The 288,358-nt window shown below is 37.5% G+C and overlaps 1 protein-coding gene across 1 annotated transcript; it reads left to right on the forward strand.

The window, feature by feature from the left end:
- Positions 1–192,200: 192,200 nt before the first annotated feature.
- Positions 192,201–192,605, forward strand: LOC149167845 (uncharacterized). Its single transcript, XM_089430608.1, has one exon. It carries the CDS (start codon positions 192,201–192,203, stop codon positions 192,603–192,605), a length of 405 nt encoding a protein of 134 aa, XP_089286734.1.
- Positions 192,606–288,358: the final 95,753 nt, after the last annotated feature.

The raw sequence follows: 288,358 nt of genomic DNA on the forward strand, positions 1-288,358 counted from the left end.
GTTATTCCATAAATACCTCAAGGGTCTACCTTCTAGAAAAACGTGTGAATGTGGGTTTCCCTTTCCATTGTCTCCAATTAGTTTTTGTTGTCCAATTGTATCGTTTTCGTGCTCTGGTAAAATCTCAGCCCATCAATCCTCCTTCCACAACATTCAAAATCTCACGAAGTCTAGGAATCAAGGTGATGTGTCCCTATGGGTCTGCATTCTGCACTTGCACACCAATAAAATTCATGTCGGGTTGAGTTGTATCTGACAACTACCACATGTGCCCAACACCGACTTAGCCTGTAGGATCCTCCTCTACGCACTTTATAAGCCTGCCAGGATAAATCTCTTTTGGGATGTCTTAACGCTAATATCACCAACACCACATGGTGTCATTTTAGTGGTGACATGTTTCACTCTTATTTTTCCCACTACGTAACCCAAAAAACTAAATATACCTGCCACGTGTCCTTCGTATCAACGTCATGTTGACATCATCTAGCCACCTATGTATCTACGTCATCTCTGTGAACCAATCACATTGTGTCATCTGTCGTTAGAGAGGAGAGATAAAGGTTTCAAGCCTTTGTGTTTTGCTTTAATTTCCTTTGTAAAATATTATAAAGGTTTCAACATTTTCATAATAAAAATTCAAAGGGTCCATGCTCCATTGTTGCATTGTTGCCATGTTTCTTGGCCATTTACCATCCAGGGCCTTCACCTTCTGTGCACATCTTTGTTTCTTTCGGGCTAGCCTTCCCAGGTTGATCTGTATAGTGGGGATCTCTCACATGCCAATTAAAAGGCCTTTCCATTGTTGTTGTTAGGCCACCTCTTCCCATGCTAACTTCATCATGGGAAGTCATCTTTGTGCACTTCTTTGAGTCCTATGGGAAGAGACTCCGCCGATATGATCTGTTAACGAGGTCTACCGCCGGGCCAATAAAAGCTCTTACTATTGTTGTTTTGTTTGCTCCACCCAGTGTTCCTTTAGCCACTCTGCTAACCATCTCTACTACATTTTCTTGTGTGCCAAACTTAAACATGTGCCAAATGTCCTCTAACCAACATTAGCTCTACAATCTTTAACTTTGGGGGCACATAGATTTGACTAGCAATAACTTTCAATCCATGAGGCCATTTTGGAACTTCCATATACCACTGGAAATATCTCTCAAATCGCAAGCCATCTAAGTGGGTTCCAACTACATTTGAGGTGATCTTATATACAAGAAATTTCTCCAAATTCTTTGAACCTTCACCAATTAGCTCCACCACTATTTTTCACCAATCTACTTGGAAACATCTGAACCTTGCAACACCTTTTCCATACGTGTGCTGATTCTTGAAGTCTTCTATGATCTTTCCATTATAGTACCTTGATATGGATACACCACCATTGGCACTTGTGGCATCAATGAACTAATGGCAACACTTTTTTAAATACTTGGCATCAATGACTTGACATCAATGAGCACCTCCTTTGCCAACATATTATAGCAATCTCCCATCATATTCTTTGCCTTTTCCTTCATGATAATCACCTTTTCCATCAATGAAAATATATTTCTAACAATCATGTTCAATGATTGACTAAAATACTCAATCCACAACATAACTAAAACTCGACTAAGGTATACTTCATGTTATTTTTTTCATACAAACTCTATTACATAGTATTTTATTCATTAATTATAGACTCAATAGATTTATTATAAATACATTGCATGAATAAGAGCAGAAAATAAACAAATCTGTTGTAAAATATCAATTAATCTAGTTCATTTGGTTATGTAACAAGTCGATTTATTATTTTAGTTGACCAAGTTGACTAATCATTTTCACATGGCCTTGGCCAAGTCAAATTTTGCATTGGTTATTCACCAATCAAGTTGAAGTTGACTCTCATATATTTTCTTGCACTAATTATCCAGGTCGATAGTAGGTAGCTAGTTAAGTTCACTCTTTCCAGGTGTTGTAGACCAATCATATCTCGTGCTCACAAATGCCCGAATATCTAATATTTATATTCAAAAAATTTAGTCAAGCTAATCAATAATCAAATTAAACCCATTATTAGAACAATTCTTCCCTTCTTCATTGAGTGGCACAACCAATTAACACATTTGTTATCTTAATTATTTTTCTTGACTGGTGTTCAACCAAGTCAACTTCATTTCTCCAGATAGTTGGCATGATTTAATATAAATACAGAACAATGTTTCATATTTCATCAATGATCCTTCGTCCTTGTCTTTCATGTGTAACTTCAAGTCAAAATCACCAAGATTTTATATTAGATGATGGACTATTACTCATTTAAGTACTTTTCAAAGCTTTGAACTCAATCTTTCATAGTTGTCATCATTTTGGGAGGGATAAGTCACATTTAAGTTTTCAATTCACCTTATTTTGGATTGCAATTGAGTTTTTTGTTAGCATTACGTGGAGGAAGTAGGGAAATTGATGTTGGCCCTGATCAACATGAAATTTTTTTTGTTACACAACCCAATATCAAGTAGATATTATGGGGGTTCACATCCATGCATTTTCCAAGCAATGTACATGAAATTCAGATTCATGAGGCATTTTTAATCTTCCTTCAACCATGGTTTGGGTCAAACTTCATTCAGGTTGACTATTAAGTTGGAAACAACATAAAAGTTGACAAGGAACATAACTAGCAACAATGTACATAACAAACAATTTTTTGAAAGGAAAAATGAAGGCATTGTTTGTCTAGCCCATCCAAACCCAAATTCTTATCAAACGTTGTGATTGTACTACCTCTCACTTTCCCTTTGAGTTCTCGTTCTATATAATCAAACTCTTTCATGCACATCATCTTCAGAAATAAATTCATCAACAATGAGCAATGGTTTAATTTATTTAATAGCCCCCAAGAGCATACACAATCAATTTTCCATACAACAACTATTTTCTAGAGCATCTTGTTGGACAACATCTTTCTTGGACGTATCTTCACTTGTAGATTAATGAGTCTTAAATTTTTCTTCTTGTAGGTTCAACCCAACCCCTCATTTTTTGTTTTTGTCACCCAACCAAATGAAGGATGAAATGGTGCCACATGTTTTAAGCCTATCTTACACACGCATACAAGAATAGGTTACATCATAGAAACAACAAGAGGACACATAAATACACATAAAGAAAAAAGGATCTTTGCGAAGGAATTCCAACCACATTATTATTCTAAATTCATGCATATTTATACATAGTATATGTGGTTGGAGTAGTTGTCCCTGCTCCAACCAATCACTCATTCATTTACCCTTTTACCATTTATTACATACACATATTATATAAGTATGATAACTTACCTATGCCTAAGAGGACCCTACAATAGCATCTATTCTTAAATTGGCCAATTTTTTTATTATAGTGGGGATAATATGGCTTGGGGGATGTGAAATATTTAAGTGATTTACTCTATTAAGGTACCTAAATCAATATGGGGGAGGGAGAGAGCGAGGAGGGGGAGGGGGAGGAGTAGGAGTGGGAATCAAAAAGGGCCTAGCAATGAAATGTGGGATGTATGCGGTGGAGGATATAAGGAGCGGGTGGAAAATGGGGTAGGCTTATTCGTAATGGGTACATTTAGAGATATTCTCATTCCAATCTAGATCTTCTTTTGTCTTCTTCAAGGATCGAGAAAATTTCTCAAAATTACAATTTGTATTAATAGATTTTTGAGAGAATAAATAATGGGAAGGAATGATATAAAGTCTCTAGGGTGGATTGTGTTATAGGTATCACTAGTATATTCACCTCTACCTTGGGTTCTTCAAATCCCTTACCATCCATTATTATCCTTTGGAAGGTGTATTTGAGGTGCCCAATATATCTATAGAAGTGACAATGGAATTGAAATTAGAGAAATCAAATTTTTATTATGTTTTTTTTACCAAACAATGCCCTCTAGTAGCCCTTCATTTAGGTCCATATTAATAAAAATATTTGTTTCCACTAGGATATCCATTTGAAGGGTGTGATAATCTATATAAAATTTTCAATCTTCTCCCCAATCTCCCTCAAGATGTTTCACACCTAAATTTTTGGAAGTAGGTTGGGTAGTTTCCTCCAAATGGGGAAGTTGGTGACTTGTTCATGGGTAATTCAATCCCCAATACCCAGTCTCAAATACACATACATAATTTATTGTTGAGATGAGGAAAATTTGCATGGATTTTTGAGTATGTGTTATATTCTTTGAACGACTTCACACATCTGATTTATTATTCCAGGAATAGAAGAAGGCTCACAAGGGGGTGAGGGAAGTGCTTGAAAAAAGAAAAAAAAAGGAATTGGTGAATTTCTTGTATTTTTTTGGGTGCTTTTTGGCAAACAATTGTCACTTTTATCCATTTTGGGGTGTATGGTTGTTCAACCCATTCTTTTATAATTCTAGTTAAGGGAATACATTGGCATTCTAATTAATGGATTGTAGGTTTATGATAACATTGGAAAGATAGAATATACTGAAAATCCTTCTAGTTTTCTTAGTTTTGGTTTACAGTTTAAAATATGTATATAAATGTGTGTATGTGTGTGTGTGTGTGCTTCATGATCCATATTTTACAAGGCTTCATTCTCTGATTCATGATCTTCAATACACTTTGAATCTTTTATTGCTCCATCCTCTAGGGAAAGCCTCTTGACATCACATGTAGCTTGTATGTCTATATCATAGATGGAATGCAACTCATTCCATATCTCTTTGGTTGTCTCACAATAGATTACTTTCTCAATATATGACTTGGACAACCCTCTCAATATTTCCTCTTTGGCTTGTTCATCAAACTCTTCATTTATTACTACACTCTACAGTTAGATATACATCCAAATCAAGAGCTTGCAATTTTATTCTCGTTCTTACGTTCCAAGTTGTATAATTTGAGACATTCAAAAATTGAATTCCATCTAAGGTAATCCAATCCTAGTTCTCCATGATCCTTGATCTTCATTCTAGCTGTTAAGATGATCCTAAAGGAACCTGGTCAATTTGACACCAATTTTTAGAAACGATGGAAACCAAGACACTACTGAGAGGGGGGTGAATCATTAGTGTGACCAAATTTACAACTATTCACAAATTATACTTTTCAAAAACTTTACCAATCATGCATTTAAAGAAAAACAACATTATCATCATCAAGCACATGTGCAACATATACATAAGACATTAATCTTCTTTTTATTTCTTTGTCAAATACGAGCTTCAACTTGATTACATCATTTCCCCACAAGATACTACTTTTAGGTTTATCAACTGCTATTGAAAGGAACTCCCACCCCTACTTGTTTATCAATTTTCAATGAAAGGGACAATTGCCCCTTCTCATTTATGAGTTTTCATTGAAAGAGGCTCTTTCCCCTTCTCATTTATCATCCACTGTTGAAAGGGACTCTTCCACCTACTCATTTATCATCCACTATTAAAAGGGACTTTTGTCTCTGCTCGTTTATCAACCACTACAGAAAGGGACTCTTTCCCTTGGAATGAAAGCTACCACTTGTGTTTCCCTGTTGATCCACATTTCATCCATTTTCAAACTATATCCAATAGGCCACTTTCTTTCATAAATAAATATATTTACGATCTCACTCACTTACCACAAACACCATAAAAACCTTCAACAATTATATGATTACTGGAAAAATCCCCAAACATACCAAGAACATCAATCCTTTGCAATTTCTGATTTCACCATTAAAAAATCCATTCACCAATTCATTTTGTACCTTCTCAACACCTTTCACACATCAAAATATGATCTTTGATTCACCCTTGATTCATACTCACACTATGCATCTTGTTTTACCAACAACCTCTCACACACCTCTACCAACCAACACGGTTGCACTCTTGCACACTCACTTTCTCTGTTGCACACTACTTAACTTTGCAAATTCGACTCTGCTTATAAAGGAATCTTGATTTCTTGCATGAATTTTCTATTTTTATATTTCTCTTGCTTCAAATAACCTTTATGAATATTCCCTTTAAGTCATCAAACTTTGCTTTGTTGTTTCCCTGAGAATAATTGAGTAAAATTGTTGTTTTCCTCATTTCTAGTGAGTTACGGGATTTAACAGAGGTTCTTCTAAATTTGGCTAGCTCAAACTTTGTTTGAACTTCTAAACCTGACTCTAATCTCATCCATGCTGCTATAATGCTACCAACACATTCATTCTTGTGTTATCAAGCTTTAATTCTTTGCAGTTATGTTTGACATAACTTCCAAACTCCAAAAGTTACCGATGCATTTCATGCCTAAAGTCCAAAAGCTTTTAAATAAAAATGCTGTCAAATATAATATATGTCCAAAGTGCTACCAATTATATATATAGTCACAGGTTGTTTGCTATAGTCTAGCTCTGTGGGCCTCTTTAGTTCTTAATTACCATGTAGAACTCTCAGCCCAAGCACTTTTATAAAACGCTTCCAAAACACTGCCAAATTCAACTCTGCAGGCCCCTTTGAACCTTAATCCCAGAGGGATTATTTTACATTTCAAACTTCATTGGGATCTTGGTCACAAACTCTACATACAACCTTGTCCTAGTGCTTTAACCTTGGACCCTGGTTTCTTTTCCTCAGTGCTATTTCATAAAGACCTCCAGGGTATACCTTCTAAAAATACGTGTGAATGTGGGTTTTCCTTTCTGCCTTCTCCCATTACTTGTTTATGCTCGATTGTATCTTTTTCGGGTCCCGGTACAGTGTCATCCTATTGTTCCTCCTTCAACAACATTCAAAGCCTCCCGGGGTCTAGGAATCAAGGTGATGTGTGCCTGTTGCACCTACACACCAATCAAATGCACATCGCGTTGAGTTATCTCTGACAACTACCACATGCACCTAACACCCACTTAGCTTGTAAGATCCTCCTCTACACACTTTATATTCCTTCCGGGATAAAGATCTTCTGGGATGTCTTAATGCTGACATCACCAACACCACATGGTTCCATCTTAGTAGTGACATGTTTCACTCATATTTTCCTCACTAGGGCACCCAAAACATTGAATACACCTACCATGTATCCTTCGTTTCAACGTCATGTTGACATCATCTAGCCACCTATGTATCTATGTCATCTCTATGAACCAATCACATTGTGCCATTTTTCTTCAGAGAGGAGAGAGAAAAGGGTCCAAGCCTTTGTGTTTTGCATTAATTTACTTTGTAAAATATTATAAATGTCTCTATCTTTTCATAATAAAATTTCAAAGGGTCCATGCTCCATTGTTGCACTACGACCACATTTCCTGGCCATTTACCATCCCATGCCTTCACCTTCTATGCACATCTTTGTTTCTTCTGAGCTAGCCTTCTCGGGTTGAGCTATATAGTGGGGACCTCTCACATGCAAATTAAAATGCCTTTCCATTGTTTTTGTTAGGCCACCTATCCCAATGCTAACGTCATCATGGGAGGTCATCGTTGTGCACTTCTTTGAGTCCTCTGGGAAGAGATTTCGTCGGGATGATCTGTTAACAAGCATTAGAGGAAATTTTAGCCTAAAATTTCCCCTGAAATTTTCACGTAATTTCCATGTCATAATATGTAAACCAATCAAAATCATTTAAATTTAAAAAGAGGTACATGTAAATATTTTGGAGGGAAAGGAAGAAAAACTACTTCTTCTTTTTTATTTTTTTTAAGCTTATCTCCTTATAGGTTTACTCAAATTTCAAGTGTAGACACTGGTTGGATGCAGAATTAAACTCCGCATCCAACGAATACCCATCATGCATACTTTTGAGAAGACAAACATTGATAAAAAAAAAAGAAATGAATATTCATTAAAAATCATGTTCAACACTTTTTTTTTTAATGTATCTTCAATTTTTATCAATGTGGGTCTTTTTGAAAGTATGCATGATGGGTGCTTATGCGATATGGAATTTAATTTCACATCCAACGAGTGTCTACACTTGACATTTGAGTTAACTTATAAGGAGATAAGCCAAAAATAAAATTAAAAAGAAAGTAGTTTTCTTCTCTTCCCTCCAAAATTTATAACTCTTATTTTATTAGTTTAACTCTTATTTTATTATTATTCCTTAGGAGGCCACTTTTACGCTGAAATTTCCTCTAATTCTCCACCTCTAGGCCAATAAAAATGCTTGTCACTGTGGCGTTGTCCACTCCACATCTTCATAGTGTTCCTTTAGCCACTCTGCTAACCATCTCCGCTACGTTTTCTTGTGTGCCAAACTTAAACATGTGCCAAATGTCCTCTATCCAACATTAGCTCTGAAATATTTAACTTTGGGGGTACCTAGCTTTGATTGGAAATAATATTCAATCCATGAGTCCATTTTGGAACTTCGATATACTGTTGGAAATATATCTCAAAGCCCTATCCATTTAAGTGGGTTCCAACTACATTTTAAATTTTGAGGTGATATTCTATACAAGAAATTGCTCCAAATTCTCTACACCTTCACTAATTAGCTCCACCACTATTGTTCGCCATTCTAATTAGAAACATCTGAGCCTTGCAATACCTTTTCCATACTTGTGTCGATCTTCCTTCTTCTTAAAGTCCTATATGATTTTTCCATTGTAGTACCTTTGATATGAATACACCACCATTGACATGTGTGACATCAATGAACGAGTGACAACACCTTTGTTAATACTTGGCATCAATGAGAACCTCCTTTTCCAACATATTCTAACAATCACCCATCATATTCTTTGCCTTTTCCTTCATGATCATAACCTTTTCCATCAATGAAAATATGTTTCTAACATATGTGTCCAATGATTGACTAAAATACTCAATCCACAACATAACTAAAACTTGACTAAGGTATCCTTCATGTAATTTGTTTTATAGAAACTCTATTACATAGTATTTTATTCAGTAATTATGACTAAACATATTTATTAGAAATACAATACATGAATAAGAGCAGAAAATAAACAAATATGTTGTAAAATATCAATGAATCTGGTTCAATTGGTTATGCAACAAGTCGATTTGTTATTTCAGTTGACCAAGTTGACTAATTATTTTCACATGGCTTTGGCCAAGTCAAATTTTGCATTGGTTATTCACCAATCAAGTTGAAGTTGACTCATATATTTTCTTGCACTAATCATCCAGGTTGATAGTAGGTAGCTAGTCAAGTTCACTCTTTATGGGTGTTGTCGACCAATCATATCTCTTTCTCACCAATTCCTCAATATATAATATTTATATTCAAAAGAAAATTAGTCAAACTAATCAATAATCAAATTAAACCCATTATCACATACAATTTTTAATTGAGTGGCACAACCAATTAAAACATTTATTATCATCATTATTTTTCTTGACTGGTGTTCAACCAAGTCAACTTCATTTCTCAAGATAGGTGGCACGATTTAATATAAATATAGACCAATGTTCCATATTTCATCAATGATCCTTTGTCCTGGTCTTTCATGTGTCACTTCAAGTCAAACTCACCAAGATTTTATATTGGATTATGGACTATTACGCATTTAAGTACTTTGCAAAGATTTGAACTCAATCTTTCATAGTTTTCATCATTTTGGGAGGGATAAGTCACATTTAAGTTTTCAATTCACATTCTTTTCACTGAAATTAAGTTTGTTTTTAACATTACGTGGAGTGAAGTAGGGAAATTTATGTTGGCCCTGGTCACCATGAAAATGTTGTTTGTTACACAACCCAATATCAAGTAGATATTATGGGGGTTCACATCCATACATTTTCCAAGAAATGTACATGACAATCAGATTCATGAGGCATTTTTCATCTTCCTTCAACTATGATTTGGGTCAAACTTCATCAGATTGACTATTAAGTTGGAAACAAGATAAAAGTCAACAAGAAACATAACTAGCAACAATGTACATAACAAACATATTTTTGAAAGGAAAAATGAAAGCATTGTTTGTCTAGGCTATCCAAACCCAAATTCTTATCAAACATTGTGACCATACTACCTCTCACATTCCCTTTGAGTTCTCGTTCTATATAATAAAACTATTTCACCCACATCATATTCATAAATAGATTCATCAACAATGAGCAATGTTTTACTTTATTTAATATCCCCCACGAGCATACACGATCAATTTTCCATGCAACAACTATTTTCTAGAGCATCTTCTTGGACATATCTTCACTTGTAGATTAATGAGTCTTAAATTTTTCTTCTTGTAGGTTCAACCCACCCCCTCATTTTTTGTTTTTGTCACCCAACCAAATAAAGGAGGAAATTGTGCCACATGTTTTAAGCCTATCTTACACACGCATACAAGAATAGGTTACATCATAGAAACAACAAGAGGACACATAAATACACATAAAGAAAAAAGGATTTTTGGGAAGGAATTCCAACCATATTCTTATTCTAACTTCATGCATATTTATACATAGTATATGTGGTTGGAGTAGTTTTACCTGCTCCAACCAATCACACATTCATTTACCCTTTTACCATTTATTACATACATATATTATATAAGTATGATAACTTACCAACGCATAAGAGGACCCTACAATAGTATCTATGCTTAAATTGGCCAATTTTTTTATTATAGTGGGGATAATATGGCTTGGGGGATGTGAAATATTTAAGTGATTTACTCTATTATGGTATCTAAATCAATATGGGCGAGGGAGAGGGCGAGGACGGGGAGGGGGAGGAGTAGGAGTGGGAATGAAAAAGGGCCTAGCAATGAAATGTGGGATGTATGGGGTGGAAGATACAAGGAGGGGGTGGAATATGGGGTAGGCTTATTAGTAATGGGTACATTTAGAGATATTCTTATTCAAATCTAGGTCTTCTTTTGTCTTCTTCAAGGATCAAGAAAATTTCTTAAAATTACAATTTGTATTAATAGATTTTTGAGAGAGTAAATAATGCGAAGGAATGATATACAATCTCTAGGGTGGATTGCGTTATAGGGATTACTATTATATTTCCCTCTACCTTGGGTTATTAAAATCCCTTACCATCCATTATTCTCCTTTGGAAGGTGTATTTGAGGTGCCCAATATATCTGTAGAAGTGACAATGGAATTGAAATTAGATAAATCAAATTTTTGTTATGTTTTTTCTACCAAACAATTCCCTCTAGTAGCCCTTCATTGAGGTCCATCTTAATAAAAATATTTGTTGCCACTAGGATATACATTTAAAGGGTGTGATCATCTATATAAAATTTTCAATCTTCTCCCCAATCTCCCTCAAGATGTTTCACACCTAAATTTTTGAAAGTAGGTTGGGTAGTTTCCTCCAAATGGGGAATTTGGTGACTTGTTCATGGGTAATTCAATCCCCAATACCCAATCTCAAATACACATACATAATTAATTGTTGAGATGAGGAAATTTTGCGTGGATTTTTGAGTATGTGTTATATTCTTTGAATCACTATCACCACATGTGATTTATTATGCCAGGAATAGAAGAAGGCTCACAAGGGGGTGAAGGAAGTGCTTGCAAAAGGACAAAAAGGAATTGGGGGATTTCTTGTATTTTTGGGTGATTTGGGCACACGATTCTCACTTTTATCCATTTTGGGGTGCATGGTTTTTCAACCCATGCCTTTATAATTCTAGTTAAGGGAGTACATCGGCATTCTAATTAATGGATTGTAGGTTTATGATTGCTATGACATATACATATTGAATTATAACACTGTAAAGATAGAATATACTGAAAATACTTCTAGTTTTCTTAGTTTTGGTTTATAGTGTAAAATAGGTATATAAATGCATGTGTGTGTGTGTGTTCCATTCTATCTTTTCTACTTTTTAGTAATCCATTTGCAGCAATAATTTGCATGGGATTAAATCCAACATATGGTATCAACACATTTTAGCTTCAAGAGAATGCCTTTGTGGCTAAGGGGTTTTGGTTGGGGCCTATGGTAGATTCTATTGTAGTGGGATATTTTCAAAATTGATTATTGTGGTGAAAGGAAATGGTGAGTAATTCAAATATGTAGACCAACAAGTCCAGTTAGCATAATTTTACATCGTAGAAGCTCAAAATGGAATAAGTTTTGGTGGACAAAGATCAATGGATTACCAAGGATCCAAGTATTACATCGATGGGGATGTTAAAAAAATACCGGAACAAATTGTATCAAAATAAAAAGAGCATAATATGATTTTGTCTCTTAGATTCAATATTACTAAATGTTTTTTAGGAAGCTATGTTAAAGGTACTGCGGAACAGGTTAGTTGTTTTTTATCATACCAAGTCCCTAGTGAACAAGTTGTGTAACTTAAGAAGGAAGGATGAAGACTTGGTAATTAAGAAACTAAACACATTTAATAATATGATAAGTTAGCTATTATCTATTGATATTAATATTTTAGATGAAGATAAACATGTATTTATAAAAACATGATCCAAAAATTAAAGAAAGGCTATCTTGATATTTTGTTAAAGGAGTTCACAACTATATCTTACCTATTAAAATGGTTGGGAAAGGTATTACAAGGTAGTTTTACATGGTTACCCATAGTGTTTGAAGCTATAATATGCATCTCACCATGTTAGCTAAGATGTGGGGTGTAGATGGAGATCAAGGATTAATTTGCTCAATTACCAATGCAAAAATAAACAAATGGGCATCCATTACAACAAGATGATATCAAAAGTTCCTTGTTTAGCATCCCATGCAATATTATATGATTTTACAAAAGTAGCAACACCAACAATAGTCATCTCAAAAGTTTCAACAACAATCTCTATTTTTCCTCATAATTTATCTTTTGTCTTGTTGTGAATATTGTTTTGTCATAATCATAAAATGGTAAACTCTAAAAGTCATGTAGGATTTAATATAATATGAAAAGTCAATCATGAGGAAATCAAAACGTCATAGGGAAGGAAAAGGGCCACCTACCCATTTGAATAAATGTATCCTAATACCTCTAAGAAAAGGGGTGGGGGGAGATTTTAGCACTCGAGTCTTTTAACATAGAGATCGTTGTTAGCACTTATGTAGCTGGGAACACTCTTACTCTTGGTGATTTAGAACTGAGTTTTGGTTAGTCTAGGGACTTATTTTGGAGACAATATGAACAACTCACCTTCCACTATGGGATTTTGATGGACCTACAATAGATGTACTTGAAATTATAGCATTGTCAATGAGAAGCTCTTTACTGTTTGCATCGATTCTCGTGCATTTCATGATTGTTGTAATGACTATCTGATACTCCTATTGTGTATGCATGTTTGCTTTCACATGGGCTATTTGTTGATGAACTCATTAATAGTGTATGAGTCAAATGCTTGCTTATGATTTTCTTCCTTTTTATTCCGCACATTATACTAGTATTAGTAGTGAATTACTTTGCAATTACTTTCAAGTGCTTTCTTCATCTTGTATGTCTTGCATGGTTTTAGCTAACTAACTACTCTTGAGATGTACTTGGTCTTATTATGATGTTGTTATATTCTTGTACCTTGTTCTTCAAGTATAGCATTTTTTGGTTGATTCATCCTCACTTTTTGGGTATTTCACACTTTCCCTCACATTAACATCTCTTCACTTGAAATCCTATAGGAAACAAATATGGTGGAAGTTAGACCCACATACTGAATGAGACTCCTATCCAAAACGATGTGAATTCTGATTGGAACTTCACACCAGGGATATCCCCTTACCGTTGGAAGTTCATTTTTCCCGGTTAACAATTTTGGTGCTAGATAAAGAGTCAGAAGACATGTTAACCCTATGGATCCCACATCTTAACCTTTTATCTTAAAAAGGCTCCTTCCAAAATTTCTATTCGGGATTGTTTTTCTTTAAAAGTAGATATTACAATCCCCATCAATATATTCAATATTTTTTCAAAAAATATGTTTGATGACAAGTGTTGTTGCTCCTAGAGACAACCCTCGGGTTGAGGAGAAGCATTAGTACCGAGGACATCTTAGTGGGTCTTAAGGATTTATTTGTTTTGCTCAATAATTACATACAAACTTATGAAATTTGGTCCAATCACCTTACACAGAGACAGATTAAATATACACTTAAATAGTATGTCATTCCCAAGACTTAATTTTCATTTATGGTGGCCGACACACAGAGAGTGTAATTTCATTGGTCGTTGTAGTATAGGTGAAAGAGAAAATATAAGGACAGAAACCTAGTGTAGAGGGCTAGACAACCACATAATCCTATGCACCAAAGTCTAATAGGATCATGAACAAGATAAAGGAAATGACATTTAGAAACAATGGAGCGCATTTTAAGGCCTTCTATCCCACACATTACAGGTACCGTTTTCCATATGATAACATAGGTAAATTTTTTATACAAGATTGAATTCCAGTAGCTACAATTACAAAATTTGTGAGAGGAAAGAAACAAATATGAAATAATAAACAAAGAAGGAACTACATATCTCAATTCTTGGAATCACCAAAAAAACCTTCATTAATCTTCAAGAACAACATACATTTGATAAGCTCCAGAACTTGAAAAATTTGCAGAAAAACTATAGCCTATGGGATAGAAAATCAAACCCCTTATAATTAGATATCCACCCATTTTATAAGGAGAACCAAAACAAGAAAAATTACAAAAATATTTGTAATGCTACAACTATTTGAACTACACAACTATCTGAGCATGTGACTAGACTAGTTGTCCTAATTATTACATAACAAAATTGATTCTTTTTTTGGAAATGAAATATTAACAAAATTATAGGAATGAAACGAATGTGTCATTATTTCCCAAACACAATATATCCATTGTTGACTTTGTTTATCTTCTGATGCAGGCCCAGGCTCCAAAAATTGCCATTGTTTGGATTTAGGTCTCTGATGGAGTTGAAGGCATGAACCCTCCTAAGCTTGGTTTCTCATGATGACCGAAGGTAATTGGATTTTGCAGATGTGAAGAGGGCTCCACATAGTTTGATAGGTGATGTGGAGGAGACATGTGGTGGATTCGAATTGGGTGGAAAGCAAGGGAGGAGGGTGATGCGTCAAATGGTTTCACACTCACCTGCCATGATTGCTTGGTGGTGGTCTCGACTGTGGACGTAGTCACCATACTGGCTCGACAGGTGGTAGGCCCATCTATCTTCCTCCGATGGGGTACTTGGACAGGCTTAGAGATAAGGCTTAACCCCCTCAGAATCCATCATAGTCATTGATCTATTAAGTGCACCCTTTTGACATTGGCTTTCCGGGGGAAAGTGTTGCCTTTAACTGTCATGCTTGTTACCTTGTTCGGGCTCCTCCAAGATGAGGCCACTCTCAGATGGATGGGGACCTGCACAGTAAGTAATCATTGTTTCACCAATTGAAATTAAAAGTGGGGGAAAGCCCACATTCCATCGCCTCTTGTGCTCTACCTTATTTTTCGCTCTCCTCCATTTTTATCTAGATATAGAGTCCCAAATACTCTTTGAGCTCATGAACAAAAACCCTTTGCAGTACAAAAATTTTTGGAAACATAGAGGGCTTAAAACATCAACTCCTACTGGGGACAATGTCTTGCTGGAAAGGCACTGAGAACCTGTAGACCAGTAGCCTTGTTGTTTATGGAGTAAAAAATATATTGAACTAGAAAATCCCCTTGAAACTTTTTTTCCACTGGAAGTCTTCTCATAAAAACTGAAATGCAGAACTGTAACTTCTAAGAACTAAAAATTAAATGCTAACATAGTGATCTTATTTATGTACAAATCCTACTACTCCTACTTGCGTATAGGGCTTAATTCACTTGAGTGAAGTTAGAATTTCAATGATACTAGCCCAACATCTAAGTAATAGACCTTATGACACTGTACTCTTGGAAGTCAACAATTAAAATGGGTGTGTACCACATGGAAATTTTAAACAAAAAAAATTGACACATACGTTAGAAATGATGTATGTTTTTGACCAAAGAAATATGCCATGTAGTAAGTTATTGGGTCATAAAATGGATGGGAGAAAAAACTAGCTGCTTCAATTTATTTGAATAGTTCCTTAGCGAGAATATTTTAGCATAAGACAACCATAGTCATTGCTTGGATCTTTAACTTTTGGCTCTTTCTTAAAATATTGTTGATTTTCATCTTCTTCCCACTTGCATATAAGAAGGTCCTTTTGCAAATATTTTGGAGATATCAACAACACACCTACTCTATTTCCTTCCTTAGAGTATGCCCCATCAAAATATAATTTCCAAACACATTCAAGTTTCATTTCATGCTTGCTCATCATGTAGTCAGCTACGGGATCATACAATTGATGAGAAAAATTCACAACTTCTTCATTTTCTTGAACAATTTTATGACATGAATGTTTTTGCATAGGGAAGCCACAATTACTACTTAACTTTTCAACTTTGGTCTCTTCTTGAAAAAGTTATTGCTGGTAATATTATACCCACTTTCTTGTAAGAAAATCCTTTTGAAAATCTATAACAATATCATCCTCCTTTGAATCATATGAATCATAAATTAGAAAATCTTCATCAACTTTATTACTAGCTTCTTGAACTTAAAAAATAGAGATAGGTATGAACATGGGAAAGTAAAACCAGTCGACAACTGCTGATATATACCCAGAAGAAGAAACTATCTTTATTTGTTGGGAATCATTTCTACTTGTGGTTAGCATATTCTCATACCTTTCTCTCCGTTTGAAGGATGTAAGTCATAAATTGGAGCCTCTTTTTCAACCCCATTTCCAACTTCCTATTTTTTCATGGCTCCCCATGATTGGGATTGTTGTTGTTCTAGAGCACCCAACTCCCCATTTGAGTCATACAAATCATAAAAAGAACCATCAAAATCAACATAATAAGGTCTCTGAGGGTTTATTTGCAACTTAACAATGTCCCTTTACTTTTATTAATTGTTGGGAAGTGCTTTTTGATGTAGGTATATGTTTTCTTGGTGCTGATATGCACAAAAAAATTCAACAACATCATTAGTCTTAGAAATATTTTCAAGTTTAAAATTTTCACAACAATCTTCAAACAGAGAATCCAGTGGATATAAACATTTGAAAAATAATTATATGCTAGGTGGAATCTCTTCAAAGAACATATGCTGCAATGAGGTAGGTTTCTGTACCAAGCCCTAGCATCTTTATCCCAAGAACAAATGAACAAATTCATTTTCACATCTTCATGAATAATAACCGTTTTCTCTATGTATTCATGAAATTCCTTAAGGTGTTAGGTTGGAATTTCATCTGCGCTTCCATAGAATGTAGGAAAATAGGTATACCATTCTTGAAATGGAGGTACATGATGAGGATAACCAACAACAGAAGAAAAATATGGGTGGGGGGGGGGGATTTGTTGTCTAAGAATGCAAGAAGAGTCATTTTGAAAAACCATTTAGGTGAGAGATCTCAACCCATAGTTCCTTTTCTCACCACACAAAGGAATGCACACATTTATACCCAAGGAACTATATTATGATTCATTCCCTGATAACGGCGCCAGAAGATGTTGTTTCTCCTAGAGACAACCCCCCGAGTTGAGGAGAAGGGTCAATGCCTAGGACATCTTAGTGTGTCTTAAGGATGTATTCGTTCTGCTAAATAATTAGATACAAACTTATGAAATCCATTCCAATCACCCTACTTAGAGGTAGATTCAATATACACTTAAACATTATGTCATTACCAAGACTTAATGTTCAGTTATGGTGGTCGACACATAGAGAGTGTAGTTACATTTTTCATTGTAGTATAGATGAAAGAGGAAATATAAGGAGAGAAACCTAGTGCAGAGGGTTGGACAGACATAGAATCATATGAACAATATAAAGGAAATGAGGATCAGAAACCATGGAGCACATTTTAAGGCCTTCAATCCCACACATTACATGTACCATTTTCCATAACATAACATAGGTAAATATGTTATACAAGATTGAATTCCATTAGCTACAACCACACAATTTATGAGATGAAAAAAACACATATGAAATAATAAACATAGAAGGAATTACATACTACACATCTCAGTGCTTGGAATCACCAAAAAATTCTTCATTAATCTTCAAGAACAATATACATCTGATAAGCTCCAAAACTTGAAAAAATTGTAGAAAAAACTACAACTTCTAGGATAAAAAATTGAACCCCTTCAAATGAGATAATCATCCCTTTTATAGGGAGAACTAAGACAAGAAAATTTACAAAAATATTGGGAATGCTATAGATTTCTGAACTACACAGCTGTTTGAGCATGCAACTATCCTAGTTGTCCTAATTATTACTTATTAAACTTGATTCCTTCCTTGAAAATGAAACGTTAAAAAAAATGTAGAAATGACATGAAAGTGTCATGATTTCCAAAACAAATATCTCCATTGTCAACTTTGTTGATATTTTGAGGCAAGCCCAGGCTCCATTATTCAGATTCATAGTGAGTTGATGAAATGGCCACACTCCTGCCATTATATTCCCTCCACGGTTTCCTGTCATTTTCCCTGTCATTTTCTCCTATAACTACTTAAATCGACCCTTTTTGGAGTTGGCTCTTCTTGTGGGCACTTCCTTCAACCTATCAGGATCAAGATCCTTATAAAATTTGTAGCAGAGAGGCCTTAACACAGTGGAGGAACTACAAAGGAAACGATTACAAAACAGTCTATCATTTAACAGATCCCGGGAATGAAAGTTTTCTCCCATCACTGTCTCTTGATGCTCCTTGGTCCCCTCTGTCAAGTCATAAAGTGGGATAAATAAATTAAGATTTATTTTTTCAATCTGGATAGGTAAAATTTGAGGTGAAACATAATGTGTGTAAACTGGTTCTTAATATTTTCCTATCAAAATCAATCACAAAGCATATATAGGTATATCCCATAGTTGATTCACCTTATACTGATTTCTAGATTCTTAAATGGAAATTTGCCCCGTTGACACAAAGTTACAGATTCAGTAGGATATATCACACTTCCTCATCGTATACTCCATCTAAATTATTTGTTCATCAAAATCAATTAAGACTATTCTGAAAATAAATTTAAGTAAAATTAGTGTTCTGAGTTTCAAAAGAAAATTCTAATTACAATCACTCTTTTTATTCTAGACACAAATCAATTGATAAAAATCTAATTAATTAAATGATTTGAAGGCATCCACATCTAAAGAGAATTCAACTAAATTACTCAAAGACACACAATATGTAACTACAACAAACAAGTAGGATCCTACGTAATTACATGATCACTACATCAAATCCTGTAATTACTACATAAATGACTATGTGATTACAATATCACTACATCAAATGCATAGTTATTATGGGAATTGTTGTTGTGATTACACGATCACTATAGGAAGCCTTAGCATGCAGCTGCAAGAAATTTTGACATACAATTATAGGAACAGTAAGTAGTTACAGTAAATTAGAACACACGATTACAGGAACCTTAAATAATTACAGGAATAAAATTAACATGTTGTTTATCATATACATATAAATTATGAAAAGAAATAACACCAAACCATATCAAAACTTAAAGAAGTATAAGCAACATGTACCAAGGGGCCCTCGTGGTAGTGTTGTTGTGAAAATTTTAAGCAGTTACTATAAAATTATCATAAATATGCTCTTGCATTACTAGAAAATAGAGTTCAATATAAAAAAGTATGTATGTATTTTTCATAACCTTCCTATGTATCACTTATCTACTTTTATACAAAAGATAATTTCTTAACTGATTTACCCAAAATTAGGGTCAAATCGATGTTTTACAGCCAATAATAAATTAATACAGAAATTCCAAATATATAATGCATATTCTTCTTTAGAATTTTTTTGAGAAAATGATGGCAGTCCCGCGATATGATACTCAGTCTCATCGATTTGATACGTCTTGCCTTGACTTTCAGATTAGTCTTCTAGTATCAAAATCCTTCCAGCTGACATGGAACATATTTGGTGACTTACTCATGTTTTGACAAATTTTGTACCTTTGAACCTCATTAGTAACAAAAATAATCTTTTTTATAAACATTTAAATATTAAAAAGAAAATAGCAATATTGCAAATGAATTTTACCTTAAACTCTTCCTTTAAATGAAAAAATTTGGTAAAATGGTGTGAGATGCAAGTTTAGATGAAGGTATTAAGTGAAAAATGGGATGGTCATGGATATGGAAATTAAAGCCCAACATTCCCCCACACTGATTTTTTTTCATGACCCTATGCAACCAAAATTTGAGATCCCTCTGCCAGTACATTGATCATTATCCAAAATTGTTTTTCTTTCTTGCTGATCTGTCAAGATTTGACCTCTCTACTATCCTAAACTGCTCCAGCTACTTGGATAAGAAGATTCAGACCGGTGCTAGAGGGTTTTGCTTTGTCATCTTTTTCTTTCAGGTTTTCCTTCAATCCCCTAATCCTTATCATTAACATTTTATTTATTTGAATGCCATGGAAGTTTTCTCGATACATATCTTTACATTTCTTCTTGAGGCCTTGAAATTTTTATCTGTTTCTATAAGTCCTATATTTCAACATTTCATTCTTTGAATTTATTGTTTCATTGATCATCTCTTCCCTCTATAATATTTGTTTCAAATTCTTAATGGTCTTATTCTTTTTCTTCAACTTATTCAACAACATGCTTACTTGACTTTCAGAGGTTCCTTGTTTTTGAAATTGCTCAGATGGTTGTCCTTCATATATCCCTTGTTCCTACTTTGGTGATTGAATTTGGAGTGAGTATTATTCTTGTTCATGTTGAGGTAACTGACTTGGTTCTATATAGACTTCTTTAGTATAACCTTCCCCAGTATAAATTTCCTGTTCCTCCTGAAGGTTTTTTGTTTGTTCAGCTTGTGCCTTCTTGATAATTTCCTCTTGAGGTTCTTCAGTTTGTTCAACTTGTGCCTTCTTGATAATTTCCTCTTGAAGTTCTTCAATTTGTTCAGTTTGTACCTCCTTGAGATATTCTTCATACAACATCTGGGATTTAGTTCTTGGTTTCTTAAAATGACTCTATGTTTTTGCATGGGTGTATTCTTCTCTATTGGTTTCTTTTAGTAATTGCATTTGTCTCCTAGTAAGCCTACTACCAGCTATTGGAACTTGGTTAGAACTGGTTCTTTCCTTCTTTCCAGTAGAGGATTGTTACAGATCCATTTGGGCACATCACTCCCATCATTCAGATTAGTACCATTATGGCTCATCGAACCCTAATTCAGCTGCTACATGCCCTAGAAAAGCCACCTCTTTGAATGTCTCCTTCCCTGAGAGGTATTTGGCCTGAAACCCTCTAGAATTGCCTCCTTGAGGGACCATCATAGCCTTGGATAGGGATAAGTGCGCTTTAGTGCAGGTAGGCCCATGTCAGGGTGCTATGCAGAGCACCTAGACTCACTTTGACCTGCGCTTGGCGAGATTGAGTGAAATTCACATAGGGTTTTGGGAATATTCTTATCATCTGGAGTCATCTAGAAGTTTCCCACACTTATCATCTCCTATGAGCTCGAAAATGGATGAGGAATGAGTTAAGTAACCTCATATCCTCTCATCCCTTCCTCCATGAAAACTAACTCTAAGTATGGAAGGCCATTCAATACTCTCATTTATGACAAAACCTCCTCCATCCGCCTATAAATTGAGCACTCATCTAGGTGATCAGGGGTTGGACTTTGAGAATTTGTTAGGAGATACTGTTGGAGTGAGAATTGAGTTTGTAAGTGAGTATTTTTATGCTGCCGAAGTGTTGTGCTATTAATGTGATGTTGGTTGGAACTCAAGCTAGAAGAGCGAAAATGGATCGGACTTCATGGTTGTAATTCTTCCTTCTATTCAAGAAAGCAACTTACACCCTTTTTCCATATGCTTATCTTGATATATGATGCTTATATGTGTGAATGTATCTAATTACATTTACTTGTATTCAATAGATAATTTGCTTTGATTGGTTCTCTGTCTTCTGTTTATGCTTGTGGGTACTTTTGGAGTGATTTAAGTTCGAAAAGGAGTGACTGAGTCAAACAAAGGAGACAAAAGGAAAGAAAAAGAACAAGTAGGTCTTCTGATCCCTTTGTCTTATTTATTGTTTATATAAAAAGGATAAGCGCTTTAAATATGTTGTTCTATGTATAGCTAGCTACCTAGGGAATTAATATTTATTCATAGATACCAAATTCCTCATAAAAGATTGGCGACTCCATTGGGAAACGATCATCATTCCGGGTATTTTACCTTCATCCTAGTACCCTCTAGTAGACTCTACTTGCTTCCATTTAGTTTCCTTCAGCCTTTTGAAGTGCTTTTTGGTGAAATCTATGCTTGTAAGCCCCTAGGATGGCCTCTTTGGCACCAAGGCAGGCTTGGTCTAGAGACAAAGCGCTACAGAGCACCCCTTCCTTGAGGACAGTGCTCTAAAGCGCACTGTCTCCCATTCAAGGCTATGTTGATCCTTCTTAGGAAAAAAATCCCTCCTATGAGTTTATTTTTTGCCAAATTTCCTTCTGTTTCTACTTGCTGAAAGGTCAATGATGCTTTTATCTCTGAAATCAATTTGTGTTTCCTTTGCCAACCCTACTTTGTCTTGATTTTTTAGTGTTTCTTAAATGATTTCTTTATCACTATCAATTCATTGTCAAAGTTAGTTTATAGTCGATCAATCTTTGTTCAAAAGAACACGTCGTAAAAGTATTCATTTCTTTCAAAACGGAACTGTCGTAAAGTCCTCGTTCTTGCAAAAAGATTGATTGATTGTATGTGCATTAGTTTCTTTTTTTGTTCATCATAACATTAAGGAAATAGAAAAGAAAAACTTTCATTGTGCATTGAAAAAGTTTGTGTGTTCTCATAAGAATAGTTTAGGGAAATTGCATTAGATGTGTTATTTGTTCTTTGATTACAAGAATCTGATTAATCTATCCCTACTAGCTAAGGTTTTCATTGTCAAGATTGAATGAAAAAGAATGCTTATCATATTAGTTTCATTATAGGAATTGAAAATACATCACTTAGTGAACCTTGAAAGGAAAATTATTAATCAAGATCAACTTAAAATTAACATCAATTAACCTAATGGAGCATTCTCATCTAACGCAAAACATTTAGATGTTCTAGGCTAGAGATGTGTTGCGGCGTCGTAAAACATAGTAGTTGTCGCTAACTTGTCTGCAATAAATTCTGAGTGTGATACCTCATTCCACGTATGTGAGTATATTGTATCTCGTCCACGTACCTTCGAGTATATAGGGTGGTGTTACAGTACATAAAGTATATGGGAATGCTCTCACTGTGCGGTTTCGCATTAGACAATGCTAATACAGATTGGGCCTCCACGTACTTTCGGGTATATATGGGAAGAAAAAACGAGGTTGCTATCCATCCTTAGGTAACTGAGTCGTCCGCCTTGTACACTATGATACACTGAACACAAAATTTGGAGAGATTGTCTCTCGTACTTCTTGGTTCACCAGGAGGTATTCTGAAATTCACAGTTGCTTGGTAAAACTTTTTTCCTAGCTTACCCATTTTTGTTTATTTCTTTTTTGTAATAAAATCAATCAGAAATCATGGAGGAAAATCAACCCTTACCCCGTCGTTAGCGGAGAGCAGCGATTAAACCACCTTTGCCACCCGAAGCTACACCTATTCAGTCAAAGCAGTATCGTTTGACTAGATCCAGTACTTCAAAAGCATCTGGTTCTTCATCTGAATTACCAGAAACACCTATACCGTTAAGTAATACGACTCTAGTTACTCCTACGGTTACTGGTACATCTATTAATGAAGTGGAATCTCCACAATTACTTGAGGAAACTAGAACTGAATCTAGTGAAATGGTAACCCAAGTTGTTCAACAACAAGTTGATTCTCATTCCGAAGTTGTTCAACAATAAATTACTTTCCAGCCTAAATCTATTCAAGCAGAACTGGATCTTGAACCTATTAGTGTCGGTATCTTCATCCCTCCATCAGTGATCAAATTTCTCCTTTTGCATGCATATTAGGTGTCTCATCCAATCAGCTGCACTCCATTAGGTCATGGATCATCTGATGGTAGTGGTTCTTTGTCAATTTCCCTCATGCTTTTCATCTGCTGGCCTATTTTCGCATGTATAGATCATTCGCTGTCATTTTTATTTCATTCCATTTGTAAAAGTCATTTTAGGGTTCTTAGGTCTCATTAGGTCTATGGTTTGTCACCATGGTCTTCAAAAACTCAATAAGAGGTCAACAACCACATGAGAATGTTTAATAAGTTCATAAAATCACAAATTTCATTGAATATGTAATAAGTTAATTTTAATGTTTTCATATGTAATAAAGCTTTAGCTACAACCCTTGGTCACCTTGCCAAACTCCAACACTCCAGCCACTGCAAAAGAAACAAAAACATCCAAGCATCAGTTCATCAAATGACAAAAAGAGCGAAACTGCAAAAAATAGGGTTTTTAAAGCAAAGTGAAAAGGAACTTTAGAAAAATGGATTTTTCAAATGAAAAATTAAAAGCCAAGGTAGATATAAAGTTATCTTTGGTATTTGAAAACTTCATTTGTACAAGTGAGAGAGAGCAAGAGGTAAAATCACACTTTGAGGAGAAATAAGGGAAATTCCAGAAAAATTCAAGTTTTTTGTTGGCGCGACGCACCTGGGCACTGGCGTGACGCATCTGCCTGGCGCTACGCACCGAGCATAGGTTTTACAAAGGAATTTCATCGGGCGCTACGCATAGAAAGTGCGCTACACACCTAGGCGTTGATGCGACGCATCTGTTGGCTGAGTTACAAAACACATTGCATTGCTTTTCCAAGCCTCCAAATTTGCAAACAATCTCTCAACAAGTAAGTACACCCTCCCATCTAGCCTAGCAAGAGATATTTTCATCCATGGTGGTGATTTGAATGTTGAAAAATGAAACCCTAGCTGCTCTCAAAGTTGTCTTGCCATATTGTCTAGGGTTTTGTTATTTTTGTTGTTTTCACTCCCTTGTTATGATTTTTCTCTATCCCATTCCCCTGCACTAAATTTCCCTAATTCCCTTCCTCTTTCCCTCTCCCATTGACACTCACCTTACCCCCTATCACCAAACCCTAAACCTTATACATAATTCCTACCATTCCCCAAACCCTAATTCTCATTTCCCAAACCCTATCATTCCCTAAAACTCTACTGCCATCATCAAAACCCTTATTCACAGTTCCACTATCATTCATCCTCTCAATTCCTAAAAAGAAAACAACAGTCACCCTATATTTGAGAAAATCTCTTCATACTCATCATTCTACACTCTATATTTGCAAGCATGGAAACAGATTCAGCATATGAGAGGGATGATGAAACTGTCAGTGATTCTTCCCAAGAGGTTCATGTCACCATTCAGCTGAGTGTAACATCATTTAGAGGGTTTTCATCTCATGTCAGGTTCCAATGGGTCATTTTACACCATGTTCATGCTTCAGTTGTGCCTAGGTAAGGTTCATTTCCCTCTCCTAGGGTTTTGAAGGTAATTTCTCTTGGGTGGTCAAATCATCATTAAAAATTGTATCCTAATGTTCATACACCTTCCCCTATCCTTAATGTACCTTACTAAATACTTCCCATCACTGATATCCCTCAAATTCCTCATTTTCGCACAAACCCTAGTTTCTTGCTACAATTTGACAATTTTCTAGGCTAGGCCTGTGTTTTGCCCTTTTGGACCCCTTCTCCTCACTCAATATTTGAAATTCCACTTTCCTCTGCTTCCTAACATCTCTCCCTACTCCCCAAATTTTTCTCAAGAATTTAGAAGCCCCTTGTCCCTTTCATTTCACTTCATTTTGACAAATCCCCTGTTCCACACATCGGGATAGGTTTTACTCAAATGATGTTTCTGAGAAAGAACAAATGAATTTGGAAAAAGTGAGAAAGGTTTTTGTCCACAATAGGCCAAGGAAGAAAAAAATATTTCACTTTTTACACAGGTGTCATGGTTTTAGAGAAATGTAAAAAATATAGTTGCCTCAGGAGAATTGATGCACCCTGAAGTGACCTTGGGAAAATCGAGATTTCTCCTAGCTTGGTTGGCCAAATGACTTTCTTGATGAGTCAAATGATAACTAGACACAAAGATATTTCCAATGCGCTATCATGAGCTCAATTTGGAGTTGAGGAAGATCTTCAAAAGTTGGCTGCAACAACACTCTGCCTTTAGGTAGCCTCATTTTGCACATTTTGACCAGTCTTGGGAGATTTGACTTTTTATAGGGCAAGTGAACTCCAAATTTAAAAATTCAAGTTGTTTTGGAAAGTACACTCAATAAGCTTTCTAACTAGCTATCGTGCACTCAGTTTGGACACTGAGAAAACCTCCAAAACTTGATCTGAAAAAGGCACTACACATAGAATCAGTGGTGCTACGCATAGAAAATTTTAACACAGGCTTTTCCAACAGGTGCGTAGCGCCACCTGGTGCTTGCTTTTGATGGGGACCTCCATTTGAAGAAAACTTGGCATTTTTTGATTCCTTATGAAAATTTATGCATGCTCAGAAATTACTAGGAAATTTTGACAAGTTTTGCGTCACCTAAAGGGCCAAAAACACCTCAAAAATGTCCTCTCTAACACTTTTTTGCCACACAGGAAGCAGTCTTGGGAGATTGCAATTTTGGAGGAGAAAATGGACTCCAAATCAAAAAATTCAAGTTTCTCCAGAAAGTAGACTCATAGGTATTTCCAATGATCTATTCTGCACCTGATTTGGACCTCAGGAAGCCTTCCAAAATCAGCTTGGAAAAGTGCTACCCACATCAAAAGTGGCGCTACGCACAGGATGAAAAAGTGCCAATTTTGCTCAAACTCCGTTTTTCGCCTAGTTTTCTTCTAGTTTGAATTTTTCTCTCTTATTGTCAAATTAGTGATGTGAAATGATGTAAATTGATGTATTATGATGTAAAAATGATAAAAATTAACTTGATGAGGTAGATACATCAGCTGTAGGTGGTTTGGAGTTGAATGAATCAGTTTCCTAGGTTTAAGAGGCAAGCTATTCCACTGCCTATTTTTGTGTTCCTAGTTTGTATATGGTTGAAACCACCCCTCTTCTCATGGATTCGACCCCTGATGGATAGCACAGGTGGTTTGGAGGTCTATATCATGTGTTTTTTCAATCATTTGTAAAGGTTGGACTCTTGTGAATGCTTTGAGCATTATTATACATTCATCTATGTAGTTTGGCAAGGAAATAGACCAGGGTTTGCAGCATTTTGTGGGATTCTTGTGGCAAGGTGATTTAGTATTATTTTTCCTTCTATGATTCAAGTCATCATGTGTTTATGTGTGCCATCATCTGTTTCTTTTCAACTTAACTAAATGAATAAAGTATAAAGGTGGAATTCATTGATGTTGTAATGCTCTACCTTAGGGTTTATTTGGATTTACATGTTTTCAACTGTTTGAAGAGGATTCCTGATACTTTCATGCCCTCTCCAACTCCTCACCAGTCTTAAGACTTCCATTTCACTTAATTCAAGGTACTAAAGCATTTTCCTGCCTCACCCCACAGAAACCTCTTCAAGACTGAGTCCATTCCCCGGACCCAAAACTGCCTTTCACTTTTGATCCAAAAAACCAACATAAAACTCAATCAAACTCCTCTGAGCATATACCTAGCCTAAAATCAGTCTTTACATCAGTCATCTCAAGCTTTATTTGCCATATTTTCTTGAGATTGACAAGGAGAGAGCCCTCTCCCGACCTGGTAGGGCTAGCCACCAGGTTAAGCGTGGTTTGATGTTACCCTAGACCTGCCTTCCTTCAGCCTGAGGTAGATTTAGGCAATAACAGAACCCATTACTATTCAATCAGAAGCTACTTCTGAACCAGAAATTGCTCATGAAGCCCAACTTGAACTTGTTCTTTTACCAGCACATTTGGATCTTGAGGTTGAAAAATCAGAAGTTGTTACCTTACCGGAAGAAGATCAACCGATAGATCCTCGGACATCTGTAATTATCGAGACCTCCTCTTTGCCTCAGCAACAACCAGAAATCTATTACGGACTAGATGGTGAAATTCTTCCACCTAGTTTGATTTCAATAGAAGAGGAACCTGAGGTAGAATTACACAAAACTCCATTCCATTTTGGAACTGGACTTTATGTGTATCCTCATACTCCTCATTTTACTGCTCCTTTTGATCTTGATTACTTTCAGACACTCGTTGATTCGTTAGGAAACTTATTTGGACATTTGACTATGGAAGAGTCAGCATCCCAGACCATACCATCTGTTACGGCTATGACAAAATCTTCTGTAGCAAACTCATCAATGTTTACTACGACACCTGAGTCACACTTGTATGGTGTTCCATTCATCCCATTGGGTTACCAATCTTTATCAAGAACCCACTTAGGTGTTGCTTGTAGCCCTTGGTCTTCACCAATGTCCTCTACTAGAATTTTACCTGGTTCCACATTTATGGGTACCGAACAGCTGGACCCATCAAGTTCACATCAAGCTGGTTCATCTGGTTAATGTCCTATGTATCTGCTTAACACTGGACTACCCCCATATGGAGAAAAATATTCATCTTCTCCTTATACTCCTTATTCTGGGGGGCAACCATATGTCGGTATACTATCATCTTTAGGTCAGCCTAGAATGATTGTCTGTTAGTGGCAACCAACCATGTCGGTTCAACCTAGGCTTGTGTATCCATCACAACCTATGAAATCTGTCTCATCCATACCTACAACACTTGTTGTTACAGCTGTACCGCAGTCACAAGCTCATATTGTTGTATCTCAACGTGTGCAAGCTGGTCCTTCAACCTCAGACCGCCAAGTTTCAGGGATATAGTTCCATCCTTCTCAGGCAGTTCTACAACAACCACTTGCATCTGGAGTCCAACAACTTCAGGCTAGTTTACCTTTTACTGGAATGACTCAGACTTACACTGGTTTAGTGTATTCACAACCTAGTCAACCTTACATTGGTGGCAACAACAATCGTTAAATCAACAACCGTTGTATCAACAACAACAATAATTGATTCAACAGCCTTGGAAACCCCACTATCAACAACAACAATTCCAGCAATACCAACCTCAACATGGACTTGGACAACAAGCTCATGCTGGGTTTGGTCAGCAACAATTTTATCTAGGCCCTGGTCAACAAGCCTATGTTGGTTTTGGACAGCAACAAATGTATCTCGGTGCTCAACAAAAACCTTATGCCAGATTTTCTCAACAAAATTACCCTTATCAAGGTTACCAACATCAGATGCCTTATACCAGTATGCAAAGGCCTATTTCCTAGGCAATCCCATATTACCCTGGATATGCTCAACCTAACCTCAATAGCCAGTTTCCTTTCATTGCAACACTTGAATTACCAGATCTAAATTGGTTCACCAATGACCCAATTCATTATGCACCTTGGTGGTTGGTGATTCCTCATAATGTTATCGGGAAAACTAGTGTCCATTCAAAGCTGCTAGTCCCACTAAGACGGGTAGCCATCCTAGAAACAAACAGATTAAAGTTACTTGTGTTTTCCTTTATGAGAGATGGATGAGAGAGAAGCAGAGAGCACCAACCTCAGTCTTACGCTAGTCTCCTTGCTTGTTTTCTCTCTCCTTTGATAGAGCTTTCGCCACTCCTTTCTCACTTGTCCCACTTCAAAGAACATGTGTAGAGCCAATGTAAAAAAATACCATCAAAGCATAGAGATCTATAACCATAAATAATGTAGGATCAGATGTACATTAACCATATAAATGCATACATAAACAAGATTAAGAGATATACACGCATATGGAGGAAAACTCAAATAGCATTATTTATAGAAGTAGTAGAAGAGAGGATTACAACCAGGCTGTCTGATCCAGCATCATCCTCCTAGTATGAAATCCCTCTTCACCTCATACAAAGCAAGATCACCCAACAATGCCTTCAAAGAGAAACCAACAGCACTTCCTTGCAAATTACAAAATTCCAACCTCTGGATCTCTTGGATGAGGGATCCATATATAGATGTTTTCAAGAGAGTGAGTTAGCTTCTGGGATTTTGATTAGTGTCATTTCACTGATAGTTCTTGGTTCCACTTAGAGATTTCAGATCTCTTACTCATCCCTAGGCGAATTCAGAGAGGCAAGTGTCATATGAGTAGTTTCTAGAAGATTCTCTGGGTTTCCACCTAGCACACTGCTTCTGCCATTTGTCTGCTCTTACTCATCGCACCCTACAGAAGGGCTTTCCAGTATGCATCGCACCCCCCGTGTGTAATAGGTGAGATGCATCGCACCCTATGCATGGAGCAGTCTGTATGGTCCTGTTTTGACCAATTCTGAGTAGTTTTTCATGGAGAACTTCTAGGAGATGATGTAATCAGCTGACCTTGTTCCTTTAGGGTATGAAACAAAACTTTTATGGGTTTATAAGCCCTTGGTTTATGGACATATGTGATTTGGGTTGCAGTGCCCAAATATGTCTATAACAGTTGCCCCCTAAAGCATGAGGTCGTAAATCCTTTTGATGTCGGGTGAAATGATTTATAATGAGGATCTGAGGTTTTTCGAACTGGAAGTTGACCTGTAATAAGATACAATCCAATACATTATCTTCACAATATTTTCATGATCTAGCTGAGGCAGGCATTCCCATGCTCAGCTTTATAAATTCATATTGATGTACATAAGACAGACAATCGTCTGTGTGGCAGACTGATGATTCTGGTAGTGCCATCATCCTTTAGTTTGGATGATTATCTGTGCAACAATGATGTGCATTTGATGTATTTATTTTCTTAAATATATCGCAGCCCAGATGGATGAAACTAGATCTGTGGTCTTCAAACTCATTCAATCTTCACCTGAAGTACAAGTCGATCCATGTGAAAAGATGTTCTGATGTCGAACATGGAAAGACATCGCCTGATTACCAGCCAATGATGTAAGCCGTTAACAAGCGCGAGAGGAATCACCGATAATGATGATGACCCTCAAGGTACTACAGTACAATTCACGTGGTGTGAATACATGAGCTGATGTCGAACACCATGTAAACTCTTTCGGTCGAAGGCCATTGATGTAAACCTGTTGCCAGAAGTGAGAAACTTGCCATTGAGGCATGCAAGCTTCAAAGTACTGAAAGGGTTGTCCCTAAGTCAATTTCTTGGATAATGAGCTGATGTCGACAAGAAGTGACCCATCGTAGGAGGGTCTTAATGAATACCACATCTATGACACAGAACGGAGCAAATGATTTTGTGGAGGTGAAAACGTTCTGATGATACAAGGTTCAGGGTGGTGGTCATGAAAAAATGGAGAGTGAAGGTATTGCAGCGGATGAGACGTTATCTAGGTTGGTGAATTCTCTGAGCGACTTCTCTTGAACATATCGACGACACTGAAATGGATTGGTAGCGTTAACACCAAGGTGGATGGTACAGTGGACCAATGGTGATGTGACCGGTGAATGGAATAACCCAACCCGACTCAATCATGGTGACGGAGTGAAAGTGTCATGTTCAAGAGCGACCTACTACCAATGAAGCTATTCAAGTTTTCTTCCCTTTTTCCCCAGTCATTGCTGACCAGTACCTCTTTATTTTTGTCAAGCTTGAGGAGGATAACATATGCTTGTTCTATAATTTTCCCTTCGGGCAAACCCGTCACTATGTTTTAATGAGCCTAGCGACAGTGAAACTCGCTCTTGTCTGCATGGACAAGTTTGTCGCTATTGTTTTAACGAGTTTAATGACAAAGATAACTCAGTCCTTTTCAATTTTAGAGAGTCTAAAAGGGATGGAAAGGCAACTCCAATGGTCCTTTTTTGTAATGTAATCCCTTAAGTCCGAAAAAGTGTAAAATAATACGAAAGGGATGACTTTTTGATAGTTTTAACGAGACAAACAAGACAAGCGCTTGATCTTTTTGTGTAATAATCGCCTAGGTCCAAAAATATTAAAATCTAGAGGAGGGATGGCACTTTCGGTCGCTTTAACGAGCTGGAGAGGCCAATTTCTTGGCAATCTTTTCCTATTTTACGAGTCAGATGAAAAGAGCTTAAAGGAGACTCGTTTTTTGAGGAACGAGTGATGGTTTTGGATAGAAATTGGTTCCAGGTAATATTTGGAACTTTTCAATCATGGCAGTGGAAAGAGGGTGGCTAATAGAATCACTCATCACAGTTGTTCCTCAAAACGGTAGACAATCAAATGGAGGTGTATGATTGGCTAAAAAAGAGTGGAGGTGATGGTAAGAACACAACCAAGGTTCAAAAGCTGATAGTCATGCGATCAAAATGGTTATTTACCAGAGGTGGGGTTCATTTTTTAATGAGCTTGAACTCTATGGAAACATTTTCTCATTGCTAGGTTTATTTTGTGACGAGCTTGAACTTCGCGTAAAATTGCTCATGGCGAGGTTTATTTTTTAACGAGCTTGAACTTTGCGTAAACTACTCGTGGCGAGGTTTATTTTTTAATGAGCTTGAACTTTGCATAAAACTGCTCATGGCGAGGTTTATTTTTTAACGAGATTGAACTTTGCGTAAAACTGCTCGTGATAATAGTCTGAGACGTTGATTTCACCATTAACACTATGTTCTTTTGACAGTCGTGTTGCCTGTTCGATTACTCCATCAAATTGACTAAAAATGTGAATACATGCTTGAAAAATGAGTTAAACAACCATATTTTACTTGAACTACGTGAATAGTAACATAAAAATAGTTTTTACCTCTCATTTTTACCATTTCATTCAAATTTGGGATTTTTGGAGCTCTGGAGGAGTTTTCCCCTTTGATTTTCACTAGTTGATTCTGGGAGATTTTGTGGACTATTTTCAGTGCCGTATGGACTAGGTAGGAGCTAACCCTGAGCTCTTCAATTGCATTCTTTCCTTTTCTGATTTTGAGCATGCTTTCCTATTCTTTTGGGCCTCTGGGGTTTGAACAATTCGTTCTCTCCCCATCGCACCCAATGTATATCGAAAGGTGCGATGAATACTTGGCTGGCCATTGGCCAAGCAGGATGCATCTCACCCAGTACACAGTTGGGGTGCGATGGGTGCAAAAGGGCAAGTTTATGCACTGTTTTTTCATGGAAATTTTTCCTGTTTTTTCCTGAATCAGGAACCTAATTCTTCTCTTGTTTTTTTTTTTTTCAGAGATTCATTAGATCAAGATGGTTGTTACATGGCATGAACGTGAGCATGAAGAAGAGGACATGGTTTCTTTACATGATCCAAGTACGGTGACTGCTTTGCGGAACTGTGGTTTGCTCAAATTCTTCCGCATATCCAGCATGAGGCAACAAATCAATTTGTTGCAATATTTTCTCGATGCATGGGATCCTACCAACCAATTGTTCTAGATTCAAGGTAAATCCATCTCTTTGACAGTTGAGGATATCTACTTCTTGACTGGTTTATCGAGGCGTGGTGCCCCTCTCCCACTATCAGGATCCGCTCGTGGAGGTGAATCTGTGAGGGATTATATTCGCCGATTCTGTAGAGATGGAGCTCAACCGAGCAAGGATGGAAAGATTAGTATTCGAGATGTCACTGACTGGTCCTTGAGGACTACCTTATTCACCTTTGCTAGATTGGCTGGTAGCACAGCTCTTCATTTGGCCAACAGGTCTTATATGCAGTATGCTCTGGAATGCCTTGAACCAAAGGTATTCAACTAGTGTGATGCAGTACTTCCGGTTATAAAAGAACAGTTCACCAAGGTGAAGAATGGAAGATCTAAGAACTTTGGTTATGGTTCTATTCTCACCGCCTTTACCTTGGAGAAGATCCAACTGACGTAGCCACAATACATTTCACTTGAACCATCAGTACCAACGGAACCACGGATGCAGAGATGGGTCAATCTTATGGCTAGACATGCTGGCCAGTCACAGATTTCATTCTCTAATGCCTTCTTTGAGTGGTTCGACCATCATGAGATGGTCTTTGATGAGTATCCATATGCTGGGATGGATTTCCAGGGTGACCCTGATTTGGTGTTGTTGACCGGTGAGCAGTGGGGTGTTATAGGTAAATGTTCTGACCATATCCCTATTTATTGTTTTTATAATGTTCTTATGTCTTTTAAATGTTATCAAGACTAATCAAACTCATATATTTATGCAGATATTGGACCCGTGCGACCAGCAGTGTGCCCGAGGGTAGCAGCCACCATTCCAACAGGAGAGGCTGTAGGGAGGGTTGTCCTCCATGATCTAGACGTAGCCAAGACCCTTGCAGTATTGCAAGATCATATCGAGGGTCTCACCCTTGGTATCCAGGATGTGAGGACCGACGAGTTACCTCTGAGATTACAGTGCCATACTATTGGCATGCCAAGTCGATGGACTAGGCTCTTACATATGATCACACAGGCGGTGACTTTTTATCACCAGCACCATTAGTCTAGGGTGCTTTTCTGCATTTTTGAGTTTTTGGGTCATGTGACCGATTTTGTCTTGGACACAGAACATCTTTGATAAACTATAAACAATTATATATATTTTTTATTTTCGGAGCTTTATTTTGGTTAAGTTATATGATCCTGATGCAAATGTTGATTGAAATGCTTTCTTTTATAAATGCTACAAATTTCTATCTAACACATAATTTTCTAATGAATCAGTTAATGTGTTTAAGTTTATGGAAATGTGTTGATATTGAATAGAATCAATCTACCTTTCCAAAATCCTGATCCTTAGGAACATATGATAGATAGCTGGATTCTGAACAGAATATATGATAGTAAGTTGTAGGATGACAAGTTGTGAGTCTATCCTGATAAAAATTCTGTGTATGCTACATGCGATGGCATCAGAGAGAAGTTATATCAATGCGCTATACTCAGCGATGTTTTTCATTGATCGACCAATACATACTCCTTTGAAACTCACTAACTCGTTGCTTGGATAAAAAATGGCCCAGGCCACAGAAGATAGGTTTCGCGTACTACGACTAGCTCCGTCGGCATATCCAACGAATGATTCCAATAGGTTTGACATCTGTAACAAATGCAATAATAGATTACCTAACCAAAAAGATCACTCTTGATGAAAACAAAAATGTAACAAAAGCATATAAAGAGGTTACTACACCTAGTCAAGCATAGTAACGCTTAAGGTACAACCCATTTCGGGGTTGCGCCAGTGGAATTCCATCGTAATCTACTAGCTCATAGGCTCCTTTTGCTAACACTCGTTTAACAATGTAGGGACCCATCCACAAAGATTGGAACTTACCTGCTCCCAATTTATCGGATTCCTGATCATAAAGCAAGACCAGGTCACCTTCTGAGAAGACACAAGGTTTGACATTTCTCTCAAATTGTACCTTAACTCATTTCTTATGGGCTTCGTTAGCCAAGGTGACATCATGACAGATTTCATCCAATTGGATTAGTTCCAAGAAACGAGCCTCTTCCTCTGAAGTTCCAGGGAGAAGGTCGATTGCGAGCTTGAGAGATGAAATCTCACATTGAATTGGTAAGATGGCTTCCAGGCCATACACCAGCTGAAAGGGTGTAAACCCGGTCGCATTTCTTACCGAGGTTCTATACACCCACAAGGCTGAGTACAGGATTAGGTGCCAACTCTGTTTTTGGACTCCGATCATCCTTTGCAGCATGCGCTTTAGGACTTTGTTGATGGCCTCAACTTGTCCGTTAGCTTGTGGATAATACGGAGTAGAACTGTCGTGGGACAATCCTAGTTTGGCAGCCAATTCGACCATCATGTGATTGCAAAAATGAGATCCATGATCTGTGACTATAGCCTGTGGAAAACCGAACCTAGAGACTACATGGTTAAAAAAGAAAAGAGTAGCCATTTCGCCGCATTGCCTCAACCCATTTCATAAAATAGTCAATTGCGACTATGATATACCCATGCCCCCCGGCCGAGGTGGGGTTACATGTCATGAAATCTATGCCCCACTTGGCGAATGGCACAACAACAACTACTGGTTGCAAAGGTGTGGGTGGTATTCTGGTTTTGCGGTCGAAGATTTGGCAAGCATGGCAACTTCTGACTGCGGTTATGCAATCTTTGAACATTGTTGGCCAAAGTAACCTGCTCGTAAAATATTTTGTGCTGCAGCGTAACTAGATTGATGCCCCCCACACGCTCCTAAATGACAATCATTTAGGACTTTTCGGCCTCCTCATGGGTGAGGCACCTTCGCAGAACTGTATCGATACTACGACGGTAAAGCATATCACCAACGATCATGTAGTCTTTTGCTTGGTATCGAGTACGTCGTTGTTTAGAGTGAGAGGTATTAGGCCTGCATGTTTGGGTTTGGAGATAGATGATTATATCTCCATACCAAGGATCGTTTGACGATATCAGAAACAAAGATTCATCCACGATTGTTGCTTTGGATGTTGAATCGTTGGACAGTGATGGGAAATCACATAATAACTTCGCGAAAACCAGGAAAGACCAACGTCGTCAGGAAACTAGGAAAGATAATCAGCTCTAACGGTATGACAAAGCTTCTAAAAAAGGAACAAAGGGGTGTAATTGCGCAATTGTGTTCGCTAGATGTTTCCACATTGGAATCATCTATTTCTCCAGATCTCCAAAAAGTATTGAACAATCATTCCAAGGTATTTGAGACTCCCAAAGGTCTCCCACCTATTCGTGATAATGATCATGCTATTCATCTAATTCCAGGAAGTGTTCCTCCAAACATTAGGCCGTACAAATATCCCTATGCCCAAAAGAGTGAAATTGAACGTATGGTTGCAGAAATGCTAGAGGTTGGTATAATTCAACCAAGTCAAAGTTCTTTCTCTGCTCCAGTAGTATTAGTGCACAAGAAGGATGGATCATGGCGCATGTGTCCGGATTATAGGGAGCTCAACAAGCTTACTATTAAAGATAAGTTTCCCATTCCTGTCATTGATGAATTACTGGATGAATTGCATGGATCAATTTACTTCACCAAGTTGAATCTTCGTTCAGGATATCATCAAATCAGAATGAAGACTGAAGACATTCCGAAAACAACATTTAGAACTCATGAGGGTCATTATGAATTCTTGGTCCTGCCTTTTGGCCTTACCAATGCACCTTCAACATTTCAAGGTTTGATGAATTCCATTTTCAAACCATTCCTTAGAAAATTTGTGTTAGTATTTTTTGATGATATACTAATCTACAGTAAGTCTTGGAAGGATCATGTTGAACATGTTGACAGGGTGCTACAACTATTGGAGGAGAAACAATTATATGCAAAAAGATCCAAATGTTTCTTTGGACTACAAGAGGTGGAATATCTGGGTCATATTGTATCTCATGAAGGAGTTAAGGTAGACCCTAGCAAAATTAAAGCCATTAAGGAATGGAAAATCCCCACATCCATAAAGCATCTGCGAGGATTTCTTGGGTTGACAGGATGTTATCGCAAGTTTGTTAAGAATTATGGGAGAATAGCAACACCTCTAACAACATTATTGAAGAAAGATGCATTTTCATGGACTCAAGAAGCAACAAAGGCCTTCGAACATCTTAAAGAGGCAATGTGCCAAGCACCGGTCTTAGCTACACCAGACTTCACAAAAACCTTTATTATGGAATGTGATGCTTCAGGAAACAGAATTGGTGCTGTTTTAATGCAAGATGAAAGACCCATTGCTTTTGAAAGTCGTCCAATCAAGGGAAAGTTTTTACACAAAGCTATTTATGAGAAGGAAATGTTGGCAATACTCCATGCACTTAAGAAATGGTGACCCTACCTAAGGGGAAGACACTTCAAGGTAAAAACAGATCATGATAGCCTTAAATACTTTTTAGAACAAAGATTATCCTCTGAAGAGCAACAGAAGTGGGTCACAAAGATGTTGGGTTATGACTTTGAAATCATCTACAAAAGAGGGAAGCAAAATGTGGTGGCAGATGCACTCTCAAGAAAGGATGAGGACGTGGAAGCATTGTTGTGCGCCATTTCTATTATCCAACCAGATTGGATAAATGAAGCAAGGGAGGAATGGAAGAATGACGAAGAAGTGTGGGCACTTATTCAAAAGTTACAACAAGATTCCAGTACGTCTGATACATTTAGCTGGCAAAATGATTCTTTATGGTACAAAGATCGCTTATAACTCTGTAAGAATTCCCAACTAAAACAAAAGATTCTTATGGAATTGCATACTTCTCCCTTAGGAGGGCACTCAGGATTTTTAAAAGCTTACCACAGGGTTAAGAAGGAATTTTTTTGGGATGGCCTTAAATTGAATATTCAAAAGTTTGTGGTGGAATGTTTGGTTTGCCAACAAAATAAAGTTGAAACAATTAAGACCCCGGGTCTATTACAACCTTTATCCATTCCAAGCCAACGTTGGGAGGAGGTTTCAATGGATTTTATCACAGGTTTACCCAAGTCTAAGGGAAAGAGTGTCATCATGGTGGTAGTTGATAGACTTACCAAGTATGCACACTTTTGTGCATTATCACATCCATTTAAAGCCAGTACAGTATCTACTGCATTTATGGAAACAATTCAAAAGCTACATGGAAACCCAAAGATTAATGTAAGTGACAGAGATCCCATTTTCACTGGAAAATTTTGGACAAAATTATTTTCTTGTCTTGCTACTCAGTTAGCTCATAGCTCATCTTATCATCCTCAATCTGATGGGAAAACTGAGATAGTAAACAAATGTTTGGAAGGATATCTTCATTGCTTTGTATTTGATAAACGGACACAATGGGTCAAATGGTTGCCTCTGGCTGAATGGTGGTATAACACTTCCTTCCATACAGCAACAAAAATGACCCCGTTTATGGCACTTGATGGATATCAGCCACCATCCATCACTTCATATTTAAGAGAAAATTCTAAGGTTCAAGCAAAGGAACATCACATCAAACATCAACAACAAGTCCTCCAACTCTTAAAAGATAACCTCGTGTTGGCACAGAATAGAATGAAACAACAGGCAGATCAACATCGCAGCGAAAGAAGTTTTGATGTAGGTGATTGGGTATTCCTACGGCTACAACCATATAAGCAAATGTCCCTCAAGCAAGCTAAGAAGGATAATAAATTATCACCAAAGTATTATGGTTCGTACAAGGTCTTGCAAAAGATTGGTACTATGGCATACAAATTGGAGCTTCCTGCAGCTTCTCGATTGCACCCAGTTTTCCATGTTTCATGTTTAAAGAAGGTTATAGGCGACAAGTTCCCAGTTCAAACAATATTGCCAGAACTTGATGAGGAGGGAAAAATTATATTGGAACCGGAAGCAGTCACAGAAACAAGAACTCAACAGCTACGAAATCGATCAATTTCGGAGTATCTTATCAAGTGGAAGAATTTATCCGCTGAATATTCCACATGGGAGGATGAGAATTTTATACAGAAGCATCCAGAACTACTCAAGCGTTGAGGACAACACTTTTTTGAAGGAGAGGGGCATGTTGGGTCCCTGTAATACTAGTGATTACCCCATTAATATTGTAGTTGCACCCCTTATTAATATTGTTGTTCCCCTATTATCCCCATATTGTTATTACTGTGCCCCATAGAATCCCTCTATTATTATTTTTGTGGCTTTATATTATTATTGTTAGGTCGGCTAGGTTATATTGTGACTCCTTAGACTCCTATATATAGAAAGGAGGTTTTGTCATTTGAATCATCCAAGAATTGTTCATTTATGTAATGTAAAGGAGGTTGCCCCCTCGAAGAGGCTGAATTCTAAGGAGTTGATCTATCTTTTCTATCTTTTCTTGAGCTGGTTTCATAACAGATTATACCCAGAAAATCCATCCATAAATGAAAAGATTTTGCATCCGGCGCATTCATCAATTATCTGGTCGATGAAGGGTGTAGGGTAGTTGTCCTTTAGACAAGCTTGATTTACATCCCTGTAATCAATGCACACTCTAATCATTCCCTACTTTTTCATCACAGGAACAATATTCGATACCCAATCAGTTAGAGGAACTGGGTAAATGAAACCAGCATGTAAAATTTTTTCAACTTCTGCCTTAATGGCAACGACTTTCTTCGGGTGCACCTGCCGAATTCGTTGTCATACCGATTTGACATCTGGATACATCTTGATTTTGTGTTCAACTATGCTTGAGTCAATGCCTGGCATTTCTTTGTATGACCATGCAAAGACATCTCTGGATTCACAAAAGAGAGCGCAATATATTTCCAGTCTTGAAGAAGAACAAGCTTTGTCGACATGAATATTCTCTACAACATTAGGTTTGATCGAGATATTTATGGAGATAGTTTCTTCAATATTGGACAGATTTTTCTCTGAATCCACCGTATTTACAGTATTTGATATAAAATAAAAAACTGAAGGATGATCAAGGTTGCTAGAATAATCTTTGTTGTAATCCGGAAGATGGGAACGATGGTGGTAATCTTGCCATGGTGCCTCTCCTATCATCATTGACTGAATAACTCCTTCGTCTGTAGAATGTACACGTGACCAAGAATCTGAAGAGGTTCCATATTCTTTTGACCTATCTACCCAAACACTCGATGAGCATTGATTTGGGTTTGTCGCCTAGGCTAAGAAAATTTATTGCTACAAAATCTCTATTAGGCTTGGAGGCAAAACCTGTTGATGATCCATGCTAACAAAATGTTCGAAATCTTTTGAATGGAAGATATCATATTGCAAGTTCCTAGTGTTGCCACTTCTGCTAGATTACATAGAGGCGGTAGGGAAAAAGTACCCATCAAGGTAGGGTCTTTCAGTAGGTCTACTCTGAAATTTTGAAGCGAATGAGAGCTTCCATGGATCATTGGAATGCTTCCTGTAACTTGTGAATTGTTGGGGAGAAAGGTTTGTTGATCAACGATTGTAATTACTCCTTGGAAAGGAAATGCAATCTTCCTAAAGTAAGTTGATACAACAGTAGCCATGGCATAAATCTAGGGCCTTCCCAGTAAGATATTGTAATTGAGGTTTCCATCGATAACTTCGACGTCAATTTCTACTGTTTTTCCCCCCAGTTCAACTTGTAAGTTACTTAAAATCCCGTACGGGGTGTATGTTCGTCCATCGAATGCTTTTAATGTCATTGATGATCTTGACAAGGGTGGTGATCCTAAAGTTTTCCAGCAACTCATTGACATAATGTAGGTAGATGCCCCCTCATCAATAATTGTTCGATGAACAGTTTTGTTGAGGGCTTTCACTTGGATGAGGAAAGTGAGTTGAGCTGGTAACTAAGGTTCAAATCCTTTATGGTTAAAGGCCACCAGATTGGAATCTGCTGGGTCAATCCCACCTATTGCTGATAATAGAGCCTGCTTTTGGGAGGGGAAATTTTGCAGTACTTCAAGTGTCGACATAGCGGACGATGATTGGGCCAGATCCTCTACTATATTATAATTTTATGCTACTTGGGCACAAGGATTAAATGTCGATTTGTGTACTACTCCCTTTGGCAGCTTTATTGTTAGCTCAGGAATGATGGGTGGCACAACTTCGGTTGAAGTTGTTGTCGAACTACTAGGTTGATTTGCAGCCTTGTTGTTCGACAGCTGTGGATTCCCGTAATCTTTATTCCTTGTCGATATCAAAGCATCATTTTGCTATTTCGAAATGGACAACATAAGCACTTGGGATGGGGAAGCATTGTCGCTAGCAACCAGATTGGTTTCTGGGTTTGGAAACGGATCCGTTAAGACTGCTGAGGTTTTTGAGGTCTTAAAGAACTTCTTAATCTCAGCTCTATGTGGACAATCAATCGTCCAATGGTCTTCATCACAAATGTGACATGACGAAGGAGGTTTCTTTTTCCCAGAAGGGTTTGCAGAAGATTTTTCAGGAGACGAATCATCTTGTTTCTTCTTTTTGCTTTTCCCTTTTTTCTTGCCCCCTGGTTGCTTCGGTTCTTTGCCTTTGTCGGTCGACATGGCATTAACCTCCGAGGCAAGAAGTTCTTCATTTTCATTTTGACCAGAAACCGTATGGGCCTTCTTAGATGTAGCCTTCACAGTTTTCATGCTAGTTGTGCCTATCACACCATCGCTGGCATGAGAGTCTTTGCTTGATTTAGGAGGAGGAGGAACATAAAACTCTGGGTTGGGAGCATCAGGAATTTTGTGATAAAGTGTGCCAGACTGAGCATAAATCAAGTTTAGATAGTACGCACAAGCAATGAATTGCTCTTCAGTGACAACTCCCCCCTTAGCCACATCTTCTGTAATAGAAGGTAATAATGACTTAATAAACCATTCAGCTAGCAGTTGATCAGGAACATATGTTTTTACCATTCGATGACGACGTCGCCACTCATGAATATGATCAGATATGTGAGTGGCTATTGTCTTCTTAAAATTGGTAAGAAGCTCCATTCCTGTTTCGTACCTTATGGGTAACTGAAAATGGGTTAAAAAGGTTGTGGCAAGGGCACTGAAGTTATCGAATGAAGCTCTTGGCAATTCGATGTACCATTTTGCCGCTGGACCAGTTAACGTTCACTGAAAAAGGAAAAGCCTAATTGAATCATCATTGAGAGTGTTGGACAAAAACCACAGATGAAAAGTCATCACATGATTCGACGAATCTTCACCTGGATTTCCATTGAATTTAGGAATATCTGACAGAAGTTTATGAGGAATCGCCGGCCACCAAGGGGCATAAGCAATTGGATCATTTGTTAGCCGATTTAGATCTGGTAATTCCAACGTTGCGACAAAGGGAAACTGTTGATTCAGGTTTGGTGAAGCATACCCAGGATAATATGGGATCGCCTGAGCAGTGGGTCTTTGCATACCCGCATAATGTATTTGATGCTGATAATTTTGATAAGGTTGATGGGCATAACCATTATGATATGATTGATGGTGACCGTTTTGAATATACGGTTGCCCATTACCCGCAAAGCTTTGTTGCTCAAGTCCTCGGTAAGCTTGCTGGAATTGCGGTTGTTGATATTGCACTAGCCATGGTTGTGAAACCATTTGCTATTGTCCAATACTGGATGTTTGACCAAGATGAGGGGTGATAGTACTTGTTTGAGCTTGAGTCGCTTAAGTTAAGGAGCCACTAATCGGTGATTGTGGTTGAGTCGTTGAGACAAGAGGCTGTTGTATTATGACCTGAGAGACTTGAGGTTAACATACAAGAGGCAGTGTTTGTACTTGTGACACCATTACAATAGCTGGTGTAGTGGGGATATTCGACACAGGTAGATTTGGTTTCATTGAATATACAACTCTTAGCTGTTGAGGCAGTATTGGCACCCAAACACTGGATGCAATTCTAGCTTGACCTGAATTTTGTTGCGAACTCTCATATGGTTCTTCTCCTGGAGGGAACAATGAAAAGGCATACTGCCCCCCATATGGCAGCAATCTAGTGTTCAAAGGAAAAATTGGTCCTTGTAGACTGGACTGCCCAAATTGATACTGTTGTGGAGGATCAATTTGCTGAGACTCAACATAAGAAATTCCAGATATTACTCCGAATGAACAAACGGGAAGAAACCACACTGTTGAAACAGTCCCTGGGCGGACTCCATCTAGCGGTTGAGAGCTAGTTGGGACAGATGGTACACTAGCGAACATTGTCAAAGTAGTGGCAGGAAGTTCTGCTACTACTGTATCGGATGACACAGTCCTAGATGTCGATGGTTGTTCAGACATATTGAGTCTATCCAAAAGACTTCCTAGCGATACTACAGGAACTTGCGATGAAGGTTGACTATATTCTGAATTAGAAGGATATGGATTCCAATTCCAAAATGTAATGGGGTACTATATGGAAGATCCTCCACAATCTCTTCTATCGCAATCAGTCTAGGTGGAAGAGGTAGACCGTCAGGTCCGTAAAATATTTCTGGTGCCGAAGAAGGTGCACACTCTCCAGCGACAGATGTTGGAGGGTTAACACTTTCTGAATCAGTCCTAGATGGAACTAGTTCAGGAATAGATGTGTTTACCGTTATAGTAGGATAAGTTATAGTGTCCTCTTGTAACTATGGAACTTCTTCTGTAGAGGCAGGGATACCAGAAATAGTTGGAGTAACTGGAGTTTCTAAGGATGTTGAAACACAAGTTTCAAACAAACCAGGAGACTTTGATCCAGTTAAACGATATCGCTTGGCCTGGAATGGTTTCGTTTCCGGAGTCAAAGACGTTTGTTAGTCTTCACGAACGACGGGGTTTTGATTGACTTTCTTCCACGATTGCGGATTACTTGATCAACTCAAAATAAAAAGGGGAAAATTTTATTCCGAATTAAATGAATTTTATGACGCTTTGACACAACTTGATTTTTCAATTTTTAAGAGTCGAGAAAAAGCTAAATATGACTCTAGTCGCCTTCGATTTTTAATGAGCCTGAAGTGACAAGTGCTCAGATGGACCTTTTCTTTTAAGGAGTCTAGAAAGGGATGAAAGTGACTGCTCTGGAAATATAGACAGAGGGATTAACAAACCAATCACAAAACTACAGAAAACTTTTTACGGTACGGCAGTCAATCTTCTCGAATGTTGTATTCAGTGCATTGCGATCGATAGGGCGACAGACACGGCTTCCTAAGGATAAAGGATGTAGCCTATTGTGGTCTCACAATATATACACGATGGTACGTGGGAGCACAAGTCCGTACTGGCACTTGTCATCTCAAAGAGGAGGAATCACCCAACCTACGATGAAAGCAATAGTTACTAGGCTTTACGACACCAAAATACGTCTCTAGCCTAGACTTCTAAATGTTGTGTGTTAGGTTCCAAAGCATTTTTATGTTCATTGATGTTTATTTTACAGTTGATCTTTCTTAAGAAGTTTACCTTTAAGGTTCACCGTGTGATGTAGATATACAATTCCTAAATATGCAATCTAAGATGATAAACAGTCGTTTATTTTCTTTTTGCAATGAAAATCCTAGCTGCTAAGGAAAGATAAATGAAATTCTTTCAACATAGAGCAGAGAGCACACACTAGATGCACTTTTCCTAAATCAACTTCAACATGCAGTCATAATGCAAATGCACATGCATGTACTTTTTTTCCGCTTTCTTAATGTATGAATGACAAAAAGAATGCTAAGTACAGATTTGAACTATTCTTCTTTCAAAGCGACAGTACTAACAATTTTCTTTTCAAAAAATGAAAGTAAAGCCAAGACGACACTTTGCGATTTCGAATTCAAAACTGCCTTCGACACTTGAAATACTAATGATTCAAATCAAATACAATGGTGAAAGTGTAATTGACTATCAAAAAGAGGAAGACTCTTTTCTTTGACTAAAAACGACACTTGTGACACTTTCAAATAAGAAAACAACAGTTCGATTAAGCTACTGTTTGCACAAGAGAACTGTAAATGATGAAAAATACATAAAAACATTCACAATTCTTTATCGATGGAGGCTGAATAATGCAAAGGAAGATGGTTTCAACAGAGATATACTGATCACAGACAACAAAACTACTGAATAAAGCTGAAAACAATGAAGAAAAAACCAAAATCTGGAGGCAGAAACAGTCTCATCTGATCATCGCACTTGTAACACAGGGAAACAGGGATGCATCTCACCTACAGCACGCGGGAGGTACAATGCATCTAGACTGCCAAGAAGGGATAGTGGGATGGTCCAGGGATGAGACTAAGCTTGGTTTTTTCTCACATTTTGCAGCTAAGTTCAGGGATTTAGGCTGAGCTAATGATTGTCAGTAAACACAAAGTATAGGGGCTGATCTAATGAGGTTATTTGAGCTACCACCAGGGCACTTAGGATGTTTGCAAGCTAGGTGTTTAGTTCATAAACCAACCCAGAGATTGACTGAAGCAACGTTGATCTACTTTGCAGTTGCATAGAAAAAGCAGTTCGAAGGCTAGCTGGCTTGACTTCAGGCTCCATCTGTGGTTTATAAAGAAAACAACAGTAACACAACAAACAAACTATTCTCTCCCCAGTGGAGTCACGATCTTGTTATTGGGAAAACTAGTGTCCATTCAAAGTTGCTAGTCCCACTAAGACGGGTAGCTATCTTAGAAACAAACAAATTAAAGTTACTTGTGTTTTCCTTTATGAGAGATGGATGAGAGAGAAGCAGAGAGCACCAACCTCAGTCTTTCGCTAGTCTCCTTGCTTGTTTTCTCTCTCCTTTGATAGAGCTTTCACCACTCCTTTCTCACTTGTCTTGCTTCAAAGAACACCTGTAGAGCCAAGGCAGCAAAATACCATCAAAGCATAGAGATCTATAACCATAAATAATGTAGGATTAGATGTACATTAACCATATAAATGCATACATAAACAAGATTCATAGATATACAAGTATATGGAGGAAAACTCAAATAGCTTTATTGATAGAAGTAGTATAAGAGAGGATTACAACCAGGATGTCTGATCTAGCATCATCATCCCAACATGAAAGCCTTCTTCACCTCATACAAAGCAAGATCACCCAACAATACCTTCAAAGAGAAACCAACAACACTTCCTTGCAAATTACAAAATTCTAGCCTCTGGATCTCTTGGATGAGGGATCCATATATAGATGTTTTCAGGAGAGTGAATCAGCTTCTGTTTGATTAGTGTCATTTCACTGATAGTTCTTGGTTCCACTTGGAGATTTCAGATCTCTTCCTCATCCCTAGGCGAATTCAGAGAGGCAAGTGTCATATGAGTAGTTTCTAGAAGATTCTCTGGGTTTCCACCTAGCACACTGCTTTTGCCATTTGTCTACTCTCGCTCATCGCACCCTATAGAAGGGCTTTCCAGTATGCATCGCACCCCCCATGTAAAATAGGTGAGATGCATCGTACCCTATGCATGGAGCAGTATGTATGGTCCTGTTTTGAGTAGTTTTTCATGGAGAACTTCTGGGAGATGATGTAATCAGCTGACCTTGTTCCTTTAGGGTATGAAACAACACTTTTAGGGGTTTAGAAGCCCTTGGTTTATGGACATATGTGATTGGGGTTGCAGTGCCCAAATATGTCTATAACACATAAGTTACCTTCCGATATTCTGAAATTCAATGGAAACCCTGGAGAAGATCCGTCCAACCATGTCATGACTTTTAATTTATGGTGTTCATCAAACTCCTTTAATGATGATTCTGTTCAACTTCGTCTTTTCCAGAGAACGCTTACTGGTCCGACTGCAAAGTGGTACATTGAGTTACCACGAGCTTCTTTCTATAACTTCACTACATTAGCTACCACATTTTTAACCCACTTCCAGTTACCCATATGATATGAGACTGGAACTGAACTATTAACCAACTTTAAATAGACTACTGCTACTCATATCTCTAATCATATTCATGAGTGGCGTCGTCGTCATCGAATGATTAAAAATTATGTTCCTAATTAGCTTTTGGCTGAGTGGTTTATAAAATCCTTGCTGCCATCTATCACTAAGGATGTGGCGAAAGGTGGATTTTTCATAGAAGAGAAAGTAATTGCTCATGCCCAATATTTGGACTTGATTTATACATAGTCTGGCATGCTCTATGACAAGATCCCAAATGCACCTCGACCAAATTTCACTGCTCCTCCTCCACCATCGCTTAAGGAATCTCATGCCGGTGACGGTGTAATTGGTTCTTCAAGCACACAAATGGAAGGTAGACCATCTGGTCAAACACTTGCCATTTCCAATCAAACTACAAATGCACCTGATAACACTCTTACTTCCGAAATAATTTTCGTGTCATCTTACAAGGTCAAGAATGAAAAGAAACCAGGAGGTAAGAAAAAGGGGAAAGACAAGAGGAAACAAAATAATTCCCCTCAAGAGAAATCATCTGATTCCTCTTCTTCGGCTAGGAAACCTCATTACCCATGTTTGATTTGTAATGATCAGAATTTTACATGATATTTTCCTCACCGCTCCAAAGTCTCAAAGCTTCTGAAGACTTCTAATAATTCTGCGGTATTGACTGGTCCGTTTCAAAAAACGAAGACAAATATGGTTGCTACAAACCATGCTTCCACTTCCCAAGTGCTTATGCTATAGGCCTCTAAGCCAAAAGATGATGTTTTGGTGTCAACACGAAGTAAATATTATGGAAATCAACCGTTGTCATCATATAACCAGGCTGATCAACCTAACGCTTCGACTTCAACTTCGAATGATCCTATTCCACCACCTATTGCACCAGAGTTAACAATAAAACCGCATAAGGGAGTTATACACAAATCGACATTTAACCCTCAAGCTCGAGCTGCACAAAATTATGATATAGTAGAAGATTTGGCTTAGTCACCTTCTGCTATGTCTACACTTGAGGTACTTCAAAACTGTCCCTCCCAAAAGCAGGCTTTGTTGTAAGCAATTGGTGGAATCGATCCAACTAATTCCAATCTTCTATTTTTCAACCATGTGGGTTATAAACCACAATTACCTGCACAATTAGCATTTGTGATTCAAGTAAATTCCTTGAATAAACTTGTTCATTGAACCATTATTGACGAGGGGGCATATACTTGTATAATGTCTATGAGTTTCTGGAAAACACTTGGCTCACCGCCTTTTTCACATTCACCAACAACGTTAAAATCTTTTGACGGTCGCACATATACACCTTTTGGAATATTGAGTAATCTGCAAATTGAACTAGGATGAAAAATGGTAATGGTTGAGGTTGAGGTAGTTGACGAACCCCTTGACTACAACATTTTACTAGGAAGATCGTGGGTTTATGCCATTGCTACTGTGGTTTCAACATACTTTTGTATGATTGCATTCCGTCATAAAGGTGGAATCATAGTTATCGAACAACTCGCCTTCTTCACCTCTAGTTCACAAGTTACTGGAAGCATTCCGTTGGTACACATACCCCCGCTATCTCTCCAAAACATTGTTGTAGGTCTCTTTAAAGACTATTCCCTAATGGGTACTTTTTCACAACCATTGGAATGGTTTTAGTCCAAGAAGAAGATGGGATTGAACATCCGATATATTATTTGAGCCGCAATCTCAATGATACAGAAGTTAAGTACTCTTATGTCGAAAAGTTAGCTCTGGTTGCTGTTCAAGTTGTACAGAGATTTCGCCACTATATCCTGCTCCGAAAGACCATTGTCATTTCAGATTGCAACCCTATGACATATATTTTGTCACGTCAATTGCTGGGGGGAAAATACTCAAAATGGATCGTCATTTTGCAGGAGTTTGATTTGGAATTCATCAAATCCAAATCAAAGAAATCTCTAGTCTTCGCCGAGCTTCTTTGCGACCTTCCCTCGAATATCATTGATTCAACATCAAAACCATCAATTTTGTATGAGTCTCTGTTCTTGATTTCTTCATCTGACGTGTGGTATGGAGATATACTGATTTATCTCCAAACCCAAACTTTCGAGCCAGATACTTCTCACTCGCAACAGTAATGTATCCGATACCAAGCCAAAGTTTATTTGATCATTGGCGACAATATTTACCATCGTGGTATCGATATGATCTTATGAAGGTGCCTCACTCATGAGGAAGCTGAGAAAGTTTTGAATGATTGCCATTCAGGTGCTTGTGGTGGACACTTATCTGGTTATGCTACTGCACAAAGAATTCTCTGTGCTGGTTACTTCTAGCCTAGTGTATTTAAAGATTACATAATTGTCGTCAAAAGCTGTCACGCATGCCAAATATATGACCGTAATGCTAGATTACCACTTGCACCATTGCATCGTGTCATCGTTGTTAGACCATTTGCCAAATGGGGCATTGAATTCATGACATGTAACCCCACCTTGGCTGGGGGGCATGGGTACATTATAGTCATCATTGACTATTTTACCAAAAGCGCCGAGGTGATTCCAACATTAAACAACAGTGGTGAAACGACTGCTATTTTCTTTTTCAACCACGTGGTTGCTCAGTTTGGTGTACCATAGGCTATATTTATAGATCATGGGTCGCATTTTTGCAATCACATGATGGATGAGTTGACTACTAAGTTAGGATTTTCACATGATAGTTCTACCCCTTATTATCCGCAAGTGAATGGACAAGTTGAGGCCATCAACAAAGTCCTGAAGCGAATGCTTCAAAGAATGATAGGGGTTCATAAACGAAATTGGCATTTAATCCTGTACTCTGCCTTGTGGGCATATCAAACCTTGGTGAGAAATGCAACTAGATTCACACCCTTTCAATTGGTGTATGGTCTAGAGGCAATCTTGTCGATACAATGTGAAATTTCATCTCTCAAACTCGTGATTGACCTGTTACCTGACACTTCTGAAGAAGAAGCGTGTTTCTTGGAACTTATCCATCTGGATGAAACCCATCGTGAAGCTGCATTGGCTAACGAAGCGCATAAGAAACGAATCAAGGCGCAATATGATAGAAATTTCAAGCCTCGCATTTTCTCAGAAGGAGACCTGGTCTTGCTTTACAATAAGGAAGCTGATAAACTAGGACTAGGAAAATTTGAACCGCTTTGGATGGGTCCTTATATTGTCAGGTGTTTTTTGGTAAAAGGTGCTTACGAGTTGGTGGATTTTGATGGAATTCCATTATCACAGCACTGGAATGGGTTGTATCTCAAACGTTACTATGCTTAATTGAGTGTAGTAAAAATAACTATATATACGCTTTAATTGCATGTGTGTGTGTCAGTGTTTCTTTTAGAGTTTTTATGTGGTTAAGTAATCCGCTTTGCATTTGTTGCAGATGTTGGAACCTTTGCAACCATTTATGGGTTACACCGATGGTGCTAGTCATAGTACACAGAACCTATCTTCTGCAGCATGGGCCATTTTCACTCCAAGTGGCGAGTTAGTGAGTTTTCAAGGGATTTGTATCGGTTGATCGACGAACAATATCGCTGAGTATAGTGCGTTGATCGAACTTCTCTCTGATTCCATTTCACTTGGCCTTCACTGAATCATCGTTAGGCTGGACTCTCAACTCGTCGTACTACAACTAATGAACATTTATACCACCCGAAACCAAACAATTCTTCGTATGTTCCTTAGAGTTCGTATTTTAGAAAGACATTTTGAGTACATTAAATATCAACATATTTCCATAAACTTTAACACATTAACCGACTCATTATAAAACTATGTGTTAAATAGACATTTGCGACACATGTAGAAGTAAATTTTCAATTCACATCATTAGTTGAATAGGGTTGCACATAACCATATATATAAAAACTCTGAAAGCAAAGATAGATAGATGTTTTAAAATTTTTTTACAAAATTTGTGTCCAAGACATGTTTTGTCATCTGACCTAAAAACTCAAAATGCATGCAAAACATCCTAAGTAGACCTAGTGATGCTCATGATAACAGGTCACAGCATGATCTATCATGCACAAGAGTCTCATCCAACGGCCTGGAACACCAATAGTATGGCGCTGCAGCCTCATAGGTAACTCCTCGATCCAAACATCCGGAATACCAAGGGTTAATCCCTCCACATGATCCTGCAACTCTGCCAAGGTCTCGACCAAATCCAAATCCTGGAGAACCGCTCTCCCAATGTTTCTCCATGCTGGCCCACCTGCCACCTGTTGGTGCCTCGTAGGTCAAACAATACCCACATCTACATGCATGAGAACAATTTTAGTCTAGTCTTGGAACATAAAAACACAAAAACACGTAGAAACTTAAAAATCAAAAAACATTTTGGTAAAAAACAATTTACCTATAATACCCCATTGAGCGCCCAATGTTAGACTCAACTCTGGATCTCCACGAAAATCCATCCCTGAATATGGATGCTCCTCGATGACAATGTGTTGTCGATCGAGCCAACTGAAGAATGCAATGGTAAATGTAATCGATGACTAACTAGCATGTCTAGCCATCAATTTGACCCATCGCTGCATCTGTGGATCTCAAGGACCAGCTACACCCAGTGTTATACGCTGGGGTTGCATCAATGGAATTATTTCTAAGGTAAAAGCAATTAAGATCGATCCATAGCTAAAGTTATTTGTCTTACCACTCTTTACCATTGTTAGCTACTCTTTCAGTGAAGAAAGTACTTCCTCACACTAGTTGAATAAAGTTGGCTTAAGACACTCAAGTGCATACTGAAAATATGATCTATTCACCAGATGGAGTGTCACACTACCTTCCAACTTTGTGATGGTGAAAAGGATTTTTCTCAAAGGAAAATCACGAATATCCTTGATGATTATCTTTATGTCCTTACTAAGCTATGTACCTGGTCGATGGAATTATCAAACATAGTACCTCACTGACTCCCCTCCACGGGAAGCACCTAAAAGAGATATGGGGGCACCACGTCTCGACAACCCTGTAAGAAAGTAAACATCATCGATCAAAATAGGGATAAATTTGTCTCTTATGTGAAAATCTTGATCTGCCAGATCCCATGCATGAACTAGGAACTGCAATAGTTCGGATTGTTGCCTCATTCTGGACAACTTGAAGTATTTAAACAACCCACTGTTTTTGAGGGCCTCAACTATACCAAGATCATTTAGGGCAACCATGTCTTGTTCTTTATGATCTCTTTATCACCAAGTAATAGACATTATGATCCGATGAAAGCCTGAAATCAAACCAAAAGCTTAGTTAGGACCATTTCCATGCAAAAAACTGAAGAAATTTTGGGTATTTTTGGTGAAACAAGTTTGGGAAACTCGCCCAGCGTAGCCTAGGCAAGGAGAAATTATGCTACAGTGCAAAATCTCTTCAATTTGGGTGCTCCTAGTGCATTTTTCGACATGCAAGCCTGCGCTGGTCCCAAGGCAAAAAATTCAAACCCTAGGGGCCCTAAAAACCTTAAAAAATTTCATGAAACAGTAAAATAATGGTATGAAAAGAAAGAGGAGAGGTATATCTCCTACCTGGTCTGGACGACACAAGAAATGATCCACAGAATCTCTCACAATCAACTGATGAAAATTTAGGAAAAAACAGGGTCAAAGCACAAACTGGATGGTAAATTTCAAATGGTGAAAATAGCATGTTAAATTCTTGTTTTTATGTTTATTTCATGAGCATTAAATGAGTAAAATTTAGTATTTGCCTATTTTTACCAATGAAATAGGTATGTTTAATCCATTTGGTGTTTCTTTGAATAGATTTACAGCTAAATTACAGAATTTGACGTGCAAGATTGTGAATTGTACTTTGACCACATAGCATACTTTTATCTCTTTTTCGAGCTCTGTTAAAAATTGAAAAGGAACCCCCTTGGGGTCCTCTTTAAGCTCTTTTCAGACTCTCGAAATATGAAAATATTGCCGAGTGCTTGTCCTTTTCAGCTCGTTAACAGATTGGAAATGACATCTACTCAGTATAAGTTTAACCCTTTTTCGGGTTGTGATAGATTATTTACGAAAAATGAATACATTGACCGAACATGATCAATAGGTTCTCTATTGTATAGTTTTATGCTTTTTCGGACTTGAGAGACAAATCTACGAAAACGAACTTGTGGAGTTTTCTTTTTGTCCCTTTCAAACTCTATAAACATGAAAAGGACCGAGTTATCATTGTTGTTAGACTCGTTAAAATATCAAATAGCTACAAACTTGTCCATCATGACAAGATCGAGTTTCACCTTCACTAGGCTCGTTAAAACATCACATAGAAATGGATTCACCTGAAGGGTTGAATTATACAACAAGCATATGTTATCCTCCTCAAGCTTGATAAAAATAAAGAGGTATTGGTCAACGATGACTGGGGAAAATGGGAAAAGGGGTAAACCACTTTATGGCAGCAGGTCGCTCTTGAACATGACACCTTCATCATTGTGACTATTTGGGTTGGGTTATCAACTTGATGGTCATCATACCTTGGTCTATCATACCATCCATTACTTTTGTTTTAGGTCAATGTTGCCAATCCATTCAGTGTCGCCGACATGTTCAAGAGAAGTCACTCAGTTAAAATTCATCCTTTGCAATACCATAAACCTTCATTTTCATGACCTCCATTCCTGAACCTTGTGTCGTCAGTAAAATTTCGCCTCAAAAATCATTACACTCGTTTCATGTCATTGATGTGGGATACATCAAGGCCCTCCTGGGAAGAGTCACTTCTTGTCGACATCAACACATTATCCAAGAAGTTGACTTAGAAACACCCTTCTAGTACCTTGAAGCTTGCATACATCAATGGCAGGTTTCTCACTTCCGGCGATAGGTTGACATCAATAGCATTTGACCAAAAGATTTTGTATGGTGTTCGACATCAAGACATCCATTCACACCATGCAAAATGTATTGCAGTACCTTGAGGATCATTATCATTATCGGTGATTTCTCTCGCGTCTGTTAACAACTTACATCATTGGTTGGTAATCAGACGGTGTCTTCCCATGTTCGACTTCAGATCACATATTCGCATGGTTAGACTCATACTTGAGCAAATGATTGAACGAGATAGAAGACCCCAGATCTAGTTTCATCCATCCAGACCATGATTTCAGGAAATGTACCAAATCATCCGTACGATGGCTTTACATTGATGGTCATCGTATCATGGGTCTTTATCTATTGACGACTGTCTATGTACTTGTAATGAAAGTTTATATGGTGAGCATGGGTATGCCTTCCCTCAGTTATTCATGAGAAAAAATAAAAATATGATGATATTATGTATTGTAATCGATGTAGGTCACCAACCACTTTGGAACCTCCTCATCACATCGTAAAGCATACCACTCAACATGATTAGGGGATAGGGGATAGTTGTTACAGATCCATTTGGGCACATCACTCCCATCATTCAGATCAGTACCATTAGGGCTCATTAAACCCTAATTCAAGTTTCTACATGCCCTAGATAAGTCACCTCTTTGAATGGCTCCTTCCCTAAGAGTTCTTTGGCTTGAAACCCTCCAGAATTGCTTCTTTGAGGGACCAGCGTAGCCTTGGACAGGGGTAAGTGCACTTTAGTGCAACTAGCCCCATGTCAGGGTGCTCTGCAAAGAACCTAGGCCCACTTTAACCTGCGTTGGGTGAGATTGAGCGAAATTCACATAAGGTTCTGGGAATATTCTTTTCATCTGGAATCATCTAGAAGTTTCCCACACTTATCATCTCCTATGAGCTTGAAAATGGATGAGGAATGAGTTAAGTAACCTCCTATCCTCTCATCCCTTCCTCCATGGAAACTAACTCTAAGTATGGAAGGCCATTCAATACCCTCATTTATGACAAAACCTCCTCCATCTGCCTATAAATTGAGCACTCATCTAAGTGAATAGGGGCTAGACTCTGAGAATTTGTAAGGAGATACTGTTGGAGTGAGAATTGATTTTGTAAGTGAGTAGTGTTATGCTGTCGGAGTGTTGTGGTATTGATGTGATGTTGGTTGGAACCCAAGCTGGAAGAGTGATAATGGATCAGACTTCATAGTTGTAATTCTTCCTTCTATTCAATAAAGCATCTTACACCCTTTTTCCATATGCTTATCTTGATATATGATGTTTATATGTGTGAATGTATCTGATTCCATTTACTTGTCTTCAATATATCTTTTGCTTTGATTGGTTCTCTACCTTCTGTTTATGCTTGCAGGTACTTTTGGAGCAATTTAAGTTCGAAAAGGAGCAATGGGAGTCAAAAAAAGGAGACAAAAGGAAAGCGAAAGAAAAAGTAGGTATTCTAATCCCTTTGTCTTATTTATCGTTTATAGAAAAAGGATAAGCACTTTAAATCTCTTGTTCTAGCTATAGCTAGCTACCTAGGGAATTAGTATTTATCCGCAGATACCAAATTCCTCATAACAAGGAGGAACCAATAACTTCTATGGATGGTGGAGATTCTTTCTCCTTCTGTTTTTCTTGTAACCCTTATTCTCTGGATTTTTCATGTGTCTCATGTTATTCATCCCTATTTTCCTCAATTTGATTTTGGTTTTGTGGTTCTAAATTATCTTGTTGTTGGGAAATATGGTTTTCAGGTCCCTTTTGTACACCCCCTTTAATTTATCTTTCACTAGGGCCTGACTTAATTTCATTAGGGTTTTTAAGAGGCCCGAACTCTTCAGTTCCAAATTGATTTATTTGTAGAAACTCACTCCATGTATCATTCATTCTCACCAATTTATCCAGCATAAGTAGTTTAACTAAACCATGATGATACAAGAACCTCTCTTTGTTTCCTTGACATTTTTGAAAATTGACTGCCATTTTCGATAAACTTTTATGCAAGAAAGAGGGAAAATCTATCCCCCTAGCATTATTTTTATATGTTCCATCAATCATATATGGTATAGGAAAATAATATTTTACTTGCCCTCAAAGGTTACGTACTTCTACAGGAAATAAAAGACATTTCCCTATGGATCTTTTAGGCATAGTCTTGATACTCCTTTGGCCTAGTTGAAATTCCCCTGCATTCTATTCAAAAACTATGTAGCTACTTCTTTCGCTTTTTTCACCTGTTTGTGGTAACCTTGTAACCCTATCTAGGGTTTCCTTTGAGACTGTTAATGTAATGTCTCCAAATATTGTTGTTTCTCCATTGAATGTACTAACAAAATGCTCTGTGAATGTAACATTATGCCCCTGAAACCTTTCAAAGAATTGAAGTAGTCTAGCTTTATGAGAATGTATCCTACATGTTGGAAAAGGTTCTAGGATAGAAATTCCATAAGGTCCAGTTTGTACCATGCCTGGGGCTTCCATTATTACTCTTATCTTTGGTCAAAAGACTTAGATTTGGTTTTAAGGATACGAGGTATGGTACAAAGTGGCGACACTAAGCTTTACGAGACTTTGAAATTGGAATTTTTTGTGAATTATATCATGTAAAAAAGGAATAATTCGATTTTGGATAGAAGTGATATTTGTAACCAAAGTTACAAATGTCACTTTTCAAAATCATTAGCCATTACATATTTATCATAACGAGGCAGGGTGATTCCAGTAGACATTACAGTATAATAATTCACAACAAATAGGTGTTCATTATAAAAATAGCTACATAAAAGGACATGAATCGTGGTAATAATGATAGGTTATGGAGAGCGTTGTAGAATTTATTTAAAATAAAATCACTTATTTTTAAAACTATTTTCAATTTAATAATTCAATGTGAATAAATTTGTTACCTTTTTCATTACCTTGCAAGTAAGTACAAAATGTGATCTTGCTGGTACTTTCACCTTTGCTGCCATGATGAAGTAAAGGTATTTTTGTTGCAGCCGCCTTCTTTCTATTGAGACTGAGTTTACAGGAAATCACTACTTAATTGCAAAAATTTGAAATTTACTTGCAGGAGTATGAACTTCACTTTCAGAAATCCAAAATTTGCTTGCAAGAATTTGGATTTTCTTTAAAAAAGAATTTGAACTTCTTGCTTAATATTATAGAAATATTTCCTAATTTACAGGAATCTAGAAAGAGATATTTCTCTTGCTAATACTGCTCAAAATTTTCACAACTGATATCAAATGTAAATTATCTTCAATCCAACTTTCTAACAGAGATAATCAATCATAAAAATGGTCTCTCTTTCAATAAATATTGAAAGTAATTTAAGCTCAAATATTCCTCTAATTAGAAGCTTTTACAAGAAACTTTTTTTATTCTATTTTTACATGGATTGTTAATACATATTGCCAGAAATTCTTGTATTTACAAGAATGTACAAGAATGTTTAATTTTTCATTTATAGAAAACAATTCTCACATAGTTTTTGAAATTAAGAGACTCTTTCTTTGAGTAGATGTGTAACAAGTATGCACGTACACAAAAAAATAAAATAAAATAAAAATATATTCGATTTATTGTTGCTAGTTGTTACACATAATCATAATGCGTATTCGAAACGCAATATACATATGTTAAACACTAAAGTTAACATCAAATTATATATTCAACAATTTAAGTTTTTCATACACCGAGAAGGGTGATTCATCGCCCCAAGGTTATTAAATTCATTTTAAGGTGACCAATGGTGATCAACTATCCTTCACCTCTGTCATTGAAGTGCATGTACCCTCTCTCAACCCTTCTCGAACAACTAGGGGCTTTACCACCATCAATCTTCTAGATGCTAATCCAACAAATGAGCCACGTACAGAGGGAATGAGGTAACCACCTACCTCCACCATCCAGCGTTCTGCGGAATTCAAACAGCAACCACAAGGTGGAAGGGCTCTGCAATGGTGAGGGTTTGGCTTACTTGAGGGTTTGTAGATAGCTAACCACCCACTAAAATGTTGAATCAGGTTTGACTAAAATCTCATCCTGTCACTGCAGGTCAAGTCAAAGGTATGGCTAATCTACTAGTTGGTTTCTCTCCTTTTGAAGTCACTTCCACTGCAACAAAGTTACCTTCCTTCCTTCCACGGGTCATTCAACCACGACTTCATTGCATAGCGCTACTAATGAAGTACATGTGTAGGTATGGATCATTTAATGGTTGGCTAGGTTAGTTTATTATTAACTTACTATACACTTACCCTTGTCATGCCTATTGACAGAGATCCCACTACGTTTTCCCAGCCAGTTTCATGGTTTTGATAGGTAAGTTTCTCTCTTTACTGATTTAACATTTCCACTTTGGGGGTTGTTCCTACTTGTTCTATTCTAACCCTTAGTTTTCTTTTCTACGGGTAAGAAGGAGACCTAGCAAATGTTTCATTTATTCCTTCGGGTCCACGACATTAACAACCTACAGGTTCTGTGTTAATGTTCCAGGTTGGTTTCTCACACCCACCTCCAGGTCTTCTGAATCGATTTGGGGATTTTTGTTTAAAATTTGACCAAGCCGCTAAGGTCAAGAGTTTTGTCCATTTCCTCAAGACAATGAATGTATAATTTATGTTTTCTGTTGCATCTAAACGATTCTTTGGTTATACCATACTTGTACTGGCAAGAAACTCGGGACTCCGAGTAGTTAATTTTAATCTGATGACTTTGAGCAGTTAATTTTCATGAATCCTTCAAGGAATATAGCAACTCTGATACATACTTTCATTTTCTGTCTATGTAAAATTGGTTCTTCGGAATGTGCTAGCTTTGATAATTTATTTATTGTATTGGAAAGATAGTAAAAGATAAATGAATTTCCTTATATCTGGGTTAATGTTCTGTTCACGATCTTTTATGAATAATACATTACAGTTTCAGTGGGGTTTTCTTAAGAATATTCTGAATGCAGTATCTTAAGTTTTATTGATCCTCTGATGTTTTCGTAGCACTTAATAATTCCATTTCTCATATGTTTAATCATGTTATTTCACTCACACCCATTTAGGCACAAGTCTGTTCGAACTTAGAACCTGTGCATTTGTAATTTATTCTGGAATGTTTATACTTCTCAGTATATGCAGGGTTTCCTGTTCATAACTTTTTGTTCATGGTTCTTGTAGCATTTAGACCTCAATTAATATGTAGTATACATTGTATAGTTCTTGTTTTGTGCTTTTCTACATGCCTATAAACTGAGGCTTAATTAGTTAATTAACTAAATTTATCTTGCATTTACAGACCTGTATTCGGTACTTACATAAGATTAACACCTAATTTATGCCGTTATCCACAAAACAAAACACTAAGATTAAATAAACTTTACAATTAAATTATACTTATTTGTTTCCTTTGGCTAAACTACTTCAACTTCTTGGAAGATCTCACCACCTAGCCTTGAGTCTGGCAATGACATCCAGAACCTCCCCCGAGATCTTCCCCTCTAGACAGTATTTATGGAATATGTATCCAAATTGGGTATCTTGAAGCATCAGGACCAATAGTCCAGCCTCAAGTCACATACCCTCATAGGTTCTCTCTAGATCTCCCACTGGTTTATCTCACCCAGCTCAAGGAGTTTCTGGTGCCATCATTATGCTTTTTAACCAAATCTATTATCTTCCTCTCTTAAATTCTCCAGCTCCCTAGGCCTTCCTCGAATTCTCCTTTTGAGGAAATAGGTGAGTAACCACCTTAAGTCTCTCAGGAGGTTTAACAACTGTTTTCAGTTTCTCGAAAATACTTTAATTCTTATTATGCATATTTATAAATTATTTTGGCCAACTCAACCGCAATTATCTAATGTTCGCATCGAACATATGATGAGAAAATCATAACAGTAAGTAAAAGTAAAAGTAAAATAGTGTAATAAGTTAATTTTTCATATAACGTGGGGAGTTACATCTCGCCCCTCTTATGAGGAATACCGTCCTTGGTGTTCTCCTTGATTTACGAAAATAATGCAGGATAAGCTTTATTCATGAAATCCTCTTCTTCCCAAGTGGCTTCTTCCAGGCCAAAGTGATTCTACTGCACTTTAACCTGGGTGATGGACCCAATGTTGTTTCTCTTCGTTCGAGAATACAAAGAGGTTCTACTTGAAATTCTCCTTCTAGTTCAACCTGCCCATCATCATGGACTACCATTAGAAATTTAATTTATAACAAAATAATTATACACTAATTATTTCATTAATTGATTTACCTGCACATTTTCCCAGTTAATTATATGCTTAGGATTGTACACATATTTTTTTAACAATAAGACATGGAAAACATTATGAACCTAAATATGTCTTGGTAACATGAGCTTATTGTTGGAAATAATACTGAGAGGGGGGGGGGTGAATCAGTATTATCAGATCAGATAAAACTTTTCAATTTCATACTCAGATTCATACACGCAGCTTCAGTTAAGGATATCAGCGTATATACACGACTTCGTTAAGGGCAACTAGCGTACATGCAGTAATCTTATGATTCAGTTAGCTTATCTTCAGTAAATGCATCAGAACATTATTAACCATATTAACAGTAAACACGTGCAGTATAACAGAACAGATCATCACACATAAGGCACACACATGAACACCATGATATAATCTGGAAACCCAATGTGGGTGAAAACCCCCTGCTGCAATTTGTTTCTATCTTCCTTTAATAAGAAACTTATTTTACAATGTACTGGTGCAGTCCTTTACCAGCACGCAGGCTACAACCTGCAGAGGGCTACAACCCTCTTAGCTCTTGTACTAGCCGATCCATTTACTAGTACGTAGGTGCCTGCCTACAGAATGCTCCAACCTTTACTCGTTCTCCAACTGCTCCTGGAAGGGAGCTACAACCCCTGGATCTTGTACTGGCTGATATGTTTACCAGTACGTAGGCGCCAACCTACTGAACTCTACGATCTTCCCGGGACCACGTTTCATACATTTTCATACTGGATCCATAAAACAACCTGCATCATCAATCGCTGAATCACCCAATACTGAATCACTGAAACCCTGTCAACAACATAGACAACATAACAATAACCAGATCCAACTTCATCTTCAAATATCATACATCACATTGTATACGCTACTTGGACAAACCCAACCTGCGTGTATACGCTCTTTTGCTAAAGACAACCTGCGTACAGATCTGCAAATCCTAACTTATAATTCCACAGCTATATCAGACATCAAAACATACCCAGATCATAACAATAAACATGCGTCAATAGATCTAGTCTATCCACAGTCAAACCATATGAAGATAATCATTCCAAGCCTTGAGATCCCGTTCCATAGTTCATCATCCTCCACATGAGTGAAACCATGGTTCAGATCACCAACCCATAACCAGCATTTGGATCTCACACTTCATCAGATATTCATTACTCACTCACCCCCTTTGGCCTAATGATCTTCTCCTTATATAGGTTTAGGCCTTTCATAATACCACGGTCCAAAACCATAGTAAAACAATACCATCAACTCAATACTAGGGATCAACACGTCTGTCGAGATACTTTGGTCCAAAAACATAGGCTCAAGTACCGAGGACTAACTACCACGGACCAAAAGTAAGCTTTACGACACGTACGCTCTTTTCCATTCATGAGCGTGCGTGTATAATTTACTTGGTATATAGCGAACCTGCGTATACGCGACTTGGTATATAGCGAACATGCGTGTATACGCGACTTGGGCTTAATGAACCTGCGTATATGAATTTTCTCTTCTTCTTATAGTCTGATCATCAATTCCTTGCTGCTATCCTTCTGCACTATGATTTGTCATCAGTGTGATTTGCCATCAAGGACAACACTTGTCTCATAATGCCAACAATCTCCCCCTTTGGACTTGATGGCAAAGCTAACTTTTCACACTTAGAACTTGATCTTCTTGTTCCTTTGAGCTGTCCTGTATCCCATGCATTTAGTCACATATGTAGATTGATCTAGTTATATGTAATTGAGATGTTCTTCTATGAGAGGGTTGCCATCAAGTATAACACTTGTCTCATAATGCCAACAATCTCCCCCTTTGGACTTGATGGCAACAACACCAAATCACTCTCCCCCTTTGACATCAATGGCAAAGGGTGGACCAAGATATTCTCTTTCCTTGATAAACATTCTGCTGCCCATACTCCCCCTGAGTACCTGCTGAAATCTCCAAATGTGCTCCCCCTTTGTATATGCCAAAGTGTACCAATCTGTCCATGCCAAGTCTCTGTACTGCTGAAGTGTGTTGTTCATGCTCTTCCTGACTGAAGGTAAGATCTGCAAAAAGATGTTCTACAAGAAAGAACACAACTCTATACATCATAAGCGACCTTCCTAACACCAAAGACTCATACATACATCCTTCACCCAACCAAGTGGGGATCAACCTCCCAACTAAGTGGGGATACATCAGAAGTTTACATATGACAACCAATTACATTACATCTTCATCCCAGGCATAGTGGGGAAACCAATATAGGCCGTTACATGACCTTGAAACCATGAAAGAGATACCACATAAAAGAGATATATGACATAGAGATGAAATATCAAGACTATGCAAATCATCAATAACTACTATCAGCAGCATCTGACAATCACTGTATATATCAGCAATCATGTTCTCCTTCTGTTCTCCATCTACCTCTGTTCCACCTGAAACCAGCAACAGCTGTGAACTAGAACCAAAAGCCAACAATGCATTATTAGATGTTAATATGCTCCCCCTGAACCTATGCCAGATGGTCTCTGTTAGACCCATATCAGAATCTTCTCATTCTGAGTTTGACCCACTGATTTCCTTCAAATTATAACAATGTAAACTTTGAAACGGGAACTATAAACTCAAAACGGGAACTCTGGCCCAAAAACCCCAAAAAAACCACAAAAACAGTGCTCAAAACGAAAAGTGTGTATACTGGAACGATGTTTTTTTTTTAGGTGTCAATTTTGCGGCTGTTTTAAAAATGGCAGTGACTACGAAATTTTCCTGCAAAATATAGCTTCAGAACGAAAGTGTTGATACTGGAATAATGATTTTATTTTTAGGTGTCAATTCTGCGGCGGTTTTAAAAATGGCAGTGACTACAAAATTTTCTACAAAATTTTCCTGCAAAATATAGCTTCAGAACGAAAGTGTTGATACTGGAATCGACCCGCCGCCGGTCCGGCGGGGCGGGGCGGCCCGGGGGTGCCGCTGCGTGGAATTGGTAATGTGGATCGTCATTTGATGCGTGGAATTGGTAAAACCCAACCTGCTCGTCAATGGAGAATGTCTGCGTCTTTTCACTTTGCCGAGTCTCTCTGTCGCGTACTGTCTCTCTGTCCGTTGTATCGCACATACAAGCTGATGTCCACCCTCGAAACCTGTAGTCAGGGATGCGAAGGCAACCTAACGTCACCTTAAAATTTTCATCAAAACTATAATGCTAACTATATATAATTGGAGTACAGACAAAATAATAGAGCTCAACCAAATATAGATATCGTTGCTCAAACATTCACATAATAAATAACAAATTTAATATATACAATTAATTTTTCAAAAACATGCTACTTGGACCATTGTTGACCTAAGAGGCATCCTTCACAGTATCATATAATAAAATACAATATATTACAATAGTCTTTAAGAGTCCATGAAGTGTAATATGGTCTTGAAATACACTATACATGTGAGGACTTCCAACCAAAGGGCGTATGCATCACTAAAGAACTTATCCAATCCTAATATTTGTATTGTTCCAAAGCATAAGGGTTCAATGAATATGCACAATTGTTTTTTAACTAAGCGCAATCATATCTATGAGAATCCTCCTATTTGAATTCTCTCATGCATCCCCCTAGCAACTTCCCCTGAATCCTTCTTCTTATTCCAAGAATGGAGGTGAGACACCTCTTTAGTCTTCCTAGTCAGAATTTGCCTCCAAAATTTCTAAGGAGCTAGCTTAGAGAGGTGTAAGAGATTCCCTTGTCTTTGACGAATGTACTGCCTCTTTTTCCTTTTAGTTAGGGCTTTATATATTTTTATCTTGTCCATTTTAAGAGATTCATCAACAGCTTCCTTAATTGCTCTCCTCGCACTTTTACACTCTTTGTCATACCATGGATTGGTTTTGCTATTTCTTTTATTATTTAAAACTTCAATTGAGAACTTGCTAATAGAATATGAGAGGGTTGTAGTAAAATTATGATAGAGGTCTTCTATGTTGTCTATACTAGATAAAGGAAGCAAATTAGTTTTTAATTCATTTAGAAAGAGATCATTTTCATTTCTACATATGTTACAGAATTTAATCGTCCACCTTATCGATGAATAAACTTGAAATCAAAATAAATTTATACTCATTTTTTATATTATATAAAATTATATTACTTAAATTATTATTATTTCTTTTTAATATATATATATATATATATATATATATATATATAACCTCTTCAAAACACCTTTGGCAATTCTATTTAGTTTGAGTGCGTTTTATTGTCAATCGAGATGTATCGTGGAGTTTCGCAACCAAACAATTCATTACTCAAGTGAGACTATAGAACTGTTTTCAAATTTTTGAATTTATTGGAGTTGTTTAAGTGCAATTTTTTAAATTTTATGGTACTTGAATTTTTCCAAAAATTGAAAATAAAATCTAAAATTTTCAATTTATTGGAGTTGATTTAGTTCAAATTCTTAAATTTTATGATGCTTGAAATTTTGGAAAAATTGAAAGTAAAATCTAAATTTGTGTTATTTAAACCGTTAAAAATGATATTAAAAAAATTCACAATAACGACGACAAGATGAAATAATACGTGTGGATTGTCTTGATATCTGAACCAACTGTGTTCGCATATTTCTGTATGCCCATAAACATTATAAATTTCATATTGCATAATTCAAACATCCTATCCCAAAGAAAGTACATACATTTTATGATTACACACCAACCTACAGGGCACAGTGAGATTATTATTCTTATCATTATATATCACTGCTTCAGTTGCCTCCGAGGAGCTTTCTGATCTGCTTCACCTCCTGCGAACTGATGGCGAATGACTTGGCCAGCACTTCCTAGGGAATGCCCGGACTGGAAGTGAAAGTGGCCAACGGGATGTTCAGAATTCTATATTTGATATAGCTGCACATTCATCCAAGACAAGATCCGAAGCCGGTATGGGTCGATTCCCGGAATCGACCCGTACCGGCTTCACTTAAAAAATGATCGTGATAAACATAAGGCATAAGGTCGTCACTAGCCGGTAAGCCACTAACCTGTCTCACAATAAGAGAGATGACCCGCACCATACGCAAGAGAGTGGATAGTTTTGCTAATAGAGAGCACCATTAAAGAAAGCCGCTGCAAAAGAAGAGAAGTTGTGAAGTTGGAAGAGAGATAATTACAATGTGGAGTATAGAAGCATAACTTTGATCACTTTCATCGCCTCGCTCTTTCGAGCTCTCTCTTTTCTTTGACAGGAGCCTGTTCATGGTAAAATGGCAGACTTCGAACACATGTCAGAAGATTTGAATAAGAATTTTAAAAAGGGAATTAAGCGCAACTGGTCCGATCCGATGTAGTCATAAAATATAGGTGTATACAAGTATTGTAGATTTTATGTCATAGCATTTTAATGTTCGGAATTCTATATTTGATATCAAATATAGAACTTTGCCACCGATAGCGTCGGTTGCCGGAACAAATTACTTCAAAAACCATTAAAAAAACCCTATCCCATACCCTGCGGTCGCTCCAAACTCGAACCTCAGAACGACAAAACCATCATTCCTCCTTTTTTAAGACTCATTGTCTTTCATATTTCTTACGTCAACAAATTTTAAAGCAAAGCAATAATACATAAATAATAATTATATTAATAACTTTATAGTATTTTATCCCTTCGTTTTTACCAAATTTAATATTTAAAATTCCTTTCCCATTTTAAAACATTTAATTAAATTCCTTTCCCATTTTAAAACATTTAATCATTAATTAGAAGAAACTTAGATTTTCTTCTATTTCTTTTCCATCAATTATATTTATTTGTTTTTAATAAATCTTTAATTTTATTTAGTGTTATCAATATTTCTTTACATATTCATTTTTTATTTAACATGATTCAATATTCTTACGTAACATATGATGATATGATGGTGAATGAGACATCCACCCAAAACATGAATGATATTAATCGAAATACACAATTTTATCCACAGGAAAAAAATCAGATTGACAACAATCTTAACACAATCTAATGTTCAATAACTATATATCTATTCAATAATTTTTGCTTAAATAAACGAATAACTCGATTCAATGTCATTACACGCTAAAATATAGAATTCCGAACATTAAAATGCTATGACATAAAATCTACAATACTTGTATACACCTATATTTTATGACTACATCGGATCGAACCAGTTGCGCTTAATTCCCTTTTTAAAATTCTTGTTCGAATCTTCTGACTTGTGTTTGAAGTCTGCCATTTTATCATGAACAGGCTCCTGTCAAAGAAAAGAGAGAGCTCGAAAGAGCGAGGCGATGAAAGCGATCAAAGTTATGCTTCTATACTCCACATTGTAATTATCTCTCTTCCAACTTCACAACTTCTGTTCTTTTGCAGCGGCTTTCTTTAATGGCGCTCTCTATTAGCAAAACTATCCACTCTCTTGCGTATGGTGTGGGTCATCTCTCTTATTGTGAGACTGGTTAGTGGCTTACCGGCTAGCGACGACCTTATACCTTATGTTTATCACTATCATTTTTTAAGTGAAGCCGGTACAGGTCGATTCCCGGAATCGATCCGCCGCCGGTCGGGCGGGGCGGGGTGGCCCGGGGGTGACGCTGCGCGGGTGCAGCGCAACCCCCGGGCCGCCCCGCCCCGCCCGACCGGCGGCGGGTCGATTCCGGGAATCGACCCGTACCGGCTTCGGAGCTTGTCTTGGATGAATGTGCAGCTATATCAAATATAGAATTCCGAACATCCCGTTGGCCACTTTCGCTTCCAGTCCAGGCATTCCCCAGGAAGTGCTGGCCAAGTCATTCGCCATCAGTTCACAGGAGGTGAAGCAGATCAGAAAGCTCCTCGGAGGTAACTGAAGCAGTGATATATAATGATAAGAATAATAATCGCACTGTACCCTGTAGGTTGGTGTGTAATCATAAAATGTATGTACTTTCCTTGGGATAGGATGTTTGAATTATGCAATATGAAATTTATAATGTTTATGGGCATACAGAAATATGCGAACACAGTTGGTTCAGATATCAAGACAATCCACACGTATTATTTCATCTTGTCGTCGTTATTGTGAATTTTTTTAATATCATTTTTAACGGTTTAAATAACACAAATTTAGATTTTACTTTCAATTTTTCCAAAATTTCAAGCATCATAAAATTTAAGAATCTGAACTAAATCAACTCCAATAAATTGAAAAATTTAGATTTTATTTTCAATTTTTGGAAAAATTCAAGTACCATAAAATTTAAAAAATTGCACTTAAACAACTCCAATAAATTTGAAAATTTGAAAACAGTTCTATAGTCTCACTTGAGTAATGAATTGTTTGGTTGCAAAATTCCACGATACATCTCGATCGAAAATAAAATGCACTCAAACTAAATAGAATTGCCAAAGGTGTTTTGAAGAGGTTATATATATATATATATATATATATATATATATATATATATATATATATATATATATATATATATATATATATATAATTAAAAAGAAATAATAATAATTTAAGTAATATAATTTTATATAATATAAAAAATGAGTATAAATTTATTTTGATTTCAAGTTTATTCACCTGGACGATTAAATTCTGTAACATATGTAGAAATAAAAATGATCTCTTTCTAAATGAATTAAAAACTAATTTGCTTCCTTTATCTAGTATAGACAACATAGAAGACCTCTATCATAATTTTACTACAACCCTCTCATATTCTATTAACAAGTTCTCAATTGAAGTTTCAAATAATAAAAGAAATAGCAAAACCAATCCATGGTATGACAAAGAGTGTAAAAGTGCGAGGAGAGCAATTAAGGAAGCTGTTGATGAATCTCTTAAAATGGACAAGATAAAAATATATAAAGCCCTAACTAAAAGGAAAAAGAGGCAGTACATTCGTCAAAGACAAGGGAATCTCTTACACCTCTCTAAGCTAGCTCCTAAGAAATTTTGGAGGCAAATTCTGACTAGGAAGACTAAAGAGGTGTCTCACCTCCATTCTTGGAATAAGAAGAAGGATTCAGGGGAAGTTGCTAGGGGGATGCATGAGAGAATTCAAATAGGAGGAAACAAACTAGAAAAAAAGGAATGAAAAGAGAAGTTTAAGAGAAGAGAATGGATCAACTCTTAAAAAAGGTGGATCCATTTTCAACATTGTCCCTCCTAATGTGCGTCTAGAAATAAAACAATTGGATGTGAAGGTGGGAGAATAAAGTATTCATTGTTTGATTCGAAATTACTTGAAGATTTGGGTAGATGTGTTCTAGATCCGCGCAGCGCCACCCCCGAGCCGCCCCGCCCCGCCCGACTGGCGGCGGGTTGATTCCGGCGGCGGGGCGAGGCGGCCTGGGGGTGCCGCTGCCGCAGAGGGGGCGGGGGAGGGGGAGGGGGAGGGGTGGCCGGGGAGGGGGCGGTGGCGGTGGAGTGGTGGGCGGGGGGGCCGGGAGGGGGCGGTGGTGGGGGATGGGTGGGCGGGGTGGGCGGGGTGGGGCCGGTGGCGGGGGAGGGGTGGGCGGGGTGGGCGAGGGGGCGGGGAGGGGGCGGTGGCGGGGGATGGGTGGGTGGGCAGGGGGCGGTGGCGGTGGGCGGGGAGGGGGCGGTGGTTGTGGAGGGGTGGGCGGGGTGGGCGGGGGGACCGGGGAGGGGGCGGTGGCAGGGGAGGGGTGGGCGGGGAGGGGGCGATGGCGATGGAGGGGTGGGCGGGGTGGCGGTGGAGGGGGGGCGGGGAGGGTGTGGGCGGGGTGGGCGGGGAGGAAGTGGCGGTGGCGGTGGCGGGGGATGGGTGGGCGGGGTGGGTGGGGAGGGGGCGGTGGCAGTGGAGGGGTGGGCGGGGGCGGTGGCGGTGGAGGGGTGGGCGGGGGAGAGCACAACTGTGATTTTCGCATTGATTTTCAAGTTAATTATTATTTTTTGAAAAAAAAGTTGTTATTATAATTTTTTTGACATGAAATTCATAAAAAAAACTATTATTTGACCATTTTTAGTTAATATTTTTGTATAAAAATTGTGATTTTGACATGTTAATTCTAGCAAAAAATTATCAAAATGTTTAGTTTTTTTGTTATATTTATGTTAAAAATGGTTATTTTTATGTCCATTGTTAAAAAATGTTGTTTTTTAGAAACAATTATTTCATGTGGATTGAAAAATTAATTAAGGATGTATAAATATGTAGATTATCTAAAATTCAAACTATCGACTTTCTAATTTAAAAACGCAAAACAATAAAAACCCCACTAAAAAAAAAAATTAAGATAGAGAACAAGAAAATATGAATAAAATGACCACTTCAAAAACTATCAAATTTAGAAAATAATTTTTTACATTTCACACACTAGAAAATTTAAAGTTAAAAAATAGGTCTTTTAAAAAAAGGGTGTGATGCAGAATACTCACTTTTTAAAATCAGGATGAAAATCACTACCATTCACTACCATTATAAAACTTAATGCACATGAAAAAAATTAAAGTTCCAAAAACCATGTTCTAAAAAAAACATGTGTATTCTGCATCACCACTTTTGAAAATCGGGTCATTTTTTTGCCACCTCTACAAAACGGGTAACAGTATCAGTTCCCGTTTCAAAGTTTACATTGTTTTATCATATAGGCGACTGTATCTACATAAACAAGCGTATATACGCGGATAGTCCTTATCCAACTCGCGTACACAAATTTCCATATCAGCAACCTGTAAATGTCCAGTAGAGGATAAGTCATCAACCTATAACAAGGTATGTCTGCATCAATTCATCCCTTTGACCAGAATTCAGAGTCATTCACATTATATCATGTGTGAAACCACCATAGCCATTTCATCAAGCTCTACATGATCCAAGTATCATTACTTGGGAACATCTGCATCAACCAACATATGTAAGTATCAACCTATCATCATATAGATATGAACTCATCATCATGTCTCCAACAAAGTGACTTTGAGAAGTCATCCATGTATCAGCACTATGTATCTTGAGCTCAAACTCTTTTGACAAAACTTCTTGATATCATCAACAACAACAATCCTTATCCCCGTGAGTGCCTGCATCATAACTGTATGATCTTTATGCATATGACGACAACAGCATATGAGTGACTCATCATCAAGTGAGGAAGATGTGTATTCAAGCTTTGTACTTCTCCTTATCCTTATGAAGATCACCATGTAAGCACCATATATGCATCATCAATGAGTCAACCATAAATCTGATCTGAACATCAACTATGAAACCCCAAGAATGGACTACTCACAACCACATCATAGCAAGATATATCATTTAGCCATATAAGTAACATCACCAAGGACTATTAATCCATAATGCCAACAATGCAATATTAAAGGCATATTCTCCCCCTCAACCTGTGCCATCTGTTTGCTGTTAGATCTGAACATGCATACATCAGTAGTAAGCATCAAGACATCATCATCATCAAGTTAGGATTAAAACACTTCTAGCATCTTACAAGTATCAAGTCATTTCTAGAAATTCTCAGCAGACTGTAACTGTTAACCAATAGAGCAGATACTGGATTGAATCATATCAGACCCCTTTTCTGAGCCTGTCCTCACTGCTTTTCCACAGACTGACATATACGCGACTTTGCAGTGTATAACTCGCGTATATACGCAACTTCAATTTATGAAACATGCGTATGAGTTTCAGGAAACTGAAGTTTTACACCTTCATCTCCCTCTGAGTTTATTATGTCTGTGTTGTGCTGAACCTGAGTATTTTGTGCTATGCCACATCTTTCTGGCTGAACTTCCTTCTTCTTCCATATCTTCAAGTGTGATGATGTTTTCTCCTTTTGGTGTGATGTCCGTCCTTTGTTCTTGCATTCCTTTGCTATATGTCCAAGTTTGTTACATGCATAACATCTTACATGTTTCATATTCCTCCTGTAGCAATCAGCAGCTTTGTGACCAAACTTATTGCAAGCAAAGCAATATCCATTAAAGTACCTTGAATGTGATGATCTTTCTGCATGATGGTCTTGAACTCTTCTTCTTCCACATCTGGCTGCAACATGTCCAAGATTATGACATACATAACATTCAACATTATTCATAGGAGAAGTAAAAGATTTTCTTTGAAGAATCTCTTTCCTTGGTTGATGATGAGATGGATCTTTCATTTCTTCATTGATCACTTTAGATTTCTCTTTAGAGTTCCTTGCCTCACCTTGTAAACTAGATTCACCTTCAATAGATTCATGGAAACCAAGACCAGTCTTTATAGCAGGAGATCTTTGACTACTAAGAATATCATCCAAGACTTTAGAGCTATCTTGAAATCGTAAAAGCTTATCCTTTTCTTCTATTTTACCTTTCAAGATATTTACCTCATCCTGAAGCTATTCTTCCTTTTCAAGAGATTGCTTTTTCAAATCTTCTTCAGCTTTTCTTCCTTCTTCCATTTGTTCCCTTAGTTTGAGAATCTCCTTTTCTTGTTCTTCATTCAGATCCTGCTGCATTTGACGAACTTGGAAGGCACATTCCAGCTGGGATTTTAAGCTGATGACTTCATTGTCTTGTTTTTCAATTGCTTGATGTAGATCTTCATTCTGCTTCCTTGATTCTTCAAGATCTCCCTTTAGTGAGAGGATTGTAGCTTCAAGATTTTCATAGTAGCTGGATCTATCTTTGAGTTTCTTGATGGTTGTGCTTCTTTCATTGACTTCTTTTCTTAATGATGTCACTTCATGCTGCAATTTTTGACATTGGGCTTCCTTGTCCTTGAGTAGTTTTCTTACCTTGTTTCCTTCTTCAAGTTGGGCCTTTAGTTTGGTAGCTTCTTCTTTGAAGTCACATTCCCTTTTGTTCAATAGATCTTGTTGATCTCTAATTTTGTCTGTCAGCCTTTTAAATTCTGCCTCTATTTGATATCTTTCTTGTTCACCCATAAGAGCAAGTTCAGTAGTTTCACTATCACTTCCATCTCTTTCACAAGGAAATATAGCTGGAACATCAGAGGATAACACATTCATACCTGATAATGATTCTGAATCTGAAGAGCTTCTTATACCTAATCCCCAATCGATTCTCCCACTGTCATAGTCCTTCGGAGATGTTTTCTTCTTCTTATGAGCTTTCTTCTTAAGCTTCTTTCCCATTGTTCCACGGATCTCCTTCAAGCGATCAAGCTTCTATCAAAGGACCCGCTCTTATACCAATTGTTGGAAATAATACTGAGAGGGGGGGGGGGTGAATCAGTATTATCAGATCAGATAAAACTTTTCAATTTCATACTCAGATTCATACACGCAGCTTCAGTTAAGGATATCAGCGTATATACGCGACTTCGTTAAGGGAAACTAGCATACATGCAGTAATCTTATGATTCAGTTAGCTTATCTTCAGTAAATGCATCAGAACATTATTAACCATATTAACAGTAAACAGGTGCAGTATAACAGAAATGATCATCACACATAAGGCACACACATGAACACCATGATATAAGGTGGAAACCCAATGTGGGTGAAAACCACCTGCTGCAATTTGTTTCTATCTTCCTTTAATAAGAAACTTATTTTACAATGTACTGGTGCAGTCCTTTACCAGCACGCAGGCTACAACCTGCAGAGGGCTACAACCCTCTTAGCTCTTGTACTAGCCGATCCATTTACTAGTACGTAGGTGCCTGCCTACAGAATGCTCCAACATTTACTCGTTCTCCAGCTACTCCTGGAAGGGAGCTACAACCCCTGGCTCTTGTACTGGCTGATATGTTTACCAGTACGTAGGCGCCAGCCTACTGAACTCTACGATCTTCCCGGGACCACGTTTCATACATTTTCATACTGGATCCATAAAACAACCTGCATCATCAATCTCTGAATCACTGAAACCCTGTCAACAACATAGACAACATAACAATAACCAGATCCAACTTCATCTTCAAATATCATACATCACATTGTATACGCTACTTGGACAAACCCAACCTGCGTGTATATGCTCTTTTGCCAAAGACAACCTGCGTACAGATCTGCAAATCCTAACTTATAATTCCGCAGCTATATCAGACATCAAAACATACCCAGATCATAACAATAAACATGCGTCAATAGATCTAGTCTATCCACAGTCAAACCATATGAAGATAATCATTCCAAGCCTTGAGATCCCGTTCCATAGTTCATCATCCTCCACATGACTGAAACCATGGTTCAGATCACCAACCCATAACCAGCATTTGGATCTCACACTTCATCAGATATTCATTACTCACTCACCCCCTTTGGCCTAATAATCTTCTCCTTATATAGGTTTAGGCCTTTCATAATACCACGGTCCAAAACCATAGTAAAACAATACCATCAACTCAATACTAGGTATCAACACGTCTGTCGAGATACTTTGGTCCAAAAACATAGGCTCAAGTACCGAGGACTAACTACCACGGACCAAAAGTAAGCTTTCTGACACGTATGCTCTTTTCCATTCATGAGCCTGCGTGTATACCCTACTTGGTATATAGCGAACCTGCGTATACGCAACTTGGTATATAGCGAACCTGCGTGTATACGCGACTTGGGCTTAATGAACCTGCGTATATGAATTTTCTCTTCTTCTTATAGTCTGATCATCAATTCCTTGCTGCTATCCTTCTGCACTATGATTTGTCATCAGTGTGATTTGCCATCAAGGACAACACTTGTCTCATAATGCCAACAATCTCCCCCTTTGGACTTGATGGCAAAGCTAACTTGTCACACTTAGAACTTGATCTTCTTGTTCCTTTGAGCTGTCCTGCATCCCATGCATTTAGTCACATCTGTAGATTGATCTAGTTATATGTAATTGAGATGTTCTTCTATGAGAGGGTTGCCATCAAGTACAACACTTGTCTCATAATGCCAACACTTATATGCTACAGGTCAAATCTATTTCAATATTTGAAAAGGACCACATTATCGTGGTGCTAACTTAGCACAACCCCTCCATTGCAAGGTACTTTTCCTTGGCTTGACTCGTAAATACATGTGATATCCTACCCGGAATTATCTATAGGTTCTCCTTTTGTCTGCATAAGCTTTTTGTCTATCCTGGGAAACTTTTAAGTTCTGACAAAGATTTTTAATCGTTTGCTTCATCTCGTCTAGCATATCAGGACCCAATGCTAGTCTATTGACAGGATTGTTCCAATCTATGGGCACCCTACACCTTCTACCATACAATGCTTCAAAGTGACTCATTCCCAATGACTCGTGGTGTCTGTTATTATAAGAAAACTCTACTAAGTGGAGGTAATCTTCCCACTTATGCGGTTGCTGCATCACAAACATTCTTAACATATCCTCTAAAACTTGATTAACTCGTTCAGTATGACCATCCATCTGAGGGTGGTAAGAAGTACTGAATTGGATATGTGTGCCCAATCTAGAGAAAAGGGTCTTCTAGAATGTGGATGTAAATTTTACATCCCTGTTTGAGATTACCACTTTGGGTATTCCATGCAATCTAAATATCTCTCTCATAAAAATATCTGCAATTTCAACAGTCTTGTAAGTGGATTTTACCAATATAAAATGAGCGATTTTACTTAGCTTATCAACCACCACCATAATTGAGTCGTGATTCTTTTTAGTTCGAGGCAAAATTGTGATAAAATCCAAAGTAATCACCTCTAATTTCCACTCAAGGATAGGTAGTGGTTCAAGTAGTCCAGCAGGATGTTGGTGTTCTGCCTTCACCAACTAAAATTTTAAACATTTAGCCAAATATTCAGTAATATATTTTCTTAAACCTGGCTAGAAATAACCTTTCTTAATAGCTGAAAGTAGCTTCTGGTATCTTGGGTGGGAAACGTATGGTTTCATATGAAATTCATCCAATAAAAATGTTTAATAGAATTCTGATTAGGAATATAAATCTGATTTCTAAAAGTTAACAGTTTATCCAAATTTATTCCATATTTTGATTTTCCCTTTTATTCTAAGCATTGATTTCTTGCTGCCAAAGGAAGGTATACTCTAGGTCATTAAGAGATGCTTCTTTAATCATATCAGGGAGACTTGACTTCACTTGGCTAAAATGTATTTCGTAAATGCAATGCAACTTTTTTCTTAATGCATCGACATCCTGATTTTCTTTTCCCTTAAGATTCCTTATTTCAAAGTCAAATTCGCTTAAAAAGGTTGTCCACCTGGCTTGATGGGCATTTAAACTGAACTGGTTAAATAAATTTGTAACACTATAATGATCTGTTAACAACATAAATTTCTTCCCTAGCAAATAGTGTCGCCACATTTTTAGTGCATGCACTACTGCTGTTAATTCAAGATCATAAGCATAATATCGCTGCTCATATTCCTTCAACTTGTGGGATTCATAAGCTATAACCTTTCCCTCTTGCATTAATACTCCGCCAACACCATCCTTGCTAGCATCTGTGCATACAACAAACGATTTCTCTGGATTTTCCACCTTTAATACAGGTGCAATAGTAAGTAGGTGTTTTAATTGCTCAAGGCTTTGTTGTCATTCAACTATCACTGGAAATTCCTTCCCTCCTTCTGTAACGAAGCCATGGGAAAAGCTATTTTTGAAAATCCTTCAATGAACCAACGATAACACCCAGTTAGGCCCAAGAAGGACCTAATATCAACAACATTCTTTGGGGTGGTCCACTCTGTAATGATCTTAATCTTCTCGGGGTCTGCTGCTATACCTTTTGTTAATATGACATGACTGATATATTGTATTGGACTTTTGTAAAAATCACAATTGTTGTACTTAGCGTATAGCTAATTGTCCCATAAGGTTTTCAATACAATTCTCAGATGCTTTTCATGTTCCTCTTGATTCTTAGAGTAAATTGATATGTCATCAATGAAAATCAGCACAAACTTATCTAAGTATGGCTGAAAAATATTGTTCATCAGACTCATAAAATTCGTAGGGGCATTCGTAAGACCGAAAGGTAGCACTACGAACTCATAATGACCATAACAATGTAAACTTTGAAACGGGAACTATAAACTCAAAACGGGAACTTTGGAAGAAAAACTTCGTAAAAACATCAAAAACAGTGCTAAGAACAAAAAGTGTTAATGCTACAATAACACCATTTTTTTTTAGTAGGGTAAATTTTCAACATGTTTTAAAAATAGCGGTGAAAACCATTTTTTTGTGCAAAAATTGCCCAAAAAACACCCTCAAAATGAAGTGTTGATGTTCGAATAACATTTTTTTTTTTCAATGGTAAACTTTGTGCAAAAAACACCCTCAAAACGAAAAGTGTTGACGTTGGGATAACAATTTTTTTTTCAAGGGTAAAATTTCAACATTTCGAAATAATGGCGTAAAATATTTTATCATAACCCCAAAAAACATTAAAATTTCAAAAAAAAAAAAAAATTAAAACAATGAAAAAACACAAAACAAAAAAAATGTAAAAAAAATAACAAAACATAAATTAAAATATATACTAAAAACAAAACATAAAATAAAAATAAAAAACAAAAAAAAAATCAATCATAAAACTGTAAAAAAAAAAAAAAAAAAAAAAACAAAATTAACCTATAAAAGATAAGAATTAAAAAACTAAAATTAAAATTGAAAATTAAAAACAAACTAGATTTAAAAAAAAAAAAAAAGACTAAATTAAGATTAAAATGTTGATTACTTAAAAAAAAACAAATATAAGAATATATATAAAAAAGACAAAAATAAATGTTAAAAATAAATAAAAATTATCTTATAAACCACAAAAGAATTTGGAAAAAAGAAACAAAATTATATATATATATATATATATATATATATATATATATATATATATATATATAAGTAAAAAAAATAAAAAAATTAACAAAAACTAGGAAAAAAATAAATAAAAACAAACTAGATTAAAAAAAAAACAAACAAACAAACAAAATAAAAACAAAAACAAAAAACAAAACAAAACAAAAACAAAAACAAAAACAAAAAACAAACAAATAAGAAACAAACAGACTAAAAAAATATGAAAATTTTAAATATATGTCTTTTCAAATTAAAATAATAAAATAAAATAATAATAATAATAATAATAATAATAATAATAATTTAAATTAAATTAAAAAACATTTTAACCTTATAAAAAAATATGTGTTTTTGATTTAAAAAATAAATAAATAAAATTAATTAAACTTTCATTGTTTATTTAAAAACAAACAAAATTTTTTCTTTAAACAATTTTTTTTTTTTTTTTGTTTTTTTTGTTTGTTTGTTTTGTTTTGTTTTTTTTTTTTTTTTGAAAAAAAATTATTAAAAAATTTAAAAGAAAAATTTAAACAATTATGTTTTTATTTAAAAAATAAAAAATTGTTAAATATTTTTTTTAACATCTTTAATTTTTTTATTTAAAAAAAAATAAAAATCATATTAAAAAAAAAAAACAATGGGTTAAAAAAAAAAAAAAAAAAAAGTCTGCCACCCCACTGGTGGCACGATGGTGCAGGCCCTCCACCCACGGCTGTGCCACCATGGGGGCGACAGACATTTTTATTTTTTATTTTTTTTAAAAACCATTGTTTTTTTTTTTAATAAATATTTTTTTTGTTTTTTTAAATAAAAGCATAATTGTTTAAAAAACATTTATACATTTTTAATAAATTTTCTTTTTCAATAAAAAAAAAAAACAAAATTTTGTTTTAAAAAAAAATAGTTTTAAATTTTTTTAGTTGTTTGTTTTTAAATAAACAATGAAAGTTTAATTAATTAATTATTTTTTTTTAATCGAAAACACATTTTTTTATAAGTTTAAAATGTTTTTAAATTTTATTTTTATTTTTTAATTTGCAAAGACATATATTTTTAAAATTCTCATATATATATATATATATATATTTGAATTTATTTTTGTTTTTTAGTTTTTTTAAATGTTTTTTAATAGTAATTTTACTAGTTTTTAATTTTTTTTGGGTTAATTTTCTAATTTTTTTTTAATCTTGTTTGTTTTAATTTTTTTTCCTAGTTTTTATTAATTTTTTTAAAATTTTTCTATTTTTACTTACTTAATATATATATATATATATATATAATATTTTTTTTTTTTCCAAATTCTTTTATGGTTTATGAGATAATTTTTTTTTTTAACATTTTTTTTTTGTCTTTTTTTATATGTATTTTTATATTTGTTTTTTTTAAGTAATCAACATTTAAAAAAAAAGAAAAATAAAACAGCTTGAAAATTAATCATAATTAAAAAAAAAAAAAAATTAGACATAATAAATTTTAAAGTGTGACAAATAAGTCCTTTAAAAAAAAGGTATGCATCAACATGTTGCATCTACACGTTTCAAAATTAGCATGAAAACCACTAATATTTAAAAATAAATATTTATATTTGATACATAAGAAAATTTAAAATGTCAAAAATATAATCCTAACAAAAAGAAGTGTATTATGCATAACCACTTTTAAAAATCGGATCACGTTTTTACTACCCCTACGAAATGGGTAATCGTATCGGTTATTTAAAGTGCCAAAAACTATGCTCTAAAAAAAATATGTGTGTTCTGCATCGCCCCTTTTCAAAATCGAGTCAATTTTTTTTCTATCTCTACAAAATGGGTAACAATATCAGTTCCCGTTTCAAAGTTTACATTGTCCATAACGAGTTTGAAAAGAAGTTTTGCAAATGTCTTCTTCCTTAATCCTTATTTGATGATATCAGGACCTTAAATAAATATTGGAGAACACACTTGCTCCCCGAACTTGATCAAATAAATCGTAAATTCAAGGTAAAAGGATATTTATTTTTTATAGTCAGTTTGTTCAACTGACAATAATCAATACATAATCTTAGAGTTCCATCCTTCTTTCATACGAACAATACAGGAGCTCCTCAGGGAGACACGCTGGGGCAAATATATCCTTTATCAAGCAACTCCTACAATTTCATTTTGAGTTCTATTAATTCAGGTATACTCATACGGTAAGGAGTTTTGGAAACAAGAGCTGCACCTAGAACCAACTCAATTGTAAAATCGATATCCCGCTTGGGTGGTAACCCAAGTATGGATTCAAGAAACACATCAACAAAGTCTTGAATGACAGGAATATCTTCCAGAGAAGTCATCTTTCTCTTGGAATTTGTATATCCTACCTGTACAACATAAATTTGACAACCTTTCCTAATGCATTTTCCCAGCTGGTTAGCAGTAATAGGGCATAACTTAATATTTTTCTTAATTCCTTGAATTTCCCTTCTCTGTCCCGATTTAGTGAGGTAACTAACAAATTTTCCCTTACAATCTACTAAGGACCAATGTCCTTCCAACCAATCCATCCCTATTAGTACATCGTATGATCCCAATGGGAGTATGTTTAAATTAACATAAATCTGTTGTCCTGAAATATCATAAGACAATGTTCTGTATTTGCAACTACCCTTTGCTTCACCTCCATAGATAGTTGAACTAGCTAGGTTTTTTGAAATTTACTGCTTTGCAGTTGGCATCCCTCTACAATCTTAGGACTAACATAGCTTAAGATAGCACCCAAATCAAACAAAATAGAGACAGGTTGATTAGCGATCATACCTTCACACTCAATCATGGTGGGCTGGTATTCTTCTTGATGGTCGTCTAGTGCAGCATTAATCCTGGGCATGCTCTTCACCACCTCCCTGATCATGGAGGCTTCTTGCATGTTCGAGAGCTGCTCCATTCATTCTCCTCACCCACAGCACTGTAGAGGTTGTTTTGGTTGCTAGTCATTAGCAGGCTTATTAACTCCCTTAGTTTGTCTACTTTTAGTAGATGTTGGGACCTTTGGATGATTCTTTGCTGGAAATTTACTAAAGGTTATTGGTTGCAAATTCCATCCTCCGGCAATTTTTGTCTATTTATTGGGGGTCAAATTTCTTCCCCTCCAATTCAAACCTCCTTTCGAACCTTCACTTTTCTATTTCATTTGCTAATAACATATGCAAGATTTTTTCACAACGTCGTCCATTGTTTTTGGATAATCAAATTCCAACTTCTCCTTTATGAAATTAGGTAGACTACTAATAAAGCATTGAAGCTTGACTTTTTCTTCCTGCATATATGTTACATATCATAGTAAAGAGGTAAACTGTTTCACATATTCATCCGTAGTTAAGGCTTCCAGCCTTAAATCATGGAATTCCTTCGCTTTTTCATCATAATAGTGTTCCCTCAAATATTTATATTTGAAATTATTCTTAAATTCCTTCCATGTGACCTGCTCTTCATCAATTTTCCGTATAGTTTTTATTTCTTCCCACCACATGGTGGCCTTACTTCTTAGTTGATAAAATGCCAGTGGTGCCTTCAATTTATCATTATAGTCATAGAACTGAAAATATTTATTCATGTCTATTAACCAAGCTTCCGTCGCTTCCTCTAATTCACCTTAAAAAAATTGGGGTTTTTAAATTCCCCTTGTAATTCAACTTTCTGTGTTTTTTATTTTCGTTGATCAGAAACATTATCAGAATGTCCTTCATCATACTCATGTCTTTCTCTGATTCAACATTATCTTCCCCTTGATGGATAATCATGGTTTTCTCTCCGTTACCAGCACTAGGGTCTAGCCCACATTAATTTTTTCGATCAGACAAGCTTTTTAGAATTCTCTATTGCTCTTGTCGTAATCTCTCATTATCTGTTCTCAATTTAGTCAACTTAGCACGTAACTGCTAAATGGTTTCGAGTAGGGAAGCATTGGCCTGCTGAGATTATTATCCCAACTATATCCACATATCAAGATTGGCCCCTACATATGTCGCGCTTGACTGGTTTGGTGGTTTGGAACCCCTCTACATTTTGTTCTTGCGGCTCCTTCCCTTTCCTATCTCTCTTTGTCTTTATCTCTGTGTTCAATCATTCACACCCAATTCCGCTTAGTTTTTTTTAATATGTATATTATATTTGTATATATCCCAGAAGACTCAGTATCATAATTCTAGGCTTTGATACCATATGTAACAAGTATTCATGTACACAAAAAATAAAATAAAATAAAAATATATTCGATTTACTGTTACCAACTGTTACACAGAACCATCATACGTATTCCAAACACAATGTACATATGTTAAACATTAAAGTTAACATCAAATGCTATGTTCGACTCTTAAGTTTTTCCTACACCGAGAAAGGTGATTCATTGCCCCAAGGTTATTAAATGCATTTTAAGGTGACCAGTGGTGATCAATTGTCCTTCACCTCTGTCATTGAAGTGCACGCACCCTCTCTTGACCCTTCTCGAATAGCTGGGGGATTTACCACCGTCGATCCACTAGATTCTAATCCAACGAATGAGCCATGTCTAGAGGGAATGAGGTAACCACCTACCTTCCCCATCCGACGTTCTGCAACATTCGAACAACAACCACAAGGTGGAAGGGCTTTGCGATGGTGAGGGTTTGGCTTACTTGAGGGATTGTAGATAGCTAACCACCTGCTAAAATGTTGAACCGGGTCCGACTAAAATCTCATCCTATCACTACAGGTCGAGTCGAAGGTATGGCTACCCCACTGGTTGGTTTCGCTCCTTCTGAAGACACTTCCACTGCAACGATGTTACCTTCCTTCCTTCCGTAGGTCATTTGACCATGACTTCATTGCATAGCGCTACTACGGAAGTAAATTTGCAGGTATGGCTCATTTAATGACTTGCTAGGTTATTTTATTATTAACTTACTATACAATTACCCTTGTCATGCATGTTGACAGAGATCCCACTACATTTTCGCAGCTGGTTTCATGTTTTTTATAGGTAAGTTTCTCTCTTTACTGATTTAACATTTCCACTTTGAGGGTTGTTCCTACTTGTTCTATTCTAACCCTCTGTGTTCTTTTCCACGAGAAAGAAGGAGACCTAGCAAATATTTCCTTTATTCCTTTGGATCCACGACATTAACAACCTGTAGGTTCTACGTTAATGTTCCAAGTTGGTTTCTCACACCCACTTCTGGGTCTTCTGAATCAATTTGGGGATTTTTGTTTAAAAGTCGACCAAGATGCTAAGGCCAAGATTTCTGTCTATTTCCTCAATATAGTGAATGTATAATTTATGTTTTCTGTTGCATCTGAATGATTCTTTAGTTATACCATACTTGTACTGGCAAGAAACTTTGGAATCTGAGCAATTAATTTTAACTGGGGACTTCGAGCAGTTAATTTTCATGAATCCTTCAGGGAATATAGCAACTCTACTACATAATTTCATTTTCTGTCTATGTACAACTGGTTCTTCAGAATATGCTAGCTTTGGTAATTTCATTATTGTATTGAAAAGACAATAAAAGATAAATGAATTTCCTTACATCTAGGTTAATGTTCTGTTCATAGTCTTTTATGAATAATACATTACAGTTTCAATGGGGTTTTCTTAAGGATTTTCTCAATGTAGTATCTTAAGTTTTATTGATGCCCTGTTGTTTTTGTAGCACTTAATAATTCCATCGCTCGTATGTTTAATCATTTTATTTCGCTCATGCCCATTTAGGCACAAGTCTGTTCGAACTTAGAACCTATGCATTTGTAATTTATTCTGGAATGTTTATACTTCTCAGTATATGCAGGGTTTTCTATTTGTAACTTTCTGTTCATGGTTCCTATAGCATTTAGACCTCAATTAATATGTAGTATATAGTGCACAATTCTTGTTTTGTGCTTTTCTACATGCCTATAAACTGAGGCTTAATTAGTTAATTAACTAAATTTCTCTTTCATTACAGACCTGTATTCGTTACTTACACAATATTAACACCTAAGTTATGCCTTTATCCACAAAATGGAACATGGAGATTAAATAAACTTTACAACTTAGAAATTATACTTATTTGTTTCCCTTGGCTAAACAACTTCAACTTCTTTGAAGATCTCACCACCCAACCTTTAGTCTGGCAATGACGTCCAAACCCTCCCCCGAGCTCTTCCCCTCTAGACAATATTTATGGAATCTGTATCCAACTTGGGTATCTTGAAGCATCAAGACCAACAGTCCAGCCTCAAGTCACATACCCTCATAGGTTCTCTCCCTATCTCCCACTGGTTTATCTCACCCAACTGAAGGAGTTTCTGGTGTCAGCATTCTGCTTTTTAACCAAATCTATTACCTTCCTCTCTCAAATTCTCCAGCCCCCTAGGCCTTCGTCAAATTATCCTTTTGAGGAAACAAGTGAGTAACCACCTTAACCATCTCAAGAGGTTTAACAATTATTTTCAGTTTCTTGAAAATACTTTATTTCTTATTATGCATTATTTATAAATTGTTTTGGCCAACTCAGCCGCAGTTCTCTAATGTTCTCATCAAACATCTGATGACAAAATCATAATAGTAAGTAAAAGTAAAAGTAAAACAATGGAATAAGTTAACCGTTCATATAAGATGGGGTGTTACAAGCTGCCATTTCTTACGAAGCTATAATGTTTATATCTTTAGAACACTATCCTATGGAATTTTATTGAGCTCGGGACAATTAATGCTCGCTGGTATTTTCAATTTTAAAGAGTCTAAAAAACTTAAAGAAAACTCAACTACTATCCTATGGATTTTTCTCGAGCTCGGGATGGTTGATGCTTGTCGGTAATTTAAATTTTAAAGAGTTTGAAAAACTTAAAGAAAAATCTAAAGGGGTTTTTTTCCATTCTTTAATCTATCAAATCCGAATAAAGGAATAAACCTAAAATTGATGGATATCCTTCTCATTGTTTAAATAACAAAAGAAGGAACATATTTAGCTCCTTATTTCAGAAATATAAATTCAATATGAAATTGGAAGATGGGTATTACCTCCTTTATCCACAATGTCCATCTCTACATGGTAAAAATTTGAAACAAAATCATCCCTAGAAACCAGTTGATTGTACAACTTAAGTCTATGGACATTGACTATAAATGAAATGTTTGATTCATCAATTATTTTTATTTCTACATTTCCATTATCAAACACATTTTGAATTTCATATGGTCCCAACCAGTTAATAGTAAACTTACTCTTGAAGTCTTTAAACCTTGAGTCAAACAATAGGGCCCAATCTCCAGTCTTGAATTCTTTCTTCTTTATGAATTTGTCATGCCATTTAGCTCTTTGTTGTTGTATAAGAGTGGTTTTCTATAGAGAATCTAATAAAATTTCATTTAATTCATTTAACTGTAGGACTCTTTTTTATTGAGCTTCATATAAGTTTAATCCCAATTCAGTTGCAATTTTAAAAGTTTTAACTTGAAATTCAATGGGAAAAAGTACATGTTTTCCGTAGACTAGTTCGTATGGAGTATGACTGGTTGTACTCTTCCATGTTATTCTATATTCCCATAAGATTTCAGAAAGCCTTTCTGCCCAATATGTTCAGTGAAGTTGAATAGTCCTTGTTAAGATGCCTTCAAAAATGTTATTTGTAGATTCCACTTGGCCATTGCCCTGTGGGTGATAAGGAGTTAATTTTCGGTGTTTATTTTTGTATTCCTTCATGATTGAATCGACTAGATTTGAATTATATTGAGCCCCATGATCAGTAACTACCTCTCTAGGTACCCCAAAATGAACAAAAATATCTTTAAAAAGAAAATTCACCACTGATTGTTCACTATCTTTCACCAAGGCCTTTGCCTTTGCCCACTTTGTCACATAGTCGATACAGACTAATATGTATCTCTTCTTCTTTGATGATGGATTAATGGGTCCCACAAAGTCTAAGGCCCATTTATTAAAAGGTTCTACAAGAACTTGTGGATGAAGAGGAATTTCATCAGCTGCAACTAAGTGACCCATTCTTTGGCAACTATCACAATATTTCACATACTTTCGGGCATCTTTAAAGAGACTTGGCCAATAGTATCCCAACTGGAGAAATTTGTAGGTTGTCCTTTTATCTGAAAAGTGTCCTCCACATGGCTCATCATGACATGCTTTCAAGATATCTAACATCTCATATTCTCTAACACATCTACAGATGGCCATATCTACTCCTGTATAGAAAAGATCTCCTTGAATCTAAGAGTATCTAGCACTTTGTCTGATCACTTTCTGCTTTTCTTTTGATGAAAAGTGTGGTGGAAACTTTCTTGTAGACAAATAATTGGCAATGTTAGCATACCAAGCTGTTATAACAAAAAAATCAAATAAATTTTAATCAATAAATTTATCTACTACACCAATGATCTTACCAAAATTGTTGATTCGAGAAAGGAATTTTGTTACCTTATTTTCCTTTCTTGGCTTGTCTAGCACTGTGATACTAAATTCTTGTAATAATAGCAACCATTTTTTGATTCTTCCATTTGTTATTAGTTTTTTCAATAGATATCGAATAGTAGAATGGTCAGTATGCATAAAGACTTCATAACCTGTAATGTAATGATGAAACTTGTTAACTGCATAAACAATTGCCAAAATTCCTTTTCTGTAAAAGTGTAATTAATTTAAGTTGAATAGAAAGTTTTACTAATATATTAAATGGAATATGTTCTTTGTTGTTCTTTTTTCCCCAAAACCTATCCTATGGTTGAATCAGAAGCATTTGTAGATATATGGAAAGGTAATGTCCAATCAAGTCCTCTTAACACAGGAGTTGTGGAAATTTTTTCTTTAAGCACATCAAAAGCAATTTGGCAGTCATCATTCCAATAAAACTCAATATCTTTTGCAAGAAGTTTAAATAATGGCGAGGAAATTTTTGAATTTTTTTAATAAAATGACTATAATACCCCGCATGTGCCAAAAAATTTCTTACATCTCTATGAGAATATGGAATGGGAAATTTAAAAATTACTTCAACTTTTTGTGGATCTACCTTGATACCCAAGAAAGAGACATGATGACCAAGGGCAACTTCTTCGTTAAAAAAAAAAACAAAAAAAAAACAAAAAAACAAAACAAAACAAAACATTTTTCATTGCTTAAAGAATGATTTGAGTCTTGGCATCTTTTTAAGATTTTTTCTAGGTTATCAAGGGCTTCCTCAAAAATGTTTCTGTAAACAGTGAAATCATTCATATATACCTCTACAAAATCGTGACTAAATCAATAAAAATATCCAAGATTTCCCTTTGAAATGTAGAAGACACATTACAAAGTAAAAAAGGTAGTTATTTATAAGCATAGGTTCCCCATGGGTAGGTAAAGGTTGTCTTATCTTGGTATTCCAAGGCTATTCATATCTAGTTATAGCCACTAAAACCATCAAGGAAATAAAAATACTTCTTTCCAGCTAGTTTATCCAGGACTTGATCTATGAAGGGTAGAGGAAAATGATCTTTTAGAGTGGCCTTATTAAGTTCCATGTAGTCTATACATACCCTCCATTTACCATTCTTTTTAGGAATAATAACCAAGGGTGAGACCCATTGGCTTTTAGATATTGGGTAGATAAAATCTACATCTAATAGTTTTTGGAGTTCCTTTTTGACAATTTCCTTCAATGCGGGGTTTATTCTTCTTTGCCACTATCTAACAGATCTAACATTTTATTTAATGTAAATATGGTGTGCATGTATCAAATGTATTCCTGGCATATCAATGTATTCCCAGGAAAAATATTTGAAATTTTTATGCAATAATGTAATCAATTTATCTTTCTAGAAATTTTCCAATTTAGAATTGACAATTAAAGTCTTTCTAAGATATATTTCAATAACTTTATTTCAAGGATTTGATATTGAATGTACAAGAAAAAATGATAGATATGCTAATTTTAAACCATCCTCAGTACATGTTTCTTGAAAATGTTGTCCTAAAAGAGAATGCAAAGAAAAATTTGGGTTCTTAACAAAGCTGCTTCAGAATTTCAGGAAAAAATTTCAGAATTTACAAAATTTTTAGAATTTATAAGAAAATTTACAGAGTTTGCAGGAATTTCTAAGTGTAACAAAATTTCAAAATTTATCGGAAAATTTACAGAGGTTTCAAGATTTTATTAGCATAATGAAATTCTAGACCTTCGAGAGATTACAAGAATTTCAAACTGTTGAAAGATCGCAGATTGATCAAAATTTAAAGGAATAACAACCTATTCAGAAATTGCAGAATTTTCAAATGGTTCACAATATTTTATTGTAGTTGATGTTCTAGATGACTTCCCCTTAAAATACTATATAAAATTAGGATGAGAAATAAAATGATCAATTTGATTTTCATTAGTATTTTCTTTGAGATTAAATGATTGTTCAATGGTTAGAACATGTTGAATTATTTCATCGCCTACTTCACTTTCGTCAAACCAATGAAATTTCTTTAATTATCCTTCTATTTTGGTAGGGGGGTACAAAGTAATTTTTTAATTTCATCACCATTTGTTATTGTCATATTTCCATAATGAAAACTAATGTGAGCGTCAATAGTTTCCAACCATGGTCTTCCCAAAATTAAGGGATGTCCTCATAATGTGGATTTGTGTTGAAGGACCAAAAAATCAACTGGATATGCCCATAAGTCAATAGAGACAATGATGTCTTCTATAATTACCTCAAGTTTAATTTTTGATCTATTAGCCAATTATAACATTGTTGGATTTGGTCTATTGTTTTTTTTTATAGGACATCCATGGTTTCTTTGGTCACAACCGTTTATAGTAGCGCCCAAATCAATAAGCATATTCAGAATAGAAAAAAATGTTTACTACTATTGTTACAAGAAGAATGCCTGGATCGACATGTATTTTTCTGCAATGATTTATGTAGTCATTAGACTTGACATTTTACCTATGACTTGCATTGTTGATGGACCTTGTTTTCTTTTTCCAATTCTTTTAGTACACAATTCACATATGGTTTTGATGTAGATTGGTATATCTTTTATTGCTCTAAGTAAGGGAATATTTATAGTAATGTTTTTCAATTCATCAATAATATCAAATTCAGGTATGATTTTTGGCACATCTTATTTTTTAGAAATCAATCTCTCAGGAAATGGAGTTGTCCCAGAAGTTTGAGGCTACTCTTGCGAAGATACAATTTATTTCATTTTTGTTTTTCAATTTTTCTTGTAAAGGGAATAATTTTTGTTTGTTTGTTTGATTTTTTTTTTTTTTTTTTTCTATAAATCTGCTGGTTTTTCAGGTTATTCTTCAATTATGGCTATATATTTTTGGCTTACAACTCTATATTATACATGACTATCTGTTACTGTTACAAAAAATTCATATAATTTCACAGTATTTTCCTGTAATTGTATAGAAAATTTCTGTAATTTCACTGGTTCTTCCTGTAATTGTACAAAAAAATCCTGTAATTTTACTAGAGATATAATATATGTAGGAAATGATTTAGATTCAGCATTATAAACAAGTTTTTCTATCTTATTATTTGGGTTTACAACTAGTTGAGAAGGAAGTTGTGTAGGTCATGGAGGTGGTTGATTGGATGGAAGTTGTAATTTTTGAGGTTGGGTTAATTGAGGTTGTTGTGAAGGATGTGGTTGTTGTGGCATTTGTGGAATTTGGAGATATGGCTGATATGGTTGTTGGTGATATGGAGGCTGAGGTTGTTGATATGATTGTTGTTGGTATGGAGCTTGAAATTGTGGAGGATAAGGATGAGGAGGTATATTTCCATAAGGAAATCCCCTCCAGGTTTGTTGATAGGGTTGATTTTGTGCTTGTTGTGGAGGCCATGCTTGCCATGGCATTGGTGCATTCCATGTATTCTGAGGAGCATTATAATAAGGAATACTTTGCTGATTAGGATCTTGATACATACTTGTTCCACGTGGTTGCCATGGTCTCCGGGGTGCAATATTGTAAATTGATTCTACATTTCCAGAGTCTCCTTGGTAAGTTGTCTTTAGCTCAGGTAGTGTGGGACATTCTTCAGTTTTGTGTAAATATGCACAAATCAAACAAACTTGAATATTATCAAGAGGACATTCTTTTAATGGATGTTTTTTTTTGACATTTAGTGCAAAATATAGATAAGACTGATTCTTTCTCTTCTTTATTTTTCCTAATCTTCAAATCATCTATTTGAGAAGTAAGAGTATTTAAAAGATCAGTCTTAAAACCCTCTAATAAGTTTCCTAATTCTGCCCTACTGACACCTCTAGAGGCTGATTTAATAATTTTAGAAAGTGGATTCCTTATGCTTGCACCAATTCTAGCTTTTACTCTTGAATATTTCATGCATAAACCGTGCATAAATCACTAATTCTGTCAAATAAAGGATGTGAAATATCACCATCACCCATTATATTAAGTATATCTATTTATTCATCACAAGTTCCTTTTATAAATATAGTACGAATTATGTCAAGACTCAAATCATGTTGCTTAGATTTCTACAAATTATATAAAAATATTTCTAAATAATCTTCTAATCTTTCATCTTCTTGTTGCATCATTCTGAAAATATCCTCTTGAGAATATCTTGGTTTGAAATAGGGTTGATATTTTTTAAGAAAATCATTTTTCATATCATCCCAATATGCAATAGTACCCTCACCTAAACCCATGAACCAATGTAGAGTAGCTCCTTTCAATGTTGTAGGAAATAATCATAATTTATGTGCAACAATGTTATAAGCATAACTATGCATAAAATATCAAATTCAAATAGAAAAGAGTCAGGTTCTTCAATGATCCTACCATAGAATGTTGGAAGCATGTATGGTGGAATGTTTTTCATTCGAATTTAAGCCCCTGGAATGTCGACAATAAGAAATACAAATGTTGCTTCCCTATCACTGTCTTTTGGTGGTGGTCCATTTCCTCCTACATTTCCATTTTCATTTCCTCGGCCTCCTCCACCATCTCTTTGACCTCCCCCACCAATTCTATGTCCATTAAGGTCACCTCCTATATTAGATCCTCTTTCCTCTTCTGTCATGTTTTTGTTCCAAAATACAGTATAGACTGTATTCCACTTTGTAGGGGGAGAACCAATCGGTGGTTCTAATTGAATCTCTGATGTGTCACTTATGGAACTTGATCCTTTTTGTGCTTCTCTTGAACTTTTAGATCTTGTTTCTTCTTCTACAATCACATGAGTATATGGGGGAAAAAATTCTAAATTATCTGGAATTCTATGTCTACCAATTCCAGGTGGTCTAATAAACCTTCCTCTACTATCTCTTAATATATACATATAGTATTTAGCTCAATTGGATTTGTAGGACATAATATGGTGGTGGCGTAGGTTCTTACCTCCCGTCTTATATTCCTACTCCCCCATAATAAAAAAATTCATACTGTAAGATTTAAATAAAGAGATTTTTTTAATATATTTTTTTTATTTTGTCTTTTTAATGAAATGAATTAAACTCCTAAGCACCTGTTTGTTATACCTCCCACGACACTATAATTTCAAGTCATAAAGTGGGATAAATAAATTAAAATTTATTTTTTCAATCTGGATGGATAAACTTCAAGGTGAAACACAATGTGTGTAAATTGGTTCTTAATATTTTCCTATCAAAATCAATCACAAAGCATATACAGGTAGATCCCAAAGTTGATTCACCTTATATTGATTTCCATATTCTTAAATTGAAATTTGACTTGTTGACACAAAGTTACATATTCAATAGGATATATAACACTTCCTCACCATATACTTCATCAAAATCAATTAAGATTTTTGAAAATAATTTTAATTAAAATTAGTGTTCAGAGTTTCAAAAGAAAATTCTAATTACAATCTCTTTTTTATTCTAGACACAAATCATTCGATAAAAATATGATTAATTAAATGATTCGAAGGAATCCACATCTAAAGAGAATTCAATTAAATTACTTAAAGACACGCAATATGTAACTACAACAAACAAGTAGGATCCTACGTAATTATAGGATTACTACAAAAAATCATGTAATTACTACTGAAATTCCTGTATGATTACAGGATCACTATAGGAAATTAAAAGTTATTATGGGAATTTGTGTTGTGATTACAGGATCACTACAAGAAGCCTTAGAATGTAGCTACAAGAAATTTCAACATACGATTACAAGAATAGTAGGAAATTAGAATGCACGATTACAGGAAAACAGAGCATGTTGTTTATCATATAAATCTTATAAATTATGAAAAGAAATCACACCAAACCGTATCAAAACTTAAAGAAATATAAGCAACACATACCAAGGGGCCCTCCTAGTAGTGTTGCTGTGAAAATTATAAACAATTACTGCAAAATTATATCACAAATCCGCTCTTGCATTACTGGAAAATAGAGTTCAATATAACAAATTATGTATGTATTTTTCCTAGCCTTCCTATGAATCACATATCTACTTTTATACATAAGATAATTTCTTAACCGAGCTGCCCAAAATTAGGATCAAATTGATAATTTTATGCCAAAAATAAATTAATACAACAGTTCCAAATCTATAATGTGTATTCTGCTTTAGAATTTGTTGGAGAAAATGATGGCAGTCCCATGATATTATGCTCAGTCTCATCGATTTGATACTTTTTGCCTTTACTTTTGGATTAGTCTTCTAGTATCAAAATCATTCCTGTTGACATGGAATAGATTTGGTGAATTAATACTGTTTTGACAAATTTTTATACCTTTCAACTACATTAGTAACAAAAATAACCTTTTTATAAACATTTAAAGATTAAAAATAAAATAATAATATTGCAAATGATTTTTACCTTAAAATCATCCTTTAAATGCAAAAAATTGGTAAAATGGTGTGAGATGAGAGTTCAGATGAAGGTATTAAGTAAAAAATGGGTTGGTCATGGAATGGAAATTAAATCCCAATACCTTGGTATTTTTGAAATACATTAGAAGTAGCTACAAGATTCCCAGATTTATGGGATTTCTCCACTATTATTCCCTGCCCCCTACAACCTCGATGCTCTATTCAAATTCAATTTAAAATATGTTACGGGGTTCTGGGTTTCTAACCTCCTGGGTCAATTTTGTGTCATAGGATTATGTTAACAACTGGTCTCAGGTAATGGAAAAATCTTTTTTCTACTAATAGATCCCTGGTTCCCGACTCTTTTTTAAAATAACTCACAGTATCTTCTATTCAGGGGTTCTGGGATTTTTATTATGAGGTTTTGTCAATAAACAACCCCTTCTCCGACAATTGACAGATATCTAGTGCCCGAAGCTTTTGGGAACTATCATTTTATAAATGTTACGGGGTTCCAGGGTTTTGGATTGGTACTATAAAGTTTGTCTCTCAGCACTGTATATTAACAAAATTCTTCTAAAAGCAGAATTTGGCTAAGTGTTAGGCTTTATTGGTTTAGTCTTGAATTTTATACTTCAAATCATTTTGGCTCTCTGCTCTCTTTGGATCTCTCCTCCAAGCTTTAAAACACGAATTATTTTTCAATTCTAATCTTCTCTGAGCATGATTCTACTATGACTTGATCTTGTCTACACTTGACTATGTTCCAACCTCTGTCTCTGTTTGCAATGTTTCTGCAATCTCCCTTTCTTTATAGCCCTTCTGTGACCACTACATGTATATACAAAGCCTCCTCTCATGGTCCTTCTTTGGTTAATGGATTATTGATCCTTGTTGATCAAAGATCAATGCTTATCTTCCCCGAACTCCCGAATCTACCATTGTTTGGATTTAGGTGTCTCATGGAGCTGAAGGTGTAGATCCCTCTTGAGATTGGTTTATCTTGATGACCAAATTTAATTGGACATTGTGGATGCGAAGAGGGCTCCACATAGTTTGATAGGTGACATAGAGGAGACATGTGGCATAGTCAGCTTGGGGTGAAATCAAGGGAGGAGGGTGATACGTCAAATGGCTTCACACTCGTATGTCACACTCACTTGATGATGGTCCTAAATGCGGATGTAGTCACCACGCTCGCTCAACAGGTGGTGAGCTTATATATCTTCCTCTAACAGGGTGATGGGCAGGCTTAGAGATGAGGCTCAAACCCCCCGGAATCCATCGTAGTCATTGATATATCAAGTGTGCCCTTATGACATTGGATATCCATGGGTAAGTGTTCGCTTTAATTGTCGCACTTGTTACCCCACCGGGTCTCTTCCAAGATTAGGCCACTCCCAGATGGAGGGGTACCCTCCTAGTAAATAATCACTATTTAACCATTTGAAATTAAAATCAGGGGAAATCCCACATTCCATCACTCTTGTGCTTCACCTTTTTTTTATTTCTCCTCCATTTTTATCTATATATAGAGTCCCAAATACTCTTTAATCTCATGAACCAAAACCCTTTGCAGTACAACAATTTTAGGAAGCACAAAGGGGTGACAACAACGAGGGTGAAATATTTGCATCTAAACATATCCTTCAATTTATTTAAACCTATGTTTCTAATACTATTTGTTGCCAAGATGTCATATGCATAATTTTCACTATCACATTTGAAGGTCTTGTAAAAACATGGTATCAAACATTTTCTTTCACTTTTATCCATTCATTGGAACGATTCAATGATGATTTCAATATGCTTTTGAAAGGTACAATTCTAAGAAATTATTTAAAGAGATTAGTAATCAATTACAAGTTGATTCTCATGATGTACATATTACAAATGAACATCAAATTATGCCTAATTTTTTTGTACCAACTTTTTCCTCCTTTTTGAATGCGATCCAAGGGAAATGTGAAGCCTCGGAAGCGGAAATTTAACCTCTAACATCCCACATTCTCCTTCATCTTCATCACTTAATGAAATCACCTCTTGTACAAACAGTGAAATCTCAGTTATAAATAAACTAGGTGATAAGGAAATTTTAAACGAAGAAGAGCAAAGTTGTCTTATTTCTCAAACTATGATAAATTCCCTAGAAGTGGGACAAGCTAAAAGTAAAATTGGCAAACCATGTCTTCCTTATCATGCTCATGAAATTCAAGTTGATCCAATTAATCTTCCATCATAAATCATCCTTGAATCTTCTCATGATCTGATATGTGCTTTACCTCCTTGCTATGGTGAAGACATTGTCTTGAACAATAGTGAATGTTCAAATGGTTCCATAGAGCATAACATGAATGTTGATTAATCAAGAAGATATGAATTTGAATAACCTAAAATTAGAATTATATTTTATGGGAATCAAGTTTTATTCAAGGGATTCTTTTCATTATCTTTCATCCCCAACTCATTACTACTTGTACCTTAACTTGTTTGATAAATCCGCTACACATGGAGTCATTTTGAATCATCTAAATTCCTATTTTCCTCGGTTAGGTTGTAATCAGGTACACGTCAATAAATTATTACATTTGGAAGAGGAAACAAATATAAATATTTCCCATATTTCTTTTGATTTCTAATCCTTAACACGGGAAGAAGATAATTCCACTACTCAAGCCATTCAAATTCTTTAGTTGATTCATCTCCTTTTATGATCCTTGAATAATTTCCTGTTTTGGCTGATTAATCTCATGAAATTGAAATATCTAATCAAACCAATGGCTTTAACAACTGTCATCATATTAATAATTATCATGTTGATACATTGAGTGATGACAATCCATATATACCTATTGATTTTGCTAAGCCTCCAAAATTTGATTTTCTAGCATGTTAGTAGAAGATTTCTGAACAAGTGGGTCAAGAAGATTCTTTTATACAGTTGATGATGATCTACCTAACAAAAAAGAAACACAAAGAAAAATATCTGCAAAACCCTTTATCTTCACAACTATCTTCATATCTGCAAAACCCTTTATCTTCATAACTATCTTCATATCTACAAAACAAAATGTGAGAAACTCTACAAGAACACTTGCAAATACTTTAAAGCATGATATGATGAAAACAAATATAATAAACCCAATGGAATGAAATAAGTCTTTTTATGATTGAGGAAGGCACATGTTGGAGAATTACATGGCCATGGGTCTATATGCTCCTCTGTGGGATATGTCCTTTAAGTCCTTACGCTTGTTGTTTCTTCTTCTCTCTCTTCCTGGTTGCTGTGGGCAAGATAGAGAGCAATGGTGGAACTTGATATGGAGAGCTCGTGAGTAATGTGGACAAAAGACGACGATGATTATGATCATGTGTAGAGAGTGAGAGGAAAAACTGTCTATTTATAATAAAATACTAGGATAGATCTAGATCTAGTCAAACAACAAAATATTATTTGACCAAATCAAGATCTAACCGTTAGGAGTACTTTATTATATTTAAGAGGAAAAAATTAATGAAATGGTCAATAACCTTTATTTAGTGAACTAACTCAAAACATAATGATTAATTGAGTTAATTAATAAAAATGGTTAAAGTAATTAAGTAATAACAATGATTTACTAATTACTTTGAGGAAATATGGTCAAAGTGAATTAGAAATAATTACTAAATAATTATTTAATAATTATTTCATAGGAGGAATGTGTGATGATTAAGGAATAATAAATAAATAATGATTTATTTAATTATTCCTAGGTAATGTGGTTAGAAATAATTAATAAATAGTGATTTAATAAATATTTCAAGGGAATAATAAATAAATAATGATTTATTTAATTATTCCTATGGGTTTTTTTATTATTTGCAGAAATAATATAGGAAAAATGGTTCTATAAATTATTTCCTAAGATGAAAGTGTGTTTTAATGTGTAAAAACCCATACTACATGGCATATTTTGATCATCTAGTGGATAGGTGATCACTTTTTAGGTGATAACAAATCCCTCACCCCCCCACACCCCCCCCAATGTATGATTTTTAGGAGCACAACGATATGACCAAAATACATTGTAGTTTCACTTTCATGAGACACCAAAGCGGGAGTCATATATAGAGACAGAGACAGAGCTGGGGGAGGCATACCCATACTCGCCGAGATAACTAAGTACAAATGATAATGGTGCACCCAACAATGTGAGTCTGAGAAAAATACATGATACATAGTGTGTTGGCATCAATGTGAAAGAAAATATTACCATGATACATGGCTAACATTTTTCCTACCATCAAGATTAACATCTCAAATAAACTAGGTGTTTAAGAAAACATCATGTTGGGGGCACATTGCACCCATGAAGAAATTGATGCTTATACCAAATTGTTTAAATAATTCTTTTTACGATGTCACACATATGACATACAACTTAATCCTCTTTAGTGTACCTTTTTCATTCTTGATGGCTAGATTTTGGGCTTCATCATGTACAAAGTTGGGATCTTTGTTGATCTCCTTAAATTTCAAGCCATTCTCGAACTCCCCCTCTTCACACCTTGCACCAGCTACAGAGCCTTCAAGGAAATGCCAACTTCTTGCACAATTGTTTTCTTGACTATGCTACCACCACTCATGGGTTTCTTCACCTCTTATGATCTGACATTCCATTTGTTTGGGAAGACTTAGATCAATAGTCCTTTGATGCTCTTAATCTTCCTCTTTCCTCCGCTCCTTTGATTAATCCACTCAACTTTGAAAATGACTTCATCTAGTATACATCTCAGCCTGCACCTATGCAGTGGTTTGGGTTCTAGTACAAGAAAATGGAGCTAGGAATGAGCATGTAATTTACTATGTCAATAAGAACTTAAATATCCCCCCTATGTCCTATTCCCATGAGGAAAAGTTGGCTTTTCTTGTGGTGTTATCCATCTAAAAACTTTATCATTATACCATGACATGTACCACCAAGGTGTCACTAATTTTGATCCCATGCCTTTCCTATTGAATCGACAAGTCATCAATGGGAAGTATGCCTATTGGATTGTCATCCTCCACGAATTTGACTTGGAATTTGCAACACCTAAAGGTAAAAAAATATTGGACCTTACTGAGTTCATCTCTGAATTTCCTAATTGTATGCAAGACTTGCCCTTGAATGATGAATTTCCATATGAACACTTGTTTTCCATATCATCTGACGATCCATGGTATGGCAACATCCTTGTGAACCCAGAATTTTTCCTCCAATCTCACTCTTGATGATCGATGATGTATTCACCACCACACCCCTCGTTACCTTATTATAAGCGATGATATTTATAATCATGGTGTCGATACCATCTTATGTCCTTGTCTCACCCATGTTGAAGCTTAGAAAGTCCTCAATGCATGTCATGGTGGCGCTTGTGGTGGTCATCTTTCTAGAATGGCCACTGCCCATAAAATCATGCATGCTAGTAATTTTTGGCATTCTCTCTTTAGCGATTACAATAAGGCAGTCAAACACTATCCCAATTTCCAACGATTTTCGCCAAAGGCTAGAGCTTCAACCGCTCCTTTGCACCTCATTATTGCATCTGATCCTTCATGCAAGTGGGCCATCAATTTTATGAAGTGTAAACAAACATCCACAAATGCTCATAAATACATTATTTATGGTTTTTTGACTATTTCACTAATTGGGTTGAAGCCATGCCAACGTTCAATAATACCGCGACTACTGCAACCCACTTCTTCTTTAACCATGTCATAACTCATTTTGGGGTTCTAAAACAATTGGTATCTAACCATGGCTAACACTTTGAAGATGCAATGCTGGGTCCCTATAATACTAGTGATTACCCCATTACTATTGTAGTTATACCCCTTATTTATATTTTTGTGCCCCTATTACCCCCATATTGTTATTTCTGTGCCCCATAGAATCCCTCTATTGTTATTTTTGTGGCTTTATATTATTATTGTTAGGTCGGCTGGATTATATTGTGACTCCTTAGACTCCTATATATAGAAAGGAGGTTTTGTCATTTGTATCATCCAAGAATTGTTCATTTATGTAATGTAAAGGAGGTTTCCCCCTCGAAGAGGCTGAATTCTAAGGCGTTGATCTATCTTTTCTATCTTTTCTTGAGCTGGTTTCATAACATTTGGTATCAGAGCTTTGGATTCTAGGGTTTCGCTGCTCCAAACAGGCCATCGTGGCATTTTCGCTATAACTTTTTTTCTGTGACGTTTCAGAAGTCGCAAAAAAAACCCATTTGAGAAGAATTGGCACTGAACCTTGGGTCTGAATTTCAAAGCTTTTCGCGTGATATTTTCGGAGATATGATCTGAGGAAGTTGGCCTTTTTGCAGACTCCTGAATTACATTAAAAACAGGTGACCTGGGGAAAATCGTCATAACTCTCTCTCTGAGGATCGGATTGAAATTTCGTAAAAAGGTACAGAACGAGGACGGACTGTAGTTTCTTGTGTGTGTGTTTCATATTCAAAGGTTGAAACAGTGACTCGTGGCACGTCGTACAAGTTCGCCCTACTGAACTAGTCTAAAAGCAAGTCACTGTGGGAGATTTCACATAACTTTTCCTTGGAGAATCCAATTTGGCTCAGACTTGTGGCATTGGAAAGAGGACACAGAAGGCTACTACAGGTAGCAATTTCAGAACTGGATGATCCGAAATTACAGAGATACATCAGATTCAATATCAGGCTTCTATAAAGTGAAAAAAGGTGTGTAGTTTTTTTTTTAAATTTTTGTGTAAGCTTGGTTTAACGGAATTCAAAGGGCATAGTAAAGCATTATTATCGGTAACTGATGCCCCGAGGAAAGAAAATGCAAACACCTAGTAAGGAACCTGAAATCTCTAGCATGACTCATGAAGAAGAAGAAGAAATGCTACATGATATATCAAAATTACAAGAACAAGTGCAACAAATGTCACGCTCACAAAAGCTAACAGAAGCTAAGATAAGTGGCGTGGAATCTAAGATAAAGGGCATGGAAGCTAAGATGGATGATTCGAAGACAGATTTGAAGAGAGACATGGCAGATTTGAAGATAGATTTGAAGACAGATATGGAAGAATTGAAGAAGTTGCTACAAGAAAGGGTCACTAATGGTGAAAAGGTAGTAAAGGAAACTCATGATGAAAACAAAAGAAATGTTAATCATGATTCCATAGATGCTAATGTTGGATCGAAGAATCACCATATTCCAAAAATCGATATGAGGAAGTTTGATGGCAAGGATCCCGCTACATGGATATTACAGATGGAGCAATTCTTCGATCTCAATAATGTGCAAAATGCACAAAAGGTACGTATGGCAACTGTATATTTGGAACCAAATCAGTTTGTATGGTATCAATGGCTTTGCTCTCGTAAACAATTTATCACTTGGGCAATTTTTACGGAAGAATTGATAGCACATTATGAAGATACAAAAAGCAACACTTTTTTTAGCCAATTGATAAGTCTCAAACAAAAGGGTTCAGTAATGGAGCACATTGAGGAGTTCCAAAAATTGAACATAAGGGTAAAAGATATTCCAGAGGAGCATAGGATTGATGTGTTCATAGGGTCTTTAAAGGATAATATCCAACATGATGTTCGCCTTTGGGAACCTGATTCATTAGAGAAGGCATTCAGGTTAGCAAGAAAAATGGAAAGCAAAATTATGGCAACCAGGAAGCATACCACTCACAACTATAAAGACGGAAGTGTTGTTGCCCCTAGTCTTCCACAACCTATAAGGTTGACACCACAACAATTGGAAGAAAAAAGAGCAAAAGGGCTTTGTTACAGTTGTGATAGCAAATACACTAAAGGTCATAAGTGTGCTGAGAAGAAATTATTCTACATAGATTGTGAAGAGGAAGAAGAAAAGGAGCAAGAAAGGTCAAAAGAAGAAGATATACTCCAGGAACAAAGCCTAGATGAAGAACAAATAAATCCGACCATATCTTGTAATGCATTGGCGGGAATTACCACTCCTCAAACCATCAAGATAGAAGGACAAATCAAGAAGAAAAAGGTAATAGTGTTGATTGATTCAGGAAGCACCCACAATTTTATTCATTGTAGGGTAGCAAAAGAATTGAATTGCTTCCTATATCCAGCACCAGAGTGTCAAGTGATGATTGCAAATGGAGGAACAATAAATTGCTCTGGAAAGTGCCATAATATCAAGCTATCCATGGGAGAATATGTATTGACTAGCCCAATGCTTTCCATTCCAATGGGAGGTGCGGATGTTGTACTAGGAGTCCAATGGCTACAATCCTTGGGTACAATAGCTTTTAATTTTCAAGAACTTCAAATTTTCTTCGGAAGGAAAGGAAGTTGAATTAAGGGGTATTGCAGGGAAACCAGGAAAGATAATCAGCTCTCATGGTATGACAAAGCTTCTAAAAAAGGAGCAAAGAGGTGTAATTGCACAATTATGCTCGCTAGATGTTTCCACATTGGAATCATCTATTTCTCCAGATCTCCAAAAAGTCTTGGACAATCATTCCAAGGTATTTGAGACTCCCAAGGGTCTCCCACCTATGCGTGATCATGATCATGCTATTCATCTGATTCCAGGAAGTGTTCCTCCAAACATCAGGCCATACAGATATCCCTATGTCCAAAAAAGTGAAATTGAACGTATGGTTGCAGAAATGCTAGAGGCTGGTATAATTCAACCGAGTCAAAGTTCTTTCTCAGCTCCAGTAGTATTGGTGCACAAGAAGGATGGATCATGGTGCATGTGTCCAGATTATAGGGAGCTCAACAAGCTCACTATTAAAGATAAGTTCCCCATTCCTGTTATTGATGAATTACTGGATGAATTGCATGGATCAATTTACTTCACCAAGTTGGATCTTCATTCGGGATATCATCAAATCAGAATGAAGATGTTATGAAACCAGCTCACAAAAAGATAGAAAAGAGAGATCCACGACTTAGAATTCAGCCTCTTCGAGAACCTCCTTTACATTACATAAATGAACAATTCTTGGATGATACAAATGACAAAACCTCCTTTCTATATATAGGAGTCTAAGGAGTCACCATGTAATCGACCTAACAATAATAATATAAAGCCACAAAAATAACAATAGAGGGATTCTATGCACAGAAATCACAACAATATAAATAAGATAACTACAATAGTAATGGGGTAATCACTAGTATTATAGGGACCCAACAGAAGATTGAAGACATTCCAAAAACGGCATTTAGAACTCATGAGGGTCATTATGAATTTTTGGTCATGCCTTTTGGCCTTACCAATGCACCTTCAACATTTCAAGGTTTGATGAATTCAATTTTCAAACCATTCCTTAGAAAATTTGTGTTAGTATTTTTTGATGATATACTAATCTACAGCAAGTCTTGGAAGGATCATGTTGAACATGTTGACAGGGTGCTACAACTATTGGAGGAGAAACAATTATATGCAAAAAGATCCAAATGTTTCTTTGGAGTCCAGGAGGTGGAATATTTGGGTCATATTGTATCTCATGAAGGAGTTAAGGTAGACCCTAGCAAAATTAAAGCCATTAAGGAATGGAAAATCCCCACATCCATAAAGCATCTGCGAGGATTTCTTGGGTTGACAGGGTATTATCGCAAGTTTGTTAAGAATTATGGGAGAATAGCAGCACCTCTAACAACATTATTGAAGAAAGATTCATTTTCATGGACTCCGAAAGCAACAAAGGCCTTTGAACATCTTAAAGAGGCAATGTGCCAAGCACCGGTCTTAGCTACACCGGACTTCACAAAAACCTTTATTGTGGAATGTGATGCTTCAGGAAATGGAATTGGTGCTGTTCTAATGCAAGATGAAAGACCCATTGCTTTTGAAAGTCGTCCAATCAAGGGAAAGTTTTTAAGCAAAGCTATTTATGAGAAGGAAATGTTGGCAATACTCCATGCACTTAAGAAATGGCGACCCTACCTAATGGGAAGACACTTCAAGGTAAAAACGGATCATGATAGCCTTAAATACTTTTTAGAACAAAGATTATCCTCTGAAGAGCAACAAAAGTGGGTCACAAAGATGTTGGGTTATGACTTTGAAATCATCTACAAAAAAGGGAAGCAAAATGTGGTGGCAGATGCACTCTCAAGAAAGGATGAGGATGTGGAAGCATTGTTGTGTGCCATTTCTATTATCCAACCAGATTGGATAAACGAAGCAAGGGAGGAATGGAAGAATGACGAAGAAGTGTGGGCACTTATTCGAAAGCTACAACAAGATTCCAGTACTTCTGATACATTTAGCTGGCAAAATGATTCGTTATGGTACAAAGATCGCTTATACCTCTGTAAGAATTCCCAGCTAAAACAAAAGATTCTTATGGAATTGCACACTTCTCCCTTAGGAGGGCACTCAGGATTTTTAAAAACTTACCACAGGGTTAAGAAGGAATTTTTTTGGGATGGCCTTAAATCAGATATTCAAAAGTTTGTGGCGGAATGTTTGGTTTGCCAACAAAATAAAGTTGAAACAATTAAGACATCGGGTCTATTACAACCTTTATCCATTCCAAGCCAACGTTGGGAGGAGGTTTCAATGGATTTTATCACAGGTTTACCCAAGTCTGAGGGAAAGAGTGTCATCATGGTGGTAGTTGACAGACTTACCAAGTATGCACACTTTTGTGCATTATCACATCCATTTAAAGCCAGTACAGTTTCTACTGCATTTATGGAAACAGTTCAAAAGCTACATGGAAACCCAAAGATTATTGTAAGTGACAGAGATCCCATTTTCACTGGAAATTTTTGGACAGAATTATTTTCTTGTCTTGGTACTCAGTTAGCTCATAGCTCATCTTATCATCCTCAATCTGATGGGCAAACTGAGATAGTAAACAAATGTTTGGAAGGATATCTTCGTTGCTTTGTATCTGATAAACAGACACAATGGGTCAAATGGTTGCCTCTGGCTGAATGGTGGTATAACACTTCCTTCCATACAGCAACAAAAATGACCCCATTTATGGCACTTTATGGGTATCAACCACCATCCATCACATCATATTTAAGAGAAAATTCTAAGGTTCAGGCAGTGGAACATCACATCGAACATCAACAACAAGTCCTCCAACTCTTAAAGGATAACCTCGTGTTGGCACAAAATAGAATGAAACAACAGGCAGATCAACATCGCAGTGAAATAAGTTTTGATGTAGGTGATTGGGTATTCCTACGGCTACAACCATATAAGCAAATGTCCCTAAAGCAAGCTAAGAAGGATAATAAATTATCACCAAAGTATTATGGTCCTTACAAGGTGTTGCAAAAGATTGGTACTATGGCATACAAATTGGAGCTTCCTGCAGCTTCTCGATTGCACCCAGTCTTCCATGTTTCATGTTTAAAGAAGGTTATAGGTGACAAGCTCCCAATTCAAACAATATTGCCAGAACTTGATGAGGAAGGAAAAATTATATTGGAACCAGAAGCAGTCACAGAAACAAGAACTCGACAGCTACGAAATCGATCAATTTCAGAGTATCTTATCAAGTGGAAGAACTTATCCGCTGAAGATTCCACATGGGAGGATGAGAATTTTATGCAGAAGTATCCAGAACTACTCAAGCGTTGAGGACAACACTTTTTTGAAGGAGAGGGGCATGTTGGGTCCCTATAATACTAGTGATTACCCCATTACTATTGTAGTTATACCCCTTATTTATATTGTTGTGCCCCTATTACCCCCATATTGTTATTTCTGTGCCCCATAGAATCCCTCTATTGTTATTTTTGTGGCTTTATATTATTATTGTTAAGTCGGCTGGATTATATTGTGACTCCTTAGACTCCTATATATAGAAAGGAGGTTTTGTCATTTGTATCATCCAATAATTGTTCATTTATGTAATGTAAAAGAGGTTGCCCCCTCGAAGAGGCTGAATTCTAAGGCGTTGATCTATCTTTTCTATCTTTTCTTGAGCTGGTTTCATAACATGAAATTTGACATGGGATAACCTCAATGTTAGGTTTTGAACATCAATATTTATCATCTTATTACCCACAAGGGAATGGATAAGTTGAATTGGTCAACAAGATCCTTAAAACTATGCTTCAATGGATCGTGAATAAACACAAGACCAACTGACATTTCATGCTATTCCCCACATTGTGGGCCTATATAACTTATGCTAAGACTACCACTGGGTTCACTCCTTTCCACCTTGTTCATAGAGAAGAGGCAATATTACAAATTGAGTGTCAAATTCCCTCCCTTCACCTTGTCGTCGAACTCTTCCCAGATACACAACCTTTAGAAAAAAGGCTCATTATGTTGGACCATGCCAATGAAGACAGTTGTGTTTCTTTGCAAAACATTGAAGTGGCCAAGAAACACACCAAATACCAATATGACCGTAGGGTCCACCCTTGTACCTATCATGAAGGTGATTTAGTCTTCATCTATGATCAGGCTCACGGTATCCTAGGACATGGAAAGTTTGAATCATTATGGCATGGCCCTTACATCATTCGTAAATGTTTGGGAAAGGGGTATATCTCTTAGAGGGCCCAAAAGGAGAACTTCTACCCAACCCTTGTAATGCACTCTATATAAAGAATTTCTACCCCTAGGATTTGTTAGAAATTATATATTACAAAGCATGGAACACAAAAAATATTGCAAAAACACAAACACAAAAAATGCATAAAACAAGAGAGACATAGATATACTGGGTTCACCCAATTTGGGCTACATCCACAGAGAAACAACCAGTCCTTCCTCTTATATTATCCAGCAAAATAAAGAGATACAATCTACAATAGATCCATTCTAATTTCATCTTCACTCTCACATAGTCTGCTCTCTCTTTCTCGCTCAGAATAGACATATACAGTCACAATAAAATTCCCTCATATAAATCGAGGGTTGCCTTCTAGGGAAAAAAAACCTAAATTAACATAACTTCTACCGTCAGATCATCCCCCTATTGAACAACCGAGATTGACTATGAAATTATAATACTTTACAAGGAAATTTTATGTTATTTTTGTAGCATCAGATGTTTTCTAGCCTTGAAATTTTGTGGAAAGGCTAGAATGCATGAGATCACCAAAACCCAGAAATATTTTCTAGAAATTTCGCCTAGAAATGACTTAATTAGATTATTAGTCAATTTTTAAATATTTTCTAACTTTAAACTTAGAGAATATGACTAATTAATCATAATTAATTAAGTTAAGGTGTGAATGTTCTAGAAAATCACACAGATCAACTTCAAGTTAATCCTATCCATCGATTAAGATCTAATCTTGGTCATGGAAGTCTCAACAAAGGTTTATAAGAAGAAGTCAATGGGGCTTGGAGAAATAACTTGAGCAGATCGATTTCCAGAGTAATAGAAGTCAATTTCCAGAGAGAGAGCTATAGATCGAAGTAGTGAGAGAGGGGAAAAGACAATGAAGCTAGAGGAAGATTCTAGTTCTGGTGAGTGCATTTATAGAGAGGTAGATGAGCCATAGTGAGTCTGATGCAGAGCATCGCAATAGCCTCGAGAGGAAATTTCAAAATTGCCAGGGAGAAGCAAAATTTCAGTGCCAAAAGTTGGGAAGAGGTATAAAGGCAAGGAGACACGTTTTCTCAGATAGCAACAAACAGTCAACTTAAGGAGAATCTATTCCAAGCTGAGTGCAAAAGTGATTGTGCTAGGGTGATGCAGTGACTGCACAAAGCCAGTTTGGATGACTCAATTTGAGCTGAGGTCAGAGCCTAGATTTACCTATGGAGTGAGGAAATTCCTCACTAGATTTTTGTTACCAATTTTTCTCAGTAGGATTACCAGTTTCAGCATCCAGTTGTACTTAGATTATTTCATTGTTGCATAATAATAAAACCCTCGGCTGTTGCATCGATTTTCCCAAGTTGGGTTTTTTCGAGGACATTGGTCCAAAAATAACTGTGTCATTTTTGTGTGTGTACTAGTATTTCTTCCAACATTTATTTCTTCCGCAATTTATTTCTGTAGGTTGCAGTTTGACTCATTCAGTATTTGTTGTAGAAAACTAAGAAATAAATTATTAAAAATGAATTTAAAAATTAGGAGAATTATTTCCAATTGCTGTAATAGGACTTGGGTATCCAAATTTTCACATGGTATTAGAGTGCAAATTATCAACCAGAGAGATCAGTAGTGAAGGAAGAGGGAGTTTCATTGTTCAGAGAGGGAAACAGGTCAAAACCCCAGAGGCAGCTCAGTCACCTTGGTCAAGAGGTCGAATATCTTGAGGAGAATCAATTTTTCCAAGGACATTGGTCCAAAAATAACTGTTTCATTTTTGTGTGTGTGCTAGTATTTCTTCCAACATTTATTTCTTTCGCAGTTTATTTGTGTAGGTTGCAGTGTGATTGATTCAATATTTGTTGTATCAAACTAACAAATAAATTGTTAAAATTTAATTTAACAATTAGGAGAATTATTTCCAATTGTTGTAATAGGAATTGGGTATCTGAATTTTCACATGGTATCAGAGTGCAAATGATCAACTAGAGAGCTCAGTAGCGAAGGAAGAGGTAGTTTCATTGTTCAGAGAGGGAAACAGGTTGAAACCCCAGAGGTAGCTCAGTCACCTTGGCCAAGAGGTTGAATATCTTGAGGAAATGACAGAAAAATTCGATCTCTCTAGATCGAGGGATTCAAGAGGCAGAGGTAGCAGGCAATATTTTTCAAAGCAGATTTATAGTTGGACACAGTAGTATTTGCAGCAGCTTTCTAGAGCAGAACCAATGTCGGGTGGAAGAAGAGCACACATTGAGGGAAAATTTCCCTTAGGGAACTTCTAACCTCAAGAAGTTTGATTTACCTTGCAGATCAACAGTAGATGTGAGCCAAGTTTCTCAATCCAGAAGGGAGTGCGAATAGCCTGGAAACAACTAAGAAGAAGGGAAGAGGAGATTTTTGACATTGTTTGAGATGGCCACTACTGGACTTCGAGATCAAGACAGGTTGGATGGTGCTTCCAATTATGTCATCTGGAAGGCAAGGATGTCCTTCCTTCTGGATGAATATGGCCTGAAACCATTCATAGATGCAACTCAACTGAAGGAGTACACAAAGGAGATGGCGCAGGAAAAGAGGTTGATCCTTGATGGTGTTAGGGATCACATTGTTTCTCACATAGATGGAAAAGGGACTGTCAGAGTGATCCGAATTTAAACAAGAATGCAATAAAATACAGAGATAACCATAAATACAGATATGCAACGGAAATAATACCTCATTTCATTACTATAAAATACTGAAATATGCTTACAAACAGAAATGGTAATAAACCAGCTAGGGCGATGGTAGCTTATCTCTGAGAAGAGATGTGGTGGCTACATGCCTCTGAACTGTCTTACAATGAGGCTCGAAGGCCTATCTATTGTTGAGAAACAATGGAAAACCCTTTACATCCCAAAACCTAACCCTAGAAGATGAAACGCCAAATTGTGGGCCCCGTTTTTGGGTAAGTTGGTACATCAACTTCCCGGGGTCGCGAATTGGTCGTACTATCTCCGTTTGACGTGCATGATAGCCCGTTGGAAAGATCTCTCCGAGGACTACGACGAAAAGATGATTTTTATCAAAAAGTCGTTGGCAGTAGATTTCCCAAAAAATGTCGTTTAGGGCCTCAAAACGGCTCTGGAAGTTTAGGACCCGAAAAACTGCTAAAAATAGTAAACTGTGCTATAATTAAGGAAACTGAAAAAACTGTAAGAAGCACTAGAGGGGATCCAAGTGGAATTAGCGGGTGGCCACCAATATCCACTTGGATCATAGAGAGATGTGGGAGACTCTCACCTTGTTGTACCAAAGCACTTCCGAGCAACAGAAGATGTACTTAGAGGAGAAGTTGAGATGCACCAAGATGCTAAAAGGGGAATGCATAGACCCCTTCCTCACCAGGATTTAGGAGTTCTGGGACCAATTATTAGTTGTTGGGGCAACGTCTCAACCCACAGAGCTAGTGTGATTGGCACTAAAAAGTGTCTCGGAGGAGTGGCAGGTATTTGTCTAAAGTATCTTAGGCAAAGACACCTTGCCAAGGTGGGACATGATGTGGGCTGATTTACAACAGGAGGAGTTGAGATGAGATCTAGTGAAGAGCTCCATCAATGGAAGCAACAATGAATAGAAGTAGCTAAAGGAGGAGGAGAATGTGGCACTAGCATTGAAGGGTCCCAATCAGGGATAGGGGGAGCAGAGAAAGAAGAAGAAGGACATGTCAAAGGTTAAGTGCTTCAGATGTGGTGAGATCGATCACTACGGTACTTAGTTTCCTTTCAGGAAGAAGGATCAGGAGAAGTAGGACCAGCAAGCAACATCAACAGAGATTGATAGGCTTTCCTCTAGGTTGGAGGAAGGCTTCGCCATGTCTTATAACATACCCACAACAATGAAATGGGTTGACTTGGTTTTGTAGCCTCGGAGTGCTACAAATGGGAAGGATTCTTTAGGAGGTCCACATCTTGAATCAATACCTTACTACAGGGGCCCACAATATTTTGTTGCACAATGGATCAGTGACAGTATAAGCAGTTAGATGCCAGAGTGACAAATGCAGTCTAGTTGGAGTCAGATGCTCGACATCGCAGTGCAGAGTTGGAAATAGTGCATAGTGGCACAATGTAGAGTCAGAAACATCGCAGATGCCTCAGTGACAACACATATAATAGCAATAGTACGAGACTTGGGTAACAGATGCATTATACTAATCATAGTTGATTCAATATTTAGGATTCTTTTCGGTTGCAGATGTTGCAGTTGCAACAACAACAGATGGAGAGGGAGTTGTAGTGTAGATGCAGTGTTCGCAGAAGTTCAACAGAGTTAGCAGTAGCACAGATGCAACACATAATAGATTTGCGTAGTAGTTGTTGTATAGCAATGGCCAGACATCAACATTGTAACATGAGATGATGTAGATACAGAGTGTTGCTACAAGAAGCAACAACGCTAGAACACTTTCCTCGCTAAGAGGGAGTGTTAGTTTTTGTAGCATCGGATGTGTTATAGCCTTGAAATTTAGTGGAGAGGCTAGAATGCATGAGATCTCCAAACCCATAAATCGTTTCTGGAAATTCTGCTTAGAAATGACTTAATTATATTATTAGTAAGTTTTTAAATATTTCCTAAGTATAAACATAGGGGATATGACTAATTAATCAGAATTAATTAAGTTAAGGTGTGAGTTTTCTAGAAGCTCACATGGATCGACTTCAAGTTAATCCTAGCCATCGATTAAGATCTAATCTTGGTCGTTGAAGTATCAAAAGAGGATTATAAGAAGAAGTTGATGGGGCTTGGAGAAATAACTTGAGAAGTTCGATTTATGAGCATATCAATTTCCAAAGTAGTAGTAGTCAGTTGCCAGAGAGAGTGTTAGAGATCAATGTAGTGAGAGAGGTGAAGAGACAATAAATATGGAGGAATATTTCTAGTTTCAGTGAGTGCATGTGCATAGAGGTAGAGGAGCCACAATGAGGCTGACACAGAGCAGTGCAGTAGCCTCTAGAGGAAATTTCAAAATTTCTAGGGAGAAGCAGAGTTTCAGTGCCAGAAGAGGGGCAGAGGTTCCAGAGGCAAGGAGAGACATTTTCCTAGACAATAGAAGACCAGACAGCTTGAGGATAATTTGTTCTGAGCTGAGAGCATAAGTGAATGTGCTAGGGTGACGCATTCACTGTGCAGAGCCAGTTTGGATGACTCAATTTGAGTTGATTTTAGAGCCCGAAATTTCTTGTAGAGTGAGGAAATTCCTCACTAAATTTTTCTTGCCAGTTTTTCTCTGTAGGATTTCCAGTTTCGACATCCAATTGTACTGAGATTATTTCACTCTTGCATAATAATAAAATCCTCAGCTGCTGCACCGGTTTTCCCAAGTTGGTTTTTTCTGGTGACATTGGTCCAAAAATAACTTTCATTTTTGTGTGTGTGCTAGTATTTCTTCCAGCGTTTATTTCTTCTACGTTTTATTTGTGTAGGTTGTAGTGTGATTGATTCAGTATTTGTTGTAGCAAATAGTAAATAAATTGTTAAAAATTAGGATAATTATTTCCAGTTGCTGCAATAGGATTTGGGTATCCGAATTTTCACATTTTACATCTAATTTTTTAGCTTCAGTGACGTTGCCCCCAAAACCCCACCAAGGGGGGGCTCATAAAATCGTCGTCACCCCCCCTAGACCCCTCAAACAATGATTAAACGGGCGACGTTGCCACGCTGTTAGGAACTAGGGTCCCACAAAATGATACCTCTAAATAATAAAGAAGATAATCAGGCTCCACACCAAACATTATTCTCACTTAGAATGCATATTTTTGTTTCTTTTTGCATTCGTTAGGCAGGTTGCATCCTTCATCATCTCTTTGGTTGTATTTTTGCACCTTTTAGTTGGATCCATCATCCACACCGTATATCTTTTATGCCGACAATGTGAGTCGCTTCTCTAGGAATCTAGCCTCAACAAGTTAGGCCATTTTTACACCTTTCCACTGATTGGTCCACTCCAATGGTGTATTTATCGAATTTTCCACCAATAACTAGGCCAAATACAATCTTGTGATAGGTTTTTTAGACGATGCCTTTCTCATTGCATCCTTCACCTTCATGTTTAATGTCTTGATTCCATGTTTCTTTTCATGCAATTGAATGGTGTTTATCATGTGCGTAACCCTATCCTATTTATAAAGTATCTACTAGTTAGGATTTTGGAACGCGAATTTGAATCCATTTCATTCAATCATGTTCTTGGAGATCAAAATAACTATGTAGATACCATTGCAAATAACATTCTAGATTGACATTTATCACATGCATCCATAATAAGGAAATCATAATCATAACTGGTGACTTCACAATATCAAGAGATCGTGAGTAATGTGGACAAAATAACGACAATGATTATGATCATGTGTAGAGAGTGAGGGAACAACCTCTCTATTTGTAATAAAATGCTACAATAGATCTAGATCTAGTCAAACAATAAAATATTATCAGATCAAATCAAGATCTAACCGTTAGGAATACTTTATTATATTTAAGAGAGGAAAATACTAATGAAATGGTCAATAATCTTTATTTGATGAACTAACTCAAAAAATAATGATTAATTGATTCAATTAAGAAAAATGGTTAAAATAATTAATAAATAAAAATGATTTATTAATTACTTTAAGGGAATATGATCAAAGTGAGTTAGAAATAATTTCTAAATAATGATTTAATCATTATTCCATAGGAATAATGTGTGATTTGTGTATTTTCCTGTAGATTCACAAGCTCATGTAATCTACTAAAACAAGAGACAAGAATCTACTTCTACTTTCAACCAGCGGAAGCCAATAGATCGATGAAAACAATATGGACAAGAAGAACACAAATCAATGGCACATAACACAATAATATTTCCTTGGGAAATCCATTTCTCATAACCCCACCTATCTGTTTTTCATTAATTAGAAATATGAGTGAAGATACAAAGATTTTTCTCACAAGAACAATTTGGCACAAGTATGCTCAACTCTCTACCTCACAAGCCCGCTATTAGCCAACATTTAACCAATTTACAATGCCTACCAAGCCCCTATTTCCTTGCACAATTCCTAAAATGAATAGCCCATATTTAAATGGAATTCATGCTTCCAAAATTCCGCAATCCTAATTAGGTCTTCTTCCTGATTGCATGCATGCTATTTATAACTAAGTAAATCATACAACGGATAGTACATTGTCCCTGCACTCTAGTCTCAACTGGGTATTTCTCATAATTGACATGCATGAGTTTTTGATGAGTGAATATTCAGTTATTTGGAGTAGCAATTATGGATGCACCAGTGCACTAACTGACTGCTAATCCTCTACTAGTTCAACAAATAGTCAGAACTAGTTTAACTAACTATAACTCGGTAAACTGAGTTATCTAATTACAACTCAATCTAAACTTATACTGGACCCCTAAAATCTAGTGAGAACATATAAATGACTTCCAAAAGACTTCCAACTCGAAATTCCTAAGCCAATTAAGTTAATTAAAATTAATTAACTATTTACATATTGCTATGAGAATATAATTTGATTTTAATTCACAATTTAATTCAAGGACAAATTAAAATGGAATTTCTTGTTTCCATTTCTCAACACTCCCTCTCAACAAGAAAGGGATTATTTGCTACCCCGATCATGTCTCTATGAAACTTGAATTTACATCTTGAAAATGCCTTTGTCAAAATGTCAGCACCTTTCTCCTCCACGGGAATGTACTCTAACAACATGATCTACCTCAATATACAATCCCATAGATGATGATATCAGATATCAATGTGCTTGGACCTATCATGAAAAACTGGATTTTGAGAGAGTTTGATACAACTCTAATTATTGCAGTAAATCACGGTTGGATCCATCTGCTGACCAAATAGACCAACCAGGATCTTCCTCGTCCATATGGTCTCACATGCTGCCTGTCTTACAGCCATGTACTCTACCTCTACTGAACTGAGTGCAATCGATCTCTGTTTCCTATTGTACCAAGAAACTGTCACTAACCCAATACTGAAAATCCTTACTGATGTGATTTTCCAGTCGGATATAGTCCCCGCTCAATATGCATCTATGAAGCCTTGAAGTTTCACTCCCTCTGTCCTTTTGTACCATAATTCGTACTGAGTAGTGTCCCTGAGGTATCTCAATACATGCTTTGTTGCCTTCCAATACATCTTGGTTGGCCTAACCATTACTTGACTCAGTTGGTTAACTACATAACATAAATCAAGTTGTGTGTTCACCAAGTACATGAGTGAACCCACAAACTTCCTATAAATAGTAGTTTCCACTACCTCTCCTGAAGTAGCATCCTCCTTGCTCGAGTTACCAGCTAGAGGAGTCTCCATAGGCTTGCAACTTTCCATGCGGAACCTCCTGAGTATATCATTGGCATACTTTCCATGAGACACAAACAACTTCCCATCACCCTGACATACTTCCATGCCCAGAAAGTAATGCATGAGCCCCAAGTCCTTCATCTCAAACTCTCTTGCAAGGTCCTCCTTGCAAGATTTGATTAATTGGTCATCACCTATCAGTATGAGATCATCAACATAAAGTACAATGATCAACAATTTACCTTCCACCACTATGTGGTACAAGTTCACATCTGCTTCACTCTTCGTGAAGCCCAACCCAGTGAAGTAGATGTTTATCTTGGCGTACAAAGCATGAGGTGTTTGCTTTAGCCCATACAATGCTCTCTTGAGCCAACACACATGCGACTCAAGGTCGAAGGTTTCAAAACATTTAGGTTTGTTCTATGTACACCTCTTCCTCAATCGTGCCATTAAAGAATGTTGTATTTACATCCATTTGATGTATCTTCCACCTCATCTGTGTTGATATTGCCAATATAGATCTGATCGATGAGTACCTTGCAACAAGAGCAAAGGTCTCATCATAGTCAATCCCCTCTACCTGTGAAAAGCCACGGGCCACAAATTTATGCTTCTTCACACTACCATATGCATCTTGCTTTACCTTATAAGTCCAATGTGAGCTCACCACAAACTTATCCTCTAGTCTCGGGACCACATCCCAAACACTGTTACGAACTATGGAGTCATACTCCTCCACCATGGCATCAACCCAAATCGGCTACTGCACTGCTTCCTCAAAGGAATATGGCTCTGTCACAACACATCCACTCATAAGAGCCATGTATCCAGTGTACCTGTCAGGTGACCTCCTCTATCTGCACTATGATGTGGGTGCTCCCACATTCTCTCTAGCATCTGACAACAATCTATCTGCCTCTCTGGTGTGCTTTCTCCCATCTCTAGAAGACTCTGCCTGAGTGGATGTCTCCACTCCCAAATCCTCTACATGCAACTGCTCCACATCAATCTAAGGCTCCTTAATCTAGGATCTAAAAGCTCCTCAATTGCATGTAGCTAAAGCTCCCTCTCAAGTGAAACTCGCATGGCATTTTCCTCATCGAATCTAACATCACTGCGAACCACTATCATCCTGCTAATCAGCAAGTACACCTGCTAGTTTTGAGGTGTAACAATGTACCAAAAAAATATCCCCAACTCTGCTATTGGATCAAGATTATTTTATGCATCTTTGGTCACATGGAAATATACCAATGACCCAAAAATCCTGAAGTGACCAACAACTAGCCTCTTTTCGAAATAAGCTTCCTCTGGTTTCTTCATCCCAAGCATACAATGCGGGATACAGTTCTAAACATAAACCGTTCTGTTGCATGCCTTAGCCCACAAGTGTAGTGGGAGACCCTGATTATGCAACATTTCCCTCACTGCCCCTACTATGCTTTTGTTCTTCCTCTTGGCCACTGCATTCTATTGAGGGTTATGGAGTACCGTCAACTCCCGTTTAATCCCTTCTGTTACACAGAAGTTATTAAACTCGTTTGAGACATACTCACCACCATTATCACTCCATAGATCTTTAAACTTCTTTCCCGAGTCTTTCTCCACCAATGCTTTAAACTCACAAAACTTTGTGAAGGTTTGATCCTTTTTCTACATAAAAAAATCCAGCATTTTCGAGAAAAGTCATCAATAGATATAACATAATACCTATGTTTGGTCATGGATGTTATCGAGAATGATCCACACACATCTGAATGGACTCGCTGTAGAATAGACTCTACTCGATTGTCTCTGTCGTGAAAGGAAGACTTGGTGTATTTACCCAAAGTACACCCCTTGCATGTATCAAATTTCTCTAGTGTACCTTTGGGAAAACCGGTGGAGATCTGCTGCATGATCTTCAAAACCCCATGATGCAAGTGACCCAATCACCTGTGCCACAACTCGCCATCATCTTCGCTTCTGCACTATCTATGATTTCGTGCTCAAAGCAGTAAAATCCTCTACCTCCCACTGTTACACATCATTTTGTCATTGTCCCTGTACTCCCCATCCATGATCCTGGAGGACCTCTACAGTGAACCCTACATTCTTTCCCATCATGAAGAAACTCCCAATATGTCCCTCTTCATGAGCAGAATAATTCCCCTTTGCGTCATTTCCCAAGAATCTTCCTTTTTCTCTGGTTTAAAAGACTGACACTACTGACCAGTTTCCTCCTCGCACTGATTTATAGAGATTAGAGCTAGCACTAGTGCCATATGGAGTGACTGAGCCCTTTTTCAGTCGCGTCAATTCTCTTTTGGCAAGTTTTTTAAATATGGAGTCGAAGCTTCCAGCGCTAGAAGCTTCGTAACGAAAGTCCAGTAGATGATTGGGCTGGATGGAGCTGAAGAAGTCAGTTTGGGCTCCTTTTCCCTATTAGGATGGAACAAACTCAAGAGATAAGACCTTCTCCCATGATGAGAGGAAACATCTCCCATCCATCCAAGCTATATAAACCTCTCTTTTCCTAAGCTAAACTAGTTTTTGGAGTGAGTTTGAATGATTAGAAAGACATCTATAGCTTGTAGCTTTCTAATGTATGTTTGAGGGAGAATAGTGTGTTTTGGTTTGGTTTGAGACTAGAGGGAAGAGGCCTTAAAACTTCCATTGTTAGGGCTATCCATGAGATACTAGTAGAAGTGTGGGAACCCAGATATGTCAGAGGAGATCAACAACGTCAAGATATTGGTTTTAATCTCTTTCTGATTTATATGAATACAACTATTGATTGATTTCCTACATGAAGTGTTATTTTAAATCTTTATGGCTTAATGTTCCTTAACCTATTAAGTAGGCTGAATACAATATTGTATGCTATCACGTTTGTTGTTGTTGTTCGTTAGCTTGTTTCAGGTATTCGAAGGAAGGAAACGAAAGATAGTTGGAGTGAGGAAGCAGGATCATCACCAAGTAGAATAACGTTCTAAGAAGTAGGCCCTCTTAATTGATTATAGCTTAAGGAGATTTTTCCATATATTGTTTGTTTATGGCTAGACCAGCTCTCTCAGGCTAGAGGAATTGTTTGTGTCTACACTGAAAATTTACCTGCACCACAAATTGGTGACTCCATTTGTTAGGGTCCCACCCTAACCCCCTTATTTATGTCATGGGATCACGTCATAGTCAAGAGTCAATAAAGCCCATATTAATATTTGTAAGTGGTTAACCCGCAATTAATGACGGGACCACAGTTAGTTGCAAATGGGCCATAGTATTAGATAGATGGTATTAATAAAACCCACGGTATTGGCCCATGGTATTGCATGTATGAGTCATATATAAAGGATAGAGACTCCCTACGAGGAGCATTCTGTCTTATTTTGTATTCGAGCTCTGCTCTACTGGAGGTTGCCCCCTCGAAGAGGCAAGTGAACATTACTCTCTGAATAATAAAATCATTTCTATTCTGTGTTTTGGGTATCTTTTCTTCGCATATTCTATATTTGGGTTATCACTTTGCAGGTTAAGAGCATAACAAGTGGTATCAGAGCACTTTCCAGGGCCGATGGGATCTCCAATTCTTAGCAAAAAAAAAATTTCGGCTAGAGACGTGTTCCGGCGTCTTTAAACCACGGGATCTATCGTTGAGCGCATAAACCTGCGGATTTGGGGAGGCATGCACGCAGGAAATACAAGAGGTGGTCACGTCTATTGGACTCCCTTGTAACCCCTGTGGGTACCCCTTCGAGTAGTAGCGCATTAGACAGAACCGCGCATGGAATGTCTTCCACGTACCCTCTGGATATATCGGAAGCCCCTTAGGCTCCCTTGAAACCTCGCCATAGATAAACCGTCGGCCGTCTTGTGGCTACAGTACACCGATAACAGCACTCGGAGAGATTACTCACCCGTACGATAGGGAAGTCGGGTTGTACGGCTAAGGGTACGGTCAATCCTCCTTAGTCAGAGCCCTGAAACATTGGGCCGAGTACTACTGCCAGACCCTTATGTATATTGCGATCTGTAGCACCTGACACTCCTCACGACCATAGTTTCCTTTTCTATCGGGGGATCACACATCATCTATTCCCGATCCGCGTGTGCAAAGAGGCAGCAGTAGCAAACATCAGTCCTGCAGATCCATCAGATCCGCCGCAGCAGTTGTTCCGCCATTCAGATCTCTCAGACCCACCAGATTGGAGTTGTTGTGAAGGGTTCCTATACCGGGGTATACTTTTCGTAGGACTTTTGGCAGCATTGACATTTTGAGGATTTGGCAACTGCAGTATTGATCAAGGAGTAAAACTCCGTTAGGAGTTTTCCAAAAAAAAAAAAAGTCTGAGATCTTCCGGGGCGCTTATTGGTGATCTAGCCCATCAGAATCAGAACGACGAGCTGAGCAAGGTGGTACCATTCAATTTATTAGAAAAAAATTGGTAGGCGGTCCCAATTTTTCATCAGGTTGGTGTATGGTAGAAACTAGAGCTCAAGCAATGGCCAATGAAAGGATGGACAAACTTGAAGACACTGTGAACTCCATCCAAACTGAGATGAACTCCCTCCAAACTGAGATTCGCGGACTAAGTCTCCAGATACAGCAATTCCTCCTGAAGGGCAAGGAGCAAGCCCACGAGGAGGCGTATAATGGCCATGAATACAATGAGGGTGAGTCTAACCACTCTCCTCACGTCTGGCACACCCATCCACCACCCAGTCAGCGACCTCCCAAGTTGGATGTGCATAAATTTGACGGTTCTCACCCGTCCGCATGGCTAGCAAAAATGGAGCAGTATTTCAAATTGAATCATATCCCAGATGATGCAAATAAGCTTATGTTGGGGAGCATGTACTTAGACAATGAACGGTGGCAATGGTGGGAATGGCATCAGCGTTGCAATGGACCTTTTAAGACCTGGACCCAATTTACCAAATCTCTTCGAGATCGCTTTGAACAGGAAGACTCTTTTTTGGGTCGTCTCACTAAGCTCTAACAGACTGGTACAGTGGATGAATATATTACCGCTTTTGAAGCCTTAGCCTTCCGCACTAGGGGTCTCACAGATGAGTTCTACACGGAATGTTTTATCAGTGGTCTTAAAGAAGCCATCAAAGCTCAAGTTCTACTTCACCACCCTCCCACGTGGACGGAGGCTTGCTAGGTAGCTCGTAAGGTGGAACGTGCATTAGCAGCCCAATACAGTCGCCCAAATTTACCCGCTAAAGGTCGTCCCCCACAAGCTCACAACATGACTCAAACACTTAAGGTCCAAAACGTGTCACCTGCGGAAATGGCCGAAAGAAGGAAGCAAGGACTATGTTACTACTGTGATGAAAAATACTCCCCAGGTCATAAATGCAAGGAGCCCAAATTTTTTCAAATAGATGCCACTGACTACAGCTCAACAGAGGAAGATCCATCACTTGAGGAACATGAGGCGCTAGAAGAAGACAACCCAAAGGAGAATGTCTCTGATGAACCAGTTATTTTGCTGCATGCATTGGCAGGGATTTCTTCCCCTCAAACTCTCAAAATCCAGGGTTTTCTTAAACATCGCCCAGTAGTAGTCTTGATTGATAGTGGAAGTACCCATAATTTCATCCATCAAAAAATCGCAGAAGCAGCGCATTGTTTTGTACGAGCAGTTTCTAACTTCCAAGTCCAAATTGCGGATGGGGGCACAATGAAATGTGAAGGCCGCTGTGAAAATGTCAAACTTCAAATGGGGGATTATCAGTTGAAAACCCACATGTTTTCCATACACATGGGGGGTTGTGACATTGTCCTCGGCGCTGAATGGCTCCGCACTCTTGGGCCAATCATAATGGATTTCCAGGAGTTATATATGAGTTTTAAGTAGAACAACTTCACACATACCCTCCGTGGACTCTAGGCGGGAGCCCCCTCTATCAGCAGCTCGCATAGGATGGAAAAATTGTTAAAAAAGGGCCATCATGGAGTAGTAGCTCAATTTAATGCCATCCAGGTAGTCGAAACCATGTCTCTGCCAATTCATCATGAGATGCAACAGATTTTAAATAACCATCGGACGGTCTTTGACAAGCCTAATGAGCTTCCACCCTCGCGAGGGGAACATGATCATAGCATCACCTTGGTCCCAGGGGCCCAACCCCCAAATGTGCGGCCATACAGATATCCGTTCACCCAAAAGAATGAAATAGAAAAAATCATCAAGGAACTGTTGGAAGCAGGTGTCATTCATCCCAGCATTAGTCCTTATTCATCCCCAGTGGTCATGGTGCTCAAGAAAGATGGGGAGTGGCGGATGTGTCCCGACTTCAGGGCCCTCAATAAGTTGACAGTCAAAGATAAATTTCCCATCCCGGTGGTTGACGATTTGCTGGACAAACTCAATGGGGCTCAATTCTTCACTAAGTTGGATCTTCGCTCAGGCTACCACCAAATTCGCATGAAGGAAGTCGACATTCCCAAGACGGCTTTCCGAACTCATGAAGGCCATTATGAGTTCCTGGTCATGCCATTTGGTCTTTGTAATGCCCCCTCTACTTTTCAGAGCCTTATGAATCACATTCTCAAACCATATCTCAGAAAATTTGTCCTTGTCTTCTTCGATGACATCCTCATCTATAGTGGCACTTGGGCCGCACATCTTCAGCATGTAGATCTACTCTTGCAACTGCTCCGCAAGCATAAATTATTTGTCAATATGTCCAAGTGTTCGTTTGGCATGGAAGAAGTTGAGTATTTGGGCCACATTGTGGGGCGTGAAGGTGTCAAGGTGGACCCCAAAAAGATCCAGGCAATGAAAGAATGGCCTCAACCTAAGACCTTGAGAGGATTTTTGGGTCTCACAGGCTATTATCGTAAATTTGTCCGCAATTATGGCCGCATAGCGAAACCCCTCACTCAACTCCTAAAGAAAAATTCCTTCTTCTGGAACGAGGAAGCACAACAGGCATTTACCACTCTCAAAAATGCCATGTGTTCCACTCCAGTCTTAGCACTACCTGACTTCACCAAATCCTTTGTCATTGAATGTGATGCGTCGGGTACAGGTATTGGGGCGGTCTTAATGCAGGAAGGGCGACCGTTGGCCTTCACAATCCAACAACTCAGTGGGAGGAATCTGGGCCAATCTACCTACGAGAAGGAAATGATGGCCATATTACATGCAGTCGAGACCTGGCGACCTTACTTATTGGGGCGACGTTTCCAAATCCGCACAGATCATCACAGTCTTAAATATTTTTTGGAGCAACGCCTATCCTCCCCACAACAAAATAAATGGTTAGCCAAAATGCTGGGATATGATTATGAGATCATTTACAAGAAATGGAAAGACAATAGTGTAGTAGATGCATTATCTCGCAAATTTGAGGAGGAAAGTACTCTGCTCGCAATTTCCCTCCCCATTCCAGACTGGATTGAAGAGGCTCGCAGGGAATGGTTTTCACACCCCGGGCTCTCCCAACTCATTTCTCAATTGCAGGTAGATCCTAATTCCATCAAGGGCTACTCGTGGCAGAATGATATTCTTCGCTACAAGGATAGAGTCGTAATCTCACCAACATCCACCCTCAAAAGTCGCATTTTGGCAGAATTGCACTCATCTCCCATTGCAGGACATTCGGGCTTTCAGAAGACGTATGCTCGCACCAGAAGATCATTTTTTTGGATAGGCATGAAAAAATACATCCTCACCTTCGTAGCAGAATGTGATGTCTGTCAACGCCACAAAGGGGAAACCGTCAACACACCAGGCACATTACAACCATTGCCCATTCCAGCATCAATTTGGACGGAGGTTTCTATGGATTTCATTACAGGTCTTCCAAAGTTAGGGAACAAGTCAGTCATCATGGTGGTGGTGGACCGACTATCGAAGTATGCTCATTTCTGCGCCCTACCCCACCCGTTTACACCAACTTTGGTTGCTCAATCTTTCATGGATCAGATCTTCAAATTGCATGGCATGCCCACTTCTATTGTGTCCGACCGCGACCCGATCTTCACCAGTAATTTTTGGCAGGAACTCTTCAGAATACAAGGCACTCAACTCAAACTCAGTACTTCATATCATCCGCAAACATATGGTCAAACTGAAGCAGTCAACAAATGTCTAGAAACCTACCTTAGGTGTTTCACTTCAGAAAAGCAACACCTTTGGGTACAGTGGTTACCTCTGGCTGAATGGTGGTATAACACCAACTATCTTGCCACCACCAAAATGACTCCCTATGAAGCAGTATATGGTCAACTTCCGCCTTCCCCTACTTCTTATCTCAAGGGATGCTCCAAAGTACAAGCAGTGGATCAACTCCTACAACACTGCGCAACCATGCTCGCCCATCTTAGAGAAAATCTTCATCAAGCTCAGAACCGCATGAAGCAACAAGTCGACCAGCATCGCTAAGAGCGCCAATTTCAAGAAGGGGATCAGGTCTTTTTGAGGCTGCAACCATATAAGAAAACATCACTCAAAGACAAGGGTTGTCAAAAGCTCTCTCCAAAATTCTACGGACCATACCAAGTACTTCAGCGCATTGGAGAAGTGGCTTACAAGTTGGCTTTGCCATCGACGGCAAAAATCCATCCAGTTTTCTATGTATCGTGCCTCAAGAAATTGATTGGGAACAATTGCCGAGTTCAAAACAGTCTACCTGAATTGGACGAAGAAGGGTCAATCTGGCTTCAACCCGAACAGGTTCTAGACACACGAGACAAGCACCTGCGCTGCCGCATGATTAAGGAACTCCTCGTCAAATGGAAAGACACCTCTCCGGAAGATGCAACTTGGGAACCAACCACTATTCTTCAGCAGTTTCCGCAGCTTTAGCCTTGAGGACAAGGCTAGTCTTAAGGGGGAGGGCATGTTAGGGTCCCACCCTAACCCCCTTATTTATGTCATGGGATCACGTCATAGTCAAGAGTCAATAAAGCCCATATTAATATTTGTAAGTGGTTAACCCGCAATTAATGACGGGACCACAGTTAGTTGCAAATGGGTTGTAGTATTAGATAAATGGTATTAATAAAACCCACGGTATTGGCCCGTGGTATTGCATGTATGAGTCATATATAAAGGATAGAGACTCCCTGCGAGGAGCATTGTGTCTTATTTTGTATTCGAGCTCTGCTGTACTGGAGGTTGCCCCCTCGAAGAAGCAAGTGAACATTACTCTCTGAATAATAAAATCATTGCTATTCTATGTTCTGGGTATCTTTTCTTCGCATATTCTGTATTTGGGTATCACTTTGCAGGTTAAGAGCATAACACCATTGGGGAGCCAATCCTTCTGTTTGATTGATTGTCATTTTATGGTTTTGTGTGAACTTTTCTAGTATCACCATTTCCCTTTAGTGTTCTCTGCTTTGCCTAGTTTATTGCTTTAATACTGAAATATACAGTGGCATGTCTGGTTTTATCCTTTGAAAATTTTTATTTTTTTTCTTGAATCCTCAGTCAGCGCATTTATTTTTCTGACAGTCACGTCGATCAATGTGAGTTTCTCAAAAATAGTCGCGCCGACCCCCTTCTAGTGCTTATTGTCAGTTAAGCAGTCGCACTGATTCCTATAGGTGAAGATCAGGGTTTCCCCTAGATCATATCCAGTGTGTCTTGCCCTTCTGATTTCCGTCTCTCAACTTGTTTTGACTGTGTTCTCCCTGACTGGAAAGATATTTTAGCTTGGTTTGTATGCTTGTTTGATTTGCATTTTCTTCACTTGGTTTCTTGAGTTATTGGATGGTGTATAACCCTGGGGCATCTAGGTTGTTACCCATTCACCTGTTTGCGTGTTCAAAAAGTCAAGTCGATAGTCGAAGTTGCTCCTTGCATTTCATTTGATTAGTCCTTTTGTTGCTTTGATTTCCATTTAACAAGATTGAAAAGTTTTGTTTGTTGTTTGAGCGTCTCTTTTTGGTCATAGATCACATTTCTCATCTTGTTTTTGGTTGAGTCTTTTCTTCATTAGTTTGAAAGGAATTCTCTTTTCATGCTTTCCATTTGATTGATGTTGATTGTTTTGAAAATTTTCATTGAAGTGTTTGTGAAAGGTTCATGTTATCATTCCAATGAATAATACATAATTCTAGTTTACTGAATCAATATGTTACATTAGCTAGCATCATTGAAGACTAGAGCCGCATCATCATTTGTATTCGAAAAGAAATGAATTCTCTTTACTGTTAAAAGGACTAGTTGAAGTGCATTCGATAGGAAGACTCAATGCATTTTGGAGATTTATTAGTGAAATATTTTATTCTTTGATTGTTGCATTGATTGTGTGTTCTCTATCTCTCAATTAGTGTTAACTTTCATCGAAGACAAATATTTCCTTTCTCATATAGCTGCATGTGGGAGTTTTTTTAGTTGATAGCGCTAGGGCCTTGTAACTGAAACCTAATTCAAGATCAACCGTTAAAATCTATTGAATTAACCTAAGGAAGCATTGAAAATTAACTCTCACATTTAGTGGTCTAGTCTAGAGACATGTTCTGACATCTTTAAATATAGCAGTTGTCATTCACTTCGGCATTAGACAGTGCTAGTACGAGCTTGTGCTCCCCATACCATCATGTATATAATGGGAGACCCCGCTAGGTTGCAATTCTTTATCAATAGGAAGCTGAGTCTTCTTCCTTGTAAACATGATACACTGAACACAACATTCAAGGAGATTTCCTGCATGTACTTCTCGGTTCGCGGGGAGGTATTCTACAGTTCACGGTTACCTCGTAATCCTTTTGCCTAGATTATCCTTAGTAGTCATTTTTGTCTTTTTGACTCTTTAAATTTAAAAGATTACTTAGAACTTGTCCTTTTGAGCTCGTTAACTCCGAAAGCGACTAGAGTCTCCTTTTGTCATTTTCTCGGCTCTTAAAATATGAAAAGTCAAAGTTTTGTTTCAGTGTCTAAAAATTAACTACCCATGAAATATCCTTGGTTAAATTTATCTTTCGTAGTGATTCTTTAGGGTCAATTCCAATGGCAACATTCCCAGAGTCTACCAGTCAAGGATTCCCCTCGAATGGGAATCCTGGTCCTTTTCCTTCTTTTGGAAAAGCTGGTGCTCCTTATATGGCAACCTTGTCCCTTCTTAGGTTAACCATTGGTCTAACTGTCTAGTTTTGTTCGACCTCGATGGTCCTGAGCGTCCCGACTCCTGTACAAACGTCTCCTTTGTTTGAATCATGTCACGATTATTCTAAGGTTGAACCCTCGCCTTCTTCCCGTATTTATTCACCCTCCTCTTCTACTTCGCCTGGTGAAAGTTTGAAATCCAGTAACCAGGAGATTAAGAAGAAGAAGAAGAAGAAATCTGATAAGTGAGAGGCCAACCGTGCAGATGTTGCTCTAAATGAATTTCCTATTGACAAACCTTCCGATCCTCCATGGAAGTTAATATTCCCTTGCAAATGGTGTAAGGGCAGCCATCTCATTCAAGACTTTCCTGGCATTCCAAGAGTCTTAGAGGTATGGTCTCAAAATCTGGATCGACCATTCCCATCGACCTCTGGAGATAATGTCGATGCTACACCCTCAACTAATGATGGTAAGAAGGAGGGAAAGATTAGATTCCCCTGTAGGTTATGTGAAGGGAAGCATCTTCTTCACCTTTGTCCTCTTATGGATAAAGCTTCCAAAATTTTGGAAAATCTTACATCTCCTCAATCCCGACTTCTTGTTGGTTATTAGAGAATTTCTTCTAACCCTCTCCTAGTTGGTAACAAGATTGACTTGGATTCATCTCTTGCCCATCCTGATCTTCTTGAGCATGACTCTCTTGTGTCTATTCCTAACCAACCATTGGTTGAAGAGAGTGTCAACTTGGCTCCGCCTTCAGTTGTTCAATCTGTTCTCGAAGAGAGTAGTGATCATACTGCCCATGTTCTTCTCGTCTCCTCAAATTCTCATGAATCGAAGAGTGACCCTCCCGTCCCAGTTGTTTAGGAGAGTCCATCTCCTATTCCTGTAGAACATGGAGGGAATTATACGATACCTCCACCAAGTAGTTCTGTCATTTATTTTGATTGGAGTAAATTGACTACTTTGCGCCTCCCATCTTATGTGCCCTTCTAGATCACAGTACAAGCCCATAATATGGTTGTACATGGCACTATATTAGATGAAGGTGCGTCTGTTAGCATCATTCCTTCTACTACTTGGAAAGCTTTGGGTTCCCCATATCTTGTGCCTGTCACTCAAAATATTTTGGTTTTCAACATAGGAACCAGTCAACCCTTGGGGGTCCTTCCGAAGTTTCCTATTACTTTGGGACAAAAGACCGTCTATATAGGTGTGATGGTAGTCCAAGGTCCCTTAGATTTCAATCTTATCCTTGGACACAACTATGTTTATGTCATGGGAGCTCTTGTTTCTTCACTTTACCATGTGGTTTGTTTTCCGCATGAAGGGATAATTGTGACCATTGATCAACTATCATTCATTGGTCACCAGACACCTCCTTTGCAACCATCGTCCCCTATCAGCTCTTGTTTACAAAAAGTACCTTCCCCGCCATGGATCAATTATGTGGCTACCCGTTCCATCTCCGAATCTGCTGATGATCACCCAGATGGTATTGTACATTATGTACTAGGGGCATTGGAACCCAATCTGTCTTTGGTACCAAATGACACGTATTCCTCCCAGAGCGTGGTTCTTTCGTCTAGTGAAGACCTCTTGGGAGCCATGTTCTCTTATGGGTCATGAACAGATGTTGTGATGATAGTTCCTGGTCTTGTATCAACCTCGTTAAAAAATGAAACACAGAGTCATGAGGATGGTTCCTTGTCTTGTGACAACCTCTTTAAAAAATGAATCAAGGAGTGCGAACATAGTTCCTTGTCTTGTGTCAAGCTCGTTAAAAAATGAAACAAGGGTCTCGAGGATAGTTCTTTTACTGTGTCAACCTCATTAAAAAATGAAGCACCTCCCTTTTCCAAATCGAGACTTTGATTAAGATCTCGCAAAATCCCAGTCGAGTCTTTCCTATATCTTGAACGTGAACCTTCATTCCATTCACCTAGTTGAAGGAAATGAAGCTTGGGGGGCATGTACCTCGAATTGAGTAATTATTCCGAGGGCATGCAAACTTATCTCAAGCATAGTTTTTTGTTTCGAGCTTGTGTAAACATGAAACTAAATCCAAGCAGAGTTCTCCATGGTTCAAGCTTGTGTAAAAATGAACCCATACCCTATTTACATCTCGTGATTGCCATTTTAAGCGGATAATTTATGCTATATGAGCCTTGGTTGTTTTATTCCATTGCCACCATCTCTTTGGCTAATCATATGATTTCACTTGGTTGTTTTTACATTTCTTGAGGAACCGCAGCAATGAGTGGTTTTATTAGCCAGCCTCTTGACCATTACATGTTTTGAACAATTCCTCCATTGCCGGAACCAGTTGCTACCCTTTATACCACTCGATCCTCCAGGACGAGTCACCTTTAAGCTCTTTTCTAACTCATAAAAGATAAAAAGATTTCCGAGTATTTTTTTCCCTTTTTTGACTCGTTAAAGAGAATAAAAATGCGGGGACTTCTTTAAGCTCTTTTTCGACTCTTAAAACACGAAAAGATTGCCAAGCTCTTGTCGTTTTTGAACTCGTTAAAGGCTGTGAAATTTCGTTTACCCAGTATAAGTTTACCCCTTTTTTTGGGCTGGGATAAACTATTTACGAAAAAGGTACTCCTTAACTAAAATGGTCAAGCAGTTCTCTCAAGTATCATTTTCTACCTTTTCAGGATAGAGAGACACAAATGTATGAAAAGGGACCATGTGGAGTTTTCTTTTTCGTGTCTTTTTCAAACTGTCTAAACATGAAAAAGATACTGAGTTATACCTTTGTCAGACTTGTTAAAACATTAAACAACATTTGATTCGTTGTCATGACGAACGTGAGCTTCTCCTTCCTAGGGCCCATTAAACTTACTAGGTCAGATTCGTCCGAAGGATGAACTTCTAGTGCAAGCACATGTTATCCCCTTCAAGCTTGCGATAAAAAATAATTGGGGTACTTGCCATAAATAGTGGGGGAAAATTGGAAATTCTATCAGTGGTGTCAGCAGCTCACCCTTGAACATGACACTTTTTTCTTCATGTTGGGTTGGGATATCCTCCTTTTCGTCATTGACCTTCCTGGTTTGGGCCGCTCATTTTTTCCTTCCATTTGATCTCTGCCACATCATCATGACTACTGATCCTACGGATCCAAAGGCTGCCAAACTTCGGAGTCCTGTCGGTGATATGTTCAAGAGTTAGTCCTTCTACAGTTACACTTACTCTTGATTTTATGTATCATCTGAAATCATTTGCATCCCTTTGTCTCATGTCGATTATGTGGGATACATCATGGTCCTCCTTTTACACGGTCGCTTCCTATTGACTTCAACTTATTATCTAGGAAGCTCGCCGAGAGACTCCCTTCCAGTACCTTATAGCTTGCATGCCCTAATGGCATGTTCTTCGCACTTGATGACAAGTTCACATCATTAGCTTTTGATCAGATGATTTGATGAGTGTTCAACTTTAGTTCCTTTATTCACATTCTGTGAACTTTGCTACTGGTACCTTGAGAACCATTGTCATTATTGGTGGTTTCTCTCGCACTTGTTAATGGTTCACATCATTGACCAGTAATCAAGTGACTTTCTAGCATATTCGACTTCAACACATTCATTCACATGTTAGGATTTGCACTTAGATTGGGTTGTTTGGAGCGCAAGACCCTGGGCTCAGATTACAACAGTCTAGGTTGCGAGGTGATGTGACATGATCAAATTGATATACATGTCTCTTTTAGATGGATGGCTACGACCATACCATGAGTTGTTATATGTGTTCCTTCTCATTATTGGATGGCTGTGGCCATTACCTTGGTTTCATTATGATCCTCTCTATTGGATGGTTGCACCCATGCCTTAGATCCATTTACCTGATCATTCTCTGGATGGCTACATCCATACCATGATTCATGTATCATTTTTCAGAGTTTTCAGTAATACAAATGTATCGATGCTTGCTTGTAGGTTTTCCAATGACGGACCCCGGTTCCCCGCATCCACTTGTAAATAATTTCACCCCTCACTCTAGTTCGGCCTTCACTCTTTAGGGGGCATCCGTTACACAACATTTTGTCACTGTCCCTATACTCCCCATCCATGATCATATAGGACCTCTACAATGAACCCTACATGCTTTCCATCATGAAGAAACTCCCAATATGTCCCTCTTCATGAGTATAATAATTCCCCCTTGCATCATTTCCCAAGAATCTTCCTTTTGTCCTAGTTTACAAGACCGACACTACTAACCAGTTTTCTCCTCGCACCAATTTGCAGAGATTAGAGATAGCACTAGCGTTTTACGAAGCGACTGAGCCCTTTTCCAGTCACGTCGATCCTCTTTTGGTAAGTTTTTTAAATATGGAGTCAAATCTTCCAGCTCTAGAAGCTTCGTAACGAAAGTCTAGTAGATGGTTGGGCTAGATGGAGCCGAAGAATTCAGTTTGGTCTCCTTTCCCCTATTAGGATGGAACAAACTCAAGGGATACGACATTCTCCCATGATGAGAGGAACCATCTCCCATCCATCCAAGCTATATAAACCTCTCTTTTCCTAAGCTAAACTAGTTTTTGGAGTGAGTTTGAATGATCAACAAGACATCTATAGCTTGTAGCTTTCTAGTGTATGTTTGAGGGAGAATAGTGTGTTTTGGTTTGGTTTGAGACTAGAGGGAAGAGGCCTTAAAACTTCCATTGTTGGGGCTATCCATGAGATTCTAGAAGAAGTGTGGGAACTCGGATACGTCAGAGGAGATCAGCAACATCAAGGCATTGGTTGTAATCCCTTTCTGATTTATATGAATACAACTATTGATTGATTTCCTACATGAAGTGTTATTTTACATATTTATGGCTTAATGTTCCTTAACCTATTAAGTAGGATGAATACAATATTATATGCTATCACATTTGTTGTTTTTGTTTGTTTGCTTGTTTCAGGTATTTGAAGGAAGGAAATGGAAGATAGTTGGAGTGAGGAAGCAGGATCATCACCAAGCAGAATAACGTTCTAAGAGGTAGGCCCTCTTAATTGATTCTAGCTTAAGGATATTTTCCATATATTATTTTTTTGTGGCTAGTCCCGCTCTCTTAGGCTAGAGGAATTGTTTGTGTCCGCACTGAGAATTTACCTGCACCACACCAGCTTATAGGGATTCTTCACCTGGATTCCTATATTCTTTACTTGACCCATGGCTATGTGTTGAAGGAAAGCCTTTCCTTTTGAGAAGATCACATCATAGCCTCTATCCTCAAGCATGGTAATAGATACCAAGTTCATCTTCAGCCCAGGCACATATATAAAATTCTTCAAGGTGAGTGGAGCACCATGCTCCCTCTAAAAAGTAATCGTGCCCAATCCAGTTGCATCATACCTCCTGTCGTCACCCATCTCATATGCATCTAAAGATATTTCTCCTCCAGGTCACTGAATAACTCCTTGTTGCCAGTCATGTGGAATGAAGCTCCATTGTCTAAGTACCATACAATTCCCATCATTGATGACACCATGCATGCAATGAGGGAAAAATCCAATTCAAATTGAGAGGCCAAAGCCTCATCTGTAGCTCCTCCTAAGGACTTCTTCTTGGACTCTTAAGTAGACAATTTGTAGCAACATGGCCCAGCTCATGACAATGAAATCATTTTACTTCCATCATGTTTTTCTTCTTGCATCCATGACAAGAATCTGATTTGGAATGGGAAGCCTTCCCTTTCCCCTTCATTGCCTTAATCGCTAAGGCATAGTTATCTTCATCATTAGTCTTTGATGAAGAGCCATCCCTGGTGTTCCTCCTAATCTCCTCCTGCATCAAATATGACCACAACCATTCCCAATCTAGAAGCTTCTCCCAGCGATTGACAGAGTCCTGATAACTATGCCAACTCTTTGGGAGTCCCAAAAGAGAAAGACTCAACATATCATCCTCAAAAATAGTGATTCCAACACTTCCAAGTTCATCACGACATTGAGTGAACTTGGTCAAGTATTTTGGAATAGTCTCACCTTTCTCCATTTTTGATTTTTCACAGTTTGTCCTTTAGTGCCAATTTCCTTTGGTCACTGTTGTTCTAATACAATTTTGTCAATGCTTTCCACATATCATACAGAGTTTCCTTTCCATGGAGACTCGAGAAAATGTGGTCTCAAACTCCCTCATGGATTATCTGCCTCACCTTCACCACACACTTCTTCCATTTGGATAGATTTTGTGCATCAGATGCTACTGGCATAGGAATGTCTTGATCAATGAATTCATTCAATCCATTACCCTCCAGCACAACCTCCATTTTGTCCCTCTAGGCTATATAATTCGATCTTCCTTCCAAGGCATACTCAAGCCGCAAACCATAGAATGCCATCTTCCGATCCTGAAGTGTGTATTCTAAATTCGAATTTCACTTGTAACCCAAAACTCAAAACTTCGAAATATCCTCTAGTATACTGCCTTCAGCTTCAATACCATGTAGAATTTCTTGTAGATTCACAAGCTCATGTAATATACTAAAACAAGAGACAAGAATCTACTTCTACTTTCAACCAGCTGAAGCCAATAGATCGATGAAAACAATATGGAAAAGAAGAAGACAAACCAATGGCACATAAAACAATAAGTTTTCCTGAGGAAAGCCACTTCTCATAACCTCGCCTATCTATTTTCATTAATCAGAAATACGAGTGAAGATACAATCTTGTTCTCACAAGAACAATTCTGCACAAGTATGCTCAACTCTCTACCTCACAAGCCCACTATTATCAAACACTTGGCCAATTTCCATTGCCTGCCAAGCCCCTATTTCCTTGCACAATTCCTAGGATGAATAACCCGTATTTAAAGGGAATTCATGCTTCCAAAAATATGCAATTCTAATTAGGTCCTCTTCCTGATTGCATGCATGATATTTACAACCCAGTAAATCATACAACTGATAGTACATTGTCCCTGCACTCTAGTCTCAACTGGGTCTTTCTCAGAACTGACATGCATGAGTTGTTGATGAGTAAATCTTCAGTTATCTGGAGTAGCACTTATGGATGCACTAGTGCACTAACTAACTACTAATCCTCTATTAGTTCAACAAACAACTAGAACTAGTTTAACCGACTATAACTTAGTAAACTAAGTTATCTAATTACAACTCAATCTAAACTCATACCGAACCCCTAAAATTTAGGGAGAACTTATACACAACTTCCAAAAAACTTCCAACTCAAAATTCTTAAGCTAATTAAGTTCATTAAACTTAATTAACTATTTACAAGTTGCTATGAGAATAGAATTCAATTTTAATTCACAGTTTAATTCAAGGAAAAATTAAAATGGAATTTCTTGTTTCCATTTCTCAACATGATGATTAAAGAATAACAAATAAATATTCATTTATTTAATTATTCCTCTGTAATATGGTTAGAGATTATTTATAAATAGTAAATTAATAATTATTTCAAAGGAATAATAAATAAATAGTGATTTGTTTAATCATCCTATGGATTTTTTGGTTATTTTCAGAAATAATTTAGGAAAAATGCTTCTCTAGTTTATTTCCTAAGGTGAAAGTGGGTTCTAATGTGTAAAAACCCATACTACATTATGTATTTTGATCATCTAGTGGAAAATGGATAGGTGATCACTTTTTAGCTGATAACATAGCATCTAGAGGTTTAAATACTTTTCAAGAGAATGAGGCACTTTCGCTTTCACTAATGGTTATGTCAGGACCTCATGATCTTGACAAGATCCCTGAACTCAATCATGTTATGGTTTTCCCACAAGATTCTCTTCATAACATTGTTTCAATGAATGAATGCTAATCTTTGAAAGCTTTCCAAGGCTTCAAAGTTAATCATTTTGAATATAAAGATAGAATTATGGCTTGATTAGAAGAGTCATTTATGGTAAGCGACCTCTTATTTCTCATTTTCTTGGTATAAAGATAAATATGAATGAATGCACATCTTTGAGAAGTTTTCAAGGTTTCCACTTTAATCATTTTGTTAATCAAGATAGAATCACGACCTCGCTAGAAGAATCCTTTCTGGCAAGCTCTTCTACTAGTAGGCATGATTTTCTCTCTATTATGCATGTTATAAAGGTAAATATCTCTACATTTTCACATTGCTTCGGTACCAATTGTTGATATCTATGAGTTTAAAGGTCGAGAGAAACTCAAATGGCTCCAATGTAAGTTTGACTTCACATGATCTCAATCTCCTTTTGAGTTAAATTAGGTTTAGGTTTAGTTTTATTTTACTTCCTTACTGGATTAGTTAAGCATGAATTTGCTTTCGTAGCTAGTTACATTACTTGCAATTTATTTTCTATCGCACGTAGTTCAAATTTTCCTTGCATGTAGTTATTTACTTTACATTGCTTATTTGATTTTTATTTAGATTTCACCCACAACATTGTTTTTCTTTTTTTCCATTGCATTGCTCTTTTTAGTTTTTTAGTTAGCTCTATTTACCTGCATTTCCTTTTAGTTGCATTTTCTTTTTGTTTCCATTGAATTGAATTGTTCATTCCCTTTTTCATTTAGCTTTGTTTCTTTGAATTGTTTCTTTATTTTTCAATCATGTACATGAATAAAACCAAAAAGAGCTTCCTTAATCCACCTTGATTGAATGTTGAAATCTCAATAAGAGGGTTGTGTGTGGTTGTGTTGGTTGCTCCAAGAGGTAGTAACTTGTAGACCCTAGTATTAAAATCCGTCATGAAACTCTTTTCCATGAGTCCAACCTATTAATGAAGAAAATATGAGTCGATACTTGTGGCGAACTTTGATAAGTTCAAACGGCCTACATCTATAACTAGAAATTTGTTTCTAGTCAGGAATTGAATATTTTATTTTGTGCATTTTAATGTCCACTTGTGAGTTGGAGGTGTGGTATGGGCATATATGAAAAGAGGGAAAATCTACGTCAAAAAATATATAGTTTATGTAAAACAAAGAGCAACCTCTCTACTCCTAACATAAATTAGGATCCCTCATCCACCCTGGCACAAAAAATCCACTTATAAATAATGAAAAAATGCATGTAAAAAAATAAAAACAAATAAAAGTGTAAAGGCATGAGATATGCTTCATGTGCAGAGAGGTGATGCAGGCAATTTCGTCAAGGCTATGGATGTCCGCTTGGTAGTGAAGAAATGCTTGGTATTTCTAGAGTGACTTCGTCGGGGGTATGGACACTCACTAGCAACATAGAAACACAAAAAGATCATTTTTAGTTCTAAACACAATAAACCCTCTATCATGTTATCTATGCCAATATCGAAGATGCATGCAAACTAAGTTGAAAATAATTAATATTATATTGTATTAATGGAGAAATGGTTACATGGTTATAATGTAACTCCTTAAGTTAGGATTAGTTCATAGGTAGTGGGAGTTTGTTTTCACCTCCCTATTCTTTTGAGATGTATTTATTGTCTTATCTTTGATTAATTGAGTATGAGAGTGTACGCTCCAGTTTGTGCAGTCTCTAGGTGCAGCTTGTTGATTTGGGGTAGCATTGGATGTGATCTAGACATGAAAATTGCTAGTGATGCTAAAGCACATGAGATCTCCAAGACCCATAAATGGTTTGGGGAAATTCCACCCGGTTAAAGAGATATTAAAATAATTAATATTTTTAATGGGTTCCTAAGTCTAAACTTAGGAAAATAAAAATATTAATGAGTATTAATATAAAACTAGGTGAGAAGGTTTTAAATGACATGGATCAAGCCAAATCTAATATTATCCATTTAGTAGAGATTTAATCTCGGTCGTTGAAGACTCAACAAAAAATGTATAAGAGGAGGATTGAGAGTCAGTTGGAGACACACCAATTTGATCAGTAAGTTCGATTTTCTGGAGAGGGGTTTTCTGAGAGAAATCAAACAAGTGATCTAAGTTGCAGCGAGGGGCAGTCAGTGCATAGCAGAGAGGCAGAGATAGTGCTGAAGGATTAGCATTGAGGCAAAGAAGGCTATGCAAAGCCAGCAGGAGCCACGCAGAGGGCCAAAGGGATTGCGTAGAGGCTACCAAGGCCTACATGAGTGACGCAGAGGGACAGAGAGCCAACACAGAGCATCAAAAGGCTAACACATAGGGTTCCAAGCTGATTCAAAGGCCAAGGGGACTGACGTAGAGCCTTAGAGAAGCGTTGGAGAGATTTTCGTGGAGCAGGCTTGCCGAATATCTGCTTCCGAAGAGAGGTATTACTACCCTATTGATTTCTCTGTCGGGTGAGCCAGTTTGGCACCCATTTGTACTCAAGAAAGTTGCTTAATATTAAAACCCTCAGAACTGTTGCACCGGTTTTCCCAAGTTGGGTTTTTCTGGGGACGATTGTCCAAAATTAATGGTGTCCCTTATGTGTTTGTCTATTCTTTCAGTTGATGATGTGTAGATGGTTGAGACTGCATTTGTGTTTATTTTCAATATTTATATGGTTAAACAACTTGTTAAGAAATTAAACAAGTAGGTGGAATAAAACAGATAGTGCAGGAAGAATTTCTAACAGGTTAGACTTAGAAATTCCAACACAGCTTGCTCACCTGTGAGCTACTAGTTATTTCAATTCATTTCTTTTCTTTCCAGTTTTCTAACATGGTATCAGAGCTCAGATCTTGTGAGCCTAATTTAACTACAGAGCCTTATTGGCTACATTAGAGCCCTAGTGGCTATAATGCCTTCGTGGATACAAAGACTGAGGATCAGGACAGGTTGGATGGAGCATCCAACTTTGTCATATGGAAGGCTAGGATCCTGTCTGTTCTAGATAGACATCACATCAAGGACTTCGCCTAGAGAACCGTGGCTATCCCAGTCAACCTAGATGATAACGAAAGGTATGAGGATGCAATGGCCAAGGCAAAGTGCATAATCCTTTATGGGGTCAAGTATCATGTAGTTCAACATATTGCCGAGAAGAATACTGCAAAGAAGATGTGGGATACCTTGAAAATATTATATCAAGGCACTTCCGTGCAGAGGAAGATGCTACTAGAGAATCAGCTACAGTCATATCAGATGTAGAAGGGGGAGAAGATAGATCTATTCCTCAGTAGGTTGCAGGAGATTCAGGACCAACTTACTTCCATAGGGGCCACGCCGGATCAGGAGTTAATGGTGAGGACCACCCTGAATGTAGTCTTTGAGGAGTGGAAGACATTTGTCCAAAGCATTTTGGGCAGAGAGAATCTTCCAAGATGGGAAGAGTTGTGGGCAATTATTTACCAAGAAGATATCATATGGTTGACCAAGGCGGGGAGTACCAGCAAAGGAGGTCGAACCAAGAAAGAGGAGGAAGAGGATGCGACTCTGGAATCTACGGGACAACAAGGGAAGAGGAAGAAGAAGGACATCTCCAAGATAAAGTGCTTCCATTGTGGGGAACTAGGCCATTAAGCAACCCAGTGTCCCAGGAGATGTGGGGAAAGATCCTTGAGGTACCCAAACTCTTGGATCATATCTGGCTATAGGAGCCCCGAGAGACAGTAGCAGGATGACATATGTCAGTAGAAGCAAGATGCGGATGGAGTGATAGAATAGTGATAGAGTGCAGGGATATGTAGCAGCACAGTGAGGGTTGTAGCAGTGTGAGAGGCACATAAGAGGTTACAGTAGTATAGGAATGCATAAAGGTGTTTGCAGCAGTGCGAGAGGCACAAAGTTGTTGCAGCAACGCAGAGGCAGCAAAGGGAGCACAGGATAACAACAGAGAGAGATTCAGCATCAGGAGGGCTTCTAGCCTCACAAGGATGTTAGTAGTTGGGTAGATCAGTTAGTAATGTCTCTGTAACTATGTTGCAGTGCAGCAGTAGCAGTGGTACTGTTATGGGTAGCACGATGTAGCATGATGAGAGAGGGCTGCAATGCAAATTCATTGTTGGGAGAAAGGACCAACAACAACACGGATGGAGAGGGAGCTGCAGTATAGATGTAGTAGTGGCAGTGGTAGAGCCATGGGCAGCAGTACAGGAGGAAGCAATGCAGAGGATGTTGGGCAGCAGGCCAAGCATTAGCACAGGTACCGGTGTTGGATGATCAGAGTGATGTTCAGTGGTGGAGAATTACTAGAGCACATTCTTTGCTAAGAGGGAGTGTTTATTTGGGGTAGCATCAGATGTGATCTAGCCATGAAAATTGGTGGAGAGGATAAAGCACATGAGATATCCATGACCCAAAAATGGTTTGGGGAAATTCCACTTGGTTAGAGAGATATTAAAATAATTAATATTTTTAATGGGTTCCTAAGTCTAAACTTAGGAAAATAAAAATATTAATGGGTATTAATATAGAAATGCGTGAGAAGGTTCTAAATGACATGGATCAAGCCTAATATAATCTTAGTCATTGATTAAAGATTTAATCTCAGCCGTTGAAGACTCAAAAGAAAAAGTATAACAGGAGGCTTGAGGGTCAGTTGGAGACACGCCAAGTTGATTAGTCAGTTTGATTTTCTGGAGCGAGGTTTGCTTAGAGAAATCGAACAAGTGATATGAGTTGTAGCAAGGGGTAGTGAGTGCATAGAGAGAGGCAGAGATAGTGCCGAAGGATCAACACTAAGGAAGAGAAGGCTATGCAAAGCCAGCAGGAGCCATGCAGAGGGCCAGAGGGATTGCACAGAGGCTACCAGGGTCTGCGTGAGTGACGCAGAGGGCTAGAGAGTCAGTGCAAAGCATCAGAAGGTTGACACAGAGGGTTCCAAGCTGATGCAAAGGCCAGGAGGGCTGACGCAGAGCCTCAAAGAGGCATTGGAGAGATTTTCGTGGATAAAACTTGCCGCATATCTGCTTCCGAAGAGAGGTATTACTACCAGATTGATTTCTCTGTCAGGTGAGCCAGTTTGGCACCCAATTGTACTCAAGAAATATGCTTAATAATAAAAACCTTAGAAATGTTGCACCAGTTTTCCCAAGTTGCGTTTTTCTGGGGATGATTGTCCAAAAATAACGGTGTCCCTTGTGTGTTTTTCTATTCTTTCAGTTGATGATCTATAGATGGTTGAGACTGCATTTGTGTTTATTTTCAATATTTGTATGGTTAAATAACTTGTTAAGAAATTAAACAAGTAGGTGAAATAAACTAGATAGTGCAGAAAGAATTTCTAACGGGTTAGACTTAGAAATTCTAACACATCTTTCTCACCTGTGAGCTACTAGTTAATTCAATTCATTTCTTTTCTTTCTAGTTTTCTAACATGGTATTAGAGCTCAGATCTGGTGAGCCTGATTTACCTGCAGAGCCTTATTGGCTACATTAGAGCCCTAGTGGCTACAAAGCCTTCGTGGCTATAAAGACTTCGTGGCTACAGTGCCCCAATGGAAACATAGGAGCCTCAGTGCTCACAATTTTGGAGTCTAGGTGGTCAGGAGTGACATACCATACTCACAGAAGAAATTTATCTTTCTCACGGGTCTCAGCGTACCTCCAGCTGAGCACAAATTGGTCATCATGTTTTTTAGCCTGACAGTAGTGATGATCATCACGGATCTCAAGGTCAAACCCGTGATGATTGACCTCTCCTTAGAGGGATTTTAAATCATCATTGTTTTTCAGTCTAAAAGAGTGATGGCATGTTTTTTATGGTTCTGAGCTTCATATTGGGAATTTTGGTGGCAGATCTGAGTTGTAGACACAAATATCATGGTAGATTCATGGCAGATCGACCAGATCAGAGGAATATCAAGCAGTTTGGTGGCAAATATGTGATCGTTTCAAAGGTTCTAGTATGTTTTGGGATTTTTTTTTTGTAGTTTGTAATTGTTCACTTGTTGAGAATCGACTGTAGATCAAGGGATCAGGATTCTGATCAGTCGAAAATGAACAATTTTACAAAAACTTATCTCAACGAGTCTAATAAACTCGATGCGACCAATTATATCAATTGGAAATTCAAGCTACAAACATTTCTTAAGGGATCGAGCATTTGGTCGATCGTCAGTAGCGATGAGCAGAAGCCAACAATGGCAGTAGGCGGCATGACAACACTAATGCAGGGTTTGGTTAAAAGGGAGAATAAGGCGAAAGTCTTATTGAAGATGTCTGTTAAAGACAATATTATCCCACATATCAGAGATTGTAAATTGTCTAGTGACATATGGACTACACTCAAGAACCTCTACCAGACACACAACACCAATCACATCTTGTCACTCAAAGGCAAGTTGTTTTCCATCAGGATGGAGGAGAATGAATCCGTTTCCAGATTCATTGCACAGGTCAAGGACCAGAAGGACATATTGGGAGACATCGGGGAGAAGGTGTCTAATTCTGATCTTGTCACAATTACATTGAATAGGATGATGAATGAATACCATATGTTCATCACAGGCTTGTATGTAAGGAAGAAAACCCATACATTTGAAGAGCTAACAAGAATCCTAATACAGGAAGAAGAGCGACGAGAAACTTTGAGACCATAGAGTGTCGATCTTGCTTTGATGGCGAAGAAGAAGCCATACAAAGGGAAACAACCACAGGGATAGAAAGGTGGTGGAATTTTTTAGAAGAGACCATTTAGAGGTATGTCTCCAAATAAATCTGACATTAAATGTTTTTACTGTGGGAAAACCATTCATTTAGCTAAGTTTTGGTTTAAGAAACAGGAAGATGAGGCTAGAAAAAATAGAGAAAGCACACAGGGCACTTTGTTGATGAAGGTCACAGTCATGATCTTCGATTATTTGTAGCTGATTATTCTCTTTCAGCTATTGAGGAGGATGACTCTGAAATATGGTTTGTAGATTCAGGCAAATCTTCACATATGACAGGTAATAAACTTTGGTTCAAAATTTTGAAGAAACTGCTTGTGGAACTAACATATATCTAGGTGCTGACAGAGGTTATCAGATCAAGGTGTACAGTGATATTCTGGTTTTGTTACCCGATGGTAATATCAGATATATTAAAAATGTGATGTATGTACCCGGGATCAAGAATAACTTGATCTATGTTTAAATGATGGGAGATCAAGACCTGCAAGTTGAATTCTTCAGATCATATTGTGTCATAAAGGACAACAAGAAGAAACCAATTGCATTAGGAGTGCATCTGGGAGGCATGTATAGGTTGAATGTCAAGAGCATGCCACACCAAGCTCTGGCTTCAACAGGGTTGACAATCGAGAATCTTTGGCAACAAAGATTCGGTCATCTGAACCTACAAGATCTCATGCTTCTACAAAGAAAAGGTATGGTTGATGGATTACCTGCTTTTCAGAATATTCATTTAGATTGTGATGGATGTGCATTAGGGAAAATGCATAGAGAAGAGTTTCCTTTGAATGCTAATAGGAATAAGAGATATTCTAGAGCTTGTGCATACAGATATATTTTGACCTATGCAGACTAGGTCACTAGGTGGTGCATATTATTTTCTACTCTTTACTGATGATTGCACTAGATTCTCTTGGGTATATTTTATTAGAAATAAGAGTCAGACATTTCAATGCTTTAAAGAATTCAAGAATATGGTGGAAAAGAAGACAGGGAAATTCATTAAGATTCTCCACTTTGATCAAGGGGGAGAATACTGGTTGGGAGAGTTCATGAAATTTTGTAGGAGCCATGGGATTATTCAACAATACATAGTATCTCACACTTTGTAGTAGAATGGATTTGTTGAATGAAAGAACAGAACCCTTGTGGAGTGCGCACAAAGTATGCTTCAAGGTAAGGGTTTATCTAATGGTTTTTGGGTTGAATTCATTAACGTTGCAATATACTTGAAAAATAGGAGTCCAACTAAATGTCTCAATTTTAAAACTCCTTTTGAAGCATTTTATGGATATAATCCTGCACTGAATCATTTAAGGGTTTTTGGGTTAAAAGACTTTGCCCATATTCCCAAGGATGACAGGAAGAAGTTAGATCCTAAGGCCACAAAATGCATCTTTGTAGGATACTGCACTGAGTTTAAAACTTATAAATTGTTTAATCCTTTGACTCATAAAGTTTTTGCGAGTCAAGATGTGTTGTTTCATGAGCAGACCGAGGAAGGAAATAAGGAGAATAACCTTGAAAAGTGGTACATTCCATTGTTGATGGAAGAAAGCAGTGCGGACATGCAACAACAACAACAACAATAGAAAGAAGAAGAGGCAAGTGATGTAATCAGTAAGTCGATCCCGCTAAGGTCTGAAGCAGACATATTTGATGTGAGTCCCTTACCAAGGAGATCAAGTAGGCAGACTCAACTACTAGTCAGATTGAAAGACTATGCTTTAATGTCAAATATTTTAGATGTTATAGAGCCCACAAATTATAAAGAAGCTAGTCAATCTCATGAGTGGAGTGCCGCAATGAATGAAGAATTTGAACCTATAATCAGAAATAATACTTGGGAACTAGTTGAATTGCCTGAAAGAAAAATACCCATAGGTTGCAAGTGGCTTTATAAACCTAAATTTAATGCAGATGGGAGTATAGAAAAGTTTATATCTAGATTGGTAGCAAAGGGTTATTCAAAGAAAGAGGGAAATGACTATGAAGAAACCTTTTCTCCTATAGCCAAACTAAATACTATTAGAATGTTAATTGTTGTAGCTACAAAACATCAGTGGAAGCTACACTAGTTAGATGTTAAGTCTACATTTTTAAATGGTGATTTAAAGGAAGAGGTTTATTTAATGCAACCTGAAGGGTTTGTTAAACAAGGGAAGGAGCATTTAGTTTGTAGATTGAAAAAGGCCCTTTATGGTTTAAAACAGGCACCCAGGTCTTGGTACGAGAAGATTGATTCATTTTTCTTACAACATGGTTTTCATAGGAGTAAGAATGACCCAAATCTATATACCATGTATGATGAACAGGGGCAGATAATTTTGATTTCCTTGTATGTGGATGACATGATTATAACAGGTAATGCAGATGCATTAATCAAACAAATCAAATTGCAGATGTCACAAGTTTTTGAGATGAAATACCTCAGAAGTTTACTTTACTTCTGGAAGTGTGGAGAGACTGTGGTCAAACTTTCCTTACTCAAGGGAAGTATGTCAGAGTGCTGCTCAAAAAGATCAGAATGGAACAGTGTAAGACAACATCAATACCTTTGTCGCAGAATCTAAAATCGTGTATAGAAGATGGCTCTAAGGAGGTGGATGCTACTTTTTATAAGCAGCTAGTTGGTAGTTTGATATATTTGAATACAATTAGACCAGACTTAACATACTCTGTTAGTGTGTTGAGCCAGTTTATGTCTAAACCTCTTGAGATTCATTGGGTTGTAGCAAAAAGTGTACTGAGCTATCTTCATGGTACTTATGATTATGGTATTTTGTACATTGATATATCTTATGTTATTTTAGCAAGATTTCCAGACTCTGATTGGGCAGGTAACCTGGATGATTGACAATCTATCACGGGTTATGCATTCAGTATTAGATCCGGGGTTATAACATGGAGCAGTAAAAATAAGATCATTGTGCCTTTATCTTCAATTGAAGCCGAGTACCAAGTAGTATGTGCAGTCACATGTGAAGCTATTTGGTTGAGGAGGCTTCTCCATGATGCAAGAGAAGAGCAAAAAGAAGCGACCATCATCAATTGTGACAACCAGAGTTCCATTAAGTTGGTGAACAATCCAGTGTTTCATAAGAACACGAAACACATAGATACTCAGTTTCACTTTGTTAGAGAAAAAGTTCAGTCAAAAGAATTTTTTAGTGAATATTGTAAAACGTGTGACAATATGGAAACCATAGTCAATATTAGGACCATTGGACATGTCAATCATAGAAAAACAACTTTGACAATTGCCATTACAAAGGCGTTGGCAGAAGAAGGTAAAGCCAAGCTAGTTTCTTTTGATGAGTTGAGAAAGCTACATAGGAGAAAGCTCGAGGAATCTCTACTGAAATGACATGTTGAATATGAGACATAGAAGCGACATTATGCTCATGCAGACAGTCCTAGACATGTAGACTATGTGAAAAACATAATCATTCAAATTCATATGGAGGTTCAATCAGCGATAAGTCAAATCATATTACGATTTATGATGTTTCTTGGAAGGCTGAATTCATAAAACATTAGGTATTTCCTACGGTCACCAAATATGCAGAATAATGAAGATTCTTCAATCATGCATAGCAACATCAATCAATTATCATAGAGATGGTTCTTGTAAGTCATTTGCAGCAAATGGATACAATGATAGGCTTGACACCATGGAAACCATAGTCAATATTAGGACCATTGGACATGTCAATCACGGAAAAACAACTTTGACAATTGCAATTACAAAGGTGTTGGCAAAAAAAGGTAAATGCAACCTAGTTTCTTTTGATGAGTTGACAAAGCTACATAGGAGAAAGCTCGAGGAATCTCTACTGTAATGACACATGTTGAATATGAGACATAGAAGCGAAATATGCTCATGTAGATAGTCCTAGACATATAGACTATGTGAAAAACATTATCATGGGAGCAGTTTAGCATTCTTGGTGTATCTGCCAAAAGAGCATAACTTGCTTGCCCACCAAGGTTTGCTTTTTAGTGGTATAGCTTAGATTGCCTATCTTTTCCAAAATAACATCTACTTTCATAAATCCCATTTATGGATTGTTGCGAATGGGCATGTTACCTTTAGTTGGGGCTCAGTTTCGACTATAAAAGGAAATAATAAGTTCCAATGTACCATCTCTAGTTTGCTTTCTTAATAAGGTTGATGTAGCGGAAGATGAAAGTTATTGGAGCTTGTTTATGAGGTTGAGCAGTGCCCGTACTCATAATATTTTTAAAATATATAAAAATGTAGACTCGGGGATCGTCAAACTTCATAATATAAGTTCTTATGCAATTCTTATTAATGGTCAAACTTTGGAAAAAAAGGAACACATGTTTGATGAAAGTAGAAATGAAATTGTTCTTGACTCTTAAAGATATGGATATCCAATTTATCATGTCCATTTCATACAGGGAGAGCGGCAAAGTGAATGTAATGAAAATGTATCTTCACTTGTGCACAACTTGAAATTTTCACACAGGTATAGAAGATCGAAAATAAAAGGAACCCTGAATGTCGATATGATGCTTTTTCCATTGTTTGAAAATATTCTCTAAGAAATGTCATTAAGGATATCGCCTCTCAAAAATCTAACTTCAGTTAAAGTAGCGTAAATCTAACTTCAGTTAAAGTAGTGTAAGTAATGACGAGAGTTCAAATGAAGAGACCTTCAGTTCAAGTAGTGTAAGTAATCACGAGGGTTCAAATGAAGAGATAGAACCTCAATGTCTATAGTGTCAAGGTTCAGGTGGTCATTTTCATTGTGATGAGAATACGACTCATTTGCAGCGCCAATCGTTTTGGAGGTTGATTCCATTAAGAACTGATATAGATGTTCCTCAAAATTGTAGAAGGATACTATGCAATGCATATTGGAATTCACATCCCAACTCTTTTTATGTTCCTTGCGTTAATGTTGCATTACTACCAATGTTAGAATGCTCCTTCCTGAGCAAACTCATGTGGGCAACCATGTTGAACAAGTTAGGACAAAGAAACATATACGTGGGCGAGGAAAGATAGTGCATTAGATTGTTCAAGAATGGATTATAAAACTTGATACTGGGGAATTGAACGCTCTTCAAGAGATGGTAGTTGTAATGGCTTTAGATATTGTTTGCTGGATGCAAAATCTGTTTCCAATTAGTGACGACTTTCTCTCCTAATTCTGAATAGGTTGTATCGGGTAACAACATTGTTTTCATAATACGAGACACTTGGAGTTTACAAAAAGGTTATGTCTATGATAAACTGATCAGCCAAATATGTCAACAGCTCCAATGCAACTAATTACTTCTACGACACATCTTTGCATGCTTGTTCACAGAATGTGGCTGCTCATTTCCTGCATTGGTTTTGGCTTTCAATTCCAAAAAGTGAGCTGCCATCAGATATGGCTAGAAGAGAGGATTGTTGGTGGGGACATCATCCAACTTGAAGGGCTCATGGATAAACAAATATGACAGGCATTCAATAGTTGTTTTAACTAGTGGATTCATGGATAAACAAATATGACAGGCATTCAATAGTTGTTTTAACTAGTTCCACTCCATTAAAGGAAGCTTGCTTAATACCGAAGGGATTGGAGATGGGAGATATTGCATGGGTAGTAAGAACCCATAATTTGTTTTCAGAAACAGTGTATTAAATGCATGGTTAAAGTAGTGTTGTAGATAGATAAATCAAAAGGAAGGAGTGTCGTAAACAAAATCAATCAACAAATTAAAGGAGCAGAAGCTTGACGTTGAATATATACTTACATTTGTTTCATCTTTTATGAACCTTATATGTGGTATGATGAATTTTAAAGACAAAGGTGAGATTTATGTGTGCAGACTCTGACTGGCCATCAATTAATGCTCATGCTATCAAATAGAAATCATGGAGTAGAAGAAGTATATTGCAGTGTAGCAAGGAACTTAGTGTCGTCACAAAGAACTCAATATTGTCACGAAGAACAACTCCTCTAAGTGTCGTTGTAAGGAACTCAGCATTGTCAAAAAGAGTCAATCTTCTCAGCATTGTCGCAAGGAGTTGATCCTCTCAGCATTGTCACAGGGAACTGAGTGATGATGCGCCACAACGCAAGGAACTAAGTCATGATGCACAACATCGCAAGGAATTGAGCAATGAAACGAAACATCACAAGATCACCGATCATAGGGTGATGAATAGCCACATCACGCAGAGCAGCAGTTCCATAGGTGTTGGTGTGAGGATATGACAGACGTGGGTTTGGTGCGCAGTTCGAACATAAAACCCACTTAACACAGGCTCTTTCTTCATCACTTACAAAGTGGATGAAGTCTTATCAGAGGTGCTATGAGGTTTTGGAGAATGTAATTAAGTTTCTTCTTCATAATTGTATCAAAATGAATTTCATTTCAGGTAAATATATATATATTAAGCATGAGTTTTATGTTTAAAGAAATTATTATTTTATTAGTTAAGTAGGTTTTTTTATGCTTTTAGAATTTGATGAAGTCAAAGAGTCAAAGTTTTATTTAGACATACGGTAAAAAAAAAAAAAAAAATCAATTTGTAAATTAGGTTAAAACAACCTCTAGATGCCAAGTTGACTTACTTGTCAAGTAGACCCTACCCCAATGGACATGTCTATTTGCACCAGTATGGACAAGTATGAATAAAGTGAATTTAGAGCTCATTTGAAGACACACACTTCACATGTTTGTTTCTGAATTTTAGTAGAAAGACATAGAAAATACCAGGATGGTTAAAGCCTGAAATTGAAAAAGCTTTTGTCTTGAAATCTGATTTGTGAAAGTTCTGCCGTATTGAAGATTTGTTGGTGGTCTCTTGAGGATGGATTTGTTGTGCTGAAGGAAAGTTTGACTTGGCATCTATAGGGTTGGTTATGGGTTTTGGATATCTCATTTGATCTGGTTAGATTTTTTTTTTGAGTTTTTTTCTCTTGGAGAGGTTTTGCCCTAGGTTGAAGCTTATATTTTGTGTTTTTGAAATATTCATATTTTTACATTAAAAAAGAAACAAAAAATGCTGCCAACAAATACACAAGTAATTATAAAGAAAAGAGAAATTACATTAATCTTGTAGCCACCCTATTTCTCCAACATGGTATGAGAGCTAAGGTTTGAAGGAGGAGACAACAGATCACTATCTATTGGCTTATGGATCAAAATTTGATCCTACATTGGCTATCACATCTACCGTGCATAAGTTCGTTCATTCTCTGGGACAAGGCTTGCACATATTACTCTGTATCTTCGGTGGTTCATTTTTTCCGCAGCTTGTTCCTTGGCTTGCATATGGATCTCGTTCTATGATGTATCAGTGTGGCACCGCATCGATGTGGCATCATGAAATGGCAATGCCATATGTTGTATCATATTGGAACTATAACAACAACTTGTTTATGGTTATATTTGTGAATTGCTTGTATGCTACAATGACTTTCTTCTATGGATCGAATTTAATTTTAATGGCTCAATTCCTGACGACTTGCATTAAGAGATCTGTGGTTCGTATCTAACTTACAAGAGCTTGCATTCGTTACACTGACGTGCTTTTTCACTCAATGGCTCGATCTCTTTACACCGTGGCTCACAACTCTGCCATAAAGAACTGTAATGTTCTTTATGGCTCGCTTTCAATATGAGACTATGGTTCATTATCTTAGTGAACACTTGCAATGTCTTCCTCGCTCACATTACAGTGACTCATTACTAGAATCATTATTACGCATGATTCTAGTAACTTTAAGTTTACAGTGGTCACATTACATAGTGACTTGGATCTGGTTCATTCTATAGGCCTCACGATACACAGTGACATTGTAATTCCGGTAACTCTTGGCTTGTAGCAGTATAGTGACATCACAATCATGTGTGACTTGTTTTTGACTGCAGTAGCTCGGGGCAACAATCAAAATCCAAGTCAAAGCCCAAGCCAAAATCAAGCACAAGGTCAGAGGTATGATAAATCTCAAGTTCAATGACATTATTGTAAGAATTATGGCCATTATGCAAATAAATGTAGAAAGAAGCAATATGACATAAGTAAAAAATCAAGTATAAATTTCACAAAGGAAAATCAGAACCATGATAGCATGTTTTTAGCTTGTAATGTAGCACAATAAAAACAAAGTGATGTATGTTTGTAGATTCACGGCACAACAATCACATGTTAGGGAACATAGAAATGTTTTCCAATTTAGATGAAAGTGTGAAATCTGAAAAGACATTAAGGACTGATAGCAAAGTCTTTGTTATGGGCAAAGGAAGAGTCAATATTCTAAAAAAGGGGGAGAAGAAATTCATTTTTGAAGTTTATTTTGCCCCCAGTTTGAAGCATAACCTCATAAAAATTGGACAACTCATGCAAAAGGGCTACAATGTTTTTTTCAAAAATGATGAGTGCACAATTTTGGATAAGTCTCCAAGCAGGCCGCTAATTGCAAAAGTTCAGACGAAAAGAAATAGAATGTTTCCCCTAAAGATAAAATCAGATTTGAAGGAAAAAGGTGCACAAACACAACTATCAATGAACTTGCAAGAGGATGGAATAAAAGTTGCAGTTGTCACACAAGTAAACTTTCAAGCAGAGGTCAAAGATGAAAACTAGTTATGGCATTTGAGATTTGGTCATCTCAACTTTAGAGGTTTGAATTTGTTGTATAGGAAAGGCATGGTGAAGGGATTGTCACTCATAGAAAAACCGGGCAACCTATGTAAAGGATGCATCTTGGGCAAACAACATAGAGAGACATTTCCAGTAGGAAAGTCAATAAGGGAAAAAGCACCTTTAGAGATTGTCCATTCAGATTTATGTGGACCAACGCAAACACCATCAATTGGTGGCGGCTACTATTTATTGACCTTCATAGATGACTATACAAGGAAGACATGGGTCTACTTCCTAAAACAGAAAAGTGAAGTGTTTGAGCGCTTCTGCCAATACAAAGCTCTTGTTGAGAAGCAATGTGGACACTACATGAAAGTCTTGAGGACTGACAAAGGTGGAAAATACAGCTCAAATGTATTTCTTCTCTTTTGCAAGGAGCATGGAGTTCACAAGAAATTTACAAAAAGGTATACACTTCAGCAAAATGGTGTAGCGGAAAGGAATAATATAACTATTATGGAAATGTCAAGGAGTATGTTGAAGGCAAAGCATTTTCCAAATGATTATTGGGCTAAAGTTGTCACTTGTGCAACATATATCATTAATAGGTGTCCAAACAAAAGTGTCAAGAACATGGTTCCTAAAGAGGCATGGAGTGGAAGAAAGCATAGTGTCGCTCACATGAGAGTGTTGGATGTGTAGTGTATGCACGTCCCAGATGAATTGAAGAAGAAGTTGGACAACGAGGGGGAGAAATGCATATTTGTTGGATATAGTGATGAATCCAAGGCATACAAGCTCTATAATACATCAACCAATAAGGTCATAATTAACAATGATATGCAGTTCATAGAAGAGGAAGCATTGGATGGAAGTTCAGAGAAGACAACCAATGTGAAAACATGTATACCACATGAAGACAAAGAGGAATTGGCAACATCAAGTAATTCCTCAATAGTGACTCCCTCTACTCTTATGCAAGCACAACAAAGCAATCAACAAGTAACACCATCAATAAATAATAGGACAACGTCGTGTATTCAAGCAAGTGTTTCTCTAAGCATGCCGCAAAGCGCAACATCAAGTGACATGTCAACCCATCTTCCACAAGCATAAGAAGACCAAAATTCAGAAATTTAAATGAAATTTATGAGCAAGATGAAGTTGATAGTAGTGCTGGTCTGAATTCCTTATTTGCATTATTTTTGTCATGTAGAAGACCCAATCCATTTTTAGGATGCAGTGAAAGAAGAAAAATGGGTTGCAACATTCAAGGAAGAAATAGAAGCAATAGAAAAGAATGACACCTGGGAGTTAGTGGACCTTCTACAGGAAAATATGTTATTGGAGTCAAGTGGGTCTATAATACCAAGAGAAATGTTGAGAGGAAGATTGAAAGGCATAAAGAAAGGGTAGTTGTCAAAGGATACAAGAAGCAACATGGAAGAGATTATGCGGAGACATTTGTGCCAGTCGTGAGGATGGAGATAATGTGTATAGTGGTGTCGATTTCTGCGTAACATAAATGGAAAATGTATCAAATGGATGTAAAATCAACGTTCTTGAATGGAGCACTGAAAGAGGAAGTATATGTTGTGCAACCACCTAGTTATGAGGTAGAAGGCCAAGAAGACAAGTTATATAGGTTGAGGAAATCTCTTTATGGGCTGAAGCAAGCATCGGTGCATGGTATAGTAGGATAGATGCTTACTTGTTGGACAATGGCTTAGACAAATGTGATGGTGAGCCTACTCTCTAAATCAAAGAGAGTGATGGTAAGATTTTTATTGTTGTTTTATATGTAGATGATTTGATTTTTACAGACAATGATGATTTCCTCATCTCTGATTTCAAAGAAGTCATGAAAAGTGAATTTGAAATGACCGATTTGGGGTTATTAAGATATTTTTTGGGCATAAAAGTGAAGCAAATAGAAAATAACATTTTTGTTTCTCAAGCAAAGTATGTAGAAGACATTTTGGAGAGGTTTAATATGCAGAACAAAAAACCTACACCAACTCTAACCGTCATGGGATTGAATTTGAGCAAAGAAGATTGCAGCAACAATGTCAATCTGACATTATACAAAAGTATGGTGGGAAACTTGATGTATTTGACCGCCACTAGGCCTGATATAACGTATGAAATAAGCCTGGTGTCAAGGTTCATGGAGACACCCAAGGAGACACATTAGCAACCAACCAAAAGGATTCTAAGGTACGTCAATGGGACAAAGGAGTATGGTATTCTGTATATCGAAACAAATGATTTTAGGTTGGTTAGTTACACTGACAATGTCTGGGTAGGAAGTGTCGATGATAGAAAGAGCACGTCAGAATATGTTTTTCATTTGGGTTCTGGAGCCATTTCATGGGCCTCCAAGAAGCAACCAATAGTGTCATTGTCAACAACAAAAGCAGAATATGTCACCGCAACAACAAAAACTTGTCAATCAGTTTGGATGAGAAGAATGTTGAGGGATATATGCCACGACCAAGAGGGAACAAAACCTATTTTTTGCGAAAACACTTCCACAATTGCACTATCAAAGAACTCTATTTTTCACAAGAGGACCAAGCACATTGATGCTAAAGGTTCATGGAGACACCCAAGGAGACACATTGGCAAGCAACCAAAAGGATTCTAAGGTATTTCAATGGGACAAAGGAGTATGGTATTTTTTATACGGCAACAAATGATTTTAGGATGGTTGGTTACACTGACAATGACTAGGCAGGAAGTGTCGATGATAGAAGGAGCACGTTAGGATATGTTTTTCATTTGGGTTCTAGAGCCATTGCATGGGCCTCTAAGAAGCAACCAATAGTGTCATTGTCAACAACAAAAGCGGAATATTTCGCCACAACAGAAGCAACTTGTCAAGCAGTTTGGATGAGAAGAATGTTGAGAGATATATGCCACGACCAAGAGGGAACAACAACTATTTTCTGCAACAACACTTCCACAATTTCACTATCAAAGAACTCTATCTTTCACAAGAGGACCAAGCACATTAACAATGGTGAAAATGTGTTGCAACACTGCAAGTCAGAGGAACAGTTTGCTGATAGTTTCACAAAGCCATTGGCACATGAAAATTTTGTTTATCTAAGAGTTTGTTTGGGAATTGCCAATGACAACAGTTGTGATTAAGGGGGAGTGTTGGAAAATTAATCCCAACCATCGTGTTAAACACACTGACAATGAACATACTTTCCGAGTTGATTTTTGTAGGTTGTTGATTTAAGAAGGAATTTGTATTTAATAATTGGTTGGTAAATATATATGGTCAGACATTTACTGCCCAACTCTTACTTGCAGTCCACAACCTCTCCAAGTTCAGAAAATCACTTATCTTGTACAATCGCCCATCCTATGTATTAATGTTTTGTTCAGTCATGCATTAATGTGTCACAAATGTATGTTTTGATAAATATGAATGTAAAATTATTTTTCATAGTATAGATAGATTCGAGAGGGTGTAATTCTAAGAGGTAGAGAGGAGAAAATCATGGAGAAAATATTGGTGGGTGTGTGAAAACAACAATTGTTGGGTTTTATTGTCTGTTACTCCACAACCCTGCTGAATTGTAAATCGTCATAAGATATTTTATTTTACCTAGTGAGGAGCCACAACCTCCATGTGAATGTATTTCATGCATTAAGAATTACAAGCCAAAGTTTTTATTATGTTGCTCCATTTTACTTTGTGTTGTCGTGAGTTTAATCTCTGTGTTTTTAAGCCTCTGTCCAGCTATGATTTGTTCGCCACAACTGAATATTTTATCTCCACAACTGGTTTGTTGAGGGAAACTCCTCTCCTCTGTCCCCTGTACTATCTTTCACAAAGGAATTTACAAAATATCTAAGCTAGAAGGATGATGAACTAAGGCACTAGTGTTGAAAGATATGCATTTGCTAAAGGATTATTGGTCCTCACAAAGAAGAGATAAAGGTAAAAGTTATTAAGGTATGTTTTTTGAATGCATCCCATGATATATGTCAAGTTTTCTATCTCATGATGGTCATTTGAAGAACTAAGGGTCTACATAAATATTAAAGACAGTGACATGAAAGAATACTAAGTCTTGTAATATAATGATATCGTTAGGGTTTTACAGCATGGTATTGATGTATGGATGACAAGTCTTGATAACTTTGAAGTTGATAGGGATTGTATAGAACTTGTGTGAAAAATCTTGAAGACCTTAAAAATTAGGATTTTTCAACTAACTATTGTGTGTGGTTGTAGAAAATTACAATTTGTAAGTGATAGGTCTTGGCATCTAGGGTTTGAAAACCCTAGAAAAGTGTGGAATAAAAGGAGAAACCCTACAGATGGAAACCTTGACTAATTGTTCCAAAAGTGAAAGGAAAAATAACCTAGTTCTTAAGCATGGCAGGTAGTACATCATGCTGATATGAAGACCGAGTATGATGAAAACTGGTCCAAGTATTTAGTTGAATATGAAGATTAGATCCTAAGATCTAGAAATGAAATGCATTAAGGTTTTGAAGCATACTTCTAGAAGTTTTTCATGGTAGACCCCCATGACTGAAAATAATCTAGGGTTTGCAAGTTTTTTTTTATAGCTTTTGGTATCTAGGGTTTTCATACCCTAGATGAAACTTGAATTGGAAAACCCTAGTAAAGGAAATCCTAACTAATTGTCCCCCTTTTGGAATCCCTAGCTATAGAGAAACGGTATCTAGGGTTTGCAAGGATAAATAATTTAGGGTATGTATTAAACCCTATAAAAAGTTGGATTAAGATAAAGCCTAGGGATCTAAAACCTAGGACTGGGTGTTTTCCTTAAAAGGTAAAAACCCTAATAAGAGTTAGGTCAAGAAGTTTCTAGGGTATATATCTAGAAAACTAGAAATACACTTTTGAGAAATCATAGAAACCTTAGATTGAACGGATTGACATTATGCTCTTACCTTTGTATATATTACTTGGTTGTACTTGCTTGTGAGAATTACAAGCAAATAATGAAGATTGACAAATTATCAAAGCAATATGAGAAGGATGGACAAGAAAGATTCATGCTTGATGATGACTCCTTAATAATGATGAGCATGATGGAAAGAGGGAGTTGAAAGGACCCTAATGATATTGAATCTTCCATCTAATGAGTTCATTCTAGGAACACATTGATGATTGAAAGGTGAAGAAAAACATTGTAGAAATATAAATATAGAAGACACAAAAGAATGTTGACTTAAGAGGGAGAAAGTAGAAAAAATTGACATGACACTCTGACTAGATGATGTTATAATTCAGAAAATATGATATTGATGATCTGCTTGGATATGAATTGGCTCCCTACTAGGAAATAATTCAAAAGCATGTGAATAAGTTGGAAAGAATGTTTACTTGATGATGTTGTACCTACAACTTTGTAGTTGTTCATGAGAAAAAAATTGATATTGGAAAGTTGATATGAATCTTTGAAGAGTATGAGGTAGAACTCTTTAGAAGACATGTTCTAGTAGTCGTGAGAAAGTTTTGGCTCCTTGAAGAAAACTGATGAACTTGTTGATTGATGATTGACTAAGATATAAAAATATCAAAGTTTGATATGTTATGGTGCTATGAGGATTCGTAAAGTCCTATCATGAAGTAAGAGTGTGAAATATTTTGGCTTCATAAAATGATTGAAAGATCAAAGCCTAGGCATGATGTAACGTGTTGCTGTCTAGGCAATCCTCCCTGCGGACAGAGATGATCCCTCTACCCCAATGAGTGGGACTAGCAACCTACGTGACAATCAACTAGACATTTTCCTAAGTTACAATCAAAATAGGAGAAGAAGAAGATGAACTACCTCGTTCTGATGCTACAATGTCCTCCATTGTTGAAGACTTCAAATCACTTACGTCACAGGCTCGGTCTTACTACTCACAATGTTTGAATGCCTGCACAAGAGATCAAGACACAAAAAAGCATACAAGTAAAAATAGCATAATTGAAAGTAACCTACTTAACAAATCAAGGAGCATTAAGACAAATGATGCATTAACATACACATTTATGGAAAATGAACCAACAGTTGTATATATTAATAAAATAAAGGAGGAATCATACAACCAAGCCTTGATGTCAATAAGCTCTCCTTGAGTGAATGTCTAAGTCCAAGCTCAAGCCCTCCAAACACTCCTTCTCCAAGCCAAATGAGTATCATGTAGGCACAATCTCAACATAAGGGTGCAAATAGACAAAGACCAACCATTTGGAAATGAGAGAGGATGAATATATATGCAGGGAAAGGGAGTTAGGATCTCTCCAAAAGATCAGAGAAGGCACTCATCTCAAGGAGGTATCTCAGAGGGATAATACCAAAGGGCCAGTTGAGAGAACTCAACCTCATCCACGCCGAACAACCTCTAGCTTGTCATTTTGGAAGCCTCTAGATCATGAAGCTTCTTGTCCTCTTTGGGAAAATTTCCTTTTAGGGATCATCGTTGGTATCCAAGCCAAAAGAGCGTTGGCATCGCAGGGCTAGTATAATGGAATTAGTGACCATCACGTTTTTCATTGTAAGGGGGATGATGATCCTCAAATTAGGGTTTTGGACCCCTTTTCTTCAAGGGAAGCTCAAGGCATTTTCCATCAGTGTTTTAGGGAGGATCTGAGCTACATATTTGGATGAGTACATTGCATGATGGTCATGTTTCAGGCAATTTGAGGTATGCCACAAGGAAGTGCGGGAGGTGTGACAAAATACTATGTAACAGATGCCCCCTAAAGCATCAAGGTAGAACAAGGAGTGATGACTGAGATGCTTTATGAGCTTTTGCAAGGATGAGAACAAACACTATCAGGAGACCTACAAATCAAGGACACATATACATATACATATCTGATATCAAAACTTGAATCCATTGTATGGATGTAACCATCTAGATAGTAAGGACTATGAAAAATATCCACGACATGGGCGTAGCCATCCGAATGAGAAGGATCATCTATAAATCTAAGATCCAAGGTATGGACGTAGCCACTCGATATAGAAGGATCATCATAAATGTAAATTCCCACGGTATGGTCACAACCATCCGTATAGAAGAAACATGTGTAAAATCATGAATAATACATGACTCCACACAGCTTGAGCCATATCAGACAAAGCTCAAGATCTTGCACTCCATCCTGACCCGATCAAAGTACGAATGCTAACATGTGAATGAATGTGTCGAAGTTGAACATGCTAGAAAACCACCTGATTACCGGCCAATGATGTGGACCGTTAACAGGCATGAGAGAAACCACCAATAATGACAATGACTCTCAACGCACGATAATACCATCCGTGAATGTGAAAATGAATATGATATCAAACACTCGTGAAATCATCTGATCGAAGGCCAATGATGAAAACCTATCATCGGATGCGAAGAACTTGCCATTAAGGCATGCAAGCTCTAAGGTACTGAAAGGGAGTCTCTAAGTCATCTTCTTGGATAATGAGCTAAAGTCGATAGTAAGTGACCCATCGAAGGAGGGCCATGATGAGTCCCCCATCATTGACATGAAACGAGGAATAAAGTGGAATGAAATGAATAGGATCCAATACTGTAGAAAAGGGTCAGACAATGTATAGGTAATAGACTGTAGATAGGACTTCTCTTGAACATTGGCGACACGACTCCAGAGTGTGGCAATATTTGACTCAACATAAGAACAATGATCATGATGATGAAATGGAATAGTCATGATGAAGAAATGGATCACCCAAACCTGGGAGGACAAGTGACTAAGTGAGGATATCCCAAACCCAACACAAGAAGTAGAAGAGTGTCATGTTCAAGAGCGGCATACTGCTTATACAAAGGATGTTTCACTTTCATTTTTCCCCACAATTTCTAGTGAGTACCCAAATTATTTTTTATCACAACCCTGAAGGGGATAACATATTATTGTCATATAAGTTCATTCTTCGAATCAATCCACCCTAGTAAGTTTTACGAGTCCTAGGAAGGAGAAAATCGGTCTCATCATGGTGACAAGTCTTTCATCATAAAAATTTTAATGAGCCTAATGGAAGAATAACTTGGTATCTTTTTCATATTTAGAGAGTTTGAAAAAGAGACAAAAAAAACTCCATCATGTCCCTTTTCGTAATTTGTCCCTTGAACCCAAAAAGGTAGAAAACAATATTCGAGAGAACCTCTTGACCATGTCGACCAAGGTGTACCTTTTTCGTAAATAGTCAATCTCAGCCCAAAAAAGGGGTAAACGTATACTAAGATAACATCAATTCATTTAATTTAATGAGTTCGAAAAGATAAGTACTCGACGATCTTTTCATGTTTCGAGAGTCAGAAAAGAGCTTAAAGATGACTCCAGGGGGGTTCCTTTTTCGTTTATTTTTAACGAGTCTGAAAAAGAGATAAAATAAAACTCATTGAATTAATCAAGAATGATCACTGTATCCACCAAAAAGTACCTGTAACTGCACAAAGATAACCACACATCACTAATATCGAGGAAAATAATAAAATATTGGCAAAAATGAGTTTAAAACTTATAAATAGACTAAAAGTAAAAATATTTTTACCATTTCACTTGGAGTAAATTTGAGAGTGCATTTTTACCCCATTTTCTTCGATTTTTCAGGCGAGCAGTGTGGGAGATCCAAGGCATCATTTCACGAACCGTCAACTACAGGTAAGAGCTCTACCTTTTCTCTTGCATTTCATTGTGTTTTCATGCTTTTTATCAAATTTTTGCTTTTCAGAGGGAAGGATTAATTTTTTTTTATAATGGGGGCGATCATCACGGGTTTACTCATCGGACTCGCAATGGTCGCCCCTGAGCCAAAAGGCCCTCACGATGACATCATGGGTTTAATAAAAATAGACGCGATGGTTGTGAGGCGGAAATTTAAAAGAAAATATTCCTCTTAAAGCTAAAATTTTGAGTTTTTATCCATGGAAAAGCATTTAATTAATGTTTAATGGTTGTTTTGCAGGAGATTTCGACAACATGGTCATCAAATGGAAGGAAAGAGGCCATGAGGTAGAAGATCACCAAGCTTCCCAAGATCTAGAATGCGTGAATTCTTTGAGGAACTGTGGCCTACTTAAATTCTTCTGAACCACATGATTCAAAGCCCAAAACGAGCTGCTGCAATACCTGATCAGTTTATGGGATATTGATGAGTAAATATTCATGTTGGACACAGATTGTCATTGATGTCAATATGGAAATATTCAAGGAGTAGACAGAGCCAAGATGAGCACACAGAGTTATCGGAGCCAAGAGGAGGAGATAGAGCCACCATAGGAGCAAACAGCGCAAAGAGCAGACATAGCCAATGGAGGCATGCAAATAAGTCATCGGAGAGCTTATATGCTTGCAGGTAACAGCTATAAACAACCTTCGGATGCATAAAGAAATTAAGGAGCGTGGTCTTTATGGCGGGTAGACGAACTAAATGGAGGAGCAAGGCTGACCATTGGATTGCGCAGATGGACGGTAGATATAGCACGACAAGGGCAATCGGGAAGGTGAGGTGGAAGATGATCGCAGGCCGTTGGATCTCGGATGGGTAGATCCAATGGTCGTGGGGTGCGGAAGATTCATAAGGTTTATCGGGCGGGAAGAGCAGGCTTAAGCGGTAAGCAGTAATGCTCGCACCGCCCTTGGGAGTCAAGTGGTATTCGTACACGGGCTCACGATTCCATTAGAACTGTGACGTGTGGCAGTATGGAATAGTTGAAAACTGCTTTATCGCGAGTTAACGCGCGGGCAGTTCGCGGGATCAGGAGGATCGAATGTCGTCGGATCACCTGATGAATGATTGGATGGTAGGTTTAACTTCATGTGTTTTTTGGCTGATGTGATAGGAGAACGACGGAGAAGTATATATATATATATATATATATATATATATATATATATATATATATATATATATATATATATATATATATATATATATATATATATATATATATATATATATGATATATATATGTATATCGGCGGCGACAGCGCTAATCGGCGGTTCGGCTATGTGTCACCACCGAAACCTCTAATTGCGATGACGCATGTGGACCCGATGCGGCATTGTGTTATCGTTGAATGTTATATCGCATCTGCCCATCGAAACAATACACAAAGGAATTACACTCTCCCGAACATCGATTGCGATGTAAGTCACGGACCCGATGGTCCGATTGCAACACAGTCCAATGTAATATCGCTTCCACTGTGTCGCTAGTCTCGAAGGGATGTTAAATTTGTCGATTGCGATGGAGCTGTGGACCTAATACAAGAATAGAAGTGGGTAAACTAAATTTGAAATCTGCCATTAGTGTTTCTCGCCTGTTTTTTCATATATTTTCATGTGTAACCATGTTTTCTTGCAGGGTAGTTTTAAGCCGAAAGGCTTACGATGGTTGTGTCTGATGGTTTTAGAAGGCTGAACATCGAGTAAATGGGGTGATTCATGGCGATATTTATTGTGATTGAACGTGGCAATCCATTAAATGAAGCAAAGCTTTGTGTATGCCCACAATCATTGTTAAAGGAGAGTTGTTACAGTCATAACCAGTAAGATGTGTTCTACGTGGAGTTTTGGACCTTTCAAATGAATCTACGTGTCCTCAGAAATTCAGTGAACTTGCACAGCGCAGAGGAAGCTGAAGCAAGCGAGGAGTAAGCCAAAGAGCTAGCGAGTAAGCGGAAACGAATGGACAAAGGCATGAGAATGTATAAAATAGTAAAATCATAGAACTGTTGGTGCTGTTGTGATGGTAAAGAACCAGAGGTAGCAGAAGCAGCAGAGGCAAAAGCGGTAGCAGAAGCAGCGGAGGATGTAGAAGTAGCAGAGGCAGGAGAATAGGAGTGAGAGAACCTCAGTTGAATAGAGTGTAGCAACATACCAGTTTATACCAAGGTTGGGTTGGAGCCCAAGAGGTTGGAGCCTCAGAACTGAACAAGACTAAAGTCATTAGGGGTAGGTGCTCCTAAGTGCAGAACCACTGCAAAAAAGAGTTGGTGCTCTGGAGGTTGGAGCCTCACTAAAGTCCAAGTTGGAGCTTGGAAACTATTCACAGTCAGATATCTACTTATATTGTATTTATTTCATTGCACTGTCTTGAGTTTTTAATAAAAGCATTTATTCTAGCTGTTGATTTCTGTGTTTTGTGTATACATATACATATCTATATATGCTTTTGGCAATCACTAGAACAATTAAAAAAAAAAAGTAAGAAATACTGATTCACCCCCCCTCTCAGTATTTCCAACAATTGGTATCAGAGTCGGCTTCTTCATACTAGCCTAACAGCTTGAAGAAGGATCCGTAGCCATGATGAGAAATCACAAAGCATCAAGAAGACCTCCTTTGTTCGATGGCACTAACTTTGGCTTCTGGAAGAAAAGAATGACCTACTACTTAATGTCCCTTGGACCTGAAGTTTGGCATTTTTTTCAAAATGAATACCAAACAACTTCCACTCTTCCAACAGACCCAGATGAGAGGAAAGCCTACATCACAAATGCAAAGGCCATGAACTCCATCACTAGTGGAATCACTGATTCTGAGTTTACAAAAATCATGCACTGTACCTCTGCCAAAGAAATGTGGGAGAAGCTAGTTGGCTTGTATGATGGAGACTCAAAAGTCAAAAAGGCAAAGCTTCAAACTCACAGAAGACAATTTGAAAGTTTGAGGATGGAAGATGAAGAAGATATTGCAGCATACCTCCTCCGAGTAGTTGAAGTGGTAAATTCCCTGAAAGGATTGGATGAAAAAGTTGAAGAAAGTACCATTGTTCAAAAGGTATTAAGGTCTCTTCCAGACAGATTTGACTCCAAAATAAGCGCTATAGAAGAAGCAAAGGATCTAGATACCCTCAAAATGGATGAACTCCATGGAATTCTCACTGCCTATGAAATGAGGAAAGGTGGCCCAAGCTCCAAAGATGCAACATTCAAGGCCTCAAAGTCAAAGAAGGGGAATGAAAGGAATGACTGTAGTGATGAGTTAGATGTGGAATCCGAATTGGCTCAATTTGTATGAAAGCTAAAGAAAGGATCTAAGCTTAAAGGCAAGTATCCTCTTCTTTGTTTTAAATGTGGTAAAATAGGTCATTGTGCAACAAAATGTCCTCATAAACATGACAGTGATGATGAAGGAAATTCTAAAAGAATGGCACACAAAAAGAAAGGGTTCAATAAGAAAAACTTCTTCTCCAAGCAAGATGAGTCTGATGAGGATGAGTTTATGGTCATCAAAAAGAAATCAGATGAGGAAAGTGATCATGATGAAAGCCAAGAAACATTATTCATGGCACTCGCAGATGATGATGACTCAGGGCTGGAAGGAAATGTAGATGAACTGTTAATTAGCACCATTGAAGAAAATGAAAAACTACGGAACAAACTCATTTCTCTCAAAGTGGAAAACGAGGAAATAATAAGGAGAGAAGATTTCTTGGAAGCAAAGCTTAAAGAAAAAGAAGAGACTTGTGAAGAATGTGAGGCCGAAATAGCATCTCTGAGAAAGGAGTTGGAGCAAATTAAAAAGGGCTGTAAAAGCTCTCAAATACTTGAGACTATTCTGAAAAATCAAAAACCTCAACATGAAAATTCTGGAGTAGGTTTCAAAGGAGAATCCTCAAGCACTAAGAATAGTGCGAAAAGCTATGCCGATGCACTTTCCTGCAATCCAAAAGATGAAAAATTATTTTATCAAAAGTGCATCCCAGATCCCAAGAATGAAGAGAGAATTACTCCAAAGAAGAATGTGGAATCGAATCATGGACACTACAACAAATACAAACCTGTACTCCACCAAGGGCCCATCGCAAATCCAAAGAACGAGGGAGGAGTAATTCCCAGGAAGGAAATCGACTCAAACCGTGGTTGCTTCAACAAGTACAAAACCATCTTTCTTGGACACTGCTTTCACTGTAAAAACTTCGGTCATCAAGCCATGCATTGTATGGTTCGCAGAAGTGAAAAGACAAAGCTGAAGGACCGAATAATCAACTCATATGCCCCCAAAAGGCAGGTACAAATAAAAACCTTCAATTCATTGATCCCTTGACCAAATTTGATCTGATTTGCTCTTTCTACTACAATAATGGACACTATGAACAAGACTGCCCACTCAAAGGAAGAAAGACGAGTAGCAAGAACTCTAGCATGGACAAATGCGGCCTGGCTCTATATGCTCAAAATAATGGAAACCAATGGTTTGTAGATAGTGGGTGCTCCAGACACATGATAGGAGACAGAAGGAAGTTTGTCTCACTTAGCAAAAAGGAAGGGAATGTGTCCTTTGGAAGTGGATCTAGTAGAATTGCAGGAAAAGGAACAGTTACTCTGGTAATGGAAAAGGAAAAGCTCAAGATGCTCTGCTGGTTTACGGACTCAAACACAATCTCCTGAGTGTCAGCCAAATCTGTGAAGGACATAAGGTTGTTTTTAGCACCAAAGACTGTGAAATAAGGAACTCTACCTCAGGGAAACTTGTAGAAAAAGGGGTGAGAACACCAAACAACATTTACATTCTGAACAAGATTCAAGAAAATAAATGCTACTTGAGTCAAACAAATGAGAGTTAGCTGTGGCACAAGCGACTTGGACATACAAGCTTTGAAAATCTGATCAATATCAACAAGATCAAAGTTGTACGAGACATCCTAAGGCTGTTCAAACCAAATCAAGAAGTATGTGGTCCATGTCAACATGGAAAGCAAACCAGAATCAGCCACAAGACAAAGGAACTCTCTACATTGAAGCCCTTAGAGATCATCCATGCTGATGTGTATGGGCCAACCAGAAATCAAGCACTCCAAGGAGAAAGGTACTTTGTGTTATTTGTTGATGATTATACTAGAATGATGTGGATATATTTCATAAAGTATAAATCTGAAACTTTTGAGTGTTTTAATAATCTAAAAGCCCTTGTAGAAAATGAAAAAGATTCAAAAATTAAGTGCCTCAGAACAGACAGAGGAGGAGAATTCACATCAAACGAGTTTAGTGAGTTCTGTAATATTCATGGAATTAAAAGGGAATTCTCGGCTGCCAGAACACCTCAGCAAAATGGGGTAGTTGAAAGAAGAAACCGAATAGTCCAAGAAATGGAAAGAACTATGCTATTAGTAGCAGACTTACAACCTAAATTTTGGAGAGAAGCAGTAGGGACAGCTGTCTATACACTGAATCGAACTCAATTAAGACCAAATTGTGAAAAACCTCCTTATGAGCTATGGAAAGGAAGACCTGCTTCGGTGAAGTACTTCAAGATCTTTGGAAGCAAGTGCTTCATAAAAATAAATGATGGCTCACCCGAAAAGTTTGATTCTCAGGTTGATGAAGATCTTCCAGAAAAGGAAATTGAAGAACATGAAGATGACTCTCTCATTGAAGAAGAAGAAACTAAAGAGGAAGAAATAGAAGAGGAAGAACAAGAAGAAGAAGAGGAAAGAGAACCACCTAATACCCCTTCAAAGATGAAGTATGTCCAAATACATCATCTAGAAGAGCAGATCATTGGCGATAGAGATTAAGGTGTGCAGACCCGAAGAAGGATAACAATCACACCCAAGATAAAAGTCATTTCCCTCCTATCTATGATAGAACCAGAAACATTTTAAAAAGCAAGTAAGGATCCTCATTGGGTAAAAGCCATGGAAGAAGAAATGTCCCAAATTGAGAAGAAAAAGACATGGGAGCTGGTACCTCATCCAAAGGACAAAAAAATAATAGGAACCAAATGGGTGTTCAAAAATAAAATGAATGAGGAAGGACAAGTTATCAGAAACAAGGTAAGACTTGTCTGCAAAGGCTATTCACAAATTGAAGGAGTTGACTTTGAATAGACATTTGTACCAGTGGCCCGTATGGAAGCTATCAGGATGTTCTTGGCATTTGCTTGCTCAAGAGGATTCAAAATCTATCAAATGGACGTGAAATCAACATTTCTAAATGGGGAACTCAAGGAGGAAGTCTACATGGAGCAGCCAGAAGGTTTTGATCTAACAACAAGAAAGGACTTAGTTTGTAAGTTGAAAAAGGCTTTATATGGGTTGAAACAAGCTCATAGAGCTTGGTATGCAAGACTGGATCACTATTTACAACAACAAGGCTTCAAAAAGGTAGTGGCTGGAAGTAATCTATACATAAAGACAGATGAAGGTAAGTTACTAGTTGCTCTTATTTATGTCGATGATCTGATTTTTGCTAGTAATAATGATGAAATGAGCCATGAATTTTCTCAAAGCATGTCAAAAGAGTTTGAGATGTCAATGATAGGAGAGCTGTCCCACTTCCTTGGACTTCAAGTATCCCAAACCAGAGCAGGATTGTGTATATCTCAAACCAAATATCTAAAAGACATGCTCAAAAAATATGGAATGGAGGACTGTGCACCCATGAGCACACCTATGACCACAAACTGCAAACTGAGCAAAGATGATGACTCCCCTCTAGTGGATGCAACTCATTACAGGTCAATGATCGGAGCCCTTCTATACTTAATAGCTACACAACCAGACATAATGCAAGTAGTAGGAATAGTGGGAAGATTTCAATCTGCTCCCAAACAATCCCATTTATTAGCCGTAAAAAGAATTTTCAGATATCTGAAGGGAACTTCTGATTTCGGTCTTTGGTACCCAAAGAACTCAACACTAATTGTAACTACATACACCGATGCTGATTGGGCTGGAAGTATAGATGATCGGAAAAGTACTAGTGGAAATGCATTCTTCCTAGGAGACTATTTGGTATCCTGGCTCAGCAAAAAATAGTCATCCATATCATTATCCATAGCCGAAGCTGAGTATATTGTTGTAGCAGACTGTTGTACTCAGATACTATGGATGAAGGAAGCTCTAAAAGATCTCGACATATGTACAGATCAACCAATTATCGTCTATTGTGACAACACAAGTGCTATCAGTCTCAGCAAAAATCCAGTGATGCACTCAAGAACTAAACACATACCAATCAAGTATCATTTCCTCCATGAGCAAGTAGCTGAACAAAACATTGTCCTGGAAAATATCAATACTAAGGAGCAGATAGTTGATATTTTCACAAAACCTCTTCTTCGAGAAGCATTCAAACATCTGCATCAAAATATGGGGGTTATTTCTTTATCATCACTCAAGTTTATTCATAAACATGTAGCAGGATAGGGAGAGCAGGTTGACAAGGGGAGTCCGTATGCATTCCCTTACCATTGATGTCAAAGGGGGAGAGAGCAGAAGAATATTTCCATCAATAACAAATGGGGAGATTGTTGGACACAAATTGCCATTGATGTCAATATGGCAATATTCAAGGAGTAGACAAAGCCAAGAGGAGCACACAGAGTTATCGGAGCCAAGAGGAGGAGATAGAGCCACTAGAGGAGAAAACAACGCAAAGAGCAGACAGAGCCAATGGAGGCATGCAAATAAGTCATCGGAGATCTTATATGCATGCAAGTAACAGCTATAAATAGCCTTCAGATGCACAGAGAAATTAAGGAGCGCGGTCTTTATGGTGGGTAGACGAACTAAATGGAGAAACGAGGCTAACCGTCGGATTGCGCAAATGGACGGTAGATACAGCACGACAAGGGCTATCGGGAAGGTGAGGTGGAAGATAATCGCAGGCCGTTGGATCTCGGACGAGCAGATCCAATGGTCGCGAGGCGCAGAAGATGCATAAGGTTTATTGGGCGGGAAGAGTAGGCTTAAGCGCTAAGCAGTAATGCTCGCACTGCCCTTGGGAGTCAAGTGGTATTCGTACACGGGCTCATGATTCCATTAGAACTGTGACGCGTGGCGGCAGGGAACAGTTGAAAACCGCTTTATCACGAGTTAATGTGCAGCCGGTTCGCAAGATCATGAGGAGCGAATGTCATTGGATCGCCTGATGAATGATCGGACGGTAGGTTTAACTTCACATGTTTTTTGACTGATGTGACAGGAGAACGGTGGAGAAGTTTATATATATATCGGCATATATATGTATATCGGCGACAACGCTAATCGACGGTTCAGTTATGTGTCACCACCGAAACCTCTGATTGCGATGACGCATGCAGACCCGATGCGGCATTGTGTTATGGTTGAATGCTATATCACATTCGCCCATTGCAACAATACGTAAAGGAATTACACTCTCCCGAACGCCGATTGCGATGTAAGTCATGGACCTGATGGTCCGATTGCAACATGGTCCAATGTAATATCGCATCCGCTGTGTCGCTAGTCTCGAAGGGATGTTAAATCCGTCGATTACGATGGAGCTGTGGACCCAATACAGGAATAGAAGTGGGTAAACTAAATTTGAAATCCACCATTAGTGTTTCTTGCCTGTTTTTTCATATATTTTCTTGTGTAACCATGTTTGCTTGCAGGGTGGTTTTAAGCCGAAAGGCTTACGATGGCTGTGTTCGATGGTTTTAGAAAGTTGAACGTCAGGTAAATGGTATGATTCATGGCAATATTGATTGCGATTGGACGTGGAAATCCATTAAATGAAGCAGAGCTCTGTGTATGCCCACAATCATTGTTAAAGGAGCGTTGTTACAGTCGTAACTAGTAAGATGTGTTCTCCATGGAGTTTTGGACCTCTCAAATGAATCTACGTGTCCTTAGAAAGTCAGTGAACTTGCACAGCATAGAGGAAGCTGAAGCAAGCGAGGAGGAAGCCAAAGAGCCAGCGAGTAAGTAGAAACGAATGGATAAAGGCATGAGAATGTATAAAACAGTAAAAACAGAGAACTGTTGGTGCTGTTGTGATGGTAAAGAACCAGAGTGTGAGGTAGCAGAAGTAATAGAGGCAGAAGAGGCAGCAGAAGCAGCGGAGGCTGTAGAAGCAGCAGAGGTAGGAGAATAGGAGTGAGAGAACCTCAGTTGAATAGAGTGTAGCAACATACCAGTTTATACCAAGGTTGGGTTGGAGCCCAGGAGGTTGGAGCATCAGAACTGAGCAAGACTAAAGTCATTAGAGGTAGGTGCTCCTAAGTGCAAAACCACTGCAAAACAGAGTTGGTGCTATGGAGGTTGGAGACTCACTGAAGTCCAAGTTGGAGCTTGGCAACTATTCACAGTTAGATATATACTTATATTGTATTTATTTCATTGCACTGTCTTGAGTTTTTAATAAAAGCATTTATTCCAGCTGTTGATTTATATGTTTTGTGTATACATATACATATCTATATATGCTTTTGGCAATCACTAGAACAATTAAAAAAAAGTAAGAAACACTGATTCACCCCCCCTCTCAGTATTTCCAACAATTCATTATTGGAGACCAAGAACTGGAGCTGGAAGAAACAGACATCTATTTCACTACTGGATTGTCTAGAAGAGGGGAAAGAGTTCAACTCTTCGGATCTCGTCTTGGAGGTGAGAGTATCAGTACCTTGATCAGGAGACATTGCCCGAGTGCAAAAATGACAGTGAGTGGGAAGGTGAAGATAATGACTGTCAGAAATCTTCCCTTGAGGATGATCCTACACACCATGGCTCGTATAACCAGGTCACAGGCTTTACACAAGATTTCATAATCTCAATTCTAGTAGCGGTAGACTGCCATACTCCAACAGTATTCAACTAGTGTGGCGGGTTGTTGTCCAATATGAAGAGGCGAATGACTAAAGGTAAGCAGGGAAACTTGAAGTAGTTCGCCTTCGGTTCGATCTTGATCACTTTCTTTCTAGAGTGAGTGACCCTATTTTGGTATAAGTGGATAGAGGTATTGGATCCTGCTCCACAAGATTCGAGGCTGGTCAGATGGAGTGAACTCATGCATCGAGGAGGTGGGGACCAGGAGATTCATTTCCCTCCACATTATTTTAGTTGGTTGCATCACCAACTAATTGTTGTGGATGATTATGCCTATGCAGGCACATATTTCAGATGGGATCCGAATCTACCTCTACCACCGGGTGAATAATGGACTAATGTAGGTAAAACTTGTTTTTGGATTTTTCAAGTTTTATGAACTTTTTTATGAGTAGCACGTCAGATAGAGGATGCTCCATATGAGGAAGGAGTAGATACCATGGTGGAGATAGAACGCAATCTGGAAGTGATCACCCGTGGGATTCCAGAATATGAAACTATAGACGATGTTCCACTGCAATACCAGAGGCATACAAACGGAGTGTCTACGAGACTGCATTGCTTATTGGGCTGAGTGATTAGAGTTGTCTTGTGTTATCACGGGCATCATGTGGAAAAATATCATTTCTAGTTGTTTTTTGTACTGCCGTAGGTTTTGAAACACTTTATTTTTTGAGATTTTGATGGAAAAACTCTTAGAGATGCGATATATCTATCTATCTATCTACACACACACACACACACACACACACACACACACACACACACACACACACACACACACATATATATATATATATATATATATATATATACATATGCATGTTTTATTTTCTATTTATGTGTCCATGTACCATGATGATATGATCAGTTTTATAAATTACGCAAATGTCTATCAAGAACATAATTTCCTAATGCATTCGTTAATGTATTCAAGTTATGTGGAATGTGTTGATATGTGATAAAATCAAACAAAAAAAAATCTAGTAATCGAACACGTAGATACATATGCAAGATTTGTGGATTTCTTACGGAGTAATGATTATTCAATTGTAACACAATGAGTTGTGAATCTAATTTAACAACTAAATTTCTAATGCCAAGAGAAAATGCTTCTGATAATAGTTCAATGACTGCACTGTATTCGACAATATTACTAGTTGTCCGTCCCAGGAAAATACCTTGTAAATCAACCAACTCACCATTAGGGGAAAATAGTGCCCAAGCTGTGGAAGACAAGTTTAGTGTGCTATGACAAGCACCATCATAAAAACCAATATAATGGTTTCATGACATCTGCAAACCAAGTAGAACATAAGGTAAACAGAAAAAACATGTCTGCAAAGAAAACAATCACACCAAAAAATCAATATCGCACACCAATGAATTCACACACCAATGTACAAAGTAATATTTACACAGATAACCACGTGTAAAAAGTTTAGATGTAGTCCATTTTCAAACTCGGGTAATCGATCAATAGAGAATAAAACCAAAGTTTCATCATTGACATGACATGTAAGCATCGACTCGGCCAAATAATGGAATAACATGTATAAATAATTATGCCCCCATGCCCCCCGGGCGAGTGAGTATTACAAGTCATAGGATGAATACCCCATTGCAATAATGGGAAAATGGTGAAAACTCAGTGGAAAAATATCATGAAAGGAGGCAAGAAAATCTTAAGCTCATGACAAGGAAAAGATGCCCCCAATTGAAAGATTTTGACAATTTCAGGTTGAACTGAAATGTCAACATGCAAGATTGCAGTAATATGTCCCATATTACCTTTAGACAAGACTTCATGCACCAAAATAGTTGTTTGAAGAGGATGCATCGGGTTATGAGAAACAAAAGCTTCAAAACACGAAGGAATATCGTGTAGGCTTGGAAGAAATGAAGAACGATGATGAATATTGTTCCAAGGAGTTTCATCAAGAGACATAACCTCAACAATACTCTCGTCAATGGGGAATGTCTCGTTAAAAGGATCCAGAGAATCCCAAGAACCAAGCCAAGGAGATTGCGCATAGGTATCCAGGTTCATACTGAAAACAACATGACTTTCTGAAGCAGCCACTGAAGCTGAGACAATTTCATGATAAGCTTGTTCCAATGGACTTAGCAGCATGGAATCACCAAACGAATCAATCTGATCCGGAGAAGGAATAATCCATGGATCTGTAGAAATAGAGATCATATTGATTGAGGCGACATGCGGAGGTGGGAGAGAAAAAGTTCCCATTAAAGAAGAATATTTAAAAAGACCTGCCCCCATGCTCTCATATGGAATTTCGGTATTTCCCACATATGGGACATTGTCGTTCGAGGCACCAGAAGAGAAAAAAGACAATTGGTCAACGGTGAAAATTTTTCCTTCATGAGGAAAACGGAGCACCTGGAACAAAGAGGAAACCACACAAAACATGGCATGGGTCCAACTTCGCCCAAGTAGAAGGTTGTAATTCAGATTTGCATCTACAACTTCCACTTCTAGCTCAACAATATTCCCTTCCAAAGTGATAGGCAAACTTGTGAGAATACCATAAGGACAGGAGCCTCTGCCATCAAAAGCCTCCAAGGTGTTCGGGAACTAGTTAAGAGGTGGAGAGCCAATGGCTTTCCAACATGAAACAAACATGATGTAGGTGGAAGCACCTTCATCAATGATAGTCCAATGGATCGTCTTTCCTTTTATAATAACTTGAATCAGAAAAGCAATCTGATGAGGAAGATGAGGAACATGGTTTTCGATATGGAAGCTAATCAAACTAGAATCAGCAAGATCAATGGCTCCTATAGTAGACAACAATTATTTCTACTATGTTGGACATGTTTGGAGAACTTCCAAAGCAGACATCGTCAAAGGCGCTTGAGCTAGATCTTCAAAAATATTGTAATGTTGAGCAGCTCTAGCATTCAGATTATAGGATGATTTCTGAAGCACACCTTTGGGAGGTGGTCAGAGAATAGATTCATTATTAGGTCACTCAATATGGAGCAGACCAAAACTAGGTGGAGTAGAAGTAGAAGGTATATCAGTGGCTTCTTTCTCCACCGTCTTCTTTTGAGGGGTTTGATAATATTTCGATCGAGTAGCGATAGAGATAGGAAATGAACCCATCATCATGTAAACTTGAGAACTAGATGAGGTAGAGGATTGTGGTTGGTCTACCAATTGAGTCTGCTGAGATGGAAATGGTTCTTTCAAAACAACTAGAGTCCCTTTCAATAAATGACTAACTTCAGCACGTCGGGGACAATCCTTGGTATAATGGTCTTCCTCACAAATGAGGCAAGGATATTTCGGCTTTCGTTTGGAGGCATCATCAATAGATGAATTAGGAGGATCTTGTTTCAGGGTATCATATTTTTCTTTTCCTTTACCCTTTTTCTTACCTTTCGATGCTTTACCTATTGCTATAGACTGGATGGCATGGACCTCAGAGGTTTTACCAGGATTTGACGTATTTTTCGAAGGATGATTAGAACCAGTATCTGAAACAAATTTTTTCTTCGAAGAAGCTTTGGTGGAAGTTTGAGATACTGATCCAATTATACCATCAATAGGTGGTACATCGAGAGACTTCTAAGATTTCGAATCTGAAGATTGTGTTGGAGCATCAAGCAACATTCCATACATCCTGCCATATTGGGAATAGACTAAGTCTAAATACTAGGCACAGGTAATATCTTGATCCTCGATAACACATCCACCCATTGCTATATCTTTAGCAATTTTGTTTACGAATGATTTGGTGAACCATTCAGTTAACAACTCATCAAGAATTTTGAATTTGATGAGGCGACACCGAAATCTCCATTTATGGATATGATTGGAAATATGAGTTGTGGTATCTTGCTTCAAAGATGTGAGCAAATGAGTACCAGTTTCATAATGAACTGGAAATTGGAAGTGGATGATGAAGGCCATAAACAAAGAGTTAAAGTCTACATAGGTACCCTGAGGCAACTTGACATAACATTTTGTGGCAGCACCTATCAAGGTTCGCTAAAAGAGGAGGAGAAGAATAGAATCGTCATCGTAAGAATTGGAGGAACACCATAAGTGATATGTAATCACATGGGCTTGAGGGTCCTCTTTAGGTTTTCCTTCAAACTTGGGGCAATCACTTAGAATTTTAGTAGGAACTAGATGCTAGTAAGGCAAATGAAGAATGGGATCATTAGTAAGCCTTGAGACATCGGGCAGTTCCAATGTAGCTAAAAATGGCAATTGCAGATTAAAAGGCAAGTAAGGCCTTTGAGGAGTCCCAACCTGTGGGTTCGACCCTTGTTGGTAAGAATTCTACCCCCAAAGCAGAGGATTTTGAGCATAGGGGATTTGATTCTACCCCCATTAAGGGGTACCTTGACCATAAGGTGGATTATGTCCAGGGTAGGGTTGATATTAACCCACCATAAACCGTTGATAAGCATTATATGCGACATATGGATTGTAAGGTTTCTATACCTGTTGACCTTGGATGTAAAGTGATTGGCCTTGCTGCTGCAGGGGTTGACCTTGTGTCTGCAAGGTTTGACCTTGTTGATATACAAGTTGAGCTTTCTGTTGTAGGGGTTGACCTTGTTGCTGCAAGGGTTGGCCTTGCAGATACAAGGGTTGAGTAGGTTGTTGAACAGATTGCGTTTGTTGTTGCAAAGGCTGTTGATATTGTTACAAAGGTTACCCATGTTGCTGCAAAGGTTTCCCTTACTACTGTAACAATTGTTAGACAGTTCCTTGAGGGATACCCTGTGGGTATTAGTAATTTACAAATGGGATTTGACCATATGCACCAGGAATAACAGTTTGACTAGGTTGCACATGAAGTCCTGCTCATGGAATATAGGACATATTTTTCAGTGATTGTGAACCATATGGCACATAAGACTATTGATGTGGTATCTGGGCTTTGTAAGGCTGTTGATATTGGATATTATCTACTACGGATGAACCAACAAGGTTAGGAATACCACCAGGATAAGGTTGATTGAATCCAACCATGTGAGGTTGCGATCCACTCTCATGGGTTCCACCCGACACAAGAGGAATGTTTGGATTCCCCCCCCAGGTTGTGAATAAGGTGGTGGTACATTTTTTCCACTCAAAGGAGGGACTGAGGAACTTATGGATGCATGAACCAAAACATTCGGTTGTATCAGAATAGAAGGTTGAAACAATGGTAAAGGTTGTGAAGAAATCGTTGGTTGAATGGGAATTGATGTAACGACAATTTGTATAGGTATTTGAGAGGTCATGCTTGGGATAAACAAACCAGAAGTAGGCATAGAATTTGATGAAAAAATAGGAAGCACTGGGAGTTCCTGAAACTAATTGAACTAAAGTTGTATAACCATATATAAGCATAGGCCCACTGATTTCAGGAAGTGTTTGAGATGGGGCTCTTCCCGTAAAAGGAAAACCTTCTTGAGGAAAGTCATATTCTTTCTCTTCATCAACATGAAGAGTGTGAGTAGTGGAAAATTCCGGAGGACCTCGAGGAGAGGTTGAAATCTCACCTTCTGAATCCATGGGTGGAAATAGCTGGTGAGGATGAAACTAATATGTATGAGGAGATAACTCCAAAGGAACACCAGGTCGATCGTAAGGACTGTAAGGACGTTGAGGAGATATCACAAAAGGATCAAATAACAGATTTAGAGGATATAAGACAAACCTCTATGGACTCTCAAGGGTTTCTAGATCAGACTCCTGAGGTGACAAAGAATCTGAAGGTGGTGGATGAAAAGTAAGGGGTTGGATGCTTGGGACAATCCCAAGTTCAAAGTCTTGAGCTTCAAGTGACTGTGGAAGTTTCGGATGAACCCCTTGTGAAGGCCCTTCAGTATCAGACAACGAAGGGGAAATGTGGGGCGAACTCAATGGTTCAGCCATGATGACTCTCTCTCAAGAGCAGGAGAAGAAGAGGTGATTTGTTGAGGGATGATTAAAATTCAAATTTACAAGAGTTACTCAATATGGGGCCAAGAAGCAACTACATGGGTTCGACATGTTATCGTTGGCAGTTAATTTTATGACATGAAACAACAAATAAACCAAAATGGGTAATTACTAGGCAAGAGGGTTTACTAAGCAATCGTGAATCGTTATACGCACCTTAGCTAAAACCAATGACTTGATGTACGATGGCCAAACTACCTGAATGTTGTGTTTGGTGTATCACATTTACAAGGCGGATGACTCGGTTACCTGTGGATAAAGGATAACAACCTAATGGGGTCTCCCAACATATATGCGAAGGTATGGGAATCACAATTCTGTGTTAGCGTTGTCTAATGCAGAACCATTTGATGAGAGCATCCCTATATACTTATCAGACTGAAGTGCCTCTGATATACCTAAAATTACTGGAGAACCTTCTATATACGTCAATACTGGGACGAGATTTCACCCCCGGGATACACTACGGGTAGTTAATGACAACTGTTATGTTTAAATATGTCGGAACACGTCTCTAGCCTAGACCTCTAAATATTTGTGTTAAGTGACAAATGCTCCTTAGGTTAATTGAGGTAAATTTTAAGTTTATCTTGGATTAAGTTTCAATTTGATGGCTCAACGATGTAACATGTTCCTATAATGCAACTAAATGATGAAAATGAAACCTTTTCATTCGATGAAGGCTAAACTAATTAAGGAAGAGAGACAACTAGATAATGCATCAACATCAATTCTTTCCAATGAAAAATATAAAAATGAAATCTATTCTTTCATTTCACTAACAAATGCAATGCCAAGATGCGATCCTATAAGAAACAAAACAACTTTCCTTTCACTACGATGCAATAATGATTTTTCTTTCACTTTGATTCAATCAATGCAAACTAATGCAATGAGAAAAGGGAAAATGCAATCAACTTAATGACAATGAAAATTTCTTTCACTTTATGATTTCGAATGCAAGAAATGTCTCAAAAGTAATTAAATGACGAAATCTTTCACTTTTTCTTTCCAAAACATAAGAATGAAAACAAGCACTTTCTTTTAGTCCAACCAAAGCAAACAATTTGTAATCTATGCTTGACAATGGAACTAAAGAAATCTTCAAAGCATCAACATGACTTGACACTAATGAAAACAACTTCACATCAATGAACCAAAAGAAACTTGAAAAAGATGTCCTAATTGCAGGAAGAATCCTGAATGGAAGAAATCAATCTCAGGAAAGCAGACCAAACAATGAGTGGAGGGTGACCTAGAAGCCCTAGAAACCCTAGAAAGAAATCAAGCTTCAAACACACATTAACAAAGTCAAGAGACAATTGTAGTCATACAAGCATAACAACCAAGACAAATACATTGTAGACACACTAGAAAATCATTGACAGAGGGAAAAACACTGAAAACAAGAAGAAACCCTAATTTTTCTTTATCCTCTGGGATCAGCACACCTGTTATAGGCAAAATAGTGATGCGAGGATAATCAACATGACTGTAATTAAAAAATTAGCGATGAAAGCGCGATGATTAACGCTAAACCCGCGATGGGTGATAAAAATAGGGAAAAATGAAAAATCATCATGACCATAATAGACTGAGTGTCCTCAAGTAATAACCAGTGAGTGCAAGTAGCTACAGAGAAGCAAACAAGCCAAGAAATTGATGGTTGTTCAAACTCATCATAGTATCTGATTGAAGGAATGGATGGAAAAGGTTATAGCTTCCCCAGTGGAGTTGCCATTTTTTTGTCTAAGCAATCCTCTCTGTAGATAGAGACGATCCCTCTAGCCCAATCAGTGGGACTAGCAACCTATGTGACAATCAACTAGACACTTTCCCAAGTTACAATTAAAATAAGAGAAGAGGAAGATGACCTACCTCGTTCTAATGCTACAACATCCTCCTTTGTTGACGACTTCAATCACTCTGCTCACATTTTTTGAATGCTTGCACAAGATATTAAGACACAAAAAATCATACAAGTATAAATAACATAATTGAAAGTAACCTACTTAACAGATCAAGGAGCATTAAGATAAATGATGCATTAACATACATTTTATGAAAAATAAACCAGCAGTTGTATATATTAATAGAATAAAGGAGGAAGCATACAACCAAGCCTTGATGTCAATAAGATCTCCTTAAGAGAATGTCCAAGTCCAAGATCAAGCCCTCCAAGCACTCCTTCTCCAAGCCAAATGAGTAGCATGTAGGCACAATCTCAGCATAAGGTTGCAAATAGCCAAAGACTAACCATTTGGAAATGGAAGAGGATGAATATATAGGTAGGGAAAGGAGGCACATCATAGGGATAAGACCAAAGGGCCAAGTTTAGAGAACTCGACCTCATCCACGCCGAACAACCTCCAACTCATTGTTCTAGAAGCCTCTAGATCACGAAGCCTCTTGTCCTCTTTGGGAAAATTTCCTTTTAGGGATCATTGCTGGTATCCAAGCCAAAAGTGTGTTGGCACCGCGGGGCTGGTATAGTGCAACTAGCAACCATCGCAGTTTTCAGTGTCAGGGGGGTGACGATCCTCAAATTAGGGTTTTAGACCCATTTTCTTCATGGGAAGTGTTAGCACTCAAATCTGCCTCAGGCTGAGGAAGGCAAAACTCGAGGCAACATCATACCACGCTCAGCCTCGTAGCTAGCCCTACGAGGACAGGAGAGGGCTCTCTCCGGGTCTATCTCGGCAAAAGGTTTTCAAAGGGGCTGAGATGACCAATAAGGAATACTGATCTTAGGCTAGATATTAAGTGCAGAGGTTTAAAGGTGATTTTTTGGGATTTTTGTTGAATCAAAGGGAAAAGCAATTTTGGGTGCGGGGATGAGACACAGTTTCTGCAGAGGTCTGATTGGAGCAAGGTAGGCAATTGTTTTAATGCTTTTAGAGTGATGAGGTGAATAGATCAGACAGGTGAGGAGCTAAGGAGAGCAAGCAAGAACAAGGGTTCTCCTTAAACTGAAGAAAACATGGAAAATTAAACAAATTTAAAGGCAGAGCATAGCAAATTTATGGATTCTACCTTAACACTTCATTTGTTCAATTGCAGAAGATGAGAGAGGGAAAATGATACACATAAAAAACTTACAAGTACTAAAAGAAGCACACCATCAAGACATAAAGCCACAAGAATTCCAAATAGTGCTGCAAATCCCTGGTCTTCCCTTTGCCAAAATGCTGAAGTAAAATGTACAATAAAGTCTCAAAGCCTCTTCCCAAAGAGTCCAACCCTGAAAATGACTAAGAAAATACATAATATAGGCAAGCTAACACATTCCCTTGCCTCTAGGGGTCGAGCTCATCATCCTAGGAGCTGTTTCAACCAATTCTAAACAAAGCACTATAATCTAGGCAGTCAAAACAACCTGCCTCTATAAGCTAGGAAACCAATTCATTCATTAAATGTTTGCTATTTTATGAATGAATCATCTAGAATAGGTAAATAAGTGTCAATTCAACATAAAATTACATTAATTACATCAAGGAGGGTGAAAAATCCCATCACAAGTCAAAACTGGTCAAAACTAGGCGAATTCCTGAGCTGGAAGGTGCAAAATGTGCAAAAAATCATGATGCGTAGCGCGCCTGAGCCCTACGCGTAGCGTGCCTTTCCACCTACTTTTGGGGCACTTCCCGGCATCCAAATTGAGCTTAGGTTGTCTTGTTGGAAAGCCCTGGATGTCTACTTTCCAACCCAAGTGGAATTTTCCAATTTGATGTCCATTTGCCCCTCTAAAAGTGCATTCTCCCAAGGTTGCTACCTGTGTGTCCAAAAAGGGGCATTGAGGTCATTTTTTGCATGTTTTTTGACCTTTTGGGGACCCAAACCTTGATGAAATTCCTTTGCAGTGGCTGAGCAGATGTATTTCATCATGAAAAATCCAAAAATGCAAACCTTTCGTGATTTGGACCTCCCAATCTTCAGGGTAGCGCGCGGCGCGCTATGCGTTGAGCCCAAAAACCTGTTTTTTACATAAAAATTTCAAAATTGACAAAATTTTCCCCAAATTTCTTGAAATTTGGGTTGGGGATCCCCAATCAAGTACTATGCTCAGTCAAAGAGGCTTCGGCCAAAATTTGGAGTGGATCGGGCCTTTTCCGCCGTTTTAGTGCCTTGCTCAATCGCCTCTTAATGATCTTAATTTTTGCTTTGCAAACATGCATGCGGGCCCAGTAATCATTCTTCATGTGACGAAGCAAGTCTTTGTCTCTATTGGCTTTCGCCAACAACCCCTCCAAGTGTCGGTTGACCTTCTCAAGCACAAATTGCCGCGCCACAGGTGTCAAGTCACCCGGTCTTTTACGGGCCAACCTACGGTCTTCACGGATTCGTTGCAGCTCTATAAGTGTGTGCTCGTCCTCTAACTGTTTATTGCGCTGCTCTAGATACCTAATATATGAAGTTGTCTCATCATGACTAGTAACAAAACCTGATGGCTCACCTGAAGGCCTCTCCTCATGCTTGGGCTTCTTGCCCTTATCCTGTACCTGCGGTGCTGCTGTCGAAAGCGAGGCCCCTTCCGCACGAGGTGGAGATAACACTCGTTGTGCTGATGAATTCAACGAGAGCCCTTCCACCCCGGGTGGAGATAGTACTCGTCGTGTAGATGCAAATAAGGCCCTATGTCCTCGTTGATATGTCACACATGCTGGAGCGCTGACATGCTCTATCTCAGGAATATCAAACTGATGTGAAGGCCCTCCCTCATCATGAAAAATCTCAGGAGGTGGCTGTGGCGCTGTGAAAAGGTCACAAGAAATAAAATCCTCCCAAGTAATGCCCTGCTATGCCAACTGATGCATCACTATGATTTTGATCAATGCATAATGATAGATGCTTTTATGTTGATGTGCTGGGCTCTTCCTTTGTACTAAAGGCACCATCCTCTCTATGTTGCGACACATGAAAAATGGAATGTTCATCATACGTACCCTTGTAAAATGCATCAACAAACGGACATGGTACGCATAGAGACGTGAGAATCTGCCCTCGCAACTGAAATATCGAATGATGAGTTTCATCAATGGTGCATACTCATCCCTTAGGAATCTGAAAGGAAAAACTACATTCAAGTGTCTTACACATCCGGGCTTAATATATGGCTCATAGTGAAATCTGTCTAACTGCTGACGTTTACTCCATTCCTCCCCTACATTTGGTATCCCAGTGGCCTGAGCAATAGTCTCGGGTGACAAGGTGAAATTCACTCCGGCAAGTTTTACATGACCATCCTGCAAATGTAGAACAAATAAACGGACTAGTTCCCGATGATGCTGGATTTGTGAGATCCGCTCACAGTATTCAAAACATGATAGATACTGAAAACAATCCATTGCAAGTGGACAAGCTTGCAATTGAGCCAAAGAGGTAGGCTCCTCCCTGACATGCCCACCACCTTTGCCACCTTTGTGATACCTCCTTGGCACACTTACCTCTGGTGTAGAATCACTATCATAATCCTGCTCATAAGCTGACTCGGTCTCTGACATGTTATATATGCTGATATACAACTGTGTGCAAAATTTGACTGTAGACTTTTTCTTTCTCTCAAAATGCTGTGACCAAGGGGACACAAATATACAAGGGAAATGTTAGGAAAGGGGAAACATTAGGGAAATGGGGACAATGGAAATAAAACAAGGAATTTAGGAAAGGGAAGGGACATGAAAATCTTGAAGTTTTAGGGTTTGGGATGAGGTAGGGTATGAAAATATGTTTGTAGTAGAAGGGAGGGGTTTAGGATTTGAGGGAGAATAGTGTAGGGTTTTAGGAGGAATTATTGGGGAAAATATTGGTAAATATAGGGGATAGGGAATCAAAAGGAAATAGGAAAATGAGAACCTTGGTTAACATTTACTTTTGAAACCCTACAACAATCTTGGCATTTAAATCCTTACAGCAAATTAATGGACAAGGAGGGTTTTTATACTTGGTTTTCCATGGCAAATATATCATAATCTCTTACATAAACCGTCCAAAAACCAAGAACAAGCTGTGAATGTAAGCCTACCTGTGATTTGATGCTTGAGAAGAGGCGTTTTAGTGATTTCTGGCCAAGTTTTGGGCATACACTTCAATGCGTAGCGCGCCTCACCCAACACGCTGCACGCCCCTGATGCGTAGCGCCCATGCAAAATTACACTGAAAATTTCGGCCTGATGCATAGCGCGCCACCGATGCGTAGCGCACCCTGGAAATAGCCCGATTTGCCTTCAAATTCACAAAATCACCTTAACACAATGTTCTTTCCTTTTGGAATGTAGAATGGGTTGCAAGTGAGGAGAAATATCTTCATATAAACTCCTTGTTGATTTTTGCTTAACCCAAAACCCATTTTCTTATGTTTGGCTATTGACACTTTTTGAAAATTAATAGGCTTTGACTTTTTTGATTTCCCCTTTAAAATTGGTTGAAATAATGATTTTCTCTGATAATTTTTGCAGAGATAGCTCTGATATGCTCTGGCAAAGGAGACCATGGCTGCACTTGAATGATTGAAGAACTGAAAACTTTGGCAATTTTTACAAAACTGAGATGGCGACTTATCTTCAAAACAGAGTTTTGAAGAGAAGTCCTAATTCAGCTGTACAATGATGAAAATTATTGAAGTGATGATCTATCAAAGTCATCCCTTTGGCCTGCTGGTCTTCTAAGACTTTTCAAGACAAAATTGACTCAACCCTAGACCTAAGACCTAAAAATTTAAAACATGATTGTAAATGACCTTTGAAGACTTATTTTAATAAACAGGCCTGAACCAGCAGTGCCAAGCACAAGGGGAATGAATGACACAACCCACTCCATCAGAGTTATGGCATGCCTAACGAAATGCAACTGATCAAAACTAGTGGGACACCTAATCATGAAATGCAAAAGAGCTTTGATCTCTGATGGAGGGATAACTAGACCGACTCTAACAGGAAGCTCAAGGCATTTTTGCATCAATGTTTTAGGGAGGATATGAGTTTCATATCTGGATGAGTACACTTCATGATGATCATGTTTCAGGCACTTCGAGGTATTTCACAGGGAAGTGCAAGAGGTGTGACAAAATACTGTGTAACACGTGTGAAAGGAACTATACAGCTAAAACTATATTTCCAGAAGTAGTTGTTGTGTTGATGATGTATGAAACCAGATAAGGATTTTGATGTTGTCTCCCTAGTTGAGATGTAGCTAGGATCTATTCCCTGATTAAGAGGGAATGAGGATCTCCTCCCCGGTTTAAAGGTAGTGATGATGGACACTTCATGTGTCATGCATTAGGCCAGGACTAACAATCATATCTCTAGTGAAGGCCATAAAGGGAGAATGGGATCGGGAGGATCATATAAGCATATGAGACTGGTACTCCTTGAGGATTCAGGATCCAAGATAGGAAGTAGTCATGTGTACCGTCACTCTTTGAGGATTTGGAAGGGTATCCAAGACAAGAGTGTTCGAAGAGGATCAATATTATTTGAGGATTGAGAATTGAATATAAGAATAGTCGTAGAAGGACATACCCTCTCCACATTTTTCTCTAATCTAGTGGAGACATAGAGCTTGTTAATCAAGGTCTTTCTATGTTGACAATGTTGGTTATGATGTTGATGCTTAAAGATGGCTTATCACTCCAAGTCTTCTTATGACAATATTTCTGCTTTAGAGTACTATCCTTGTACCAGCTATACAATTATGAATACCTGCCTAGTTAAGAGGGAGTGTTGAAGAATGTAACTAAGTTCGATCTTCATAATTGTATCAAAATGAATTATATATAAAAAACAAAAAGAAGAAAAATAAAAATTCATTTTCAAGCATGGGTTTCATGCTCAATGAAATTTTTATTTTATTATTTAAGAATGTTCTTCATGTTTATAGCATTTGATGAAGTCAAAGAGTCAAAGTCCTACTTGGACCTATTGTAAAGAAAAAGGAAAATTAAATTTTCAATTTGTAAATTGGGTTAAAACAACCTCTAGATTCCAAGTTGGCCTACGTGTCAAGTGATCCCTGTCCCAATGAACATATCTATTCACACCCCTCTGGAAAAGTATAAATAAAGGGAAGTTGGATTTCATTTGGAGACAGACACTTCACATGTTTGGTTCTGAAATTTTGTAGAAAGACAAAAAAGAAGAGGAGGGCCAAAGTCTGAGATTGAAGAATATTTTCTCTTGAAATTTGATTTGTGAAAGTTCTACTTTTTTCAATATTTGTTGTTGGTCTCTTGCACAAGGGCTTCACTCAATAAATCTTTGACGTAGCACATGCATTCATGGAATACTAAACAATACCCTTCATTTGACTACATATTGGAAAATACCTCTAAAAATTACTTTATTTAACCCCCTACCAATATGAACCCAATACACCTTCCCAATTTAAAAAACTCATACTTTCATTAGATATTGTAGGTATCCATTTTTTCAGTAACATTTTTATACCCCTTTTTTTCATTAACTTTGAGCTCCATTTTTTATACACAGCATATAAAAACCCTTTACCCACTATTATATGCTCAATATATTATGCCATTTTTTCCTCAATATATATCCCCCAATATGAATGCACATGAAATGGTATTATCCCCCCAGTGAATCCCCCATGGTATCTTGAGGATGGATTTGATGTGCAGAAGAAAGACTTGGTATCTAGAGGGTTGGTTATAGGCCTTGGTATCTCATTTGATATGATTCTACAAGAAGATAATTTTCTAGGTTTTCTCTTGGAGGGGTTTTGCCCTGACTTGGAGCCTATATCTTGTGTTATGTGTTCTTGTGATCTTCATATTTTCACATTTGGTAATTTATTTTTTTTCTAAATAAGATTAATTTATTAACATAAAGAGAGTAAAATTACAATGAGACCGAAGTCAAAACATTGCCCTGAAGAGAGACCAAGATGTTAAGATAAACATAGAATGAGGCTGCCCGATTTCAGGGAGCTCAGTCTTGGACCGTTTATTGAGTTTACAAAATTCAAAAAAGAGCTAAAATTCCATATACTCGTTTGAGCCAAAACATGCCTAGTAGTATGAGTCACCAGTCGAGATATCATGATAAACAATAAGCAAGCTAAACATCAGGAGGTTCTTCAACAATCCGGCACCAACTTGCCTCAGGCACGTCCTCTTCCAGAGCAACTGCTGGGTTGGATGGACCAGGTTTGGCCAGCTCCATTGCCACATTCGGAGCGCTGCTAGCTAGAGCTGTAGGAACCTGCAAAGACACGCTACGAATCCCAAACTAGATGCTCGAAGCCGGAACAGAAACAGATCCCGGGCCTTCCTAGTGAGAACTAGGCTCTCCCTCTTAGGCTTCCTCATGGCATACCACCGAGATGTGTGCGGTGATCCATGGACGGTTCAGAGCACTACAAAAGGTGAAGAGCGCAGAGCCATACGAGGGGCGCCCTCTTCCACTTCGAGTGTGTGGATAGTGCCCAATAGAGAAATCGCTTGAAGGGGAAGGCGACTCGGTGGACGGGCTGGAAGGTACTCGCCTGAGCTGACCTTGTCGAGACCTCATGCAATGGTGATGGCGAGGCATTGGGACAACCGAAGTAGTAGTATGGGAGCGAGGTGGGGTAGCAATGATGGCCAAACCAACGGAAATCGAAACAAAAAGACCGAGCCCCCGGAAATCAGGAATACGATAGTTCGCAAGCCTGGTGTCTGGGTTAAAAAACAGCAGGAAGACGGAGGAAGCTCTACTGTAGGTCTAGAGCCCGGATTCAGAGCCGCCTCCCCGTTCAATCCACCAGAAGCAGCAGGGAGGATGAGACCCACAAAAGTAATGCAGACATCCGAGCTCCGTCCAGACTTTGGATGGTTCTGCAAGTGAATCGACGCAATTTGCTTCCCCTGCATCTCATAACTGAACCTTAAAATATCACTCGCCTTCAGGCATCGAGATTCATCCATCATAACTGCTGCAATGAATTGAGCCGAGCCAGAGCGTGCAGGCGCATAAACCAGGGTGCCAGACAGGGATGGAGTTTCAGAGCCGTTTGACAGCGAGCAGATGAACTCTGTGTGAACCATATTCCAAGAGCTATCATTTATGAGTTTATTCATTATGCTGTACTGGGTGGGCAGGTGTCGTGCCTCCTCGCGCCACCTTTGTCCCATCCCAGGTGATAGCTATTTAAACACTCGCATCCGGGGTATTTGCATCCTGTTGGACCAAAATTTTACATTCCCATTCTTGATCATGATTTTGAATTATGTCCAGAGCTCCAGTGATCAGAGTATGTCCATTTTCCACCCCCAAGTTGGCTAATAGATCATCGACCTTGTTGCCTTCCCATTTAACATGGTTGCAGATGATGGCCTGATTATTTTGAAGCCATTGTTCAATTGCATCCAATCAGTCTTCGAGTCTCCAGCTGTTGACTATTTTCCGCGCATGAGCCCCATTGAGTAGTTGATTAACCATGGTGACAAGTAATAAGGAGTCACCTTCGACCTCCAGGAGTTGGAAGCCATATTGTTGTGATAGGAGGAGTCCTTGCCAGAGTCCCTCTAGCTCAGCCGAGTTGTTGGTGTCCCAGCCAATGTTTCCAAAATATAATAGGAGGGGTGAGCCCTCATGATCTCTGAATATACCTCTGAATCTAGCCTTCCCAGGGTTGCCCTTTGAAGCCCCGTCAAAGTTGAGTTTGAAAGTGTGCTTTGGAGGGGGGGTCCATGGGTGCTTGCTTTTACCATTTCCTTCTGGATGTCTAAGATTGTGAGTGCCTTGTGGGAGTTGAATGTTCTAGTTTTCCCATATGGCTTTCTCTTTTGCATGGGAGGGGAAATCATTCGGGTTCGACATTTGAATCGCCAAGGTCTCCTTAAGATTGATGTAAAAGTTGCTCCAGATGATTTTTGATGGCTTGCTTTAATCTTTGAATATGTGTTTGTTTCGTTCTTTCCAGATTGTCCATAAAAGGAGGCCGGGAATCAAACTCCATAGGTGGTTAAGAAGCTTGCTTTTATATGGATGCTGAGGCCAATGACGGATGGAATTGATGATGTCTTCGGATTATATGCATCTTTTTTGGCATCGGAAGCTAGCTTTCTCCCACATTTGATTTGCAAGAGTGCAGGAGTCCAGGAGATGTTGTAGCGTTTCCTCCCGAGAATTACAATTGGGGCACCTAGAGGGCCCATGATAGTTTTTTTTCCTGAGATTATCCCATGTGAGTATTTTCCTGTGCCCAACAAGACAGAGGAAGAGAGAAACTTTGGGCCGTACCCTGTGTCCATATTCTGTTCCAGATAAGATCCAGAGGTGTTGTGTCTTTGCTCACAATGTTGTAAGCCTCTTTGGTAGTAAATGAACCTCTGGGGGTGTATCCCCATCTTAATCTATCCCTGCCTTCTGAAGATCAGATGCGTCGATTTAGTAGCTCCCTTTCCAAGACCTCCTTAGTCTAGTCATCTACGCTTCTAATCATCCTGTCAATCCACTTCCATTGTCTGTATCCCTGTTCTTTCTCCGGTTTCCACTGTTGCTGGACGGATACCTTTTGTAGTTCTTCCCAATCTTGGCTAGGAGGCTGACCTAGGAGACCACTAAGCTTTGGAAGTTGGTTCCAGGCGTCCATCCAGAATCTGGCAATGCTGCCATTTTTTATTTCCCAGAAACTATGTTGTTGGATCAGCAGATAATGTTGTTTAGCAGCGTTCCATATCAGTGATCCTTTATCATTCGGAATGAATCTTATCAGCTCCTCCGAAGGTCTCTGGTTGGCATATTTCGTTGTCCATATTGCTGCCCATGGCTTAGTGGGATCAGAAAGCCATTGCCACCATATTTTTTCTCCCATGATTGCGTTGCTATGATTGGGGTCTTGCAGACCTATTCCCCCTTGTTCTTTTGGCTTGCATGCAGTGGTCCATTTTACCAAAGCCCATTTGCGATTTGTGCCTGTTGTGCCCCAGAGAAAATTGCGCTGTAGAGATTTGATTTTTTTGAGGATGCATTTAGGCGCTGCCAGGATTGAGAAGAGGGAGAGAAGCATTGCTTGAAGCACAACTTTGATGAGCACTAATCTACTGGCTATGTTCAAGGTTCGATGCATCCATAAGGAGAGGCGTGATTCAAGTTTTTCAAGGAGCATATGCCAAGAAGCGTGCTTGATGGCAGAGTCTATGAGGGGGGCTCCAAGGTATTTGGAAGGAAGGGAGGCTATGGAGAAGCCCAGAATTCGAGCAATGGCATATTGAATGACAAGGGGAGTGTGATAGAAGAAAATTTGCGATTTGGCCGTGTTTACATTCATACCTGAAGCTTCAAAGAAGTCGAAAAGAAGGGATTTGAAGAGGGAAGCTTCCTGAACAGAGGGGTACCCAAAAAGCATGTTGTCATCAACGAACTGTTGATGTGTAATGGTTGGAGAATTGTGAATGGATAAACCTTTGAGGCGCTGGGACATGAGGGCTTGTTTGATATGGCATCCCAAACCTTCTACCATTAGAACAAACAGAAAAGGGGAGAGGGGGTCCCCCTGTCTAATGCCTCTGGAAGGTTTGAAATGGAGAGAGGGTATGCCATTTATGAGTATAGAGAAGAAAGTAGTTGAGATTAAACTCAAAATCCAGCGAATCCATAGTGGGGAGAAACCAAAGGCTGTTAACATTTTTTTAATATAAGACCAACTCAACTTATCAAAGGCTTTGGAAAGATCAATCTTAAGAATCATACCTGCCTGTTTGGAGTGCTTGAGGGAGTGTATGATTTCATGTGTGAGGATGATGCCATCCAAGATTTGTCTTCCTTCTACGTATCTAGCTTGTTCAGGCAAGATGAGCAAGGGCAGAAGCGGCTTCAACCTGTTGGTAATGACTTTGGATATCACCTTGTAAATGACGTTGCAAAGTGAAATTGGTCGAAATTTGTCCGAAGTGCTGATGTTCTCCTCTTTCGGGATGAGGGCGATGAAGGTTGAGTTTAGGGAGGGCAAAAGCAAATGAAGGGAGCGCGACTCCTCCACCACTTGCCATACTTCTTCTTTTATTAGGTCCTAGAAAGTGTAGAAGAAAGTAGTGGTGAATCCATCCAGACCCGAGGCTTTTCCCTCCTTGAGCTATTTAATGGCCAGATCCACCTCCTGAGGCATGACTGGTCATAGAAGGATTTGGTTGTGTTCTTTTGTGACAATTTTCGGCATGTTTTGAGTGATTCTTCCTATGGCCGGCTGTCTATCAATCTAGGGTTCCTGATGGACTTCCTGGAAGTGATTGATAAACTCCTGTTCAATCTCTGCATGGTTTTCCACTCTTTCTCCTTCTGGCTTTTGAATAAAGGAGTTGGTATTGTGCATTCTTCTCTGAATTGTTGTTCTATGGAAGTATTTAGTGTTCCTCTCTCCTTCTTTCAGCCATCGAATCCTTGATTTTTTCTTCCAGAGGATTTCTTCCTGCCCGCTTCTCTCCTCCAGTTGATTGTGAATGTGCTTCTCTTGCTCCAACGTCCCTTCCTTGTATCTCTCTGTAATAATTTGTTGTTGGAGATCTTTCATATCTTTGATAAGATCATGTTGAGCCTGGAATATGTTGCCAAATATCTCTTGATTCCATTGTTTGATTCGGGATTTCAGGAATTTGAGTTTCTGTTGAAACTGGAACATTTTTTATCCTTCAGGCGCAGGGAAATTGTTCCAAGTGGAATGGATGAAGTCTTTGAAAGTAGGGTGTGTGAGCCAAAACGCTTCGAATCAGAATGGATGCCTGATCGGGTTTCCTGGTCTTTGCCATTGGATGGCAATAGGCCAATGGTCAGAGCCTACATATGGAATAATTGATGCCGTGATGTGACCCCCCAGATGCATTGCATTGTCAGAGATGAGATATCTGTCTAGTTTGGATGTAATTTGATGTTTTCCCACCCTGCGATTGCTCCATGTGTGCATTCCGTTGCAAAATTGCAAATCAATTAGCAGGTTATTTTGGATGAATTATTTAAAGTGACTGTTTTTCAGGTCCAGCTTAGCACGTCCTCCTCGCTTTTCCTCCAACTTGGTGATCATATTGAAGTCGCCGCCGATGATCCACAGTGGATGGTTTCTGTTGAGATTAAGTACTTGTATTGTGTCTAGAAGAGCAATTTTGTTTCCTATCTCCTGTGGGAAATAAATATTTGTAAGATGCCATGAATGTTGGTGCCAATTATATGAAAAGTAGCCTGAATGATGTGATGGGATGCATGAAAGTCTGAAAGCATTATAGCTTGTGTGTTCCAAGCAATATCCAGTCCTCCAGAGGCCCCCGAAGCATCCACCGCAACCGAATGACATCCCGACCATGCTTTGGAAAGAATGTTGCCTAGAGTGTTGCTATTGCATTTCATTTCCTGCAAGAAAATAATTTGGGGCTGCTCTTGTTTTATCATGTTTTTTATCATCCTAAGTTTCCCGGGGCTGTTGAGCCCTCTTATGTTCCATGAGGTGAGCTTCATGGTTCATTATTAGTGGTGGATTTGTAGTACTTAGTCAGCTTAGCATATCTGCCTGAGTCTACCAGGATTTTCCCTATTGCAATGGTTCTTTGAAGATCCATCTTTCTTCCGCGCTTTTTGGAGTCCTTAGGAAGGAAGCCGCCATCCCACTGACTGCCTGGCTGTATGCCCAATTAATGTTGCAGGTAAGCCCTTGAGATAATGACTTCCAGTGTACTTAGCTGGTGCTCTTGAATCTTGTCGTAGTCTTTCTTTTTACAAGCTTGCTCAAGCTCGAAAATGTCAAGTCCTCGCAAATATATGCTTTTCGGTTCTTCATCCATGTGTTGCACCTGACTGCTTTCTGCGGAGGTAAGTGCTAGGGGCGGAAGTTGTTCGAGGAGTCCGTCAACATCTATCTCATTAAGTTTTCAATCAAGATTCTTGCGGACTGCCTCAGGAGTTCTAGGATTCTCTTTTCGGGGCAAGGGGTTAGGAGAGGGGCCAGAAGGCGAGTGGGATGAGGATGGGATGATCGGTGGAAGGCTTGGCTGAGAGATCTGAGGACTGTCTTCAGAAGATTTGGCAAGAACCTCAAAGTTGTTGCTTGTGGAGGGAATGGATACTTCGTTCTGCTAGGGCTTCTTCCCAGTGTTGGGTTTTTTATGCGAACTCTTGCGATGGACAACTTTGTGAAGCCATCCTGGGCCGATTTGTCAGAGGGGTCAGCGGTTTGGGGCTTGGCATTTAGAGGACAGTCTCAAAACAGATACCCGTGGGCATGAAATTTATGACAACGAAAGGCAACATGTTCAAAATCCAAAGGCTGAATCCATTCATATTCATCATGGAAGAGACTTACCGAATCCGGGAGGGCTTTGTCTAGGCGCATGAAGACACAGATACGAGCATATGATGTGTATCTACGCAGCTTCATTTCTTCAGCGATTTTTATAAACTCCCCCGGCCCCTTGTCTATGTCTCTGAGCGATTCTTCGTCCCAATATTCCGATGGGAGTGAGTACATCCTTATCCATACTGGTGCCCAGGTGAGATCCTCCTTGTCAGGGTTAAATCTCTCTACCCAGGACCTTAAGTACAAACCTGCTGAGTTGAAGAAGTATGGACCTTCATCCATGACCCTGTTCCTATCTTTGATGCAGATGAATATTGTTGTGAAGAACCCTTTTGGCCCTAGCTGTAGGGTGACCTATCCCTTGGGTTTCCATTTGGCACAGATCCATCCTTGCGGAGCTTTTTCAGTCGGCCAGAATCCAATAAATTTTCCAATGAGTGCATGGTCCCTCATGAATTGGATGTGTTCATTGATTCTATGGTTGGGGACTTCTATTTTGGGTATTTCAGCTGCTATGGTTTTGCATGTTGCTGAGGTGACTTTAGGCGATGTCTGTTTCCCTTGCTTGTCTTCTTGTTCTTCACTACATTTATCTGATTGTTTCGTAGAGGCTTTTGTCGTCTCTTGCATATGGATATCTCTATTATTAGAATCATCATACTCTGGACCCATCGGCTCTGTCGTGTTCTTCGATGGGGGATCCTTTATGGTCGATGGGGAAGGCTTTGAAGCCCCCCCCTGAGGGTACGCCATTGCCGAGCTGACTATGTCAGTAGTCTCCTGCTTCAGAGAGGAGGGCGGAAGAGGGTGGCAGCAGAGAAATTCAAACTGCGTCGTTGCAGGGTCTTTCAGCTGCTATGGGTTTGCATGTTGCTGAGGTGAATTTGGGCGATGTCTATTGCCCTCGCTTGTCTTCTTGTTCTTCACTGCATTTATCTGACTATTCCATAGAGGCTTTTGTCGTCTCTTGCATATGGATATCTCTATTATTCGAATGCTCATACTCTGGACCCATCGGCTCTGTCGTGTTCTTCGATGGGGGCTCCTTTACGGTCGACGGGGAAGGATTTGAAGCCCCCTCCTGAGGGTACGCCATTGCCGAGCTGACTATGTCAGCGGTCTTCTACTTCAGAGAGGAGGGAGGACGGAGGGTGGCAGCAGAGAAATTCAAACTGCGTGGTTGCAGGGTTTTTCAGAAACCCTAAGTTGCAGAGCTCGTGATGTTTTTCAGACCACACCTCTCCATCCTTCACATTTGGTAACTTATTGATGAAAAAAGAAAAACATAATACAATAATGCCAACAAATTCACAAGTAATTATGAAGAAAGGAGAAATTACATTAATCGTGTAACCTCTTTGTTTCTCCAACATGGGGGACTGTTGGAACCAAGTTTTCATAGCCAGATGAGATTGCAATAGTTCTGTGACACCGGGATATCAACTTACCACGCAAAGGTCTAAACACCTAACATACAGACTCATGAAAACCATTTAGAGGTTATATGTTGCGTGATACTTCATAGTTTTATTAGCCTAACTAATTGACTCATTGTTCACTACCCACAAAATCATTACGATAGAAATATCTCATTCATAACATTCTTAACTGAATCAAAGAAACTCACCTTTCAATATACACAAGAGTATCATTACATGAATATGACAATGTTGTCAACTTCCCATGCTGCATAGGATGTTAATAAGTATCGAATCAACATTATAAAAATTATACGGCCATTAACCAGATAGTAGTAATCAAATAAAACAATGCATTTATATGTAAATAGATAAGGATGAAATCCATTGATCTTTCATTACTTCAAAATGAGGGAACAAGAATAGCGTTCTACAATAAAAGTCACTTGAATTTGGATCACCAACCTTAATATACCCGATAGTAACATGTTACATCAACATTTACAGTGGAAGAACACTATCAATTCCAACACAAAATGTATTGCCTACACATATGTTGCACAATAGCTACAAATATACACATTAGAGGAATTTTGAGGTCTAAAATGGGCCTCCTAAGGAAATTATAAAACAATAGTGGAAATAATAAAATAAGATTAGATTACATCATCAAATTTTAGAGAGAAAAAAGAAAAAACTATTTTTTCAACTTGTATATTCAACTTATCTCCCTATGGGTGTACTCAAATTTCAAGTAGGAACACTCATTGGATGAATATTTTGATTCTTCATCCAAGGAGTACCCATGTTGCATACTTTTTATGGACTCTGCTACACGAAAAATGAAAAATACATGAAAAAAGTGATTGCAATCACGCTTTTTCATGTATTTCTGATTTTTCGTGTAGCAGAGTCCATAAAAAGTATGCAACATAGGTACACCTTGGATGAGGAATCAAAATATTCATCCAATGAGTGTTCCTACTCGAAATTTGAGTACACCCATAGGGAGATAAGTTGAATATACGAGTTGAAAAAATAGTTTTATTATTTTATTATTTTTTGATCTTTTTACTTTTTTACTCCAAAAAGGGTGAATCATCCCCCATGGTTGACATCATCATCTTGAATCCTATTGGTTCTTATAAAGTTTATTTTGGTTGTACATTTTTCTTAGGAGGCCCATTTTAGACCTCAAAATTCCCCTAATGAAAATAACAAAGATTGACTAACTAACAAAAACTTAACCAAAATACAACATTAATGACATTTCGTTCTTCTGGCCAACCCCCAAACTAAGACAGATGATTCTTCTCATTGGTCTTTGGTAGCTTATGAACACTCCTTGACTTGTTTCTTTTCCATTCTAGTTGTCCTCCATGTTGACTAATAGTTTAGATACTCTCTGACATCTTCCCTCCAATTGCCCCATATTATTTAATTTCCTAATAGTGCCTACTGAAAATATCTACTACCAATTTGGTTACCACTCCACTGACATCTCCCTTTCTACAAATATCTCCATATTCCTTTTCCGTGGTGACCTTCATTTCCTTCTCCATTCACCCCAAAATCCTAACTACCAAGATCTACTTGCATGTGTTCTTGCTTGCTTGACACTACAATATTCCACGCATAGTACCTCCTTACATAGCATCTCCCTTTTCTGTGCAAGCCTCTCTGCTTTGTGCTAGATGCTCTTCTACTATGGCACTCTCCTCTCTGTGGTCCCTTGTACTAATACCAAAAAAAAAAAAAAAAATTGCCTCCAACAATGGGTAAGATTGAACACATATGAATGTGGATTGTTGGCAAAAGGGTTCGTGCAGTGCAACCTATTAGGGACTTGGGTCCTCTTTATCCATTTACTGTTGGTGTTTATGTGGCATAAATGGTGGAGCAATTTGAGATCTTGAGCTTAAGGTAGGAAACATGTTAGACAACATTTGATAGTTGATCCCTCTGAATTTCATGTTGTTTAATTGAAGCTATGGGGCATATGAGAGGTCATCACTTGCCCACACAAAATCACACCCATAATTTGAGGTTCTCCTCCAGCTATAGCCAAAAAATTCTTCTAGTGGAATACATGACTAGATAGCCAAGATAGTTAAATAAGATTTGTGGCCCAATCCCTTGAGGTACTGCAACGATGAAGAGAAAGATGAGGATGATGAAGTTGATGATGCCTAAGATTCCTTATTGTTTTTTAAATAGGATTTAGTTTGTTTGGAGAAATCAAGAAATCCAAGTTTCATATTTAAGGGAATAATCATAATGTAGATGGGATCCTTAATTATATATGTTTCAACAACAAGGAAATAGTCATGTTGATAAGCCAGGGAAAGCTTTGCTCCATGCCCAAAATGTCTTGTTCCAAGTTGAATGTATAACCTTATCAATGAAGAACATAACCTCTCTATATTGAAATCATTTAAGATGAAATGAGGGTGAAGTGCTAAAATTACAATGGTTGCATTCATATTATGGAAAAGAGACATTCAATTTTTCTTGTTGAGTATCAATGACCAAAGTTAGGTGCTTTCAAAGCGTGTAGATAAAATAGCCTCAACTATACAAGATTTTCTCTCATATGGATTTTCCGAGACAAAATATTACAAATTTCATGAAATACACAATGTTGATTATGATCATTAGGGGAATTTGGAGGTCTAAAATGGACATCCTAAGGAAAATAATAAAATAAGAGAGATGAATTTTCAAAGAAAAAATAAAGGAAATTACTTTCCTTTTTTTTTAATTGTATTTTTAGTTAAAAATAATGGAGAAATGGTTATATGGTTGTAACGCATCTCCTTAGTTTAGGATTAGTTCCTAGAGTTTAGGAGGTTGTTCACAACTACCTAATTTTCAGTGATGTATTTAATATTGTAATATTCATTTGATGTAATGTAGAGTGAACGAGAGTGAGAGTCTCCTCTTTGTTTGAGTGCAATCTCCCAGGTGCAGTACACACCTGTGAGCTGCAACTCCTTCATTTAATTCAAAGTTTAATTTTTATCTTGGTATCGGAGCTTAGGGTAGAGATAGCCTCAAATTTTTTAGGGATGTATCATTAGTTACATATTTGTAGTGGTAGGAGTGCATGTAAATGTATTTGTGTGATCAGGTGGAACTGCAGTAACACTTGGAGCGAAGGATCTCAGATGACTGATCATCTCTGAGTCGAAGAAAGGGTTGGAGCACATTTCTGTTTAGAAGCAGCAGCAGCTGGCGCGGATTTTTTGCAGACAGTCGCACCAATCCAGAACAAAATAGAACAACATGAGTTTTTAAAGAACAGACGCACCCATTGGCGCGGGTTTGGGGCTGATAAGCGCGCCAACGAAATTGTAACTGAATTAGCGTGGATCCATGGCTGTTAGGCGCGCCAATTTTCCTGCACATCATAAATTTTTCTTTTTCGCAATTGGCATGGATTCGTAACTGTTCAGAGCGCCACAGAAACAACCTCTTTCTCTCTGGAAATCTGCAATTTTTCGTTGTAGATCAGATTTTCCCGGTGGTGGCACGTGGAGATTTCTGCTCATTGGTAGCAGATTTGATTTGCTCGGTGGTGGCGAAATGAGGTTCCTTGATCCGCTCGGAGGTAGCAGATCGGACCTGCCTGGTGGTGGCAAATCAGAGCTCTGTGATCTGCTCGGTGGAAGCAGATCGGTTTTTTGTCCGGTGGTGGCACAGTGCAGCTCCTTGATCTGTTCGGTGGAAGCAGATCGCCTTTGCCCGGTGGTGGCATGTTGGAGCTTGTTTGGTGATCTGTTCGGTGGTAGCAGATCGGTTTTTCCCGGTGGTGGCACAGCGAAGTCCTTGATCTGTTCGATGGCAGCAGATCGGACTTGCCCGGTGGTGGCACAGTGAAGTTCCTAATCTATTCGGTGGTAGCAGATCGGACTTCCCCGGTGGTGGCCGATTGGAGTGTTCAGTTGGGAGAAAATGAACAACATTATAAAATCATACCTCCACGAGTCTGGCAAACTCGATGGAACGAATTTCTCCAACTGGAAATTCAAAATGCAAACTTTTCTAGAGAGCGTAAATGCATGGGCGATCATTGCGGGAAATGAGCCGAGATCTGGAACAACGACCCAAGAACAAGACTGGGATAAAAGAGAAACGAAAGGAAAAGTTATACTAAAGATGTCCGTTAAGGACAATATTATCCCACATATCAGAGATTCTAAGTCGGCCGCTGATATCTGGACAACGATCAAGAACCTGTACGAGACTCAGAATACAAATCATGTTCTGGCACTCAAGGGAAAGTTGTTTGCATTGAAGATGGACGAGAATGAGTCCATTGGTGGATTCATGGCTAGAGTCAAGGATCTGAGAGACAAACTGGGAGCTATTGGAGAAAAGGTGCCCGACTCAGATCTAGTTACACTCACATTGAACAGAATGATTGATGAATACTAGACATTCATCATAGGACTGTCAGCGAGGGAGAAATCCCCTTCATTTGATGAGCTGACAGTGATTCTGCTCCAGGAGGAGGAGCGACAACAGAATTTGAAAACTCAGAGCAATGACCTAGCTCTGATGGCGAAGAGGCGACAGTACAGAGGAAAGCAGCACCAACACCAACATCAGCACCAGCAACCGCAGCAACAGCAGCAGAAGGGAGCCAACTCTTTTCAAAAGAGACCATTAAGAGGTATGACTGATAATTATGTTAAGAGATGTTTTTATTGTGGGAAACCTGGTCATCATATTAAAGAATGCTATAAGAGGCAGGCGGATGAAAGAAAAGGCAAACAGAGGAAACATCAGGGCTGTTTTGTTGGAGAAGAGGAGGACCACAGCCATGATCTTCGACTATTCACAGTCAATTGTGCTCTTTCAGCATCAAAGGGAGATGAGGACGACATATGGTATGTCGACTCTAGCGCATCCTCACATATGACCGGTAAGAAGGACTGTTTTGAATTTCTTGAAGAATATGCATGTGGATCAAAAATTTATCTAGGAGATGACAGTGGGTATGAGATCAAAGGATATGGAGATATTCCTGTGAAGCTACCTAGTAGCAACATTAAACATCTTAAAAATGTATTATATGTTCCAGGAATTAAGAAAAACTTGATCTCTGTCTCAATGATTACAGACCAGGACATGCAGGTGCAATTCTTTAAGAATGGTTGTGTCATTAAGGATAGCCAGATGGAAACAGTTGCAACAGGAGTGCGCGTGGGGAATTTGTACAAATTGGATGCAAAGAGTATGCCACGACAAGCAATGGTTGCAGCTGGATCAACAGTCGAAAATCTCTGGCATCAGAGATTTAGACATCTCAATTTGCAAGACCTCATCTTACTTCAGAAGAAAGATATGGTCGATGGACTCCCTGTTTTTCATAATGTTAAGCTGGAATGTGATGGATGTGCATTAGGGAAAATGCATAGAGAAGAGTTCCCTTTGCATGTCAACAGAAAGGAAAGGGAAATACTAGAACAAGTGCATACAGATATTTGTGGACCTATGCAAACTAGGTCCTTAGGAGGTGCATATTATTTTCTGTTGTTTACAGATGATTGCACTAGGTTTTCATGGGTGTATTTTTTAAGTAAAAAGAGTCAAGCCTTTCGGTACTTTAAAGAGTTCAAATCTATGATAGAGAACCAAACAGGAAAGAGGATAAAGATTCTCCGCTCGGACCAAGGGGGAGAATATAGGTTAGGAGAGTTAATGAACTTCCGCAAGCAGCATGGGATTATGCAGCAATTCACAGTGCCACACACTCCACAGCAGAATGGAGTAGAAGAACGCAAGAACATAACTCTTGTGGAGTGCGCCAGAAGTATTCTTCAAGGTAAGGGTCTATTGAATGGTCTTTGGCAGAAGCCATTAATACTGGTGTTTATTTAAAGAATAGGAGTCCTACTAAATATCTAGGCTTCAAAACCCCCTTTGAAGCATTGCTTGGACTCAAGCCAGCAGTTAGTCATCTAAGAATATTTGGATCTAAAGCTTATGCTCATATACCAAAAGCAGATAGAAAGAAGTTAGACCCCAAAGCCTTGAAATGTATATTTGTAGGATACGGCACAGAGTATAAGGCATACAAGTTATATAATCATGTGACTCATAAAGTTTTTGCAAGCAGAGATGTTAGTTTTCATGAACAGACTGAAGATGGAAAGGAAGACTCTAACAGTGACAGCCACATTCCATTACTGATAGAGATGAACAGTGACGAAGATGAAGAGCAGGAGCAGGAGCAGAAACAAGAAGAAGTAGCAGTAGATAGTGTAATAAGTGATGATGCAGGCCCGGAAAGTGCCGAAACAGATAGAGTTGAGGTAAGTCCTCTACCTAGAAGATCAGGTAGGAAGACTAGACTACCTGAAAGATTGAAAGGCTATGCTTTTATGTCCAAAATTTTAAACATTGTAGAACCTTAAAACTATGAAGAAGCAAGTAAATCAGATGAATGGAGGGATGCAATGCATGAGGAAATTGAATCAATATATAGAAATCATACTTGGGATTTAGTTGAGTTGCCTGAAGGAAAAACCCCCATAGGTTGTAAGTGGCTGTATAAACCTAAGATAAATGCAGATGGGAGTGTAGAAAAATTCAAAGCTAGACTGGTAGCAAAGGGTTATTCACAGCAAGAAGGAATAGATTTCGATGACACCTTTTCCCCTGTAGCTAAACTAAATACAATTAGAATGCTAATTTCTTTAGCAACAAAACATAAATGGAAGCTACACCAGCTAGATGTTAAGTCTGCATTTCTGAATGGAGAATTAAAGGAAGAAATTTATTTAGTATAGCCTCCTGGTTTTGTGAAAAAGGTGCAGGAGTATTTAGTGTGTAAATTGCATAAGGCACTTTATGGTCTGAAACAAGCACCCAGGTCATGGTATGAGAAAATTGATTCATTTTTTATACAACATGGTTTTCATAGGAGCCTCAACGACCCAAACCTGTATACCAAGATAAATAAACAGAGGCAAATCATTTTGATTTCTTTGTATGTTGATGACATGATTATAACAGGAAATGCAAATAATTTGATCAAAGAAATCAAGCAGCAAATGTCACAGGTATTTGAAATGAAAGACCTTGGAGATCTTCATTATTGCCTAGGTTTGGAGGTGTGGAAAGATTCTGGTCAAACTTTTCTAACTCAAGGAAAGTATGCCAGAACCCTATTGGAAAGATTCAGAATGGAACAGTGCAAAACAGCAACAACACCGTTGCAGCAAAATCTCAAGTTAAGCAATGATGATGGCACAAAATAGGTGGATGCCACTTTGTATAGACAACTAGTGGGAAGTTTGATATATCTCACAACAACTAGACCTGATCTGGCATATTCTATTAGTGTGCTGAGCCAGTTTATGTCCAGACCACTTGAAAGTCACTGGATTGAAGCAAAATGTGTGTTGAGGTACCTTAGTGGTACTTGTAATTATGGTATTTTATACACTGACATTTCTGAAGTTACTTTAGCAGGTTATTCAAATTTTGATTGGGCAGGTGACCTGGATGATTGTAGATCCATCATAGGTTACGCATTTATTATTGGATCCGGGGTTATTTCATGGAGTAGAAAAAAGCAAAGTACTGTAGCATTATCATCATGTGAAGCCGAGTACCAGGCGTTGTGTGCAGCTACATGCGAAGCCATCTAGTTGAGGAGATTGATTAGTGATGCAGGCAAAGGACAGAAAGAAGCAACCAGCATCAAAACAGACAACCAGAGCACAATAAAACTTGCATACAATCCATTTTTCCATAAAAATACTAAGCACATTGACACTTAGTTTCATTTTGTTCGAGAAAAGATACAGTCAAAAGAAATATGTGTGGAATACTGTAACACTTGTGATAATTTAGCTGATATTTTTACTAAGCCTCTAGGGTGAGTAAAGTTTGAGTTATTTAGAGGGATGTTAGGAGTGCAGAATAACCCTTTCTCCATTAAGGGGTGGAGTTAAAAATAATGGAGAAATGGTTATATGGTTGTAACGCATCTCCTTAGTTTAGGAGGTTGTTCACAACTACCTAATTTTCAGTGATGTATTTAATATTGTAATATTCATTTGATGTAATGTAGAGTGAATGAGAGTGAGAGTCTCCTTTTTGTTTGAGTGCAGTCTCCCAGGTGCAGTACACACCTATGAGCTGCAACTCCTTCATTTAATTCAAAGTTTAATTTTTATCTTTTTTGGCTTATCTCGTTATAGGTTTACTCAAATGTCAAGTGTAGACATTTGTTGGATGCATAAACAAATTCCACATCCAACGAGTACTCACTCTTCATACTTCTGAGTAGACCGACACCAAAAAAATTCAAAATACATGAAAAAACGTGTTGAACGTGTTTTTTTCATGTATTTTAATTATTTTTCATTGTGGGTATACTTAGAAGTGTGTAGAGTGGGAAAGCATTGGAAGTGGAATTTAATTCTACGTCCAAAAGGTGTCTACACTTGACATATGAGTAAACCTATAAGGAGATAAGCTGAAAATACAATTAAAAAAAATAGTTTTCTTCTTTTCCCTGCAAAATATTTACGTATGATGATGACACCATTATCTTGAATCCTATTGGTTCTTTGAAAGTTAATTTTATTAGTACATTTTTTGTTTTGAGGCCCATTATTGACCTCAAAATTCCCCTAATGATAGTTTGGTAGTTTCGTTTAAGGACGCTTCGACTACTGTAATACAGTGATGGGTTGGAAATATTTTGGGAGTTAACATGGGTAGGTTTTTCATAGGAGTATGCAATATTTCACAACAACAACTTGATGAAATTTCCATTAATCTTGGAGAGAGTGGAAAAGTTGATGTGGGAGATTTTAAATTTCTTTTCAAGTGCCATACCTTCTCTTTAGCTCCTTCTCTAGTCAATCGTTGCCTCAATTACCAAAAGTTGAACTGACTCGGAGGGATGAGTATTGGGTCAAGAATGTTATGACTTTTGTTATCACTCAAAAAATTTACCTAGAAGTTATCAGAAGAAGGAAAAGACCAAGGTTACCACAAACCAATCTTTTAAGTATAGGCTCTAGCCAACCTATGATTTAGAGAGGGCTCTCTCTATATGTTTTAGCTTTGTTTACTGAGATTTTAGGCTAGTTCTTAAAGTTCAGGGGGTTTTGGATTTGTATTGGAAGTTGGATGGTGGAATCCTTAAACAGATGGATAGAATGATGTCTCTGACTATTGGGCTATGGAGTCAAAGAAGGGTAGCAAAATCAGGATTAAATCATTAAAGGGAGTGTTCAATGGGCAAGCTAGCAGAGTGAAGCACAGGTTTAGGTCGAATGGGTGAAATGATCTTAACCAGGGTGAGAGAGCACTTAAGAATCCTCAAACTGGGATTAAAAGGAGGAACAGAGGATGATCATGAGCAAATGGAAGTTAAGAATCCTTTACTATAGACCAAAGGGAAACTACCTGAACTAAGGAGCAATCAAGAATTCCTTAGATAATTTAGCAGAAAACATAAAAAATGCATAATAGTCAAAACAAAGTGTAGTGAAGAAAGTTCTGAGATATCATTCCATATTATAGCATTTAGATTTCAGATATGTTTAAGATTATGGAAAAACTTTTAAAGAAAAGTGACAACAGAAAAGAAGATACTTGTCTGTATTTCGCAATACACATGAATCCAGTGAAATGTCTTTGCTTTATTCAATAATCCAGCTTGTTGGTCCCAACAGTGATACAATAGCTTACAGTCTTTGATCAAGAAAAATATAGCAATGTCTAAGAATCCACCCTACATACTTCGAATTGTGAAGTATTTATACAAAAAATTATTACAAAATATCTCAAAACAACTTGAGATTTAATCTAGGAAATACAAATATATTCTTGCAAGAAGATATTTGTATTTCCTAGATTAAATCTCAAGTTGTTTTGAGATATTTTGTAATAATTTTTTGTATAAATACTTCACAATTCGAAGTATGTAGGGTGGATTCTTAGACATTTCTATAGTTTTCTTGATCAAATACTGTAAGCTATTGTATCACTGTTGGGACCAGCAAGCTGGATTATTGAATAAAGCAAAGACATTTCACTGGATTCATGTGTAGTGCGAAATACAAACAAGTATCTTCTTTTGTGTTGTCACTTTTCTTTAAAAGTTTTTCCATAATCTTAAATGTATCTGAAATCTAAATGCTATAATATGGAATGATATCTCAGAACTTGCTTCACTGCACTCTGTTTTGACTATTATGCATTTTTTATGTTTTCTGCTAAATTATCTAAGTTAAGGAATTCTTGATTGCTCCTTAGTTCAGGTAGTTTCCCTCTGGTCTATAGTAAAGGATTCTTAACTGCCCTTTGCTCATGATCATCCTCTGTTCCTCCTTTTAATCCCGGTTTGAGGATTCTTAAGTGCTCTCTCACCCTGGTTAAGATCATTTCACCCATTCGACCTAAAACCTGTGCTTCACTCTACTAGCTTGCCCATTGAACACTCCCTTTAATGATTTAATCCCAGTTCTGTTGCCCTTCTTTGAATCCATAGCCCAATAGCCAAAGACATCATTATATCCATCTGTTTAAGGATTCCACCATCCAACTTCCAATACAAATCCAAAACCCCCTGAACTTTAAGAACTAGCCTAAAATCTCAGTAAACAAAGCTAAAACATATAGAGAGAGCCCTCTCTGAGTCATAGGTTGGCTAGAGCCTATACTTAAAAGATTGGTTTGTGGTTACCTCGACTTTTCCTTATTCTGATAACTTCTAGGGAAAATTTCTGAGTGATAACATAGTGGCGACCATACTGGGGAGAACCCTCAGTCCTAATAAATCTTTAAGAAATTTTTAATTCTGTATTTTGAGCCTCTTAAAGTAATTTATTAGAAGTTATTTCTCACAAAAAGAAAAAAATTAGAAAAAATTATGAAATTCTGGCTTCAAGGAGAACTCATTATACTAGGGCTAACCCAGATCCAAACCCTCCCCTAGTAGTTGATAATCCCAACCTGATTTCAAGAAAAACCAAAAAAGAAGAAAGTTCAGCTAGTCACACACCCTTAGTTAAAGCTAATTCATGCCCTGATGAATGGTTGTTTTTAGAAGATCTTCCTTTTGATGGGCAATTCGATTTGTCACTATTTAAATCAAAGTTTGAAAGTGAAATTTGTGACACTGTACTAGATCCTGAGTTTATTGTAGACCTTGAAGTCCAAAAAGCCAACAAATCAATTGATGAGTACATTCTGAATTCACCACAATCATCCCTTAGTACTGCCAAGATCCCTGAGTTTTCTAAACAATTGTCCACTGCTCTTAGTTCACCATTATTCACTTCAGCTTTTGAAGTCCATTCTCCACCTCCATTCATACCCTCACTCCCTTACCAACCTAGTACTGCTCATTTACCACTCACCAGTCCTAGTTCATCCTCCACTACTGTATCATCTTCCAGTACCTCAACCCCACATCTTAGCCCTTCCCAGCTTATAGCCATGGCAAATAGATATGCTCCCCTTGTCTTACCTGCTCCACTTGGTGCCATGCCAACAGACTACTAGAGTAAATTCGTCCAATTTGATGGCATAGGACACTACACTGCACAACACCATGTTAATAAGATGACAGAATACTTTGAACTTCATGAAATTGATATTGTGGATGTAAAAATGAGACTATTTTCTAAGACTTTAGCTGGTGACGTTAGGAAATGGTTTAGATCACTGCCTAATAATAGTATTGATAGTTTAGAAGTATTTTAGCAGCAATTTTTGAATAGATGGGAAAAGAAAAAGAATCCTCTACAAATCCTTTCAGAATATGAAAATATTAAGAGAGGATCCAATGAAACTGTTTAAGATTACCGCACCATATTTAACAATATATACAATGAAATTCCAGTTAATATTAGACCCCCACCTGGCTTAGCATTAATAAAGTTCCCTGATGGTTTTGACACAAACATGGCATTCCAACTCAGGGAAAGAAACCCCCCAACCCTAGAATATATGAAAAGTGTAGCTGTAAGTGTAGAGGATAATTTATTAGCTAAAAGAGCTAGAGTTAGGAATGAAAGAAGAGGAACAACTAAAGATGAGCCTTCACCCTCTGACATTAAAATAGATAGCTTAGAAAAAGTCATGGAAAAGTTAATGGATAGAATAGATAATATAGAGAGGAAACCCCATTGGGATAATCAACATGCACCTCCAGTCAGAAACCCGAACTTTAGGAAAAACCAAAACCAAAACACTGGAAAAAATGGACCCAATCAGAATATTAAGCCTCCTTTCCAAGAAAATTATGCAGAAACATACCATCCTGAAGACCTAGATCAAGACAAACAAATTAACCTGATGGGATTAGATGATGAAGGTGTTGTTTTTATGACCCAAGATGATCAGGAATTGCATATGCTGCAGCAATTGCAAATCCAGTATGGAGAGTCATTTGATTATAAACAAGGTTATGATTCTACCATCTTTGAAGTGCATAAACAATATAACCTAAGGATTAAAAAGAATTATGATATCCATGACCAAACCAAGAAAACAGTGCCAAATCAACCCAAGAAAATCAAAGAAGCCCAGTTTCTAAAATCCTCCAGATTCTCCCTAGACAAAACCAGAATCCTTCTGTCCCCACCATTGTAGATATAACCCTTTATCAACCTTCTAATGACCAACCCTCTACTTCAATTCCCCCTAAAAAACTAGTGGACACACCTCAAAAAACTATATTGGAAAATTCACAGAAATAGGTCCCCAATAAAGGAAAAGAATACCATCCCACTCAGAATCCTGCTGTGAAAAATCCAAACCCTCAAACAGAAAAATCCCCTTTTCCATTCAATCTAGGAGCAGAGGTAGCCAAACTAAAGATTTCGGTTCCTTTGATAGAGTTAATCAAGAATGAAACCTACAAAACACAGATAAACCAGACCCTGAACATTGTTGAAAATGAGGATTCTATTAACCTGTTTGATGACCAACCAGAACTTATATTTGGCCTAGATGTTAATGGAAAACCACTAGAAGGAGGAATACCACCTTTCTACATTAGCCTTAGCATCCATGACAAAATTCTTCATAATGAAATGTTGGATTCTGGGGCCTCCCACAACTTAATGCCCAAATCAGTAATGGAAAAATTGAACCTAGACATTACAAGACCTTACAAGGATTTATTCTTATTTGACTCAAGTCAGGTAAAGTGTCTAGGATTGATTAGAGACATGTGTGTTACCTTAGTTCAATATCCTGCCAAGAGAATCCTTATGGATATTGTGGTTTCTGACATCCCACCGAAGTATGGCATTTTGTTATCCAGATCATGGGGAGGCAAACTTAAGGGATCTTTACAACTTGATATGTCATATGCAACAATTTCTATTTTTGGACAACCTAAGAAGCTGTACCGAGAAACTTTAATGAAATACATGGTAAGTAGCTAGGATCGGCCTCAAAACTTTCCTATCTACTCCGTACATTTAGACATTGATTCTTTTATCCTATATAATGTTGTTCAAACACAAGAAACTCTTTTAGATAGTGTTGATACAAAACCAAAAGAAATTGCATTTTCAAAACAAGAGGATACTGTCCAAGCTTTAGAACTTTCCACTAAACAAGGTAGTCAAAATGAGGAAAAGTTTGTTGCACCAAATGATGAAAATTATGAACATGAGATATTGTGGCATCTTGAGTTTGATGGGTCAGTCAACAAGTTTGGAGCAAGAGCAGGAATTTGGATATACAATCTGGAGAATAATCACTCAAAAGGCCATGCACATAGACCAAATTTTAAATGTACTAACAATATGGCCGAGTATGAGGCACTAATTTTAGGTCTTAATTTTAGGTGAAATACATTAAGTTATTAAAATAATTTCAGGATGTCTTTTCTTGGAGTTATGAGGACCTCAAGTCCTATGACACCAGCATCATAACACACAAACCCTATAAAAGAAAATAAAAAACCTATCAGACAAAAACCTAGAAAGATTAATCCTATCCTATTACCTTCAATTGAAAAGGAAATCCAGAGAATGCATGATGCTAAGATAATTGCACAAATCAAATTTTCTGATTGGGTTTCAAACTTGGTGCCAACTAGGAATAAAACGGGTGAGATCAGACTCTGTGTGGACCTTAGGAACCTCAACAAAGTATCACTTAAAGACAATTACCCTCTCCCCAAAATGGATCATATTTTGCAAAGGGCAGTTGGATCAACCAGAATCTCACTATTGGATGGATTTTCTAGTTACAATCAGATCTTAGTTCATCCTGATGACCAAGCCAAGACTACCTTCACTACTCCTTGGGACAAATTCATGTATGTGAAAATGAATTTTGGACTAATGAATACAGGATCCACTTTCCAAAGGGCTATGGATATAGCCTTTGCCAAAGAAATCCATGATTTCCTTGTGATATACCTAGATGACATTACTGTATTTTCAAAATCTGATAGTCAACATTTGGATCATCTAAGGTAGGTTTTTATTAAATCCAAGAAATATGGAATTTCTTTAAACCCCAAGAATTCTTTGTTTGGGTTAGAAGAAGGAAAGTTACTAGGTCATATAATTTCAAAAGATGGTATCCGAATAGACCCTGCAAGAATAGAAGCCATCTTACAGATACAACATCCAAGGAACATTAGGGAATTACAAGCTTTCTTAGGGAAGATTAACTTTCTTAGAAGATTTATTTCTAATCTAGCTGAATTAATTAGATCACTGAACAATATGTTGAAAAGAGATTCGACCATAAAATGTACTATTGAGGCTAAGAAATCCTTTGAAGACATCAAACTAGCCTTAACTAGAACACCAGTTTTGATCAGTCCAAAATTTGACAGAGATTTCATCTTATTTTCCTTTGCTTCTGAGCACACAATTGCTGCAATTTTACTACAAAAAAATGACCAGGGCTATGAACAACCTATTGCTTTCTTTAGCAAAGCCCTGAGAGATGCCCCCCTAAAATATAACATAATGGAAAAGCAAGCCTTTGCTTTGGTCAAAGCTATCAAGGATTTTAGGGTGTACATTTTATATTCTCATATAGTAGCCTATGTTCCTAATTTAGTAGTCAAAGACATCCTAACTCAGGGTGGTCCTGATGGAAAGAGGGGAAAATGGATTGCTACTATTCTAGAATATGACATTGAAATCAAACCAACTAAGTTAATCAAAGGCCAAGGTCTAGCCAAGCTCATGGCTGAATCAAACTGTCAGGCCCTGGATATAAACTTTATTGCACAAATAGATAATGAAGAGGAAATGGTGGCTCCACTAATCAGCCAGGACTTTGTTGAATCACCATGGTATGCTAATATCATTTATGTTTTACTAAATTTACAAGCTCCTCCTGAATTATCTAAGACCAAGAGCATATTTTTAAAGATGAAATCCTTAAAATTTTGTATATTAGACAATGCTTTGTTTTAGATAAATCATGAAGGTATTCTTCTCAACTATTTATTAAAAGATGAATCTGATAAAGTATTACAAGAGTTTCATGCAGGTGACTGTGGAGGACACCTTTACTGGAAAACCATTGCTGATAAGATTCTTAGAGCTGGTTTCTACTGGCCTACCTTGTTTTCTGATGTAAAGAAACATGTGACCTCCTATCACAGATGTCAAATTTTTGAGGGAAAGAAAAACATTCTACCTTTACCCCTCAAGCCAATATCTGCTGAAACAAATTTTCAACAATGGGGTTTAGACTTCATTGGTGAAATTCACCTACCTTCTTCTGCCCAACACAAATGGATCCTTACTGCCACAAACTATTTCACCAAATGGATAGATGCCATACCTTCAAGGCAAGCCACTGACACTATTATCATAACCTTCCTTGAAACCAACATTCTATCAAGATTTGGATGTCCAACTAAGCTCATTACTGATAATGCAGCAGCTTTTAAATCCAAAAGAATGATAGATTTCTGCAACAAGTATCATATAACCTTGGGCCATTCCACAACCTATTATCCTCAAGGAAATGGACTGGCAGAATCCTCAAACAAAAGTCTGGTGAACATCATCAAAAAGTTGTTAGAGGACAATAAGAAAACATGGAATAAAAAGTTAGTCAATGCCTTATGGGCAGACAAACTAACCACTAAGAAATCAATTGGTACCTCTCCCTACCAACTAGTGTATGGGATGGAAGTTGTTTTTCCATCCTCCTTGGGAACACCAATGATGAAGCTGCTTCAAGAGTTGCAAGTTGAACTAAATAGTATCCAAATAATAATCAACCAAACAATACATCTTCAACAAACCAAGGAGGAAGTATATATCAGGTCTCAAGTTGTGCAGGAAAGGATTAAAAAGATTTTTGATAAGAGAACCAAGGCTGGAGATTTCTACCTTGGTGACAAAGTCCTAAAATGGGATTCAACGAGGGAGATAAAGGTAAACATGGGAAATTTGATTTCCTATGGAAAGGTCCATATGTCATTTATGCTTTCAGAGGTAATAATGCTTTCTTCTTAAGAGAAATGGATGGTACAGAAGCAGAAGGTGGACCAGTGAATGGTTGAATTCTCAAACAATATTTTGAACCTAACTACTGATTTTTACTTCCCATTGTACATATTTCATTTTTCTTCAAAAAGTTTAGTTTGGATTGGATGGTAATTTTTGAAGTTGAAGCCTGAAGAGAAGGCCCTAAGCTTTAAGGATTCACTGTCATAAGAATCAATAATGTAGAGACATGGAGAGAAACATTGCAAGGTAACAATCAATAGCAATTCAAAGGCTACTGTTAGGTTCCAGGAAATGCCATTCCCAAGTGGAGCCACTGTTAGGTTCCTATACTAATAGGAGTCATAATTTTGAATGACTAAGGTTAAGCCTTGTAATATTGTACATACCTTTGCTTTCTGCAAATGTTTTCCATATTAAAAAATAAAAAATGTAAAGAGAGTATGTCCTAAAAGAATAATCAAAAAACAAAAAGATTGAAAAGGTAAAAAAAATGAAATATATGAACCCCAAAAGACAAAAAGAGACCATGAAAGTGTGCAAGTCAAAATGCCACTACTATTTACTTTTTATGCATAATAAATGATTGTGTGCAGCTTGTTACTTATGCCACAATCCATGATAGTCAAAATGTTTAAACTTGGCTATTTCATACTTAGAATTTTATGTTTATAGGTAGTGAATAAATCTGACCAAACAGTTAAATCTTCGCAGATCATTAGATAGGTAGAGTGAATAAAAGGAGCTCATCAGTTTAATCTGAGCCATGGGATGATATAAGGTTAGAATTAGATAGTTTATTTTGTAAAGAAAAGAAAAATATTGATAAGGGTTTTCTAGCCTAAATGCACCCAAATAAAGTGAAGAAAAAATGGTAGCATGAGTAAGTGGGTAAGTAGTAGAAAGGTTGCAGAAATGTCATGTAATTGATACAAAAAACACTTATGTCATTGTTCCAAATGCATCATTTAAATATGCATAAGTGGTAAACAAAACAAAATCAATGGTTCACAATTTGGTTTACGTAACATCCCCTCATTCATTTTAACCCCCATGACACTCACTAACTTTCGTTCCATAATAAAAATATTAATACCTATAGTTTTTAAGTAAAAAAGGCTCAGAGCATTTCTCTGACTTCTGGTGGGACCGTACCCTCGACTTGATGACTTAAGAAGGAAAGGTGTTAAATTTCATCATAATTCATTCATACCCCTCACAAAACCCCATTTCCTAAGGTTAAGTTCTTTTGCCTAGGAAAACCCCTTTATAAACATGTTTTATGTAAAAAACACACCAAATACATTTATCCTAAGTACTAGGTATCTGGAAAACACACAACATTTCATGTACCTAAGTACAATACCCCTTCCACTCATTTCACCTCATATTAACTTTTTAATTAAATATATAAAAGTCCCCAATAAACCCATTGTCCTGTATATATTTAACTCCCTCATATAAATTAACCCCACCCCTTAGTTTATCTATAAATTATGTTACTACCCGTTATCCCACAAAAACATTAAAACCCCGCCCTCAGTCCTTAATCCCTCATTACAGTCTGGACCGATCCTCTAAACTTGGATTAGTCCTTAAACTAATCCCGAAACCACCGCAATTAAATCCCCGGCCCCCCATTAAATCCCATCATTCACCCCCGCGCAACTCCCATCTCCCGATCACCGTTGATCATCCCTCCTCCACATCCAATGCCCCACAAGCATATTAGGCCAGCCCGACATCCGCCCTTTACCCGCCCGATAAGGCGGTTTTCCCCCTGGCCCCCAACGCTACGTGGCAAACGCTGAATGGAATCGGGCGACCCCTCCCGAATACCGCCCGCACCACAAAAGCGGTGTGATGGACCTCCCAAACCACTTCCCCCTTTCAACCAAAAACGTCACTGTTCATCAATTAGTGAACCCACCAAAATTAACCATTTTTCCTATAAAATCCTAATTACCCCTCTTTTCACTCTTTTCGCGCATTTGCCTTTGAGAAATCAGAAAGTCATTATGACTCCTGCAAACATCCAAATTTCTCACAAACCTCTGTCATTGCTCCACAGACACTGCAGACAGTCCAGATCATTCATCAGTACATACCAATACCGTACGAACCTTGTGTTAGCGCTTGAAATTTCACCTCAGGCTGAGAAAGGCAAACTCCAAGGCAACATCAAACCACTTAGCCTCGTAGCTAGCCCTACGGGGGAGGAGAGGGCTCTCTCCGGTCTATCTCGGCAAAGATCTTCAACAGGCAGAGATAACCAATAAAGACCACTAATTTTAGGCTAGTAAACTGATATAAAAAGGTTTGATTTGAGATTTTTGGGATTTTGGTGGAAAATCGGGGAAAGGCAATTTTGGGTGCGGGGATTGGACACAGTTTTTGCGGGGGGGTCTTTGGGGCAAGGTAGGAGACTGTATTGATGCATTTGAAAGAATCATATGGGCAAGAATTACTGGTGAGGAGCTAAGGAGAGCAAGTAAACACCTTGAGCTCTCCTTAAACAGATGAAAACATTGATATTAAGCAAACTTAAAAGCAGAGCATGGCAATCATGAATTCTACTTTAACACTTCATTTGCCTAATTTGCAGAAGGAAAAGTAAGAAGATGATTCACATAACACACTTAAAAGTACAAAGAGAAACACACCATCAATACATGTAACCACAGGAATCCCAAAAAGGACTGCAAAACCCTGGTCTTTCTTCCTTTGCCAAAATTGCAGAGATACAATGAGTAATACAATACAAGCTTTCTCCCTCAAGAGTCCAACCATGAAAATGACCAAGAAAGTACATAATATAGGCAATATAACATCTTTCCTTGCCTCTAGGGGTCGAGCTCACTATCCTAGGAGCTGTTTCAACCAATTCTAAACTGAGCACTGAAAACTAGGCAGTCAAAACAACTTGCCTCTATAAGCTAGGAAACCAATTCATTCATTAAATTTTTGCCTATCTCATGAATGAATCTTCTAGAAGAGACAAATAAGTGTCAAAATATCATAAAATTACATCATTTACAACAAGGAAGATCAAAATCTACTCCAAAAATTCAAATCCAGTCAAAACTGTGTTTTGCTGAGCTGTAGGTGAATTTCTGTGAAAACTGCCCAACACGTCGCGCCCTGATCCTGAACGCGTCGCGCGCATTTGGAGCTGATTTTGAGGCACTTCCAGGTATCCAAATGAGGCAAACGTGGGCTTGTTGGAAAGTTATAGATGTCTACTTTCCAACTCAAGTGGAATTTCTGAATTTGGTGACCATTTGCCCCTCCAAAATTGCAATCTCCCAAGACTGCTTCCTGTGTGTGAAAAAGGTGGCAAAAAGTCATTTTTTGCTTGTTTTTTGACTTTCTGGAGGCTCAAAACTTGATGAAATCTCTTGGTAATTGCTGAGCAGGTGTATTTTTGCATGAAAAATCCAAAAATTCTGAGTTTTCATGAAATGGAGTTTCCCATCGAAAGGGTCGCGCGCGGCGCGCGACGTGTTGGGAGCAAAAACCTGTGTTTGGCACAAAAAATTCACAATTGACAAAATTTTCTCCAAATTTCTTGAAATTTGGGCTGGGAGTCCCCAATCAAGTACCATGCTCAGTCAAAGAGGCTTTGTCCAAAATTTGGAGTGGATCGGTCCTTTTCCGTCGTTTTAGTGCCTTGGCCAACCTCCTTGGATCTAGCAATTGTATTTTTGACATTTCTCTAAAACCATGACACGTGTAAAAAGTGAAGGAGGTTTTTCTTCTTTGGCATGTTGTGGACAAAAACCTCTCTCAGTTTTCCAAAATTCATCTTTTATTTCTATGAAACATCTTTTGAGTGAAACTTATCCCGATGTGTGAAACAAGGAATTTCGTGGAAATGAAGCGAAATGAAGGGGATAGGGGGCTTCTAAATTCTTGGGGAAATTTTTGGGAGTGGGGAGGGATGTTAGGAAGCAGGGGAAAGTGGAATCTCAGAGATTGAGTGAGGGGAAGGGGTCCAAAAGGGCAAAACACAGGCCCAACCTAGAAAATTGCCAGGTTGTAGTTAGAAACTGGGGTTTGTGGAAAAATGAGGAATTTGGGGGATCTCAGTGATGGGAAGTGTTTGATAAGGTACATGAAAGATAGGGGAAGGTGTATGAACATCTGGATACAAGTTTTGATAGTGATTTGACCATCCAAGAGAAATTAGCTTTCAAAACCCTAGGAGAGGGAAATGGGCTTGCCTAGGTGCAACTGAAGCATGAACAAGGTGTAAAATGACTCATTAGACACTGCCATGATAATGAAAACCCTATGAATGATGATAGACTCAGCTGAATGATGACATGGACCGACATTTGGACAAATTTAGAAGGAGTGAAAGCAAACCCTAGACCTAATGCCTAGTGACCAAATTTTGCTTGAAAACTCTTTGAAATGACAAAATTTGACCTTGACACTCTGAGACCACTTTGTAAGAGCATATTTGATCACTGGAGGAAGGCTGGAAAGACTGACACTAACACCTTGCAGCCGCCATCAATCACCCGTTTACAATCAATTTCGCCCAAATTCGAGGTATTTAACCGTGGAATTCCAACTCCATTGTCAAATTCCAAGTCAATTCACCTTCGTGACACTGTTAGTTAAGTAAAAAAGATCAAATTTACTTAAATTTTAACATTGTGAGCCATAAACAATTACAGAACCTCCATTGCCCTAAAAACTTTGAATCACCCACCACACTCAAATCCACAAGAACTGAGTATGGCTTCCCTAATTGCTATGGATGTGAGGCCCATCACTACACCTCATTTAGACCTAGACCACCTGGCTTTAGCTGATAAATATTTCCAAATAAAAGATACATGTACCCAAGAGTCCCCACTCAAAGTACATTGCCAAAGTAGGGACAAGTTATTGAACCATGCTGATGAAATTGGTCTTTGGGAGTCAAATTTGCCCCAAGTACCAACTCCCCCAAGTCCACATTTTTCCTGAGATTGTTCATATGTGCTATGCTTGCTACGTCCCCAGTAACAGAACTATCATGTCTCATGACCAGAAAGTCCTTTTCACCATCACTGCCAAGTCTATTAATGAAATGTTGCAGCTCCAACCAGGACCAAGCCTAACTCCACTCTCAATTGGAGACCTGTTGGACCTATATCCCAAACTTAGCTCTGCAAAATTGGCCCAACTATTCCAAACCTTCATCAGAGAAGAGAGACACATCCCTAAGGACTCCCCCCCATATGTAGCTGCTATTTTTTCCCCATGGGGCCAGAATATTGTAGCCATGATATCCTGCATTTTAGGGTACACCACTAGTGAATACATTGATGAGTTAATCCTTGCCTTCATGTCCATCTACACTCCAGGGCAGCCTCCTACTGTCATTTATGACTATGCCCAATTTATAGCTGATAGGATGCATGAGAAATTCCTTAGAATGAACAATGAAAGGGTTTTCAAGTACTCCTCAGTTTTATACCATATGTTCTTATATTACCAACCTGATAAGTTCCCATTCACCCTTCAGAAGCTGGACACCAAAGGTCAGCCCAGGTCAGTCATTTTTTGGACCCCATTGATCCACCAATCTCAGTCTCCATACTCTTATTCTGATTTTGTTGATTTATTTGTACACCCAGTCATGACAATGTTGACTGGAAGCCCTCCTCCTAGAATCAGTCCAAAAATAAAGAGAGTCCTTCAATTGTCTAAACAGACCAAAGTGGGTGACTGGTACCTTTACCAGAACCATACATAAATCAGAATCTATGGTTGCATGCTGGCACCATACAAGCTACCAAGATACCTCCCAATGAGGTTGTTTTCATTAGAATACTATAGAAAAATCATCAATGCAGATGAAGTAAACTTCCTCAATGCCAAGAAGAAGGCCAATTTCCAAATAAAAGACCAATTAGGCCCCTTGTTGGGACTCAGAAATGTCATATTTTCATCCACCTTTTTCTTCACTATTCCTTACATTTCATCATCCCAATAACCTTTTGTCATATCATTTTCATACATACATTTGGGTTTCACCTTCTTATTTTCCATTTTATTCATTTTTGTATTACAAGTGAATTTATGATTAAATATTAGAAAATATACATATTTTTATATATATCTCAAGAATATGTGAGTTTTGTGATGTGTAGGAAATATGTGAAGAATTAATATCTCCTCCACCATATTAAGGAGATAATTATGCAAGCCTATTCCTAAGGAGAAAATCATGGAGGATTTTGTTGGAATATCTTATCCAATTCCTAAGGAGAAAATCATGGAGGATTTGGTTGGCATATCTTATCCAAGATATGTGAGAGATTTATGGAGGATTCAAAGGGATCATATTTTGTAATAATGGGAAAGCAGTTAAAAATGCTTGAGAGATTTGTGGGATCATATCTTGTAATAATGGGAAATTAGTTGAGAGTGCTTGAGAGAATATTGGATATGTAATTATGAGAAGGTTATCTTCCTCATGTATATAAGAGAGTGCTCTTTCTTCATTTTGATGATGAATAATGGAAAGGAATTCTTAGTTTTTCACCTTTTATTGTTATGCTTTCATGATTTGTAATTTGGTTCTTGTAATATAATTTGACATAGTTTTATTGTTGTGAGCTCACATATGTTGTTTGTCATTCAATTCTTCACATGTTGTATTGTTTTTCCTTTATGCAATTTCTTGCTTTCATAGTTAATGTTTCAATTCCTTCCTAGATTAATTCGATTTCAGTAATTTAGATTAGATTAGTTCCACTTCAGTCCTACATATATAGTGCATGTGTCTCGTAAGTCTACGAACCTTGGATTGACAAATTAAATAGTTGGGTAAGTACTACAACAGAATTAAACGAACATAGTTTCACCCAACATTTTGGCGCCGTTGCCGGGGAGGCACAATGGATTGAAGTTTAGTTTGATTTTTCATGCAAGTGTGTTTAGACATGTTCTTAACTCCGAGGTGTTAAGGTGGTAAGACATGGGGAACAGCCTACGCATCGCATTCGAGATACCGTAACGGGCTCGACCTCTTATGGATCAGGGCATGTAGGGTGTGTTTACATTTATGCAAGTGTGAATTTCAATTTCTGCAGGTGTGTTTGATTTTCACAACTGTGAAGAATGTTTGATGAATTCATGGTTCATGGTTATAATTGAAGCATTCGATTACTCAATTAATGAGCAGTCCTTGTAAGAGGGTTTAATTGAGTATTGAATTCAAGATTATTTCTGTGGTCCTTTTGTTTTTAATTCAATTTTTAGTGTGCTGATTTTTTTGTTTTTTTCAACATGATTTAACAATGAGTTTCAGCTTGGAACTACTCACTCAGATCCTAGCAGAAGTCGGGATCTCTTCTTCCTTGGAAGAGGAGATCTTGACAAGAATTAAAGGTTCAACTACTCCCCAAGAAATAAACGAAGATTCAACATCTGAAGAATCCTGCATATCTGATGGCGAACAATCATTCAAACAGGAGATCGAGGAAGAAGAACAGCAGATTGGAGTAGAAGAACACGAGTTACAATATGATCTAAGTGAGAGAAACTGTGCTTATCAAAGCTTTATCAAACAATGGTTCCAGGTAAGTACTAGATTAGATTCATCTTTTTATTTTTTAGTTGATTTGCAGTTACAGCAACTAGACTCATTCACCATCGAATATTTTCATTTTTCATTTGAAAAATTGGTACTGAATATATTGTTGGTACTATTACGTGAATGGCTTCATTGGAAGTTTAATTACACGTAACTAATTTTTTTCTAACTAGTATAGAGTAGGTAGGCTTTAATTTTTAGTTTTTGATTTTATTTTCAGTTTTGCTTAGAATAAGTATGCTCTCCTCTGCGCTTCGTGTGATTGCGAGGATCAGAAAATAGGGACGATTTAGACTACTTTCAAGAATAAATAAATGTTTTGCACTATGCTTAATCAAAACATCTTTCAATATGCAAATCATTGTGTCCATTTGTTAAAAAAATTAAGTCTAGAGAAAGTTTAGTTTCTTTCTAGTTTTTCATTGATTAAAAGAAAAAATATATTTAAAAAAAAAAAAAAAAAAAAAAAAAAAAAACTAACCATTTTTGTTTTTAACGATAAGGTTAATTTCATTTTTTTAGATTTTTAAATACAAATAAAAATAAAAATAAAAATAAAAAATAAAAAAATAACACAGTCAACCACCGCACTCATAAATAAACAAAAATCTGGACAAAGGGCTCAGTTTCCCGCATACCCAACTTGTTTGCTGTAGAATTTGACTCGGCCCAAAACAAGGAGGTCATGGACATTAATGCTAACCATGTGGGTATTGACATAGAGAGCTTGATCCCTTCAAAAACTGCTGATGTTTCTGAAATGGAATTGACCCTCAATGATGGAACTCAATTGCACGCTTGGATAGACTATGATGCAAGGTTCTAGAGGTCAGGTTGAGTAAATCTGGTCTGATTAGGCCCTCTGCTCCCCTGATTTCGCACTCTGTTGATCTATGGAAGGATGAGATGTATGTGGGGATTCGCTCCTCCAGTGGGGATTCATCTCAGAACAATGCAGTTTACTCATGGAGTTTCACTAGCAGCCCTTTTCATCGGCCCCAGCACTCTCATCCCGTGAACCCTCAAGCCTTCTCTCAGAATGGAAGGAGTTCTTTCCACCGGAAGCTGCTGGGAGTGGCTCCATCACTCAAGCCCTGTTTATTGACATATTCCTTCAACCGGTTCACAATCGTCTCCGTTGGATTCTCTGCCACTCCATGAAATTTTGTGAATCCTGTCACATGGATTTTAGTTCCGGGCGGCCCCTCTGATCCCATTTTCTCACTTCTGGATGTCCGAAGCAAAATTCACTGGCCCCCAATCCCAATTTCCGCTGCCCTGATGAAATGGGCTGGCAGCCTCAGAGGACTCCCATCTTTCCTGAGGACGGTGACATTCCCCGCGCGATCGAGACAACCCTGCCAACCAAAAAAATTTGCACGCTTTGGTGAATAAAGGATATGATGTTGTTCTGATGATGCTGGTCGGTTTGTTTGCAATTATGTATACTATCACTCACTTCGTTATGCTGCCAAGCATGGCATCAAATATTTGTTTGTACATGTCCCTCTGTTTTCAAAGGTGGATGAGGAAATTTAGATGCAGTTTATTAAATCTGTTTTGGAGGTATTGGCATCTATTTGATACATTCTTGCTGTATTTGATTCTTGTGGAAAACAATGCGGCTTGTGTACAGATTCTTCTGTTTCATAATCATCCATTTTGCAATTCTTTAAAGTGCCATAAGATATCTGTCCTGTGATGAAAGTGTCACACCCAAGATCCAAAGGTATATGGAAAAATCTCTTCATCCATATCAACGATTTGTGTTAAATAATATGAATCTTATTATCAGTGCAAGCAGCTGAATTTGATTTAAAAAAAAAATCAAAAAAAAAATAATCATAATAATAATAATAATAATAATAATAAAATAAAATTGCCCTCATTCATAAACTCACTACTTGTTCCCTACCAAATACAACGCCTTTTCAAATGTTTTCAATCAATTTTCCTGCAAACCAATAAAAACATTTTGAACAAGTATTGCACAATCATGAGTACATTGCATAGGGACATGCAATATTTCTAGTTGGGGGGGGGGGAATAAAAGTATTTTTTTTTTTTTGTGAATTTGTGGGCAAAAGTTAGGATGCATATACTAACACGATAAATGAGATTGGTGTTGTGTAGGTCAAAGAGAAGCTTATGCAGAAAGCTCAATATTACAATGCGACACCCTTTTCATCCATGATTAGTGTAACTTCGAAAAATAACTAAAAAAATGGACATTTCATAAATTCTTGAAAATGAGCTAATTTGTTTTTGAGTCACTTCATACAGGAATGATCGATGGAGATAGCACACAAAGGTGACAATTTTTATGCAAGAATGGTGCTAAGCGTTGAAGAAAATCTAATGCAAAAGTGATTTTTCTAAATCACAATGAAACATGCATCATTGGATGCTTGAAGGAACTAATTCTTCACTGCACATATCATGACATTTTCCACTACACAAAAATCATTTTGCGTCATGATTACTTCCCTTTTTCTTTCCAAACGCCTAGACCATCCTTGTGTTGCAGCCCATCTTCCATTTCCTTATCTTTCACGACTTCATGCATGCCTATTTTTCTGAATTGCACACATCCCTTTATCCTTTTTAGTTTATTTTTACCTTCTAGTTTGCCTTCTGAATAAAACTCATTCCCTTTCCATGATTACATTTCCTTGATTTCCTAGCCATGCTGATCCACACTGCTTGTCCATGAGTTCTTTCCATCTATAGTCATACCACATCATTTTGTACAAACTCGCATTGACTGATGTGGGATTCCTTAAGGCCCACCTTTCAACAAGTCTTGCCCCATCGACATCAGCACCTTATCTGGGAAATAGACTAGAGTTCCTTTTGAGTACCTAGAGGCTTCCATGCCTTAATGGCAAGTTCTCTCGCTGACGATCATGGGAATACATCAATGTCCCTTGATCTTCAGATCTTGCAAGTGGCTCGAACTCGACACATCCATTCGCACTTTGCAAGATGTACTCTGGTACCTTGGCACTCATTGACATCAATGGTGAGTTTCCTCGCATTGGTTAATGGCATGCATCAATGGCCAGTAACCCAATGATTTCTATTCATGCTTGACATCGACAAATTCATTCGTATGATTAGAATTGTACCATCAGGTTTGTAGCGGGTGAAGACTATACACTTTTTCATGACTCCCTCAGCAATTACAGCAGCATGCATTCTGATCTATGAGATTACCACAGTTCCACTTCTAGCATTTATCTTTTCCATGATTCAGCATCAACAGTTCAGATTCCTTCATTTCCCAGGATCTAGTTACATCAGTCACATTTTCCTGATCCAGCAGCAGCAGCAGCTACATTCCTATTGCATAGTTCATCATTCTTGGGTAAGTAGAGGTATGTTGTTTTCTAATCTTTACTCATACAATTCCTTATATGCTAACTTGAATATTTTGGAAAATTCCCTCACCATGCTACATTTCCTTTCATTAGCCATGTCAAGTTGCATGAGGACATGCAACCAATTCAGTTGAGGGGGGGAGAACTACATTCACTACATATTCACTTCCATGATTCCATTTCTTCACCACACTACATATTCACTTCCATGATTCCATTTCTTCACCACTATCACTCCATTTTTTCTCATTTACCATTCACCAACATTTATTTTCCAATGATATTTTGTTATACTTTGCTTCATACGCAATATTGGCATGCTTCATTAATATTACAAAAGGGCTTTCTTATGCACATTATTATTTCCAGTGAGTGTTTACATTATTATTGAAGAAAAGAGAACAGAAAACGAAATGAATGTTGTTAACAGAAGAACCAACATTCTTTGTATACATGGTTGTCACACAAGAACCAACCATAAGAAAATGTAAATTGTTACTCATGTCTTTCGCATATCCTGGAAACATTCATTATTAAAAGACATCATCATGTAAAGCCAAAGTTAAAAATGCCAAATGTTATTAAAGAGACCCATGCATGGTTGCATGAGGACATGCAACAAGTTCAGTTGGGGAGGATGTTGGGACTCAGAAATTTCATATTTTCATCCACCTTTTTCTTCACTATTCCTTACATTTCATCATCCCATTAACATTTTGTCATATCATTTTCATACATACATTTGGGTTTCACCTTCTTATTTTCCATTTTATTCATTTTTGTATTACAAGTGAATTTATGATTAAATATTAGAAAATATACATATTTTTATATATATCTCAAGAATATGTGAGTTTTGTGATGTGTAGGAAATATGTGCAGAATTAATATCTCGTCCACCATATTAAGGAGATAATTATGCAAGCCTATTCCTAAGAAGAAAATCATGGAGGATTTGGTTGGAATATCTTATCCAATTCCTAAGGAGAAATTCATGGAGGATTTGGTTGGCATATCTTATCCAATTCCTAAGGAGAAAATCATGGAGGATTTGGTTGGAATATCTTATCCAAGATATGTGAGAGATTTATGGAGGATTCAAAGGGATCATATTTTGTAATAATGGGAAAGTAGTTAAAAATGCTTGAGAGATTTGTGGGATCACATCTTGTAATAATGGGAAATTAGTTGAGAGTGCTTGAGAGAATATTGGATATGTAATTATGAGAAGGTTATATTCCTCATGTATATAAGAGAGTGCTCTCTCTTCATTTTGATGATGAATAATGGAAAGGAATTCTTAGTTTTTCACCTTTTATTGTTATGCTTTCATGATTTGTAATTTGGTTCTTGTAATATAATTTGACATAGTTTTATTGTTGTGAGCTCACATATGTTGTTTGTCATTCAATTCTTCACATGTTGTATTTTTTTTCCTTTATGCAATTTTCTTGCTTTCATAGTTAATGTTTCAATGCATTCCTAGATTAATTTGATTTCAGTAATTTAGATTAGATTAGTTCCACTTCAGTCCTGCATATATAGTGCATGTGTCTCGTAAGTCTACGAACCTCGGATTGAAAAATTAAATAGTTGGGTAAGTACTACAACAGAATTAAACGAACATAGTTTCACCCAACACCCCTTCATATGCAACTCTAGGGAGGCAAGCAAAGAAGTAGACCTAATTCTGTAGAGAATGAAGTTTCAAAGGAGTTTTGTCTGGAGATATGATCCTTTGGAATTCATCACAAAGAAGAGACAAAAGGTCAAGCTAGGACCTTTCATTCAACATCCCATACCTGAAATAGAAGCATATGCAAATCAGACAAAATGGGTGGAGGGTACCCTAGTAGAACAAGACAACACCAGAGTATATGTAGAGAATGCTCTAAGCAGCTTGATGAAAACTCTTTTCTACAAGTACCAGAGGAACCAGAAAGAACCATGAGTACCCCTCTAGTTATGTAGACTCCTCAGAATGAGGAGAATATCCCAAAAAGAAATAGAGAAGGGGCTTCCACTTCAGGAATGGCCACCTCTGATTTGCAGCAAGAATCAAACAAGAGGCAAAGGCTAAATCCAGCCTCTAAGCAGGAATATAATGAAGACTCAGCTGAGGTCACAAATATAGGAGCAGAAAGAAGTAGGCCTACCACTCCATCTAGAGGCATGCATGAGCCTTCCACATCACAAACTCAGATGTTGGAAAGGCAGCTCAGTGTTGAGGTGTCTTCCTTTATAATGTCTGCGGACAAAGGCCAATATATCAAGGAAAGATATAAAGAAATCAGAGATAGAAATGACAGGCTCAAGGCTCTAACATATGCACAATACCTAAATCTAACTCCCACCAATCAAACAAGGCTAATGTCAGCCTTTGACATTGAATAAGGAAAGTTGTAGATGACCTTTTTTAAGCCTACAACCCAGCAGCCAAAGACATCATCAGATCTCAAAAGGGTAGATTTTGAAGTGTTGGCAAGGGATATTCATCCCATAGACCAGATTGAACTACACAAACAAGCTGGAGAGATGATATACTCCACCCTGACAGGTAAAGCCATAACTTCCCATCAGCTACAGAACTCTCTGAACAACATCTCAGCACAATTCCAGTTAGAGAAGGCCTCCTCACAAGCCAAGGATACAAGGATAAAGTCCTTAGAAGACTTAGTGATTGAATTAGGACACGATCCCAAGGATATAAAAGCTACATAGCAGCTTATTAAGAAGAAAAATGATGATATTGTTGCACTTAAGAGGCAATTGAAAATACCCCAGATGCAATATCCTCAAACTCTAGAAGTCATAGAGAAACAAACTAGATATGAGGAGTTGATGGACTTGGTCCTGAAGCTGAATGAACAACTAAAGGAGACAGAAAAGGAATGGGATGCTCTAATCCAATTAAAACAAGTAGATGTGGCCACTTCTTCAACAAATGTTATCCCTACAGTCTCTATAGTAGTGCCATCCACACTAGCAGCATCTTTGATACCTACAGCTCCACTTGCAATAGCCTTGCCAACAACAACAGAATCTACATCAACAGCAGGTGCATTAGGAGAAAAAGCAACAAAAATAGTCAAGCCATGGAAGAGATGTCTATCCAAGCTACTGAGATGAACAGGTTAAGAGAAAAGGTTGCAAGTTTGGAAACAAACTGCAAACTTGCCCAACTGAAGCAGAAAGAAGAAGCACAAAAAGCCCAAAGAATGAGTGAAAGGATCAAAGTCTTAGAGAAAGACTTAACACTGGAGAAACCACTTGGGCAAACCAAGGAAATGTTGTGGGCCAATATCATTGACTCCGTCAAGGATATTTGGCCCTCAATTCAAGTTATTTTTTAACAAACAGAGTTAGTGAAGATAGCTACAAAAGCTATCCAGAAAGTGAAGGAGGAGTTGGGAGATAAGCCAGAGGATGCCAATAGACTCATCCACTTCCTCAATAGCAAGAATAGATATGAGCTCCATGAGCTAAATATAGAAGATAGGACTGCGACCATTTTAGAAATAAGGAAGGTCCTCTCCAAAAGGAACCTTATGCTTAACTTAGAAGAAAAATGTCACAATATGCAGGTAGCCATTGATAGGTTCATGGCTAAATTCCAGATTTTAAGGGAGAAAGGTTTGCCCAGTCCTATGGTTATCAATGACAAACTCATGACACAGTTAGACTATGATACCAGACTCAGACAATTGGCAAAGGAGCAAGCCAGCTCTTCATCCATAAAAGCATTGCCAACAGGCAAAGTGCTATACAACACATTTGAGAACTTGTTTTTCCTAGAGCATGAGATCAAACATTTATTCCTCAACAAGCCCAACTTAGCCAAATATACTGAAGCTAATGAAATCTACAAGAGAATGGTGAATGTAAGGTTACCTGATGTAGAATGGTGGGAGACAAGGACATATTTACTGGGATAAATTTACTACACAGTAAAAACAGAACAACAAGGTAAAACAGGTAAAAACAACACAACAGGGTCAAAGAGTATCAGCTGAAAGATGAAAGTAAAGAAGACTCCAGCGTGAAACTCCACAGCTGCAAGCCAGCATAAAGGGCTACAAATCGAACCATAAAAGCCAGCAGAACCAAATAAAAAGGGACAACATGAAACAATTCATTATCTGTCTGTATCTTCTTGCAAGAAGATATTTGTATTTGCTAGATTAAATCTCAAGTTGTTTTGAGATATTTTGTAATAATTTTTTATATAAATACTTCACAATTCGAAGTATGTAGGGTGGATTATTAGACATTTCTATAGTTTTCTTGATCAAAGACTGTAAGATATTGTATCATTGTTGGGACCAGCAAGATGGATTATTGAATAAAGCAAAGACATTTAACTGGATTCATGTGTATTGCGAAATACAGACAAGTATCTTCTTTTGTGTTGTCACTTTTCTTTATTAGTTTTTCCATAATCTTAAATGTATCTGAAATATAAATGCTATAATATGGAATGATATCTCAGAACTTGCTTCACTGCACTCTGTTTTGACTATTATGCATTTTTTATGTTTTCTGCTAAATTATCTAAGTGAAGGAATTCTTGATTGCTTCTTAGTTCAAGGAGTTTCCCTCTGGTCTATAGTAAAGGATTCTTAACTGCCCTTTGCTCATGATCATCCTTTGTTCCTCCTTTTAATCCTGGTTTGAGGATTCTTAAGTGCTCTCTCACCCTAGTTAAGATCATTTCACCCATTCGACCTAAAACATGTGCTTCACTCTGCTAGCTTGCCCATTGAACACTCCCTTTAATGATTTAATCCCAGTTCTGCTACCCTTCTTTGACTCCATAGACCAATAGCCAGAGACATCATTCTATCCATTTTTTTAAGGATTCCACCATCCAACTTCCAATACAAATCCAAAACCCCCCGAACTTTAAGAACTAACCCAAAATCTCAGTAAACAAAGCTAAAACATATAGAGAGAGCCCTCTCTAAGTCATAGGTTGGCTAGAGCCTATACTTAAAAGATTGGTTTGTGGTTACCTCAATATTTTCCTTCTTATGATAACTTCTAGGGAAAATTTTTGAGTGATAACAGCTTTAATCATTGAAAGTAATTGGAAAGACAGAGACAAAGACCTTCATTTGAGTGCTTATGAATGTATTTATTTTAATGCAATTATCAATGGAGTGGTTAAGGCTACAATTGTGAAGAGATTGAGGGAGTTGCTTGTAGAGGGTGATTTCTTGTTTGATGTTGGATGACTGAGGCTACAATAAAGAAGGATGTTAAGGCCTTATAAACATTTCTTTACAAAAACTCTATTGTTTAGCATTTAAAATTCCTATAATAACATGATATGAAAATCAAAGCAAGACTATCCTGATCTCTTGCTAAAGGTGTTCACAACAATGGCTGAGCTATTAATATAATGGATATGAAGGGTATTATAGGCAAGTTTTAAGTGGTTACCCATAATGTATGGAGATATATTATGTATCTCACCATGTTAGCTAAGATGTGGAGTGTGGATGGTGACCAAGGATCAATCTACTCAATAACCAATGCAACAAAAAAGAAATGAACATCCATTACAACAAGTTGATGGAAAAAAACCTTTTTTAGTATCCCATGCAAGCTTTTATGATTTTGAAACAGCAACAACACCAACAACAATCATCTCAAAACTTCTAGCAACAATGTTTGTATCTCCTCATAATTTCTCTTTTTTCTTATTGTTAATATTTTTTTTCATAATTATAAAATGGTAAGCACTAAAATTAATGTAGGAGTTAATAAGAATATAAAAAATTTGTCATGAGGAAATCAAAAGGGCATAGGGAAGGTGAAGGGTCACCTACCCATTTGAAATAATGTATCCTCATACCTTTAAGAAAAGCGGGGGGAGGGAGGAGGGGGGGTTAGCACTTGAGTCTTTTAGCACAGAGATAGATGTTAACACTTAGGTAGCTAAGAGTGCTCTTACTCTTGGGGATTTATAACTGAGTTGTGGTGAGGCTACGGACTTATTTTGGATATGATATTAGAAACTTTCCTTCCAAGATTGGATTTTGATGGAACTGCAGTACATGTACTTGAAATTTCAACATTATCAATGGGAAGTTATCTACTCTTCGCATAAATTCTCGTGCATTTCATGATGGTTGCAATGGATATCTAATACTCCTATTTTGTATGCATGTTTGGTTTCACAGGGGTTATTTTTTGATGAACTAATTCATATCTTATGACTCATATTCTTGCTTATGAATCTTTCCTTTTTCATTTCACGCATTACACTACTATTAGTTGTGAGCTACTTTGAAATTAGTTTCTAGTTCTTTCTTCATCTTGTATGTCATGGATGGTTTTAGCTAACTAACTCCTCTTGATATTTACTTGATCTTATTGTGGCGTGGTTATATTATTGTACTTTTTCCTTCAAGTTTGCTATTGGTGGGTCGTTTCGTCCTCACTCTTCTGATATTTCACACTTGCCCTCACAATAAAATATCTTCACTCAAAATCCAAGAGGAAACAAAAATGGTGGCAGTTGAGCCCACATACTGGATGGGACTCCTATCCCAAATGGTGTGATGTCTAATTGGGAATTCACACCATGGAGATCCCCTTACCATTGGTAATTTGTTTTTTAACCATCAATAGGTCCCTGTACCAAATTGAAAATATATGTTGCATACTTTTGTAACATTACTCACACTCTAGCCCCTCCTAACTAGGATTACTTATAGAATATCCATCAAAGAAATGATTAACTGGAGATAAATCAAATAGTGAAGTGAGTAAACATTTAAGGATTGTAAGTCAAAGAAGGTTTTGGTATATATTTTGCAAGGAATGGTGAATATCAACCACTTCATCTAGCAATATCTTTCCATGGTCACCTACACATACAAAGTACTCATCATTAATAGAGATCCCCATTAATTATAAAACCATAAGAATTTATAGTACAATTACAACTACCATGAAATTTTTTGATATAAGCTTATGATACTAGGCATAAGACTAGATTTAGGATATTTCTAATAAAAATATGAAATAAAATGGAGCTGTAGGTTCTCTCTTCCATTCGCTCTCTTTACATATAATTATTAATGGTATAAACAACAAATAGATTGTAGGTAGTCCTTATCACTTATCTCTCCTTTCCTTTTTTAATCATTCCTATGATTTTGTAAATGTAATGCCTTGTAGTTGTAGTTGTATCTATGTATTGATGTATAATGCTATTTATTATCAATGTTCATCACTTTTGCGCCATCACACTAATAATTACCTCTAACATCCCTAATTTTCTTTGTGATTTCATTGTTATACTTTGGCTTCATCACTATATTAATTTGCATGTACAAATTGTTAGCGCTTGAATTTGGCCTCAGGCTGAAAATGACAAAATCCAAGGCAACATCAAACCACTTAGCCTCGTAGCTAGCCCTACGGGGACAGGAGAGGGCTCTCTCCGGGTCTATCTTGGCAAAAGGTTTTCAAAGGGCTGAGATGACCAATAAAGAACACTGATTTTAGGCTAGTAAACTGATAGGGAAAGTTTGATTTTAAATTTTTAGAGTTTTGTTGGAAAACTGAGCATAGCAATTTTGGGTGCGGGGATGAGACACAGTTTTTGCAGAGGTCTTTTTGGGACAAGGTAGGAGATTGTCTTGATGCCTTTGAAATAAGTGAATGGATAGGAATGACCGGTGAGGAGCTAAAGAGAGCAAGAAACCTTCGAGAGTTATCCTTAGACAGATGAAAACATAGATATTAAGCAAACTTAAAGGCAGAGCATAGAAACCATGAATTCTACCTTAACACTTCATTTACTTAATTTGCAGAAAAGAGGAGTAGGAAATGATACACATAAAAAACTTACAAGTACATGAGATAAACACACCATCAACACAAATCACCACAGGAATCCCAAATAGTGCTGCAAAACCCTGGTCTTTTCTTTGCCAAAATTGCAGAGATACAAAGAGTAATACAGTCTAAGCTTATCCCTCAAGAGTCCAACCATGAAAATGACTAAGAAAGTATATAATATAGGCAAGCTAACACATTTCCTTGCCTCTAGGGGTCGAGCTCATCATCCTAGGAGCTGAAGAGAGATTCCATACAGGCTGGAAGAGTATTTTTAATTAATGGAAAAACCTGTGAGCAATTTTTGAAACCGACGTTTCGGACTAGCTAGGTGAGTCCATCATCAGGGTAATGAGATCTGCATTTTGAGAAAGAGAGAGTCAAGAAAATGAGAACCTATTAATAGAAGGATGGATAGGATTCTGGCTCTTGACATTCTCATTTTCTCAAAATTAAGAGCATTGTTTTGCATGTCCCTTCCATGGTGGGACTTAACACCATTAAGTCCCACCATGGAAGGGACATGCAGAACAATGCTCTTAATTTTGAGAAAATGAGAATGTCAAGAGCCAGAATCCTATCCATCCTTCTATTAATAGGTTCTCATTTTCTTGACTCTCTTTCTCAAAATGCAGATCTCATTACCCTGATGATGGACTCACCCAGCTAGTCCGAAACGTCGGTTTCAAAAATTGCTCACAGGTTTTTCCATTAATTAAAAATATCCTAGGAGCTGTTTCAACCAATTCTAAACTGAGCACTACAATCTAGGCAATCAAAACAACTTGCCTCTATAAGCTAGGAAACCAATTCATTCATTAATTTTTTGCCATTTTATGAAGGAATCTTCTAGAATAGGTAAAAAAGTGTCATTTCAACATGAAATTACATCAATTACATCAAACAGGATGAAAAATCCCACCAAAAAGTCAAAACTACTCAATGCTGCGTTTTTCTGAGCTGAAGGTGCAAAACTGGCAAATTTTCCCAACACGTAGCGCGCCTTTCAGGCCACTTTTAAGGAACTTCCCAGCATCCAAAAGAGGCACAAGTGGGCTTGTTGGAAAGGTCTGGATGCCTACTCTCCAGCCCAAGTTGAATTTCTCAATTTGGTGGCCATTTACACCTCCAAAATTGCAATCTCCCAAGACTGCTTCCTGTGAGTCCAAAAAGTGGCAGAAGGTCATTTTTTGCTTTTTTTTTGACCTTTTGGGGGCTCAAATCTCCATGAAATTTCTTGGCAATGGCTGAGCAAGTGTATTTTGTCATGAAAAATCCAAAAATGCTGAGTTTTCATGAAATGGACCTCCCCAACTTAAGGGTAGCGTGCGGCGCGCTACGCGTTGAGGGCAAAAACCTGTTTTTGGCACAAAAAATTCAAAATTGACCAAAATTGCTCCAAATTTCCTAAATTTTGAGCTGGAGGCGTATCATTGAGCACCATGCTCCCTCAAGGTGGCTTCAGCCAAAATCTGAAGCGGATCGGGCCTTTTCCTCCGTTTTAGTGCCTTGGCCAAGCGTGCTTTGAGTACCTTCATTTTTGCTTTGCACACATGCATGCGGGCCCAATAATGATTCTTCATGTGGTGGAGCATATCTTTGTCCCTGTTTGCCTTGGCTATCAACCTCTCTAAATGAGTGTTCACCTGAATGAGCATAGAGCCTTGCTCCTTAGGTGTCAAATCACCGGGTCTCTTGTGAACCAAGTTCCAGTCTTCTCGGATCCTCCGCAACTCATCAAGAGTGTATTCATCCTCTAATTGCTTGTTGCGCTGCTCTAAGTATGTGATTTTCCAATTTTCCATTTCCAACTTTTGCTGCAACAAGTCATTTTCAGCCCTTAGTTGCTGGATGATCTCCTTTGGCTCTAAGCTAGGAGAACTGATATCAAGGTCAACAATATCTATGTCTGGATCACCTGATGGCCCCTCATCCATCTTGGGCTGCTTGCCTCTCTCTTGTACCTGTGCTGCTGTCGAAAGCGAGGCCCCTTCCACCTGATGTGGAGATAACACCCGTTGTGCTGATGAAGAAGGCGAGACCCCTTCCACCTGATGTGGAGATAATACTCGCCGTGCAGATGCAAATAAGACCCTGTGGCCTCTCTGATATGTAACATATGGAGGAGCGCTGACATGCTCTGGCTCAGGAATGTCAAAATGATGTGAAGGCCCTCCCTCATCATGGACAATCTCGGGAGGTGGCTGTGGCACCATGAAGAAGTTGCGAGAAATGAAATCCTCCCAAGCAATACCCTGTCGTGCCAACTGATGCATCACTATGATCTCGATCAGTGCATAATGATATATACTTTTGAGTTGCTGTGCAGGGTTCTTCCTTTGCACTACGGGCACCATCTTCTCTATATTTCGGCACATGAAAAATGGAATGTTCATCATTCGTACCCGGGTGAAATGCATCAACAAACGGATATGGTACGAATATAAACGTGAAAATCTGCCCTCACAAGTGAAATAGCGCATAATGAGCCTCATCAAGGGTGCATAATCATCCCTTAGGAATCTGAAAGGAAAAACAGCAGTAAGGTGCCTCATGCATCCGGGTTTGATGTATGGTTGATAATGAAATTTGTCTAGCAGCTTGCGCTTGGTCCACTCTTCCCCAACATTTGGTATCCCTATGGCTTGAGCAACAATTTCAGGTGATAGGGTGAAGTCCACTCCTGCAAGGTTCACATGGCCATTGTGCAAATGTAGGACAAACAAGCGGACCAATTCTCTATGGTGTTGAATTTGTGAGATCCTCTCACAATATCCAAAGCATGATTGATACTGAAAACATGACATTGCAAGTGGACAGGATTGCAATTGAGCCAAAGAAGTGGGCTCTTCCCTGACATGTCGACCACCCTTACCACCCTTGTGATGCCTCCTTGGCACTTCTACCTCTGGTGTTGAATCACTGTCATAACTCTGCTCATAATCTAATTCGGTTTCTGACATGGTTTTGAAGGCAAGATGGCTGAAATGTATTGCTGACTTTGAACCCAATTAACTGTTGTTTGACTTTTTCAAATGCTGTCACCAAGGGGACATAAATACAAGGGGATTGTTAGGGAAAGGGGAACATGAGGGAATTAGGGACAATAAACATAAAGAAGGAATTTAGGGAAGGCAAGCATGGGAAATCAAAAAATTATGGGATTTTAAAGTGAAGTAGGGTTTGGGAAGTTAAGTATGTTTTAGGAATTTTAGAGAGGAGAATTATGAAATTTCATGGGAAAATTTGAAGGAGAAAGGTGATGAAAATGAGGGAAAAAGGGATTTACAAATGGGCAACCTTGGACAGCAAGAGAAATTTGAAACCCTAGTACCATTGAGACTTTAAATTTTCCACAACAATATAGGGTTTTGATTTATCATTTCATAGCATTTGAACATATTAATTTTCTCTTTCATCTTGCAAAACCAAATCTAGGCATGGAGGAGAAGCCTACCTGCAATGTGCTTAAGAGAAAAATCGATTTGATGGCTTGCTGGGAATTTGTTGAGCAGAAAACCCAACGCGTAGCGCACCTTGCCCAACGTGTAGCGCCCCTCTGATGCATAACGCATGTGCAAAATAACACTGAGAAAAGCTCCCTGACGCGTAGTGCGCCCTTCCTGACGCGTAGCGCGCCTCTGAAACTACCCACTTTGCTCAAGAACTCCTAAAATCGCCTTTGCAAGGTTTCACTTAGCTTGTGAGAGGCAAATGAGTTGCTAATGAAGAATGATGTGCTTTTATAGGATTCCTTTAGATTTTCATTTGCCCAAAACCCACTTTATAATGTTTTGAATGTTGACACTTTTTGAATTAATTGGCTCTTACTTTTGGTTTCTTTTCTTTGAAAAATTGGTTGAAATGATGATTTCTTCTGAAAATTTTTGCAGGGATAGCTTCTAGGATGCTTTGGCAAAGGAGACCAAGGCTGCACTTCGACATTTGAAGAATTTGAAATTTTGAGAATTTTTACAAAAACGAGATAATGACCTTTGTTTTCAAAAACAGAGTTTTTGAGAACAAGGTGAAAATTTAGCTGTACAATGATGAGAATTTTTGAAATAATGTTTAATGAAGGACATCCCTCTGGCCTGCTAGTCCTTTATGACCTCTCAAGACAAAAATGGACTCAACCCTAGACCTAAGACCTCAAAACTTAAAGCAAGATGAATGACCCTTTGAAGATTTTATTTACTTAAACAAATCTGAACCAGCAGTGCCAAACAAGAGGGGAATAAAAGACACAAACTCCCTCCACCAGGACTATGGCATGCCTAACGGAATGCAACATGATCACACTGATGGGACACCTAATCATGAAATGCAAAGAGTTTTGATCTCTGGTGAAGGGCTACTAGACCGACTCTAACATTGTCTCCAATGGGGATGGTAGCTCCGTGGAGATGCCAAGAACCTCAGTCTTTTGGGAGAGCAGACCAGTGCTTTCAACCATTGGGTGATGGAGTCATTATTTACTCATTTGACACAAACTCTGACAGCTTTAGTGACTGCAGATCTGACTGAAAATTGGACACAAATTTGACCCAAAGTAACTCAATTGTGGACAGAAAATGGACTGATAAAAACACCTTGATAAACCTCAAACCAACCAATCTCCATCTTCAAAATTATAGCCTTCACCATGGGCCCCAGACTGAGGATGAAAGATCAGTACACACATGCGATAAAACAGAAGTAAAACGGTATATACAAGAACAGAAAATGCTCAGACATGGTACCTCTTTAGCAGCCGACCATTGATCGACCCTCCGGGATAATCATCTCCGTTCATTTCCTTGAGAAGAAAAGCATTTTGGCCACGATATGCTGCGATCTTATAGGGACCCTTCCATAAATTATCAAATTTGCCATGCTTCCCTTTATCTTCATTCCGAGCATCCCACTTCAAAACCACATCATCTATTTGGAAGTCATCTAATTTTGCTTTCCTGTCATAAATATTCTTTATGCGCTCTTGCAACTTGAGAGTATTGTGAAGAACCTCCTCCCGTGTCTGCTGTAAATGAATCATTTGAGTAATCTGCCTCTGCATGGGATCTTCCTCACTATCAGCTTCTTGAAGCAATTTGACCACCGGAATAGCGAGCGAAGTAGGAAACACTGCATCTGTCCCGTACACCAGCTCAAAAGGAGACATGCCAATTGACTTTTTATGACTTACCCTATCAGCCCACAGTGCATTCACTAACTTTTTATGCCAGCTCTTCTTATTGATTTCCAGCAACTTTTTAATGATATTTACCAAGGACTTATTTGAAGATTCTGCCAACCCATTTCCTTGCGGATGGTAGGTGGTAGAATGCCCCAAGCTGATAATGTATTTATAGCAAAAGTCAACCATTATCTTTGATTTAAATGCTGCTGCATTATCTGTAATTAACTTACTTGGACAGCCAAAACGTGACAGTTTATTATTTTCAAGGAAAGAAATAATTACCACATCCATGGCCTGCCGGGTGGGAATGGATTCAATCCATTTTGTGAAGTAATCTGTAGCTGTCAATATCCATCTATGATGTCCTGACGATTTCGGATGAATCTCGCCAATAAAATCCAAGCCCCACTGCTGAAATGGTGCGCTAACTTCAATTGGTTTGAGAGGCAATGGCTGTAATTTCTGTTTCCCTTGAAAAATTTGGCACTCATGACAACTCTTAACAGCTTTATATACATCTGAAAACAATGAAGGCCAATAAAAACCTACCCTAAGGATCTTATTTGTTGTAGTCTTCCAAAACAAATGGCCCCCGCAGTCACCTTTATGAAAATCTTCCACCATTTTTTTGTCTTCCTCCTCGACCAAACAATTCAGCAATATTCCACCGGGGTCTTTCCAATATAGTTCAGATTTATGGATGCAAAACTTGGCTGCTTTCAACTTCAATTTCCTACTTTTATTTCGAGGCATCTCGGGAGGTGAAGACAAATTTTGAAGTACATATACAATATCAGCATACCAAGGAGAAGAAATAAAGATGTCAGATACCTGTTGTGCTGAATTCTCCTCATCTTCATCGGACATGGCAGCTATCAAATTGATGTCTAGGACATGTAGATTTGTTTCAGCCATCAATTTGGCAAGACCTTGCCCTTTGATCAGCTTAGTGGGTTTAATTTCCACATCATACTCCAATAATGCAGCAATCCACTTACCCCGCCTTCCTTCCGGTTCTGCCTGTACCAACACATCCTTTACTGCCGTGTTAGGAACATATGCTATAATGTGAGAATGCAATATATACACACGAAAATCCTTCAAGGCCTTCACAAGCGCAAGTGCTTGTTTTTCAATGATGTTATATTTTAATGCTCCGTCTCTTATAATACGACTGAAAAAATCAATAGGCTTTTCAACTCCATCTCTTTTTTGCATTAGTACAGCTGCCAATGTGTGCTCAGAAGCAAAAGAAAAGAAAATAAAGTCTTGTGTGTAATCTGGACTTATTAGAGTAGGGGCTGAAGATAGAACCAACTTTACCAAATTGAAAGATTTTACCGCCTCTTCGGTCCACTTTAGCTGGCTGTCCTTTTTCAGCATGTTTGTGATTTCTCTAAGATGCTCATCAAGATTTGGAATGAATCGACGCAGAAAATTCAGCTTACCATTAAAGGATTGTATTTCTTTTTTGTTCCGAGGCTGCTCAAGTTGCTGAATAGCTTCAACACGTGCAGGATCTGTATGGATGCCATCTTTGGAAATGATGTGCCCAAGAGCTTGCCTTCACTCATGGCGAAAAGACTTTTTTTTGGATTCAGCGAAATACCATATTTTCTGCACTTTTGAAAAACAATTTTCAAGTGATATAAATGTTCTTCATCAGATTTTGAAAATATAGTCAAATCATCAAGGTAAACAACTAAAAAGACATCTTTCTCGTTGGCAAAGCCCATGTCCATCGCACGCTGAAAAGTGGCACCTGCATTTTTCAAACCAAATGGCATCTTTGCATAATGAAATGTTCCCCATGGAGTAGTGAATGCGGTTTTGTCACGATCATCCTCATGCACTAAAATTTGATTGTACCTGGAATAGCCATCGAGTAGTGACATCCTTGATGCTCCAACTACTCGCTGCAATATATGATCCATTTTGGCCAGCGGATAATTGTCCTTTAAAGACACCTTATTCAAATTTTTGAAGTCAATGCATAAACGGATCTCACTGGTCTTATTTCTTACGGGTACCAAATTTGATATCCAATCAGAAAATCTGATAGGTACTATATTTCCAGACTTGTACAATCCATTTACTTCTTTTTCTATCAATGGCAGCAATTTAGGATTGATTCTCCTCAACTTTTGACGGAAAGGTTTCTGATTTGGATTTATAGGAATAGTATGCTGAATGATATTAGTGTCATATGTTTTCAGATCTGAATAATCCCATGCAAAGACATTAGAAAACGAAGACAATAATCTGACATACTCCTTCTTTACCTTTGGTGACAATGACTTAGATAGCTTTACCATCTTGGGATTCTCAGCTGCTCCAATGTTTACCTCTTCAACACCTTCTTCAGTTGGTCTCAATGTCAGTTTGCGGGCCACATCATCTTGATCAAACAACTCTTCCAAAGGAATCAATCCTTTAGGAATAAAATTGTCCTTAAGTTGCAGCACATCCAGTTGATTTACTTCATCTGGTTCAGTATCTATGGAAATGTCTTTAAACTCACCTTCAATCTGCAGAAAATCTTTGATTTCTTCATCATCCTGGAAGACTTGCCAACATCGTTGATTGTCCGAAACCGTGGGGCGGTGTTTCACATAAATCTCAAATTTGTTGCTGAAATTCATTGGAATTTTTAAGTTACTTGCTGCCTTGGCCAATGTATCAGCAACACCATTTTGTATGCGGGGCACACATGTCAAAGTATGTTCAGAAAATAATTTCAAAATATCTAGGACAACATTTCGATATGCCCTCATGCGAGGATGCTTGGCCTGAAACTCACCTTTAACTTTCTTTATCACCAACTCGGAGTCGCCATAGACTGCAATCTTCTTTGCTTTCAACTTGCGAAGAATTTTAAGGCCAGCAATAAGAGCCTCATATTCTGCCTCATTGTTTGAACAATCAAATGCTAGTTTATAAGAACACACTCTCACCTTGCTTGGGACTTTGTCTCGGGTAGAGAAGGGACTTCGAATCCAGACACCAATACCAGCACCATCACTGCCCACAGCGCCATCGAAATCCATGGTCCAAAGACCATCTTCATCTTCTTCCAACTGCTGAAACTGTGTTGCCTTTGTTTTTTCTGTTTACTACCCCTTAGCTTCAGCTGTTTGCCTCATGGTAGCTGACTTTTCTTCTCTTTCCTTTTGCAGAACTTCTCTAAAATTTTTAGTAATCTCTGGTATATCCTCTGGCTGAACTAACTGACTATCTATTTCATTAAAATTATCAGCAAACAAAACAAACGATTCCAAATCTGTATGTACATAATTTACAGGATGATTTATTGGCTTTTCTTTGCTAGTTATCATGTATTTCATCTTTTGCTCCCGATATAACTTTCTCATTTGACCGAAGACTGGAATTGTAGCATAAGAAAAATCTAGCTGAAGTGTACCTTTCAACTTAGCTCCCCAAGATCTTGAAAGAAACATACCAAAACGCGGAGGAATATCCGCCACAACCACATCCATCAAGACATTTTTAGCTGGAATTTGATCTAGGCTTACCACCAAGTCCTTGATCAATCCAATACACTTTACCCGGCTGGAATCAAATGAATACAAATCATGATATCTTCTTGTGCTGTCCAATCCCAGCCTTTCCATTATTGCTTTCGGCATCAAATTATGCAAAGCACCCGAGTCAAACATAGCATTATGTAAAACATACTCGTGCAACCTCAAACTGATATAGAAGGGAGGAACATGATTTTCAGGAGACTCGCCATTTAAAGCAGGCCCAAAAATTAATTCTGGCTGATCATCTTCTACATTTACTGTGTCAAGCATTGGATCAATATTCAGAATTTTGGAAATTTGACCTCGGTAGCTGGTGTTTTTCATGATTTCGGTCAATGGAATAGACACTTTCAGCTTTGAAATTTCATTCTCCAAACTAAATGCTGAAACCTTTTCACCTTCTTTGGCTGGAACTTCTCTTCTTTCAACTTTATCCCTCATTGTGCTTGGTGGCTGATTTACCTTATCTGCTGAAGATGATTGACTTGCTGGGGGATCAATTATCTCTTTTCCTTTTGTCTGTGGGGAAGCTGAATCATTTTTTGCTGAAGTATCTTTCTTCTTCTGAATGGGATTTATAGGAACAGCTCGATTTCTTAATTGTCTCTGCTGAGCGGACAAAGCATTGAGATATCCTCTTTGGTACTCCTCCGATTCCTCCTCAAGTGATGCATCATTTGATAGGATATAATTCTCATCTTGATGTATGATGGAATTTCTCCCAAATTCTTCTTCTTCTGTAATATAGGTAGGCAGATCATCAGGAGTGAAAAAGTGATTTTCCTCTCCTATAGTATCACCTTCATCCTCGAATTCTTGGCTAACAAAATTCTGCTGAAGTGGAGATTTTATTTGCTGCTGAACTGCTGTTTCTTGTGCCCTTGTTTCATGCTGCTTAATTCTGTATTGTGGCTGCTGCAGACCTCGGAAATTAGGATTACGGATCTGTTGTTCCGGCTTGTTGAGATGAGTGTTTTCGAGCAACCTTTCTACCCTTTCTACCTTGCGAAGGAGTTGATCTGATGTAGAAGCTTCTTCTTTGATTATCACTCACTTTTCAGCTTTCATCCTTGCTCTTTTATCATTCAAATTCGCTTCAACACTAACAATGATTTTCTGCATATCCTCCAAGGTAGGCGGATCTCTATCTCGCAATGAATAAGCCATCTCCGGATCAAAGCCATCCGGGAATTTGAGAAGAGCTGATTTTCTAGATGGTCTTAAATCATCTGGAATAGCATTGTAAACTGTGTTAAATCTGATGATGTAATCTTGGACAGACTCACCATGATTACGTTTGAGATTGTTGTACTCGGCATTGATCTGAAGTGGATCCTTTCTGATTTCCCATCGATCTAGAAACTGCTTCTGAAGTTCTTCCAATGTGGGTATGCTTCTAGTTGTCAAACCTCTGAACCATTTTCTTACTTCTCCTTCGAATGTTTGTACAAACAAACGCATAGTTACATCCTCTTCATCTATCTCATATAGATCAAAGAAAGTTGTCATTTTGTCTATATGCTGCTGAGCGGAAACATCTTGAGGAGTACCATCAAACATGGGAATTTTACTCTAATAATCAGCTGGCATATCATGCAGATTTTGAGGAAGAGCAAGTGGGGCAAACCGGGCAGCCATTCCTTTAGGTAGATTGGGTCTAGGAGTAGCAGGTGGAGTAGGTGTAGCTGTAGTATGAGGGGTATAGGGAGGTGTAGGCAGAGGAGAAGCGATATGAGATGAAGAGGGAGAATTGACTGTGGATTCAGGATGTGTAACTATAGGGGATATAGAAATAAAAGGAGGATTGGTCTGTTCGTGCGGAACTGAAGCCGTGATAGTAGATCCAATATTGCCAAATATAGTTTCGAGGAAATCGGCAAGATTAGTGACTTGGATATCTGTCTAAAGGTGTCTTAGGATGAAATTTTCAACCAATTTATTGTGTCTCTCGATTTCAAGGGTAGCAGCAAAATCAGGGTTGGGAACTAGAGAATCAAGTGCACTTTCAGATTTGGTTTTGACCAAAGACAACTCAAAACTCTTGTCAAAATCAATGTCTTCAAGATACTCAAAAACAGCTGGACATGAATGAGATTTGAATATATGACTAGAATCTGAAGCCAGTTTGGATATCGAGGAACAAATAGCCAATCAGCCTGTGAAAACTCTCAATTAATCATCAAAATTTCAGAGTTTACAAATGAACTGGGGTAAAATGCAATCGAAGTGCTGTATTCACAAGCTCATGGAGATTGACTGAAGCAACGTTTATCTACTTCCGCTTATGCGAAGCAAAAGCGTTTCGAAGGCTACCTGGCATAACTTCAGGCTCCGTCTAAGACTTATGAAATAAACACATCAATCCGCAAACAAGTTGTTCTCCCCAATATGGTCACCAATATGTTAGCGCTTGAATTTGGCCTCAGGCTGAAAAAGACAAAATCCAAGGAAACATCAAACCACTTAGCCTCATAGCTAGCCCTACGAGGACAGGAGAGGGTTCTCTCCGGGTCTATCTCGGCAAAAGGTTTTCAAAGGGCTGAGATGACAAATAAAGAACACTGGTTTTAGGCTAGTAAACTGATAGGGAAAGTTTGATTTTAAACTTTTAGAGTTTTGTTGGAAAACTGAGCACAACAATTTTGGGTGCGGGGATGAGACACAGTTTTTGCAGAGGTCTTTTTGGGGCAAGATAGGAGATTGTCTTGATGCCTTTGAAATAAGTGAATGGATAGGAATGATCAGTGAGGAGCTAAAGAGAGCAAGAAACCTTCGAGAGTTCTCCTTAGACAGATGAAAACATAGATATTAAGAAAACTTAAAGGCAGAGCATAGAAACCATGAATTCTACCTTAACACTTCATTTACTTAATTTGCAGAAAAGAGGAGTAGGAAAATGATACACATAAAAAAATTACAAGTACATGAGAGAAACACACCATCAACACAAATCACCACAGGAATCCCAAATAGTGCTGCAAAACCCTGGTCTTTCCTTTGCCAAAATCGCAGAGATACAAAGAGTAATACAATCTAAGCTTATCCCTCAAGAGTCCAACCATGAAAATGACTAAGAAAGTACATAATATAGGCAATCTAACACATTTCCTTGCCTCTAGGGGTCGAGCTAATCATCCTAGGAGTTGTTTCAACCAATTCTAAACTGAGCACTACAATCTAGGCAATCAAAACAACTTGCCTCTATAAGCTAGGAAACCAATTCATTCATTAATTTTTTGCCATTTTATGAATGAATATTCTAGAATAGGTAAAAAAGTGTCATGTCAACATGAAATTACATCAATTACATCAAAGAGGATGAAAAATCCCACCAAAAAGTCAAAACTAGTCAATGTTGCGTTTTTCTGAGCTGAAGGTGCAAAACTGGCAAATTTTCCCAACGCGTAGTGCGCCTTTCAGGCCACTTTTGAGGCACTTTCCAGCATCCAAATGAGGCACAAGTGGGCTTGTTGGAAATATCTGGATGTCTACTCTCCAGCCCAAGTGAAATTTCGCAATTTGGTGTCCATTTACCCCTCCAAAATTGAAATCTCCCAAGACTGCTTCCTGTGTGTCCAAAAAGTGGCAGAAGGTCATTTTTGCTTGTTTTTTGACCTTTTGGGGGCTCAAATCTCCATGAAATTTCTTGGCAGTGGCTGAGCAAGTGTATTTTGTCATGAAAAATCTAAAAATGCTGAGTTTTCGTGAAATGTACCTCCCCAACTTAAGGGTAGCGCGCGGCGCACTACGCGTTGAGGGCAAAAACCTGTTTTTGGCACAAAAAATTCAAAATTTACCAAAATTGCTCCAAATTTCCTAAATTTTGAGCTGGAGGTGTATCATTGAGCACCATGCTCCCTCAAGGTGGCTTCAGCCAAAATCTGAAGCGGATCGGGCCTTTTCCTCCGTTTTAGTGCCTTGGCCAAGCCTGCTTTGAGTACCTTCATTTTTGCTTTGCACACATGCATGCGGGCCCAATAATGATTCTTCATGTGGCGGAGCGTATCTTTGTCCCTGTTTGCCTTGGCTATCAACCTCTCTAAATGAGTGTTCACCTGAATGAGCATAGAGCCTTGCTCCTTAGGTGTCAAATCACCGGGTCTCTTGCGAGCCAAGTTCTGGTCTTCTCGGATCCTCTGCAACTCATCAAGAGTGTGTTCATCCTCTAATTTCTTGTTGCACTGCTCTAAGTATGTGATTATCCAATTTTTCATTTCCAACTTTTGCTGCAACAAGTCATTTTCAGCCCTTAGTTGCTGGATGATCTCCTTTGGCTCTAAGCTAGGAGAACTGATATCAAGGTCAACAATATCTATGTCTGGATCACCTGATGGCCCCTCATCCATCTTGGGCTGCTTGCCTCTCTCTTATACATGTGTTGCTGTCGAAAGCGAGGCCCCTTCCACCTGATGTGGAGATAACACTCGCTGTGCTGATGAAGAAGGCGAGACCCCTTCCACCTGATGTGGAGATAATACTCGCCGTGCAGATGCAAATAAGACCCTGTGGCCTCTCTGATATGTAACATATGGAGGAGCGCTAACATGCTCTGGCTCAGGAATGTCAAACTGATGTGAAGGCCCTCCCTCATCATGGACAATCTCGAGAGGTGGCTGTGGCAACATGAAGAAGTTGCGAGAAATGAAATCCTCCCAAGCAATACCCTGTCGTGCCAATTGATGCATCACTATGATCTCGATCAGTGCATAATGATATATACTTTTGAGTTACTGTGCAGGGTTCTTCCTTTGCACTACGGGCACCATCTTCTCTATATTTCGACACATGAAAAATGGAATGTTCATCATTTGTACCCGGGTGAAATGCATCAACAAACGAATATGGTACGAATATAAATGTGAAAATATGCCCTCACAAGTGAAATAGCGCATAATGAGCCTCATCAAGGGTGCATACTCATCCCTTAGGAATCTGAAAGGAAAAACAGCAGTAAGGTGCCTCATGCATCCGGGTTTGATGTATGGTTGATAATGAAATTTTTCTAGCAGCTTGCGCTTGGTCCACTCTTCCCCAACATTTGGTATCCCGGTGGCTTGAGCAACAATTTCAGGTGATAGGGTGAAGTCCACTCCTGCAAGGTTCACATGGCCATTGTGCAAATGTAGGACAAACAAGCGGACCAATTCTCTATGGTGTTGAATTTGTGAGATCCTCTCACAATATCCAAAGCATGATTGATACTGAAAACATGACATTGCAAGTGGACAGGCTTGCAATTGAGCCAAAGAAGTGGGCTCTTCCCTGACATGTCGACCACCCTTACCACCCTTGTGATGCCTCCTTGGCACTTCTACCTCTGGTGTTGAATCACTGTCATAACTCTGCTCATAATCTGATTCGGTTTCTGACATGGTTTTGAAGGCAAGATGGTTGAAATGTATTGCTGACTTTGCACCCAATTAACTGTTGTTTGACTTTTTCAAATGTTGTCACCAAGGGGACATAAATACAAGGGGATTGTTAGGGAAAGGGGAACATGAGGGAATTAGGGACAATAAACATAAAGAAGGAATTTAGGGAAGGCAAGCATGGGAAATCACAAAATTATGGGATTTTAAAGTGAAGTAGGTTTTGGGAAGTTAAGTATGTTTTAGGAATTTTAGAGAGAAGAATTATGAAATTTCATGGGAAAATTTGAAGGAGAAAGGTGATGAAAATGAGGGAAAAAGGGATTTACAAATGGGCAACCTTGGACAGCAAGAGAAATTTGAAACCCTAGTACCATTGAGACTTTAAATTTTCCACAACAATATAGGGTTTTGATTTATCATTTCATAGCATTTGAACATATTAATTTTCTCTTTCATCTTGCAAAACCAAATCTAGGCATGGAGGAGAAGCCTACCTGCAATGTGCTTGAGAGAAAAATCGATTTGATGGCTTGCTGGCAATTTGTTGAGCAGAAAACCCAACGTGTAGCGCGCCTTGCCCAACGCGTAGCGCCCCTCTGACGCGTAGCGCACGTGCAAAATAACACTGAGAAAAGCTCCCTGACGCGTAGCGCGCCCTTCCTGACGCGTAGCGCGCCTCTGAAACTGCCCACTTTGCTCAAGAACTCCTAAAATCGCCTTTGCAAGGTTTCACTTAGCTTGTGAGAGGCAAATGAGTTGCTAATGAAGAATGATGTGCTTTTATAGGCTTCCTTTAGATTTTCATTTGCCCAAAACCCACTTTATAATGTTTTGAATGTTGACACTTTTTGAATTAATTGGCTCTGACTTTTGGTTTCTTTTCTTTGAAAAATTGGTTGAAATGATGATTTCTTCTGAAAATTTTTGCAGGGATAGCTTCTAGGATGCTTTGGCAAAGGAGACCAAGGCTGCACTTCGACATTTGAAGAATTTGAAATTTTGAGAATTTTTACAAAAATGAGATAATGACCTTTGTTTTTAAAAACAAAGTTTTTGAGAACAAGGTGAAAATTTAGCTGTACAATGATGAGAATTTTTGAAATAAAGTTTAATGAAGGACATCCCTCTGGCCTGCTGGTCCTTTATGACCTCTCAAGACAAAAATGGACTCAACCCTAGACCTAAGGCCTCAAAACTTAAAGCAAGATGAATGACCCTTTGAAGATTTTATTTACTTAAACAAATCTGAACCAACAGTGCCAAACAAGAGGGGAATAAAAGACACAAACTCCCTCCACCAGGATTATGGCATGCCTAACGGAATGCAACATGATCACACTGATGGGACACCTAATCATTAAATGCAAAGAGTTTTGATCTCTGGTGAAGGGCTACTAGACCGACTCTAACACAAATGACACTTGTTTTCCAAATACATAATTGTCCACATTACATTTTAGTTTAAGGAACAAAATCCTAACCTTTGGAAGTATTTTCCTATTCTTAGCATACCATAATATTTCAATTCTAATGCAATGTTGAAAATTTTGAACCATGACCATTTGAATTCTCCATTCATATTGCTTATTGTCTCATAAGTGATTTACAAATTTGATCTTAGGGTTTGATTATTGACCAATAGTATTCCTTGTTTTGATTAAACACAAATGTGCATTATATTGTGAGCTCATCATGTTATCTCACAGTTAATAGAAATAGAAATTTCACGCTAGGTCAATGCCAATGTACATGTCGCATCATGCATTGGGTCCAACAATTTGATTTTATCCTCAACCACTAGTATTCCTTCTCTTTTATATGTTAGGGTTTCTATTCATGATTTTATTCTCCATATTTTCAAGTTTCACTTCTATGTGAATGGTTGAAAAAGATTAATTGGAGGTGATCTCCACTTATTGTTGATTTCTAGGGTTGCTCTTGAAATCTTGTTAGCATTGGAATCTTTTTGTTTTTTGAAATAAGGTTGCAATACTTGGAACAATGTTATCAAATCGCTTTGGACTATACTAATATTATCATGGTACTATATTATTTTCCTAAATTCGGATTGAATATGACAATGAGCTTATGAAGTTGTGTACCAAATGGATTAGTCAAGGAGATCCTTTTGTGATAAAATTGTCAAACTAGTTGTATAAAAAACAATCACAACTTCAATTGGATCTACAATAGTTACGTGAGGTGATGGGTAGAGAGGAATATGGGGATACTATATTGATATTTTATTCCCCCAATTACAAGGGAATGCTGAACCAAGTAATGATAGGAGGAGTTCTTGATGCATAACCCACAAAACTACCTTCACCCCCATTCCCACATAGAGTTCCTTGTTTACGTAAACTCATATATGGTGGTCTAATGTAGATATTTTCTTGAAATATGTTAATGGATGTGGATGTGGCCATACCTCGTCTTTTCATATATATGGTTTCCATGTGACCATTTCACTTACAATCAAATCTCCTAGCTAGTTGCAAATGGTGTGTTCATAATTGATTAGATTGAGAATATGGTTGTGGTTATCTATTGATTGTAATAAATAAGATTTAGGGTTATTAAGGAAGAGTGTCAAAGTTAGAATAATTCCAATTATATACATGCATACCCATATTCATAAATTACAATTGCATAACCATTCATGTTCACCTCAATATTTATCGGTGCAGTTTGTGATGGTAGTATAGCATGTGCATTATTATCGAATCATTGTCTTATTGTACCCAATCAATTAGTATGATATGAAAGAATACTAATAAATGCAGGAAATGATCATTATGGAACATTCATAGTAAAAAATTTGATATTGTTACTGGAAGTGTAGGAAATTGTAGCTTGTTATATGAATTTCGTGAACTTGTAATTGCCTCAATAATCACTATCCTCAATGGTTGTAGCATCCTACTTTTATTTTGTTTCATATGGTAATTATCCTTGTCAAATCCAAACTTGCATCATTCATATAACACCATAATCTACCTCTTATCCTTTTGTCATCATGCCAAACATCATTTATATATTAATTTCAACATAACTACATAATAAATAGAGCATGCCACAAAAAATAAAGTTGACAATTATATTATAAGAATGATGGATTGGCCATATTTTATGAAGGTTCAAAAACAAAAATAGGGGTGGGGAGTGGTTTTTGTGGCCTCAATAATTGGAGACAAATTGAAGAATTGATTATCTCTATCATGGGTGCCTCAATGATGCTTCATTTTCTAAAATATATGAAACCAAAATTAAAGTACTTTGTGACTTTTCATGCCATTTCAAATAGAAAAATTAGCAAGGTTCATTTATTTAGCTAAAAATAAATTTCTAATTAGATTGTGGCTTGACCATGGAGTCTTTATTTTTATAATAGAAAAACATATACACATGTGTGTTCCTCTTCTCTCACTTCCCAACATTACTTCACTGCCAATGAGTGTCCATATCCCCCAACAAATATTCTTTGATATCATACAAGCATTGTCTCACTGTGAGTGAGAATCCATAGCCATGAGAAAGTTATGTGTACTTCCCACATTACTTACAATATTATGGACATATTACTCAATTAAACACCTTTTTAGATTTATTTTATATTGATAGATTTCTTGAGCAATGGGTGTATGAGGTTGGGTGATACGATAGCTGCTTTGATGTGCTTAGTAGATGATTTTCATTTGAAGTTTAACCTGTGGGTCTTCTCTATGTCCATCATGAAAGATGTCAACTTATTAGTGGGAAGTACTTGTACTCATAAGAAAATGATAGATAGACACTTTCCTTTCCACCCAATTTTCCATTGTATTGTTTGTAAGGCATGTGCATTCCACCATGATCTACTAATTACTATCTAGATAGAATAACCCTTGGTTACTTATCACTTGAAAGAGTATTTATAGTACGTGAATAGAGTTGGGCCTATATTTATACTCAAAATATTAGGAGCTCAAAATAGGCCAAATGTGATTGAAAACCAAAATTAAAAGGATATTAACATTCAAAATAAGAGCATAAAAAAATAGAACTTGAGATAAAGGAAATGCTTGAAACAATAAATCAAAACTTGAAACTATAATTGAAACTAAACTTCAATAACAAAAATGAAATCAAATCGAATAGGAAAACAACATGTTGAAAATAAATCTAATGTATACATGCTAATAAAGACCATCAATAAGTGGTCATGATTTTTTTTTTTAAGATTTAACCATTGATAGAGATATTTCCCATTCGCCCCTCCAAGGTCTTAAGTCTAAAATTTCCTTGACCAATTTGTTGGACAACCTAAAAGGGGCCAAGAGAAAGTTATTAAAACTTGGTGCGTTTTCCTTTAACTTCATTGGATTTATTAGATTTTAATACCAGATAACCTACCTAGAAATATTTAGTTCTTACTTAGTGCTAATCAAACCACCTGTTAACAAATTATTGATGTTCATTCAATTTTTGTTTATATTTTTCTTCAATTTTTAATAAAGTGTCAATTATTTTTGCATTACTTGACAAGCACGCTTCCTAGAATATTGGGCCAAATGTAGAGAGATAATGATTACATTAGGAGGAAGGATTGCTTCTTTTCCATAGACATTAAAAAAAGAGAATTTCCTAATGACACATTCAATGTGACTCTATCACCCCACAATGCATTGGGAAAGGCATGATGCCAATTTCTTTGGTGTTCAACCATAGTCCTTTTGAGGATACAAATCAATTTTTTGTTGGTGGATTACTGATATTTATTTATTTATAATAATAATTATATATTTATTACAAATGTATAAATAATAATAATAATAATAGTAATAATTTATTTATTTATAATTATTATTTATTTATAATTATTGATTATTGATTTATAATTACTAGTTAATTATTTTATGCAATTATTTCATTTATAATAATATTAATTTAGGTATAGATTTATATTTTTTAGGATTTTAGTTGGCTCTTTTTGAAATTAAAATTTGTTCATTTATTATTTATCCATCCTCCCTTTGACTCTTCTTTCATTCATTCATTGTCCTGATGATGGATCCCCTTTGGGATTCAAAACTTTGACAAGATTCATGCAATATTGTGGAAGATCCGAACCATATTTCTCCAAAATAAGACCACAAAATTTTAAAATCTAACTAGATTCTACAACATTATTACCTTGTAGATAAGAGTTAGCAACACATTTAATTTTTATCCCTTTCTTTAAAGCAAAGTCAATCAATTTTAATCTTGATAAGTAAGTAGTTTTATCAAATATGAGTGAGTTTGGAACATTAAATCTAGTAATGATATTATTTTTAACAAATGAAATCACCTAATTTTCATTAACTTGCTTCAAGAGAACAACCTCAGTCCATCTAGTGAAACAATCTATCATGGGTAGAAAATACTTGTGAAGCTAAGAAGTATTTGGAGTGATTTCTCCAATTATATACAAGTCCCATTGTATTGGGAGTTATTCTCCAATTATACCTAGGTCCCATTGTTTGAATGCATTGTTATCTCTAAAAGGTCATAGTGGTAGTATTTCTCTCTCTTCCTGTCGACTTTTGGGAAACCTTACATTTCCTTGCATAAGTATGTGCATCTTTGAATAAGGTTGGCCAGTAGTAATTGGGATGAAGAACTTTATGAGTTGTGGTATCACCTCCAAAATGGCCTCCTATAAGACCATCATGGATTTTGTATAAAAAAAATCCATGTCGTACTTTTCTAAACATCTCAATAATACATCATCATAGTTTATTTTGAATAAAATGCTCTCAATCAAATGATAGTACGAAGAATTCATTCTAATATCTCTTCTTCTCTAAGCATCCAAGTAATGAGGGGCACTCCCATGAGTGATATAGTAATTAAGCTTGTAATATCATGAATTTATAGGAATTGGAATGCAATAGATTTCCTTTTTCCTCATATTGACCTTGTTTTCCCATCCTTCCTCTTGCTTTCCCAGAGAATCCCTAGCTTCAACAAAAATTTTGCATTTTCCTTGTCCTCTCACAATATTAGTGGGTTCTATCTCAATATCATAGTCTTAAAGGGTAATCATCTAGTTGAGTCTTTGATTCCCCAACTCTTTTTCTACCAATGAGGTTCTAACATAATGATGTGGAACAATACATTTTGTTTTTTATTTTAGGAGGTATGGTCTGAACTATTTGACTACTTTAAATATTATGAAAGATTTCTTTCCTACTTCTTGGTAATTTAAATATGATCCTACAATCTAGAACTCATAAATGAAACATGGAATTCATTTCATTCTTGACTTTTTTGAGTAAGAATAAATACATCAGATGAATCAGATGTGAAGGTATATAGGATAAAATCCTTGTCAAATTTGGACTCATTAAAGTAGTAGATTCAACTATCACTTCTTTGATCTAATAAAATATTCTCTCTTTTTGTCCCTATTTAAAATATGCATGCATTTATAATATGTATTGAAGAGGATTAACAATCTCAAAAAATATGGGAGCAAACATTTGCATGAAATTGATCTTTGTTAAGGAAGGACTGCATGGACATTTTCTTGTGCAAATATGTGAGTTGAGAAATAGATTTTATATTAGGTTCAATCATAATTCAAAACTTAGAGACAATAAATTTGAGAAACATGCATTTTGTTATCATGAATATTGTGTTCCTCAGATTTATGAATATTCCATATCTATGGAATCATTTAAAACTCTATCTAAAATGGTGAATATGATCACTTTTTTTTGGAAAAAGTGGTTACATCATCCAAGTATATGACTATTGATTTGTCAATCAATCCCTAGAATGCTATGTCCATTTCTCTTTGGAAGGTAGCTCCCACATTACTGAGATTGAGTGGCATCTTATAGTATGTGTATGTTCCCCACTTGGTAAAAAAGGTTGTTTTAACTGAATCAAAATTCGAAACCAAAACTTAATTGTATCAAGAAAAACCATTAAGTAAAGAAAGCATCTCTGATCCTCATATGCACTGAAGAATTTATTCCATTGGTTAGACTGGATAGTTATCCTTTTTTGATGCTCGATTAATTTCCAAATATCCTCCACATTTTTTAAAAACCTTTCCCACTATGGGTTATAATTTTAATAAATGATAACCAATATAATGTTTTCCTTTAATTTCCTCATGATTATTTGACTCTATGAGATCCACCACATTTTGTTTAAACACCTCTCCTACTATCGATTAGAATTCCAATAAATGATTATCCTAGTTGTGTAGACATGGTTTAACATAATGTGATTTTTTTAAGGTTGTATAATTTCAAATATACAAAATAGAAAAATTTATGTCGTTATGTAGAAAAAAATAAACAAATGATGAAAAACTACTTCTAGGCCAAGGATCCTTTTCATCAAACAACGATAAAGAACAAATCAAACATAATTCATTTCATCCATAAGATAAAATTTTCATGTAGTCAATACCTTTCTATTGAGGAAAACCATTTGCTATGAAATAAGCCTTATGTTTCTCAACAATACCATGGAAAGTGCACTTGGTAGTATAAATCCATTTTCATTTCATTAAATTCTTCACTTATGGACATGAAGTCAATTCCCAAATAATATTTCAATGAGGAATTACATTCTTTAATCATTATGGTTTCCCATTTTGGCATGTTGTGTGCATCTACATATGGTTTAAGAACACATCTTTAGTACACACATCACATTATCTTGTTTTTATACCACCGAGACTTCATCGAATCAATGTAGTCACTTACATTGGTGCCAATAGATTTAATGATCTTTTTTACCCACTTCAGATAACTAATATCCCTTGCAATAAAATCTCTATGAATAGAGTCAACCATACAACTAGGTGGTCCAAATTAACCCTGAAAATTAGACTAAAATTATAGAAACTAGACTAGTCACTATAAACACTTTAGTCAACTCATAAGTGAAACTAGTCAATTCAAAAATAAAACCAGTTTCTTAAGAAATAAGATTGTTTTGCTCAAAGGCCATAGTTAGTTCCAAAATTAAACAAGTTGGTTAAAAAAAATCCAACTTCTTGGTTGAGTAAAAAAAAAAAAAAGATGTTAGGAGATTGTGGCTCCCAAAATTTTCTAATCAAAGATAATATCCTATTTATCAATCACGTCCTTCTTAACCAGATCAAGAAATCAATGTACTTTAGCTTCTTCATAATAGCAAATCATAATGGATGAATCAATCTTGTAATTCAATTTCATTCATGGGTCATGAAAAATATTATCCCAAGCCATGCATCCAAAGGTTTTGAAATGCCTAATTGATGATTTCTGTCTAGTCCATTTCTCAAGAGGAGTTACATCGCACACTTCCTTTGTTAGAACCTTATTCAAAATATATTTGAGTATATGACAAATTATATCAAAACCTAATTGTTAATCATTTTCTCTCATACAGACATCTAGCTATCTTACAAAATTTTATTTTTTTCATTCAACACCACCATTCCACTTAGTGTATGGTATTGTTAGTTTCCATCAAATAATTTGAGATAAGAATCCTTCAAAGGATTCACTCATATACTCATATCTAATAATAGAGGTGAAACACTTCATAAGTTGACAACATTTCTTTTCAACCAATGTTTTCAGCTCCTTAAGTTTCTCAAAATCCATATTGTTTGTCTTCAAAATATATACCCAAATATATCTAGAAATATCATCAATGAATGTAAGAATATACCTTGCACTAGTTAGAAAAGGACGATTCATTATATGAAGGTCACTATGCATAATATCTAGTTGTGATTTTTTCCTCCATGAATTTCCTTTCTCAAAATTTTCTCAAAGATGTTTTCCAAGAACATAATCCTCACCTATGCCTTCTTATAGAGTCACACTAGGTAAAACATGAAACATAATCAACTACACCAAAAATTGCATGCTTTTCAAGTTTAGATACCCTAATATTTTATGTTAAATTATACTTCTATCATAAATTTCAACAATATGATAAAATGGTACTCTTTATTTCTTTCTTTGAATCATTGGAGTCAAAAGACCTACATAATATATCATTAGGGCCAAGAATACCCTCAACAACAACATCAAAATAATTATTAGTATATTTCACAACAAACCTAATAAGACAAAATTCAACCCTCTTATCAAATTGGGAAATTGTGGTATAGACAATATATTTTCACTAAAATATGCATTATAAATATTAGTAATTATACATTCCCATAAGAAACCCTACTATTACTAGCATAGTAAGTGCATAATCATCTACAAAAAATATCTTATCCTATTTTTCCACTCAAAGAACAAGAAAAATAAGTATATGATAGCCATGTGATATGAAAAAACAATGTCCATTATCATACTGATTTTGAGAAGTAGGAACATGTAATTCTTGAGAATAACTAGAATATAAGATTTGGTTATCATTACCTTTATTTTCTTAAGTGTTTTTCGTCAACTTCAAGCCTATTTTATCTTTTCCTCAAGATATATATTTTTTCTTCTTACAAGTCTTCTCAAAATGACCCAATTGTCCACAATAATGATAAGTTCTCTTGTTCTAAACCTTCTTGGTTGGTTATTTATTGTTATCTCCATGGTTTATTCTATTAGTTTGATCTTAATAATTATTTGTATTGTCTCTTATACAAATTATTTCTTTATTTCCATCTTGACATCTTTCTCCATGATTTGGCTAGCATTTTCCTCTAATTAAATAGGCCCATTGTTTATTGCTAAGATTTCCTTCATTAAAGAGTTTCCTAAGGATAATACTTACCCTATTATTTCTTTCAATCTTAATTTGCATGGAATGTAAAATAAAAAAAATCATTGGTTGTAGTTCAATTCTATCACTTGTCCTCATTTATTTGAGAGGACTTTCCATTCAACTATAGCAAATTTTTATGACAAGTAATCCTCTATCATGTTGAATGAGAGAGGTTCAAGAGTGATAAACTATTTTTCAAGTTTCATAACCCAATTTTCATCAATTTTGTTGAAAATTTTCTTCAACATCTTCCACACCACATTTGGATAGTCAATTTTGCTAGTATGAAAGAGAACAATTGTTAAAATGTAAGTCATTTTTACCCCTTAAACTTCATATTTCTTCCCATCAACCATGAATTTCTTGTGTTCATATGTAGGGCTAAGAATAAAGGCTTTAATAAATTGTGATAGTGATTTCATTTTCAACAAGGTCTCACATGTCCTACACCCACATGCTACATAATTTTTTCCACTAAGCACAAGAAGCTCTTGCTTCAAACTTGTATTGCTTTTGCAGAAAATTAATAAAAAACCTTAAGTACAAACTACAAGTTGATCATCTCCAGATATTCAATAGCATAGGAGTGTAAATACTATCCAAATTTTTCTTATGATGTGAAAATTTCCAAAAATTCCTTATAATGATAGAAAGAAGCTAGGATCATGAAAACCTGTACTTTGATACAATGTCAAAAATCACAAGTGCATTGTAGAAGTAACCTTGTCTATTGGGTATTATAGTCTTTAAAAATTCTATTATAACACATCACGGTGTACTATCACACATTGATACTCAGAAGTCTTCATCATGTTTCTCAATAAATGAGCTTATCTATTTATATTTGTAGTTTACTTGAGTGCATCTCCATTCTTCCATAGAATAAGGATAATGTTAATTTGGTCAACTTAGATCACCGAAGGTAGCATCAATTGGCTAGATATGCATATACTTTCTATTGGACCTTCATTTTGACATGGCTTCACTCACCTTTTCACTCTATGTTACCTATATCTATACCTAATTCTTACCATTATCATTCTCAATATGCAAATTTTTGGGCTAATATAATAATATTGAGCATGACAAGGTAAATTTTTAATTGATTTTTTCATTTCCTTTGTTTTCAATGTTTTAAGGAGGTTTAAATGAGATTTTACTATTGATGGTGAATGTCGAGGAACACTTATTATGTCAAATGAAGAGTTTTTGTTCACATAGTTTAGTTCCTACTAACATAGTACAATTTCAGATCCAATGTTATAGTTTATCACATTTCTAGTTATCTTGGTGCAAATTGGGCACATGGATTTTGTAGATTAGAGAGGCTTGGAACGGTTTCATGTTACTTCATTCATGCTTAGATCATCAAGAAGATACATGGATTCTTGGTCAATGATTTCATCAACAACACTCCTTATACACAAAAGGTTGGAGAACTTATCAAAAAACTAATCTTTTCAATCTCATTCCTATGAATGAGATTGAATAAGACATATTCCAAAATTTTATATACTTTTTTATAATCGTGGTTATAATACAACAATGAAATTAAATATTTTTGTGATTATGTTTCCACAGGCTAAGATAAGCCAGATCTTATAGACATAGGATCTGATTCACGAACCCTTTGGTTCGTGGTTGTTCCACTTATGAAGACACAACTTTACCATTTCAATGCATCAAAGAGAATTCTTTCTATTCATGAAGATTGAGATCATAACAACTAGAAATATATCAGAAGTTTTTTATTCATATCTTTCTTTATCATTTATGAGAAAGAAATGTAATCGTTTCATCCTTTGATCCATGAGATTAAAGGAGTTGATATTATCACAACTGGGGGGGGTTTCTTATTAATAATGTATCATATCTTGTAATGGGGAAGAAAGGGGAGATATATAGGGATATATATGTAAAGTCTTTATCTGAAATCTAATAATACTCTGAGTTTTTATTATTATTTTGTGCCAGTGGTGTTGGTATATTGTTGATTAAATTTAGGTAGCCTACTTCTATGGAAGGTAGAGCCCCCTTCTTAGGCAGTGAGGCTAAAAACAATAGATTTATTTCATTTATGTCTTGTTTGATGTCTCTACATTTTATTTCCAGTATTTTTTTTTGTTTATTTAATTGTAACTTCATATCAACTGATGTCGATTTATGAAAATGTAGTACCTATGAGGAAAATGACCTTGAGGGTCATGATTACATTACCTTTACCTAAGTTGAATTAGCCCACTACATTGTACATAGTTTGAGAGGAAGTAGTTATTTCTTTGGAATATTATGCAAGGGTGATTTCCTGTTACTTTTAATTGTTATGTTTTTAAGACACATAGTGCTTTAGTCCTACACATATTATGTTTGTGCCTTATAAGATTACGAGCTTTGAGTTGATGGTTAAATGTTCGAGGTTTATACATATAAATAACTCAACATTTTGGCATAATTTCCTAGGAATTTTTTAAAGGGATTAGGGCTTAGGTAGGTAGATTTATTTTAAATTAAACAGCTTGGGGGAGGAGAAACTATAATATGCAAAGATGCCTACTTAAAAATTGTTGAAGGGGTTCTAGCCCGACACATGCACTTTAGTGGGTTTCACCAAATCCTTGTTGTTAATTTTATGAAAAAAATGTAATGTGTTGCATGGAAAGAGAAATATTTATCATGTCAACAAACAACTTGGTGAAAACTGAGTTTCAGTAGTATGATTTTCCCAAATACATGCTTAGATTTAGATTTTTTTTTTTATTTGTGTGCAAGATTTTATCTGCTTTCTTAATTTTTTATTTTTATTTTGTGAATACCCCACACACTAATCCATTTGTGAAACAAGGATTAGAAAAATTAGCAACAAGACTTCATAGAGACTCAAGAAAAGTTGGAGGAAGGGTGTTGCTCAAAGAAACCTCTCAAATCTTGATAGCAACTGAAAACATTTCTACAATTCAAGAAGAAAAAAATCCTAATAGCCTTTGGGAATATACCTATCCTCCAAGAAGCTATAGTAGAGAAAAAATTACATTGCTTGCATAAAGGAGAAGATATAGAAGATACCAAGCAACTAGGGAATATATTTGATGAAGAAATTGAGGAATTTCTACTATGTACATCACCAAATCTTGTAACTAGTCAAGAGACCAACCATCAAGTGTGTATGGTAAGGGAAGACATACAAATCTAGGATGATGAAGAAGAGGATTGGGAGAGTTATGAATACATTGGAAGATGGCTCCATGAAGTGATCAGGCCAAAGCAATACCTTATCCTTCAATATTTCTTGGCACCACATCAAGAAGATCAAAAAGTTCTTTATATTCGGGTATATATCAAATCTTACATTTAACATCTAAATATGAATTCATTTTTAACCCTATTGCACACATGGGTCCACTGGGAATATACTTATACTTGAGAAAGTGTTTTCTTTTTTTCAAGTAGGGTAGAATAATGTAGTGAATAAAGGAATAAGTTGGTTGTGAAAATCATATATTCTAGTACATCCTAGCAAGGATCTAGTTGGAAATTAGGCAACTGAATAGATCCAAAATAACCATGTCTCTCTAGTTCAACAAAACAAATTCTATTTCTATAATTCTCTAATCGGGAGTTTGAATGTTCTCTTCCATATTCGTTATATTGATCACATAAGAAAAATTTTGCACAAAATGGAATGAGGAAAAACAAATTGTCTCTTTATGTGGGATTCTAAGAAAGATGTAGCAAAGATCATTCTAGAAAGCAACAAAACAAAGAAATATTGGCAGTGTTTCAATAAGCCTCTAAGTCTCTAGCCATAGGAAATACATAGAAGTGGCGAGAAAACCTGTATGTAGAAATTTTGAAGAGGAAACCCTTCCAACATAATTCATGCAAATTGTAAGTCTCAATGGTATATCAGAAGGTCAACTTGAGGTATGAATATTTTTATTCTTTTTATTTCATTAATATAAAGGATATTGATGTTATAAATATAGAATTACTTGCATGCTTATGGTATTACCCTAGCTAATCTAGTCACTTAATAATATATTTAAAACTAGCCTTGTAGTTTTGATCATTAATTATCCCTTTTTGTTATGATTTCACTCGACCTTGTAATCAGCGCCTATCCTTTTTTCTATATCCTTACATTGATATGATGACCCATACCATTTATCTATAATATTATTAGCATTACCATTGCCATTATTCAATGATTATTTCCATACCAATTCCCTATAAGGTTATGATTACAGATTGATATAATTATTCCTAGTTGGAGTAGTCATTTGACTCATTCAAATCACTAAAAATATTTGAATGAGTCTTGTCTTGTAACTTACCAATTCTCAACTATTTAGCCTTGAATTTGTTTAAGTTAATTGGTAAAAATGAGCATCGAGCCACCTTATCTCTGTTAAATTTATGTTAGGCTCTTTGAGGAACCATGGGGAAACTAAAGAATAATTGTCATGAACAAGCATCGACTAAGTAATTAGAACAATTCCCTAAGTACAATTCAGGAAAGCGAAGGTTGGTGGCAGAAGGATGACATACTTTCTTTGTAAATTTTCAAGGGTTTGATGATGAAGTCACTTTTCAGTTTGACAAAGGCTCTGACAATTAGGTAGCACATTTTGGGGACATGGTCATAATAGTGAATGAAAGAACCATTTCTCAAGTGATTAGGTTGCCACTTGAAGGAGCATAATGGTTCAAAAACAAGGTAGTTGATAAGAATTTGAGGATACAATTTCTCAATCCTAAACATCAAGACATCAATTAGGTGAAATGGGTGCCTTGTTCTTGGATCAAGGATGAATGGCGCAACCTTTTATTTGTTCTTTAGAAATACCTGAATTGCAAGGGTAGGTATTCAATCACATTTTTACATCACACCATTTTGTTTCTTCACTTCACTCTAGATGAAAAAATAAATTTTCCCTACCTTCTATGGAAGAGCTTGTAGAAAATGTCATAGAAAGAACAAAAGACTCTTGAAAAATCTCATGCTAGTATAATCATTATGGTATTATTATATTGTTAATTAAAGATGAGTTAAGTATTAGGAATGACAGTTGAGTTTACTTCTTGAAATGAAATAGGTTTTCTTCGAACAATGAAATTCCTAAAGAACAAGGTATTCCACATAGTTCTGAGATAAAGGGTTCAAGAAGAGTTATAAAGGGTAGTGAACCAAAATATTTCCTTTCCTTATACCCCAGGAGGTTAAGGAAAAGGAAGGGTAGTGTCAGTATAATAGAAATACATGTATCCCAAACCCTTGTTACTAATCAATGAGTTACACACAAGATGACAAAAGGATTAATAGTTGGTCAACATTTTTCTACTCCCCAAAAGGATTTAAAACCCAAAGGTGTCATTGGTTTAGATCAAGATCAAAGGGAAGAAGAGGCAATACCAAACACTCCTAGTGACTCATATAAGGCCAAAGGTAAATCTCCTAGGGTTGATGAATTTAGTCCCATAGAATTTGCTTCTCAATTTGAAACCCTTGTAGTAGAAAAAAATGCAAAATTTGCTTCTCCGTTTGACTTTGAACCCCATATAGTAGAAAAAACGATGCTTATTCTACTAATAAATAGAAGTCATATGATTCAGTTGTCCATTCTATATTGAAGAAGAAGGATAGGGAAATTAAAATATTTAAGAGAGAGATTCAAGAGGACCTTGTCCTTAGCAAACATATTAAAGAGGAGAATGAGAGCTTAAAAGCATACAATTTTAAATTGCAACATAAGAATGACAAGTTAGTTGCTAAGAATATAAAATTGTAGAAGAGAGTTAAGGAATGGTGAAAACGAACTAAAAAGTATGTTGTTCATAACAAGGTATTAAAGAGGATATTTAAAGAAGATAGAAATAGAGGGAAGAGGAACTTGAACATTTTGGTTAGTGCAATGAGACTTTAGTGGAAGGTTGTAGTCCCACAATTTTGGTTTTCACTCTAAGGTTTTGTTTGCAAGAGGACATGCAAAATGCCCAGTGTGGGAAGTATTGGACCTTCATTTTGACATGGTTTCACTCACCTTTTCACTTTATGTTACCTATATTTATACTTTGTTTCTACCATTATCACCCTCAATATGCACATTTTTGGGCTAATACAATAATCCTAAGAATGATAAGGTATACTGTTAATTGATTTATGTATTTCCTTTGTTTTCAATGTTTTAAGGAGGTTTAAATGCAATTTTACTAATAGTGGTGAATGTTAAGGAACATTTCCTGTGCCAAACGAAGAGTTCTTATTCACACAATTAAGTTCTTACTAATAAAGTATAGTTCTAGATCCCGTGTTACAATTTGTCATATTTCCACCCATCTTTGTGCAAATTGGGCATGTGTGTTTTGTAGATTCAAGGCCTATGATGGTTTCATGTTACTTCATTCATGCCTAGATCATGAAGAAGAGGCATGAAACCTTGGTCAATGATTTGGTTGACATCCCTCCTTATATGTAAGAAGTTGGAAAATTCATCAGCATATCAAGATTTTCGATCTCATTCCTATGAATGAGATTGAATAAGATATATTCAAAAGTTTCCTATACTTTGTTCTGATCATGATTATAATACATTAGAGAACTTGGTTCTTTTTGTGGATTTTTTTCCATGACTTGAGATAGGCTGATTCTTGTAGATAAAGGATCTAATTCATGAATCCTTTTGTTCATGGTTGTTCCACTTATGAAGACACAATTTAATCATTTCGATGAAACCAAGAACGTTCTTACTATTCACGACGATTGAGACCAGAACCACCATAATGATATCATGGCCTTTTGATTCAGATCTTGCTCAATCCTTTTTGAGAAATAAATGTAGTTGTTTTATCCTCTAATCCATGAGATTATAGAAGCTTATCTTATCCATAGATGGGAGTTTTTCTTATAAATAATGTATCAGATCTTATAATGGGGAAGGCGAGGGAGATATAGAGGGATATATATGTAAATTATTTTTATGAAATATAATAATAGTTTGAGTTGTTATTATTATTTTGTCGCACTAGTGTTAATATATTGTTGACTAACTTTAGGTAGCCCGCTTTCAAGGAAGGCAAGGCCCCCTTATTAGGTAGTGAGGCTACAAACAATAGACTTGTTTCATTTCTGTCTTTTTCAATGTCTCTGCATTTTATTTCCAGTAATCATTTTGTGTTAATTTAATTATAACTTCATCTCAGCTGATGTAGACTTATGTAAATGTAGTACCTACGAGGAAAATGACCTTAAGGGTCATGATTACATTGCCTTTACCTAAGTCGACTAAGCCTCATATACTGTAGAAAGTTTGAGAGGAAGTAGTTGCTTCTTTAGAGTATTATGCGAGGGTGATTTCCTATTAGTTTCAGTTGTTATGTTTTTAACATAGTCTGAAGTTTAGTTCTATACATATTGTGCTTGTGCCTTATAAGATTATAAGCCCTGGGTTGATGATTAAATGTCTGGGGTTTATACATATAAATATCTCAACACTTTTTGCCTTCTTTTGTGCTTAGTTGGATACTCAACTTGGTTGATGCCATGGGTTTGCTTAATTGGTTCTGATTTGATCGAATTAATCAAAGTAAATTGTCGGTTGAAACACTCACTGAATCAATTTTACATTGCTAGTAAAAACTATCCAATAATGTTTAATTGGTTTTCATTTTAACTTGTTCATGTTGAGTTTACATATTCCAATGCAAATTTTAAATTCTAATATAGTAATCTCTCTCGTTCTCTATCTGTCTCTCCAAACAAACATAATTTATTATTATATCTTATTAAATTAATTTTGTGAATTATATTTTGGACATTATTTTAAATCTCAAATTTTTATTTTTTATTTATTTATTTATTTATTTTATTTTGCATATAGTTTTTTGTGGATTTAAAAATAATATTTAAAATAATTTTATCGTGTGATGGCTTTTTTTGTGAGAACACAAATGTAGCTTGATGATACTAGGATAATATTTCAAAATCATGAGAGGTCGAACGCAAAATTTAAATTATGAAAAATAATGCACAATCAACATTAAAATTCGGATTATATAAATAATAAATTTAAAACAAATTTATGTAAAAATGTGTTTCATGATTTTTTATAGGTTTTGAAAATTTTAGTTGTAGTCTATATATATATATATATATATATATATATATAGATATTAATGGTTAAGGGTATGGATTTCCCCCTAAGAGGTCACATGTTCAAATCCAAAGGGGGGTAGCAGGTTTAATGGTTAAGAGTATGTGTTTCCTCCCAAGAGGTCATAGGTTCAAATCGAAAGAGGGGTACAGTAGGTGTTACACAAAAATATCATCACCATGATTATTTGCAGTCAGTATGGGTCTATCATCACTTGTACTATCCTCCTAAGCAAGTCTTAGACCTCAGCTCTTCAAGTCAAGCTTTGAAAATAAGAGAAAGACATTAAAAATCAATGAAACTCTGGTTCCGCACTTTCTCTCATTGTTACCTGCGGTCCCGCACCTTCTGTTTACAAAAACTGTGGACCTGCCCACTCTGTCCCTAAAGGTGTGGGTGCGAACCCCTGTGAAAGTCAAAAAGGCGCAAGTTTATTCTAAAAAACTCACTTTGGGTTAATTCTAGATGATTCTAGAAAGAATTTTGACATGGATTTTCCACTCTTAGGTGGTTCATGCATCCCAAAAGAGGAGCTAATCCCTTGATGAGAGGAGCTATCCCTTTGAAGGAGGGCTTTATCCCTTTGAAGGAGGACCTAGTAACTTCCCTCCATTGCACTATAAATTCAGGCATTGGGCTGATTGCTAGAGAGGTTAGAAGCTGAATATTTTTTAGGGTAAATGCTGGTGAAATTAAGACTTCCTGGTTGAGCTCAAGAGGAGAGATCACATACCTTTTTGGCTTTATTGGGAAGTGAGTGAAACTTGTCAAAGTAGAGGAGACTTCTTGCTGGACCCTGGGAGGAGCTTGTATAGCGTCAAGGCACAGGTTGTAAAGTTCTTCTTCCTTTGAATTAATACAATCAAACTCATTTTTCTCAACAAGTATCTCATGTTATTTGTTTCATGGACTCCTTGACTTTCATGTTAAATATGTTTTATGACATTGGATTTTCAGGTGCTATTTAATTTGTTTGCTTGTTTGTGTTTGCAGATTCGCGACAAAGGAGCTCATTGGGATCGAAGGAGCGAGGGCATCCACAAACTTGCGTTGGACCTAAGGTAGGCCCTAAAACACTTGTTTGCCTTTGTTTATAAAAGCATATTTAGAGAAAGATAGTGTCTGGTTGGTTTTCTTGTCATTAGGTCTTCTTTAGATTCTAGGAAGGTCTATCTTGTCCGCAAGATCAACTTATTCCGTGTGACAAAATGGCGACTCCACTGGGGACTTGATTGTTTTCCTTGTTTTTACTTTGACCTGAGAAACTGTGTTTTTGTTTCTGTTCTTGGCTTATTGTGTGTAAAATTGGGTAGAGTTTGTAGATCCAGGGTTATTTTTCATTTTTCATAGCTTTGGGAGAGGACCGCACCCTAGCCTTTTGACACAGTGTGTACTTATCCGCACCTTTGCTTTTAGCACAGAGCGGGACCGCACCTGTGTTAACTGTGGGCCTGCGGACCCTGTCAAAATTTTGAAAAACCTAAGATTTCCTCTGTTAGTCAGCTTAGTTTTTGTTTAGAAGTTATTATCCACTGCCCAGACCTGCATATAACCTGTCAGAAGCTTTCCTTAGGTTGATTTCATTAGTGTTATGGTTTTAGGTGAAATTCCTAGGAGTTTTGCTTGTTGGGTTTGTTTTTCATTTTGGTTGTGTAGTGGATCTAAGCTTAGAAGCTGTAAGGACCTCAGATCACCTTGGTGTCTACCAGCCTTCTTATGAGTCTGACCATTTATGAAATCTCCCCTTGTTGAGGAATCCGCTTTGAGTTTTCTCTTTACAAAACTTCGAAAAGCTTGTGTTTAAAAGTTTGGATTTTCATTTTCAAAAAGAAAACAAAATTGGTTGTTCTTGACTGATTTGTGATTCTGCATAAATTGGTCCTTAGCTTACATCTAGCTAAGTAAAACATCCTTAAAAAATACATCTTGTAGGCTTTGACTTCAAATGGGTTTTTATAGTTTATAGATCTCAAAGTTAGTTCTTTGCATAGTTTTGAGTGTTTTATAAAAAATAAAAAAAAATCTCTTTTGGAAAAAGTTTGTTTTTTGTAGTGTTTGAGTGCTTTGAAAAGAAAAAGGAAATTTTTGTGAAATAACTAGTTGTCTCGTTTTGAGTGCATTGGAAAGGACAGAAGCTCTTCTTTTAATTTGTGTGTTAAGAAATATTTGTGTTTACAAAGTATTTGCATTCTCAAACTCTTTCTTAGTTTAGAAGTTCATCGAAGAGAAAAAGATTGTTTAAATCATCTTAGGTGCATTTTTAGTGATTTTGAGTCGAGTCTTCATACCACGAGTTTCATCTCCGCACCTTTTGACTTAAATAAAAACCAATAAAAAATAACACTTAAAGTAAAATTCATCTAGCAACATTTTTATTTCTAGGGCTCTGATACACCAACTTAGCTTAGGCTAGTGTCTTGGAGTAGGAGAGTAATTAACTCTCCAAGACAGTAAAAACAAACAAGTAGCTGTATCTTGTGGTAGGGAAGAAATCCAATTGTTGCATTTATGCTCTGGGAAATCTCCTCTTAAAGGAGAAGCACGAGATCGTGTCCGAACCAGTGTGGGAATCAAACCTTCCTCATTGGGAACGATGCCAGATATTCACGTATTAAAAACGGTAAACCTTGGATTAACCATTGTCGAGGAGCCTGGGGTCACTTGTTGGTAAACCTTGGATTATGTCAAGGAGCCTTCAAGGGGATTGAGCTTGCTACTCTGCCCTTGCGTGCATATCGGATCGTAGATTGTTCCCCCAGGTATATTTGTTTCTGTTGGTAGCCTTAGTGGCCATATTCTTTAGGATTCTTCCTGAGGTGACAGTGGTGGGAAGATCCCACTATACCTGGAGCAGACGTCGGCTAGACTCACTTGGATTTTCTAGGGGGTTCTCTTCACTCGAGACGGTTAAGTGGAGGAACTTGTGCCAGTCTATTCATTAAGCAGGTTGCCGGGGTAACTGTTCCAACCGCCATTTCTGTATTGAACTCTGCGACGTTGGATTTCATCACCAACTAGTGTTTTCAGTACGGAAAGTTACTGTTTGTGTGTGTTTGATCTCCTAGATTCTTTAGGCGTGTGATTCAAATTTGTTTGGTTCTTTAGAGGCTTTAGGTGGTTTTTCATTGAGATTTTACTTTGTTTGCGTGTGAAGTAGTTAAAAGTTTTTAACCGTGGCTGAATTATCGAGGAAGTCCTGTAGACTTTGGGGCCAACCTCCTGAGTTTTCACCGAGCCATCTTGAAGGCTTGAAAGTCCTCGTAACTCCCAGAGACAGTAGAGTTGGGTCACCTGAAGAAGGAGAGTCTTCTTTGATAGTACATCCTAATTTTCAAGCGTTAGTAGCAGATTATAATCCACAGTCAATGTCTGTTTCCGAAGTTACTGGTAGCTTTTCATCTACTAGTGATATAGGTGAGGAACCTGAAATATTCGAGCCTGAAAGTGAATTTGCTGCTATTCGACATCGGGGTTTGCTTCTCCAGCTTCTATTAGTCCTGGTTCACCTAGGGTAGAAAGAGTAATCACCCAGGATCTTCCTTATGGACTTATAGCTATTGAAGAACTTGCTACTCCGGAAGAAGAAGTGGGCATCCCTATCCCTGAAAATCAACCTGTTATTGAACTAAGGGAGCGTGAATCAATTTTTTACAGTCCACCGAGGAGCAGTACTTGGTTTCTTTCTTTGACTAATTTCTTAGAAAACCCAGGGTTAAGTTTTTCACCACCTCGCGTTCCTTATCACCCAACACCTAGAGGTTATTATCCCCCGTTAAATATGTCAAGACAGTCGTCCATGTTTACTTAATCGCCCGAATCCTTATTGTACGGCGGTCCTTCTGTTCCCTCTGGGTATCAGTCACTTTCTGGTACTTTTTCGGGAGCATCTCCTCAACCCATTGAGCAAGGGTTATTAACTGGAAGCAATGGTACTAAGTCGTTGAGCGTAGAAGACATTCTCATGATGTCAGGTTCTATTCCCAATCCTCAACCTCAAGGTGGCTAGTTACCGCCTGGGGGGCAGCCTCAATTATCGCCTGGGGGGCAACTTCAAGGTACCTAATTTGCGTCTAGGGGGCAACCTCAAGGACAGTACATACCTACGAGATAGTACATTCATCAAGGTCAACCCCAGACTCAATATGTACCCCAAGGTCAACCCCAGTATCAATTTATATCTCAAGGTCAACCCTAGTATCAGTACATGCCCCAAGGGTATCAACCCCAAGGTCAGTACTCGAACCAAGGTTTCCAACCACCCTCTGGTCAAACATATGTTCAAGGAACACGAAATGTACCTTTAAATTATCAATCCTACCCTCAACCCAGTTATGGTCCTCAATATTCTCAACCTGTTATGAGTCCGTACCCCGGAATGAATATAGTGTGGGATCCATCACAAACTCAACAGGTGTTGCAACCAAATGTACAGTTGTCATCTCAAACTGGACAACCCTTAGTTTCTGGTACACCCCAGCAACCAGTCCAGTCTAACATTCAAACTTCTGTACCTTCGGTAGTTTCTCAGCCTGGGCCTAGTACGCCTCGTACTCTGCCTCAAACGACTGCTACAACTGTCGCAACATCTGTTCAATCTACCCCACCTACTTCCGGAGTATCGACAGCTCCGGTTTCTACTGTTCCTGTATCTACTCCTCAGACATCTTTACCACCATCTGGATCCATGATTCAAACTTCGGTTCAGATGCCTGTAGGACAACCTGGTTCAAGTACGGTTGTCACAAGTCAACCACAATTTACTTATCAACCGTACCAGGGACAGTACCAATTAAGTCCTGCTATGCAGCAGCCAGTCTATCAGTATCAAACGTACCCTAGGTACACTTATCAACAACCTCAACAACCCCAGTACAGTCCGGTTAATCCTGGTTTTCCCGGAGGATACAATATCCCAAATGCAATTCCTATTCCAAGTTATCCTAGATATCCTCCTCCTAGGGCTGGTCTCATGACCCAGAGTTTTAGGGACCCTAATCATCAGTTACCGTTTATTGTAACTTTGGACTTACCTGACTTGTCACGCCTAACAAACGATCCCATTAATTATCTTCTGTTTTGGCCGCCAATGCCGAATAAGTTGCCTAGTGACATTCCTATGTTCGAAGGTAAATCAGGAGAGGACCCGTCGAACCATGTGATGACTTACCACCTCTGGTGTGCGTCTAAATCCATTTCAGATGATTCAATCCGTCTTAGACTTTTCCAGTGCACTCTAATTGGTCTCGCGGCCAAGTGGTAAATTGAGTTACCGCGAGGCACTTTTTACAATTTTAGTCAGTTAGCTACCTCGTTTTTAACTCATTTTCAGTTGCCAGTCCGATATGACAATGGCACGGAATTGTTAACTTCGTTAAAACAATCGATGCCCACTTACATTTCAGATCATATTCATGAGTGGAGATGTCGACGGTGTTTAGTGAAGGTTTTTATTCCGGATTAGATCTTGGCTGAGTGGTTTGTAAAATCTTTGTTGCCAAAGATCACTGAAGATGTAGCTCAAGCCGGAGTTGTTACTGAGGAGCAAGTAATTTCTCAAGCACAGTACCTTGACTTGGTCTATACTCAGTCAGGTACGTTACACGAGAAAATCCCCGATCTTCCCAAGCAAAATCAAATCACTGCAGCTCCTTCGGGATCTCATGCCACCGATGGTATGATTGGTACGGTTAACACTAAAAGTAAGAAGAAATCTTCCAAGAATTCTTCTCCTATCATAACCTTGCCTGATTCCCCAACAGGAGATTCTTCTGCAGAGATTTCCACTGATATTCACGTTGTAGAGTCATCTGCAGCCAAATCAAAATCCGGTGGGAAGAAGAAAGGAAAGAAGAAGAATAAAACGGACAAAAATTCAAAGGAGAAACCTGAAAAATCGGAATCCAATGATGAAAAGCGCAAACCTCGTTATCCTTGTCTCATTTGTGACGATGAACATTTTACAAGAGACTGCCCTCATCGTGCAGAGGTTGCGAAGATTGTCAAAGGTTCCCAAACTCCTGTTGTTTTGAAGGATCCTTTTCCAGCTCAAGACAGTAAGATGATAGGTTCTTCCTCGAGTGCCAATGAAGAACCCATACTGATGATGTCCCATGTTAGGATTGTGACTCGATCGCAAGATTATGGTAGTAAAAGTCCTGTTGATGGTAAAGAAGCAGAATCTTCTCATTCTAATCCATCAACCTCAGCTCCCGGTTCCAATTCACTACAGATCGAGAAACCTAATCCAGACTTGGTAATCAAACCGCCCGCCAAGGGTATACTTCGAAAGTCAGCTTTCAATCCACATGCGAGAGCGACTCATAATTATAACATTGTTGAGGATTTAGCTGTTTCACCCTCAGCAATGTTGGCTTTGGAAGTGCTGCAATCATGTCCAGCACAGCGTAAATTACTTTTGTCGGCTATAGGAGCTGTTGACGTTCAGGACTCGAACCTAATAATTTTCGATCTAGAAAATAGTACACCGCGTTTACCTCATCAAATGGCTTTCCAAATTCCAGTGATAGTAAAAAACAGGCCTATTCATCAGACTGTAATTGATGAGGGAGCCTCAACGTGTATTATGTCAATACAGTGTTGGAGATCGCTTGGTTCTCCTTCGCTAAATCAATCCTCGACGATTCTAAAGGCCTTTGATGGCCGTGGGTTTCATCCTTTTGGCATTCTACAGGATTTTCCTATAGGGGTTGAAGGAAAAACCGTTAATCTAGATGTGGAGGTGGTTGATGCCCCTCTAGATTACAACCTTCTCTTAGGTCGAAGTTGGTCTTATGCTATGACTGCGGTCGTTTCATCGGTCTTTCGGGTTATAAAGTTTCCTCATAATGGAAAGATAGTAACAATAGACCAGCTGGCTTAATTTTCATCCGACCCAGCCTCTTCTGAGAGTATTCAGCATGTCGGTAAAACGACTATCCCGTATAAGGATGTTGGAGTAAGACTAGTTAAAGATGCCGGTTTACTGGGAACTTTTCCTTTTCCTCCGATCAACACATCGTCTTCATTTGCAACCATTCATATGATTACATCAAACACCATTGTTTATGATGATCCTTGGATCATTCCTTCTAAATCTGAGATAGACTCATTTGGTGATGTCATGCCTTTGAGTCCATATGAAATTGCATATGAGGTCATGCAATCATTTACCAACCCATCTTCAACCGAAATTGACTTCATGAATGTGGTCCGTGAGGAATCACTTTTCACATCAAGCTCGGATTTAATCACGTTTTCTAAACTTGTTCACTCTGATGAGCAAATTCGTGAAATCCTATGTGTAGATGATTTACCATGGGAATATCTCCATCACAGATCTTCGTTTTTACCCGAGAATGATTGTTTTGAAAATGATTTTTCATCAATTTTTACGACTGAATATGTCAAGGAACCTCAGAATCCATTGAACATCCAGATTCAGAGTTAAATTTGGGAAACATCTCTCGAAATATTCCTATTGACATTTCGGTTAAGCCTGGAATTGTTGAGAACATTCATATAGGTGCCTCGTGTACAGATGACGAAATTCAAATATATAAGGCCCTATTTCAAGAATTCCGCGACGTGTTTGCCTGGTCCTATGAGGAAATGCCAGGAATTGATCTCGCGATTGTTGTTCATGAGATCAAGACTTACCCGGACGCTAAACCCATCCGGCAACGTTTGCGTCAGATTCACCCAAGAAAAGTTGTTGCAATTAAAGCAGAAGTTGAAAAATTACTCAAAGCAGGTTTCATTTATCCGATCCCGTTAACGGATTGGGTATCGAATATTGTTCTGGTTAACAAAAGACAAGGAACAATAAGAATATGCATCGATTATAGGGACTTTAATCGAGCCTGTCCAAAGGACAATTACCCAACTCCCTATATCGATCAAATCATTGATGATTGTGCCGACAGCGAAATATTCTCCTTCGTGGATGGTTTTTCCGGATACAATCAAATCAACATTCTACCTGCCGATCAACCAAAAATGGCTTCCATTTGTCCATGGTTGACATTTGCTTATTACAAGTTACCTTTTGGGCTCAAGAATGTTGGAGCAACTTTTCAAAGGGCCGTGTCTTATGCGTTTCATGACATCAAGCACATTGTGCAACCCTATCTCGATGACTTGCCTGCTCATTCATTACATCGAGCTGATCACCTTGTCCATTTACGAGCAATCTTTATGAGGTGTAGGCATTATCGAATTCAGTTGAACCCACACAAATGTGTCTTTTGTATAGAAACAGGTCGATTGTTGGGGTTTGTAGTTTTGAAAGCCAACATTCGCGTCGATCCCTCTAAGGTCAAAGCTATTGTCAAATTGCCTCCTCCTTCGAGTCTTCGCCAACTCCAAAGTTTGCAAGGGAAAGCAAACTTTTTACGACGATTCATTCCTAACTATGCCAAGGTTACAAAGGGTTTTACCCGCTTGTTGAAACAGAATACTCCATTCTATTGGGATGAGATAGCTCAGAAATATTTTGATGCACTCAAACACGCGTTGACCCGTGCACCGTTATTGCATCCTCCCAACTACAACCAGGATTACTTCTTGTATCTCACCGTCTCTCATTCCACCATTGGAATGGTCTTAGTTCAGGAAGATGAATTCAGAACTGAGCATGTGATATATTACCTTAGTCGAACCTTAAATCCAACTGAGCTAAAATACTCACATGTGGGGAAATTGGCATTGGCAGTTGTTCAAGCTGTCCAACATTTTCGTCACTACATCTTACTACGTAAGACTACAATAATTTCGGATTGCAACCCTATGATCTACATTTTGACCAAGCAATTGCTAGGGGGAAAGTTCTCTAAATGGATTGTTATCCTGCACGAGTTCGACTTGGAATTTGAGAAATCTAAGTCTAAGAAATCTTTAGTCTTTGCGGAGTTAATGTGTGATTTCCTGCGTACTGATACAGAAACTGTGGTGGAGGAGCCCATTGCGACGAATCCTTGTTTCTAATCAATACTTTAGATCCGTGGTATGGGGATATCATCGTTTATCTCCAGAACCAATCCTTTCAGCCAGAAATATCGAGGTCAGAATGTCGAAAAATACGATTCCAGTCCCAACAATACAGGATTATTGGAGATACTCTTTATCGCCATGGGGCGGACTCTGTTTTTCGACATTGCTTAACTCACGAGGAAGCTGAAAGGGTTCTAAATGACTGTCACTCTGGAGCGTGTGGCGGTCATATGTTTGGGTATGCCACATCCCAGAAGATATTGCGCGCTGGCTACTTCTGGCCGTCTTTGTTTAAAGATTGTATTACTGCAGTCCGAAAATGCCACAACTGCCAAATTTTCGATCGAAAGATGCGCGCTCCACCTGCTCCTCTCCACCATATAATTGTCGTTGGTCCTTTTTCCAAATGGGGTATCGATTTTATTACATGTAACCCTCACTCGGCCGGGGGGCATGCGTATATCATCCTTGGGGTAGATTTTTTACTAAGTGGGCCGAGGCGATGCCTACATTTGAGGCAGACGGCAAGATAGCTGCGATTTTCGTGTTCAATCACATAATTGCTAGGTTTGGTGTCCCACAAGAAATAATCACTGATCATGGGCGTCATTTTCGAAATGTTATGATGACCGAACTGACAGGCCAACTTGGTTTGCGTCACGATAGTTCAACCCCTTATTATCCACAAGCTAATGGTCTGGTTGAGTCCATCAACAAAGTTTTAGTCATTATGATCCGACGAATCATTGGGATTCATCGGTCTAATTGGCATAACATGCTATTTTCAGCGCTTTGGGCGTACCGAACTTCAGTAAAAACATCAACAGGGTTCACTCCTTTCCAACTAGTCTATGGTCTGGAAGTTGTGCTACCCATTGAATGCGAAATCCCGTCACTACAAATGGCCATCGAATTACTTCCAGCCACTTCCGAAGAGGAAAAGCATTTGTTATACTTGGCTCAATTAGATGAGAATCGACGTGATGCTGCATTGGCGATCGAAACTCACACAAAACGTATGAAAGCTCAGTATGATCGAAATGTGATCCCTCGAAATTTTTCGGAAGGAGATCTAGTCTTAGTTTACGATCAAGCTAATGATAAATTAGGCACTGGAAAATTTGTTCCTATGTGGCATGGTCCCTATGTTGTCAAGCGAAAGCTAGCAAAAGGAGCCTATGAATTGGTAGACTTTGACGGGGACTCTTTGGGTAAACCCAAAAATGGTCTTTACTTGAAGAGGTATTATGCTTAAAGAATGGGTACGGAGATTTTTAGTTAGGATAGCTTTTCTTTCTAGCTAGTGTGTTTTAGTTTAAAAATTGTGCTTAGCTTAGAGAGTGTTTTTTCATCATTATTCTTGCTTATCTTGGTTTTACTCTTGATATTGCAGATGTCGATGCCTCTCCGAACATACATTGGTTTCACTGATGGTGCTTGTCATAATACACGGAACATTTCCTCCGCAGCTTGGGTTATCTATTCGCCCTCTGACGAGTTAGTGTCTATGCATGGGGTAAGCCTCGGTCAAACAACGAACAACATTGCCGAGTATAGTGTAGTGATTGAGTTATTATCTGAATCTATTTCATTTGGGATTCAGAGTTTTATATTGAGCTTATATTTTGAACTCGTTGTATTACAGCTTAATAGAGTGTATGCCATTAGAGATCCAGTATTATTAAGATTATTTTTGAGAGTGCATCTCTTGGAACGTGAATTTGATTATATTGAATATCAGCATATTCCGAGATCTTTAAATACATTAGCAGATGCAATTGCTTCTCGAATGTTAAGTAGACATTTGCAATAATCATACATGTAAATTTAAAACCATTCCATAACATGATTTACAAGATAAGCCAGTAATAGTGATATATATATATATATATATATATATATAGGAGTGTGTCAAAAAATACATCGTCTTCGATTATAGGTTGAAAAACACCTTATGATTGGAAAAAATGATAAGTACAAAAAACAAAAATGTCATATGTGCCCACAATAGGCGATCATCCTATCATTGGTGATGATCTCAATAAGAAACCACTGCACGGGCCACCTTGCAAAGGAACCTCCTAAAAGGTCCTGGGACCCCAATCACATAGCGCTGAAGTCGACGAGGAATGTCATCTATAATGGTCTCCGGAATATCTCCTGTCAAGCGCTCAAGATGACCCTCCAACTCGGCCAAAACCTCTGCTGATTCATCCTGTAGGGCTGGCGTGGCTGCAATTGGTTGTTTCCTCTCGTAAGGCCGGAGAGCGGCTGGTCACTGTAGACCCACATCTGCATTTGAAACTTTTGCTATCAGTTTTGGGACGATGGAAAAATAATAAAAAAAAATTAAAATAGGAAAAATGTTGAAAATGATTTTACCTGAGTCATCCCACTGCTCTCCTGGTGGAAGAGCCATGTCTGGGTCGCCACAAAAATCTACCCCAGCGCAAGGGAAGTCCTGAATAGAAAAGACCTGGTTTTCCAACCATTGGAAATACTCAGGTTTGAATCGAGCAACCTCTGTCCTCTCGTCCGGGTGACGGGCCATAACTGTGACCCATCGCATCAGTTTGGGCTCTCGAGGAAGCCCAGCTCCAACAGTAAGGTGTTGCGAGATCAACATGGGAACCCTCTCCAGACCAAAACTCACAACCAAAGCCCCATAACCAAAGGTCTTTAGTTGTATGTTCTTGGCCCTGGTCAGTTGGCCTTTTACATTGGCCAACACAGCATCACACCAGTTGAAGATGGTGCCTCGAAAGCAATCAACTGCCATACGCATCTGGGATCCGGTGGCAATATGTAATTCGCCACTCCCGCAAAGTCTGGTGACAGTAAACGCGATCACCATGAGTTCAGGACAGGATATGGTTTTTATGTCTATCCCTTTGTCTCTAGCTTGGCTGTTGCAGAACTCTAGCCGGAGGCTATCGACAGACTGGCCACCTGGCCTAGCCCCAAACAGAGTCAAGTCTTCGCCTCTCTTAGGCAAACCAGTTGAGAAATATATGTCCGCCGGCTCGATTTCGAGCTGGTGGCCGCCAATGAAGAAGCACTGGTCCTGTATGCTCCATCTGTCAACCAGCCACTGTAAGAAATCCACCTGAGCCCTCATGCCAGGAATGGCCCAGAATTTGTACAAGCCGCACGCCCTCAAAGCATCAAGTGAAGGCTGATGATTCCATGCGGCAGCATCCACGTCCTCATGCTCTCATTCACGCCAATCTAGCATGATGTACTCTCTGCATCAAGTAAAAAGATAAATTAAAATGCTAGAAATTATTTTGTTTGGTCCAATTTTAAGAATTTTTGGGTTAAAAACCCTTGCGGTGGGGACCGCACCCTCCGAGTTAGACACAGTGCGTGGGACCGCACCTTGTCTACATGGAAGGTGCGGACCCCTGACTTTTTCCCAATGGAGAAAAAGTCGGGGTCCACAGGCCAGTAGTGGACACCTGCGGGCCCCCGCGCGTGGGTTTTAAGCCTAAAAACCCTCCAAAAAATAAAATGAAAGCCTAAAACAAGAAATGAAACGGTTAAAATGAAGAGTAGGATGATGTGGATTACCTGGGGAAGATGGCATTCGATTCTGACGGTTGGATTTTCCGCAATCTTCACGGGAAGTTTTATGAACAAAAGCACTATTTTCTCACCCAAAACTCAAACGGTAAAAATGAATTGACGAAGGCCCTTTTTATAAGTTTTTTGAGTAAATAAATTGCAAATTTGTTTATGTTTCACTTTGGAAAGGTATTTTTGCGACATTTTTATCCATTTCAAACAGGTATGAGTAATGTTTGCGCTTTTGTTCAGGATAACGAATTATTCAGGCGAAATCTATCATTTTCGACGAAAAAACATTTAGAGTCACCTTTAAGCTCTTTTATGACTCCTGAAACATGAAAAGATTGCCAAGTTTTTCTTTTAAACTCGTTAAAATGGAACTAAAAGACGGTCCACTTACAGTTCTTTTCTAACCGTAAAAACATGAAAAGATTGCTAGATTTTTGTCATTTCGAATCCGATATTGGTTATAAAACGACGTGTCGTTGATTGATTTTTTACTTTTTCGGATCAAGGGCACTAATTACGAAAAGTACTCCTTGGTCGTAAAGATCAAGCGGTTCTCTCAAGTATTATTTTATACTTTTTCGGGCTTGGGAGACACAAATTTATGAAAAAGGTCAATCCTGGAGTTTTCTTAAGTTTTTTTCGACTCTCTAAAATTGAAAAACGCCAAGTTTCTCCTATACTGGACTCGTTAAAATTTCACAGTAAAGGACCTGTTCAATTACAAACAGGAATGAACCAATCCTTCTTAGGGTTCGAATTTAAACTAAGTTGGACTCATCCAAAGGATGAGCTTATAATCAAGCAAATGTTATCCTCCTCAAGCTTGTCAAAAATAAAGAGGTACTTGCCAGAAATGGTGGGGGAAAAGAGAGAAAAATGAGCCTGTTTGTCATACTTTGTAACCACTCTTGAATACGACACTTTTATTCACCTGGGTTGGGAAATCCTTTGCCTAACAATTGATCAAACCACATTGAAATTCTTCAGCCGGTTTCTGGGTATTAACTTTGGGTCAATTCTCACCAAGCCATCTATCGTATCGTTATGTGTTCAAGAGGTCACTGCCAATAAGCCATTCATCTGCAAAATATCTGTCATCCATCTTGACCATCCCTGAGTCAGTCCTTGCAACTAAATTTCTTCAACTTGATCTATGATTTCGTGTTGTGGGCTTGCCTGCAACGGATCACTTTCTATCGACTTCAGCTCATTATCTAGAAAGATGATCTAGAAATCGTCAGTACCTTGGGATCTGCATGCCTCAATGGCAGGTTTCTCACCTTTGACGATAGGTTGCATCATTGACCTTCGATCAAAGGATTCCGTGACATGTTCAACATCAACACATTTATTCACATCTCATGGATTGTACTGGGTACTTTGAGGGCCATTGACATCACTGGTGGTTTCTCTCACACTTATTAATAGTTTACATCATTGACTGGTAATCAAGTGGTTTCTACCATGTTCGACATCAACACATTCATTCGCATGGATAGAATCGTACTGTTTTAGGAAGTAGAAATGAAGACCCTAGATCTAGTTTCCACAATCCAGGCTGCAAGAAATTTTGTATTCATTATATAATGGACTATTCATAAACAGATGGCTGCGTCCATACTGTGTCCACATGAGTCTATACTTGTGGTGTATTACAAGATCATTCATGTATCAGAGCAGTAGTTAGTTTTTTAAGTCAGTTTTGATCTGAGTATGGGAATGCCTACCTCAGCGATGATATGATCTCATATATATATCTTGCATTGAATGTTTTTATAGGTTTCGACCGGGCTCTCCACAAGATGATCCTCGAAATGATAAAGTACTTCACTCTTCCTAAATGATAAATGAAATCCTCATCTACTACAGACTTCGCACTTTAGGGGGAAATCTGTTACACAAAAATATCGTCACCACGATTATTTGCAGTTAGTATGGGTCTATCATCACTTGTACTGTCCTCCTAAGCAAGTCTCAGACCTCAGCTCTTCAAGTCAAGCTTTGAAAATAAGAGAAAGACATTAAAAATCAATGAAACTCTGGTTCCGCACTTTCTCTCATTGTTCCTTGCGGTCCCGCACCTTCTGTTTACAAAAACTGCGGACCTGCCCACTCTGTCCCTAAAGGTGTGGGTGCGAACCCCTGTGAAAGTCAAAAAGGCGCAAGTTTATTCTAAAAAAACTCACTTTGGGTTAATTCTAGATGATTCTAGAAGGAATTTTGACGTGGATTTTCCACTCTTAGGTGGTTCATGCATCCCAAAAGAGAAGGAGCTAATCCCTTGATGAGAGGAGCTATCCCTTTGAAGGAGGACCTAGTAACTTCCCTCCATTGCACTATAAATTCAGGCGTTGGGATGATTGCTAGAGAGGTTAGAAGCTGAATATTTTTGAGGGTAAATGCTGGTGAAATTAAGACTTCCTAGTTGAGCTCAAGAGGAGAGATCACATACCTTTTTGGCTTTATTGGGAAGTGAGTGAAACTTGTCAAAGTAGAGGAGACTTCTTGCTGGACCCTGGGAGGAGCTTGTACAGCGTCAAGGCACAGGTTGTAAATTTCTTCTTCTTTTGAATTAATACAATCAAACTCATTTTTCTCAAAAAGTATCTCATGTTATTTGTTTCATGGACTCCTTGACTTTCATGTTAAATATGTTTTATTACTTTGGATTTTCAGGTGCTATTTAATTTGTTTGCTTGTTTGTGTTTGCAGATTCGCGACAAAGGAGCTCATTGGGATCGAAGGAGCGAGGGCATCCACAAACTTGCGTTGGACCTAAGGTAGGCCCTAAAACACTTGTTTGCCTTTGTTTATAAAAGCATATTTAGAGAAAGATAGTGTCTGGTTGGTTTGCTTGTCATTAGGTCTTCTTTAGATTCTAGGAAGGTCTATCTTGTCCACAATATGAGAGTATATATGTGATTCCATCCATGAAACTTTAGTATGCATTATATAGCCCAATATGATTCCATCCATGCATGCTAAGAGTGAGACTTTAGTATGCATTATATAGCCCAATATGAGAGTAATATGTGATTCCATCCATGCTCAATGTGGAGTGAAATTTTCTCTAATTAAAAAAGTTTCTAAATGTTGGTAATTGATATTACAATATTACAACCTAGTATTAAGGAGATGTGGTAAACATATTTTAGTTTCACTCTTAGCCACAAATAAAATATTTGAATGTCTATATGGAATAACATAATTTTTTACCAACTTTAGAGAGAAATACATTAATTAAAAGTAAAAGGAAATCTTATATTCACTTTTGAACAAGAGAAATTTGTCACCACAAAACTTAAATAAACTATTTCAATATACACATTAAGTCATTTATTTCAATATCAGCTTCATATATAAATAAAGAGAGAAAGTTACAACTTTTTTTTAATATTAACCCTAATAAAATATTTCAATGCTAAATGATAAAAAATAATTAAACGTTTATAAATTAATGTATAAAATAAAGTAATAAGAGAGGTGTAATTTATTCAATTTCTAATATAAATTAATATATGACACTTAAAAAATAAAAATAAAATTCAATGTAGGTTATAAATAAAATATTTCGATATGTAGAATTAAATAATATTGACACATACTTAATAAAATAATATGGAAAATAAAGTTCATAAATAAAATATTCATTATACATGTTAACCAAAATATTTTTAGTCCCAGTAGTTTTAGTATTTTACATTTGACCATTTTCAAAGTATATTTTTTGATCAATTTTATTTGAAATATAATAAATATTTGTTGGAATTGCAAGTTTAAGCTATGTAATCTACACAATTGAATTTCTCAAAAGAATTTTCAAGGCATTGAATATATATATCTTAACCACTAATCTATCAAGCACTAAGAGAGATAAAATATCTAGAGGTACAAATCCTTTTTCAAATTAGGCATTCTAGAAGAAGTTTGCAACTCAAGAGATTTGATCCCTATTGGTGCTTGTTAGATCTGTGATTAAGCTGAATCTATGTTAGGTTTTAAGAACAATGTAATGTTCTTGTGAAATTTAAATTAATACTAGTTTTCATAAAAAATTCATTACCATGAAATTTTACATTAACTTTCATCCTACAAGTTTCTTGTGCCTAAAGGGAGAGTAACTATAATTAATTTCTTATGACTAAAGGGAGAGTAACAATAATGATTATGCAATAATGAAAATCAATTGAGACAATTATCTTTAAGTTATCACAATTATAATTGAGCTGGTAGATGAAGAATCCACATACAATGTAAATATAAGTTTGAGCTTTTTTCCCAGGAGGGTGGGGAATGTATTTTTAAAAAAAATTGTATAAGAAAGAAAAAATATATATTTAACTAGCTATAACTATTTTTTTTGTCAATTTGTCTGAGCTTGTATTTGGGCTTGCCCTGTGGTTTGAGAAACTGTGACCCATGGGCATCTAAGCTGTCAAAATCACCCGGGGATCACACCCAGCCTGGGCCACACCAACCCTTAACATGAATGGATTTTTTCCCATCAATTTTTGAATTGGCGACCTTCGCATCATGGAGTGACTTAATAGTACACCTGCTCACTGTATATTCTATGCCCTGTGGGATAACTAGCTATAACTATGATTATATAGTATTTTAATTGTTTCCAAATATTATATATTTAATTTAAATTATTATTTTCCCTTTCCAAAGGAATTTCAAAGCAAATTTTAAAAAATAGAACCTTATAAAAGCATTATTTATCAGTGAATCAATTTATGGTACTGGGACCAAGGGGAAAGTGGCTTACGCCAAAATCCTTGGCTATAGCATGAGGGTTTAGATTTTTGAGTGTGTGATTGCTCCTTTGGGGATTCTAGTGGTTATTAACTGCATAATCTTCGAGGCACCATGATGTAAATGGCCAAGTCTTCTATGCCAATTTTTATTTTTATTTTTATTTTTATTTTTATTTTTATTTTTATTTTTATTTTTTATTTTCGGTAGGTAAGCACCCACGGGGGATTTGAACCAACGACCTATCACAAGGAGTACCTTAACAATGCACCCGTTCATTGTCAATCCAAAGCCTCGTGGGCCATCTTCTGTGCCAAATTTCATCGACAACACGACCCTCCAATTTCTCTACCTTATTGTTTAATGCAACACAATCTTCCACATCTAGATTATACAATTTATTCACACGAACCTTGATCTTCTTTACCTTTCTTGTGGCTATGTGTCTCAAGAATTCTTTTCCTTTGTTGAATATCACATCATAATCACAGTCTTCCAAAACTACAATAGAGATGAGATTTTTCTTTAAGCCTAGAATAAACATGACATCCTTGAGTCTGAGAGGGGATCTCAACTCCCTCTAAAAGGTGACTATACCAATCTTGGTCGCATTGTACCTTTTTTCATCCCCCAACTTAATGTGCATCTGCAAATCTTTCTCCTCTAGGTCATTGAAAAACTCTCTACACCATGTCATGTGGAACGAGGCATCTGAGTCCATGTAGCACATGCTCCCCATCACTATGCTGGCCATGCATGCAATAAGGGTAAAGTCAAGCTCGAACTGTGAAGCCAAGGCTTCACCTACTACTCCTCCTAAGTTTTTCTTTCTTTCCTTTTTGTGTGGACACTTCATGGCATAGTGCCTGAATTCGTGACATAGTGCCTAAATTCATGACAATTGAAGCATTTAATTTTGGACAAGTTTTTCTTCTTGCCCCCCTGGGTAGATTCTAGTTTGGTTTGAGATTTATTTCTTTTTTCATTCTTTATCTTTCCAACTAATGAAAATTTTTCTTCATCGTCGCCATTTTGGTATTCCGCTTTATTTCATCCTATACCAAATAGGACCATAAGTGTTCCCAATTTGGTAGTTTCTCCCTCCTATTCACTGAATCTTGGTAGTTATTCCATCTCTTGGGAAGGCCTAGAAGGGTTAGGCTTACCAAGTCATCTTCTGCAACATTAACACCAACCCCACCAAGTTCATCATGACATTCTGTGCACTTACTCAGATACTACGAAATAGTGTCATTCTTCTACATCTTGATATTTCACGGTTTATCCTTGAGCGCCAGCTTCTTGTGGTCACTACTATTCTAAAACAATTATGTCAGTGCTTTCCACATTGCAAATGGAGTTTCTTTCCCATGGAAGTTTGAGAAAATGTGATCTAATACTCCCTCCAATATTATTCTCCTCACCTTGGCTCCATATTTCTTCTACTAAGCAAGGTTCTGGGCATCATATGATTATGGTTTTGCAACATCTCTCTTGATTTATTCTAGCAATCCATTTGTTAGTGTCAGTCTTTCCAGCCTTCCTCCAGTGATCAAACGTGCTCTTACAAAGTGATTTTGAAGTGTCAAGGTCAAATTTTGTCATTTCAGTGAAGTCTTCAAGCAAAATTTGGTCACTAGGCATTAGGTCTAGGGTTTGCTTTCACTCTTTTCAAAATTGCCCAAATGCCAATCCATGTCATCATTCTGTTGAGTCTATCATCATTCATAGGGTTGTCATTATCATGTCAGTTTCGAATGAGTCATTTTACACCTTGTTCATGCTTCAGTTGCGCCTAGGTAAGGTCATTTCCCTCTCCTAGGGTTTTGGAGGTAATTTCTCTTGGACGGTCAAATCATCACCAAAACTTGTATCCTGATGTTCATACACCTTCCCCTATCCTTAAAGTACCTTATTAAATGCTTCCCATCACTGAGATCCCCCAAATTCCTCATTTTTCCACAAACCCTAGTTTCTTGCTACAACCTGGCAATTTTCTAGGTTGGGCCTGTGCTTTGCCCTTTTGGACCCCTTCCCCTCACTCGATCTCCACGATTCCACTTTCCCCTACTTCCTAACATCCCTCCCTACTTCCAAAAATTTCCCCAAGAATTTAGAAGCCTCTTATCTCCTTCATTTCGCTTCATTTCGACAAAATTCCTTGTTTCACACATCGGGATAAGTTTCACTCAAAAGATGTTTCAGAGCAATCAAAGATGAATTTTGGAAAAATGAGAGAGGTTTTTGTCCAAAACATGCCAAAGAATAAAAAAATCCTTCACTTTTTACACAGGTGTCATGGTTTTATATAAATTTCAAAAATACAATCGCCAGATCCAAGGAGGTTGAGCAAAGCACTAAAACGGAGAAAAAGTCCCAATCCACTCCAAATTTTGGCCGAAGCCTCTTTGAAGGAGCATGGTACTTGATGAGACACCCCCAGCTCAAATTTCAAAAAATTTGGAGCAATTTTGGTCAATTTTGAAAGTTTTGTGCCAAACACAGGTTTTTGCCCTCAACGCGTAGCGCGCCGCGCGCTACCCTGAAGATGGGCAAGTCCATTTCTCAAAAACTCAACATTTTTGGATTTTTCATGACAAATTACACTTGCTCAGAAATTTCCAAGACATTTCATCAGGTTTTGAGCCCTCAGAAGGTCAAAAAACATGCAAAAAATGACTTTCTGCCACTCTTTGGACACACAGGAAGTAGTCTTAGGAGATTGAAATTTTGGAGGGGAAAATGAACCCCAAATTGAAAAATTCTAGTTGGGTTGGAACGTAGACTCAAAGACCTTTCCAACGAGCTATCCTGCACCCAATTTGGACACCAGGAAGTGCCTCAAAAGTTGGATCAAAGGCGCGCTATGCGTTGAGAATTTGGGCGCTACGCATCAGGGAAATTTGCCAGTTTTGCACCTTCAGCTCAGGAATTCGCCCAGCTTTGACCAATTTTGACTTGTGATGGGATTTTTCACCCTCCTTGATGTAATTGATGTAATTTTATGTTGACTTGACACTTATTTACCTATTCTAGATGATTCATTCATAAAATAGCAAACATTTAATGAATGAATTGGTTTCCTAGCTTATAGAGGCAAGTTGTTTTGACTGCCTAGATTGTAGTGCTCAGTTTAGAATTGGTTGAAACAGCTCCTAGGATGATGATCTCGACCCCTAGAGGCAAGGTAATGGGTTTACTTGCCTATATTATGTATTTTCTTAGTCATTTTCAGGGGTTGGAGAGGTTGGACTCTTGAGGGATAAGCTTAGACTGTATTACTCTTTGTATCTCTGCAATTTTGGCAAAGGAAAGACTAGGGTTTTGCAGCACTATTTGGGATTCCTGTGGTGATTTGTGTTGATGGTGTGTTTCTCTCATGTACTTGTAAGTTTGTTATGTGTATCATTTTCCTACTCCTCTCTTCTGCAAATTAAGTAAATGAAGTGTTAAGGTAGAATTCATGGTTCCTATGCTCTGCCTTTAAGCTTGCTTAATATATATGTTTTCATCTATTTAAGGAGAAATCTCGATGGTTTCTTGCTCTGCTTAGCTCCTCACCTGTTATATCTATCCATTCACTTATTTCAAAGGCATCAAGACAATCTCCTACCTTGCCCCAAAAAGACCTCTGCAAAAACTGTGTCTCATCCCCGCACCCAAAATTGTTGTGCTCAGTTTTCCAACAAAACCCTAAAAATTTAAAATCAAACTTTCCCTGTCAGTTTACTAGCCTAAAATCAGTGTTCTTTATTGGTCATCTCAGACCTTTGAAGACCTTTTGCCGAGATAGACCTGGAGAGAGCCCTCTCCTGTCCTCGTAGGGCTAGCTACGAGGCTAAGTGGTTTGATGTTGCCTTGGATTCTGCCTTCCTCAGCCTGAGGCAAATTCAAGCGCTAACATATTGGCGACCATACTGGGGATAACAAACTTGTTTGTGGGTTGATGTGTTTGTTTCATAAGTCTTAGACGGAGCCTGAAGTTATGCCAGGTAGCCTTCGAAACGCTTTTGCTTTGCATAAGCGGAAGTAGATAAACGCTGCTTCAGTCCATCTCCGTGAGCTTGTGAATACAACACTTCATTTGCATTTTACCCCAGTACATGTATCAAGTTCAGATCTGATTGTTGATGGTGGACAACGATCAGACACTGACAAGGCTGAAATCATTCACTAGCGACTCCTTCACTGAAAACTCCAGAGATCAATGCTTCATGGTGACTTCACTGCAGGAAGATTAGTAGCTTTGAGCTTTTCAAAATGGATCGGGTTGCAAGAAGATATGCTCCCATGAGCCGAGATCACATCCCTGGTTTTCCAAATAAAATTCCGAAGGTAGATTGGTCAAGGAATTTGCCTACATTTAAAGATGATGGTAGGAAGGACGCTGCTCTACATCTGGTTAGATTTCACATGCATATTCGCAAGTTGAAAGTTGATTTTCCTGAAGATTGCTTGATGAAGATATTCATGGCCACTCTGGAAGGTAAAGCCCAATCTTGGTATGAAAGTTTGCCGCAGACCTGTATTTACTGTTTAAAGGATTTTCATACCTTGTTTATTGAAAGATATCAAGCATCTTGTCCATCATTAAATTTAGTTCATGACTGTTGCAAACATGCTTCAACTTTTATTGAAAGCCTTGAGAAATATTATGAAGATGATAATTTTATGGATGTTGAGATCATGGAGGCTCTGTATGAGAATCCATTTCAGCAGCATAAAGAAAACTTAGAGAATTCCCATCAAGATGATCAGGACATTTTGCAGCAGAATCAAGATCAGCAGGTTGAAGATAATATGGCTGAAAATGATGAAAGGGAGAATGACATTTCAGATCTGCCCACAGAAGACAACAACATGCAAGTAAGTCCAATGTTGATTGTAGATTGTGATAATGTCCAGTCAGCTACTCCAGGTTCTGTTGAAATCATTTTGAATCTAGAAGACACAATAATTCATACTGTTAGTCCATCATTAGAACATAGCCTTCATGAAGAAGCAATCCAGTCAATTCATGAACAGCAAGGTGAGATCTTTGTGCAAGTAAGTAATGAATCTCCTTTCAATAACTCAGTAATAAATGATAGTCTGAGTGCCCTGTCATATGAAGATAATTATTGTTTAAGCAAAAGAAAACAAAAGGCATTGTCTCCTTTGTCTGAAGAGGAGATAGATCAGCTCTTGAAAGGTCTTGTTACAGCCCAAGCTACAGCAGATTTGCAGTGCACGCATAGTCAGGAAAGTGTTGGGAAAAATTCTTCCTCTGTTGAAAAAGATGACTGTCTTGTAGATCAGCAAATAGATAATGTTTTCCCTCACAAAGATGATAATTCGGCTGTCATATCATTTGAAGATGACCTACCATATTGTCAGACAACAGAAGATCAGAGCATACAGGATTACCTTTCAGATTCTTCATATGTTTCATGTGCTGAAATGTTTTTCCAAGAATAGATCTGCTCATCCATTTGTTCGGAGTTTTTTGAAGCTTATGAGCATACTTTTACTGAAGCACATGATGAAGGCAGATCAGAATTTGAAGCAAAAGACACCTTGTTTTTTCAGCAGGAGGTGTCAGTGGCAAAACTTCATGTTTTTCAAGATCCAATGGCAGCCCTGTTGCAGTCAACAGTGAAGGTGATTATTGCAGTATTCAGTGATGAAGGAGAATATGGTTGACTATATTTTTGGATGCCCAGTTACCAGTATTCATTGTTGACCAGAAGATCTGATCAGGAGAACCAATCAAGAAGGCATCTGCTTGATTGGTTGCATTGGCATTTTGATATAGTTTGATGGTATATTGTCTTGTAAGAAACACAGGTGGTTGTCATCATGATTTCAAATCTTGATGGACTGTTGCCCTTCAATAAGCTTTGAAAAGTCTTGTTTTAAGTCAGTCATGAGTCATTTGTGTTTGGTTTGTTGAGTGAGTTTTTCAAGTTATTTCATTTTTCCATCAAGTCGGTTTGAGTCAAGTTTCAGTTAAGTTTTAGTCAGTTTTCATTCAATAAATGAGTCAAAGTCTTGTGTCGTTTGCCGAAATAATGGAATCCATAGCCCAATGGACGAAGGCGCCGGTCTGCTCTCCCAAAGATCTGATGTTCTTGGCACCTCCAAGGAGCTACCATCCCCATTGGATCCAATGTTAGTGTCAGTATTTCTAGCCTTCCTCCAGTGATCAAACGTGCTCTTACAAAGTGATTTTGAAGTGTCAAGGTCAAATTTTGTCATTTTAGTGAAGTCTTCAAGCAAAATTTGGTCACTAGGCATTAGGTCTAGGGTTTGCTTTCACTCTTTTCAAAATTTCCCAAATGCCAATCCATGTCATCATTCTACTGAGTCTATCATCATTCATAGGGTTTTCATTATCATGTCAGTTTCGAATGAGTCATTTTACACCTTGTTCATGCTTCAGTTGCGCCTAGGTAAGGTCATTTCCCTCTCTTAGGGTTTTGGAGGTAATTTCTCTTGGATGGTCAAATAATCAGCAAAAATTGTATCCTGATGTTCATACACCTTCCCCTATCCTTAAAGTACCTTATTAAATGCTTCCCATCACTGAGATCCCCCAAATTCCTCATTTTTCCACAAACCCTAGTTTCTTGCTACAACCTGGCAATTTTCTAGGTTGGGCCTGTGTTTTGCCCTTTTGGACCCCTTCCCCTCACTCGATCTCCATGATTCCACTTTCCCCTGCTTCCTAACATCCCTCCCTACTTCCAAAAATTTCCCCAAGAATTTAGAAGCCTCTTATCTCCTTCATTTCGCTTCATTTCGACAAAATTCCTTGTTTCACACATCGGGATAAGTTTCACTCAAAAGATGTTTCAGAGCAATCAAAGATGAATTTTGGAAAACTGAGAGAGGTTTTTTTCCACAACATGCCAAAGAAGAAAAACCTCCTTCACTTTTTACACAGGTGTCATGGTTTTAGAGAAATGTCAAAAATACAATCGCCAGATCCAAGGAGGTTGAGCAAAGCACTAAAACGGAGAAAAAGTCCCGATACACTCCAAATTTTGGCCGAAGCCTCCTTGAAGGAGCATGGTACTTGATGAGACACCCCCAACTCAAATTTCAAAAAAATTGGAGCAATTTTGGTCAATTTTGAATTTTTTGTGCCAAACACAGGTTTTTGCCCTCAACGCATAGCGCGCTGCGAGCTACCCTGAAGATGGGCAAGTCCATTTCTCAAAAAATCAGCATTTTTGGATTTTTCATGACAAATTACACTTGCTCAGCAATTTCCAAGACATTTCATCAGGTTTTGAGCCCTCAGAAGGTCAAAAAACATGCAAAAAATGACTTTCTGCCACTCTTTGGACACACAAGAAGAAGTTTTGGGAGATTGCCATTTTGGAGGGGAAAATTAACTCCAAATTGAAAAATTCTAGTTGGGATGGAAAGTAGACTCAAAGACCTTTCCAACGAGCTATCCTGCACCCAATTTGTACACCGGGAAGTGCCTCAAAAGTTGGCTCAAATGCGCACTACGCGTTGAGAATTGGGGCGCTACGCATCAGGGAAATTTGCCAGTTTTGCACCTTCAGCTCAGGAATTCGCCTAGCTTTGACCAATTTTGACTTGTGATGGGATTTTTGACCCTCCTTGATGTAATTGATGTAATTTTATGTTGACTTGACACTTATTTACCTATTCTAGATGATTCATTCATAAAATAGCAAACATTTAATGAATGAATTGGTTTCCTAGCTTATAGAGGCAAGTTGTTTTGACTGCCTAGATTGTAGTGCTCAGTTTAGAATTGGTTGAAACAGCTCCTAGGATGATGAGCTCGACCCCTAGAGGCAAGGGAATGGGTTGACTTGCCTATATTATGTATTTTCTTAGTCATTTTCAGGGGTTGGAGAGGTTGGACTCTTGAGGGATAAGCTTAGACTGTATTACTCTTTGTATCTCTGCAATTTTGGCAAAGGAAAGACCAGGGTTTTGCAGCACTATTTGGGATTCCTGTGGTGATTTGTGTTGATGGTGTGTTTCTCTCATGTACTTGTAAGTTTTTTATGTGTATCATTTTCCTACTCCTCTCTTCTGCAAATTAAGTAAATGAAGTGTTAAGGTAGAATTCATGGTTTCTATGCTCTGCCTTTAAGTTTGCTTAATATCTATGTTTTCATCTGTTTAAGGAGAACTCTCGATGGTTTCTTGCTCTCCTTAGCTCCTCACCGGTCATATCTATCCATTCACTTATTTCAAAGGCATCAAGACAATCTCCTACCTTGCCCCAAAAAGACCTCTGCAAAAACTGTGTCTCATCCCCGCACCCAAAATTGTTGTGCTCAGTTTTCCAACAAAACCCTAAAAATTTAAAATCAAACTTTCCCTATCAGTTTACTAGCCTAAAATCAGTGTTCTTTATTGGTCATCTCAGCCCTTTGAAGACCTTTTGCCGAGATAGACCCGGAGAGAGCCCTCTCCTATCCTCGTAGGGCTAGCTACGAGGCTAAGTGGTTTGATGTTGCCTTGGATTCTGCCTTCCTCAGCCTGAGGCAAATTCAAGCGCTAACACCATTGTCATCCAATACCACCTCCATGAGATCCTTCCATGCGATGAAATTAGAGGTTCCTTCCAAGGCATACTCTAGCCTCAACCTGTTGAAGGTCATCTTCTTAACTCTGAAGAGATCCTACTACACTGAACTGCAACTTCGATCCTTGTGAAAAACAACTTCGAAATTCTTGTTCTACTACAAATCCTGCTCTGATACCATGTAGAAATTATGGTGTAGATTTGCAACTGCTCATGAAGTTTTAATAAAAATCACAAGACACAAACCTACTCTACTTCTCTGCAGAAGTTAATTCAAAATTTAGAACAAAAATATCATACATGAAATAAGAAATAACACACATGCACACAATTTTCTTTTTCCAGGGAAAGAAATCTACTAAAAACCCCAATGCTTGCTTACATTAATCTGATGAATAGAGATGTATTGTAATTGCTTTGCTCATTTGAGCACAACCTGCAAGTGAATATCATATCTCTCTACTCACTAAGAAGATTTAACCTAGAATTAGCCAATTTTTTGATCCTGATTTAAACAGGAACACAACAAATTACAGAGATAACCATAACACGGAGATGCAGCGAAAATAATACTTCATTTCATTAATGTAAAATACTGAAATATGCTTACAAAGAGAAATGGAAATAAACCAGCTAGGGCGATGGTAGCTTATCTCTGAGAAGAAATGTGATGGCTACATGCCTCTGAACTGCCTTACAATGAGGCTCAAGGGCCTTTTTATTATTGAACAATAAGAGAAAACCCTAAACAACCAAAACCCTAACCCGAAGAGATGTAACACCAAGAGTTTATGGGCCCCGTTGGGGTGAGTTGGACAACCAACTTCCTAGGGTCGTGACTTGGCCATATTATCTCCGTTTGACATGCATGATACCTCGTTGGAAAGATCTCTCCGAAGACTACAACGGAAGAGATGATTTTAGAAAACAAATCATTGGCGGTAGATTTCCAAAAAAACATCGTTTAGGGCCTCAAAACAGCTCCGGAAGTTTAGGTACCGAAAAACTGTTAAAAATAGTAAATTGTGCTACAATTAGGGAAACTGAAAATTTGAAAGAAACAATGGTGGGGTTCCAAGTGGAATTGGCGGGTGGCCACCAATATCCACATGGATCATTTTTACCTTTGCTTGAGCTCATATTTCCTTGTGAAATTCTTTGAGAAATTAGGCACCTATTATTTAGGAATTCTCCAAAATTGATTGTGCAATTCCTAAGGTTGATCATTCGACTGCATGCAACACCTGTACACTCAATACTAATCTACAACTGATGTTACACTTCCTTGGAATCTCCACCACAATTGGGGAACTTGAATTCTCTGCATGCACTAGCTATTTTAGGTTGATTGATTAGTAAATGGATGATCTCTGAGTTTGACTGAAGTCCCACTACACAACTGACCTTCCACTAATTCCTCCAAAAATTGGAACTAGTTTGACTGAAAAAATTTGAGATAACTGACTTTAACTGCTATAAATTAGCAATCACACATGTTTAACTGAACTCTAACTCCAACTTGAATTCACTGAGTAAACTAGGTGACACAAGCCATGTCACACAAGTTAACTACATCTAAGTTGTCTGCAGATGTGGAAATTAATTTTTTCTCAATTTAATCAAGACAAAATCAAATTGAGAATTTCTTGCTGCATTTTTCAACACAGTGCATAATAATATAGAAGAAAAAGGTATAGGTTATTGGTATGTTGGTGGCAAGAATGGAAATGGAAAAAAAGAAAACAAAGCATATGAGGTGAGGAGAAGCATGCTTGCGAGGGAAATTTCTAGATAGATGAATTTCATTTTCAAATATCAATGCCACGACCAGTCATATTGATCATTATGCTTAGTGTGATTATCTTATATAATCCCCAACTCTTTAAGAGTGGACACAATTCAGGAGCCTATTTAATGAAATATTTATTACACAATATTTTGAATCCAGAGAAATAATAAGTTAGCCAAGATTTATGTTGCACAGCAGGGTTGTTCATTTGGCCCAAAAATTCCCTCTCTAGCAATACACACAAAAATAATGGGTTAGTTGAGAGGGTTAATATCTCGGCCAAAAGAGGGAGTCACAATGAAGATCAAGAAGAGAGTTCAACTTTCAGAAATAAGAAGGAAAAACTAAAAGTTCAATCTCTAATATAGAGATAAGTATTTATGCCTTTGTTTTAAGGATTGAATTGCATAAATATTTTGACAACCTTCTTTTGGAAAGAATGTACATTGCATGCAAGAATAGTAGATATTACATTGCCTTCTTTTGGAAAGTTTATATGGTTTGCATGCATTTTGGGGTAGATTTATTGAGAAAGAAAATAAGTATTACATTCATGAAATGATAGTTATTATGCTTTTGATTTCTTGGATAAAAAATATATACTTGGATGTAGTAAAAGAATATGTTCTCAGAATATAATATATATACTAGCATGCAGTAAAATAATACTTTCTTGGGATAGGAAATACATATTTGCATGCAGTAAAATAATATTTTCTTAGGAAACTTCCATAGTTTGTATGCATGAGCATGGGCTAAATATATATTTACTTTCTTGAAAAGATTAGTTGTGCATTTCTTGAAGAAAAAAAATTGTTTCTGTGCACATAAAGGTATGGCTAATCAATCTAATGTTCTTTAAAATAGATTATTTATTTTGACACACATAAGTTTGACAATTTCTTTGGAAAATCTTGCAAAGTTCCCGAGTGTTAAAAAAATTGCAGAGGTATATGTGTTCTTAAAAATATTTTCTTAGTTCATGCATATAACAAGATAAGCTAGGAATGTTGTTTCTCTTAAAAGGGAATGCCCATGAACCTTGCACACAAAAAGAGAAGTCAATATATTCTCTATGAAAATAAATGCATGTGAACTTTTCTTATGAAAAGACAAAGAAACTAAGTTATTTCATTACAAGATTGCAAGAGATATTGCATGTATTAGATTCCTAAAGAGAAACATTAGACTCTTAAAAAGAATATGTGCTTATGTGCAAAAGAATAATAATTATTATATTTTATTTATGTAAATGAATATGTGAATATTGAATTTGCATGCACAGGAAGAAATAAATTATTATGTTAGTTTTAAGAAAGGAAATATGCATTAACATGCATAAAAAGAATAATTAATGTGATAGGAATGAAATTGCATGCATGGGAAGGAAATATATTGTATTTGATTTTTGGAAAAGAGTTATGTTCTTTGCATCCACAAAAAGTAGAACTATTGTGTCTATTTTCTTGAAAAGAGATATGTCATTTGCATGCACAAAAAGTAAAACTATTGGGTCAGTTTTCTTAGAAAGAAATGTTCTTTTGTATGCAAGGATAGAACAACTATTGAGCTATGTTTCTTTAAAATAATATATGATTATTTGTATTATTTTCTTGAGAAGAAAAACATGTTCTTATATGCACATAAATAACAATTATATCGCCAACTTTTTGGAAAAGAATACGTGTGAGATGCACAAAACAATAGCCATTGTGTTAATTTCTCTTAGAAGAATATGTGTTTATTTTCCACCATTTTGAGAAGAGAAAAGTGGTTTTTCTTGCATAAAAGAGTGGTTTTTTTGCACATGGTCCCTTGAAGAAAGAAATGTGTTTTTGCATGTAAAATTTAGTTAGCTTCATTTGAAAGGAAATCTCTATTTTTCTTGCAAGATGAATAATTATCATAACTATTATGTTAGTTTCTTTTGGAATAAGATCATGTATATGCATGCAATATTTGTTTAGATTTCTTTTGGAAATAATATAAATTTGCAAGTGGGAAATGATAGCATGTTGTGTTAGCCTACAATGGAAAAGGTTCTTTTGGGAAAGAAGATGAATTTGCATGCACAAAAATCATGGTAATGTGTTGGTTTCTTTATATGTGTGTGTGTGTGTGTGTGTGTGCGCGTGTGTGTGTGAGTAGTGTTGGTTTAATCTTTTGGAAAAGAAGACATGTATTTGCATGCTCTATTGTGTTAAGCTTTCTTTTGGGAAGAACTCTTTTGGAAATTATATGCATTTGCATGCATAAGAAAAACATTCATTGTGTTAGTTTTCTTTACGTATTTGCATGCATAGGAACAACATCCATTGTATTATCTTTCTTTACATAATTGCATGCACTAAAAGTAATAGCTGAAGGGCTAGTTCTTTTGATAAAATTTATGTAATCGCATGCACGAAGATCATAATTGATGTGTTAGTTTCCTTTAAAGGAATGTCTGGATAGTTGTAGTGATTTGTCTTGGAAGAATGTGTGCTTGTGCAAGGAGAATAATAGTTAATGTGGTATTTATTTATAGACATGCTTTGATAGTTATATGCTTATAATTAATGCATATGTAGTGTTGTTAAAGGAAACATGTCGTAATATTTTGTTTACATTTCATGAATGCACATGAATAGATGATGAAGCATCACTAGTATAGATTTATGATTGGTTTGATTAATACTTGATCTAATCATGATATCAAAGGTTGTTGACAGTAGTAGTTGCAGGAAAAGGTTGTGGCATATGAAAAGATGAATTATGTTTACCATTATGGCGGGTAATAAATTAATGGTCTATGCATATTAAAATAATGTTAGTTGTAGGATAATCCATTGATGGGAAGAACCAAACCCTAAAGACATAATGCTCAAGGGCTTGTGGGTAAATGATGTCATGATGATTGTAATAGCTTATAGCTAGTTATGTTGTTTTTGAGATTATATTCTTTGTAATATTTTATGAAATGGTGAAAGTATGGACTCCCTTATAAACCATTGAGTGAGGGGTGAACACCCTCACGAGCATTTAATAATAAAATTAAGTGTTTGTTGGTTTTCACCCTATGGGGTTTCCATGGTATATCGGTGTCTAATGATATGGTTGCATGTTGTGCCAATTTTTATGATGTTGATTCCTTGCATGATGTGAATTTTATAATATCAAGTACGCAATTAACTAACCTGCTTAAAAGACTCACGGAAATGATGCAAGGTTACATCAGAATGTTTAAGTTAATATACTACAACAATAAGAGTTAATGGTTCAATAACTTACTATTCCTTTACTAAATATTACTCAATGCAATGATGATGGTTTATTTAATGATCATTGAAGGAATATGATAATTAATTCATAGAGTTACACATTGGAAAATGTTGTAAACAAATTCTAACTCCATGCATTTTCATGCAAGATTACTAGGGGATGTTACAAGTGGTATCAAAGTAGAAGGTTGCAACACTGGCACCTTTTCAAAATTGGTAAGAGGAAAAGTAGAGGTATGATACTAGCAGGCATCAACTCATATATGATTATAACAAACTACATAATGATATATGTAGTAAACAACTTTTGACATGAGATGCATGATGCATGTTTATAACCGCATTAAAGAGTAGTAATTAATAAAGTCTATTGTAAAACTATGCTCATGATATTTGAATATTGATGAGGATAAAAGACAATAAAACCTCTATTGCACCTATGAACAATCCTGAGAACTCACTAGTGAAAGTGATAATTGACTACCAACCTTTGCATATATGACAATATTAATGATACATTTAATGAACATCACTATAGTTACAATGCACTACTTATAAAAATGAATGCATGAATGTAAAAGGTTTGTGCGGGGGGGGTGTGGGGATGTGGGGGCTATCCTTGAAGAGGACAATAAAATGTTTTAAAGATATTGAAAGAACCCCTTTAGATGTTAAAAATGAACAAAGAGTAAAATGGTAAGACTTGACTATAAGGGCTAATAGTTGATTGAGTCATGTCATTGTTAAATTAAGATGGTTGGTAGCATTGATTAGTTAGTATTGCATGACTAACTATTAAAACTTATATCCATGAATCACTTTTGATTGAAGCAGTTGCAGGAAAATGCTGCAACATATGCAAATATGGATTACGTTTACCATTATGGTAGGAAATAAGTTAGTGGTATATACAAATTGAAAGAATGATAGCAACAAATAATCCATTGATGGGAAGAAATAGGCCCTAAAGACACAATGATCAAGGGTTTGTGGGTAAATGATGTCATGATGATTGCAATAACTTATAGCTAGTTATGTTGTTTTTGAGATGCTTTTATTTGTAATATTTAAAGACAATGGTCAAGGGATGACTCCCTTTCAAGCCATTGAGTGAGGGGTGAACACCCTCACGAATGTTTGATAATAAAATTAAACATTTTTTTATTTTCACCATATAGAGTTTCTAGGGTATATCGATGTCTAATGATGTGGTTGTCTATTGTGCCAGTTTTTATGATGTTGATTCCTTGCATGATGTAAAGTTTATAATATCAAGTACGTAATTAACTAATCTTGTTACAATAACCATGGAAATGACGCAAGGTTACATCATAATGTTTAAGTTAATATGCTACAATAGTAGCAGTTACTGGTTGTGTAACTTATTATTCCTTTACTAAAGATTACTCTATGTAATGATGATAATTTATTTAATGATCATTGAAGTAATATGAATGCTGGAAAATGATGTAATTTTTTTTAACTCCATGCATTTTCATGCGATAATACAAGGGATGTTACAACTTGCAATTCCAACAAAAAATTAATAGATTAAATTGCGAAATGGTAAGACAACTTAAAATATGTTAACCATAAGATCATTTTTTCAATTACTTTATATAATATATACATAGTTATTTTTAATCACCATATATAATATATACACAATTGACATTGAAATATTTTATTAAATATGGATATTGAAATATTAAATTTTTTTATTTTTAAATACATGCCAATATTATTAACCTTGCATAATAAAATAATTTATTTATAATCCATATTGAATTTTTATTATTAATAATATTTTTAAATGTCACATAAATTAAATGAATCACATATCGCTTTTTATTAAGAAGTATCTGCAATTTTTTTTATTTCCATTACTTTTCTCTAAACATTGAAATATTTATTATGGTCAACATTATTATTATTATTTATTTTACTTTCTCCTCTCTAT

This window comes from Pinus tabuliformis, chromosome 5_1, assembly GCF_031772625.1.
Source record: "Pinus tabuliformis cultivar Carrire ecotype Pingquan chromosome 5_1, CPIR1, whole genome shotgun sequence".
NCBI classification, from domain to species: domain Eukaryota; kingdom Viridiplantae; phylum Streptophyta; class Pinopsida; order Pinales; family Pinaceae; genus Pinus; species Pinus tabuliformis.

Coding starts and splice junctions, on each gene's coding strand:
- LOC149167845 (XM_089430608.1), top strand. CDS start 192,201: ATGCAAACTTTTCTAGAGAGCGTAAATGCATGGGCGATCATTGCGGGA.